This window comes from Xenopus tropicalis, chromosome 5 (genome assembly GCF_000004195.4).
Source record: "Xenopus tropicalis strain Nigerian chromosome 5, UCB_Xtro_10.0, whole genome shotgun sequence".
Taxonomy (NCBI): domain Eukaryota; kingdom Metazoa; phylum Chordata; class Amphibia; order Anura; family Pipidae; genus Xenopus; species Xenopus tropicalis.
This window is the reverse complement of record NC_030681.2, coordinates 10,377,939-10,603,125: the sequence shown is the minus strand read 5'-3', so window position 1 is coordinate 10,603,125 and position 225,187 is coordinate 10,377,939. Positions and strand designations below refer to the sequence as shown.

General features: G+C 43.8%; 4 protein-coding genes and 1 long non-coding RNA gene across 9 annotated transcripts; 3 read left to right on the top strand and 2 right to left on the bottom strand.

Moving 5' to 3' along the window:
- Positions 1-561: 561 nt before the first annotated feature.
- On the bottom strand, positions 562-42,247 carry rab3gap2 (RAB3 GTPase activating non-catalytic protein subunit 2). Of its 2 annotated transcripts, NM_001127123.1 has the most exon segments (36): positions 562-2,529; positions 3,576-3,734; positions 3,876-4,094; positions 4,454-4,543; positions 5,511-5,729; positions 6,024-6,098; positions 6,269-6,304; positions 6,765-6,835; positions 7,273-7,339; positions 7,813-7,919; positions 8,198-8,365; positions 8,710-8,938; positions 9,179-9,339; positions 11,978-12,083; positions 13,352-13,449; positions 14,397-14,610; positions 14,864-14,991; positions 15,778-15,868; positions 16,882-16,946; positions 18,088-18,170; positions 18,930-19,073; positions 20,802-21,018; positions 21,387-21,526; positions 21,921-22,010; positions 22,095-22,174; positions 22,306-22,454; positions 23,364-23,462; positions 23,851-23,950; positions 25,630-25,731; positions 26,688-26,763; positions 27,786-27,833; positions 29,577-29,679; positions 30,590-30,713; positions 34,631-34,698; positions 37,045-37,101; positions 42,012-42,177. In NM_001127123.1, coding segments are annotated over 36 exon segments (4,227 nt in total). In that variant the 5' UTR covers positions 42,112-42,177; the 3' UTR covers positions 562-2,385.
- Positions 42,248-46,569: 4,322 nt separating this feature from the next.
- LOC105947462 lies at positions 46,570-81,099 on the bottom strand. Of its 2 annotated transcripts, none has more exons than XR_001170916.3 (5): positions 81,021-81,099; positions 72,512-72,587; positions 63,524-63,594; positions 49,255-49,351; positions 46,570-46,818 (listed from the first exon to the last, which is right to left on the bottom strand). It is a non-coding gene; the product is annotated as an uncharacterized LOC105947462 (long non-coding RNA). The 2 variants fall into 2 exon arrangements; XR_004222667.1 differs by lacking the exon at positions 81,021-81,099 and adding an exon at positions 77,958-78,889.
- mark1 (MAP/microtubule affinity-regulating kinase 1) lies at positions 78,986-176,477 on the top strand. 2 transcript variants are annotated; one of them, XM_002936023.5, is made up of 18 exons: positions 78,986-79,440; positions 117,888-118,091; positions 123,922-123,975; positions 136,813-136,861; positions 137,540-137,605; positions 142,584-142,654; positions 157,716-157,772; positions 158,885-159,121; positions 160,728-160,847; positions 162,013-162,112; positions 162,249-162,361; positions 164,134-164,287; positions 164,530-164,723; positions 165,162-165,262; positions 167,888-168,040; positions 168,576-168,830; positions 171,281-171,325; positions 174,719-176,477. In XM_002936023.5, the coding sequence occupies exons 1-18, from the start codon at positions 79,390-79,392 to the stop codon at positions 175,071-175,073; spliced, it is 2,379 nt and encodes a 792-aa protein (XP_002936069.2). In that variant the 5' UTR covers positions 78,986-79,389; the 3' UTR covers positions 175,074-176,477. The 2 variants fall into 2 exon arrangements, with proteins under 2 accessions (XP_002936069.2, XP_004914847.1); XM_004914790.4 differs by lacking the exon at positions 171,281-171,325.
- A 6,654-nt stretch (positions 176,478-183,131) lies between these two features.
- c5h1orf115 (chromosome 5 C1orf115 homolog) lies at positions 183,132-193,593 on the top strand. Its single transcript, XM_004914791.4, has 2 exons — positions 183,132-184,061; positions 191,601-193,593. Exons 1-2 carry the CDS (start codon positions 183,756-183,758, stop codon positions 191,721-191,723), a joined length of 429 nt encoding a protein of 142 aa, XP_004914848.1. The 5' UTR covers positions 183,132-183,755; the 3' UTR covers positions 191,724-193,593.
- A 1,501-nt stretch (positions 193,594-195,094) lies between these two features.
- Positions 195,095-213,516, top strand: LOC100488668 (mitochondrial amidoxime-reducing component 1). Of its 2 annotated transcripts, XM_031902613.1 has the most exons (8): positions 195,102-195,191; positions 195,277-195,755; positions 197,861-198,034; positions 198,668-198,833; positions 199,925-200,065; positions 201,822-201,886; positions 202,448-202,522; positions 205,791-206,094. In XM_031902613.1, the coding sequence occupies exons 2-8, from the start codon at positions 195,517-195,519 to the stop codon at positions 205,915-205,917; spliced, it is 987 nt and encodes a 328-aa protein (XP_031758473.1). In that variant the 5' UTR covers positions 195,102-195,191; positions 195,277-195,516; the 3' UTR covers positions 205,918-206,094. The 2 variants fall into 2 exon arrangements, with proteins under 2 accessions (XP_031758474.1, XP_031758473.1); XM_031902614.1 differs by lacking the exon at positions 205,791-206,094 and adding an exon at positions 213,196-213,516 and having other exon boundaries at positions 195,095-195,755.
- The last annotated feature ends 11,671 nt before the right edge of the window (positions 213,517-225,187 follow it).

Genomic DNA, 225,187 nt, shown 5'->3' with positions numbered 1-225,187 from the left:
TTTATTCCAAAGTGACTAGTGCGTTATTAAAGGGATACTGTCATGGGAAAACATGTGTTTCAGTTAATAGAGCTTCTCCAGCACAATCCTAATTTAGAAGTTTCCCATGGGGCTAGCCATAATCTTCATTTCCCAGGGTGCCACAGCCATGTGACCTGTGCTCTGATAAACTTCAGTCTCACTTTACTGCTGCGCTGCAAGTTGGCGTGATATTTTTGTATATCCCCTCACGCCTGCCCTGAATATGGGGGCTTACAGAAACAGATTGGAACTACTGGGGAATCGCTTCTCCAAGGGCCACACTGCTGGTGCAGCAAGGACTACTCTGTAGCTGCTGTAAGGGGAATAGACTTTAACTCCATGATAGGCACCTCTCCTTGCCTGACTTACCCTGCCCTACCCACCCCTCACTTCTTGGCTCCACCCTCCCAGGGTACAGTGAGACGGAGGAGGGTAGGTGGTACCGGCAGTAAGTGGGTCCTGTCCTGCCCCTCGGCAGCTGAAGGAAATGTAAACACAAAGGGGTTAATGCCCCACAGTAACAACAAACTGCACCATGTCTGCGTTACCATAATACTTTATTAATAGGAGTATTTGCAGCAGGACGAGTGTATAGGCAGTGGTACAAAGTGAGGAGTATCTGGGTCACTGTGAGCCCCAATCTGCGCTACGGCACAGGTCGCCATCTATACAATATACATGTACAAAGGGAAAGATCATAGCGCCAGAGCCTGCTGCTGCCGCCTACTGTAGCAATCACTAAAGGCAAAGTACATGGCTCTCCTATTTTGTAACAAGTCAGCGTTTCGTGTTATTGCCCAGCAGTTTCATAGGTGCCTCACAATAAGAAGCCAGGAGCAGCTTCCTGTAAGACCAGCTAGGAAAGTTACACAGGCAAAGGCAATTGGAAATGTCGCTAACAGGTGAGTGCGCTAGGAACACTTACCTCTGTAGGACAGCAGGCTCACAATGTCAGCATGATTGGCAGAATATCAGAGGCGGAGCTTAACGGATTATCTGGTTATTATTCATTATTTATGAACACAACTTATTGTCCAGTGCTGTGTGGGACAAAGGAGAATGCTGGCGTTTGTACTGGACAGTTTGGCGCAGGTTTCTTATCTGTATATGGACTGGGCATGACAAGGTAAGTTACACAGACAGACAAGTGCGCTCTTGGGTACTGTATTGTTATACAGTACCCAAGAGCGCACTTGTCTGACCAGGCCAGTGGGGAGGAGCACATTAATGGGCTGATATAGTCCTTTCCCAATAAGATTATTAATCCTGCCCAACCCCTGGCCTGATATTAGTTGTTAGGGAGTCCATTTAACTGACAGCTGGCTGAGGGGGTGCTGCCTGGTTCTGGAGGGGCAGAGGCTGCAGCTGTTAATGGCCTGACTCTGCAACCCATTGGGCCAAATCAGTGGCCCTTATCCAAGGGAGGTTTTAATCCTGCCCCACAGATAGGGGCCGGCTGTTTGCCCCACACACAGGGGCCGGCTGTTTGCCCCACACACAGGGGCCGGCTGTTTGCCCCACACACAGGGGCCGGCTGTTTGCCCCACACACAGGGGCCGGCTGTTTGCCCCACACACAGGGGCCGGCTGTTTGCCCCACACACAGGGCCGGCTGTTTGCCCCACACACAGGGGCCGGCTGTTTGCCCCACACACAGGGGCCGGCTGTTTGCCCCACACACAGGGGCCGGCTGTTTGCCCCACACACAGGGGCCGGCTGTTTGCCCCACACACAGGGGCCGGCTGTTTGCCCCACACACAGGGGCCGGCTGTTTGCCCCACACACAGGGGCCGGCTGTTTGCCCCACACACAGGGGCCGGCTGTTTGCCCCACACACAGGGGCCGGCTGTTGGCTGAGTTGGCTGCTAGGATTGGCCTGCGTTTGGTGATGTAACTAAGGGATATGTCATTTGATTTCTTGCTTTGCTCCCAGAATGAGAGAATCTGATTACAAATCGATGTTGGGCCTCATTAGGGGCTTTGGCACATACGGGGGGTTCTGGGGGCTGCTTGTGGGCAGGATTATTCCTTATGGGGAATGGCTGCGATGAGACACGAGTGCCGCTGCCCTAAGGGGCCTATTGCACGTAGTGATTCACGATGAAACTTTATGTATAAATCATAGATTGCAATAAATAAGGATCTCTGTGGGACAGAGCGACACGGAACATATATACTTGCATATTCATGATAGGCGAGACCTTATTGGCCGAGGATTAAAAGGAACGATGAGGAATTATGAACGCGGTGCTAGTGCCGACACTTATCTTACAAAAAGCCCTGAAACCCCAAAGCAACCGCTCTATCTTACATGCAGGAATCTCTTTCCCCGTCCCCCACCCCCAGGTCATGGCGCTAAGGCCAATCAAGACATGGCTTCCACAGCCTCTATCAGGTTTAAGGCAAGACTGTACTGGCCGTGGTTCTCAGGCAACAGTTCAACCACTTTATCCACGAGCTTTGCTGTAGCGTCGATTGGCACATTCGTGTTCTGCAGCTCCTGGGGGTCCTGAAATAGATGAAAGGATGTCATTTACTAGTACTGTACAGGTATGGGATCCCTTATCCAGAAACCCATTATCCTGAAAGTTCCGAATTATGGAAATGGAAATGACTCCATTATAAGAAAATAATTCTTATTTTTGAAAATGATTCCCTTTTTCTCTGTAATAATAAAACAGTACCTGTACTTGATCCCAACTAAGATATAATTACCCCTTATTGGGGGCAGAACAGCCCTATTGGGTTTATTTAATGGTTAAATGATTCCCTTTTCTCTGTAATAATAAAACAGTACCTGTACTTGATCCCAACTAAGATATAATTACCCCTTATTGGGGCAGAACAGCCCTATTGGGTTTATTTCATGGTTAAATGATTCCCTTTTCTCTGTAATAATAAAACAGTACCTGTACTTGATCCCAACTAAGATATAATTACCCCTTATTGGGGCAGAACAGCCCTATTGGGTTTATTTCATGGTTAAATGATTCCCTTTTCTCTGTAATAATAAAACAGTACCTGTACTTGATCCCAACTAAGATATAATTACCCCTTATTGGGGCAGAACAGCCCTATTGGGTTTATTTCATGGTTAAATGATTCCCTTTTCTCTGTAATAATAAAACAGTACCTGTACTTGATCCCAACTAAGATATAATTACCCCTTATTGGGGCAGAACAGCCCTATTGGGTTTATTCAATATGTAAATGATTTTTAGCAGACTTAAGTTATGCAGATCCAAATTATGGAAAGATCCCTTATCCGAAAAACCCCAGGTCCCGAGCCTTCTGGATAATAGGTCCCATACCTGTACTATAATGTTCTCTGGGAGGGGGTCCTACATCGGCAGCAGCATCTGTTTAGCGCAAGTGGTGCTGCTGTATTGTCTGTGGGAATTCCCATGCCCAGACAAGCAATATGGCGGCTCTCAGACAAGCAATATGGCGGCTCTCTGGTTTCCAGCATACAGTAAGGCCTACCTTACTACTATACTTTTGTGCTATAATAATGTAGTGACCGTTCCATGCTCCTCCCATCCCGCAGGCTCTTACCATTGCTTTTATCCACGTGCAGAGAGTGGGAGGAAGCCTTGCCAGTAGCTCCATGCCCTCCTTGGTTTGTGTGTGTAGCAGAGCGTATGCCAGGCGCTGCCCCGTGAGCACCAGTAGCTGAGACGCCAGCACCTCCTTGTCCAGTACTCGGAGAATGGCCTGCCAAGGAGACACAGCGAGAGGGATATTACCTACGTGCAAGGATACAGGCGCCATTCTGAGCTCTGGCCCGGATCCTAGACTGGCACATCCGTTACGGATACATTTCATTGGCCGAGCAGGACAGGAAGTCACACTCACCTCTTCCGCCAAGTGATCGAAGCCGTAGCTGTACAGCTCACACACGTAATGTCTCCATATTGTATCTTCATTCACTTGTAGGTGCCGGGCCAATCCCACAGCCAGCTCCGGCCAGTCCACTGACTTCTCGGGGATTTCGGCTGCAGAGTGCTCTGACTGGGTGGGCTCCTGAGTCTCCGCCAGCGTCTGGATGGCTGAACTGATCACCTTTAGCAAAAACTTGGGGCAGGAGAGAAGGAAATGTTATTATTTTGTGTGTTACTACTAAAATGCACAGAGATCTAATGTTCCATCTCATTCAGGTGCAAATATATGTGTGTGGGCCCTGTTACTGGCCGAACATCAGCCACTTATCAATCGGCAAGCTAAAGGATCCCATTGGGTGAGAACAGCATGATCCAGTTGGTGGGTCTGTATAGGCCCACATTATGGCTCCTTGGTTGGCATGGAGACCAACCAACTGTACCAGCCCTAAGGCACAGGGGACCAAACTGGGCAGCGATACCCTGACTGGGACACCCCCCCAGTGGAAGTGCTTATGGCTGAACAAGACTGAAGATGAGAAAGCACAGACATACCTGTTGCCGTAGGCTCACTAAACTCGGGTCCGCATCCCCGCTCGGCAGCAGCTGAATGGAGGTCAGATCTTTGAAAAATGCGTTTTTACCCTAAATATAAAAAAACAAACAATGCAGTTTTTTCTTTAAAGACAAACTCACAAACATGAGCATTTGACATTTTGCAATTTGGCCAAACTGTGATTGGTTGGAACATGGGCCACAATGACTGAGAGCCAGCTACAGAATGCTGCAGGCCAGTGACAAATGGAAATCATATCAATTTGGGCCAGTACTAATAACCCAGAGGAGCCAATCAGCATGTTACGTTTAGTAGATCTAAAGCAAAGCTTAACTACCCCATAAATGAACACTGCATGAGCAATAGTATCCAGACCCCTGACTGGCCAGGGGATTCATATGAAGTTGCCCCTCCCTTTGCTGCTATAACAGCCCCTCTGCTTCTGGGGAGGATTTACTTGGGCTCTGATGTTGGGGGATCAGGCTTGGCTCACAACCAGAATTCCAATTCATCCCAAGGGGGTTCAACTGGCTTCTCCCAATCCTATCTCAGCAACCCCATTCTGCAGGGATCTGGCCGGGGGGCATTATTGTGCTGTTATGGGGCTTCCCTAAACTGATGCCATGTAGCAGGAAGCATGGGATTGTCAGGAATGTCACTGGATGAAGCTGTGGCGCCATGAGTCAGCCATGATGGCTGCATACACATACTCCTGACCATACAGAGCACCGTTGGTGAGAATCAATAACTAGATTAGCCAGACTGACCTCTCCATTCAGCTTTTAGGGAGGTAAGAGGAAGGCTAACTGGTACAGACTGTAATGCCAGGGATCTCAGTGCCACCCATAGTCTGGCCAACAATCAGCAACGGGAACCCACAGCAGCAATGCAACGGAACCACTGCCAATCAGGGATCGGACTGCAGCCACAAAGGGGGTCTCCCAACTGCTCCGAGCACTAAAGGCCAAATATTCCTTGTGTGGCTCAAACCCAGCTCCTGAAACAGCAAGTGTGAGTGTGCAGATAACTTGTGCAACAAAGGGACACGGCACGTACCTTACTGTCATACAGCGCAAGAGGCTTGATGGATTTGAGGGAAAACCTCATGACTGAGTAGAGAATGGCTGAGAGGACAAACTGGTGCTCCACCAGCGGGTAGTGTATGTGCTTCTGTTCCAGAGCCAGTTCTACTATGGAGCTCGGACCTTCCATATTCACCCAGGAATCTTCCAGCTCCAGCAGGGGGGCCTGCATCTCCTCACTGCTAACGTCAGCCTTGGGAAATAAACAGCGCAAAGGTCACATGATGTCAGCGCTTAATGCCCCAGCATGCTTAGTGGTGTAAGGAGGTGAGCATTAAACCCACGGTAATTAAACATGGTAACAGCAGCAGGGTCAGTAGCCCCCTGAGCAATAACAGAGGCAAGGAAATAGCAATAAATACAGATTCATTCTTCTACTTCATATGGGAGAAAGCAATAAGAAGATAACACCCCCCCATATCCTCATGAGTTTATGTACAGAGTCGGGGGGATGGGGGGGTGGGTTACCCCTATCTGTCACCATTACCTCCATCATTGCCTGCAGGAGATCGGAGCAGCTCCCCAGGAAAGAGCCCATTGCCGTGTCGCTCATCCCCACGTCCTGGGAGAGGAAACAAAAGAGAATAAGGCTCAGGCAACTCATACACAGAAATCTCTCCCTAAATAACAAGTAAATCTGGAGCCCTCCATCACCCCCACTGCCCCCCATAGCCATTCATCCGACTGCCTCCTCTCCTCCAAAACAGGAGGAATCCTACGTGTGACACTTACCCTTCGGCACAGTCTGTCCTTGGGAGCTTTCCCAACCTACAGAACACAAAGCAGAGAGGGACTGTCAGTGCAGGATATACATCAGGGAAGCCCAGCCTGAGACGCAACTGATACAACTCCCAGCATCCTCCAGTCACAGGAATAGTGACAGTTGCACTGCACAACAGTAAAGGGGAGCAGGATGGACATCCCCGATGCCTCTACTTAAGTACCTAGTACGTAGGTGTTACATATGTTCTAGGTACTCCTAGCTAAATTAAAGGAGAAGGGAAGTTTAAATTACCTAGGGGGGCCAAATGTTAGTCGTCGCCCCCCCCCCCCACAGTGATAATAATTACTGGCCCAGGGTATCAGGTAAGTGATTACAGTCACTGCAGGGTGCCTAACATTTGGCACCCACCAGTGATTAAAGCTTAGTTTCACCTTTAATCCCAAAGGATGTTGTCTAATCACCATATGGGATTACAGTAGCGCCCCCCCAAAGGCCGGAGCTCACCTTATCTATGAGGTACGCAGCGGCAGAAAATCGCTTTATGATGAACGTGTTCCACATCATGAGAGAGAGCCCTGAGTGGAAAAACAGAAGGAAAGGAATAATCACCCATATCTGTGCCAGGGTGCAAGGCAAATTACTAATGGCAAACCGACTGTATGATGGGCATCCCTTCCCTACACAGAGGTGCAAACAGCCCCAATAAACTGACTGTCTATGGCATCTTACAGAAGTGCCTCTGGTATACGGCAGAACATACAGACTGCCAGTCTGGCCCAGATGGGCACCCATTCATCTCTTCTGCTAGAACTCCTGGGCTCCCAGTGAAAATGAGGTTTGGATGAGTAATTATCATCCTCGCATATAAGCAATATCGCCATTATCATCCTCGCATATAAGCAATATCGCCCCCTTCTGGAGAGACAAGCAAATACCCACAATACATATATGAGAGAGACACACACACAACTGGCAGCACGACACATAAACTGACTGTACTGACAGCACTCACCAAACTGCACGTGTGCATTGCTGATTCGCTTTAAGTGGTCGATAGAGCGAGCAAGGAACTGCACTTCCTGTGGAATGAATATAAGAAAGTAGTAAGAATGACATACACACTTGCATAATGCCAATACTAACAGCATTCTTTCTCATAGCAAAGCATGGCTGCCATCTTGGATTTGGTTCCTTTATGGCAGGGGTCCCCAAACTTTCTTACACAAGCACCATAAAAGTTCATGGAGGAGCCAAATAAAAGCTGTGATTGGCTATTAGGCAGCCCCTATGCACCCTATCAGCTTACAGGGGGCTTTATTTGGTAGGAAATCTTGTTTTTATTCAACCAAAATTCAAAAATAAATCCCTGGTTTGGGGGCACTGAGAGCAACATCCAAGGGGTTGGGCAGCCATTTTCATTCATTTTCAGATTTCATTACACTGTCCCTAAGGGAAATGGCACTTCTCTAATGCAGAGCCCTACAGTAACCCCCTGTTTGCACCAAACAAGCAGCAGGAGTACAAGGAAGGGAACGTGACTATCGGCCCCTACCTCTGGGTCTTTGTTCCACTGTAGCACGTACTCCCAGCAGCAGTGCGCGTGCAGCACGTCTAAATCCAGGCTCGATGGGAAATGCTGATAGGCTAAATAGAGCAGCGCTGAAGGGAAACAGAACAGAAACATTACCCTACAGAGACTGGCACCGAGGGGCCAGCAGGGGGCAGTGCTGTCGGCAGAGTAGAGAGCAAATCATGGCTCTGTATGAGAGTGCAGTGTTCTGCCCCCTGTAGGATATCATGTTCCATGGTTATGTTGGGTTGGTCACAGAGGCTAAATAACTCGCTCAGTGCTGCACTCAGCATCAGTGGCAATGCCAACAGGGAAAGTGGCACAAAGACAATGCACTTAATAACCAGGTCTGAGTGTTGTTTCCTACCTTGAATTTCCTCTGCGGCCACCTCGGCCTGGGACTCTGTACGTAGAACAATGGCGTTTGTTTCCATTGGGACCTGTTCCACCTCTCGTTTGGATTGGGCCTCCCTCAGCAAGTCAGGGCTGATGTCTTGTTTAAACACCCACTTGGCCAAAGTGTCAGCGACACCCCCTATGGGCACCACAAACAAATATGTAGCAAATTTTTGTTACTGTATGCTACAAAGATGGGTCACAATATTCCGGTAAAGCAGAGAAACACATTTTGATGCTGGACTATTTTATAAAAGCCCCCAAAGTGCAGCCATTTATTTACTAATCATGTGCAATAGGATTAGGGGTCTTGGTCCATTAGTACAAATGCTTGGCCATATTGATGTCTCTGGGTGCTTGGCAGGGTGCTAGAGCGTTGGAGAAGATGGCAGATGCCATATATTGTATTATTATGTATTATTGTATTGGGCTGTGAGGTGTGTTGGGCAGTGAGAGCGCCAGAGGCTGGCACAGCCCCCTTACCTTTCCCTCCCTCCAGGAGGTTTTTGACTGAGAGTCTGGGCAGTGGCTCAGCCTGCAGAGCAGATACCCGGGCACTGGGCCTGATTGCTTTACAGTGAAGCAGTGTCTGCAGAATCAGGCAATCCTCTAGCTGTTTCAGCAGCAGCTTCCAGTATTCTGTATCCAGAGAGAGGGCTTCCCAGGAGTCCGTCATTGACTCAACATCATCGTCTTGTCCTGAACTGGGGAACTAACAGAACAAACCAAAAGGATAAGGATGGGGATGCAATTCCCTACTGCGCCCACTCAGGAAGCAGCCCTGTGTAACCTGGCTCTCAATAAAGGGACCCACAGCTACACTAGGGTCTGTTAGAGTGCTTGAACACTTAGAGAGCATATGGACAGCTTACTGGTCTCCAGAGGAATGTGAGAGTATTACATACTCATATTTGTTACACACAAAATATGGAAAGTCTTTAAAGGCACATACCTTTCTCTCTGCCAGGGCATTGGTGATACTGGCAGCTACAGAGTGGCCAACGTGTGCGCACAATAAAGCTGCTCCATTGCTTGAGGACTGCACACAGGTTGTGCGCATTTGTTGCCACCAGGGGGAGACAGACTGAAGGTCCCAGGATTCATCAATGGCCACTAGGAACGGAACAGAAGCTCAGTACTGCTTGTCACTTACAGCTTGAAAGGTTGGCCACTAGGTGTCACTGCTGTACAATGTCATGTCGTTGCCTTAACAATAGCAAATAGGAGATGCAGCGGCGGCAAAACTATAACAGCTTTAGCCCATGCACTCTGAGTATCACTCATGTATTATAAGGGATAATGTACCCCCTACTGTAAATGATAAGGATATTAGCAGTCACTGAGGGGTTCTGTGCCCCCCATATAAAGGCACAAGGCTGCAGGCTGAGTTATACAGGGAACTCTGAGTATCACTCATGTATTATAAGGGATAATGTACCCCCTACTGTAAATGATAAGGATATTAGCAGTCACTGAGGGGTTCTGTGCCCATATAAAGGCACAAGGCTGCAGGCTGAGTTATACAGGGAACTCTGAGTATCACTCATGTATTATAAGGGATACTGTACCCCCTACTGTAAATGATAAGGATATTAGCAGTCACTGAGGGGTTCTGTGCCCATATAAAGGCACAAGGCTGCAGGCTGAGTTATACAGGGAACTCTGAGTATCACTCATGTATTATAAGGGATAATGTACCCCCTACTGTAAATGATAAGGATATTAGCAGTCACTGAGGGGTTCTGTGCCCCCCATATAAAGGCACAAGGCTGCAGGCTGAGTTATACAGGGAACTTGGAGTATCACTCATGTATTATAAGGGATAATGTACCCCCTACTGTAAATGATAAGGATATTAGCAGTCACTGAGGGGTTCTGTGCCCCCCATATAAAGGCACAAGGCTGCAGGCTGAGTTATACAGGGAACTCGGAGTATCACTCATGTATTATAAGGGATAATGTACCCCCTACTGTAAATGATAAGGATATTAGCAGTCACTGAGGGGTTCTGTGCCCCCCATATAAAGGCACAAGGCTGCAGGCTGAGTTATACAGGGAACTCTGAGTATCACTCATGTATTATAAGGGATAATGTACCCCCTACTGTAAATGATAAGGATATTAGCAGTCACTGAGGGGTTCTGTGCCCCCCATATAAAGGCACAAGGCTGCAGGCTGAGTTATACAGGGAACTCGGAGTATCACTCATGTATTATAAGGGATAATGTACCCCCTACTGTAAATGATAAGGATATTAGCAGTCACTGAGGGGTTCTGTGCCCCCCATATAAAGGCACAAGGCTGCAGGCTGAGTTATACAGGGAACTCTGAGTATCACTCATGTATTATAAGGGATAATGTACCCCCTACTGTAAATGATAAGGATATTAGCAGTCACTGAGGGGTTCTGTGCCCCCCATATAAAGGCACAAGGCTGCAGGCTGAGTTATACAGGGAACTCGGAGTATCACTCATGTATTATAAGGGATAATGTACCCCCTACTGTAAATGATAAGGATATTAGCAGTCACTGAGGGGTTCTGTGCCCATATAAAGGCACAAGGCTGCAGGCTGAGTTATACAGGGAACTCTGAGTATCACTCATGTATTATAAGGGATAATGTACCCCCTACTGTAAATGATAAGGATATTAGCAGTCACTGAGGGGTTCTGTGCCCCCCATATAAAGGCACAAGGCTGCAGGCTGAGTTATACAGGGAACTCTGAGTATCACTCATGTATTATAAGGGATAATGTACCCCCTACTGTAAATGATAAGGATATTAGCAGTCACTGAGGGGTTCTGTGCCCCCCATATAAAGGCACAAGGCTGCAGGCTGAGTTATACAGGGAACTCTGAGTATCACTCATGTATTATAAGGGATAATGTACCCCCTACTGTAACTGATAAGGATATTAGCAGTCACTGAGGGGTTCTGTGCCCATATAAAGGCACAAGGCTGCAGTCTGAGTTATACAGGGAACTCTGAGTATCACTCATGTATTATAAGGGATAATGTACCCCCTACTGTAAATGATAAGGATATTAGCAGTCACTGAGGGGTTCTGTGCCCATATAAAGGCACAAGGCTGCAGGCTGAGTTATACAGGGAACTCTGAGTATCACTCATGTATTATAAGGGATAATGTACCCCCTACTGTAAATGATAAGGATATTAGCAGTCACTGAGGGGTTCTGTGCCCATATAAAGGCACAAGGCTGCAGGCTGAGTTATTTATAACCTATTACTTACAGTAGATAACATTTTTCCCCATATCACAAGTTTGCAGACTAAGAAATAAGGTTTCTTAGCAGCTTTTGACTGAGAGCAGAAATATGTATATATATGCAGTACCAGGATCTGCACAATACATTCCTTTTATGATAAATGACTTGTGCAATTTTCCTGACAATGATACTTAAAACAATTGGGTTTCATTTCTGAGTTATCAAAATAAAAAAATCTATGTGCCGGGGAAGAGCTCTAAATGGCAGAGCAGAATGGCAGGATAAATAGGCTGCGGAGCTTACAGGGTGCTGTAGTTGTTATGTAACAGGGTGCTGTACAGTGACAAGAGGAAAGTAGGGTGACGTGTGTCACGCTAAAAAATGACTTTAAAAACACAAGGGGATCCTCGTCTTTCTATTCTTGTTTACAAGTTAAATGCAAATGTGCATTCTGACAGGAGCCCCATCTCCCGTCGCTCCGGCAGGGAGGGGGAATAAAAGGGAGAAGGTGCCTGATCTCACCTTTCATGTTGCTGAGCAGAGACAGCATGCTGTGCAGGCAGCGCAACCACTGCTTCTTGTCTGCCGTCTCTCGCTCTCGGGAAAGCCACACTTTCAGAAGCAGAGACTGGAATAAAGCAATAGAGAATATTAGCAAACCTGAGCTCCTTTGGCATCCGTCATGGATTCATTACTTATATAATATATATATAGAGAGAGAGAGACTGGCACTGCAGGGTGACATCCAGCCCACAGGGGGACACCCATATCATTCCATCCTTAAATGTAATGTAACCCCAATGCTGACTCTCCCCCTCCTCTCCTCAGTAAGGATACTTATACAAACTGCCAATCATGTGAGCCTCTTACTCTGCAACTCACTTTATTGCCAGTCTGAACACTCTTTAAATATGATTTGCTTTGAATTATCTTCCAGAAAGGGAAAATGTGAGCCTGGCACAGTGTATCAGCTGGAGGGATGGGACTGGGGCAGGGAAAGGGAGTGCTCATATTCAAGGGGAGGGGGTGGAAGGAAGAGCAAGGTATTGGGGCTCAGCAGATGAATAACGGGGGAAGATAAGCAGAAGAGATGAAAAGAGGCAGAATATAAATGGGGCAGGGGAGAGAAGACGAAAGAGGGGGAAGAGAAATTTAGAGCAGAATATAAGGAGAAGGGAAGATACAATGGAAATAAGCTGGGACACAGGTAACAAGAAATAGCGGAAGGGAAACAAAGGAGGGAAAGGCAAAGGAGAACCACTGAAGAAGGGGGGGGGGTACAGCTGAGCATATGGAGAGTGAAAAGAATTAGTAGAATGCATTAAAGGGGAACAGCTTCCGAACCAAAACTTGTTAAAGAGCCCCCACATAACACAGAAACCCCTAATATCACTATAATCTGTAAATCCAGCTGCAAAACAGTTCTTCTCTTTCTGCATCACTGAAATCCTGGCAGGGGAGGAGGGGCTAAAACATTGATGTTACAAATTGTAACACCTTCTCCACAGCTTACAGACAGCATGCAGGAACTACGTAACCCACAATGCATTGCACTGTGATGTTCCTTTCCTTATTGACATCACGTGCACAGGGAATTGTGGGATTGGGAGGAGGCAGGCTGAACCCCTCTGACATCTAAGTACAATAATATTTGGCCCTTTGTCTCTTGGATGGCACTTCCCTATGGCCTCAGTTCTGTTACTGACAATAAGCTGATAAGATAAGAGGCTCCAACAAAGAGGCAGAAGTCAGTAACATCAGCTGAAGGCAGAGATGGGGGGAGAGGGCAGCAGTTACCCCCAGCGGCAGTATGAAAGTTATATTCTGTGCCACTGTAAGCTCGCCCGCAGCATTCTAGCACAGCAGTCACCTGACAAGACTGGAGAGATATCCTACCAGTAAGAGCTGTGGGTTAAGCCCTGCTGACTCCAGGGTCTGACACATTTCCTGGGCGGAGCACTCGCCATGCAGACACTTCCAGAAGAAGAAACTGCCTGCAAAAAGAACAAAAACAGTAGCGAGTGAAGGCTGTGCGCAGAGATCAGACTGGCACCTATACGCTGACTGTCACTGGGATGGGTACTCACCATTTGACTCTTATGTGTCTGGCAACCTGGTGATTCATGTCATCTGCCTGCCCACCCACATAAAGGGTTTCATTGGACTGATCTGTACTTACCTAACACACCCAGAAGGAAGGTGCTTAAATCCTATTGGCCAGTCCACCTGATACAGTTTATCTGACTTTATGAAAATTTTAAGCCCTATTGGATGTTGACTGGGACAGGTGGTGATTTTACTCTCACTGAAAGGTCATTGAGTAGCCAATATGGTCGAGACTAAAGCTGGCCATACATGCTAAGATCTGCACGCTTGGCGAGGTCGGCAAGCCAGCGGATCTTCTCCCAATATGACCACCTACAGGTGGGCAATATTGGGCTAATTGGATCATTTGGCCCTAGGACCAAGGAATCGAATTGAAATGGTGGGCATAGGCGCCGTTGGTTTGGGGGCCGCATCAATGAGCCGATGTGGTCCCTGGTCCAACAGAAAAATCAAACCTGTCCGATTGAGATCTGTCTGATTTGAGACCAGATGTCAGTCGAGGAGGCCTGTCGTTCGTGCCCATACACAGGCAGATAAGTTGATGAATCGGTCTAAAAGACATTTCGGACATGCCTAGGCACCTTATAATCAAACACAGTTAGAGTGCAAGCTAAGAAACAAGGGGATGGGCTTTCTGACTATACATACGTCACAGCCATGGAATCCCTCTGGGTGAACCAACTGTGCTAGATTATACTGCTGGCTTGACTAGGATTGGCTGATTCAGATCTGGCTCTTGCTTCTAGCTGAACCTCATATTGTTACTATACCTTTCCAGGCATGAGAATGTGAGCAATGCTGTGCCCAGGGTTCCTGCTACAGAGTCAATACCTACCCAAAGCTATGTGCTCCTCTTCACTTATCTTCTTCACATTTATTGCATCCCTGTCACACTCTAGGTACTCCAAGAAGGTCTTTACAGGTAAGATGCTCCCTTCATCCTCAGCAAAGTGCACCCCTGCCCTGGGGATCCCCTGCTTGTAGTTCCTGATTAAACTCTGCACTCTGGCAAACTCATTCTCATCCAGGCGCAAGAGCTGGGCCAGTTCCTATAACAAAAGACAATGGCAGTGATCCCACAAGGATACCAGGACCTATGGAATACAATATCCTCAGAAAGAACCAAAATACAATACATTCTGCACTTAAACTGCTGCACGTGCCGACATTCTGTAGCTGCTTATTTCAAAGTGCTCCAGGCGGATATTGTTTCTTAGGGGCAGATTAAGTAATTTTGTAGTGGAACTTCATGGGGAAAAGTCAAAATGCTGTTCCCCAACATCACTGGATGCAGCCACTCACTTTATCTGAAGGGGAAGGGTCGCTCTCAGTAGCAACAGAACTGATCCTCTTTACAGATTCATAGAGATGCAGGAGCTTTAGTTTGTCTCTGCAGAAAGCCAGCAGATCCTCATCAACGGTTTCCAGCTCTGGGGGGAGAGAACACCAATATATTTACATACAGTACATAAGATAGACCCACACTTACCCCATCTACTGCTGCCCATATCCATGTCAGTGTCAGCCTATCAATGCCCTGATAACTCATGATTATTAATCACATGTCTCAAACCCTGCTGCTCTTCTTTCTTTTAAAAAATATCAGATGTGCCGATTGTTTAAAATCATGCACAGGTACTAAAGTGAATTAATACTAATTAATAATGTAATAATACCACAGTGGTATTTGGTTAGAAGCAGCATTTTCCATGGGCAGCAGAGGGGAGCTTGTTAATAGGAAAAGCTGATAAAAGTACATATAATATTACATAATAATCACTGGATACATTGAGCACATACACTGAGGGATGCTCAGAGACCACCAGAGCTGGGCAAGTAGGGATGCACAGAGTCCAGAATTCACCTGGGATGCAGCCGAATAGCAACAAATAGGAACAAAATCAGCCTGTGTACCCCCCACCTTAGGGCTCAGTTATTACAGGAGTTTTAGCATGCAAAGCCCAGCCCCCAACATACAATAGCATGGGCCCTGCCCCTACACTGACTGCTAGTCAGCCATGATGCATGACTCTAATATATAGACTGGAGGGCCCCGTATTGTTTCTTTTTATCATTTACTATACTTGTGTTCCCTCAGTGTTTGCTGCAATCTCATACAATGAATGATATACAATATACACATTAACAGAAGTTGGGTAGAAACATAAAACAAAGAGAATAATCATTACATTGATGTTGTAATGGGGATAATATACCTTGGTTTTTAAGAGAATCCATTAGAGTCTGTGTGATGCTGGTGAGCGAGGAGAAGGGCACGCGGTCGCTGGCGAGTATGCGCTCTAACGCCTGTCAGATACGGCAATAAGAATTGTTAGCAGCTCGCGCTACTCCCAGGGAGTCATATTCACGCACACTGATTATAATCCCTACAGGGGTCGTTCTTATTGATATACCATTAAATTATCTCACAAGCAGATTCATAGCATTGTTACATTGGGAACTTCTCTGGTATGTGTATGGGATCCATCATCCAGAAACCCATTCATTTTCCATAGACTCCATTTTAATCATATAATTACAATTTTTTTCTAATGATTCCCTTTTCTCTGTAATAATAAAACAGTACCTGTACTTGATCCCAACTAAGATATAATTACCCCTTATTGGGGCAGAACAGCCCTATTGGGTTTATTTCATGGTTAAATGATTCCTTTTTCTCTGTAATAATAAAACAGTACCTGTACTTGATCCCAACTAAGATATAATTACCCCTTATTGGGGCAGAACAGCCCTATTGGGTTTATTTAATGGTTAAATGATTCCCTTTTCTCTGTAATAATAAAACAGTCCCTGTACTTGATCCCAACTAAGATATAATTACCCCTTATTGGGGCAGAACAGCCCTATTGGGTTTATTTAATGGTTAAATGATTCCCTTTTCTCTGTAATAATAAAACAGTACCTGTACTTGATCCCAACTAAGATATAATTACCCCTTATTGGGGGCAGAACAGCCCTATTGGGTTTATTTAATGGTTAAATGATTCCCTTTTCTCTGTAATAATAAAACAGTACCTGTACTTGATCCCAACTAAGATATAATTACCCCTTATTGGGGGCAGAACAGCCATATTGGGTTTATTTAATGGTTAAATGATTCCCTTTTCTCTGTAATAATAAAACAGTACCTGTACTTGATCCCAACTAAGATATAATTACCCCTTATTGAACTAATTGGAGGCAGTAAGGATAATCTCCTTGATCATGATTTACATCATAAATAAAATTGCATCAAACCCTGTCCCTCTCACAGCCCCACTCTGAATGGTCAGATATTTTTCATGGGAAAAGTTACATACCTGCTTCTTAGTCGCTGGATATTTAATATCTAAAATAATTTCTTTTGCTTCGGTTTCCAGGCGCTCTAGAAGAGAACAGGATTTAGACACAATTTTGAAATACAGATAAAAAAAGAAAAGTTAAACTGACGGATTTTCACAGCAGTTCATGATAAATGGCTCAGAAAATATAATTTATACACTTACCGTTACATCCCACACAGGAGACCAATGGGGTACATCTCTATCCTCTAGGAGACTGGACAGTTGAATAACATAGAGAAAAGGGGGCGTGCTTTGTAGCCCGACTTTTGACCTCAGTTGGTACCAAGTATCCGAACACAAGGAGAATAAGAACAAGAGAACTATTTCAACTGAAGGATGGAGCTTTACCCCCATTGGTCTCCTGTGACGCCCTGGAAGTTGTACAAAAGCCAAACCCCTATTCGCTATTAATCTTGGAAGTTCTGGGGATGGCCCAGTACTGAGAAGGGAAAGGTGGTAGAGAAAATATCACACTTTAGTGGTCCAGATGATACACAAGTCCTTCAGTATCAACCCCCATAACATATTTAAGTGGATAGGAACATTGCTACATTTTTACCCACGATGCTCTAGATTGGAACACCCTTGAGTGTTGGCTGTACATGCCCAGATCCCCTCAATTGCTGAGATTGCAAAACATACATACCTTGGCCACCCAAGCTTTTATCATCACTATTATGGAAATTAACTGGGTGATGTCATAAGAACCTTACTGTGTCACTGTTTAGAAACTGAACATTTTTTTTTACTAAACATGAGGGGCTTTTGGGTGGACACTGGCGAAAAGGCCAGGGTGCGAAACTTCAATTTTTATTTATCTTTCCAGTCATGCCCTTTCCTATTGATCTTTCACTGAAACCTCTACTGGTTGCTGGGGGAAAATGGACCCTAGCAATAAGACATCTGCAGAATTTCATATCTAAAATATCACATTTGCCTACAATGAAAAGTGCTGAAGTCATCACAATTTGTACCCTGTAACAGTGAGAAAATACAGAGAACTGTCAGTGACTACTTATCATTAGAAATAACCGGAATTTACCAAGAAATACATATTTTGGGCCACAGTTATTATGTCACATATATTATAATGTTTTGTGCTTGTGCACGATTGCCATCATTCAATTCCATATATGTGAATATCCAATAATGACCCCCTGTAGGAAACTGTATTGGAATTACCGTGATCTGGGACTTTGGCTTTTAGCAGCATTGAAAGTTTTTTAACTAAGTGCATATCCTTCGCTCTTTCACATTTCTTATCCCTGAAAAGCAAAAGAAGACGATATTGGCCTTTGAAGGCGGCAAACACAAAGCAAATAACGGAAAAACACGATGAAAAGGAAGATACATTTTCTGCTTGTGACTTCAAGCAAAGGTAGGAAATAGTTTGTTACACTAAATAAACAGAAATGTGTGTGTCTAGTGGCCACTCAAACCTGCACTCAAACCAACACTCAAACCAGCACTCAAACCAACACTCAAACCTGCACTCAAACCAACACTCAAACCTGCACTCAAACCTGCCTGATCGACACCGGCCCAATGTTAGGCCAGATATCAGTTGGGCAGGGCGGTCAGGGGGGCCCCATACCCAGAGAGAAATATGGATAGAAATAGAAAGGTCAGAGAGTTAACCCTTGTGGGGTACGCTACCAATGCCTTGTAAGAGATGGGTTACAACATCAGGCTACTTTGGAAGGTATTTTAAAGGGGAAATCCACCCAAACAGCCTTCAGCCTGCATCCTCCCAATCCCTCAATGCCCTACTGCACACGTGATGTCAGTAAGGGAAGGCACATCCCAGTGCAATGCATTGTGGGTTATGTAGTTCCTGCATGCTGTCTGTAAGCTGTGGAGAAGTTGTTACAGTTTGTAACATCAGTGTTTTAGTCCATCCTCCCCTTCCAGGGTTTCAAATGATGCAGAAAGGGAAGAACTGTTTTGCGGCTGGATTTCAGCATATAAAAATGGTATTTATTCCTACTTTTGGAAGGAAAGGAGAGCCACTCGGTTCCTCTTACCTCAGGGCCAGGTGGAAGGGGATATTCACTGTCCTTACGTTTCCAGACACCGGGTCAATAAGGCAAATCTGGTAGGTTTGGGGTTGCCAGCCCTGGCTGGTCACATTATTCAGTCCCATTATTTTATAGCCAGGATACAGCAACCTGCAAGAATCACAATAGTTTTATACATAAAAAGCTGAATTGTGTGTAAAACAATGGAAATTACATGGGCAGATTTCAGTTTCAGATCTGGGTAATTCTAAGGCCAAACCCCTTAATTTGTACAAAGAGAAATTCTTAATTATTTGAGCAATTTTTGCCTTACTGATGATTTGTTTTGCACCTCTCCAGCTTGGGATTGAAGCTGCTTCCTGGTTGTTAGAAATCCAGCAAGTATTTTGAATCTGAATTCTGATTGGTTAGCATGGTTCACTGTATTTGTTCAAATGTATTCCCTGTAAGCTTGCCGGAAGCAGCTGGATGAGAGCGTGGCGTAGAGTTATGGCACAGAAAATTATTTCTTACACCTTAGAACAAAAGTAATGCCAGCACAGACCTGCCAACCATATTAGATTCAACTATATTTATAATAAGGCAAGGGGCTTGGTAAGGCCAAACAATGGTCCAGATTAGTTTTACTGGTGGTTAACATCTCAGGTATTCCCCTTTGCTAAGCGCCAATAAACCAGAGCATCTCTGTACAGCCTGTACAGAGAGATACCATAAAACTATGGCAGCATAGGGATTCCCCTGTACTAAGCACAATTCAGCAGGAACAGCCCCCTAAGTTTGCTCATAGCCTGTACAGAGAGATACCATAAAACTATGGCAGCATAGGGATTCCCCTGTACTAAGCACAATTCAGCAGGAACAGCCCCCTAAGTTTGCTCATAGCCTGTACAGAGAGATACCATAAAACTATGGCAGCATAGGGATTCCCCTGTACTAAGCACAATTCAGCAGGAACAGCCCCCTAAGTTTGCTCATAGCCTGTACAGAGAGATACCATAAAACTATGGCAGCATAGGGATTCCCCTGTACTAAGCACAATTCAGCAGGAACAGCCCCCTAAGTTTGCTCATAGCCTGTACAGAGAGATACCATAAAACTATGGCAGCATAGGGATTCCCCTGTACTAAGCACAATTCAGCAGGAACAGCCCCCTAAGTTTGCTCATAGCCTGTACAGAGAGATACCATAAAACTATGGCAGCATAGGGATTCCCCTGTTATAAGCACAATTCAGCAGGAACAGCCCCCTAAGTTTGCTCATAGCATGTACAGAGAGATACCATAAAACTATGGCAGCATAGGGATTCCCCTGTACTAAGCACAATTCAGCAGGAACAGCCCCCTAAGTTTGCTCATAGCCTGTACAGAGAGATACCATAAAACTATGGCAGCATAGGGATTCCCCTGTACTAAGCACAATTCAGCAGGAACAGCCCCCTAAGTTTGCTCATAGCCTGTACAGAGACATACCATAAAACTATGGCAGCATAGGGATTCCCCTGTACTAAGCACAATTCAGCAGGAACAGCCCCCTAAGTTTGCTCATAGCCTGTACAGAAAGATACCATAAAACTATGGCACATAGGGGTTCCCCTGTACTAAGCACAATTCAGCAGGAACTGCCCCCTAAGTTTGCTCATAGCCTGTACAGAGAGATACCATAAAACTATGGCAGCATAGGGATTCCCCTGTACTAAGCACAATTCAGCAGGAACAGCCCCCTAAGTTTGCTCATAGCCTGTACAGAGAGATACCATAAAACTATGTCACATAGGGGTTCCCCTGTACTAAGCACAATTCATCAGGAACAGCCCCCTAAATTTTCTCATAGCCACTGCCATGTTTTCTTTAACACATTAGAGAAAAACAAAATACTCACCTGCAGTGTTTTCCCACGTTAAATGCTCCTACTCGAGGGCCTTGCTGAGTGCTCCACACTTCAAGAATACCCCTCCTGGGGGCATAAATAACCAGAAACTGGGCCACCCGACTTGGTCCTTTTACATTCTGAAATGGAGAGTGATGTCCTCTCTCAGACTCTCTTTCATGCAGGTCCTCCACAATCTGCATCCATCCCACCTGGGCATCACGGTAGCCTTTCAATAATCATAAATCGCATAGGTCAACAGCTAGTGGAAGAATAATGGCAGCACCCTAAATGATATACCAAATGTAGCCGGATACTGATCAATGGGTGTATTTATCAAACTGTGAAAAGAGCTCAACACACTTCACCAAGTGCTCTTCTATATTATTCATTTCTATGGGAAGAGGATTTATCAAAGTGTGAGCTCTCACTTTCAACCACTGATAAATATGCCCCAAATATCCAGAAATGGACAGAGGTGCAATTCACTCTGCCCAGCTGTTATGCTCAAGGGCCACACTTTGATAAATCTGCACCAATGACTCTGCATCAATTATAAGCACCCAGTCGATTATTTCGATGCCACTGCTATTATACCTTTCCACATTCTAATTGCAATGCCTCTTCCTACATCCAACAGAATCACTCGGCCAAAGTCATCGGTTACAGCAGCCAACGTGTTACAGGGGGAAAGACTGACTCTCTCCCCATGGCGCCGGGAATCCGGAAGCCCAAATCTGACAAAAAAACATGAGGAAAAGAGAAAATGTTCATAATGAATAATTCACATCTCACAGTAAATAACATATTTACACAGGGCAGCACCCCCCAAACAGTCCTGCTTCCTTTATACTGGATGCTGGGCAAGCCCAATGTTTCAGTGTGAATTTAATAAAGTGAATACTGTAATGGCAGCTTATGGAAGGGAGGGATGTATTTACACAGCTCTTTATCAACATTTGACCCTGTTTATCAGGCAGGGATGGAAGGAGTAGTTCAGGGAAACACAAAATATGTTTACATTAATGCTTTATAAAAAGCAAATGTCCCTTTGCTTATCACTGAGCAATGGGACAAATAGGTGTATTGCGGAATTTCTTGGCTTCACCTATATACCTGTATATGCCTTACCTTACAGCCAGAGGATTGGCGGGTTCTACTTTGGGTTTCTGCTTCTGCTGAGGCTCTTCTTCATGTTTACTCTTCCAGCCGAGCCACCCGCTGAAAGAAAGAAAGGGGAAAGCCATGAGTTGGCTGAGTTACATCTAGCCATGGTGCTTGCCCGAGGCTCATTATTCACAATACCTGGCAGCGCTGAAAAGGGCAGACGTGAGTTTGCTGGCGACGGCAAGAGCCACGTGAGATAATAATGGCTGCGTACTTCCCTGCAACGGCAAACACACAGTTTTTCTATCATGAAAAGGAATAAAAAAAAAATACAAATGTCTAAATTCTAGAGCTTCCCAATTGCAAGTGAAAGATCACTGCTATAGCGCATCAGCAGCACCCTACTAACCTCCAAAGCAAAAAAGAACCCAGTGAAAGGATTGGATCCCACGGTAATGTACTGAGACATGGTGGGCGGGCTGCTCTTTATGGCTGCATTAAAGCCACCTAAAATAGAAGCAGTCTTCATCTGATCAAATGGGGATAATGCCATGACACCTAGATGGAAAATAAAAGCAGATAAGTTAAATGCTTAGTATTGTTAAGGAAACAGATTGTGTAAAGGTGTATCGTTAGGTCGGGGGTTATACTAATTATCTATTCTAGGAATACCCTACATGGCATAGTATTATATTATCTCTCTGTACAGACTATAAGCAAACTTAGGGGGCTGTTCCTGCTGAATTATGCTTAGTACAGGGGAATCCCTATGCTGCCATAGTTTTATGGTATCTCTCTGTACAGGCTACGAGTAAACTTAGGGGGCTGTTCCTGCTGAATTGTGCTTAGTACAGGGGAATCCCTATGCTGCCATAGTTTTATGGTATCTCTCTGTACAGGCTACGAGTAAACTTAGGGGGCTGTTCGTGCTGAATTGTGCTTAGTACAGGGGAATCCCTATGCCGCCATAGTTTTATGGTATCTCTCTGTACAGGCTATGAGCAAAATTAGGGGGCTGTTCCTGCTGAATTGTGCTTAGTACAGGGGAATCCCTATGTGCCATAGTTTATGGTATCTCTCTGTACAGGCTATGAGCAAACTTAGGGGGCTGTTCCTGCTGAATTGTGCTTAGTACAGGGGAATCCCTATGCTGCCATAGTTTTATGGTATCTCTCTGTACAGGCTATGAGCAAAATTAGGGGGCTGTTCCTGCTGAACTGTGCTTAGTACAACCAGAGTTTAAGGCTATCGTTTGGTCCCTTACAAAGCACAAAGGCAGTCAAGACAGAAGCCTTGATAAACCGGATGCTACCAGCTATAGGATGCTAATACACAGTATCGTCTGTTGTTCTGTTCTGACTGTACATGTATATTTCCTAGAATATAACCCGCACCTGGGAAACTGTATGTTTATACATGTGGATGCAGCCCAGTTAAATGCACTTAGCAGTAATATGAGCGACTCACCGACACTGGCATGGTCAACAATTCTGTCCACATCTTGCAGTCCCCACTTCTTGTAGGCCAGCGGTGGGGGCTGAACATTCTCACTGCCCGATGCTGCGGCTATTTTAAAAGCAAGGAATATCATCATTAGGGGAAAAAAGGAGAAGGAAAAACACAATCATTTCTTTAATAAGAAAGATCCCTGATTATAATGGGCATCTTTATCCTAATAATTTAAGAAATGGGGGAGGGTGAGATGAGGCAATTAGTCAGACTCAGCATGCATCCGCTGGATGGAATCTCCCTCCCACACAAACACACTAATTCCATGGCAACATCTCTACAAGGGGACTCGGCAGTAACTTATATTAATAAATACAGCAGCCCCCACATACTGATTATTTTGGAAAATCAGAGGGTCTGTGTTTTAAAGCTGCCTTTATTTCATGTAAAAGGGTTCCAATGAAGCCCGATCAATAGCGGAACAAATGAAACAGCTGCCCCTTACCTCTTGCTACCTGATTGCGACATGCCCTGAGCGACTGGAAGAGGCTGAATCCATCAATGGTAACGACTGCAGACGGATACAATAAGCTCATTTCTTCATGCTTTATAAAGACAAAGAATGTAAAAAATATATATATAAGTACAAGTGCATAATTATAATATATTAATACACAAGATAAACTGCTATTTCTGTTATATTTTTACTAAGCTTTTATTTACACCCTTTAAGCTAGTGATTTCCCATTGTGGCTCTCCACTCCAGGTGGAAATACTGCATTCTGGGACTTGAAATCAATTTACTTTCCAGAGAATCTGTGCACCAACCACAGAGCGGTAGGTGTTGATCCTCACCCAACCAAAAAATCCCATATCCTTCAGGGAACTCAGACACTGAATAGGAAATGGGAAGCATAGTTAAGTGCAAAAACACTGACACCACTTGCACAAATCCTAAAGCAACCAATCAGAAGCTTGCTTTTATTGGGAAGAATCCTTGTCCCTCTTGTGCCTCTTAACATGTGGCACATAATCTTGGTAACTGTATATTTTTTTAATCTATGTTTTATTTGTTCCCTAAGTCTGTACTACTGATGTAAATGTATTGGACCCATTATCCAGAATACTTGGGGACTTGGGGTTTTCCAGATAACGGGTCTTCCTCTAATTTGGATATCAATAACTTTAGTCTACTAAAATTCATTAAAACATGAAATAAACCCAATAGGGCTGTTCTGCCCCCAATAAGGGGTAATTATATCTTAGTTGGGATCAAGTACAGGTACTGTTTTATTATTACAGAGAAAAGGGAATCATTTAACCATGAAATAAACCCAATAGGGCTGTTCTGCCCCAATAAGGGGTAATTATATCTTAGTTGGGATCAAGTACAGGTACTGTTTTATTATTACAGAGAAAAGGGAATCATTTAACCATTAAATAAACCCAATAGGGCTGTTCTGCCCCCAATAAGGGGTAATTATATCTTAGTTGGGATCAAGTACAGGTACTGTTTTATTATTACAGAGAAAAGGGAATCATTTAACCATTAAATAAACCCAATAGGGCTGTTCTGCCCCCATTAAGGGGTAATTATATCTTAGTTGGGATCAATTACAGGTACTGTTTTATTATTACAGAGAAAAAGGAAATAATTTTTAAAAGATAGAATTATTTGATTGAAATGGAGCCTATGGAACATGGCCTTTTCATAATTCAGATAACGACTTTCTGGATAACAGATCCCATACCTGGACAGTAAAATGTGCATTCCCTACAATTTCCCTGCATGTAAAACTACTTTCATTAAAGGTACTTGTGTCAAAATGCACTTGTTGCACCTTCGTATAGTTCTCTGTGCCACTCAGAACCTCCTGCGTCCCATTACGAACGGACACAAGAAAACCCTGGAGCTGCTGACAGCTCTTGACCAGAGGACAGCCCCAGGATTCCAAGGAAGGCGGCACAAACTGAGGGCATTTGGCAACTCGCTAAAGGCCTTTAAAACGAGTATTTTATAATGTTAAAATGAGAGACAAATATCTGATATGTCCTAGCTGATGCAATCGGTGCATCCATAAACTTGGTTGCACCAAATGTTACAAAATAAATATATATATTACTAAAAGAATGAGGTAAGCCACGGTGCTGACAAGGAGAGATTCCTTTGCTTTAGATCAGATATTGCCATGTTAGGGTGCATGAAATATGCTTATTCCAAAACTGATAGATTTGCCAATATAACTCAGTCATGCAAGAAAGACCAATACTGTCCATTTATTACCTGTTCTGTGACGCCAGGATGCCTGGGAACCTCATAGGTCCTGCATTTAAGCTGAAGGACGGCTTCTTGATTTAAGAGCTGAGAAAGAAGCAATACCCCGCTCTACAGAGAAGTAAGAAGTGAAGGTTCAGATAGGTATGTGTTCAATATTATTACAAAAAAAGGAAAAACTTACAGATCAAACAAACTGTAATAGGGGTTTGCATATTAAAACATATAGGGGCTTATTTATTCATTTTCGAGTTTGTGAATTATACAGAGAGCTAGAATCTCAGCCATAAAGCAGGGCAGGACTGCTGCTTACAATGGGGGGATCAGATAGGATCTGTGCCACTGTGACAGAATGCTCTGTTATACAGATAGCTAGAATCTCAGCCATAAAGCAGGGCAGGACTGCTGCTTACAATGGGGGGATCAGATAGGATCTGTGCCACTGTGACAGAATGCTCTGTTATACAGATAGCTAGAATCTCAGCCATAAAGCAGGGCAGGACTGCTGCTTACAATGGGGGGATCAGATAGGATCTGTGCCACTGTGACAGAATGCTCTGTTATACAGAGAGCTAGAATCTCAGCCATAAAGCAGGGCAGGACTGCTGCTTACAATGGGGGGGGATCAGATAGGATCTGTGCCACTGTGACAGAATGCTCTGTTATACAGATAGCTAGAATCTCAGCCATAAAGCAGGGCAGGACTGCTGCTTACAATGGGGGGATCAGATAGGATCTGTGCCACTGTGACAGAATGCTCTGTTATACAGATAGCTAGAATCTCAGCCATAAAGCAGGGCAGGACTGCTGCTTACAATGGGGGGGGGGGGGGGGTCAGATAGGATCTGTGCCACTGTGACAGAATGCTCTGTTATACAGATAGCTAGAATCTCAGCCATAAAGCAGGGCAGGACTGCTGCTTGGCGAATGAAAGAAAGAAGACTTAACAATTTTTTACTATTTATTCATTGGAATTTGAGACAATTCTAAAAGAATGGATAACTATTTGCCTTTTTATTTGTTGAGTAAATTTTGTCAAAGGACTACAGAGCCACCATCCAGCTTACCTCGGTGTAGAAGCGGACATATCCAGATGTGAACCCAAATACAATGCAGGTCCAGTCAGGGCGCCCTGTAGAACTCCTGTACAACAATATAAATGTGTAAATAGCAAGAGAAAACTCCCAACACCCAGACACAATTTCTTCATACAAATGCTTTAATGACAATTTACTATGCAACTATCAAGTCTTTTTACTCTGCTTATTACGCCTGCTGGTAATTGACTGAAAGCCTCTGCTGCTTTCATATCTCATGGCATATCACTCACAGCTTTGCTTCCAGCCAGTTTGGCAGGTCCACATTAAAAACCTTTTGCCTTTTATATGGGGGTTTAAAGAAGCAGCCTCTGGCATATACTGACTAATACCTAGCTCTGTTTTATGCAGCAAGTTCGCCATTTATCCTGCCTCATCAATAGCTGAATGAGCCCCTTTTATATATGAATAAGGGATCGTTTTGAGGCCATACAAGCACCATGAGGCTGCAGAAATTTGGGCAGTCAGTATATGCCCATGTTTGGGCACTAAATCGCGTGTATTTATAGATTACAATTGGCTGTCTAATACCTGAAAATGTAATTTCACACTCATTGATGCGGTCCTCACTCAGGCTTTTCCTATCCCCTTCATTGCCCTAGGGCCAAATGATCGCATTAGCACGATATCGCCCACCCAAGTAGGCATATTGGGGGAAAGATTTGCTGTTTGGCGACCTTGCTAAAGGAGCAAATCTTACCATGTATGGCCACATTTATCCATTCGCTTTCCTCTTATATTGTGTTTCCTGTATTACGCAGCCCTGTGCTACATATTCCTGGAAACCATTTAGATGCAATTACCAACTGGGCTTCCAGGAAAATCCTAGTCCTCGCACTAGTGATGGCGATGCCGCAGTTGTACGGCTTTATTAAAGGCTATGGAAGCCAGTCAGAGTTGATGAATAATATCAGGCCTGGAATACATCGCTCACCGTGTAACAAATAACACACACTGTGAGATTATGAAGAGACTTTCCTATGCGCATATATTTGCATTTTAACAGAACTTATCAGTTTTATGCAGATTGCATCAGATGAACTAAACGATAGGCAGATATTCAGTTACCTTTTTTGGCTTGCCAACGGGATGCACAATGCACTGCTGATACATTCGCTGTAATGCAGAAAAGGATCATTTAATTACACTATCAGGCCAAAGGCAAATAATATATTGGTAAAACCACTGGCTGTGTGACCTGACTCAGTTGAATATACCTAGCGCCACTATAGCTGCCATGCTGTTTGCAAGGTACAGTACTGAAGGCATACAGTTATAGTCTGTAAGGTAGTATGGAAACATTTGCACAAGGTTTCCAGAATGGGGTCCAGAGCACTGGGGTCACACAGAAGATCTAATTCAGACGCTGCAGGGCAGCTTGCCACCCCTAAAATCCTGCTGCCCTAGGCCTGGGCCTTTGTGGTCTTCCCACAAATCCAGGCCAGTCAATCCCTGATCTCTCCAGGAGACAGTGCCATAAAGGATAAGTAAGCCTTTTATTTATGAAATCCCCCAAAATTATTCTAAACAACTCCCAGAATAACATATATTTTTCCCTGCATACAGATTTATTTTGTTTCTCTATTAGAAGCAGCTGAACTTCAGCTCTTTTATTGACTTCCTTGTCCAGTATGAAGCTCCTCCCTTCTTTTGCTTTCCGTGCCCTCCTTCATAGTCAGAGAGAGAATGAGGGCACAGAAAGCAAGAGGGGGTGGGGCTTTATGCTAGACAAGGAAGTCAGTAAAAGAGATGTAATTCAGCTGCTTGTAATAGAGAAATGAAATAAATCTGGATGCAGGAAGAAAGGTGTGTCATTCTGGGGACTGTACAGATTAATTTAAAAAAAGATTTTTTAAAAAAAATGTATGTCTATGTGTAAATGGTCTAAGGCAGGGGTGGCCAATACCTCAATCGCAGTCCACCAGTCGATTCCCGGTGGATCACTGGTGGACCGTGATCAAGCCAAAGATGCAGAAGTGCTGCGTGAAGGAGTACGTACACTGCATCGCATACGTACGCATTCACGCAGCAGTTCCGCATTCCGTGGTCATCAGTCGACCGCGGAATGGAAAAGTGTGGCCACCCCTGGTCTAAGGCATAATTCATTCTGCCATGTATGAATATGCACAGATTTCTCCAGGATGTAATACTGTAAATGTAATTCTTACCCTGGAAAATAAAACTGCACCATTAGACAAAAGATTAGATTTAATAAAAAGGAATGATAAAATTGAGGGTCGTTAAGTGCTGACAGTATCCATTAGAGAATAATTCTCCTCTGTAGAGAAAGATAAGCGATCAGAAGCAGAAGATGTCTCCTAACAGAGAAATCATTTTCAGTCTGCAGCGGGAAAATTCATTACGTGTAAATAAAACATTTTCTGCTTACTGACGGAAAAATCGATTATGGAGATGCAAAAAGCTACAGCAACAATGTAACGACTTACTGCTAAGTGACAGAAGAAAGATAATTGGAAAATCAAATGACATATCAATCTACAGTTTAATGAGACATTGCTCTGCACTAAACTGTCTGTTTAAAGGGCAAGTAAAGCCCCAAAACGATATGCCCATGCTATGTATCTTCCCTGGCACTATGGGATTAAAACGATTACCGGCCAGCTGCTTAGCTTAATGGGAGGCCAGACTGGCAGTCTGCAGACTCTGGCTAATGCTACAGATGCCATTGTCACTATTTATTGGGCCTGTCTGGGCCTTTGTGTACCTGAAATGCCAAGGCCTATATTAAATTACAATCTGGATCGGCTTCAACGTCCCACAACTGCAATCCTCCCTTAGGCAACAATTGGGTAGTTTGTTGTCTGACGATCTAGGCTTCAGGGATTCGTGCATACATACCTGTCTTCTATGGTTAAAAAGCCATCTTCCACAGTCAGAGAGCCGCTCCACACAACTTCATACTGCATCTCCTCTTTTCCTTTCCCACTGCCTTTCCATTTTGCTGTGGAATTAAAAAAAAGTTAGTTTTTCAAATGGGTAATTAACCTTTAAATGAACTTTTAACTTTGTGATATTTTGAAACAATTTGCAATTGGTCTTCATTTTGTATTTTTATGGCTTTTCAGTTAGTTAGTTTTCTGTTCAGCAGCCCTCAAGATTGGCATTTCAGCAGTTATCTGGTTGCTAGGGTCTTAATTATCCTAGTAACCAGGCAGTGGTTTGAACGAGACACTGGACGATGAACAAAAGAAGGCCTGTGTAGAAAAAAAACCTCATAAAAGTAACAATAACAATAGAACTGCAGCCTCACAGGGTAGTTATTTGGTTGCTGGGGTCACTCACCCCCATTTGAAAGCTGGAAAGGGTCAAAAGAGTAAAAAAACCTATTAAAAATAAATAATAAGAACCAATAGCAAAGTTGATAGGAACTGGGCATTCTATGACTAAAAGGTAACTTAAATGTGAACCACCCCTTTACTTACAGGTATACAGGAGATTAACTTGTATCTGTCAGGATTTGTATGTAATCTATAGGCTTGATCCCCTCTATTGTACAGCAATGCGGAATATGTTGCCGCTTTATAAATGCTTTGTAGTAATAATAATGATATTAATGTGACTGGTTGCATAATTAGAACCCAATACCATTGAAGAAGAATACAAATGAAAGCCTGTTACATAAAACTTCCTTTATAGGTGTTATAATTAGGTTCCAGTCAGTGTGCAGTTTGGTACAGAGCACATAAGAACCCTGTGCATACATGCTGCTAGCTATAAATACACTGCTTTCCCTTTGTACAGATGTGAGAGGGGGAAGATGGAAGAATTATGAAGAATGAGGTGGGAAAAAGGCAGCTGACAAGTAAAAGCAACGTGAGAGGTTTCTCGGGAATAATGTGACATTTCCTTACGTGCTAAAAATACTGCTTTCTGCTCGTGGGCGATCACCATGAGATCATTGGTGGGGGACAGGGAGAGCACGCAGTCTTGCAGCCAGTGGAAAGGAGGAGATGTGCTGGAGGTTTCTTCTTCTACCTGTGCACAATATCACAGTACAGTCAATAAACGGAATGGCCAAGGACTAGCAGAGAAACTATAGGAGGGGTACAAGCAGGGCTGGTGTTGGCCAAGGGTTAGCAGAGGAACTATAGGAGGGGTACAAGCAGGGCTGGTGTTGGCCAAGGGCTAGCAGAGGAACTATAGGAGGGGTACAAGCAGGGCTGGTGTTGGCCAAGGACTAGCAGAGAAACTATAGGGGGGGTACAAGCAGGGCTGGTGTTGGCCAAGGACTAGCAGAGAAACTATAGGAGGGGTACAAGCAGGGCTGGTGTTGGCTAAGGACTAGCAGAGAAACTATAGGAGGGGTACAAGCAGGGCTGGTGTTGGCCAAGGACTAGCAGAGAAACTATAGGAGGGGTACAAGCAGGGCTGGTGTTGGCCAAGGACTAGCAGAGAAACTATAGGAAGGGTACAAGCAGGGCTGGTGTTGGCCAAGGACTAGCAGAGAAACTATAGGAGGGGTACAAGCAGGGCTGGTGTTGGCCAAGGACTAGCAGAGAAACTATAGGAGGGGTACAAGCAGGGCTGGTGTTGGCCAAGGACTAGCAGAGAAACTATAGGAGGGGTACAAGCAGGGCTGGTGTTGGCCAAGGGCTAGCAGAGAAACTATAGGAGGGGTACAAGCAGGGCTGGTGTTGGCCAAGGACTAGCAGAGAAACTATAGGAGGGGTAGAAGCAGGGCTGGTGTTGGCCAAGGGCTAGCAGAGAAACTATAGGAAGGGTACAAGCAGGGCTGGTGTTGGCCAAGGGCTAGCAGAGAAACTATAGGAGGGGTACAAGCAGGGCTGGTGTTGGCCAAGGACTAGCAGAGAAACTATAGGAGGGGTACAAGCAGGGCTGGTGTTGGCCAAGGAATAGCAGGGGAACTATAGGAGGGGTACAAGCAGGGCTGGTGTTGGCCAAGGACTAGCAGAGAAACTATAGGAGGGGTACAAGCAGGGCTGGTGTTGGCCAAGGGCTAGCAGAGAAACTATAGGAGGGGTACAAGCAGGGCTGGTGTTGGCCAAGGACTAGCAGAGAAACTATAGGAGGGGTAGAAGCAGGGCTGGTGTTGGCCAAGGACTAGCAGAGAAACTATAGGAGGGGTACAAGCAGGGCTGGTGTTGGCCAAGGGCTAGCAGAGAAACTATAGGAGGGGTACAAGCAGGGCTGGTGTTGGCCAAGGAATGGCAGAGAAACTATAGGAGGGGTACAAGCAGGGCTGGTGTTGGCCAAGGAATAGCAGGGGAACTATAGGAGGGGTACAAGCAGGGCTGGTGTTGGCCAAGGAATAGCAGGGGAACTATAGGAGGGGTACAAGCAGGGCTGGTGTTGGCCAAGGAATGGCAGAGAAACTATAGGAGGGGTACAAGCAGGGCTGGTGTTGGCCAAGGAATGGCAGAGAAACTATAGGAGGGGTATCTAGTAGAATTAAGTCTAAAACAACTGGACTTTTCTGAGTTTTTCTTGAAAATGTTTCACCACTCATCCGAGTGGCTTCTTCAGTTCAAATGACTGGTAGGGAATTCCCCGGTATTTAAACTATTTTAAACTTGTTCAGTTAGGTGTTAGCTGAAACTGACAGGTGTAAGAAGGTATGATCCAATCACAATGGTACCAAGATTCTCATTGATGAAGGTTTTAATCCTTCAAAGTACATGACTGGAAGTGTGAACTGTTGTGAAACTGCCGGGGTAAGGATGTCAACACGCCATTGTATCTTGGTGACAAGCGGTGTCTCAGGCCCCCTCCTCTGTTCAGGGATGGTTTTTCCAGGTTGGCATAAATGGCCTCTTTCACACCTCTTTCAAACCATCTGTCCTCTCGGTCCAAAATATGCACGTGGTACCATTGTGATTGGATCATACCTTCTTACACCTGTCAGTTTCAGCTAACACCTAACTGAACAACCATTGTGATTGGATGTCTGTGACTCTACTACCATCAAGAGTTTAAATACCGGGGAATTCCCTACCAGTCATTTGAACTGAAGAAGCCACTCGGATGAGTGGTGAAACGTTTTCAAGAAAAACTCAGAAAAGTCCAGTTGTTTTAGACTTAATTCTACTAGATACTGTATATCATGACCTGGATGAATGAGAATCTTCATAGACATATAGGAGGGGTACAAGCAGGGCTGGTGTTGGCCAAGGAATAGCAGGGGAACTATAGGAGGGGTACAAGCAGGGTTGGTGTTGGCCAAGGACTAGCAGAGAAACTATAGGAGGGGTACAAGCAGGGCTGGTGTTGGCCAAGGACTAGCAGAGAAACTATAGGAGGGGTAGAAGCAGGGCTGGTGTTGGCCAAGGACTAGCAGAGAAACTATAGGAGGGGTACAAGCAGGGCTGGTGTTGGCCAAGCATTAGCAGAGAAACTATAGGAGGGGTAGAAGCAGGACTGGTGTTGGCCAAGGAATAGCAGGGGAACTATAGGAGGGGTACAAGCAGGGCTGGTGTTGGCCAAGGAATAGCAGGGGAACTATAGGAGGGGTACAAGCAGGGCTGGTGTTGGCCAAGGAATAGCAGGGGAACTATAGGAGGGGTACAAGCAGGGCTGGTGTTGGCCAAGGAATAGCAGGGGAACTATAGGAGGGGTATTAGCAGGGCTGGTGTTGGCCAAGGAATAGCAGGGGAACTATAGGAGGGGTACAAGCAGGGCTGGTGTTGGCCAAGGAATAGCAGGGGAACTATAGGAGGGGTATTAGCAGGGCTGGTGTTGGCCAAGGAATAGCAGGGGAACTATAGGAGGGGTACAAGCAGGGCTGGTGTTGGCCAAGGACTAGCAGAGGAACTATAGGAGGGGTACAAGCAGGGCTGGTGTTGGCCAAGGACTAGCAGAGGAACAAGCAGGGTGTGGAGTTACCCACAAAAAGGGGTAAAGAAAGGTTGTTTAGGGCAGGGTCGGACTGGGCCGGTGAGACACCAGGAAAAAACCCAGTGGGCCTCGAAGGGCCAGAACCGTTCCCTGCTGGGTGCTCACAGGTTCCCCTATACCTTTGTGCCTAAGTATGCACGTTCGGGGGAGGGTGTTGGGTGAGCAGCGGGGGCCGGGGCCCCTGCGGTTGTAGCCCCAGTGGGACCTGCACCCCCAGTCTGACCCTGGTTTAGGGGTATGGCCAGGAGTTTGTAGAGGGTCCCTAGAGTACTTACAGCAGAACAAATGCAGTACAGAACACATGAAAAACTGTATGTAAAAATGTATTGTACAAAAACTTCAAGGGCTGCTGCACACAGACTGAGGGCATTTCTTGACAAGGATCAGAAGGGCAGGGCCTTTATGTCACTGAGAAGGTAGCAGGTCACATTAGTACTGCCTGGGGCAGGAATCTGTTCAGCCCTCTATAAATATCACTGCCTAACTCCCTTATCTGGGGATGCCAGAGGTAGGCCGGATATAGGTGAACATATCGCCAAAGAGGGGGTGGGAGATGCTTGGCAAAGTCACTAAAGTGTCTGACATGTGGGTGGTATCACCAGGATGGGCAGGTAAAGGACATGTTAAAAGCAATGCCCATCTCAAATGGACTCATTTTTAACCCAAATCTGCCCAACCTAGGGGTTCTAGGAGAACCTGCGCATTACTAGGTCTTAGAGATAAAGGCAAGGAAAAGAGTGTAAGCTCTTTTGGGCAGGGCTCTCTTCACCTCTTGTATCGGTTATTGATTGCTTTATATGTTACTCCTTGTAGAGTGTAAGCTCTTTTGGGCAGGGCTCTCTTCCCCTCCTGTATCGGTTACTGATTGCTTTATATGTTACTCTGTATGTCCAATGTATGAAACCCACTTATTGTACAGCGCTGAGGGGTATGTTGGCACTTTATAAATAAATGTTAATAATAATAATAATAATAATAAAATAATGTCATATTATGCAAGATACTGATACTGAAACACAATAAACTAGTTAAAAACTTACAGTCTCTTTATTATTTTCATTTTCTTCCCAGGAGCCCCAATCTTCTTCTTCCCAGTTGGAAAAATTATCTGGAAAATACATTTGAAATCCATTTGAACCACTGTACTGCATTAACAGAGAAAATAATCTGCACAGTCATGTTTGCTACAAAATAAATAGTAAGCAGAAAAAAAAATAAAAGGATACTAACAGGTCTAGTAACCCGTAGCAACAACTCAGCAAGTAGCACATCTGCCTGGTTACAGTGGGTTACTAGACCTGGTGCAAATGAAACATTAAAGGGTAAATAAGTCACAAGGGTTTTCAAAGCTGATACACCCCCTGGGATAGACAGATATACATGGGAATGGGTGTTGTATACAGCAAACTGCAGACATAATGGCAATATAATGAGATAGAAATACATGACACATGACATCTATAAAGGCATTTCTGACATTACTTGCAGATTCTGACCTTTCTTGCCTGTACCCTTGTAATGTTCTTTGCCCCTATAATCCTCCTTATCTCTTTCAAAAGCACTAACAGCTATCTGTTGTGTCAAACTGCAGGTGGCTGAGGCCTAACACCTGGGTAGGGTGCCATGTGGGTGCCATGTGGGTGCCTGGCTGTGACACAGTAAGTGGCTGAGCGCATCATTGCTGGCTGTATCTCTGCACAAGGCTGCCACTGCAAGTCTCATTAATAGGAATTAATAAGGTTGGGGGCAGTAAAGCTTCTGCCAATTTTACATGAAAAGCAAATGTACTTTTGAGTAATTTCCCTATTTTCCAATGGATATTTTCCAAGTTCCCTCTCCTGCCTGAACCACAAATACCTTCCTGTGCTGCTCAAAGGATACGGACACTCAAAGCCCATGAGTCTGGGCTCCCTAATGCTAAACCTCGTTTAGAGTTAAGTGGCTTGGGAAATACCAGAAGCTGGGTTGCCATGGTGAATAAGGAAGCAATTTTGATAAACAAATTTGATCATGAAATATTATTCTGTTCTATGTTCTATGTTAATCAATGGTACATTGAGCCTTGCAGTTTTATCCAGGGGTGAATGAAATCAGGCAAGGAGCCTGGGTATAGACTGACCTTCAAATCTGAGTGATCTGGGGTATTTTAAAGTACATGGTATTGAGAGAATCAGCTTAAATTGTCAAGGAGGAGATCTATGAAGAATTATACATAAGCATGAAGTGTTCTGCAGTTTTACCCTAAACACAAGGATCCCTATAGGCATGGATTCTGCAATTACTTATTACAATGGGTGTTAGATCTCCGGGTGTTTGTCTCACTGATTAGAGTGGGTGTTAGATCTCGGGGGGGTGTTTGTCTCACTGATTACAATGGGTGTTAGATCTCGGGGGGGTGTTTGTCTCACTGATTACAATGGGTGTTAGATCTCGGGGGGGTGTTTGTCTCACTGATTACAATGGGTGTTAGATCTCGGGGGGGGGTTTTCTCACTGATTACAATGGGTGTTAGATCACGGTGGGGGGTTGTCTCTCTGATTACAATGGTTGTTAGATCTTGGGGTGTTTGTCTCACTGATTACAATGGATGTTAGATCTTGGGGTGTTTGTCTCACTAATTACAGCGGGTGTTAGATCTCGGGGTGTTTGTCTCACTGATTACAGTGGGTGTTAGATCTTGGGGTGTTTTTCTCACTGATTACAATGGCTGTTAGATCTTGGGGTGTTTGTCTCACTAATTACAGCGGGTGTTAGATCTCGGGGTGTTTGTCTCACTGATTACAGTGGGTGTTAGATCTTGGGGTGTTTTTCTCACTGATTACGATGGGTGTTAGATCTTGGGATGTTTTTCTCACTGATTACAATGGCTGTTAGATCTCGGGGTGTTTGTCTCACTGATTACAATGGGTGTTAGATCTTGGGGTGTTTTTCTCACTGATTACAATGGCTGTTAGATCTCGGGGTGTTTGTCTCACTGATTACAATGGGTGTTAGATCTCGGGGTGTTTGTCTCACTGATTACAATGGCTGTTAGATCTCGGGGTGTTTGTCTCACTGATTACAATGGCTGTTAGATCTCGGGGTGTTTGTCTCACTGATTACAATGGCTGTTAGATCTCGGGGTGTTTGTCTCACTGATTACAATGGCTGTTAGATCTCGGGGTGTTTGTCTCACTGATTACAATGGCTGTTAGATCTTGGGATGTTTTTCTCACTGATTACAATGGCTGTTAGATCTCGGGGTGTTTGCCTCACTGATTACAATGGCTGTTAGATCTCGGGGTGTTTGCCTCACTGATTACAATGGCTGTTAGATCTCGGGGTGTTTGTCTCACTGATTACAATGGCTGTTAAATCTCGGGGTGTTTGTCTCACTGATTACAATGGCTGTTAGATCTTGGGGTTTGTCTCACTGATTTGGATGTCATTTGTACTGTTATGTAGCAATCTGTACCTTCTCTATGGTGTTTTCCTTGTTGTTTTTCGTATTTCAAGTTGAACTTTCCCTTACCTGAAATGAGGGACACAGTTTATTCAAAATTTGTACAAATACAAATCTCATTTCAATCAGGGATGCACCGAATCCACTATTTTGGGATTAGCCCGAAACCTGAATCCTTCGTGAAAGATTCATATGCACATTAGGATAAGGAAGGGTTAAACTGTGTAAGCAGCTCAAGGAAAAAAATTATCCACTTCCGTGTTTATGTGGCAAAAAGTCACGTGATTCTAAGGATTCAGTTCGGCCAGGAGCATGGATGGCCAAATCCAAATTCTGCTGAAAAGGCCAAATTTAGACCGAATCCAGTTCCTACTGGTTGCCTATCCTATATATATATATATATCCAATTCCTATTGGTTGCCTATCCTATAAATATCCATTTCCTGTTGGTTGCCTATCCTATAAATATCCATTTCCTGTTGTACAGATTTAGCCCACAACTAAGTTCCCATAGGACACAATGTGTAGGGCAGTTTTTGACCTTTGCTGATCCTGTGAGTGGCTTTAAGCCCATGCTGTTGCTGTTTATGGATGCCTGCCCCCTAAGCTGGGGGTCTGGGCTGGACCATCTGGACCAACCTCTCTACTTGATGAGTGTCTCTACAGTTGGTCCTTTATATGCCCTTCATATAATTTTGGTGAGATTTATAGAGTGATTTTCACCACCCAGAAAGAGTTGGGTAGTGGGCACCACCCATCAGTGCCAACACTGAGTTATGTAACAGGGCTGGGAAGGGATAATACATATGAAAGATGTGATATGATTTAGGGGAACTCAAAACTGTATTTATGCACCTGGTGCTGGTACTGTTATACCCATGGTACCCTGCCCAGACTCACAGACACAAGCAAATCAAGGCTTGGCTGCTTGCCTGCACATCCCAACACCCCATCTTGTATGTAGCCACCTTATGTATCCACACACACACCCTCCCAGGTCTAATTATTTTCTGTCCCTTCAATAGATAATAATAGATACAAATAAAATGATGAAATGGTTAAACCTTCACCAAAAGAAGCAAATAAAATGAGGCATTAAGCTTGAGATGCAGTTTCCACACATTATAATACAAATGCTTGTAAAATGCAGGGATACAAGTTCAAGACCCCTAGACAAATAGAGGCTGATTAATAGGGCCCATACTCTTAATATTGTTTTCATCTTTTGGGTTTATTTACACAAACCTCAGTGCCAATGTGCCCATGCCTAGCAGCCCATGCTGTGCCAGTGCAAGCGAATCCTTGTTTACAGCATCAGAGCTGACAGCCTACGCATCCCTTCGGCTTTCTAAAGTTGAGTGCAGTTGCCAGCAGAAGGAAACTTTGCACAACTTCGGAAAGCCGAAGGGATGTGTTGGCTTTTCCACCGCAGACTCCTATTGTTGCCAGTGGAAAGGCATTTCAGCATTGTAGCAGAGATCTATTGCAGGTGACTAACTTGCTCCATGGGACATTAGCTTTACTAAGAAAGCAGCCAGGGATACAGTGTCCTGCTGAAAGGTCTGTATGGGGCCCCAGTGTAAACCAATCACTGGTCAAAGACTCAACCTTCCCACCACTCAAGCCATGGTGGCAGGCTAATTAGTGCTACCAACCCAGGCTCAGTTGCACTGTCACAAGAGAAAGAGCACCATCCCAAAACAAAGCACACTGTCCAAGAGAAAGCCCAGCATCCCAAGAGAAAGCATGCCTTTCAAGAGACAGTGCGGCATCCCAAGAGAAAGCCCAGCTTCCCAAGAGAAAGCATGCCTTTCAAGAGACAGTGCGGCATCCCAAGAGAAAGCATGCCTTTCAAGAGACAGTGCGGCATCCCAAGAGAAAGCCCAGCATCCCAAGAGACAGTGCGGCATCCCAAGAGAAAGCCCAGCTTCCCAAGAGAAAGCATGCCTTTCAAGAGACAGTGCGGCATCCCAAGAGAAAGCCCAGCTTCCCAAGAGAAAGCATGCCTTTCAAGAGACAGTGCGGCATCCCAAGAGAAAGCCCAGCTTCCCCAAGAGAAAGCATGCCTTTCAAGAGAGAAAGCACGCCATCCCGAGAGAAAGCATCAATCTCTGGTGCCATTAACTTGAATGGAAAGTGACTGGGAAAATCTGTCTGTCCCATTTCTGCCACACGTGCCATTGGAAAGGTAAAAACTAAGTATGCTTTATCAGAAAGGTATATGAAAATACAGCCATCAAAGGAAACACAGGATTTCTTGTTTCCTTTTTTGTAAACAGGTTCTTCTGCATCAGACTTCCTCTCTCAGAAAAATCCTTCATTCCCAAGCCCAGGAGTCTGAGCAGCTTTCTCATCTCACCATTCTCCTGCACCCCTCCCATAAAAACTCATAGAATTCACTCCCCCGCCCATCAGAATGTGTAATCTGAGCTATAAAGGCTAGAGCTGCAGCAGGAAGCTACGAAGAACGAGATAAAATGGCAACTGCTATCGTAAACAAACAGAGAAAGCTTCTAGGGCTGATTACTCAGGTAGGTTAAAGCGTTCTGCAGAATACATATAGTGTTCGAATAATGTGGCAAATCTATTGGCAGTAAAATTCCAAAATGCCTTTCCTTCTCCTTTAAGCACCAGCACACATTAGTGAGAAGAAATTAACCTTCTGTGAGCAGTTAGTTCTGCCTATGGGCTTCTTTTCTCCTACTATATTTTATTGCTATTATATTTACACAAGTGGAGGGGGTGCCTATATGAAGAGGGAACCGTATATGCGCCCCTACAGTCTTCAGTCCACAGTCCACTGCCCACTCTTCCCCTGTCACACACAGCCACACACACAGCCACACACACAGCCACACACACAGCCACACACACAGCCACACACAAATTCAAATAAAATAAACAGAATCTAAAGGCGTGTGGAACATGCTTCTATGTCTCATATATCCTAATGTCTAATGCCAAATTCTGGGAATGTTCCACAATTCCAAAAGCCCTACATCGGGATCCCCAAACTCAATACAATTAGAATACACCACGTCAGTCCCTGCCCCAGTGGCATTCATAATCTATGGGCACTATCACTTTTACACCCACTTGGGTTAATCAGAACATATGATTTATTCAGAATATCAATATATATCTATCAAAGCAAGGTGCAAATAGCCCAAAAGCATCCACATAAAAGGCAGCTTTAAATAGACAATCTTTAATCTCCATCACCCCCAGTGATTACCTATTTGAGACCCCAGGCTGGTACATTATTAAGTGGAATATTTTCCTTCGCACCAACCTGGGGCCTAAAGTAAGTAACTAGAATAGAGGTTGATAACAACTTGGTACCCCCCAGCGATGATACCTTGTCTTCTCCTTTAGCAATTCTCTCCAGTTTAAAGCTTGCCATACACGCACCAATGGTATTCGGTGCGTGTATGGTGACTCGGCGAGGTGAACGATATCGTAGAAGGCTGCGGATATCGGTAGACTCGCTGATCGGGCAGGTTAAAAGATTTTGATTGGGTGCCATGAGCAAAATCTACCTTCAGGGCTGAAGCTGCAGAAGGAGGTAGAAATCCTATTGTTTCCATATCTGACGATTCAGCCCTAAACATCTGTGGAGGGTGCGAATGATCATGCAACCGATGGTCACACGAAAGATCGAAAATCACCACGTGTGTGGCCACCTAAGTATAGATCTCCCCGCCCTGTGAGGGTTACAGGATGAAAGATCTCACAAATAGTGAGAAGGAAAATATTCCAGGCCGGTGCATTTTTAAGTAGCAGCAGCTTGGGGTCTAAAATAGGCAATAAAATCACTGGGGGTGTCTAGCAACTTGGCCTCCCCAGACATGTCAACTCATATTTTCCAGGAGCCCCTTTAATTTAACCCTGTCACTCACTGCCTGCAGCAACAGGCCTGTCACCCGCTGTCAGTCATTTGCTCCCGAATCCTTACTTACCTGCTCCATGGAAATGCACAGAATTGGAACACAATTTCCAGAAGCAGAAAAACCAATAAAGGGGTGTGGCTGGAGAGGAATGGGGGTGTGTCCAGGGGCGACGTAAGTGGCTGGTGTTTCTAGTTATTCTTGTGCTTAAAGGAACAGTAACACCAAAAAATGAAAAAGCTTTAAAGTAATAAAAATATAATGCACTGTTGCCCTGCACTGGTAAAACTGGTGTGTTTGCTACAGTAACACTACTATAATTTATATAATAAGCTGCTGTCTAGCCACGGGGGCAGCCATTCAAGCTGGAAAAAAGAAGAAAAGGCACAGGTTACATAGCAGATAACAGATAAGCTCTGTAGAATACAATGGTGTTTTATCTGTTATCTGCTATGTGCCTGTGCCTTTTCTCCTTTGAACGGCTGCCCCCATGGCTACACAGCAGCTTATTTATATAAATTATAGTAGTGTTACTGTAGCAAACACACCAGTTTACCAGTGCAGGGCAGCAGCACATTATATTTTAGTTACTTTTATACACTTTCATTTTTTGGTGTTACTGTTCCTTTAAAGCTAATGGCACAGATGGCATATTCACTACAGGGGAAAAACACTGGTGGAGAAAACCACACCCCCATCTGTGCCCAGCGGCACCCAATGCCACCCATCTGTGAGTGCACCCAAGGGGCAGGGCATTAGGGTTATGAGCTCCTTCTTAGTCAGGGGAGAAAGTGCCAGGGGTGACATTAGCCTTTGTATCTTGTCAGGAGCAGAGACTGAGCAGGGCTTTCCCTCAGTATATATATATATATATAGTGCACTTATACAACAATGTCTGCTATTCTGCCAGCTGCTTCCTACCATTGCTAATGATAAGGGAACATTTCACAGGACCTGTGGCTCCCCAGCTGCATTAGAACTACAACTCCCAGAATCCTTAGTTGAACATTAGAGGGCAGCAGATGCTTTAGAGGCTACATATACGGTTATACAGGGAATCTGTCCGAGCTGCCCCTCCTCCCTAGCCCTTACCAATGCTGTTCTTCTTCTCCTCACGAAGTGACGGGAATAGAAAATCCCGCACAACCTTGATGTCCTGGAATCGGCAGAACTCCAGCAAAGTGCAGGCCATGGCCCCCGGTTCGGGCTGGCTGGGAGGCAAGTGACGGGCACCGTATCCGCCCTACGGGCCACCAAGCGCCGGCTTCTGTCACAAAACAGCTGCCCAGCAGCCACATCGGAAGTGCGTCACGGCGCTGAGGTGTCAGCTCAACCATTGGTGCGCACAACGCATGCGCAATAGTCTAATTGGTGACAGGGAATCCCGCCGCTTCCAATGTCGCCATGGTAACTTAGTCAGAGTCATGTGAACGCGATTGCAAAAGGTTCTGGCAACCATTTTAGTTACTGGCAATTTGTGTATCATCTGCCAGCCAGGGTTGCCAGCTTGGCGGGTTTTCCGCCAAATTGGGCTACTCATTTAAAGCCCAAGCGGGTTTACAAAGTACAAACCCGCCAAGGTACAAATTTGGGCTAGTTTTTGTATCCTTGGCTGGTTTGTAGTTTGGAAACTAGCCAAAGTGCATGCTGGACATGTCTATCCCAGTGCATGCTGGGTAATGTAGTTTGTAGCTTACAATTAGCCTACAGCTAAGATTAATATAAAACTACAATACCCAGCATGCAATTAAAGACAGAAGCTCCCTATTTTATTGCTCTTTGCAAAACCTGAAGCAGCAAAACTACAATAACCTGCATGGACTGGGCACAGAGGGCAGGCAACATCATTCATTCCAGTAACTGGGTAGTGATTATACACTTTAAAAAGGCATAATTTCCCATATATATTTTTATTTTTAAGAAATTTTTTTCATTGCCCATATTGGGCTATTTTTGGGTTACTTTCTAAGTGGCTTTCGGCTAGTTTTGTGCTGGTTTTAGAACTGACTTTGGCTGGTTTGAAAAAATACATCTGGCAACCCTTCTGCCAACCAGTGACGCAAATAAAGTATGTTATCTTGCTATACCCAACCAATGAGCTGTCTCACAGCCACCTAGCTGGCGAACTGCCGAGGTGCTACACGAAGAACCATGCAAAACACGATGAGAAAAAAAGTGTCCCTGTGTCGGCCATATTAGTTGCCTACTGGCCCTCATTCCCACGACCAGTCCTTTGTAGAAATCCAACTGGCTGTCTGTAAATAAGAATTCCATAATTATATTGCTCCTCCTCCCCAGATAGGGTTTCCATCGGCTAGTACTACCTGCCCAGTACAATTTATGCTTGAAAATAAAGATACAGGTATATGAAGGCTGGTATTTGTTTTTTTACAAAATATGTCAACCATAATGACAATGTAATTAATAGGAATTAAAGCTTAATGTGGGGACCCATAGGGTTTATAACCAATGTGGCTTTAAATCCCTATACTTTATATTTCTTAGTTACTGGGCGGAAGCCACTGTATCTAAGTTAGTTCAATTACATATCTATTGGCCCATAGGTTTAGTCATGCCTCCCAACATTTTGAAAACGGAAAGAGTGAATTTTTTTGACCACGCCCATTTTTTTTTATTTATTTATTTTTTTTTGCAACCACACCCCCTAAATGCCACTCCCATTTGACTACATTTGGCAGGTTATTTAAAGTTTGAACACATTTCTGGGGGTTTTGGGGTCCTGTTTTTTTGCTGAAAAAGGTGAATTTGCCCTTTAAGCTGCGAGTCTAGTTACATTTGTATCTCAGTGCAGGGGGGGGCTTTTTACCTTTCTGGGCTCTCTGCCAAAAGCCCACTTATTTAATTAAATATGAGAAACATTGTATCTCAGTGCAGGTGACGCTGTTTAAGATTTCTGGACTCTCTGCCAAAAGCTACTTTGTAATTAAATTTGGATATTTTTTAGTTTCAGTGCAGGAGAACAAAGGGAAATGAGGGACTTTTCAGTAAGAATCCGGGACTGCTGGTTGAGCTGTCAAAAGAGGGACTGTCCCGCGAAAATCGGGACAGTTGAGAGGTATGTTAATGTAGGGACCCATAGGGTTTATAACCCATGTGGCTTTAAATCCCTATACTTTATATTTCTTAGTTACTGGGCAGAAGCCACTGTATCTAAGTTAGTTCAATGACATATCTATTTTATTGGCCTATAGGTTTAGTCACCACTTACTGTGGTGCTTGGGTGGCACTTCCTCTGTGGCCCTCATCTGCTTACCCAGGTGGGTGGGTTCAGGGGAGCCTGGAGGGAACAAGGCCCAGTGTAGCTGTTTGGCTCTAGAGGAGCCCTTCTAGTTATAAGTTGGGGGAACTTGAGACCCGTTATTGAGGCTTGGTTGGTTATAGGATAGCGACTGTGTTGCAGTATGTTCTAAGAACATAAGATAGCCAGGAATGGCTAGAAAGAGCAGCCTGTGCTCCAACAAGGATTGATAATAGGTAGCTCAACTTGTCTAACTGAAGTGACCACACCCTGTGCTACAACAAGGATTGATAATAGGTAGGCTATGCTTGTCTAATTGAAGAGACCACAGTACTGAATAAGGATTTAGTGTTGGTGTGTGGGGGGGTTGCTTGCAATCAATAAGAGTTGGTAGCAGCAGTGGCAGTTTCCTAGTTATATATATACCAACAATACATCACAGTGGTGCATCCTTGCTAACCAGACCCCTGGGACATTCTGCCTGCCAGCAATCGATTCTGCGCCCACTTTCCCTCTCTCCGAAGTAATCTTCAACATTTCTGATCCTTAAACTAAAGTGGCTGGAAAGTTGTGGAAATAACTCCAGAAAAAAATGCTGTGTTTTTTCCTTTTATCACCTCCATACCACTTGCTGTTTTGCAAGGTTTACTGAAGTCTTGTGCTAACATTTTTATAAAACACACAAAAAATGGCAATTAAACAGTAATGCCACATATTGCATAGTGGGTAAGACGTGGAACCAGCAAAACATTAACATTACCAGCAAAAATTAGTTATTCCGGATGAGAAAGTATGAGACTTATATATGCATTATTGGTAAATTCATTGAAAATTAATATACAGGCATGGGATCTGTTATCCAGAATGCTCGAGACCTGGGGTCTTTCGGATAAGGGATCTTTCCATAGTTTGGATCTTCATGCTTTAAGTTTACTAAAAACCATTTAAACATTAAATAAACCCAATAGGATTGTTTTTTATCCAATAAGGGGTAATTATATCTTAGTTGGGATCAAGTACAGGTACTGTTTTATTATTACAGAGAAAAGGGAATCATTTAACCATGAAATAAACCCAATAGGGCTGTTCTGCCCCCAATAAGGGGTAATTATATCTTAGTTGGGATCAAGTACAGGTACTGTTTTATTATTACAGAGAAAAGGGAATCATTTAACCATGAAATAAACCCAATAGGGCTGTTCTGCCCCAATAAGGGGTAATTATATCTTAGTTGGGATCAAGTACAGGTACTGTTTTATTATTACAGAGAAAAGGGAATCATTTAATCATTAAATAAACCCAATAGGGCTGTTCTGCCCCCAATAAGGGGTAATTATATCTTAGTTGGGATCAAGTACAGGTACTGTTTTATTATTACAGAGAAAAGGGAATAATTTAACCATTAAATAAACCCAATAGGGCTGTTCTGCCCCCAATAAGGGGTAATTATATCTTAGTTGGGATCAAGTACAGGTACTGTTTTATTATTACAGAGAAAAGGGAATCATTTAACCATTAAATAAACCCAATAGGGCTGTTCTGCCCCCAATAAGGGGTAATTATATCTTAGTTGGGATCAAGTACAGGTACTGTTTTATTATTACAGAGAAAAGGGAATCATTTAACCATTAAATAAACCCAATAGGGCTGTTCTGCCCCCAATAAGGGGTAATTATATCTTAGTTGGGATCAAGTACAGGTACTGTTTTATTATTACAGAGAAAAGGGAATCATTTAACCATTAAATAAACCCAATAGGGCTGTTCTGCCCCCAATAAGGGGTAATTATATCTTAGTTGGGATCAAGTACTGGTACTGTTTTATTATTACAGAGAAAAGGGAATCATTTAACCATTAAATAAACCCAATAGGGCTGTTCTGCCCCCAAGGAAATAATTTCTAAAAATTAGAATCATTTGTTTAAAATGGAGTCTATGGGTGGTGGCCTTTCCGTAATTCGGAACTTTCTGGATAACGGGTTTCCAGATAATGGATCCTATACCTGTACAATGAAAACTGATATTAGCTAATTGTCCATAATTATATTTGATAATACATCAATAAGCTGGTTATACAATCTATTGATAATTCATACAAACAATATTAGCATTGTCTTTTCAAGTGGTGCCGCTAAAATCCACATGATTTATAGCAAAATATGAGAGTGTTAAATGGTCACCAAAATACACACAACTCAACAGAAGTAATGTGGAAATGATCTCTGCCCTGCTGGTTCTGACAACTGAAACATTTTAGCCATAGCCATCTGATTAATGTATCTGTAAAGAAGTATTCCCTATTAATTCTCAATTAGGAAGCTGTAGAAAAAGAAGTATGATTAAAGAAAAAAAACAGACATTAACGGAAAAAAAAATAGACCAACTGCATCATCATATTTTTATTTATTACGCTATTTAAAAAGATGGGGTGGGACTAGAACACACTTACTAAGCTAAGCAGAACACAGATAGATATGAGACAGACAGACAAATCCCAGGCAGAGATGAAGCCTTTTCAGCGGAGACAGTAGCTGTCGTGGGTTCTGCCTTTCAGATCTCCTCCCCAGGAGTTCATGAATAAATGAATGTAACCCAGAAGTGTGATCAAAGCAGGTAATAGACACAGACACGCCACCTTTTCCTGATTCAGACGAAAGGGAACCTTGTTAAAGGCTTCATTAAATAATAATATAGTGTAAAGTCTAATATATACCATGGATCAGAAAACCCAGGAACATCACTTTTGGCTCGCTCCTATCAGTGCATACTTATTAAAGGGGTTGTTTACCTTTAAATTAACTTTAGTTTTCATTTTGTCCAATTGTGATTTTTCTGTTATTTATCTGTCTGTTCAGCAGCTATCTGGTTACTAGGGCCTTTTTTTTACTTTAGCAACCAGGCAGTGGTTTGAATGGAGAGAATGGAATATAAATAGGAAGGGTCCAGAATAGAAAAATATGGAGTAAAAAGTAACAATAACAATAAAATTGTAAGCAATATTCTATTGAGCAATATTTTTTTTAGCTGCTGGGGTCAGTGACCCCCATTTGAAAGCTGGAAAGATGTAGAAGAGGAAGGCAAATAATTAAAAAAAATAATAATAATGAAGACGGAATGCAAAGTTGCTAGGAGGGGGGCATTCTGTAACATATTAAAAGTTAACTTGAAGGGGAACAACCTTTTTAATGGGTGAAAGCAGCATTTGGGTAGAGGGGAAGGGTTTTAGTTCACAGTTACAGATGCCAATTCTCTAGCAGTTTCCCAAATGCCCCCATAATACCACAATTACTGGCCACACAGCCATGTGAGAGATAATACCTATGGTACATTGGGCAGTCTTATTGGTGGTGCCATCCTGGGATGGTCTAAATTACCCAGTCATACACAATAGCAAAGGGTTGTTTATACGGAGCTCATTATCACTAGGTAAAATAAATGAGTGACTTTTTTCACTTCCATTTATTTTGCTCCTGTTGAATAAAGGTGTAAATAGGTGTATACAGCCCCTTTTAATAACAGGGTGCTGTAAAGGTAACATGGGCGTCAATACAGGGATTTTAATTTTAAAAACTTGGATTTATTGAATTCCCATGTTACTTATCATTTTCATTGGGTCTACAACGTCTCAGAAAAATTCTCGAAAAAACTTGCATTGAAAAAGTCATTTAAATTTTGTTTAGAAAAAGTCCCACTGATTTCTACCATCCCACCGGTGAAAATGTAAGTCGCCGGTGGGATGGCACACGCGGCGGCGCGATCTCAGCAAATCGCCAAAGTTGCCTCGTGAGGCTTTTTCGCAATTTGCCGAAATCGCGCCGCCGCGTGTGCCATCCCACTGGCGACTTACTCTTTCACCGGTGGGATGGCAGGTGATGGCAACTCGGGGAGATTAGTCGCCTGCGAACAGGGAGTTTTGTCGCGGGCGTCTAATCTCCCTGTGTGTCAGAGCCCTAAGATGTAAAAAAAAGGTTTAATTTCTAGTGTCAGTATCTCTGTAATAAATATTCAACATCCAAGTTTTGGAAACCCTAATTCGAATTCACAAGTTTTAATTACAAAAAAATGTAATTGTGGCAAATCAGATGTTAATAAATCAGCCCTTCAGTTTTAGCCCAGGTACCCAAAGCCTGATATTATCCATGACTGGTTAGGAGCAGGCAGGATAGACTATCCTTCAACTGGAAAGTGAATTCCAATCCAGATCTCTTCCATCAACTTCACGCTCTCTAATACTGACGCGCTAATCAATAATATAAAGACACAATAGTGTCGGAAGGATCGATGCCCGCAGCTTGCGCAGTGTAATAAATGGCGTTTCTGGAAAAGAATATAATGCAGTGACTGAGCCAGCATCAGTTATATCTCCCTGCTACCCTGAAACCTCTCCCTTTTACAGAAGCTTCCTGAATGCAGTGGCCTAACTACTCTGCACCGGGCCCCCCCCACAAAAAAAATCTTTGGAGGGGCCCAGTGCATAGTAGTGAACCCTACCTGGGCGCCCCCCCCTGCCTTTTAGCCTCCTCCAACATATAAATCCACACTCCCGGCCCACACTCCTACCCGAGAGCAGAAGACAATGCTGAGCCCAAGGCCATGGCCGCAGGGCCCGCTTCCTCTATTGTTACACCACTGCTGGATAGTTGGTTATAACTTCATAGAAAAGACCACTTCTAAGCAACTTTTCAATTAGTCTTCATTATTATTTTTTTAATTATTTGCCTTCTTCTTCTAACTCTTTGCAGCTTTCAAAATGGGGGACACTGACCCCTGAGGCAAAAACTACTCTGTGAGGCTCCAGTTTTATTGTTAGTGCTACTTTATATTACTTATTTGTCTATTCAGGTCCTCTCCTATTCATATAAAAGTCTTTCAGTCAAACCACACCCTGGTTGCTAAGGTAATCTGGATCCTAGCAACAAAATAGCTGCTGAAACTCCAAGCTGGAGAGCTGGTGAACAAGAACTGAAATAATTAAAAAACTATAAATGATAAAAAATGAAGACCAATTGCAAATTGTCTCAGAATATTACTCTCTATATCATACTAAAAGTTAACTCAAAGGTGAACACATACCCACCTGTGCTTTGAGAACTTTTGGAAGTTAAATTATTATTATATTTCTTTTTAGATTTCATGATATTAGCAGGAGCGTCCTCTGCTGTTCCAAGCAAGGCCTGATAAAAAAAAAAAGAAAGAGCTTAAACTACTGATACAAAAAGCGTCTCCTGATGCTTCCCTGCTCATTCTAACAGGAGTCATAGGAACTGATGAGACATGTCCTGCCCCAGTAACATAAATCTGAAAGTTTTGTAACCATTTGGCCCTCTGCAGGAACATTTTTGAGGTGCCCTTCCCACCTCCCTCCTGTACCCACACCTTTGGGGGGGTGTTGTTGATTGGTATTTAGATAACTGTGTGTAGCAAGCCTAAAGCTGGCCATACACGTGGCGATCTCACGATGTTTCGTACGACCGTCGGTCGCACGAAACATCGTCAGATCCGCCACACACCATTCAGGGCTGAATCGGCAGGTAAGGAGGTAGAAACAATAGGATTTCTACCTCCTTCTGCCGATTCAGCTCTGAAGGGAGAATTTTGGTCAGGCGCCTTCTATGGCGCCCGATCAAAATTTTCTAACTTGGCCGATCGGCGAGCCGACCGATTTCAGCAGCTTCCTGCGATATCGGTCGGCTCGCTGACATGCCATACACGCACCGATTATCGTACGAAACGAGGTTTCGTACGATAATATCGGTGCGTGTATGGCCACCTTACGAGGCTGTTGGGTTACTGGTTCTCTAGAGAGAGAAATGTGCTACATATTCCTGGGGGTGCATGAGTAGAAGAAGGAAGGCAGTTGGCAATGGAAATGCACCTTCCTACATGAACCCCACTGACTGCATAATGTGTAAATGCGGTGTCGTACAGGGAGCTCATTGACTTTTCTGGGAATATACAGGGAATACCAAATAGACACGTTGTTACACTGACAGGTCTATTGACTTGGGGTTTAAATGAATGTTAGATGCTACAGTAAAACTGTCTCCAAGGAAACAGAGATGACAGCAAATAATAATTTGAACCTTGTAGGGCAGGCCTGAGGCTGGGATCAAAATAGACCCTGGCATTCCCAGTACCCAGAGGCACAAACTGCCCCCCCCCCAGCCCAATAAATAGTGACTGTCTGTGGCACCTTACAGCCCCCCTGGCATTCCCAGTACCCAGAGGCACAAACAGCCCCCCCCAGCCCAATAAATAGTGACTGTCTGTGGCACCTTACAGCCCCCCTGGCATTCCCAGTACCCAGAGGCACAAACAGCCCCCCAGCCCAATAAATAGTGACTGTCTGTGGCACCTTACAGCCCCCCTGGCATTCCCAGTACCCAGAGGCACAAACAGCCCCCCAGCCCAATAAATAGTGAGTGTCTGTGGCACCTTACAGCCCCCCTGGCATTCCCAGTACCCAGAGGCACAAACAGCCCCCCCCCAAGCCCAATAAATAGTGACTGTCTGTGGCACCTTACAGCCCCCCTGGCATTCCCAGTACCCAGAGGCACAAACAGCCCCCCCAGCCCAATAAATAGTGACTGTCTGTGGCACATTACAGCCCCCCTGGCATTCCCAGTACCCAGAGGCACAAACATCCCCCCCAGCCCAATAAATAGTGACTGCCTATGGCATCTTACAGCAGCCCCCCTGGCATTCCCAGTACCCAGAGGCACAAACAGCCCCCCCAGCCCAATAAATAGTGACTGTCTGTGGCACCTTACAGCCCCCCTAGCATTCCCAGTACCCAGAGGCACAAACAGCCCCCCCCCCAAGCCCAATAAATAGTGACTGTCTGTGGCACCTTACAGCCCCCCTGGCATTCCCAGTACCCAGAGGCACAAACAGCCCCCCCAGCCCAATAAATAGTGACTGTCTGTGGCACCTTACAGCCCCCCTGGCATTCCCAGTACCCAGAGGCACAAACATCCCCCCCAGCCCAATAAATAGTGACTGCCTATGGCATCTTACAGCAGCCCCCCTGGCATTTGCCACAACCCACAGATTGCCAGTCTGGCCAGTTGTAGGGATGCGCATAACCTGTTATTGTCAGAGATGCCCCTAGGTGGCACAAGAGGGCTTTCCATAGTGACCCTCTGCCTACCTGTGCTGCTGTCCAACATGTCTTTCTACACATTCAGTAAAACTGGATACTATGATGTATTTAAAATATCTGATAGACCTGATTTTCCCTTGTAATTTTACATCTTTTTCCTCCCCTTAGGGCAGTGGTTCTCAACCTTCCTAATGCCGTGACCCTTTAATACAGTTCCCCATGTTGTGGTGACCCCCAACCGTAAAATTATTTCTAAGACCATCGGAAATATATGTTTTCCAATGGTCTTCGGCGACCCCTGTGAAAGGGTCCCGACCCACAGGCTGAGAACTGCTGCCTTAGGGGCACCCCTGCCTCTGGGCCCCAAGCCCCTCTGCTTTTCCCACACACCATGGAAAGCAGAAGGACATTTATAGTCAGTTACCCCCATATGTAATAAAAGGAACAAAATGTCCCATTAGCAGTAACCCAAAGCAGCCAATAAGATGTTTGCTTTAAAACTGCTGATTGGTTGCTATGGCTTACTGCTCCTGGGCAAACACTTATTACATACCCTCATTAGAGTCAATAACACTCAAAAAGATCTGTTGAACCAAGCCTGTTTAGCAATATAAAACAGTATAAAACTGTGAATATCCCAGAAACCACTTAAAACAGATAACTAGAGGACATGTAAAGTCTGTTTCACTGGGGGGGTGCCAAAATGTTAGGAACCCCCCAGTGTAATAGATTGCTAAGTATTCCCCCGGGGCCACACCATCCCCTTACCTTACTTTCTTATTGCTTGGTGTTCTGCACATGTGCAGTAGAGTAAATCTCAAAGGGTATATTCTACTGCGAATGTGCGGACAGGAGTTTGCACAGGGGATGCCAGGATAAAGGTAAATTGGGGACGGGGCTCTCAGACAGTTTTTTCCACAGGCTGGAACACCAATCTGAGGGAAAAAATGTAGCAATCTATCTTTTGGCACCCTCCAGCAATGGCGGAATTATACAGGAAGCAGACCCATCGGTCGTGGGGGGGACCGCAGCGTCTACTTCTACAGCATTAGAAATACCCTAATAGCAGGCGGATGTGGGATGAGGCCAGAAAAATTGAAATTATTTGGCCTTTAAAAGAATACTGTCATGATGCGCTGCACATTAGAACTGCTTTCAGCTAACCTATTGTTTCTCCTACTCCCATGTAACTGGAGGAGTCCCAAGCCGGACTTGGATTTCTTACTATTGAGTGTTATTCTGATACTGGGAGCTGCTATCTTGCTCCCTTCCCATTGTTCTGCTGATCGGCTGCTGGGGGGGGGATATCACTCCAACTTGCAGCGCAGCAGTAAAGTGTGCCTGAGTCTGAGCTTTCAGCCAGCGCTACACATTAGAACTGCTTTCAGCTAACCTATTGTTTCTCCTTCTCCCATGTAACTGGAGGAGTCCCAATCCAGACTTGGATTTCTTACTATTGAGTGCTATTCTGATACCTACTGGGAGCTGCTATCTTGCTCCCTTCCCATTGTTCTGCTGATCGGCTGCTGGGGGGGAGGGGGGGTATCACTCCAACTTGCAGCGCAGCAGTAAAGTGTGCCTGAGTCTGAGCTTTCAGAACGAGCCAGCGCTACACATTAGAACTGCTTCCAGCTAATCTATTGTTTCTCCTACTCCCATGTAACTGGAGGAGTCCCAAGCCAGACTTGGATTTCTTACTATTGAGTGCTATTCTGATACCTACTGGGAGCTGCTATCTTGCTCCCTTCCCATTGTTCTGCTGATCGGCTGCTGGGGGTGAGCGGGGGGGGATATCACTCCAACTTGTAGCGCAGCAGTAAAGTGTGCCTGAGTCTGAGCTTTCAGCCAGCGCTACACATTAGAACTGCTTTCAGCTAACCTATTGTTTCTCCTACTCCCATGTAACTGGAGGAGTCCCAAGCCGGACTTGGATTTCTTACTATTGAGTGCTATTCTGATACCTACTGGGAGCTGCTATCTTGCTCCCTTCCCATTGTTCTGCTGATCGGCTGCTGGGGGGGGGGGGGGGGGGGGGGGCTGTTACTAAGGGAGAAAGTGGTCCAACCTCTTATTGGCTATTATTGATTATTAATATCGATTATACCAATTATGGTAAGAAGATAAGAAGAAATGATATATATGATAATGTGCAAGAGTAAAATAAAAGCAGCAGGGCAGATATTGGCACGGCCCCAAATGCTTTTATACAGCAGTGGAACAGGAGTTAGATGGGTTCCCACGTGGCACCAAGCAGAACTACCAATGTACTTACAGGCTGCCCAAATCCATATCTGGCACTGCCCTCACTAATGATTCATAAAGCCTTCAAGGACAAAGCGCCGTCTCTCTGTAATGATTCTGATCTGGGAAGTGACATCTGTTATGGGGACACAGACCGACAGCACTGCAGCCCATCTGCACCACAAATACATCCGTTTGTTTAGATTTTGGAACAGAGGGATGAAGAGATGGAGGCAGGACAGGGATGGAGTTAGTAAGGAGGGGTCCCCTAGCAACGACGGGAGCCTGGGGTGCCCGGGGAGTAGGGCAATTACAGTTGAAGAGAGAAGATTTTTTGAATTACATTATGTTGGACTGGCAATCTATAGAAAATTATTTGGCTACTCTCTGTCCTGCACAGGAGTCTATCTATCTATCTCTCTATCTATCTATCTATCTATCTCTCTATCTATCTATCTATTGAGCTGGGAAGTACATGATGTCTGCAGATTATACAATACATGTATAATATATCATCTATCTATCTATCTATCATCTATCTATCATCTCTCTATCTATCATATCTCTATCATCTATCTATCTATCTATCTATCTATCTTCCTACCTATCTTTCGAGCTGGGAAGTACATGACATCTGCAGATTATGCAATACATGTATAATATATCCTCTATTTATCCATCTATCTATCTATCATCTATCTATCCATCTTTCTATCAATCAATCAATCAATCATCTATCTATCTATCATCTCTCTATCTATCTATCATATCTCTATCATCTATCTATCTTCCTACCTATCTTTCGAGCTGGGAAGTACATGACATCTGCAGATTATGCAATACATGTATAATATATCCTCTATCTATCTATCTATCTATCTATCTATCTATCTATCTATCATCTATCTATCCATTTTCTATCAATCAATCAATCAATCATCTATCTATCTATAATCTATCTATCTATCGATATATACTATACGTGTATATAAATGCCGAGTCAGAAAATACACTATATATGACACAGAGCTTGCCACAGTGAAATTGTGCCATTCTCTATTCATTTTTATGGGGTTGAATTCTCACTTTCACCCTTTCTTTAATAAATCTGCTCGTTGGTATATACATTGGGACATGTAACTGATATGAATGTACCATGTACCTCCCAGAACTCTCATTCATAATAACCGGCTCTCTGGTTAGCAGAGACATTCACATCATTATATAAGGAAGGGTTTAATCAGGGCTGAAGGACAAGAGCCCAGATTTAATGCTAATGACAGTACTGAATTAAACTTGTGCCTTTAGCTTTATGAGAGATTTTGATAATACAGCTCATTGGGGGGTGAAATTAATGTTTCTGTAAAACAAAATAAGAAAAAACAGGAAAAACAATAGAAGAGATATTTTTAGGTCTCTCAGTGGGGTTTGGGGGCACTGAATCAGATACATTGATATGAGACTGGGGGCTGGATATGTACCTTCAGCCTTACAATTACCTTTCACTAAGATTAATGGCATTCTAGCTATTTATTTATATTTAACTTCAGTTTAAGGAAATAATTATAATTTTAAACAATGATTCCCTTTTTCTTAATAATAATAATAATAATAATAATAATAATAATAATAAAACAGTACCTGTACTTGATCACAGCTAAGATATAATGAATCCTTATTGTCCTTATTGTTGGCAAAACAATCCTGTTGGGTTTATTTAATGTTTAAAAGTTGTAGACTTAAGGTATGGAGATCCAAATTACAGAAAGATCCCTTATCCGGAAAACCCCAGGTACCGAGCATTCTGGATAACAGGTCCTATACCTGTACTTTGGAGAGAGGCAACACTGAGAATCCAGTCATTCAAAATACACACACACTTGTAGAACTATTTTGTCACGATCCTTGGAATACCAATTGCAATGTAACGCTTTGAAAGACATAAGTAACACAAAAACCATCACATAAACTAGTTACCCACAAGTCAACATCAGATATAGTCCGATATGGCCAAATACAGCTTTAACCCCCCCCCCCAACCATTTACTTTCAGATCTGCCAATGCCCCATATATCTGCAGAGAGGCACCATGTCTGCTGTCACACAGGAGAGTCTGCCCAAACTGCTCTCCAAGTACATAAAATATATATTATTTAATACAATTAATACTGGCTCCTGTTTATGTTGAACAAGGGGGTACAGAGGGAACCCCTTTATTAGAAAATGTCTGCCTTTTATTCTAAAAAAGCTCAATACTGCGAAGAGCCCCTAGACATTCCAAGTCAACATGTCAGCCCATGTGTGGTGCGCTTGGGACTACCTGCCCGACCAATTTTCCTTTGAGTAGGGATGAAAATCCCATCAACCCCACTGACTCGTTGACGTGTTCATACATTTCAATCCCCCACCATGAAAATGTTACCCACAACTTGCATCTGATCCAAGGAAATGACGCTGAAATTCTGGGGCATCATGCAGGATGGCAGCATTTAGGTCTGGACTTGGATTCAAAATAGGCCCTGGCATTTTCCATACAAGGAGGCCCAAACAGCCCCCCAGCCCAATAAATAGTGACTGTCTATGGCATCTTACAGCAGCCCCCCTGGCATTCCCAGTACCCACAGATTGCCAGTCCGGGCCTGCACTAAGGCCAAAACAGGCCAAACTGCCCCAACAAATGTGTGGTACCCTTAGAAGTCTGGGTCCCTAATAACACAGTGGGAGTGGTCTACTGGAGTCCCAGTGGACCTCCTAATGAGCCATTGGCCCCTTCCTATTTCCACCAGAAGCCTATAATCCTTGTATACCATTTACACCGGTCTCCATCTAATAGCTGTGAGAGTGGGCTCTGGATATCAGGTTCTCTGGGGGCCGTGGAAGACCCACTCGGACAGTAGGCCTTAAGCAAGGCAAAGAGGCATTTCTGAATTTTTATGGTTATGGACAGCAAACCCTTTGATTAAACAGTGGCCCACCAGCTATACAGGGCCCCGGGCTGGACGTCACTGCTGATTCGCTACCACAACACAGGCAGGGTTGCCATACGTCTGCCAGCCAGGGTGATATATTTTTTTACTGGTTGTTTCCAGAGGGGACCGGCTAATTCTTTTTCTCTGAATAGCGCAGAATAAATCTAATGGCCCCCTCTCTTTATCATTTTAATGAAAGCCACGGGAAGCTCTCACTTTCAGACTGGATAAAGGTTAGAAATGGCTGCATTAGTTTAGGCGTCAAGCGACACACAATATGCTTGTCACGGCAATTTCACGAGGGTGACGAGAGGAGGGCAGGCAAGCGGCGGCCATTATGCCATTGGACTCCAGCTTCTTTTGTCCGCTTCATTACTGGAACCCCTGGCTATTCAGCCTATAAATGGGCTCTGTCCCAATGCTATGTGCCTGCTATTTACATTATATATGGTGCTCTTTGTCTCTATTTCATTGTTTTCCTTTATTATTAGCAGTTAGACACCAACAAAGGAAGATTATACAGTAACCGTCAAAGTTTTGCTCCATGCAGTAACCCTTAGCAACCAATGGCAGTTCTATTTTACAGGGGTACTGTAGTTAGTATAAAAGTGCCCATCTCATTGGTCCTTGTGGTTTATTTACACAGATAAAGCTGTTTTTCTGTAGGACAGAAAGAGCATTTGCCCTGGGCCTGCAACTTGCACCTTCCAGCCATAGTGTGGGTGCTTCGCAGCCCTGTACCTAACACGTGCCATAGGGCAGCCATTGAGTAAAGGGTCCTGTGCCCACCGCCCATCCAGTGGCATAACTTGAAGGCGCAGCCCCCCCGAAAAAAGACTTTAGAGGGGCCCTGCACACGGGAATTCCTAACTGGAACTTCATGCCTGCCCCCTACTTCCCCAGCTCCCTGGCCTCAGGTAGGAGAGTGGTCTAGGGGGGAAATTCTATCGCTATAGAGGAAGCACACCCCACAATCTGGACCCCCCCGCAAAAAGTATTTGGAGGGGCCCGGCACACATAAATTCCTACCTGGAACTTCACGCCTGCCCCCTAGTTACCCAGCTCCCCGGCCCCAGGTAGGAGAGTGGCCTGGGGGGATTTCTATCGCTATAGAGGAAGCAGACCCCACAATCTGGGCCCCCCCACAAAAAGTATTCGGAGGGGCCCAGCACACATGAATTCCCACCTGGAACTTCACACCTGCCGCCTGCTTCCCCAGCTCCCTGGCCTCAGGTAGGAGAGTGGTCTAGGGGGGGATTTCTATCTCTATAGAGGAAGCAGACCCCATGATCTGGGCTCCCCCCCCCCTCAAAAAGTCTTTGGAGGGGCCCGGCACACAGAAATTCCTACATGGAACATCGCGCCTTCCCCTGCTTCCCCAGCTCCCCGGCCGCAGGTAGGAGAGTGGCCTAGGGGGGCAAAAAAACTCAAATCATGCAAAAAATAAATAAATAAAATACAAATGTTAGTAAATGACCCCTTAAGTGTAACAATAGTATTATAAAACATTATTAATCCGTGTCGTGGCCCTTGCAATAATCACATAATTACCGTGGGACAGAGAACATAATTGCATAACGTAACTTTTCAGCTCCAAATAAACTCACTGTAATAACCATAATCTCCTGTATCCAGCTGGAGAATGTGTTGGAACAATACAGACACTTTGGGAAGCTGATTCTAACCACTGTTTTATTAAACTACCTTGGCAGGGCCTGGGACATGCTAGGGCCCCTATCTAGGACAATAGGGGGTTATAGAAATCAAACATGTCCAGCTGCTATGGAGTTACTGGTTATAGTATACCCTTTAGATCTTTGTGCTGACCACTTCTTCTATAGTCATACAAGAGTCATGACTTGGCTTCCGGTCATTTGAAAAAAGGCGATACGGCGATGCAGGGGAAGCATCCACTATGCGACAATCGATTGATCGATTCTAGCCTGACTCCTTCCTATACAGAAGGATGGCTAGGATCGATCAATCGATCGCCGCATAGTGGATGCTTCCCCTGCATCGCCGTATCGCCTTTTTTCAAATGACCGGAAGCCAAGTTTTAACAGGTACTTTCTAATAAAGCATTCAAAATAATAAATGGTTTGCAGGATAGGGCAATTATTAAGGCAGGGTAGAATAGATTTTTTACTTAAAAATTTTTAGTGTTACTTTTCCTTTACAGGAGAAGGAAAGGCTAATAAAGAGTTAATTTCAAGCTGCAGGCATACCTTCAGTTCTCTCAATAGTGCCCTTAAGTCTCCCCATATTTCACCTGTTCTGAAGATCTGAAGCCAAACAGGAAGAAAAAACGCTGAGCTGTGTAAAGAAGACTCCCAGAATGCATGGCTCCTGCACAGACACTACGACCAGCTAACGAGTAAGTGCATGCGCATTGAACATACCCTGTGAGCGCGCTTTCCATCTCACAAGCAGGAGCGGCTGGGGCAGAGTAGGTCGCTCTCGCGTCTAGGGGGAGGGAGAAGGTTCGCACATGCGTGTTTCCTTACGCAGCACCATGTTGGATATCCAACATGGCGGCCGCAATCAAAGAACTACAGCGATTTAGAAAGTGCAGGTAATGTACTGGCTTTCCAGGTAAAAAAAGGTAGCGATCAGCTACTGGGACATGAGGCCTTTTGAGTTATGGGGGGGGGGGGGGGGGGTCGCTTTATTAACCCTTTCCTTCTCCTTTAAGAAGATCCCCTTAAAGTAGAACTAAAGCTTAACTAAAGAATTAGGCTAGAAATGTACATTATGTTCTGGCCTTCTGTACCAGCCCAAGGCCCCCACAGGCCTTTAGCAGGGAGGGTCTGTGCCCCCAAAGATGCCCCCAATAGCCCCCCATCTTGTTTTCTGCTGATTCCCAGCACATTCTCTGGGCTGCTGTCACTTATCTGAGATTAGGGTTGACCAGTCTAGCCAGCAAATCGCCAGCTAGGGCTAGTGCCAGTATTACAAATTTACCTGCAATATACCTGCCAGTAAATTTGTAAGGCTGGCAACCCTAACAATATATCCCTCCCTTCCCTGACTGTCTTCATGGCCAATCAGCCCCTTTTAAATAGAGACAGTGTTTGGCCTGCCCATTTTCCTGCCCCATATGCCCATTCCCCTGCATAGCCCACCCATTCATGACATCATTGCCCACTCCAAAATGAAGTCACTGGCTGCCACCAAAACCAAGGGTCGGTATTCTAAAGAAAAAAAGGTGGCAAACCTTCCTGAGCTTAGGGACCCACTCACAATATACAATATATATAGAATATAAATGTCACAATATCAGGCTGATATAAAATATGGCATTTCAAGCCATATTCATTCTTAGGGTTTGGTTCTTCTTTAAGAGCGGACAGTGGTAATGGACTGGATCTTCTTTGCAGCTGAAAAGGTGATGGCAATTCTATTTCCATGTTAGGGCAGGCCTTGGAAGTTTCTTATTGTACTATTGTACTTATGTACCTATGTTTCTTATGTACGCGGTGCTGCCAATATGCCTTTCCATCAGGGAATTCAGCCGGAATTTGCAGTGGTGAGGTGGCCAGCTGGGTTGCCTAGGGTGCTCAGTAAGCTGCCTCTGTTGGGTTGCCTAAGGTGCCCCCTCCCCTGTTGTTGGTTTTGAGATTTTATTCTAAAAAGGACAATATCTACATTTTTTTTAATGTTTTGTACTTATTCATTGGCTTCCTAGCTTGGGCAAAAATCAAATAGCCTCCTTCATGATAAAACTGTCTCTAGTGCCTTTTGTATGGTAATTAGACTGTAAGCTTCACTGGGCCAAGGAGCGTAACGTTAGGGCTACATCAGTACTGGTTACTAATAACACAATGCTATTTCTGCAGGGAAATGACAGATTCACTCCCAGTTTGTAGTAAGCTGTTCCTTCCCTGCAAAGGGACACAACAAACCACGTCTCTGCTGCCAAGTTTCCAGCAAATGATAAAGTAATGTTGCAATGTATGCCGAGCAGCAAATGATGTCAAGCAGCAGAATCCTGTGTTATCCGAGCGTGAAATCATCTTTATCATCCCAACTGGGGCCAGGGAGCCACGGGCAGTGAGGGGAGCTGAATGAGGAGCGGTTACATGGGATGGATAATGTACAGCAGCCATTAAGCACTCACGCTGCCTTTCAGCCTACTCCGGAGCATTCCCAGGAAAACACAGAACCCCCAGACTGGGATTCCAAATACGCCCTGGCATTTCAAGTTTGCAGCCCCCCCAGCCCAATAAATAGTGACTGTCTATGGCATCGTACAGCAGCTCCTCTGGAATTTTCAGAACCCAAAGATTGCCAGTCAGGGCCTACATGCAATTTCACTGAGGATTTTCAGTCCGGTTGGCGTCACGTCTGGCATTTGGCATCACAACAACATTAGAACCTGTTTCTTTAGGTGCAAGGTCACTGCAGCAATTAAGGCAGGATGCTGTGGGAACCCATAAACTAATGCCACCTTCATGGTTGGCAGCAGCTCCAGGGTTCTCTGGTGTCAGTAGAAACATTTGGGCATGATATTTGGCCAAATGAATGGGCGCTCAATGCAACTTTGTGGAATGAGACACATGTTAAAGGAGACATATCCTATAAAAATTATGAATGTTCCAGTGAATTATTCTCCTCTAGATATAGAAGGATTGTGCTTAAAAATGTTGTGTTTCAGACTTATTTATTGAGAAATTCCACAAAAACCCCACCAGTCCCGCCCATCTGTTCCACTTCCTGCTGGCTGAATTCTCTGGATGAGCTGGGGAGCCGGCGGCCCTCCGTACACTGCACTGTAGGATAGGAACCAATCAGCAGCTAGATGGCCTGACCTGATAGGGAACTGAAGCTGGACTCTGCTTGTGTGAGTGCAGGGCTGTGATTGGCTATCCCCTCCTACTGTGCTTCTGGCAGGGACCGTTAGGACACACCCACTCTTCATTTCACATTGGACAGAGAAGTGATAGGATCTATAGGGAGCTCCAATAAAGGCGCCATTGGTACAGATAGGATTAATTTTTAGCACAAAGTGAAACCAGCACCGTATATTATTCATAATTGCCTACAAAATTTGCGTTTTTCCCATTTATCCAATATGTCTCTTTTAATGAATGGCATTTTTTCCCACAATGACTTCAGCCATTTTGCCAATTGCAGCTGCACTTTGGGTCACAAATGACCACTGGTTTCCAATGGATCCATCCTGCCTCATTTGAAAGGTGTGCAACCCTACCTCTAAAAATCCAAGGTGCAACTTGCACAAAATTTGCATCAAAACACAGCTACAATTGCGTATTCCAACAGACAACACTAAGAGCGAGCCCACAGTTATGTTGGAAGCAAGATTTGTGCCTGGAATTTCACAATGTACACTGTACTTGCCAATTCGTAAATTACTGCATAAAGCAGTGAACCCAACCAACATGTTGCTCACCAATCCATTGGAATTTCCAGTGACCTCAAAGCAGGTGCTTATTGTTTAATTCCTGGCTTGGAGGGAAGTTTTAGTTGCATCAAAACCAAGTGTACTCTGTCTGTCCACATAGGGGCAACCAAATAGCCAATAACAGCTATTGTGGCTCACAGGTAAAAAAAAGTTGTGGACCCCTGCCCTAAAGACTGTGTTGCCCAATTAAATTGTGATTGTATAGAGCAGGGGTCCCCAACCTTTCTTACTTGTGTGCTACAGTCAAATGTAAAAAGACTTGGAGAGCAACACAAGCACCATAAAAGTTCATGGAGGAGCCAAATAAGGGCTGTGATTGGCTGTTTGGTTGCCTCTCTGCACACGATCATCTTACAGGAGGCCTTGTTTGGTAGTACATTTTGTTTTTATTCAGCCACCAAGTCAGAAATTCAAAAATAATTCCCTGGTTTGGGGGCACTGAGAGCAACATCCAAGGGGTTGGTGAGTAACATGTTCCCCCCGAGCCACTGGTTGGGGATCACTGGTATAGGGAGTAGTGGCAGTGTCAGGGAATAAACCTTCAGGATAATGGAATGCTGGGGCTTTTGAACCCTGTTGGCCTTAGGTGGAAGCAGTGGTGCTTAAAACTCCCATTTATGGCTTCAGAGGGGCTAGAAGGGGCCCTGCCTGCCATTAAGGGGAACTTTTATAAACTCTGTGGGAGTGCATGTAAGTTTTTCATATGTGGCCCCTCAGCCAGGAGATCAGTGTTAAAAGATACAGAAGGGCTGTGTATAGTAGTGTTGTGCAGGCTGGCCCAAAACCCAGGGGGCAGGTTTGTGGTGATAAAAGAGTACAATTGTGGATCACAGGTATGTGGTATTTTTATCTCTTCTTCTTTCCAGGCGACGTCACCAAAGTATATTGTTTTGGTGCTAAAGTTGCACCTTTAATAGTGAATAAAGGCAAAGGCAAATAAAGTCATATCCATAATTACATAGGGTTGCAAAAAGAACAAAGTCCATTAAGTTCAACCCTTCCAAGTAAACCCAGTTTATCTTTGTAATAATATGGCTTGGTATGGGATATCCCCCCCCCCCCCCATATTTTGGCAGGGTGCTCTCTAAAATAGCTTATCCCCATCCTTATAGCTATATTATCTCATCTAATGCTCCTAACTCCTTCCACAACCTGACAGCCCAAGCCCAAGCCATTAATGTATCATTTGCAGAAACTGGGCTGCTGCATTGGATTCACGGCAGATATACAGATAAATTCAGATGTGGTTATCTTTTAATTTGATAGAAGGCGGCTATTACAGTAGCTTTGTGGCACGGCACTAACAAATTGTTCCATTTACAAGGCTTTTATCCATAATAACTCTGCGAAATCTCTGCAGCCAATTTCAGCCCAGGTGTAAATTGGAATTTAAACAAATAGCAGCTAGGGGAAACATCAGGCTCGGGATACTTCTTTATCGGTGCCCTGGGGCGCTGCCCTACTTGGAAGATGTAATTGCAAGCTTTTTTATCAGATAGGCTTATCTTTATGTGCAATGTTCAGTTTAAGGATTTTCTCTTGAGAACAAAATGGAGAATGCATGAATGGAAAAGGAAGTATTTGGTGCCATTTCTAAGGAACAAAATGTTACCTTTTAGTAGGAACGCCTGCTGTCTTGGATGCTAAAATGTAGAGATAAGTTTCTTTTTTTCCTTCTTATACCTGTAAAGATAAATGAAAGAGAAGAGTGATTTTGCAGGGGTTTAGTTTATAGGTCTCTTTGCATGGAAAAAGTGGTTCAATTTGGGGAAACCAGTGGACACTTTCTAAAGAACAAGTAAACCTTTTTTTTTTAAAAAAATCTCTAAAATTACTCACAGTTCCCAGAATAACACACCTTTCTCCCTGCATCCAGAAGCCCCACCGCCTTTTTTCTGAGCCCTCCTTCTTTTTCTGACTATGAAGACCTCAATGAGGTGCCTACTGGGCATGCTCAGACCCGGATTTCTGGAGAGGCCTGGGCCTAGGGCGGCAGAAACCCGGGGGCAGCATGCCGCCCCAATGCACCAAAATCTTAAAATTTTTGTTCCCATACGGAGCAATGGGGGCTTCTCCCCACTGCTCCGTATGCAAGTTTGGCCTACATAACTGCTTGAATTCATATGGGTGTATTCCATCAGACCCTGGTGGTTTATCAATATTAACCTGTGTTAACAAATAGCCTGGTAAGGTGTATACAGCACTGAATGGCTAGCAGATTCAATTCGGGCAGAGTGTAATAACTGCCCCGCAAGTTTCTTTGCATTTCTGCCCCACAGAGTACAAAATACAACAGGAAAGATACAATCTGGCGGTGATACTGATCCTGCACTGCTGTCCCTGCCTGTAAATGTAAATGTATCCCATATCTTACAGCTGAATGTCACTGCGCATCCTTGGCCTCTGTGTTATACCCTTCACTAGGCTCGACTGCCGTAACATGAAACTTTCATTGACTGATGAAAAATATGCAAGCTTTGGAGTGTTTATATCTCTATATTATGGAAGATATATATACATATATATACAGAGAGATAGGGTGCAGTTTTAAACAGGTTGTTCACCTTAGTTATTTCACTTTTGGTCACCAACTCCAGTTTTGAATTTCAGCAGCTATTTGGTGGCTAGGGTCTAAATTACGTTAGCAACCAGGGAGTGGCATAAATGAGAGACTGTAATATAAATAGGAGAGGGATGTAACCTCACAGAACTGAAAAAAAATGTTTTGTTTTTTTGCTGCCGAGGTCAGGGACCTCTCAGGCTGAAAGAAGAATGCCAGGCTGAGAGCAGCGGAGCCAGTGCTCTGTAGGGTCTTACCCTAAGGGGCACATTTACTAATCCACGAACGTCCGAAAAGTGCCCGAATGCGTTTTTTTCGTAATGATCGGTATTTTGCGATTTTTGCGTAAATTGTCGTGACTTTTTCGTAGCCATTACGACTTGCTCGTAAATGATCGCGACTTTTTCGTAGCCATTACGACTTGCGCGAATTGTCGCGACTTTTTCATAGCCGTCGCGCCGAGTACGAAAGTTTCGGATTCATTCAAGCTTCAGTATCGTGACTTTCCTTGGGCCAGGTTGGAGCTGCAGAGTGCCATTGAGCCCTATGGGAGACTTTCCTTGGGCCGGGTTGGAGCTGCAGAGTGCCATTGAGCCCTATGGGAGACTTTCCTTGGGCCGGGTTGGAGCTGCAGAGTGCCATTGAGCCCTATGGGAGACTTTCCTTGGGCCGGGTTGGAGCTGCAGAGTGCCATTGAGCCCTATGGGAGACTTTCCTTGGGCCAAGTTGGAGCTGCAGAGTGCCATTGAGCCCTATGGGAGACTTTCCTTGGGCCGGGTTGGAGCTGCAGAGTGCCATTGAGCCCTATGGGAGACTTTCCTTGGGCTGGGTTGGAGCTGCAGAGTGCCATTGAGCCCTATGGGAGTCTTTCCTTGGGCCAGGTTGGAGCTGCAGAGTGCCATTGAGCCCTATGGGAGACTTTCCTTGGGCCGGGTTGGAGCTGCAGAGTGCCATTGAGCCCTATGGGAGACTTTCCTTGGGCCAAGTTGGAGCTGCAGAGTGCCATTGAGCCCTATGGGAGACTTTCCTTGGGCCGGGTTGGAGCTGCAGAGTGCCATTGAGCCCTATGGGAGACTTTCCTTGGGCCGGGTTGGAGCTGCAGAGTGCCATTGAGCCCTATGGGAGTCTTTCCTTGGGCCAGGTTGGAGCTGCAGAGTGCCATTGAGCCCTATGGGAGACTTTCCTTGGGCCAGGTTGGAGCTGCAGAGTGCCATTGAGCCCTATGGGAGACTTTCCTTGGGCCGGGTTGGAGCTGCAGAGTGCCATTGAGCCCTATGGGAGACTTTCCTTGGGCCGGGTTGGAGCTGCAGAGTGCCATTGAGCCCTATGGGAGACTTTCCTTGGGCCGGGTTGGAGCTGCAGAGTGCCATTGAGCCCTATGGGTGACTTTCCTTGGGCCGGGTTGGAGCTGCAGAGTGCCATTGAGCCCTATGGGAGACTTTCCTTGGGCCGGGTTGGAGCTGCAGAGTGCCATTGAGCCCTATGGGAGACTTTCCTTGGGCCGGGTTGGAGCTGCAGAGTGCCATTGAGCCCTATGGGAGACTTTCCTTGGGCCAGGTTGGAGCTGCAGAGTGCCATTGAGCCCTATGGGAGACTTTCCTTGGGCCGGGTTGGAGCTGCAGAGTGCCATTGAGCCCTATGGGAGACTTTCCTTGGGCCGGGTTGGAGCTGCAGAGTGCCATTGAGCCCTATGGGAGGCTTTCCTTGGGCCGGGTTGGAGCTGCAGAGTGCCATTGAGCCCTATGGGAGACTTCCTGGCCGGTTGGGCCGGGTTGGAGCTGCAGAGTGCCATTGAGCCCTATGGGAGACTTTCCTTGGGCCGGGTTGGAGCTGCAGAGTGCCATTGAGCCCTATGGGAGACTTTCCTTGGGCCAGGTTGGAGCTGCAGAGTGCCATTGAGCCCTATGGGAGGCTTTCCTTGGGCCGGGTTGGAGCTGCAGAGTGCCATTGAGCCCTATGGGAGACTTTCCTTGGGCCGGGTTGGAGCTGCAGAGTGCCATTGAGCCCTATGGGAGACTTTCCTTGGGCCGGGTTGGAGCTGCAGAGTGCCATTGAGCCCTATGGGAGACTTTCCTTGGGCCGGGTTGGAGCTGCAGAGTGCCATTGAGTCCTATGGGAGGCTTCCAAAATCATGCAAAGTCTGAAAGGTTTGCCCGCCGTTTCCGAGCGCTCAATACGAAAAAGTTGCAACAATATACGAGCAAGTCGTAACGGCTACGAAAAAGTTGCGGCAATTCCTGCAAGTCGTAACGGCTATGAAAAAGTTGCGACAATTTACGAAAAAGTCGTGCCGGCGATGAAAAAAAATCACAAAAAATACGAAAAAGTCGCAAATTGTTCGTTTCCAATCAGATTTTTTCCCATTCGGGATTCGGATTCGTGGATTAGTAAATCAGCCCCTAAGTGTATCCCTTGAGCTTAATAGATAGGAGTGGTGCCTTGAATCATTCAATAGGAAAAGCCTACTTCAGGCAATGAAACTATCAAGCTTACTTCTTAAAGAACATGCGGGGGAGTTTGCAATGTGGGTAGGAGAAGTGGGCCCCAGACCCCAAGTCCAACCCTGTGAACTACTATGCTAGACAGCTGGCCATCAGAGGGATTAATGACTGACGCGGTGATATCTCTGTTGATATGACCGGTGACAGCCCGGTGACCACTGGTGATTGGGTGGCCAGAAAATTAGTTTAGAGTTTTTGGGAAAAGCATAATAACAGCAGGGTGACAGCTCTAATATTTAATATAAAAAAAACAACAACAAAAAACAAAAGCAGAAAAAGGCAATTTTATATCAACTGTGTTTAATTTGAACACAAATATTCCTCTTTGTATAGGTAAGCCAGTCCGGGGATGAAAGGGTTAACTTTTGCATTACTTTGCTGCAATCATTTTTTCATGAGCTGTGCATTTATAGCCTGCTGCATAGCACACACAGATCATATTGCGCTCTCAGGAATAACATTTCAGGTCAATAGCTCGTAGCTGCTGTCTGCGGGAGGCTAAGTGCCCTTTCCCAGAGACACAGCCAGCGGCCCCTATACCCCATCCTCACAATTCCATTCTTAATCCCTCTTTTTTTTTAGGGGTCAGGACCATTTTTTAAAGATTTTTTATCTCTCCCCTTTCTTACTGGGCAAATCTGAAATCTACATCATTCATGACTAGCAAATAAACAGGGTGCCTGCTGCAGACTATACTAGTTTCAGTGTAGTCCTGCAGTATGAATCAAAAATTGTAACTTGGTTTGTTTATATATACATGTGTTTTTTTATGCGTTTAAGGTGTTTACTGGTTTGGTGCTTACAAATACAGAAAGCAAAAATTTGATTGGTAGCTATATTATTCAGATTCAACATATATCAAACCCACGTCCTTCATGCCTATTTACCAGGTAAGTAGCATAGTGGCTCATTACTACCATGCAGTAAGCATCTAAATGAACTGCTCCATGTATGTACATTATATATATATATATATATATATATATACATGTTGGCATATTGATAGCATTTTACAAATATACAAATCAGGTTTCCTACTGTACTTTGACCCACTATACAGTACACATGGTTATAGATCAGCATAATTAGCACTGCTCAGTAAATCTCTGGGGGCCCAAATGCTTTGCTTGTATAGGGCCCCCGTGAGCCAATGGGGACACTGATGGCAACCCTGCAGATAATTAAGGCTCTGTGCATAATAACCTACAGTGCAATGATGGCCTGATCTGAATTAGGTCCAAGGCTAAGCACTGATTTTTATAATGATCACCCTGCACTCAAGCTTTGCTTGAAACAAATGGGCTCTCATTAAGCATTAATTACCGACATTAGGGATCCCCTCCCTTTCCCAGCAAGGAGTAAACTGCAGGTTAAATTAAGCCATAATCTCCCTTAGCCATTTCAGGGGGACTGACCCATTTCATGTTCCCTGTCCCAGTGGAATATTAACCTCGGCAAGCATCCCCGCCTCTGAAAGCTGTCCCTGGCTGTCCCTATGGAAAGAGGGCGGCCAACCTCCAATCATTGCTATTTCAGGGCAGGAGGAAGGAAGAAGCGTTCTTCGCCCCCACTTCCTTCAAACTTCACGCAATAACTTTTCTCTTGCTAAAGGAAGGAATATGTACACAATTATTTTGGAGCTTTCCCGGGGAAAATTTAAAATTAAAATATTTGACTGTTATGTTGAGTAAAGGTGGCCATACACGGGCAGATCCGCTCGCTTGGCGATGTCGCCAAGCGAGCGGATCTTCACCCGATATCCCCACCTACGGGTGGCGATATCGGGGAGGCATGTCGGTGAATTCGATCGTTTGGCCCTGGGGCCAAATGATCGAATTCTGCAAGCGGCAATGGGGCAGTCGGTTCGGGGACCGCATGAACGAGCCGATGCGGTCCCCGATCCGACGGGATTTTCTAACCTGGCCGACCGATATCTGGCCAGTCCGATCGTTTCTGCCCCTACACGGGCCGATAAGCTGCCGAGTCGGTCCAAGGGACCGATATCGGCAGCTTCTATCGGCCCGTGTATGGGGACCTTAAGTGTACAGCAATGGGGGAGTGGCCAAAAAGTGGGTGTGGCATCAACATTTTGCGAAGCAGAAACATTCCAGTCCCTTTATTTTACGTTGGAAATTTGGTAACCTTATTATCGTTAGAGCCAGCACTACACATTAGAACTGCTTTCAGCTAACCTATTGTTTCTCCTACTCTTATGTAACTGGAGGAGTCCCAAGCCGGACTTGGATTTCTTACTATTGAGTGCTATTCTGATACCTACTGGGAGCTGCTATTTTGCTCCCTTCCCATTGTTCTGCTGATCGGCTGCTGGGGGGGAAGGAGGGGATATCACTCCAACTTGCAGCGCAGCAGTAAAGTGTGACTGAAGTTTATCAAAGCACAGGTCACATGGCTGTGGCACCCTGGGAAATGAAGAATATGGCTAGCCCCATGGGAAAAACAGATAACAATGCAATTCTCTGCTAGAGGATCTCTATTAACTAATGTGTTTTGAAAAAAACATGTTTTCCCATGACAGTATTCCTTTAACGTACAGGCGATGTCTGGGCGCCTTTAAAAGTGCCCCATCAAAAATTTCAAACCTGCCCAATCGACAAATTGACTGATATCCAAAGCTTTCGCCGACATCAGTCACCTCGTCAACCCACCATACATGCACCATACATTGTACAAAACCTTGTTTTGCACAATAGTATCAGTGTGTGGTTTATGTTGTTGATTTCTTCTTCTTCTTCTCTGTATCTGTATGAACAGTAATAAGCCAGTTCTCTCAGCCTGGAAGACCAAGAACATATAATATATAGATAAATATGGCACCGCAGGGTATCTGGTATAAGTCACATGACCTTAGCCCTCCTCTAAAATTAATTCAGAGTGCCAGGCAGCCATATTGTTGCTGCTGAGAAAAAAAGATTGCGTAAGGTCGGCTAGTCCTATACCTTATCATTTATGCCACATTTCTATTTTTGAGAGTGCCTTGCAATTTGCAGTCCCTGTGAATTTCTTTCTCTGTATCTGTAAGAATAGCAATAAGCAAATTCTCCCACGCCTCGAGTCTAGATGCCATATAATTCTCTTAACTGCGGTGTATTATTAACCTGTGGACTGAAGGCATTAAGCGTGCCGCTTGCTGGTGATTTAATGATCATTCACTCATACTGTACATAACTTTGTTAGAGCTTTTTCTTCTACCTAAAATAAATGAAAATGCACAGTATTTTACTTGCATATTTTTGTACCTTGCACAGTGGTGCTACTATATGCAACCTTTGCTTGCTGCTATATAAATAGCAAATAATGAAGGCCACAAAGGCCCAGGCCTAGGGCGTCACAAACTAAAGGGGACTTTTTACCCTAAGAAATAATACCAAATCCTTTTGTATCATGTTAGTAGAGCAAAATAAACTTTACTTACACTACATAAATTATTGAATTTCTTTTTCCTTCAATCTTGGAATTTATAGTCACAGCAAGCAGATAGGCGCCATTTTGTGTACACTGCTATTTAGGCAAGCTTTATATCTCCCTAAAATCTTATGCATTTGCCATCTAGATGAACGGAAGAGTGGCCATGCGTAACCAAGCAGAAGGGAGCGAGTGCCTGGGAGTGTGAAGAGTGCGTGCACCAAACAAGGGGGACTTGGCCTCGGGGCGCCCGGCTGGCAAATCCAGGCCTGAAAGCAGCAGTGGGGCCCTAAGGACAATTCTTCTATAAATGGTTCAACAGAGCAATGAAGAGAGGGCAAGTTAGCCCTACACCCTGGCATAGAATAATGGACTTGTCATTGATTAGTTTGCCTTCATTTTTTTTTTAAACCCCAGCTGACCTTCAGATTATACCCCATTAGCTAATACCATAATTACATATGTAAAAGAATTGTTATAATAGTCGCCTTGCTATATTTCCTAGGGTACCAATAGCAGAAAATACACACTTACCTCGAATTTCACCCTAAGTGATTTTTAGGCTAAGACCCCTTAACTCATAACAAGGTTACAGACAGGTACTTACCCATAATACCTTTCAGTTTGGGCCCTCTTTTACTCTTTAACAAATCTTGTATTGAGCATTCAAAAGTATAATTTACAGACAGGATAAATAAGCACTTGTAGAAAATGCCAAGGTTTATACAAAACTAAACAACAGAACATAAACATGGCATCACAATTTAAACAGTTTTTGCAGTGGTGCCACTTGGTTTTCCCTTGTGAGTGTGTTACTTGGTATTATTGCCCAAATTTGGCAGTGGAAGACAATTATCTAAAATCACCTGACCTACTGGTTCTAGTATATTAATCGAGTCAAAGTACATATTGATTCTTTATTCTGATCTAGGTCCAGCCATCGGCCCCACATCTTATCATATTTGGCATTCCCACCTCATATACATTTATAGAGCGATATAGCCTTTCCCACCATAGCCTCCCACATTGTCCACCTTGTGACTTTCATATCTGGGTAATAGTTTTTTTGGCACACATACATACATAGTACGGAGAGTAGGGTACTCTGTTCCATTAAGTTCCCCCACTTGGTTGAGCAAAAGTGCTTTGGAATCCCATGGCAGGAGTATATTAATCTCAGGCTGGGCCCCCTTAGCTAATAATAAGGTTACAGATATATAGAAACATTGGGGTCACCCTGCTATAGTTCCACCCCAAATCTCCCCCTAACTGGCCTTCAGGCTGGGCCCCCTTAGCTCATAGCAAGGTTACAGATATATAGAAACATTGGGGTAAAAGTCACCCTGCTATAGTTCCAGGTGTACCCAGGGCACAAATAAGCACTCACCCCAAATCCCCCCTAACTGGCCTTCAGGCTTGGCCCCCTTAGCCCATAACAAGGTTACAGATATATAGAAACATTGGGGTAACAGTCACCCTGCTATAGTTCCAGGGGTACCCAGGGCACAAATAAGCACTCACCCCAAATCCCCCCTAACTGGCCTTCAGGCTGGGCCCCCTTAGCCCATAACAAGGTTACAGATATATAGAAACATTGGGGTAACAGTCACCCTGCTATAGTTCCAGGGGTACCCAGGGCACAAATAAGCACTCACCCCAAATCCCCCCCTAACTGGCCTTCAGGCTGGGCCCCCTTAGCCCATAACAAGGTTACAGATATATAGAAACATTGGGGTAACAGTCACCCTGCTATAGTTCCAGGGGTACCCAGGGCACAAATAAGCACTCACCCCAAATCCCCCCCTAACTGGCCTTCAGGCTGGGCCCCCTTAGCCCATAACAAGGTTACAGATATATAGAAACATTGGGGTAAGTCACCCCGCTATAGTTCCAGGGGTACCCAGGGCACAAATAAGCACTCACCCCAAATCCCCCCCTAACTGGCCTTCAGGCTGGGCCCCCTTAGCCCATAACAAGGTTACAGATATATAGAAACATTGGGGTAAGTCACCCTGCTATAGTTCCAGTACAATAAATAACCCCAACCAATATCTAACTCTGAAAGGCCTTCAATTTTAGCCCCTATGCCCCTAATTATATAAAAATAAATACTTACAAAGTATTAATAGTGCTGCTCCATAGTTGCCAATATAAGATAATGATTTCCAGGAACAGTTTACCCCTGGGCTTTTCTGTAAAATAAGAAGGCAGTTCAACCATCTCAGTATAAGGAACACACCAAATAATAATGATATAAGAAATAAATAGTATTTATTTTATTATTATTTGAGGAATGCTGTCTTACTTATTAAAGCTTCGACAAGACAAGTGTAAAAGCATTACTGAGCCCCTCCAGAATGAGCCAGAATCTTATGTTGTACAGTTATGGGATTCAGGGGCGTAACTACAGAGGAAGCAGACCCTGCAGTTGCAGGGGGGCCCAGGATTGGGGGGGGGGGGGCAGTAAGACCCAAATTAATAAGCACTTTCAATATATATTGGGAGAATAGGTCAACTTATTAATGTTTTGGGGCCCTAAAATGCTGTGTGGCCCAGTAACATCTAGTTATGCCACTGATGGGATCTCTTATCAAGAAACCTGTCATTCCAAAACCTCAGAATTATGGGAAGTCCATCTCCCATAGACTCTATTTTAATAAAATAATTTACATTTTTAAAAATGATTCCCTTTTCTCTGTAATAATAAAACAGTACCTGTACTTGATCCCAACTAAGATATAATTACCCCTTATTGGGGGCAGAATAGCCCTATTGGGTTTATTTAATGGTTAAATGATTCCCTTTTCTCTGTAATAATAAAACAGTACCTGTACTTGATCCCAACTAAGATATAATTACCCCTTATTGGGGCAGAACAGCCCTATTGGGTTTATTTAATGGTTAAATGATTCCCTTTTCTCTGTAATAATAAAACAGTACCTGTACTTGATCCCAACTAAGATATAATTACCCCTTATTGGGGGCAGAACAGCCCTATTGGGTTTATTTAATGGTTAAATGATCCCCTTTTCTCTGTAATAATAAAACAGTACCTGTACTTGATTCCAACTAAGATATAATTACCCCTTATTGGGGCAGAACAGCCCTATTGGGTTTATTTAATGGTTAAATGATTCCCTTTTCTCTGTAATAATAAAACAGTACCTGTACTTGATCCCAACTAAGATATAATTACCCCTTATTGGGGGCAGAACAGTCCTATTGGGTTTATTTCATGGTTAAATGATTCCCTTTTCTCTGTAATAATAAAACAGTACCTGTACTTGATCCCAACTAAGATATAATTACCCCTTATTGGGGGCAGAACAGTCCTATTGGGTTTATTTAATGGTTAAATGATTCCCTTTTCTCTGTAATAATAAAACAGTACCTGTACTTGATCCCAACTAAGATATAATTACCCCTTATTGGGGGCAGAACAGCCCTATTGGGTTTATTTAATGGTTAAATGATTCCCTTTTCTCTGTAATAATAAAACAGTACCTGTACTTGATCCCAACTAAGTTACAATTAATCCTTATTGGAGGCAAAACAATGTTATTGGGTTTAAGTTATGCTTACATGATTATTAGTAGACTTAAGGTATGGAGATCCAAATTACAGAAAGACCCCATGTGAGTGTATAGATAGGTAAGTTTAGGTTGTGGGTGCTGGGTTTACTTGGAAGGGTTGAACTTGATGGTCTCTTGTCTTTTTTCAACCCTATGTAGCTATGCTCTGACGCTAAAGTTGTAAGTGGGGAGCGGGAGAGAGGGGGTGGCATTTGGGGCTGCTGGTACTGGTTAGAACTGAGCCAGTGAGGATTACACAATATTTGCAGAAACATAACTGGATCTGTATGTGTATGGCTAGCTTTACTCGCCATGGAACCCAGACGGTACAGTGAGTATTTGTTACAGTTTACAAGAACTATAAACCTTGGCAATCTAAATATTGACATAACCAGAGATAAAGCTCTGAAATACAAATAACCAACCTCTGGCTGTTTCCACAAGACCATTCCATACTAATATTTACCTTCTTTAAATTCAATTCAATGTACTTTATTATATTCATTTCTGCATCCGAATAAAGATCATAGCCAAGGAGCTGCCGTTGCTGTAACAGTAATGCTTTTATTTCTGACAGCGGAAAGAGAGGGATTGTTGCAATGAGCCAGCAGAAAGCATTGCTGGATACAACTTTACCTTTATTCTCCCTCTAGCTGTCAGGAAATGTAACATGTCAAAGGCATTCGGAGAGGTTGGAAGATTTAAAGGGATAATATCATGTTTATAGCTACACGGTGGAGAATTACTGTTGGCCGGCTGAAGGCCATAGTTCCTCTCTGATTGTTCTACTCTTTCAGGCCATCCTCCAGAACAATCCTCTTCAGTTCCTGCTGTTCTGATTGTTTGGACTGTTGGCTCAAATGAACAGAACAGCAGGAAATGAAGAGGAGCTCCGGATGCACATTGGCCAACCAAATGAACAATACTAAATTGGCCGTATGTGTGTATTGCCCTCGTATTGGTGTTAGTTTGTCCTGGTCAAACTACTATATGGGCTCCTGTATTGATGCCACATGGGGTCGATTCTTGGCCTGCTGAATATCAGCCCCCTACGCTGGCATCAGCCTTCTTCCTTGCCTGCACCCGGAAACCATTGGCACTGAAACGCAAGAGTTTGCTTTTTGTAGTAGACATCTGCTGTGTGTGCCTGAACCTGGGTCGGTGCAATGGTTCTGAGTGCAGGTAAGGAAGAGGGCCGACACCAACGCTGGGGTGGATTCTGGGCCTCCATTTTTCTGCAGGCCCAAAATCAGCCCGTGTAACATCAGCCTAAAGCTGGACATTCACAGTACGATCCACTTGTTTGGTGAGGTCGCCAAGCGAGCAGATCTTCTCCCGATATGCCCACCTATAGGTGGGCGATATCGGGCTAATTTGGTTGTTTGGACCTAGGGCCAAACAATCGAATTAAGACGGCGGGTATAGGTTCGGGGGGAGCATCAACGAGCTGATTCGGTCCCCAATCAGATGGAAAAAATCAAACCTGCCAGATTGAGATCTGCCTGATTTCAGGCCAGATGTTGCTAGAGAAGGCCCTTCCTTCGTGCTAATACAGGGGTAGATAAGTTGGCGAATTGGTCTAAAGGACCAATATCGGCAGCTAAAATCAGATTGGCCACCTTTAGGCAACTTGTAGGCAGGCGGAGAGAAGCTGATCTGATCTCAGATATGAGGAGCATAGATCGGCCTGAAAATTCATGCTTCCATGTTTTTATGCACCGTGTAGCTGCACTCAGGCCGATGCTGACAATCATTTTTTAAAGGGCAGTAAGCACGTCCATTAAAGAGTAAAAGCTTGTTAAAGATTTAACTCAAAAATGTTTGGACAGATCACCTGAGATTTGATGGTACCACAGAATGAACTGTTAAAAGCGATCCCCAAACTGGCAGACATGCCCAGTCCTTTAACACCATGGTCATATCATCATCTTCCAAGCAGCCCAACCCAATCTGTTTTTTTTCATATTTGTCCTTTCACCCTTACCTGCCAATTTCCTCTCTTTCCGTTAGCTACAATGTCTGACAATACAGAGCTAATACAAAGTAAAGAATGCCTGTGCTCTACCAAACAATGCAGCGACCGACACTCACAGGAGTTATAATCAATAGTGATCTATTTATATGAACAACTGTCGGCTCTTACGGTGACTATTGGACACAGCTGTTTGAACCTTCCTATTGCTGCTGTCAGTCAGAGGTGCATTCGGTTTTACTAGTTGATCGGTGTAATTGTCTTGGCGAAAGTTAGTCACTAGGGGGCATTACTGGGACATCATCATTGGCATTAGTTCACCCTGATGGTCTCTGAAACGAAAAATCTGTCCAGATCTGTCTGCAGAATCAAATCTCTTGGTATCAGAACTTATGTGGTACCAGAAGCTACTGCTTTATACCCTGATACACTGGTGGCCTTACCTTATTCCATAGCAGCTGCAACTGAATTCACCTATCTTAATTCTTATGTAACACAGTTTAAGGCAATGGCACACAAGATTAGATGCTCCACGATTAATCTCTAGTGGTGGAGTCTAATCTCCTTGAGCGCTTTCCTTCTGGCAACAGTGGAAATCGCTGGTAGGAAAACATGTTGCTTCGGCTTCCCGAGGTTGACTCAAGTTGCCTCGCAAGAGAACCTCAGGTGACTTTGGAAAGCCGAAGCAAAGCATGTTTTCCTACCGGGGATTTACATTGTTGCCAGAAGGAAACAATAATTCAAAGGAGATTAGTGGCCACCGCTAGAGGTGATTAACTGCAAGGCGACTAATCTCCTTGTGTGTCATCGCCCTTAGGGGCATGCAGGTTTTATATTTTGGCTCCTGGTGGTTGAGCTAAGGCTCTCACTTGGTTTATATCTATCTACACAATACAAGACACAGTAGTATATAACATGGCCCATTTGGGGCCAGCGCCTCAAGGATCAGGATGGAAGTAAAAAAGGGTGGTTGCCCATTCACTGGCCAACATGGTGCTTTAGCAGATGGAAGTCAAAAGTTAAATTGGCCAATGTCCAATGTGCAAAGATATTGGTTTGAATTGTGTGCCCAACAGACACACCAGAAATCATACAAAAGATTCATGTATGGCCAGCTTAGCAGGAAATCTGCCCCGGGCTTGTGTCACACAAATGTTCCTGAAACAACATGTTAGGAACTGTCTCTGAGCAAAATCTCCTGGAAGTGCATTGTACTGGTAAAGACACGCATGTTGTTAGGACATGGTTATACGTGCAGGGCAACCCCCCCCCCCTCATCAGCTTAAATATGAATACATGTGAAATCTACTGCTTTTTGCCCGACAGAATTTCTTCCCTGCCTCAGTTTGCCCCTTTGGCTTAAATGAACCAAGTGGCCATACACGCATAGCTATGAGCCCCAGTGTAATGAAGCTGATCGATATGCATGTCCTATGTATATTGGGATGAGGCAGGCTGGGTAATTTCATCTGCTGATGCACTGTTTCTCCTTGTATGCTGTATGGGCTGATTGGTCAGAAGGTATGCCAGATTGGTTAGGCACACCTGCAATCCCACCCAGACACACAATTTTGCTTGGAAGACCTTTGTGGTGCATAAAGGTGACAATACACGGGCAGATTTCAGCTGCAGATTCAGGTCGTTCAAATTGGGCAGCTTATCTGCCCCTGTATGTGGATCCCCGATGGGCCTGCCAGACCAATATCTAGCCTAAAATTGACCAGATGTTGATCAGGCAGGTTTGATTTTCCCATTGGATCGGGGGCTGCATCGGCTTAGTGATGCAGTCCTTGCACTGATGGGTCCTATTCCCATCATAGTAATTCGACCATTTGGCCCGGGGGCCAAAGATCAAATTACTCTGATATTGCCCACCTTAGTTGGGCAAATCGGTGGAACGATCCCCTCCTTGGGTGACCTTGCCAAACAAGCCGATCCTATGGTTTAAGGCCACCGTAACCCAAAAATTATCCATGTAATCTGCCCATGACCTCCCAAAGTCAGGAGGGTTATCTTACCTGCAACCCAGGGATGCTTCTGTAATAAGCAAAGGTGAGAGCCAGAAATTCAGTTGTTTAATCAGAGAGCACAATTGCCCTCTCTGGTGCTAGAAACCCCCCCTAGATCCAGCAACGGGGAGGTCTGCATAGGGGATGGGTTGGGAAACACTGTGTCTGATTAGGTAGTAGCAGAAGGTCCAGTGGCAGTGCCAAAGCTAAGGGGTGCCCTAAGCAAGCCCATACCCCCAGTCACCCCACCTCAGTTAGGTATCTGTAGGGTAGTGGGTTAACGAGTGGGAGCAGCGATGTAGTGTGTGGGGCCCCACTGTCTGGAAGTCAAAATAGGCCCTGTCATTCCAAGTACACAGAGGCCCAAACAGCCCAATAGTGACTGTCTATGGCATCTTACAGCAGCCCCTCTGGCATTTGCCTAAACCCACAGATTGACAATCCGGGCCTGGCTGAACTAGGGATAGGCTGTATGTACCTACCCGCAGCCCAGTCTGTTGCACCCTATGCACATAGGCTTTGCAGGCATTTTGTGGGTACCCGACCAGACTTTAAGAGGTATAAAAAATATAATTATTACAGTGATCACAAAGCACTATGTTAATTCTTACCCCCAGAGGCGCCCTTTGACCACCCCCAGGGGCGTAATGGGAGTTGGAGTCCCTTAATAGCTGAGCACAGGGGGCTACACAACAATCTCCCTGTATTAGTGTTGGTGAAATCCTGTTCCCTACAATAAGTACAGGTTGCGGTTGGTCAGTTATTTTCCCTTCAGACCTTGGGAGAAATTATATTACTGTACCTTGCAGCCATAGGCTCTAATGCACCTCTACAACTCCCAGCACCCTTTGATCTCAGCACCCACCCCGCCCTGGGAAGATACACTCAGTAAATTATCTGTCCAAGGACGAGGAATAATGGGAATTAAACGTGTGCTAACTACAACTCCCAGAATCCCCACTCAGCAGCTGTCTCCTCTCCCCCACCCCCCCTGACAATGTGTCAGTTAATCCCACCCATTCCCTGGGATGATCCCAGTGGAAGCGGCAGTCCCCCAGCCGGCCTGAGGGGGGCAGTAGCAGGAGGAAGGGTTCGGGGTTGGCAGAGCCTAAGAGAGAGACCTGCTCCCACCATCCCTCTTCACTGGATTACTGGGACAGCACCTGCGGCTGGGAATGAGCCTAAAGGCGGCCAGGGGGTCCCCAAGCACCCCGCTTTGAGGCGGAGTAGGAAGAAGGATGCTGCTGCCGTCGCTGTGATTTGTCACACTACCATGCAGGCTGAGGGGCGCCCTGTGTGACCATCCCTGTCATTCCCACCATCTCTCTTTCCCACTCGGTTATCGCTATTACTGCACTGAACCCGCGGAGGGGGGAGAGGCCGGAAGGAAAGCCCGGGCAGGAGGGACTCGTCTCTCTCTGTATCTTTGGAGCCGAACAAGATGTCGGCCAGGACGCCACTGCCCACAGTCAACGAGCGGGACACGGAAAATGTGAGTATCCCCCCCCAGGGGGTCACTTGGTACAGCCTTGCAGATATTTAGGGGCCGGGCGGGCCAGAACATTGTATGGGGGAAGGGGGGGGGTCACTTTGCACAGTCCTAAAAATCCAAAGGGGTCAGGCGGGCTAGACCACTGCGAGTGGACGGGGGGGATATCCGCTTCCCCTTAAAACATGTACAGGCCACTTGGTACAGCCCTGCAGATCCATAGGCACTGGGGGAAACGCACTGAGTGGGAACCCTCGCCTCCCCGGAACGCAGCGCTGTAAGGGGGGGGGGGGGGCTGGGCTGTAAACCCCCTCTGTCTATTCTCCTTGTATTGCTGTGGGGCCGCCAGGGCTGCTGGGAAATGTAGTCACAGAAATTGCTTTGAAGAGATGCTGTTAGGGTAGGGCATTTGCCAGAGCCCTTAGCTGTGCCCTTTGGGAGGGATGCCGGGGGCCTACCCTTGTGATTGCTGGAGAGCTACAGGTTGTGGATCTCTATTGTACAGTGAGCTGCCCAATGTGGATATCATAGAGACTCCAGGGTTAGTGAGCCTGTATGTACAGCAAGGGCCACATTATGCCCAGTTGGGGTATATAGCTACTGTTGGTGCCAGTGTGTCTGCTTATTTATGGCACCTTGTAACCTATTTAATTGTGCCTTACACACACTGTATCTTGCCCTGCTGTTATATCTTGTGTGCCAGGGTATAGGGGATATGGGTGCCCCCCCTCATGTCCAAACCTGCGGACCCCATTGTTGGAAGGTTTTGCTGTCACTGCTGATGGCTGTATAATGTAGCTGCATGGCTGCGCGGAAACCAGCACAGTCGGATGCAAGAAATTGAGCAAAACGTCATGCAGCTTTGTATTAAAGGCAGAAGGTGGCAGCAAGCTGGCCCTGATGGTGTGGCCCAAACTGTCGGAGAGGCTGTGCCACTGGTGTAGGAAGCCAGAGTGCGGCCGAATATTTGGGGTGGTTTTACGACTAGGGACCATGGTCTGTATGAACTAGTCCTTAAATACCCAGTACTCTGTCACAGGGACAGAAATGGCTACCAATGTCTATTGCCAACCTGCCAGCCAGAACTGAAATTCTATTCATATCATTTCTCCTATAAGAAACAGCATAGTTGCCCCCTAGAATGCTGGGGCTTCTGGGAGTTGTAGTGCAACAAGCGGGTGCAGTATTTCCTGGTAAATCACAGAGAGGACTTGTGGGAATGCCGGAATGCCAGAGCTAATTACATCCTGAGGGATAAGGACAAAAGCCCTGTTTGTTTTTCCTTATTCCCCTGCAGAGGTGGCACACTGGGCTGACTCACATACAAACACTGGCACGGGCATCACTGGGAACTGCTGCTGATCCAACCGTTACATTTAGCTCTGCCCGTGTATTCCATATAATGCAACATCCCCACGTCCTCGGCTGCAAATGTTCAGCGCCCTGCGTTTATCCTTTCCGAGGCCGCAGCTGCTTTGTGCCTGACATTAAAGGGTAAATCAACAGATACCTTGCCAGCCTAAGCTGGGGAGGAAAAAAAAAGTCCATATTCTCCACTGTATGTCCTGTTATTGTGGGCTCACCTTGCCAGTTCCAGGATTGTCACCGTGTCACGTTTGGCAGAGGAAGGAAATACTTACGCACCGTTTGCCAGAGGTTCTCTAATCTGGTCTCGCAGGAATGCGATTGAGCCTTAATTAAACTCTTCCTACCCACACTTGTTTTTTTTTAATTAACCCATTTAATGCGCTGGAAAGAGGATGATGACGAGCTGTGCAAGGTGGAGGAATGTTGCCATTTAAATGCTCGGTGCCCCAAACCCCGTATCTATTTTACTACCTACCTTTATGGGGTTTTGGTTCAGAATACGGGAAGTCATCGGTTTGCTTCAGGGCATAATCATATCTAACCGGATCCCCTTTAGCTGCCATTGGATTTAGGATAAAATAACCTGTTGAATTTATTAAAGGGGCTTTGGGGTGCTGTTGGATTTACTCCGGTCATTGGATTTGGACACTGGTAGATAATCAAAATTGCAGCCATGGAGCACTTGTGCCTGTGGGGTTTGCTGTGCTTGGCACCTTGCTGTTGGTAATAGGGGTGCATGGGACATTTTGACTGCTGGGTGGAAATTAGCAGCTTTCATCCATTTATCAATGGTTCCCATGTAGGAAACGCGTTCGATTTTATTTAGTTATCCTATAAGGGTGAGTAGGTGGTGTAATATTGCACCCACATCAATAAAGAACCTGCGCCATAGGCTGTTCCTTTAGCTGGGTGTTAAATCTGACCCAAGGCAGGGTAAGTACAAGGATCTGCCTTCTCCTAATGGTTCTCCCTAGCTTGCCCTAAAGCCCTGCGGGGGTCCAGTCGGCCCAACCCAGACCCGCATTCACACGTTGCCTTTTCCCTCGCTTCTGCAAGGGGTTAACTTTATCCTGACCTGGGAACTGCTTAAACCAGAAGTGACATCATTAAGGAGGCGGCTTAACCAGTTTGGAATTTAAAAAATTGTTTTTGTTCAAGAGGGAATGGGGTGGACAGCTCCAGAGTAGAGCTTGCACTTTACCCAGCTAGGGTACCCGCGTTTTTTTGCCAGAAATGTGACTATTTAGTGGGTATTCTGCAGTTAATTAACCCCGTGCAGGACTCTTGTGCATCTTAATAAAGTGCAAGCTAGGCACCCCCAAGTGGTGCCACCTGAACCCCGTGTTCCATTCTGGGCTAGGCCCACCTAGGCTCCCTTAGTAAGTGAGGCCTATCGACTCAAGCAGAAGTTCGTGCAGCACATTTCCCATAGATTAAGCCTAAGGCCAAGGACAAACAAGATTTTAGGGCATTTTTGCAACTGTTCACCTCTTGTATCGGTTATTGGTTGCTTTATATGTTACTCTGTTTGTCCAATGTATGAAACCCACTTATTGTACAGCGCTGCGGGATATGTTGGCGCTTTATAAATGAATGTTAATAATAATAACTGTTGCTGAACAAGGGAGTTGCGGTTCAACTAATCCGTGCACGATGCAGGCTATACATGTCACACGTAATTACATTCAGAGGAAGGCAGATGCCGGCGGGCACCATTTGTTGGTCTGATACTGATTGCTTTCTGCTTATGATTAGAATTAGTATTTATATTATTCATGGGAGTTACTGTCACAGGCGTGTGTATATAATATATATATATGTATAATGTGTGTATATATCATTGTGAGACTGATTGCATTTGTCAACAAAGCCTTTGTTGCACTGTCCCCAGATAAATCCGCCCGAGCCGGTGGAATTTTCCCATTCGCAGTTATCACTGAGGAGAAAGGCGGCCGACAGCTATGAATAATGATGGGGAGGTTGATCGCGGTATAACGCCTATATCCCCCCCGTTACAAGCTGGCATGGTAGCCACATGCTGTTGCCAGGGTGAGGGGCAGTTGCCGATATCCACATGTTCTCCTTTGTTCATGATTCATGGGGAAATGACGTCACTTTGCCTCCTACGGTCTCTATCTGCGGAATCCATTTGACCCATTCAGAACCTGGGAGATGTTATCCCTGCACTGCATCATCATCCTGCGGTGGCTAAGCGGCGTTCGCCCATGTATTTAGTAGCATCGGGGGGGGGTTTGGCAGCAAGGGGCAAGCTTTGGGGATATAGAGATGGATAATCTCTTCTGCTCGCTCATAGAAATCATTGGGTCAAAGCATTACGCTGCTGTTCTGACCCGTGAAAGTCAAGGCTTGTTGGGAGTTTGCACTTCTAAAAATGTCTCTGCAGTCATGAATAGTGGGTGTCTGCTCCCTGCCTCCTCCTGCTTATTTGCTTATACACACTGCCCATAATATGTGCTTTTGCTTTGTTAGTGCTCAGCGCTAGTGTACAGCAGCCCTGTGCACTATTCACAAGCTCACTGTCCCCTGGTCTCACCCACTGGGCTGGGGCAGCAGTTGGGCGTGGGTGCTCAGCACCTTCAGATCCCAGTTGGGCCTGCTAGGAGCAGAAAATAACTTATTGTGGCTTGAAGGCCACACAGAATAGGGCTAGCAGAGACAGCTACAGGTGGATGCCTTTTCCCAGAAGCTGTGGCTTGTTGGTTTGCTCCCTGTCAGAGTCACAAAGTTTGCCTTAGGTCTAGTAACCCATAGCAACCCAATCAGATGTTTGTTTTCAAACACATGACCTACTAAGCTGTTGAATTTACTCTAGTCTGCTGGCGGAGTACGTCCCGGGCCTTATATACAGATACTGACTGATACAGGAGGCAAAAATATGTGCACTGTGTGTGTATATGTATATATGGGATCCATTATCCAGACACCCATTATCCCCGAAGCTCTGAATTACGGGAAGGCCATGTCCCATAGACTCCATTATAAGCAAATAATTACAATTTTTACACTGATTTCCTTTTTCTTTGTACTAATAAAATAGTACATTGTATTTGATCCTAAGATATAATTAATCCCAATTGAAGGCAAAACAATCCTATTGGGTTTATTTACTGTATAAATCAGATTTTACTAGACTTAAGGTATGGTAATCCAAGTTACGGAAAGATTCCTTATCAGGAAAACACCATGACCCCATTCTGGATAATAGATCCTATACCTGTATTAAAGAGGACAAAGAGGAGCACTACCCCTTAATATATAGATCAGCTGTCCCGGGTGCAGTTGGATCCTAATGGAGGCCAAGGTAGACCCATTGGAAGAGGACCACATTGCACCAATGAGATCCTTGCTTGTTGGGTTTTTCTAACCTGCCTGATGGATATCTGCAGCTCAGTTGTGCAGGCAATGGGGGGCCTCTCATGAACAGGGGAATAAGCCCCAACTTGGTCTTGGTGGGCTTTTATTGGACCATCTCTGCCCAGCTTAGGCTACTGTACAACACCTGTGCTGGAGATAGTAGGTGTAATGCAATAAAATGTGCAGCAACAGGTAGCATTTACTGGTCACTTGTATTTTAGTACTCATCTGATTGGTTGCTATGGGTTACTAGACTTGAGTAGTAGTGCTTCAATAATTCAAATTGAAGCACTATAAGCATATTATTGTTGATAATTTGCCAATGCAGACTTTACAGTCTCATTTAGAAATGAGTCCAAGAGTCGGCAATGGCTCAATATCACTGGTTCCATTTATTTGAGTGATATAATTTCAGGCTCCGTTTATTTGTCTCCTCGCCGAGGTCACCAAGGAGGCGGCAGTAGATAAATGCCCCTTTACTCACTGGATCTCTGGTGCAGATGTTTGGCATCAGCAGTAGTTTTACAGCAACTTTCGCGGGCGACTAATCTCCCCGTCTGCCACAGCCCTAAAGTTAACTTTTAGTATCTTCTGAGCAACTTTTCAATTGGTCTTTATAATTTATTTCTTATTTGCCTACTTTGTAGCTTTCAGCCCCTAGAACAGGGGTCAGTGACCCCGCAGCAAAAAAACTATTGCTCTGTGAGTCTGCAGTTTAATTGTTATTGTTACTTAATATAACTAATCCATTCAAGTACACTTCTATTCATATATCAGTCTTTTATTTAAACCACACCCTGGTTGCTAAGGTCATTTGGATCCTAGCAACCAATCAACTGCTGAAACTCCAAGCTGGAGGGCTGCTGAACAAAAACTGAAATAATTAAAACAAAAAACTACAAATGATAAAAAATTGAAGACCATTTGCAAGTTGTGTTAGAATATTACTCTCTATATCATACTAAAGTATATAAGTAACTTGTGTGTAATGTGAATAAAGCAATAACTTAATTTAATAAATTAAGCAATTAGAAAGCAATAGCAGTGGCCCTTAAGGTGCTGTTCTTTGGTTGTCGTTGTACTACAAATCCCAGCCTCCCAGTCACAGCCAAGGAATAAAGGAAAATAATTGCCCGGGCTTATCCAGTTGAAGTTTTGTATGTTTTACACTAAAGCAAGGGAACAATGAGGCATTTGTAATACACAAAGCTGAAGCTTCTTTTTCCCCCCCATTCCCATTTATTATGTCTGCCAATAATCCGTTTCATGTAAGATTATCATTCACTTGTGCCTGTGAAAACTGACTGGGCTATTTCCCCCCCCCCCCCCTTTGGGAGCCCCTGTTAATGAATGGAACGTGTTTGCTCCCCCCCCCCCCTCTAATTTTGCGTTTCAAAAACTTTGGCCGGCACCCCGTATATGGAATACTCTGTGATGGAACTCGCAGTCGCCTCGTACGGCTCCAGGCAAAACATTAATTGCCACTTTTAGTAAAATCTTTACACACCAGTATGAAATTAAAATCTCTTCTCTGTTATCATTTGATGCATTTGCGGGAGCAGTCATACTGCTGATCTCAACTAAAACTAGCCATAAGGGTGAAGACACACAGAACTACTTAGTAGCAGCTACTTGTCACAGCTACTAAACACCAGAAAATACCGTGCCATAGACAATACTGAGAATTGCCTCTGATAAAACACACGTAGAGACAATTATCAGTAAATGATCAACATTGTCTATTTGTGTAGCTGTAAATAGTAGCTGCTACGAGTAGCTCCGTGTGTCTTTACCCTTAGCAGGGACAGTATCCATGTCTAGGCCGGTTCCCTACCTGACTGCTATGTGACCGGCTCGCTATCAGATGTCAGTCACTGGGGGCAATGCTTCCAACCTAATGACCTTGCTGGGGATAATAAGCTGTCAGCTCAACTGCAGTGTCAGTCTGCGGAATTATTGGGTTTACAGCTGAACAGGACTGTAAATGGCATTCACCCTTCCATGGGTGGCTCCCTGGGTGGTCTTATAGCCTGTAAAGGCAGGTACCTTGCCAGCATTTATTCCCCTGTACTATTAACAGTTCAGCAGAAATAGCATTTGCCCATAACCTGAACAGAGAGAGATACCATAAAACTATGCACATAGGGATTCCCCTGTACTAAGCACAATTCAGCAGGAACAGCCCCCTAAGTTTGCTCATAGCCTGTACAGAGAGATACCATAAACTATGGCAGCATAGGGATTCCCCTGTAGTAAGCACAATTCAGCAGGAACAGCCCCCTAAGTTTGCTCATGGCCTGTACAGAGAGATACCATAAAACTATGGCAGCATAGGGATTCCCCTGTACTAAGCACAATTCAGCAGGAACAGCCCCCTCAGTTTGCTCATAGCCTGTGCAGAGAGATACCATAAAACTATGGCAGCATAGGGATTCCCCTGTACTAAGCACAATTCAGCAGGAACAGCCCCCTCAGTTTGCTCATAGCCTGTACAGAGAGATACCATAAAACTATGACAGCATAGGGATTCCCCTGTACTAAGCACAATTCAGCAGGAACAGCCCCCTCAGTTTGCTCATAGCCTGTACAGAGAGATACCATAAAACTATGGCAGCATAGGGATTCCCCTGTACTAAGCACAATTCAGCAGGAACAGCCCCCTCAGTTTGCTCATAGCCTGTACAGAGAGATACCATAAAACTATGGCAGCATAGGGATTCCCCTGTACTAAGCACAATTCAGCAGGAACAGCCCCCTCAGTTTGCTTATAGCCTGTACAGAGATACCATAAAACTATGACACCATAGGGATTCCCCTGTACTAAGCACAATTCAGCAGGAACAGCCCCCTAAGTTTGCTTATAGCCTGTACAGAGATACCATAAAACTATGACAGCATAGGGATTCTCCTGTACTAAGTCTGCCTATAGATTTCCCATAAACTGCGAATGGAGAGCGTCATGCCAGAATAGTGTCGGGAGGGCCCCATATGCACCAATAAGTAACCCTTCCACGTATAGATAAGAGATACATACATAAATACATACAGCCTTAAATTAATGTCATTCCCTTTTAGGTTTAGAGACAGAATTTTATGTATTAAAGGGAGACATAGAGTGAATTTCTCATGAGCGGCACATTAATAATTCACATTAATTAGATATAATAAAGTGGTAATTTAGCCAAGCAGCGATTTGCACTCTTAAGGATAAATGAGTAAATGAAGTGTAATTATATTGTGTGTCACATGATCAGTCCATATTTGTGCTCCGAGGTTACTCCTCCCAAAAACTGCAACATTGCGGGGTATATTATTATTATTAGACATTTTATATGGGATGAAAGGAAACTGAAACCCTTCTTAAAGCGATACTGACATGGGAAAACATGTTTGCTACAAAACCTATCAGTTAACAGAACGTCTCCAGCAGAATCCTGCATTGTTTTTCCCATGGGGCTAGCCATATTCTTCATTTCCCAGGGTGCCACAGCCATGTGACCTGTGCTCTGATAAACTTCAGTCTCACTTTACTGCTGCGCTGCAAGTTGGAGTAATAACCCCCCCCCCCTCACCCCCAGCAGCCGATCAGCAGAACAATGGGAAGGGAGCAAGATAGCAGCTCCCAGTAGGTATCAGAATAGCACTCAATAGTAAGAAATCCAAGTCCGGCTTGGGACTCCTCCAGTTACATGGGAGTAGGAGAAACAATATGTTAGCTGAAAGCAGTTCTAATGTGTAGCGCTGGCTCCTTCTGAAAGCTCAGACTCAGGCACACTTTACTGCTGCGCTGCAAGTTGGAGTGATATCCCCCCCCCTCACCCCCAGCAGCCGATCAGCAGAACAATGGGAAGGGAGCAAGATAGCAGCTCCCAGTAGGTATCAGAATAGCACTCAATAGTAAGAAATCCAAGTCCGGCTTGGGACTCCTCCAGTTACATGGGAGTAGGAGAAACAATAGGTTAGCTGAAAGCAGTTCTAATGTGTAGCGCTGGCTGAAAGCTCAGACTCAGGCACACTTTACTGCTGCGCTGCAAGTTGGAGTGATATCCCACCCCTCCCCCCCAGCAGCCGATCAGTAGAACAATGGGAAGGGAGCAAGATAGCAGCTCCCAGTAGGTATCAGAATAGCACTCAATAGTAAGAAATCCAAGTCCGGCTTGGGACTCCCCCAGTTACATGGGAGAAGGAGAAACAATAGGTTAGCTGAAAGCAGTTCTAATGTGTAGCGCTGGCTGAAAGCTCAGACTCAGGCACAATGCACTGAGATGGCGCCTACACACCAATATTACAGCTACAAATACATTTGTTGGTTCAAGAATAAAATGTTAAATGGCAGAGGGAATTATTTGCTGTGTAACAGTGTCATTTAGAGATAAAAAGTGCCCCATAAAAATTATGGCAGTGTCCCTTTAATATCTTGGTCCCCTCCAGAGCCCTCACTCCCCCCATCTTAAACCGTACTAGGGGGACTCACTAAACTGCCCAGTTTGCTTTTTGGCAACTTCTGTAGCAAAACTATGGGACACAGTGGCATCATAGTTGGGGTTCCAACCCCTTTAAAGGGGGTCTCTAGTGGTACTGCCTAAACTGGGGGGGGGGGGGCTCTGGAAGAGGCCAAGCTATCGCACAAGGGTTTATTCTACGTTTAAAAATATTTGTAAATCTAATTGCAAGCAGTTTGTGTCTGGTTTGTTTAAATTGTCTGCATGATGAAGGCACGTGACTATAACCGCAGCTACATAGCATTACACTCGAGCATAGGAAAAATATTTACTTGCTCTGAAAACTCTGTGTACTGCTTTATACGGTTACACGGTTATGTTCACAAGGAGGAAAGGTCTTTCTTTTCAGTCTTATTGACCCCCCTCGAGGGGAAGTTTGTTTTTGGTCCATCTTTAATATGATACACACATTGTATGCTGAAGTATACCACAGTGATATATGAGCAGTACAAAATGTGATGTAGTTTTAAAGCAATCGCAGGTTTAGATGGTTGCTATGGGAATTACCCAGTAACTCAGCAATGACTTCTGTACATTAGAACCAGGCCAGGATAGCAGAATAAGGAATATAAAATATTATTCAGAAGGTTAGAAATAACAGGATGAGGAAGTTCTCTTTTAAATTAATTGTTAATTTGATGCATTAGGCACTATTCTAAGTGAATTAAGCTTTTAAACTTTTTGTGATTTTTTTTTTTTATTATTTTGCCTGTTTTCTGCTCTTTAGTGGTTTGGTTGCTAGGGTCCAGTTTACACTAGCAACCAGGCAGTGGTTTGAATGACAGGGAGACTGGTAGGTGAATAGGATAGGACTTAAATAGAAAGATAAGTTAAGGTGGCTATACACTATAAGATCTGCTCATTTCACTGTAGGGCCAAAAGATCTTATCAAAACAGGTATAGGCGCCGTTGAATCGGGGACCGCATGAATGAACTGATGCAGCTGTTGAATTAGTCTAAAGGACTGATATTGGGAGAAGGAAAAGCTCATAAAGAGTTAATCTCAAGCTGCAGGCATACCTTCAGTTCTCTCAATAGTGACCTTAAGTCTCCCCATATTTCTCCCGTTCAGATGATCAGAAGCCAAACAGGAAGGAAAAACAAAAAACGCTGAGCTCTGTAAAGAAAGTTCCCATAATGCCTCACTCCTGCACCAAGACCCAGACCGGTGTACATGCTCTGTTTGTATGACTATGAAGAAGCTTCCTGCTGATTGGCTCAGATCCACATTCCTAAGGGGGGGAGGGAGTTCTTAGCATTCTTGAGGGAGCGGGGGAGGGGAGAGAGCTGCGCAGACTCTGGCACAGGAATTACAGAGACAAGGAAGGAGACAACAAATCCTGTTTCTTTTGACAGAGGACTCAGTGCAGTGTTTCTGTGAGTGCTTATGGCTGTATTTACATAGACCTTTCTGATAAATCTTACTTAGTTTTTACCTTTCCTTCTTCTGTAATAGAATGTAATAATAACAAAGATAGTTATGTGCGGATTGAGATTTTCTCGACCCACACCCGTCCCTAACCCACCCTCTCCCTACCAGACCCAGCTAGTCCCCCCCTATTTATACATACACACTCGACCTGCCCACCATTGATGTCACAAAAGGGGTGGGGCATGGGCGGACACATGCCTATAAATTAGATAGGCGGAAATGAGAAGCCGGCAGTGTAAGGTCGTTGGCGGGGAGGGCAAGCAAAGGAGCTTGACCCGAAATGTACTGCAGAGGTTGGCCCGGCCCGCACACCACTATTACAAAGCAATAGTTAAGGTCAGTTACCCCTAGCAAAATAGTTCCTTTAAGGAACAGGTATAACAGAGTGATTGTTATATGTATATACATTCGTTTGTCTGATGCTGCCGAGAAACATATAAACTAATGTATCAATTGTAACAGTGGAAGTAGAAGATTGCTGGCACAGAGCAAGTTTATTTATTTTTTTAAAGGGGACCTGTCACCCCCAAGAAATAATTCCAAATCCTTTTCTATCATGTTAGTACAGCAAAATAAACTTTACTTACACTGTCTGAATGATTGAATATTTTTCCCCTTCAGTCTTGGAATTTACAGTCACAGCCAGCAGGCCGGCGCCATTTTGTGTACCCTGTTATTAGGGAAAGCTTTGTATCACCCTAAAATCTCATGAATTTTTCCTCTAGGTGATATCTAGGAAGTGCTGAATAGGAAATTAAATAATTGCAATTAAAAATCTGAACTGTCAATCGTATATTGCCTGCCCCGCCTCTATGCCGCAGGCATAGAGGCGGGGCAGGCAATATATGATTGACAACTCAGATTTTTAAATCCATTTATAACCGGTATGGATGATTTAATTAAAAAAAGAATTTGGGTTTCTTGTTTAATTCTTAAAGAACTTTTATAATACAGCTTTTTATGTGTGGGTGACAGTTCCCCTTTAATTGGAATGTAAAAGGGCAACTGTCCCTTTAAATGCACATTGTTTTTTCAGTCCCATATTTAAATCCTATCGGTGTTTATTTAAACACATATAGAGCATAATGAGCAGGGCTTTGGCCGTCAGACTTTCTGTGCATTTGGTGGGGTGCCTTCATGTGTTGTTTTTCTTGTTTTTTTCCCATGCATTTGGTATCCTGACCCAAAAAAGTCTCGAGTGCTTCCTGGAAAAGGTGTAACGTAAACACGGAAAGTCCTTGATAAACTGGTTTGTCATATTTCATATTCTGTCGCTGTAGCCTCGGGCTATAAAAACAAATCTGTAATTGGTGGCAATGTGTGTGGCGCAGGAACGGGTGCGAGTGGATTGGTGTGACCTGGGGCAATAGTCTGCCTTGCCCCCGCCACTAGGGCTCAGGCTGATTGCATACAATTAAGTGCACTATTTGTAATGTTAACTTTAGTATAAGTGTACTTACTAGTACAGGTTTCAGACCCCATATCCAGAAACCCATTATCCAGAAAGTTCCGAATCACGGAAAGGCCATCTCCCATAGACTCCATTTTAATCAAATAATTCACATTTTTAAAAATGATGACCTTTTCTCTGTAATAATAAAACAGTACCTGTACTTGATCCCTACTAAGATATAATTACCCCTTATTGGGGGCAGAACAGCCCTATTGGGTTTATTTAATGGTTAAATGATTCCCTTTTCTCTGTAATAATAAAACAGTACCTGTACTTGATCCCAACTAAGATAGAATTACCCCTTATTGGGGCAGAACAGCCCTATTGGGTTTATTTAATGGTTAAATGATTCCCTTTTCTCTGTAATAATAAAACAGTACCTGTACTTGATCCCAACTAAGATATAATTACCCCTTATTGGGGGCAGAACAGCCCTATTGGGTTTATTTAATGGTTAAATGATTCCCTTTTCTCTGTAATAATAAAACAGTACCTGTACTTGATCCCAACTAAGATATAATTACCCCTTATTGGGGCAGAACAGCCCTATTGGGTTTATTTCATGGTTAAATGATTCCCTTTTCTCTGTAATAATAAAACAGTACCTGTACTTGATCCCAACTAAGATATAATTACCCCTTATTGGGGGCAGAACAGTCCTATTGGGTTTATTTAATGGTTAAATGATTCCCTTTTCTCTGTAATAATAAAACAGTACCTGTACTTGATCCCAACTAAGATATAATTACCCCTTATTGGGGCAGAACAGCCCTATTGGGTTTATTTCATGGTTAAATGATTCCCTTTTCTCTGTAATAATAATAAAACAGTACCTGTACTTGATCCCAACTAAGATATAATTACCCCTTATTGGGGGCAGAACAGTCCTATTGGGTTTATTTAATGGTTAAATGATTCCCTTTTCTCTGTAATAATAAAACAGTACTTGTACTTGATCCCAACTAAGATATAATTACTCCTTATTGGGGGCAGAACAATCCTATTGGGTTTATTTCATGGTTAAATGATTCCCTTTTCTCTGTAATAATAAAACAGTACCTGTACTTGATCCCAACTAAGATATAATTACCCCTTATTGGGGGCAGAACAGCCCTATTGGGTTTATTTAATGGTTAAATTATTCCTTTTTCTCTGTAATAATAAAACAGTACCTGTACTTGATCCCAACTAAGATATAATTACCCCTTATTGGGGGCAGAACAGCCCAATTGGGTTTATTTAATGGTTAAATTATTCCTTTTTCTCTGTAATAATAAAACAGTACCTGTACTTGATCCCAACTAAGATATAATTACCCCTTATTGGGGGCAGAACAGCCCTATTGTGTTTATTTCATGGTTAAATGATTCCCTGTTCTCTGTAATAATAAAACAGTACCTGTACTTGATCCCAACTAAGATATAATTACCCCTTATTGGGGGCAGTTCACTTTACCCTAGAAACCAGGTAGTGGTTTGAAAGAAAGACTAGAAGGCAAATATGAGAGGGTTTAAATAAAAAGAAGAAATCTCTGGGATTATGGAGACCCACCCTAAACAGGTTCCTGACCCATAGGTTAAAGGAAACGTCTTGAAGCGACGTCCCAAATGCAAGGATTTTTGTAGAAGAACATTCTATTCTTTATGGGCCTTTTGCCCAATAATACTCAACATTTTCACCTTGTCTATAGTTGATTTAGGTGATGTACTGGCTGGCGTCTGAATGCTGGAAGCCTGCAGGCAGCTGAATGGGGGCCGGTGCCAGTACAGAGCATGTGGATGGGGGTCAGAGCAGTGGGGGGACCCTCCGTCAGGCTTGACTTTCCATAGGCAGTAACAGCTGCAGAGTATTTATAGATGAGGCGCCCTGCATGTAAACTAAACACAAAAGTTGGCCTAGAAAAAAAGTAGTTGAACAGTAGGCCTAAATATACTATATCACATACTGCTTTAAAGGGGATGTAAACCCAAACATAAACGCCTAATGAAAGCAATTAAAAGAAACTTTCCAATGTGCATTCATTGCACATTTTCAGCGGCTGCTATTGAAAGCAGCGTCTGTCCTCTACCATGGTGGTTCTGACTTGTGAAACAATGTAGCAGAAAGCAGCTGATTAACAGACCCACGAAGAAGCTGTTACTTTCAATAGCAATTACATCTATAAATAACTGTAAGGTGGTAGAAATGGAACCGGTATTGTACAGTTGCTTAGAATTATGATATCGGGGATATTATTTTCCCCAGAAAAAGTGGCATCCCTTGTCCTGTGTAACCTGGCACTGGCCAAGGGCAATTACACAGTAGCCTTATTTTAGCATGACTCTTTGTTACAGTACAGTTCTGTGCCAGTTGGCAGAAGTCAAATTGCTTTTGCTGGTGTCAGTCTTCTCATAGGGAACCTTGCTAAGTGTTCCACATTTAATTACATTAATTGTAGTTTGAACAATTAGGCAAATGACTAACAAGTCTCCTCTCCTGATGTTTCGGAGTCCTTTCCTAGGTGTAGGCTTTCTGCTGTGTCTTAATGGGCACCAAGGTGAATTATTCTTCACAATTTGAAACTCGTTCAGGCTTTGCATTCTAAATAAGATGTGTGTGATCTGATCTGTTCAAGTGCCTGGTCGCTTTTCTGTAGTTCCAGGGGTACCCAGGGCACAAATAAGCACTCACCCCAAATCCCCCCCTAACTGGTCTTCAGGCTGGGCCCCCTTAGCCCATAACAAGGTTACAGATATATAGAAACATTGGCGTAACAGTCACCCTGCTATAGTTCCAGGGGTACCCAGGGCACAAATAAGCACTCACCCCAAATCCCCCCCTAACTGGCCTTCAGGCTGGGCCCCCTTAGCCCATAACAAGGTTACAGATATATAGAAACATTGGGGTAACAGTCACCCCGCTATAGTTCCAGGGGTACCCAGGGCACAAATAAGCACTCACCCCAAATCCCCCCCTAACTGGTCTTCAGGCTGGGCCCCCTTAGCCCATAACAAGGTTACAGATATATAGAAACATTGGCGTAACAGTCACCCTGCTATAGTTCCAGGGGTACCCAGGGCACAAATAAGCACTCACCCCAAATCCCCCCCTAACTGGCCTTCAGGCTGGGCCCCCTTAGCCCATAACAAGGTTACAGATATATAGAAACATTGGCGTAACAGTCACCCTGCTATAGTTCCAGGGGTACCCAGGGCACAAATAAGCACTCACCCCAAATCCCCCCCTAACTGGCCTTCAGGCTGGGCCCCCTTAGCCCATAACAAGGTTACAGATATATAGAAACATTGGCGTAACAGTCACCCTGCTATAGTTCCAGGGGTACCTAGGACAAGTAGTTCAGCAATAGCTGGAGGGCCTAGACCCTGTCTATGCTCTGTAGTTAAGGCAGAGAACACTCTGTGCTGTTGGGATACGTTAGACATAGATGTGAATAGGACTGAGTCCCTGTTACAAGTCTGTTCTTGTATTCTTTGCTTAATGGAACAAAGCTCTGTGACTGTGAATGTAGCACACAGAACCCTCTGTACTGGAAAAAAAAAAAACTCTTGCCCCATTGTATTTAATGTTTTTGTTCCTGAATTTATTTAACTTATTTAAGTTAAAACCTTTATTGAAGGTGAGGGGGTATTTTTGGATCATTACCATTATAGAGATGCTGAACCTTTAGGCCGGTGCAATAAGTTTAGTATATAAAATCCAGCATTTCTTGACAGATTTGTTCCTAGGGCTCAGTTTTCTTTGAAGCCGTGCCACATAATTATTGTTACTGTGTATATTTATATTTATCTCTGTATTTATACCCCGGTTTGCACTATTAGTGTACTGTATACAATAGTATAGCTATAATATACATACATACATTATTGGGCACAAGAACGTCACAGTATTTGTGTCTGCCTCCTAACATGCATCTATATATTGATTTATACGGGTCAGAGAAGTTCGAAATGATAAAGATAACGAGGCTGTGAGTCTGGTGGGGTTGATAGTTGTACTTTTAGTACAATATAGAATTTTAGCTTATATAGGGTTTATTTTTATTATAAAACCATTAAAAATGTAATTTTTCTTGGAAAAAATCTCAGATTCTTTCCATTGAGTTGGCCGAAAGAGAATCTGGCTTGCCCCTGATTTATGCTCTGTACAGTTTATAGAGAGTCGGCGGGCTCACCTGGAGAATTACTCAAGGCTAGTCAATGCTTATTTACTCCTTCGCTAGACCTTAACTGCAATCGGTATAATGATTGGTTATAACATTGGGTGGGTGGTTAATGAAATGCCTGCCTTCTTGCCCCCTGGGGAGCCAACCCTCTGTCAGTGATAGTTATTGGGTTCATTAACCATATCATTGTAGCTAATACCAACAGCATCTCCAAGCTCATTGGAGGAAAACCAGTGTATAGAGGGATTGCTTGCTGCCTCTGGTTAAGCAGCTACATTAACTAATGGAGGGCTACGGTTTAGGCATCCCATAGCTAACCAATGGAGGTTTGTTTTCTTATACTTCGGAAGCCAATTATTATTATTAGGTATTGCTTATAGAGAAGGTTTAAAGGGAGCTGTCTATGTCAGTGCTAAATGTATTTAATAAATCAGAGTTTCTATATGCAGCGACATGGCAATAGTGATTGGAGGGCTCAGCTAAGACTCACAAGACCTACAGGTTGATTTGGGTCTTTAAATGTGTATTGGTTATGATTTCAAAGGGTTGTGGGTTCAGGTGCTGGTTCTGGTAGACCTGCTGCCTTAGCCCTGGCTCTTGGTTTTCCTCCTGTGACCCCCTTTACTCTTAGTGACCTCAGGAGGGACACCCTACCCTTTATGTCCCCAGCAGGTTCAGGTCACAGATTTGGGCAGGTTTGGCTTTTTCAGGGTTGACTTTAGGAACCCTACATGTAAGTAATGCCCCGGTCAATTCAAGCTTCTGACTTGGCCCCTTATGCAGTGCATTGGTAGAAAGCCCACCTATATCGTAAACCACCGGTCATGGCTAAACTCAATACACACACGTCTGACCAGCTGTCACTTCCTTTTACCTCCATACAAGCGTATCATTTTAAACAGTTGTGACCGGCTGAACCAGAATTGCGAGTACCTCTGTACAGTCAGTGCTGTATGATTGACAGTAATGGCTTTAGGTCTGGCTGCAGTCATGTGTACGATAAATGAGCCCCTACTCTTGAAATTGTGCATATGACAACTGTGACCGGATTCTGCAACAGACAAAATATCCAAAGATAAACCCCAAGGACTTCCCAACCATGGTCATGCAGTTTGAGTTGTGTGCAGATCTTTGCCCCATTTGGCCATGTACATGCTGGGATAAATTGGGATTATTAGATCCTTTGGCACCTGTGCAGTGGACCACATCACCATTTTGGAATAGGTTGGCATATCTTTCATGCAGTAGCAGCCAATGTGATCTTTGCCTAATGGGTTTTGTAAACCTGCCCAATAGATTTTTGGCCAAATATTTGTTAGTGAGGCAGTTGTGTAGGGGCTATACACTGGCATATAAACTCTGAAGGGGCCAATTGGTAGTCTTGGTAAATCTGATTCTTTATGGCTAGCTTTAGATGCTGTGGTTACTGCTGGTGATTGGTTGCAACTTTGTGTATTGGGGCCAATAAAAGCTGCTGACTCTGTCCTTACAGACAGAGCTGGCAGCGTATCTGTAATCTGGGCTTCAACTAGACGGGTTTGGTTTTCCTATCCAAAATAAATCACACTAATGGGGTCATTGTTGGACTGTAGGCCCCTGTGACTGGACTGTATGATCCAGTCACTGGCTGCAGGGCCAACAATTGAATCAACCTGCTTTGTCCCAGTGTGAGGTGGCCAAATCAGGCCCAGATCCGCTTGAATGGTGGGTCAATGAGGTCTTTGTCAAGTGGGTCTCCTTGGGCCTGTTTGAGCCAGTCATTGGTTCCCAGGCCAACAATAGAATTAGCCTAGTTTGGCCCAGTTTATGGCTGGGCAGATCGAGAAGACATCCACTTGGCAACCTCTCCAGATGATTGTATCTCCCCGTGTAAGTCTGGCTTTTGTAGAAAGCTTCTTTTTTTTTTTTTTAGTTGTCTGTTGGAATGACAAGTCCCTGTTGCTCTCCATCTGCCACTGACTTGCAACCCCTTGTATCCTCAGGCAACATTTGACATACTAGCCGAGTAACAGCTGCTGTGACATTTGTTGGCTAACCGCCCTCCTATGGGGGCTAACATTGTGCAGCAAATGTGACGTGGTGAGCGGATATGATCAGGAAGTCCAGACCCCCCACCCCGGTCATTTCCTTCATTCTCTGGGAAAGCCTTTTAGATGGCATCTATCAAATATATTAGATATAGGCTAGCTGCCATTTATACGGCAACTGCCAATCACAGTATGGCTGCCTAGGATCTTAACTAGTAACCCCACCTAGTGAATCGTGCAGGACTTTTTATTGGAATTGGCCCTTTGGCCACCATCCCATTCACGTGATGGCCATTGACTTCAGTGGGAGGTGGGGGGAATCATAGCATTTTGAGTGGAGGGAAATTATAATGTAGTACAGGTATGGGACCCATTATCCAGAATGCTCAGGACCTGGGGTTTTCCGGATAAGGGGTCTTTCCGTAATTCGGATCTCCTAACTAGAGTCTTCTAAAAACTTTATATAAACAGTAATTAAACCCAATAGGATTGTTCTGCCCCCAATAAGGGGTAATTTTATCTTAGTTGGGATCAAGTACAGGTACTGTTTTATTATTACAGAGAAAAGGGAATCATTTAACCATTAAATAAACCCAATAGGATTGTTCTGCCCCCAATAAGGGGTAATTATATCTTAGTTGGGATCAAGTACAGGTACTGTTTTATTATTACAGGGAAAAGGGAATCATTCAACCATTAAATAAACCCAATAGGGCTGTTCTGCCCCCAATAAGGGGTAATTATATCTTAGTTGGGATCAAGTACAGGTACTGTTTTATTATTACAGGGAAAAGGGAATCATTTAACCATTAAATAAATCCAAAAGGACTGTTCTGCCCCAGTAAGGGGTAATTATATCTTAGTTGGGATCAAGTACAGGTACTGTTTTATTATTACAGAGAAAAACAGAATTATTTTTAAAAATATGAAGTATTTGATTAAAATGGAGTCTATGGGAGCCTTTGCGTAATTCGAAACTTTCTGGATAATGGGTTTCCGGATACCTGTATAGTGGATAAACAATACACAATGTTAAAGAAACACTGCAGCAGTAGGGGCCACACACCGGAGCTACCGCCTAATGCTGCGGTGCCTTTTCATGTTGCTTTTTAGACATTTAGCATATTCACATTATATTGCGGTTGTTTCTCTGCATTTATTCCCCATGATGTAGACACGAGTGGAAGCATTTAGCCATATTGGGATGATTAGCGCTCACATTTCTCTCTTAATAACCCCCAGCCCTGAAGGAAAATGTGTAAGGCTTTTCTTGGCCTTGCTTTCTCCGACTCAACTATGAAATATAGGAAGTAATTGCTACATTGTATTTTATACATTGAACTTAATATCCCATAGTGCAGAGATTGTATGTTGTTATTAGCAGTTTGTGCACCAGTGGAGCTTACAATCTAAGGTCACATTCAGTCACACTAGGGTTAATTATATTAGGAGCTAGTGTGAATGCCTACAGAGTGTTGAAGGTAACCAGGGGTACCCATAGGAACCCCATACAGAGACGGGTAGAACATATGGATAGTGCCCTGCTGGATGCAGATGTGCTGGCAGCAGGACCGTGTAGGCTGAAAAGCTCCTTGAAACAAGCAGCAGGTTAACCACCGAAAATACCCAATAACTCAAAACATTTATATCCCGAACAGGATTAGATCTGTGTGCCAAGGTCGGGCCACCCACGCACAGTAGCTGCTGATTCACCAAAATAACCCCTTTTATAGCACATTTATTTCCTTGAAAGGCTCGTTGGTCCTTTGCCCCCACTATTTTGTCCGATAGAGAGAAATAACATTATTCCCCCCCCCCCTCCCTTTCCCTACATTAATTGACTTCATTGCTGGGAAGAACGATCGCTTCAGAAGAGGAGAGTAAAGATGGTCAGAAAAGAGAAAGCCGAACGCCGAAAGGATTTCAAGGTCACGTTTGGGTTCTGTAACCGGATCCGATAATGCAGCTGAGTCTGTAGTTCTGGCAAAGGTCCCGGCTGACATCACCTAAAGAAGAGAAATACATGAGCAGCAGTATACTGCTAAATGCAATGCACAGAAACAAACAATAAATACATATATATACTTAGGTTTATAAAGCTTAAAGGGGAACTGCATCCAAAAAAAATAAAATAATAATACATTTTTGCATATTGATAGAAAATATTAAACTAATGGTTTTAAATGGTTGGTCTGACCCATGGCTTTTGGGCTATACCATAATTTGTCATTTTTCATCTCGTGGCAGTATGCATGTAATATCCCCACTAAGGAGGGGCTGAACCTGAAAACCACTACCGTAGCAGGTCTAATGGTGGCCATACACTGCCATAGCTGGTCTAATGGTGGCCATACACTGCCAGAGCAGGTCTAATGGTGGCCATATACTGCCATAGCTGGTGTAATGGGGGCCATGCACTGCCATAGCTGGTCTAATGGTGGCCATGCACTGCCAGAACAGGTCTAATGGTGGCCATGCACTGCTGGAGCAGGTCTAATGGTGGCCATGCACTGCCAGAGCAGGTCTAATGGTGGCCATGCACTGCCAGAGCAGGTCTAATGGTGGCCATGCACTGCCAGAGCAGGTCTAATGGGGGCCATACACTGCCATAGCTGGTCTAATGGGGGCCATACACTGCCATAGCTGGTCTAATGGGGGCCATACACTGCCAGAGCAGGTCTAATGGGGGCCATACACTGCCATAGCTGGTCTAATGGGGGCCATACACTGCCATAGCTGGTCTAATGGGGGCCATAGCTGGTCTAATGGGGGCCATACACTGCCATAGCTGCTCTAATGGGGGCCATACACTTCCATAGCTGCTCTAATGGTGGCCATACACTGCCATAGCTGGTCTAATGATGGCCATACACTGCCATAGCAGGTCTAATGGTGGCCATACACGTTATAATTATAATCTTGCCTGTGACCATTGGTCATTGCTGTATTGACCATTGATTGGGCGCCTTCAGAGGCAAAGTCAAAATGTTCCTTTCCATGGTACGGAAATTGTTGGGACAATAATTCAGAGCCCACACATGATCTGAAAACCATACAGAACTTTGTTTCATATAATTATTCGGCCTAAAGGCCAACTAGTGTGAGAGTCTAGTGATTTGTTTATTGTGCTAGGTCTTTCTAGAACTATTATTCTAACTACTTTTATAGGAACCAAAAAATTATTGATCTTCAGATAATGTATTGCTTTATATTGTACGGCGCTGCGGAATATGTTGGTGCTTTATAAATACATGTTAATAATAATAAAGGCTTTGTGATTCATGTGGGCTGTGCATTGTACACATTGGGGCACTGTTGATTGATGCCATTTCTTTGGGGTCCTGTTGCCAATGGGATGCATCTTTTGGTATGCTGTGGGTAATGGATTTCTTTTAGGGTATGGATGCACCAAATCCAGGATTCGGTTTGGGGTTAGGCCAAGATTCTGCCTTTTTCGGCAGGATTCAGCCATATTCATGCCTGGAAAGGTCTGCTTGCCTGGCAAAGTCACCAACCGAGTGTATCTGTGCCCGATATGCCTACCTAAGGTGCCAGGAATGGGGAATAGAAGGAAGGAGGAAGGCAGCCATACGGCGTTGCTTTGTGCAAAGCACAATATATCTTAAGAGACAGCCGAGTGCCGCTGATGTACGATTCCATTCCCGTAATGAAGCCATTAACAGCGCAACCCGGTAAGGTGCTTTCACCATTCGCCTAACTGTGGACAGATTTACGGAGCAAAGTTTGCCAATAAGCATTCACATAAAAATGACACATGGCGCGGATTCCTCTATGCGGTATAAGCTCCTCGGCCGCCGCAAGCTTTTGTCACCTTCACACCGGAACTGGAGACGGACTGGCAATGAGATATAAAGGGATATACTTTAAATTCTGAGAGCAGGAAACACAGTACAGGTATGGGACCTGTTATCCGGAATGCTTGGGACCTAGGGGTTTCCAGATCCTTTTGTAACCTGGGTCTCCATAATCTACATGTCCTTTGGTGTTTAAACAATTTTTTGTAAAGTCTATTTCACTGGGGGGGTAGATCGCTAAGCTTTTATTTGGACCGGTTCTCCTGTTGGTGCATGTATGGTGGATTGACAAGGCGACCAATATCACAAAAAATCTTGGATATCGGTCATCTTGTTGATCGGGTGGGACAAAAGGTTTTGATTGGGTGCTGTTGAAGGCATGTGTTTAGGCCTCAATCATCAGATAGGGGTAGAATTCCTATTGTTTCTACCTCCATATCTGACGATTCAGCCCTGATCGTTAGTAAACCCAACATAATATCTACAGTTATCCCAGATAGTTATATCTGAAGCTGCCCATACCCTGAAAGATCTGCTGGTTTGGCAAAGTCGCCAAATGTGTCTTTCTCCGACATGCCCGTCTTGAGGTGGGTGATATCTGATTGACACAAACAATCAGATTACATTGACTGGATGTAGGCTTTCCGGACGAGGACCGCACCAACTTGCTGATGCCTTCCTCACCCCAACGGAATTTTAAAGCCAGTCTGATCATCATGGTCAGTTTCCGCCCAGATATTGGCCGACGGGCCGTCTGAGGGCTCCATACATTAGCCGATAAGCTGTTGTGAAAACACACAGCTACTAGTAGTAGCTACTTGTTGTGGCTACTAAAATAGACAATGTTGATCATTTACTGATAACTGTCTCTATGTGTGTTTTAGCAAAGGCAATTCTCAGTATTGTCTATGGCAGGGGATTTTCTGGTGTTTAGTAGCCATGACAAATATCTGCTACTAGTAGCTCTGTGTGTCTTCACCCTTATTTGTCAGTGTATGGCCACCTTTAGGGCAGTGGCACACATGGAAACTTCGACCAACTTCGGGAAACCAAAGCAACACATATGCCATCTCAGCGGAGATTCACATTGTTGCCGTTGGGATGGCATGTAGGGGAGATAAGTTGCCTGCGGTAACGAAGATTTATCATTGGCGACTAATCTCCCCCAGTGCCACTGCCCTTAGACTCCATAAGCTTCTCAGGCCCTTCCTCGGTTCCCATCGTTGCAGTTACAGTGCCACCGATGGGTGATGGCTTCGGCTCATACCCTTTGATCCTCTCATTATCTGCGCCTGGCTGGGCGGTAACTGCCTGATTATTAAACTGCTGTTAAGTGCAGTTCATTTTCTCAAGGCCTCGGTACGGTTTTTTAGTTTGCTCTCAATAAATGTAATTAATATGAAATTGCCCAGACCGTCACTGTGACTATAATTAGAGACATAAATGGTGGATTCCTACTTCGCTTCATTACGTGGGAGAGCAGGTTTTAAAGGGAGATCATCTCGACGCTCGAACTTATAGAAGTTGGACAGTTTTCTTTTGGTCTGCAATACAGCAATCCCTTTTTATTATTTATGTGACTTCGGACTCCTTCCCATAATCCTAAAATCAATAAGAAAACAGGGAAAGTCTGGGAAAGGGATCTGAGAGCTCTGGCTGTGTAAGTAGTGTCAGGATACAGCCTGGGGTATTAACCCCTTGCCATTCAGCCTGTTTAAAAACCCGTGCAGTGATTGGCCTACGAGCACAAATATTATTGCCCCTTCTCCAAGATTAATACGTCCCTCACCCCTTGGGAGCATCCCAGTAGATTTATGAACAAGCCCTTTAACCGAATTCTCTCTCTGTCAGATCCCTCGGCGCAGATACAAAGGCTTGAATGGCACCTTGTGATTATTTAAAGGGGGCATATTGGCTGATTTATAGGGAGCGCCAATAAAGGGGCAATTTTTAAAGTTAATGAAATAGCCCATAGCAAAAGCAGCGGCATATAGTATTTATTATTTCATACAAGATTAGGGTGGTTTTTAGTTGAAAATAGATGAATTGGGGAATTGGGCTGAGATGGACAGCTTGTAATGAAGGCGTATTTGCCCTTAGAATCCCACAGATCCAAGCTGCCGCTGTCTGATGTTAATATTAAAGTAGGTTAGTAAGCCATATGATAATTCCCTTAATCCACACACACTGTATCCTGAATTCAGGGTCATTTTCTGCTGTTTTTATGTGGTTACTGGTACCATGACGAGCAGTATGCCAGCTTGTGTGTGTGTATAAATGCTGATATATTGTATTTATACCTGCATATTCACAATATGGATGTCCTGCGCATAGGGGATGCCAGTGTCGGGCTATGGAGAAGATTCTAGGGTTTCCTGTACAGCCCTAGACCTCTTATAATGACTGCTAATTCCATTGCATAGAATACTGATATTAGTAGCCTTTGGGCAGCATATTGCCCGTGCCCCTGAGCCAAGCACCTGCCCCCCCCCCCGAGCTAAGTGCCCCCCTAAAGCTGTCAGTGGGCTTCCGCTAAAGGGATGGTTCACCTTTACATACAAAAAGTATTAGAATGGCCAATTCTTAGCAACTTTTCAATTGGTCTTTGTTATATGCTATAATTATTTGCTGCCTTCTTGCTATAGTTTTTGAGTTCTTGGCTCTTTCGAGCTTTCAAATGGGGGTCCCTGACCCCGGCAGCCAAAAAACTATTATAAGCTTTGTGAGGCTACAGCTTTATTGTTATTGTTACTTTTTTATTCATTAACTTTCTGTTCTGGGCTCCTCCATTCATCTTCCATTCACAACGCTGCATGGTTGTTAGGGTAATTTGGACCCTAGTAACTAGATAGCTGCTGAACACAAAGCTAAATAATTTAGAAACCACAAAATAAAAAATGAGGACCAATTGCAGATTGTAGCAATATCTAAATCATACTAAAAGTTTATTTTAAGGTGAACAACCTTTTTAAAGGGGTGGTTCACCTTTAACGTTTAGTATGTTATAGGCTGACCATTTCTAAGCAACTTTTCAATTGGTCTTTATTATTTATTTCTTATTTCTTTCCTTCTTCAAACTGTAGAGTTGAGGTGGGTGCTTACTGTGAGTTGTAATTCACTGGGGGGGCTCTGCTAGAAGCAGGAATTATATTGGCATAGGTCTGAACTTTGTCTTTGTGGCTGGGTCTTTTTCCATTCTTAGCTACTAGGAAATCCAACTGTAAGTATTTTTATTTGTCATGTTTCGTTACTATGTAACAGTGATTTTCCCTGTCCTACCCCTCTGCTGCTTCCCAGACCCTCCCAGTCAATATACAGCCGGAGCCTATTGTCTGTACGTGCACAGCTTGCCGGCCAATCCCATTAGCACGCCACTCGCCGCCCCTTTATTGCGGGAAGAAGATTAACGTTAATGCTATCCCTCTGGGGGTCACACTGAGGAGAATGCAATATTTTTTACATGACACGACAGTCGATAGAGGATGTTATAGGTGCATAATACAATATTCATTGCAATGCCACTTATGCCGAGAGTCCGGTAACGCTGTGCCAATCCTTTCCCCACCCAGGCTGCTCCGAGAAGGGGTTAAATGAGGTGTAAATGATGATTTTCTGCTTCCCCACCGCATGATGTGGTTGTCTGGCAAGATGTCAGCCACCTCTGTGCAGCGGGGAGTTGTTGGGTTAGGCAGGCACAAGCTGGAGCTTGGCACAGAGCTAACTAGCTGTAAAACACACTGTAAACATTGCTGAGATGGTGCCAGCTTCTCCCTGGAAAGCCACTCTGGCCGTTAGAAGGGAACAGAGGGGTGCTTGCAGGCTGGCTGCGGGGAGTTGAGGTAACCATGGCAGCTGCCCGCACAACCGGGAATCTCAACTAGAAACTTTAGTGCCACGGAGGCTCCAAATCATTTCCGAGAAGGGACTGAGATTTATTTGAGTTCCCCAATATTGTCTTTGGGTGCTGCTCGGCCTTTGTGGGAATTGCAATTAAGGGGGTTCACTTTTAGCATATAATGTCCTATTTTTCATAGTTTAAAATTAATTTGCTTCACTCTTATAGTTTTCAATTTTATGCTGGAAAGAGCATAACTGGATGTTGGGGCATCACTGACCCTGACAACCAAAAACTATTTCTCTATGAGCCTTCAGTTTTATTGTTATGTTGCTATCCAGACCCTCTCGTGTTCATCTCCTAGTCTCTAATTCTAACCACTGCCTCGTTGCTAGGGTAAATTGGTCCCTAGCAACCAGATAGTGGGTGAAAATTCCAAACTGGAGAGCTGCTACGTGCACAGTCTGTACGTGCACAGTAAACCACTATATCTGGTTGTTGGGGCATCACTGGCCCTGAGAGCCATAAATTTTTTCTCTATGTTAGCTTTTGATTATCTGCTATCCAGACTCTCTCCTTTTCATCTCCTAGTCTCTAATTCAAACCACTGTCTGGTTTCTAGAGTAAATTGGACCCTAGCAACCAGATAGGGGATGAAATTCCAAACTGGAGAGCTGCTAAACAAAAAGCTGAGTAAATGAAAACCTCAAAAAATAAATAGGCTTTTGAATATTGAATATCACTGTCAACAGCATACGAGACATTTGCCCCTTGAAATTTCTTGCAACCTCTATAAAACCTCCTCTACGATAATAATAATTATATATAGTGCCAGCTGGGGTTGCAGTTTGTCTAGTTTTAAATATTTTGCAAACATGAGACTAAAATAAAAAAATAAAATTAACCTTTTAAAGTAGATTTACCCCATTGAACTGTGGGTCCAGGTGAACATGGCCCAGACCTTCAGCTAGAGGAAGAAAGAAGATAAAGCAGCCGGGCACAAACAGGACCTTAGTCAAAAATGCTGTTTAAAAATATTTGATTAAAGGTTTTTACATCTTTTATATGGTGCTAAAGAAGCCTTATGCTTTTCGTTCCACACCGGGTACCTAATAGGGATGCACCAAATCCAGGATTCTGTTCGGTATTCGGGCAGGATTTGCCCTTTTTCAGCAGGGTTTGGATTCGGGCGAATCCATGGTCCTGGCCCAACCGACTCCTAATCCTAATTCCTTATGATGGATTTGGGGGCTCAGCCGAATCCAAAAAAACTGGGTTTGGTGCATCCCTAGTACCTAATCATAGGCTCAGTGGCCCCAGTGTGGCACAAAATGCGTAAGGCTTTTTTTTGGCACTATGAAAAAGATGTAATCATTTTCAAACAAAAAAATTAAGTAGCATTTTTGCCGGAACCGGGAAGCCAGCAGTGTAAGGTCGTGGGCGGGGAGGGCAAGCAGAAGAGCTCGTCCTGAACCCGCCCTGCTACCCAAAAATGTTTTTGCAGGAGTCTGCCTGAACCCGCCCAACCCACAGGTAATAAACCCACCGGTCCCGCAGGTATCATTCCTAACATCAGTAGGGCAGAAGCAGGCAAGGCATTGTGGAATTTGCTATCTTGCTGGGAGGAGAGCCGATACAATGTTGCAATAGTACTAATAACCAAAGAAAGTAGAGAAGGGACAGAAATGGCTTTCTAACAGCAATTACATTTGCAGATACTTTAAATATAAAATCATTTTTTGATAAACTTATCTCAGAAAGTTGCTTAGAATGATGTTTTCTTTCAAAAATGCATTTCCATTCCCTGGGTGCTCATCCCCTTTAAATGCAGTTTTGCTGGAGACTGGCCGGTACCATAGATCTGTGCATCAGCGGCACAGAAAATATAGGGCAGCCTCCTAATGTAACGGCGCATCAAATAGCGCAGCAGGATCGATAATGCCCCGGGGGATGATTTACATTGAAGCACATTAGGAATATCTGCTGCCAGTGCCATTAACATTTAGAGGTGTTTGGCCCCAGGACAGGGGTCACAGAAACCAAAAAAATTGATACTGGGGACCAAAATGCTTTAAAACCCGCAAATGTGATAATGATTCTGATGCAGATCAGGGGCGGCCCTTCTGCCGTGCACGTGACCCCCATCTTGTTCTGAGAACATGGACTCAGATTCTTCTTTTCCCCATAGGATTGGCTTCTAACATGGGAAACATGCAACTGTATCATATTCCAGCCAAGGGGGGAATGGGTGACCCCCCTAACAGATTCTCACTGGGATTCTGACCCAAAATTTTACACGGCCATGGTTTGTGATCTGGGTAAAGTAGAGATGTCCAATCTGCTGAACATCTGGAAATATTTGGATTGAATGATTATCTGCAGTTCTGGATACAAATAGAGCTATAATAAGACTTTGGCACACAGGGTGATGCAGAGCGGTTGCCAATGCAGAACTTACTAGCCAGGTCAGCAGTGGAGTGGATCTTTGCCCTGTGACCATATATCTTAGTTGGGATCAAGTACAGGTACTGTTTTATTATTACAGAGAAAAGGGAATCATTTAACCATGAAATAAACCCAATAGGGCTGTTCTGCCCCCAATAAGGGGTAATTATATCTTAGTTGGGATCAAGTACAGGTACTGTTTTATTATTACAGAGAAAAGGGAATCATTTAACCATGAAATAAACCCAATAGGGCTGTTCTGCCCCAATAAGGGGTAATTATATCTTTGTTGGGATCAAGTACAGGTACTGTTTTATTATTACAGAGAAAAGGGAATCATTTAACCATTAAATAAACCCAATAGGGCTGTTCTGCCCCCAATAAGGGGTAATTATATCTTAGTTGGGATCAAGTACAGGTACTGTTTTATTATTACAGAGAAAAGGGAATCATTTAACCATTAAATAAACCCAATAGGGCTGTTCTGCCCCCAATAAGGGGTAATTATATCTTAGTTGGGATCAAGTACAGGTACTGTTTTATTATTACAGAGAAAAGGGAATCATTTAACCATGAAATAAACCCAATAGGGCTGTTCTGCCCCAATAAGGGGTAATTATATCTTAGTTGGGATCAAGTACAGGTACTGTTTTATTATTACAGAGAAAAGGGAATCATTTAACCATGAAATAAACCCAATAGGGCTGTTCTGCCCCCAATAAGGGGTAATTATATCTTAGTTGGGATCAAGTACAGGTACTGTTTTATTATTACAGAGAAAAGGGAATCATTTAACCATGAAATAAACCCAATAGGGCTGTTCTGCCCCCAATAAGGGGTAATTATATCTTAGTTGGGATCAAGTACAGGTACTGTTTTATTATTACAGAGAAAAGGGAATCATTTAACCATGAAATAAACCCAATAGGGCTGTTCTGCCCCCAATAAGGGGTAATTATATCTTAGTTGGGATCAAGTACAGGTACTGTTTTTATTTTGACAGAGAAAAAGTAAATAATTTTTCCGTAATTCGGAACTTTCTGGATAAAGGATCCCATACCTGTACCTGTCTGGGTTCCCTAGCAAGGTTGGTGCAGCTCATTACAAAGGTGCATAGTGAAAGGTCACTCTGTCACTTGCAGTACCACTTTTCGCCATAGGCTGGAAATCTCACCTGTAGGCTGAAATAAAACAGAGCCACCAAGTCCCAATAAGCTCAGGCAAAATGGTAATGTCTAGATGGCAGAACCCACTGGCAAAGCTGTGTTTTCCCCCAACCGGAATCATTCTGACCTTCTTTAGGCCTTGCTGTAACTGAACTTGTTTTCAATTCCCCCCAGGGCTATTTAGTACAAGTTCTGCCCATTGAGACCGTGCTCCATTCTTTCCCACTCCGGCAGCTTCTCCCTGGCTACTGATTAGACTCTGCTAGCCATTCGCTGCTTTTATGGCCATTCCAACGTGCCACTGAGCCGGAGATAATCTCAGGGCTTCTTAACAAGAGGCTACCGTTTGGTGCTTCTCAAACCCTTGATTTTAAAACCTTTTCTCACATGACTGCTCTGTACTGTAGCAGCCGTATCATATAGTTGGATCTATACTGAGGTTTATTGGGGGATTTCCACCGAAAGCTTTCTTTTTGCATACTGAAAGAAAATCTAATTCTCAGTTAAAGGGGAAATCCACCCAAACACAACTTAAGCTTTTTGAAAAGAAAACACAATTTCAAGCAACTTTTCAAAATAAATAAATTAAAAAATATGCCTTTTCATGATTATTAATGTAATAATATGGTTTGAAACAGTTCCCTAAGCCCCGCCCCCTGTTCCCCTGCTGATCTGGCTGGCTACTTTGGGACTCAAATAAAATGTAACAGTAGTCGCCTGTCCTCAGCCTGCCTCCCCCCAATCCCACAATTCCCTGCTGCACACATGATGCCAATAAGGAAAGGAATATCCCTTTGCAAAGCATTGTGGGTTATGTAGTTCTTGCATGCTGTCTGTAAGCTGTGGGGAAGTTGTTACAATTTGTAACATCAATGTTTCAGTCCCTCCTCCCCTGCCAGGATTTCAAATTTTGCAGGGAAGAACTGTTTTGCAGCTGGATTTCGGCATATAAAAATGGTATTTATTCATACTTCTTGAAGGAACAGATTACAGTGATATGTGTTGTAGGGCTTTTTAATACATTTTGGTTCAGAAGTTGAAGTTCCCCTTTAATTTCCAATATACATTTGTAGCACACTTCCACTGCTTTTAAAGAGGCTTTTTTTAACCTCTATGCATGTATGAGGTACATGCGTAGATGTACATATTCAAAGACAATTTGCAATTGATCTTCATTTTTATTTGTGGGTTTTTTTTTTCATTATTTCACTTTGTTAAGCAGCTTTAGCGGTTTCTGGATTTTGTTATCTGCTTGCTTGGGTTAAAATTACCTTAGCAACCAGGCAGTGGTGTGAATGAGAGACTGGTATGAATAGGAGAGGGCCTGAATAAAAAAAAAAGTAATTAAAAGTAACAATAAAATTGTAGCCTCACAGCAGTAGTTTGGAAAGAGTAAGATGATTAGGTAGCCTACTCCAGTGAATTAGCCCAGTCCATTCTGTTCTATTTGGTTCAGTGTGGTGCTGGGGGTACGGGCAACATAGGTAAGAATAGGCTGGGCTATCCTATGTGTTCCTATGGGCTGGGCTATCCTATGTGTTCCTATGGGCTGGGCTATCCTATGTGTTCCTATGGGCTGGGCTATCCTATGTGTTCCTATGGGCTGGGCTATCCTATGTGTTCCTATGGGCTGGGCTATCCTATGTGTTCCTATGGGCTGGGCTATCCTATGTGTTCCTATGGGCTGGGCTATCCTATGTGTTCCTATGGGCTGGGCTATCCTATGTGTTCCTATGGGCTGGGCTATGTTACGTGTTCCTATGGGCTGGGCTATCCTATGTGTTCCTATGGGCTGGGCTATCCTATGTGTTCCTATGGGCTGGGCTATCTTATGTGTTCCTATGGGCTGGGCTATCTTATGTGTTCCTATGGGCTGGGCTATGTTACGTGTTCCTATGGGCTGGGCTATGTTACGTGTTCCTATGGGCTGGGCTATGTTACGTGTTCCTATGGGCTGGGCTATGTTACGTGTTCCTATGGGCTGGGCTATCTTATGTGTTCCTATGGGCTGGGCTATCTTACGTGTTCCTATGGGCTGGGCTATCTTATGTGTTCCTATGGGCTGGGCTATCTTATGTGTTCCTATGGGCTGGGCTATCTTATGTGTTCCTATGGGCTGGGCTATCTTATGTGTTCCTATGGGCTGGGCTATCTTATGTGTTCCTATGGGCTGGGCTATGTTACGTGTTCCTATGGGCTGGGCTATCTTATGTGTTCCTATGGGCTGGGCTATCTTAAAATTATTTGCCTTCCTATTCTGCCTCTTTCCAGCTTTCAAATGGGGAGCACTCAGGGTCGGACTGGGGGGCTTCTGCCTCAGGGGCCCCAGCACCCGCCAATGGCCCCCACCGCCTTCTCCCCTCCCCCCCCCCCCGCAGGAGCCCCCAACACCCTCCCCCAAGCACACCTAAATGAAACTCGTCTGCGTCTCATTAGGGAAGGGAGACCGGCGGATCCCAGGAGCGCCCAGTGGCGTTCAGGTCTGGGCCGCCGCTGGGAGCCCTGACCCCAGCAACTAAAAACTTTGTGGGGCTACAATATACTTTATATTACTTATTTTTCTATTTTGGGCCCTTCTCTATTCATACCCCTGTCTCTCTTTCAAACCATAGCCTTGTTGTTAGGTTAAATTTGACCCTAGCAACCAGATAGCTTCAGAACGAAAAGCAAATACCATGTGAATACTCTGTGCTCGGCTAGTTGCCAATATTACAAGGATTTAAATTCTGAGTTCTATTGAGAAGGAAGACCTTTTGAATACGGACTATGGTTTATTTTAATAAATACAGAGTTGTCAAAAAGAGGTTGTTTTTTTTCCTCTTTGAATTTTTGGAATGGGTTGGGCTTTGTTTGACAACAGACAAGATGGCTGAACAAACACTGCAATGAAAACATGAATTCTGCTTCATAGATAACATTGCTGCCCCTATAGTATAGAAATAACTGATTTGAATGAAGGGGTATTCAAATTCATATTTTGGTTTAACTGGTCCTTTAATGTACTTGTATTTCCCTTAAAGGTGCAGCGCTGAATGTGGCTTTCCCATTGCTAGCAGGGCAATGCAATTTACAGTATATAGTGCAAGTTATAGAGTTCACCGTGGGCATTGGGTTTCACTGCAAGGGGTGCTTTTATGGGATTAAAATATCATTTGCAGGTGTAAATTTGGAAACTGCTTTGCTGACTAAGTCACTGGCTCTCAAAGTCAATGGCAGCGCCTCCTCTGATGCCGGGCGTTTTGTGTTTTGTCTGTTTGCTATGGAAAGTATAAGCATTACGCTGTGGGCTGGGCTAGGACACAAGCAGGGCATTTTACAGGGTGAGGGTCCTATTCCCAAGCATGATTATATTACACATTTATTAATATACTCTGAAAAAGTAAAAAATAGGTCATAAAAGGGCCTATAAAACCAAATGTAACATTTTGCTCAATAATAGAAAATGCAATTCTAAACAGCTTCTTAGTATATATTACATTTCAGTTGTTTGTAAATGTAAACGCAGCTGAAAGGAGGGAACCCCACCTCTGGGCCCAGCACAAAACAGAAACCTCTAATTTACCTATCCCTGTAATCTGTTCCTTCAAAAAGGATGAATAAATACCATTTTATATGCTGAAATCCAGCTGCAAAACAGTTCTTCTCTTTTTGCATCATTTGAAATCCTTGCAGGGGAGGAGAGACTAAAACACTGATGTTACAAATTGTAACAACTTCTCCACAGCTTACAGACAGCATGCAGGAACTACCTAACCCACAATGCATTGCCCTGGGATGTTCCTTTCCTTATTGGCATCACGTGTGCAGCAGGGAATTGTGGGATTGGGAGGATGCAGACTGAAGCCAGGCTGAGGACAGGCGACTACTGTTACATTTTATTTGAGTCTCAAAGTAGTTTGAAACCATATTATTGCAGTAAAAATCATGAAAAGGCGGCATATTTTGCAAAGTTGCTTGAAATTGTGTTTACTTTTCAAAAAGCTCAAGTTGTGTTTGGGTGGAGTCCCCTTTTAATACATTATCTGCCTCTCCCTTCCTGCACTCCTCAAGCCGTGTAGCAGAAGCCAGCTGAATCAGGTCTGCTCATCAGCCGGCGTCTGCCACATTGTTTCAGAAGTCAGAATGAGCGACGCAGAGACTGAGGTTACAGTTACAAATAACTGAATGTATATCAGAAAGTTGCTTAGAATGACATTTCTCTGTCACATAGGGGTTACGTCCCCTTTTGATTATGTCACTGTGATGGGATCTGTGTCATCGACTCGCCAGGAGCCAGAATGGCGTAACCCGAACCGTGGAAATTGCATAGTGTTCATAGTTCCAGGGCTTGTTTGCAGCAGCCATATACTGATTTATTGGTAGCAAAGGAGATTCAGCCTTGCAGGAAACTGGCACGGAACTCTATTGTAGTTGTTTGATATGAGTAGCAGCCGGCTGGCCGACATAGTACAGGTATGGGATTACTATAAGCAAATAAGCAAATAATTCTAATTTTTAAAAAGGATTTCCTTTTTCTCTGCAATAATAAAACAGTACCTGTACTTGATCCCAACTAAGATATAATTACCCCTTATTGGGGGCAAAACAGCCCTATTGGGTTTATTTCATGGTTAAATGATTCCCTTTTCTCTGTAATAATAAAACAGTACCTGTACTTGATCCCAACTAAGATATAATTACCCCTTATTGGGGCAGAACAGCCCTATTGGGTTTATTTAATGGTTAAATGATTCCCTTTTCTCTGTAATAATAAAACAGTACCTGTACTTGATCCCAACTAAGATATAATTACCCCTTATTGGGGGCAGAACAGCCCTATTGGGTTTATTTAATGGTTAAATGATTCCTTTTTCTCTGCAATAATAAAACAGTACCTGTACTTGATCCCAACTAAGATATAATTACCCCTTATTGGGGGCAGAACAGCCCTATTGGGTTTATTTAATGGTTAAATGATTCCCTTTTCTCTACAGGTATAGGACCCATTATCCAGAATGCTCGGGACCAAGGGTATTCCGGATAAGGGGTCTTTCCGTAATTTGGATCTCAATACCTTGTCTGCTAAAAAATCAATAAAACATTAATTAAACCCAATAGGATTGTTTTGCATCCAATAAGGATTAATTATATCTTAGTTGGAATCAATTACAAGGTTCTGTTTTATTTCTACATAGAAAAAGGAAATCAGTTTTAAAATTCTGAATTATTTGATTAAAATCTATGGGAGTCTATGGGAGACGGGCATTCCGTAATTCGGAGCTTTCTGGATAACGGGTTTCCGGATAAGGGGTCCGATACCTGTAATAATAAAACATTACCTGTACTTGATCCCAACTAAGATATAATTACCCCTTATTGGGGCAGAACAGCCCTATTGGGTTTATTTAATGGTTAAATGATTCCCTTTTCTCTGTAATAATAAAACAGTACCTGTACTTGATCCCAGGTAAGATATAATGAATCCTTATTGGGGACAGAACAGCCCTATTGGGTTTATTTAATGGTTAAATGATTCCTTTTTCTCTGCAATAATAAAACATTACCTGTACTTGATCCCAACTAAGATATAATTACCCCTTATGGGGGCAGAACAGCCCTATTGGGTTTATTTAATGGTTAAATGATTCCCTTTTCTCTGTAATAATAAAACAGTACCTGTACTTGATCCCAGGTAAGATATAATGAATCCTTATTGGGGCAGAACAATTCTATGGGGTTTATTCAATTAGATCTCCATAACTTAAGTCAAAGCTACGGAAAGATCCCTTATCCGGAAAACCCCAGGTCCCGAGCATTCTGGATAACAGGTCCCATACCTGTACTTTTCTTTCTCTTCAGCCCCTCTCCTATTTATCTTTCAGTCTCTTATTAAATCGCAGCCTGGTTTATAGGGTAAACTGGACCCTAGCAACCAGATAGCTGCTGAACAAAAAGCAAAATATTTTTTCAATATAATTATTTACTATGAAAAAATAAGTAAAACCTATTACAAATTGTCCTTTGGTATGAATGTCTGCATCATACCAAAAGTTGATTTATAAGTAAACCACCCCTTTAACACATCCCTTTATGCAGTCTGTGACCCCACAACATGCTCCAATTGACCTATGAGGAAGCACGTTGCAAAGGAAATTTCCTACCCACAGACTCCTGCAACTTTTATATTCAACATATGTATCAAATTCTGGGAATACGTGTATCAGAAATGTTATAGAATGTTCTTTCCCATACTGTGAAATTACAGGCTATTGTCCCAATTCTGTTGTCCCATTGTGTGCGCATTCAAACTGCTATTTAACAAGGACACAGAGGCTGTGTGTTTAAATACAAATAAGTGCTGAGATATGAGGGACAGGATAATTAATGGTTCTTTAATTCAGGGTTACAGGGTAGGTTTGAGCAGAGTGAGTGGGAGGGAGTGCAGCGCTGAGCACAGTTCAATGGCCACTTAATTGGGGGGGATCCAATTGGCGGTGCCATCCTGCATTAATCTGAGTTGGGACATTTGGCTTAAACTATAGTGTCTGTGCTGCTTCATTGGCCGCACTTCAACTTGTCCGCTCAGTACAGTTTGCTTATCTCTACATGTGGACTTCAAAGGGGAACTAAACCCCCCAAATACGATAATGGCTAATGAAGATTTAATGCCTGTCTTGGAACAATGTAACAGAAGTCAGACTTGCACGCTACTTCATAGGTCTGTGAATCGGCCAGCTTCTGCTACATTGTTGTAACAGGCAGCTTCCAGGGTAGATACTGCTGTTAATAGTGATTTTATTTAAGGTGGCCATACACGGCCAGATCTGCTCATTTGGCTTGATTTGGCGTCCAATATGTGGGGCCATATTTGGCTTTTGCGAACATTGGACTTAAAGGAGAAGGAAAGGTAAAAACTAAGTAAGCTTTATCAGAAAGGTCTATGTAAATACAGCCATAAGCACTCACAGTAACGCTGCACTGAGTCCTCTGTCAAAAGAAACAGGATTTGTTGTCTCTTTGTTTTCCTGTGCCAGAGACATGCAACTCTCTCCTCTTTCCCCTCTCCTGCTCCCCCCTCCCTCAAGAATGTTAAGAACTCCCTCCCCCCCCTTAGGAATGTGAATCTGAGCCAATCAGCAGGAAGCTGACTCATAGTCTTACTAACTGAGCATGTACACCGGTCTTGGTGCAGGAGCGAGGCATTATGGGAACTTTCTTTACAGAGCTCAGTGTTATTTTTTCCTGTGAGGCTTCTGATCATCTGAACAGGAGAAATAGGGGGAGACTTAAGGGCACTATTGAGACAACTGAAGGTATGCCTGCAGCTTGAAATTAACTCTTTAGTTGCCTTTCCTTCTCCTTAAAGACAGGCTTATCTGCCCATGTATGGGGCCCTCTGAGAGGCCTCCCCAAATTGGCCAGATGTCGATCAGACAGGCTTGATTTTTCTTCAGATCGGGGGCCATATAGGCTCATTGATGCAATCCTGTCTCCTACTTTTCCTATCCCCATTCCAATGCGAGTGTTTGGTCGATATCGCCCACCCAAGATGGGCACATTTGGGGAATGATTTGCTTATTTGGCCACCTTGCCAAAGGAGCAAATCTTACTGTGTATAGCCCCTTTAGTACAGTGGAGCCTGGTCAGGATTGGAGAATGTATGTTCCAATGCGGTCCTTGCTTGCCTAATAGATATCTGCCCAATTTAGGACAGATATCAGTCAATAGGGCCAATGCATGGGCAGAAAAGCTGCCGACTTGCTCTGCAGAGGCCTGTTGCTGAAATACAGCCTTGTTACGTTCTTCATTGCCAGCTATTGTCTGCTTGCCCAGCGGCTATCTGTAGTGCCCTCGACTTGGTGCCAGGAAGTCTTGTGCCTGGTTACAATTGATTCATCCATCATCGAAGCCTTATCTCCCATATATTTCCTCCGGAACAATTAACACATCTCTCTGTTATTAATACTAGTGTCTCGTTTATGTCAAGCAATTTGTATTCCGGGGATTCCAGTTTCCTTATTATGCATCACAAACTCCTGCAGATGGAATAATGGGCATTGGGGGCACAACACAACACAACAAAAGGGGTGGTTTACCTTTAGGTTATATTCTAGTATGTTATAGAATGGTCTATTCTTAGCAAATTTTCAATCGATCTTCTTTTTTTTTTTATAGTTTTTTTTAATTATTTGCCTTTCTCTTCTGACTCTTTTAAATGGGATTCACTGACCCCCGCAGCCAAAAACTATTCCTTTGTGTGAGGCAACAATCTTATTGTTACTGTTACTTTGTGTTACTTATCTTTCTATTTAGGCCCTCCTCTATTTATATTCCTGTCTCTCTTTCAAACCGCCGCCTGGTTGCTAGGATAAATTGGACACTAGCAACCAGATAGCTGCTGAAATTCCAAACTGGAGAGCCAAATAATTGAAAAACCAGATATAATAAAAAAATGAAGACCTATTGAAAATTGTTTTAGGATAGCACTCTCTGCGTCATGCTAAAGGTTAATTTGAAGGTGAATAACCTATTAAAAAAAGGTTATGTTGCTATTGCCCAATGGCAGATTACATCCACTATACTCTGATAGCCCTGTTATCATTACATTGGGCATGCATAACTTGAGTGCCCTATTGCTTTACTCTCATTGGTCTGTGCATGTATGTGGGGGCGGAAGACTAATCAAGGGGCGCAGCTAATATCTATATCTGCAAAATGCTGCTTTCGAGGCAAAAGGGATCCATTGTTTTGTACCACAATACAAACCCTTGATGCCAGCTATTTTATTATAGACATGTAGGTAGGATATATATGACTAAATGACAGTAGTGTATTATTTATAGAACCCATCTTTGTGCCCAGAATTTATACTGCTCTACTGTTCCCCGCAGCACACGTCACTGGATGGCTACCCAGAACCTCCCGTCCCACCGACGAAATCCAGCAGCCGGCAGAGCCTTCCTCGATGTCGGAACTCAATCGCTTCCACGACGGATGAGCAGCCCCATATTGGGAATTACCGCCTGCTAAAGACCATAGGGAAAGGGAACTTCGCCAAGGTGAAACTGGCTAGGCACGTGCTTACTGGCAGAGAGGTAAGTGGCTCTATAGTTAACAGGATATTTTACTAATCGGATCTGCATCCTGGGAATATACTTGTGGTTCACTGTAGAACTGTACTAGTGCTGTCAGTTTAAATTCATCAGTTAAATGGCTAGAACCATCCACATGGTGCTACAAGTATATTCTATACAGCCTTACTATGTGCCTAGATTGTATGGCACAGCCGGGAAGGAGCCATTTGGGACTGGTGGGGTGGGGGGGTTCTAATGGACTAAACAGCTGCTCCCAACTTGAAACTGTATCTGTTTGACATCCCTGACCCAGGCGAGACTTAATAACCGCTCATTGTAGCAAATTGAAGCTATAGTAGAATTTGGCTAAAAGCTATTGCATTTAGCACGCTCAGCAGCATTACCCGTATTGTACAAGGTGGACTTTTCTGTAACGTATACCAAATAAATCAATCCTTTGCCACTGAAACATCAGATACGGGTTTGTCTGTGTGTATATTAAAGGCAGTAAAGTATTATATTGGTGATAGTGTTCATGTTTTTTCAATGAAAGGCCCAGCTATATTTAGTCATGGGCCATTTGTCCGCATATAGCAGAATTTGACTTCAGACGATAGATAGGCAGTTCTATGTGACTATAGTACTATAAAATACACACGCATATACATAAATATCTATAATTCTATATATAAACAAATATTTATAATAAGAGTACCTCTGCTGAAAGCATATTGACTAGTATATGGGCAGAAAATGTATATCCCCTAGATAGATAGATATGGCCTAGATAGTTAATCAGAGGCCACCAATGCGATACCTTTATTGGCCTAGGCATTTTACATACTGTCATCCGTAGGGAAAAAGGGAAACAACTCCATGTGGCCCATTCATTAAAGCACAAATTTTCGCTAACAAAAAGCACGATTGCAGTAAACATGATAATTTCTGATGTACAAAAATTGCGCAAAAATTATTTTCTTGGTCGTGCGAAAATATTGTGGCTGCGATACGAAAGTAACACAATTTTTGTATCCGAATGCTCGTAAACGGCACAAAAACCTTTCTAGCTTGCAAACAAAATGTATGATGTTGGAAGCCTTGCATAGGACTAAATGGCACTCTATAGACCCAAACTGGCGAAAAGATAGTCACGATACCAAAGCTTGAATGAATAATGAAATTTTCGTAGTCGTTATGAAAAGTAGAACTTTTTTGTGGAATAACGAACGTACCGCGAAAAAGTCTGGAAATTTTAGCGATATTATTGTGGATATTACGAAATGTTCTATAAGTTGGAAAAAATACGAATTTTTCTCAAACGTGGTCAATAGTGCTTTAATGAATGGGCCCCCATGTGTCTCATGAGTATTTTGCCAGGTCCTCGTGCTGCTAAACATGGGAAATTTCATGGCTCTGCTCCTCACTGTCACTCAGTGTCATTGGCAATCCACTAAAGGGGAGCACACCCAACATGCCTACCCGATAGTAATGTACGGGTCAACCCACACCCGACCCTAACCTGCTCCTCCTAAACTCATGCCCAAACCGGCCCGTGGCTCCCCTATATTTATAGGCCGGAGCCTGCCCTGCCCATGACATCAGGATGGCACGCAAAGCCAGAAGCGAGGCAGTGAGGAAGACATAAGGCATGGACCCGCATGCGACCTGCTATTGAAGCACAGATATCAGACTGAACCCACCCGCCCCGTGCATTGCGGGCTGACCCGCACATCACTACTACCCGACCAAACGCTGGCCTAAAATTGGTCAGATCTAGATTGGACAGGTTTGATTTTCCCTTGGATCGGGGACCTCATTGGCTCATTGATGCGGTCCTCAGTCTGACAGTGCCTAAGCCTGCCCTTTTTCATTCAGTTTTTTTTGGCCCTAGGGCCAAACAATCAAATTAACCCGACATTGGCCACCTTGGGGAAAAGATCCGCACATTTAGCGACCTCGCCAAATCAGTATCAGTGGATTGCCGTATGTATGGCCGACTAAACTCTGGTCACATGGACTTGAGTCTTGTCCATTAGTTATGTGTGGGTCCCGCGGGTATCGGGCCAGCCCGTTCATGAAGGACAATTTATCACCTGCCTGCCTTTAAGGGTGAAGACACACAGAGCTACTTAGTAGCAGCTACTTGTCACAGCTGCTAAACGCCAGATAATCCCCTGCTATAGACAATACTGAGAATTGCCTCTGCTAAAACACACATAGAGACAATTATCAGTAAATGATAATAATTTCTGTAACCATGACAAGTGGCTGCTACTAGTAGCTCTGTGTCTTCACCCTAAAGGCTTATTTACCTTGCGTTACTAAAGTGAGTACCCCGCTGTGTCTTTGCCTGACTCAATGCTATTCCTGGTATTTACAGATTTTTCCCCATTGGTTTGGTTTACTTAGAGAAAAAAAAATAACATTTAATAGAACTTTTTCACATGCATTGAAAGAGGCAGAGTGGAAAATCATTAGCTATGCTTTGTATTCTGTGGCGCTGAAACATAATATGGGTTAGTAACGTGGGACACTGCTGCGCCCATTGCTGATATAATTATTATTATTTCAAACCAGTATGGCAGGTTTGTATTGGCTGCGCAGTACAGAGCGGGGAGTATCAGGGCTCAAGTTTATATAGAATCAAACAGTTATCCCTGATCTGTTGGCTTATCATTATATAGCGGCAATATATACTGCAGCACTTTACAAAGATTTCACATCAGTCCCTGCCCCTTTGGAGCTTACAATCTAAGGTGAGTCTTAACAGGAACCAGTAACCCACCTGTATGTTTTTGGAGTGTGGGAGAAAGCCCCAAATACCTGGAGGAATCGCAGGGAGTTGTGGTGCTATGACTTCTGAAATATAATAGCATAGTTTCTGAAGCTGAAAAAAGACACATGCTTATCAAATTAGGTTGACCAGAGCACAAACTATACCCCCAAACAAGTCTCTATAAAAATATATTGCATAAACAGCTCATATGTAAAACCCTGCTTCATCTAAATAAACCATTTTCTTATAAATATACTTTTTACTAGTATGTGCCATTGGGTAATAATAAATAAAAAATTGCCATTTTTAGAATTAAGGGCCACCCCCTGGGATCATAGGAGTCACAGTGCACACAAACAAGCCAAGGCACACATACATGCTAGGCCCCATCAGCCAATGAATGGGCAGAGTTCTGCCTTTTGCTCCCACACTACTTCCTGTAACAGTTAGAGCTGCATCACTTCCTGTCAGCTGATCTCTGAGGGAGCACACAGCCCATCACTAAATGGCGGCTCAAGGGGAGGGATATAAAAGGGCAATATTTACTGATATATAGTCCAGTTTGGCGAGATTCTTTAATAGGTCACTGAGCATAATTTAAACTAAATGAATAAGTATTCAGTTTTCCTTTTTAAAAAAAAAATTCAGGGACACATCTAATAAATACACATTGCAGGGCTTCTACCCCCAGTTCTAATTGCTGGATATAAATATATATATTTTTTTCTCAATGGAAGAGAGTTGGCACGCATTCCTAAAATAGCATAGAAACAAAAGGGGAAGGCAAGGAGGGTAGACACTGATGCGTGTTACACATTGCCTTGACGTTTCCTGCATTTCCCTGTGGGCCTGTAACCGCCGTTAGGGAGACCGGTGCTGAATGCAATAAAAAGTGAACAAAACCTATTTTTATTGTGTTCAGCATTGGTCTCTGGATCCCTGGGTACCAAGTCAGAGGGAAAGCACGTGATCAAGTAACGGAAGAAGATATATATGTGCGTGAAGGCTCAAAAATAGCTTTCAGGCCTTGTATACATCCATTATTATCATGAGTATCCTAGTGTATAGATGGCCATAGAGGTACTGATAACATTCATCATTCCATTTGACTCTGCATATGCTGGCCAGATGATCCAGGCATATATTTCTGTACAGATATCGGATCCTTTATCCGAAAACCCATTATCCAGAAAGGCCATCTCCCATAGACTCCATTATAAGCAAATAATTCTAATTTTTCAACATGATTTCCTTTTTCTCTGTAATAATAAAACTGTACCTTGTACTTGATCCCAACTAAGATATAATTACCCCTTATTGGGGGCAGAACAGCCCTATTGGGTTTATTTAATGGTTAAATGATTCCCTTTTCTCTGTAATAATAAAACAGTACCTGTACTTGATCCCAACTATGATATAATTACCCTTTTTGGGGCAGAACAGCCCTATTGGGTTTATTTAATGGTTAAATGATTCCCTTTTCTCTGTAATAATAAAACAGTACCTTGTACTTGATCCCAACTAAGATATAATTACCCCTTATTGGGGGCAGAACAGCCCTATTGGGTTTATTTAATGGTTAAATGATTCCCTTTTCTCTGTAATAATAAAACAGTACCTGTACTTGATCCCAACTATGATATAATTACCCTTTATTAGGGGCAGAACAGTCCTATTGGGTTTATTTAATGGTTAAATGATTCCCTTTTCTCTGTAATGTATGTATGTATGTATATCTTTATTTATAAAGCGCTACTTATGTACGCAGCGCTGTACAGTAGAATTCATTAATACAGACAGGGGGGTTAAAGATAATGGATAAATACAAAGTACAACAATAAATACAATAAATACAAAGTGCAGTTGCAATAAGAGTCAGAAACACAAGATGAAGGAGGTCCCTGCCCCGTAGAGCTTACAATCTATATGATGTAATAATAAAACAGTACCTGTACTTGATCCTAACTAAGATATAATTACCCCTTATTGGGGCAGAACAACCCTATTGGGTTTATTTCATGGTTAAATGATTCCCTTTTCTCTGTAATAATAAAACAGTACCTGTACTTGTTCCCAGCTAAGATATAATTACCCCTTATTGGGGCAGAACAGCCCTATTGGGTTTATTTAATGGTTAAATGATTCCCTTTTCTCTGTAATAATAAAACAGTACCTGTTCTTGATCCCAAGTAAGATATAATTACCCCTTATTGGGGGCAGAACAGCCCTATTGGGTTTATTTAATGGTTAAATGATTCCCTTTTCTCTGTAATAATAAAACAGTACCTGTACTTGATCCCAACTAAGATATAATTACCCCTTATTGGGGCCAAAACAATCCTGTTGGGTTTAATTACAGTTTAAATAATAGTAGTTAATGGGATTTAGTTAAAGTAGATTTAATGTAGGAGATCCTAATTACCCCAGGGCCGAGCATTCTGGATAATGGGTCCCATACCTGTACACGGGTATCGGACCTTTTGGTCCAGTTGGGTCTGGGTACGGATCAGCCCATGTATTATTGCCTTAACTGAATCAGAATGATGGCTGCAAGAGGGCAGGCAATTATTTGATGGGGTGATAGTCAGATCACCCAGGGGCCATTGCATTGCAGGGTCTTACAGCAACTTGATATCAAAGTGATAGTGACACATTCCATATTTATCATGGAGGTGTTACTATGGCTTTAATAAGTTCTATAAGGGTGAAGACACACTGGGCTACTAGTAGCCGCTACTTTTTCAATGCTGTAAACTCCAGGAAATCCCCTGCCATAGACAATACTGAGAATTGCCTCTGCTAAAACACACATAGAGACAATTATCAGTAAATGATCAGCATTGTCTATTTTAGTAGCCACGACAAGTAGCTGCTACTAGTAAGAGAAACTTTGGCTGTGTCATTGTCCCATTGGGATTATCCCATCATGCATTTTTGTTAAGAAATCTGTCATTCTGTGTTTGTATCATGTCCCCCAGTGTCTAGGCCAGCCCTAATCTGGAGGAAGCATTCCTATATAGCAGTGACAAACTCAATTTAATTTCTAATGAAAGTTCTCTGCTCTTTTCTTTCCAGGTGGCGGTGAAAATCATCGATAAAACGCAGCTAAATCCCACCAGTTTACAAAAGGTACGGCTGATCTAAAATCATATTTTTGCCTTATGTGCCTGCACTTGTTTGGTGATATATGATCTATAGCCTGCGCCGGCACTTGGAGAATAAGGCACCTTGCTGGGTGTCACATGACACTAACTGCAGAGCAGGACAGCCTATCATTTTCCACAGTTAGCAATGTTTATGCTGACAGCATAAATGCCTTTAAACAGGCTTGTCTCTCAGTCCCTGCTTGTTGCCATGGAGATAGCACAAAGATGTGTAATTTAAGAATCAGGGGAATCACGCCGTTTGATCCCAAGTTGCTGCTGACTTCACGTGTCATGTGACAGAGCGGGGCTGACAGTTTGAAGCAACCTCAGAAGAGCCCACATCGGAATGATTAGCTAGCAACACACACAGGCCTTGATTCTGTATGCCCTTTCTAAGCTCATGGATATTCTGTTTTAAAGTAGTTGGTCACCTTTGAGTTAACATTTAGTATGATGTAAAGAGTAATATTCTGGGAGAATTTGCAATTGGTCTTCATTTTTTATTATTTTTAATCATTTCACTTTTTGTTCAGCAGCTCTACTGTGTGGAGCATCTGGTTGCTAGGGTTCAAGTCACCTTAGAAACCAGGGAGTGGTTTAAATAAGAGACTGGTATATGAATAAGAGAGGACCTGGATAGGAAAATAAGTTATGAAAAGTAACAACAATAAACCTGTAGTCTCACAGAGCAATAGTTTTTGGCTGCCGGGGTCAGTGACCCCCATTTGAAAGCTGCAAGGAGGTAGAAGAAGGCAGCAAATAATTTAATTATTTTTTGTATTGATATACGTGTTCTACTATTGGGATACTGTGCATCTACTATTCAGGTATGTACAATGTATGGATATTGTGTACTCTTAAGAGTGTATATGTTACAAGGAATCTGATAGGAGCTTTGTCACACTTTGGAGCCGATTCATTAAAACACGAGTTCGAATCCCGAATGGGAAAAATTCGGATTGGATACGATAATTTCTGAAGATAGCATATCTTGAAATATCATGAAAATGCTTACGAAAAATTGTATTAGTCTCGATAATAACGTATTGGCGATCCGAAAGTCACAAAATTTTCGTACCAAACGTTTGTAAACTGCGGCAGAACCTTTCCGAATTTTTTGCGCAAGCGTACGAAAAAGTCGTGCGGGCGTGCGAATAAACGCTACGCTCCGAGTGTTCGTGTCTTAATAAATCTCCCCCTTTGTGTGATTGGCTTAAATTCATTTCAATAGTCTTATGTCTTTGTTGGCATACTTGCCTATGATTAAGTACCCAGATGGGGCTCGAAATGCATAAGATGTGTAAAGATATGGACCATATAAAAGCAATGCCTGATATTGGTGTCATAAGTAAAAACAAAAAAAACAAAAACTGACATAAAGCTGTAAAGTGAGCCTTTATTTTTATATATGTAATTTGCTATAAATATGAATGTGGTAAAAAAATAAATGATAGGCACAGATGCCCTTTAATCTGTTTGGGTAGCTGTGTGTTTAGTGGCTTATTGCAGCTTGTTGTAGCAAGCAACACAGCAGCCCTGGGCAATACAGATGAATTTTAAAACAGACCCAAACTGTCTTCATGGCAATCGTTTTATTGGATAAGACTTTATACATTTTATTTTGGAACTACGGCTCTCCATCTCATACATCTTCCTCTACGTTTGCCCCATTGGGGAAGGGTTAACAGACGCAAGGGGTGACTCAGTTGTGACTTCAGTCCGGGCTCATTAATGTTGCATGATAGAACGCCTGTCATATGGGAATGGGATCGGCCATGCAGAGAGGACATGAGAAATAGGATGATCACTTTACCTTTAATTCTCTTCTTACTGGCAGAACTTGTATTTTTTTTTTTGCAGCAAAACATTTGATTTGGAATGTTTATTCCTATGCGTTTGTGGTTGGAATACACTGACTGCACTCGGGTGTATTATGTACCAAAGCCATGAATTACCAGTAAAATATGTACTTAGTCATGGCGCTTGGGGATGTCACACAATGCCAGGGGTTGGGAACCCCAGCAATTTATTTCCCCTATTCATTTAACTAAAAAAACTTAGCTCCGGGTCCTGTATAAATCACTCTGCATATAACATTGTATGTGTGTATTGTATATTTTTACCCTTCTTTATCTAGGTTTCCCCCTGTATGAAGTCTGAGAGTCAGATTCGTGACCCAAGGATAGGTTTAGAAATAATTATGCAACTTTGTGGAACGGGGTAATGATGATAATCCTTTAACAGACGCATTTTTAAAAAGCATTGCTTTATATAATTACAAAGCTCAGTAATTTCTAATATCCTTATAATTTACAGTAGGGGGTACATTATCCCTTATAATACATGAGTGATACTCAGAGTTCCCTGTATAACTCAGCCTGCAGCCTTGTGCCTTTATATGGGCACAGAACCCCTCAGTGACTGCTAATATCCTTATCATTTACAGTAGGGGGTACATTATCCCTTATAATACATGAGTGATACTCAGAGTTCCCTGTATAACTCTCTTGTGCCTTTATATGGGCACCGAACCCCTCAGTGACTGCTAATATCCTTATCATTTACAGTAGGGGGTACGTTATCCCTTATACAGTGATACCCTGTTCAGCACTGGCCGTAAATTATGCTCAAAATGCAGCGAGGAGGCTATTTCCCGGATGGAGACTGCACAAATGCATATCTCTTTGTTGCATTAAAAAAAAGCTGCTAATAAAATTAAGGAAATGCTCTGTGTGCTGCTAAATTATTCAGCAATGCGTTGGTTCCATTAGTGAGGGATTGGTATTGAGCAGATTGTAAAAATGTTCTTAACATTCACTCAGGGACAGCTCTGTCTGCAGCCCCAGCATTTATTGTTAAGTGAGTCTATATGGCCGAGGTTCATACTTGTGAGCCAGTGCGGCCATTGTGTGGGGGGGGGGCACCCCAGTTTGTTATACAGTGACTGCTGCAGGGAGCGGCCTGATTTTATTATAACATGGGATTGGGTGGAAAGGGTAAAGCATGTTTGGCTTATTTGGCAACCCACATTTTGGCCCTGCACCCATCCATTGGGGCCAGCCGAGACCCATTGAAGGAGGGGAACAGTAGCATACCAATGTGCTTCTCCCCTCACGGAATATTCTAACCTGCCTGATTGATATCTGGCCTATTTCAGATAAGCTGCCTCTGTAAGCTCAAATCAGCCCGTGTAAGGCCACAGCATCGCTCCTTATGGTCACTGCCTTGCTTCTAAATAATAATAGCCTAAACTGTGACTGCACCAATACTAGCTTTGCCCTTCTACTCAAGGGGGTTTTGTAGCATTTTGTCACCCACACAGAGGCAAGAATTTGTGCAGGCTTTGCTCCTAGAGGTTTCCCCTGTATAGTTCTGGATAGGAGAGGGTTGCGGCTTTGCAGTTGCACTTTTTGGCATTTCCTGAATGGGATTCAGGTCTTGTCTGGTTGAGTTTGGAAATCCATCCCTGGAATGGGGTGGGATGAGGTTAGATTAGTAGGGGAACTTGGTGGCCAGGGGCAGTAACTGGGTGCATTGGAGACATAAATCAGTATGAAGGAGACCATAAAGGGACAACCTTGTTATAAAATTGCCTATTTCTAGCAACTTTTCCTTTGGTCTTCATTTTTTATTGTTTTTAAAGTATGTGCCTTGCTCTTCTGACTTTTTCCAACTTTCAAATGGGGGTCACTGACCCCAACTGTTACTCTGTGAGGCAACAAACGTATTATTACATTCTATTACTTACCTTTCTATTTAGACCCTCCTCTATTCATATTTCTGTCTCTTTCAAACCACTTCCTGGTTGCTAGGTGAAATTGGACTCTAGCAACCAGATAGCCGCTGAAATTCCAAACTGCAGAGCTGTTGTACAAAAAACTAAATAATTCAAAAACCACAAATGATAAAAAATGAGGACCAATTGCAAATTGTCCAAAAATTGCATTCTCTACATCAAACAAAAAGTGAGCAACCCATGTAAATGAATTTCTACCACCCCCGTTGGTGTTATTGTGTGTATGCAGCACGGGAGTATATTTACTATAACACACCATGCTGTATTCTTGCTTTCTAAACATTTTTGCCTCTTTTATGAAAATGCTCAGTGCAATTTTACGGAAATGTTCAGTGCAATTTTTCTCGTGATCTTGAGCTGAGGTTGCCATGGCAACTGTGCGACTGCCCCCCAGCCTTGTACAACACATTCACTTTTACCTGCCTGTCACTTGGATTGCAAACACTCACACCTCTCTTGCCAGGCACCAGGGAAAAGAAAGGGGCAAAATAGCACTTTACTCTTACATTGCCGGCGGAGCCCACAAAATGTCACGGCCTTTTGAATTTCTATTTGCAAGAGGTAAACACATTATTTTATATTTGTGTCAGCCATAGGGCTTTCCTTAGGAAATTTTAGCCCAAAAAGCAAACTCAGAATGAGCATTTTTTGTTTTTTTTTTTACATTAGTGTTTTCTAAGATATTTGCACTTTTAGACTTCTAGTACCAGGCTCTCAGTTCAGCAGCTATTTTTCATGTAGACCATAATGTTTTACACCCCTCCCCAAGCCACTTGATAACCCCCGGTCAGTCTAAAAGCCACCCCTGCTGCTCGATTCCCCCAGCCGCACTCTGCTTTCTCCTATACCCACTGCTCTGTAACGGCCCCTAACTATCTGCCCCTCCCCAGTGGTCCCAGAGGCACGTGGGGCATGTTTACTAACATTGGGATAAAGATCACTACCAATTAGCAATTACATTTGAACAGTCACCTACAAGTTGGAAAACAAAAGCAAAGATCCGATTGGTTGCTACCATATCTTAAAGTGGACCTGTCACCCAGACATAAAAAGCTGTATAATAAAAGTCCTTTTCAAATTAAACATGAAACCAAAATTCATTTTTATATGAACACATTCAATCCCATTATAAATGCATTTAAAAATCCCAGCTGTCAATCAAATACTGCATGCCCCGCCTCTATGCCTTAGGAATAGAGGCGGGGCAGACAAGTACTTAAACTTCCATTCAGCACTCACATTCTCCCTACCTTCTCACTATCTAATAGTGTAGCCAGTGCATGGGCCTGGGCATCAGGTCCCCCATTCTGGCACATACACAAGATTTTGGGGTAATACAAAGCTTGCCTTAATAACAGTGCCCACAAAATGGCAGCTGCCTGCTGGCTCTGATTGTATATTCCCAAGACTGAAGGAAACAAGATCTATATAATTTATATAGTATGTTAAGTGAATTTTGGTTAACAAACACAGTAGAAAAGAAATTGGAATTATTTCTTAGGGTGACGGGTCCGCTTTAAATGCAATTCATAATAGGCCTTGGTATTTCAAGTACACAGAGGCCCATGCCCCCAAAGTTCCAGCCCTTGCATCTTTAACCCTACCCAGGCACTTTGACGGTGACATTTTCTCAACTGGGAGCCTAGTATTAGCAGTCTAAAACTGCATATATTGCAGAAACTGCTAAAAATTAAAAATGAATGTACAATGCTAAACTGCATTTAAATCAATATTTTGGCTTTGCTTGGCCTTCCAGTGGTAACATTGACAAGGGAGTTTTGAACACTTATGGATGACCATAGGCCTCTTGTACCATAGGCCTTAGAGATACAGTACTTGCCTAATAATCAGATTCTCCTGAGGAAATGCAGACAGGTCCCAGGTGTATCGGACCCCTATACTGCCCAGCAGCAAACAGACCTGTACCCAGGAGCTGGGATGTGCCTAAGTGCATGTTGCCCCCCACCCCTTTAGCTATTAGCACAAATGTGTTAATGTGATTCTGGTGTGAGCTGTATAGAGAGGGGTGCCTAATTGGAGAAAGGCAAACTGATCACTTAATGGATACTTTGCCTTTAGTAGTATTGATTGGTGCTCCTGGGCGTTCAGGATGATTGTGCAGCTTTGTTCAGAGGCTTGCGGTGACCCAAATAAACAAATAGGCAATAATTAAATCAAATTTTCATTTTATATAGGTAAAAAAAAAAAAATGTGACCCCAATGTAAGGCAATGTGATTGTGTTCAGACCATGTTATATTAAAGGGTTAAGTATTCATCATATTTGATTAGTTTTCGTTATTTTTGTATTACATATGCGGTTGTGGATATATATATATATATATATATATATATATATATATATATATATATATATATATATATATATATATATATATAATATATTTTAATCCCAACAAAGCCAAATACAACAATAAAAACAGGGATGTAATTGTCACCACTAATGGTTCCATGTTAATTTAAGGCTACTAATTATTTGCAAACATTAACATGCTCTTTGTTGTTTGTTGATGTGTTGGACTTGGACCCGTGCTTCATTGCACAGTAGATAACCGCTCCAGAATTCTGGAGTCTGATGATAGGAGCAGCACTTCCCTGGTCTTTTGATCACTGTGGGAAAGTCAATTAAAGGAGAACAACCAAAGGATAATTTATATGCTGATAAGTGAACTATCTAAGAATCTTATTAAACTGTCAGTAAATATTGCCCTTTTAGGCCAGTGACACACAAAGAGATTAGTCGCCCCGCCATTAATCTTCTCTAGCAGTGGCCACTACTCTTCTCTGAATGTTTCCCTACCGGCGGTAATGTAACCATATGTTGCTTCGGCTTTCTAAAGTCACCCAACGGGCAATTTACGTTCTCGCCACTAGCATTCGAGGATATTAGTCACCACCACCATGATAAAGATAGCTAGAATCTCAGCCATAAAGCAGGGCAGGACTGCTGCTTCTAATGGGGGGATCAGATAGGATCTGTGCCACTGTGACAGAATGCTCTGTTATACAGATAGCTAGAATCTCAGCCATAAAGCAGGGCAGGACTGCTGCTTACAATGGGGGGTATCAGATAGGATCTGTGCCACTGTGACAGAATGCTCTGTTATACAGATAGCTAGAATCTCAGCCATAAAGCAGGGCAGGACTGCTGCTTACAATGGGGGGGATCAGATAGGATCTGTGCCACTGTGACAGAATGCTCTGTTATACAGATAGCTAGAATCTCAGCCATAAAGCAGGGCAGGACTGCTGCTTACAATGGGGGGTATCAGATAGGATCTGTACCACTGTGACAGAATGCTCTGTTATACAGATAGCTAGAATCTCAGCCATAAAGCAGGGCAGGACTGCTGCTTACAATGGGGGGGATCAGATAGGATCTGTGCCACTGTGACAGAATGCTCTGTTATACAGATAGCTAGAATCTCAGCCATAAAGCAGGGCAGGACTGCTGCTTACAATGGGGGGATCAGATAGGATCTGTGCCACTGTGACAGAATGCTCTGTTATACAGATAGCTAGAATCTCAGCCATAAAGCAGGGCAGGACTGCTGCTTACAATGGGGGGGATCAGATAGGATCTGTGCCACTGTGACAGAATGCTCTGTTATACAGATAGCTAGAATCTCAGCCATAAAGCAGGGCAGGACTGCTGCTTCTAATGGGGGGATCAGATAGGATCTGTGCCACTGTGACAGAATGCTCTGTTATACAGATAGCTAGAATCTCAGCCATAAAGCAGGGCAGGACTGCTGCTTCTAATGGGGGGATCAGATAGGATCTGTGCCACTGTGACAGAATGCTCTGTTATACAGATAGCTAGAATCTCAGCCATAAAGCAGGGCAGGACTGCTGCTTCTAATGGGGGGATCAGATAGGATCTGTGCCACTGTGACAGAATGCTCTGTTATACAGATAGCTAGAATCTCAGCCATAAAGCAGGGCAGGACTGCTGCTTACAATGGGGGGATCAGATAGGATCTGTGCCACTGTGACAGAATGCTCTGTTATACAGATAGCTAGAATCCCAGCCATAAAGCAGGGCAGGACTGCTGCTTACAATGGGGGGATCAGATAGGATTTGTGCCACTGTGACAGAATGCACTGTTATACAGATAGCTAGAATCTCAGCCATAAAGCAGGGCAGGACTGCTGCTTACAATGGGGGGATCAGATAGGATCTGTGCCACTGTGACAGAATGCTCTGTTATACAGATAGCTAGAATCTCAGCCATAAAGCAGGGCAGGACTGCTGCTTACAATGGGGGGATCAGATAGGATCTGTGCCACTGTGACAGAATGCTCTGTTATACAGATAGCTAGAATCTCAGCCATAAAGCAGGGCAGGACTGCTGCTTACAATGGGGGGATCAGATAGGATCTGTGCCACTGTGACAGAATGCTCTGTTATACAGATAGCTAGAATCTCAGCCATAAAGCAGGGCAGGACTGCTGCTTACAATGGGGGGGATCAGATAGGATCTGTGCCACTGTGACAGAATGCTCTGTTATACAGATAGCTAGATGGGTGGGGCAGTTGAGAAAGAAACACATATATAATTATAAGATAATTTGGGGCCCGGATGCACAATGAGGGCACATTCTCATGTATTTGGCTTTGAACTAGGGTTGGACTGGCCTGCAGGGGCCAGGGAATTGCCTTGTGGGCCCAGCAATGGAGCAGATGCCGCTGTAGGGTAAGGTCCATCAAGGCCCTGCTCCTAAGTAAGCTAATTGCTGCATAACATGCTGGTATATATACTATATATATATATATATATATGAATAAATAAATGATGATGATGGTAATGTGGCCCTGGTGATGGGCACATAGGGGGTTATTGTCCCCCTCTGTTTTCCAGCGGGTGTGTCTCTAGCGCTTATCCTAGAGAGACTTTTCCTTCTGACTGCCGTCATCCAGAAAGTGTGGAAAAGAATGTTCCGTGGGCTCTGGAGGGCCACATAATACAGCACGGCTGTTTCTAAAATTGGATTTTCTGTAGGTGTGTTGCCTTTTTTTCTACGAGAACAATGTAAACGTCGGGCGCCTTCTGCATGCTTACAGAGGCAGCGAAACAAGCGTGCCTGCAGTTGATTCATACTTCTAATTTTAGTCCAGTGAGAGCTCCGTTTCCATTGATTCCAAGGCATCAAATTCATTGTCTTCTGACCCCAAAGTCCCCTAAATGAGCTTTTTTTGGCTGAAAATCCTGCTGCACTTGTACTCATTGTTTCTATTCATATTTGGCTGAGTGCAGCTACACGGAGTAAGCAACGTATATATCCTATAATAACGGGGGCCACGGGGGCCAGCACGTGCGCGGCTCATTCTGTCAGGGTTAAAGAGTTAGTAATTAGCCAGCGGGGCCGCTGTGCCTAATCACCAGCGAGGAAATGTCACCGCTGTAACCTTCCATCTGAGTGGCACGCGGATTCTGTACCATGCATCGGCAATTAGTGCGCACATCACACAACGATGATTCAGACGCGCTCGGTTATAAATGGCAGTTTCTGCCTCCTATAAAAAATCTATAGGAATAATGTTCATTACATGCCAGAGAGGAAAAGTGCTTTTTTTTTAAGGAATCTGACCCGGAAGTGTTTCCTATACAGGTATGGGATCCCTTATCTGGAAACCCATTATCCAGAAAGCTCTGAATTATGGAAAGGCCATCTCCCATAGACTCCATTATAAGCAAATAATTGTAATTTTTAAAACTGACTCCCTTTTCTCTGTAATAATAAAACAGTACCTGTACTTGATCCCAACTAAGATATAATTACCCCTTATTGGGGGCAGAACAGCCCTATTGGGTTTATTTCATGGTTAAATGATTCCCTTTCTCTGTAATAATAAAACAGTACCTGTACTTGATCCCAACTAAGATATAATTACCCCTTATTGGGGGCAGAACAGCCCTATTGGGTTTATTTAATGGTTAAATGATTCCCTTTTCTCTGTAATAATAAAACAGTACCTGTACTTGATCCCAACTAAGATATAATTACCCCTTATTGGGGGCAGAACAGCCCTATTGGGTTTATTTCATGTTTAAATGATTCCCTTTTCTCTGTAATAATAAAACAGTACCTGTACTTGATCCCAACTAAGATATAATTACCCCTTATTGGGGCAGAACAGTCCTATTGGGTTTATTTCATGGTTAAATGATTCCCTTTTCTCTGTAATAATAAAACAGTACCTGTACTTGATCCCAACTAAGATATAATTACCCCTTATTGGAGGCAAAACACGCCTATTGGGTTTATTCAGTATTTAAATGATTTTTAGCAGATTTAAGTTATGGAGATCCAAATTACGGAAAGATCCCTTATCCAGAAAATCTCAGGTCCCGAGCATTCTGGATAACAGGTCCCATACCTGTACATTATATATATATTCCATGGCTTTCATAAATGCTATCTGTGTGGCTGTCCTGTATTCACTGCACTGCAGGTTCTAACTCCTGAGACAATGTAGCAGAAGCCAGGCCTGGAGGAGAACAGACTCCCGCTGCATTGTTTCGAGAGGAACATATAAATCAAATACTGCTTTAAGTAGCAATTACCTCCCACGTGGCTTCTAGGTGAATACTACTCTTTAGTTGCGACAGCTGGAAATATCCGTCCAGTCACGAGCTATTAAATATCTGGCCAATCAATAGAGCCATAAAAGAAACTGTTGCGCAGCCATTTTCTCGAAACAGGATGACTTTGGTTTCGCTGACCTGACCGGCTTTTAACGGACTCGTCATTGCCAAGGCAGAGTCAGAGCAGCCCGCTGTCTCTATTAGGCCCGTTTATCTCGCTGCAAGGGCAATAAGTGGACCTGATCTTAGATGTTCTGGGAGGGAAAATAGTCCGACGATCAATTTGCAATCTCATAATGGGCAGTTTTCCGACTTTACTATCCCCGGAGGGTGATTTGTCTAAGAAGAAAGTGTTCCGGACCTTACAGAAAATAGTATGTGGGGTTGGGAAAAGATTGCCAGAATCTGTTCTATGTAAATGCAATAGGCTGCTGTCTCTTTAAGGGTGAAGACACACGGAGCTACCAGTAGCCGCTACTTTTTCAAGGCTACTAAACACCAGAAAATCCCCTGCCATAGACAATACTGAGAATTCCCTCTGCTAAAACACACGTAGAGACAATTATCAGTAAATGATCAGCATTGTCTGTTTTAGTAGCCACGACAAGTAGCTGCTACTAGTAGCTCCGTGTGTCTTCACCCTAAGGGCTCTGGTACACGGGGAGATTAGTCGCCCGCGGCAAAACTCCCTGCTCGCGGGCGACTAATCTCCCCGAGTTGCCTTCCCTCTGCCATCCCACCGGCGAACATGTAAGTCGCCGGCGGGATGGCAGACGCGGCGGGGCGATTTCGGGAAATCGCCGAAAAAGCCTCGCGAGTCTTTTTCGGCGATTTGCGCGAAATCGCGCCGCCGCGTCTGCCATCCCGCCGGCGACTTACATGTTCGCCGGTGGGATGGCAGAGGGAAGGCAACTCGGGGAGATTAGTCGCCCGCGAGCAGGGAGTTTTGCCGCGGGCGACTAATCTCCCCGTGTACCAGAGCCCTAACAGTTACAGTTACAAGTAATTTGCTTCCTCTTCAAGGAGCTACATAGTTATACCTCCAAGTACATTTATTTGTTGTGGGAGTATATCATTCTGTAGCCACACCCTTCTGGTCAGACACGCCCTACCCGCGTTTTGTGCCGCAATGCCTCTGCCATGTGGAGCCGATCAATAGATTGCTAATTGGAAGAGAGTCATTGAACAGAGTAGAAAGCAGTAAACAAAACAATTAGAGGGATCTTAACTATTTGAAGGTTTTCGGTTTCATACCGCAGTAACCCTTTGGGTGCTGGCTGCTTTTAGTGTTTTGTTTTTTTATTTGAGCTTAGACTTCTTGGGCTGATTAAAAGTAAAAACAATCTATATTTATTCCTTATTGGAATCACATATGTAAAGATTTCACTTGCTGCCCATTATTCCATAGTCATTGGTTTGGAACGATTTAGTTACTGAAAGACTCTCATTGGTCAAGGAGGTAAAGGGCATGTTTGTATAGTTAATTTTAACTCCCTACACTTTTTGGGGTCCCCCGCACAGGTCACTCTTCCCCTACAAATGGTAATATTCCTACAGGGTACTCCCCTTTTCTGTTAAAGCACTGCACCCGGGTTGTTGTTCACCATGTCTGCCCATGTCATATGGAAGCCTGGGCAGCATATGGGACAAGGCCAGACATGGTGGACTATAAAACATATAGTAGTGTAGCCCCCAGGTCCCATATGAAGGTAAAGTATCTCCCATATTGATGTTAGTAGGGTGTATTTTGGTCTGCCCCCTCCTCTTGACAAACGGCCCTGTAACCTCTGCCCACTGATTTAGCCGCCAATGTCCACCAGCAGGCTGTTTGTGCCTCTGGGTACTGGGAATGCCAGGGGGGCTGTAAGGTGCCACAGACAGTCACTATTTATTGGGCTGCTGGGGGGCTGTTTGGGCCTCTGGGTACTGGGAATGCCAGGGGGGCTGTAAGGTGCCACAGACAGTCACTATTTATTGGGCTGGGGGGGCTGTTTGTGCCTCTGGGTACTGGGAATGCCAGGGTCTATTTGGATTGCCAGTCCGGGCCTGTCCCAGTTACATAGGGTTGAAAAAAGACCAGAGTCCATCAAGTTCAACCTTTCCAAGTAAACCCAGCACCATCAAACCTATACTTACCTATCTATACACTCACATTGTGTTATTTTTATTACACACCCTTGAGGGCATATACAGAAAACATCTCTGTTAGTTCCTATCTCATTAGGAGTGTAACAGAACACTAGGCAGAGAAATAAATGTTTAGGAAGGCCTATGTGGCTGTAATGAAGCATTATAGCTCTGGAGTCTGTCAGACTGCCTACTTGTGGCAGTCCCAAAGCAGCACAACGGCCATGAATATCCTGTAAATTATATCCTTGGTGCGTAACTTAATTTTTGTCTTTCTGTTTCTGACAGTTGTTCCGAGAAGTCAGAATAATGAAGATCTTGAATCACCCGAATATAGGTAAGCAATGGCCATTCTCTGATAGAGATATAAACAGATGTTTATTGACCATTATGATGTTATTGTCATACAGGTATGGGGTCTAATACCTGGGAACTTATTATCCAGAAAACTCTAAAATTCATTATACCCATTATTTGGTAATTTAGGGGAAAATTTATTTTTTCCCCCTAAATAAACAGAAATAATGGGTATAATGAATTTTATATATATATATATATATATATATATATATATATATATATATATATATATATATATATATTATATATATATATATATATATATATATATATTATATAATATAATATATTTCAGGACGGTTAATGCTTTCCAACCAGTTTCTAGAACTGTGCACCAGTTACACCAAATATCTATGGCTGGTGGAAGCTGTCTGTATCTTTCTGTCTGTCTTTCTATTTCTCTTTCTATCATCTATCCATATATAGATTCCACCCACCATACATATTTGGGAGTGTACTAGCGCAAAGTTGTAGAAACTGGTCAGATAGCATTAACCGGCCTGATTGGTTGCTGTGGGTTACTAGACTTGGAGCAAACTTTGTGCCTGTTATTACATTGCTGTCAGTTTGACAGAGCCCTATTCAGAAGTTTTTATGCTACACTTTGGAGTGATTTAAAAATAAATAAATAAAATCATGGTTTTATTTTTTTCAGTAAAACTTTTTGAAGTCATTGAAACAGAGAAGACCTTATATTTAATAATGGAGTATGCTAGTGGAGGTAAGTACCTTTATTCGTGTAGTACTCCATATGCTGGTACTCATTGTACAGAGGATAAATAAGCAGCCCTAGATATAAGCACATAGCAAGGAATCTAGGTATGAAAACCTTACAGTTATCCTTACAATTAAAGCAAGAGGCAGTGGCAAAACACACATTGCCCACCCTGGCACTGTGGGAGCTGCCCAGTAGAATGTGATATTGCCAGATATGACAGTGTGGGTCGGGGCCAGGAATATGGATTTAGGAGAAGACAAACACATTTAAACAGGCAGAAGAGCTGGAAGTCTAACAGTGAGATATCCAAAGGGTTAAAAGAACAGTAACACTAACAAATTGAAGTGTGTAAGAGTAATCACAATATAGTATACTGTTACCCTGCTTTGGTACAGCTGGTGTGTTTGCCTCAGAAAGACTACTAACAAAGTTGCTGTGTAGCCATGGGGGCAGCCATTCTGAGGAGAAAAGGCACAGTTTACATAACAGATAACGGATAAAACACCATTGTATTCTACAGAGCGTATCTGTTATCTGCTATGGAACCTGTGCCTTTTCTCCTTATATCCAATGGCTGCCCCCGTGGCTACACAGCTGCTTAGTTATATAAACTATAGTAGGGTTTCTATAGCAAGCACTCAATTTTTACCACTGCAGGGCAACATTACATTACATTATATTATAATTACTTTAAAACACTTGCATTTTTTGTTGTTACTGTTCCTTTCAGTAGAATTGTAGTCACAGGTTAGGGTAGGTAGCAATCGGAAAAGACAGGAGTTAGAAGTCAGAAAAAAAATCATTATAGCATACCCAGGAAGGAAACACTGGACCCATACAAATACAGATATGGAATCGTGTTTTCCGCAAACCTGTTATCCAAAAAGTTCAGAATTACGGGAAGGCCTTCTCACATAGAAACCCTTTTCAATCAAATCAAATAGAGTTTTTAAGATCCAAATTACAGAAAGACCCCAGATCTAGAAAACCTCAGGTTAGTCTGCATAACAGGTCCCATACCGGTGTACTGAATTAGGCACCAAAAGCACCACCATACAGTGATGTCATGACATCATGCCAGGATGGGCACAGTGATGTGGGCGCAGTTGCTATGAACTTGTGCTCTTGTGGTTCCCCTTTGAGATAACTTTTAGAATAATGTAGAGAGTGCTTTTCTAAGACAATTTGCAATTGGTCTTCCTTTTGTATTATTTGTAGTTTTTTTCTTTCAGTTATTTCACTTTTTATTCAGCAGCTTTCTAGTTGCTAGGGTCCAAATTACCTTAGAAACCAGGGAGTGGTTTGAACAAGAGACTGGTATATGAATAGGACAGGTACTGAACAGTAAAATATGTTATAAAAAGTAACAATAAAATTGTAGCCTCAAGGAACAGTAGTTATTGGCAGCTGGGGACAGTGGCCCTCCAATTTGAAAGCTGGAACGTGTTAGTAGAGGAAGGCAAATTATAAAAAAAACTATATGAAATAAATAATGAAGAGCTGTTGAAAAGTTGCTAGGAATAGGACATTCTATGTGTCGTTTAAAGGGGTGGTTCACCTTAATGTTAGCAGTAAGTATGTTACCACCCCTTTAAATGACGCAACACAAAGTTATGGGGAGCGGAACCTTTCCCCCATCAAATCTGACCATTATATGTAATGAGTCTTTAACAGCAATATTGTCAGATGTATAAAGTGTATTTTATTCTAAGGGCCCCTCCCATTTGTATGAGTGGGGTATTCGGAAACCAAAGGTCTCTGCCTCCAGATGGTCCCTCTCATGGAGCATATTAAACTCTACTTATTTGAGCCTATTTTGCCCTGTTTAGGGATGTGTTTGCTGAGCCTGCACTGTATGGCATTACAGCATTATAGACCATTAATTCTTATAGTGGCGTTTCCACTGACTCTTCGCTAAAGCATTTCCGCCGAGCTTTACTATATTTATATTGATCAAAGAAAATAGCTACGAGAAAAAAAAAAATTAACAAGCACTTTGCTGTATTTGGAAATGATATTTCCCAAGGAAAAAACTCCTTCCTGGCTCCTATAAATTGTCTCCATCAATATCAAGTAGAACCTCAGCATATCCCCTTTATAGACTGTCTTTATTATTTACATTTTTTTTTTTTTTTTTTAATTATCATTCCTATTCTACATTTTTTCACCTTTCCAGTGGGGGGTCACTGACCCCGTCATCCAAAAACCTGTTGCTCTATGAACTTACAGTTTTAATATTGTTACTTTGTATTACTTATCTTTGTATTCAGTCCCTCTCCTTATTCATGTTCCAGTCTCTCATTCAAACTGGTTGCTAATGTAAGCAAGACCCTAGCAACTAGCTGTTGAAATTCCAAACTTGAGAGAAATTGAACAAAAAGCTTAACTGAAAAAACAGAAAAAAAATACAATTTGTCTCAATGTCACTGTCTTACATCGTACTAAACCTTAATTTAAAGGTGAACAACCCCTTCAAGAAGAATGAATTCTAATGGTGTCTGGGCCCCATCCCAATAAGGGTGAAGACACATGGAGCTACTACATGTGTTTAAGCAGAGGCAATTCTCAGTATTGTCTATGGAAAGCTATTTTCTGGGGTTTAGTAGCCATGAAAGAGAAGCTGCTACTAGTAGCTCAGTGTGTCTTCACCCTTAAGGACCTTTTTTGCCCACCTTGCTACATGCAGCCTGGTTAATTCATAGACTGAATCTTGCTCCCCGATCTTCCCAGTTCTCTGGCCACAGGCATGTTTTCTCTACTGATGTCCAAAACGTGTTCTTAGTTGAGCCGAAGGTCATCGTTTAGGCTCCAGTAATCTGATTCTATCTGCAGGAAAGACACTGTGCACTTTGTGTTTTGTTCTCCCTACACAGTGATTAAATATGCCTGTCCGATCAATACTGCCAAGAATATCCAAAATGGCAAGCAGAGAGGCTTCTGTAAATTATTTAAACCTACTTATTTTTAAGTTGTGCATAGGGGAGACCATAGTTCTAGTGGAGTATTTAGTCCGGCAGTTTCCAGACCTCTATCCTACACTGCCCCACCCCAGGAGATCCTCAAGGGAGCACAGTTAATATGGGAAAAACTAGATGATGGGTCAAGCTAGCCAATGCTCAAATTATCCCCCCCTATGCTGTTAATTGATCCCCCTCAACTGCAAGGGGTTGTGTGTGGTTGCCTTCTTCACATAGAAAACCTGAAGACAATCTAGCAGAGTAGCAGGCAGCTCTTTACTCCTGAGGATACTTTTATCCCCAGTCAAATGATATCCAAAATAAGTGTAAAGGATTATTCTGAGGATTCCACCCCAAACGGAGAAAAGTTGCCTCCTGTGGCAAAATAAAAAGGTTTAATATGGTCTGCTTCTCTCTACCTGTGTTTTGTAGACACCGGGCCCGGCAGTACAACTAGCTGCGGATTAGAGAGGATCCGCTTCTTTTCCCCCTGCCTACAAACCACAGGTGGAGAGAAGGGAACCCTACACAAAGTCTGACTATACCCTAAGGGGTAGCATTAATGGCAGCACTTATCTGTTAAACTAACTGGCTGCCATTTCTGAATGGGTCTGTCATACAGGCAGCTCACATTTTGCCATTATGTGCTTAGTGTCCATTGCTGGCTTCGGTAGTGGCAACCCACAGATTAATTTGCTGGTTTTCCCTTGGAGCAGGGGTCCCCAACCTTTTTCATCTGTGAGCCACATTCAAATGTAAAAAGAGTTGGAGAGCAACACAAGCATGAAAAATGTCCCTGGGGGTTACAAATAGGGGCTCAAATTGGCGATTTGGAAGCTTTATGTGGACTGGAAGCCTACAGGAGGCTCTGTTTGGCAGTACACCTGGTTTTTATGGAACCAAAACTTGCCCCCAAGTCAGGAATTCAAAAATAAGCACCTGCTATGAGGCCACTGGGAGCAAAATCCAAGGGGTTGATGAGCAACGTGTTGCCCCCGAGCCACTGGTTGGGGATCACTGCCTGGGAGGAAGGGACGGCATTCATTTTGCATAAGCCTCCTTATACGTCTCTGGAAACTCAAAAAAAAGGCCACTCTAAGGCAGGCTGTATTTTTCCTTTAAACCAAAAAGCCATCACATTCTCCCTCTTATGCACTTAGCATCATCTCCCTAACCATTAAAGATAAAGTAATGATGCTTTCACGCATTGTTGGAGTAGATGATGACCCACACCACAGGCATCCCAGTTTCATTCAAGGTTCCTCTGCTATAACCATTTATATTTGGGCAGTAGGGGAGCTCATAAAGAAAAAGGATGGGAGTTCCCCCCAAACAATGAAAAGTAATAAGGATTAAAACTCATTTATTTAGGACAATGAAAAGCCTAACGCCTTGGGGAGCTCTGCCCTATTGGGTGTAGGACTGCTGTCAGTAGCAAACGTCAGATCTCTTTCTACCAAGGCAGGTCTGTTAAGCTGGCCATACACGCACCGATAATATTGTATGAAACGAGGTGCGTGTATGACGGCTCGACGAGGTGACTGATATCGCAAGGCTGCAAATATCGCTGATCGGTTACAGGTTAAAAGATTTTTATTGGGTGCCATTGAAGGTGCCTGAGCAAAATGGACGTTCAAGGCTGAATCGGCAGAAGGAGGTAGAATCCCAATTCTTTCTACCTCCATATCTGACGATTCAGCCCTGAACGACAGTGGAGGGTGAGAACGATCTTTAGTGCGACCAGTGGTTGCATGAAAGATCGAAACAGGTGCATTCAATACCAATTATGTTTACAAAGGGAAGTAGTCTGTGTGTGTTAGTGTGCATTCTGTGATAAAACCTATATATATATATATATATATATATATATATATATATATATATATATATATATATATATATATATACTGTATGTGTGTATGTATGAATATTATTTGTATGTATGATAGAGCATGAACATCTGAATGAAATGTTTACTTGAAGAGCCGCTCTCTGTATCTAATAAATTGTCCATTCCTTTGCAGGAGAGGTGTTCGATTACTTAGTGGCACATGGAAGAATGAAGGAGAAGGAGGCGCGGGCGAAATTTAGGCAGGTATGGGAGAGACTGAGCTTGAACTATTCTGTGTTATGGTGCTGTCACCATCTCTGTACTCACACAAACAGCCAGGCTTTCTAGCCGAGCTGGAATTCATTAGCTACATTTGTTTTTTATTTAATTCGGATGATTCCTGCCTGAAACCCGACTCGCCCCGAGATGGTTTGTAGCGTCAGGCAAGAGCTATTTTTAGGCCTGTGTTAATAGCTTGTGGTGAGCTTTGCTTCCTTCGCTGCTTACCATTTTGGTCCTAAGCTGCTCCTACAGCGAACGTGGAATGTGGCCTTGAAAGAGACAGCTTCATCCGCTCCTTCTTCCCGTCTCTCTGTCACTGGGAGAAACACGATCTGCTGGATGAGGTGTCCTCTAAGGATGCTAGTGATACTGTCTGTCTCGGTGTCCTCCTAGTGCACAGAAATACGGCGTCAGAACTATATTTATATATACTCTGACCTACATAATCATTTTGCCATGGGAATGTAAGACCGAACTTTAGGAAATGCTGTACGTAGTCTTCCCTTTCCAAGTGCCCTTTAAGTGCAACTGAAGTCCTAAGGTAATGTGCTTAACAGAATGTGCTTATACCAGGACACCAAATTTAGCCCCTCCAAACAAACCTCAGTGTACTTATGTACACATACCCAGGCCTGGACTGGCACTGGATCTGTGGATTCTGGCCAATGCCAGAGGGGCTGCTGTAAGATGCCATATACAGTCACTATTTATTGGCCTTTGTGTACTTGAAATGCCAGGGCCTTTTTTGATCCCAGTCTGGATCTGCACATACTTATACAGACCTATTTATACACTTACATATATACATTATATACACCAGGGGTCCCCAACCTTTCTTACTCGTGAGCCACAGTCAAATGTAAAAAGACTTGGGGAGCAACACAAGCGCCATTAAAGTTCATGGAGGAGCCAAATAAGGGCTTTGATTGGCTATTAGGCAGCCTCTATGCACCCTATCAGCTTACAGGGGGCTTTATTTGGTAGGAAATCTTGTTTTTATTCAACCAAAACTTGTCCCCAAGTCAGGAATTCAAAAATAACTACCTGGTTTGGGGGCGCTTAGAGCAACATCCAAGGGGTTGGGGAGCAACATGTTGCCCCTGAGCCACTGGTTGGGGATCACTGATATACACATACTTAAACTGCCTATAGGTTTTAAGATCCCTAGAGCCTTTGAAGGCATTAATAGTATCTTCCATCACAGCATCACCCAGCAGGGCATTCCCCAACCTCTCTGCCCTCACCGTGAAGAAACCCCTGCACCGCTTCATATTAAAGCTCACGTGCTCAAATCTAAGGCTGAAAAACAGAGGTCAAGAATCAGCCCCTATGCTGGCATCAGCCGTCTTCTTTGCCTACACCCGGAACCATTGTGCCGGCCCGGGTGCAGCCACACACGTCCATTATCAGTGCAGTGGTTCCAGGTGCAGGCAAGTAAGACGGCTGATGCCAGCATAGGGGCTGATTCTTGACCTCTGTTTTTCCACAGGCCGAGAATCAGCCACGTTTTGCATCAGCCTAAAGGGGGCATCTGGTTCTTTGCACTTTTCTATGGGAAAAAGGTTTCCCCTCTTATCTGTCTAGAGTGTTTTCTAATGTACTTGTAAAGAGTAATCATGTCCCCTCACAAGCACATTTTCATCATAGAAAACGAATCCAACCAAGACAGTTAAACCCAGTATAAATCACATCCCCCTTACTAGTTTGGTTGCACATTTCTGCACTCTCTTCAGCTTGTTTATATCCTTATGCCCAACACTGCACAGCATACTCAAGGTGAGTCCTTAGGGTACACTTATAAAGAGGCAAAATTGTTTTTTCATCCCAGTTATTGCCCCTTTTTATGCAAGACGGAACTTTATTTGCTGTAGTAGCCACTGACCGACACTGCCTAGATTTGCACAGCTTGTTATCCACAAAAATCCCCAAATCCTTCTTAATTAAGGATCCCCCCAACGCACTACCATTTAGTGTATAACTCACATTTATGTTATTTCTACCCAAGTGCATACATAACCTTTCACTTATCAACATTGCACCTCATTTGCCAGTTTGCCGCAATTTAGTATTATCAGTAAAAACATAGACAGTACTTACATTCCCCATCTCCAGGTCATTAATAAACAAGTTAAAAAGCAAAGGGCCAAGGACAGGGACCCCCTTGCGGTGTGCTGATTAAGTCTGCCATACCATTCTGCTCTCAAACAGTATTAATTGGTACTAATCAGTATTGAAGGAGCATTATTGAAGGTACAGCATGTCAAATCTGCTCACACCTATGCAATATTTAATACAGACCACATCCCAGCTCTCTCAGAAGTCCAATTAAAAGGCTCCCATCCCATCTAAGCAACATCACAGCAACATTTCATATTATACAAGTCCTTTATCAAGCTGGCAGCTTGACCACTAGAGGCTCTTGTATTAAAGCTGCTCAGAATGCCTCTGCTGATGCTGGAAGAATGGCCCCTACAGCTCATATTAATTAGTGAAAATGTACAAAGCATTTTATTAAGGGACAATAAAAATGGAAAATAAAAGCTAACAATAAGAGAACCCTATTGGGTTTATTTAATGGTTAAATGATTCCCTTTTCTCTGTAATAATAAAACAGTACCTGTACTTGATCCCAACTAAGATATAATTACCCCTTATTGGGGGCAGAACAGCCCTATTGGGTTTATTTAATGGTTAAATGATTCCCTTTTCTCTGTAATAATAAAACAGTACCTGTACTTGATCCCAACTAAGATATAATTACCCCTTATTGGGGGCAGAACAGCCCTATTGGGTTTATTTAATGGTTAAATGATTCCCTTTTCTCTGTAATAATAAAACAGTACCTTGTATTGGATCCTAACCAAGATACAATTCTATTGTTCCTTAGACTTATGGTATGGAGATCTAAATTACGGAAAGACCCCATTATTTGGAACACCCCATGTCCCAAGCATTCTGGATAATAGGTCCGAAGCCTGTATTTAGTTCGTACGCACAGGCAGGGTGCATACCCACACACACAGGGGGTGCATGCCCCCCCCCCCACACACACACAGGGGGTGCATACCCACACACACACACACACAGGGGGTGCATACCCACACACACACACACACAGGGGGTGCATACCCACACACACACACACACAGGGGGTGCATACCCACACACACACACACACACACACACACAGGGGGTGCATACCCACACACAGGGGTCCATATACATACACACACGGGTCCATATACATACACACACACGGGTTCATATACATACACACACACACACACACACACACACACACATGGGTTCATATACATATACACACACACACACACACACACACACGGGTTCATATACATATACACACACACACAGGGGTTTCATACACACACACACACACACACACGGGTTCATACACACACACACACACACACACGGGTTCATATACATACATACACACACACACGGGTTCATATACATACATTCACACACACACACACACACACGGGTTCATATACGTACATACACACACACACGGGTTCATATACATACATACACACACACACACGGGTTCATATACATACACACACACACAGAGGTTGCATACACACAGGGGTTCATACACATACACACACACACACAGGGGTTCACACACACACACGGGTTCACACACACACACGGGTTCACACACACACACGGGTTCCTACAAAGATAAGAGTTGTTGCAGGTAATTGCCATAAAGGCTTTTAGGTCTGGAACCACCCTGTGTAACATTACCCTAAAACTACTGGCAGTAAAGCCGACAAAAATTCTTCACTGGAATGGAATATATATACCGGTGTGTGTGTGTGTGTGTGTATATATATATATATATATATATATATATATATATATATATACGGATAAACTCATTAGAAGCCGCACTCACGGGTCTTATGCAAACAAAACAGATTTTTTATTGCCAGGAGAGTGAACTAACGTTTCGGCTGTTGCACCAGCCTTTGTCAAAGTTGAAGCAACCAATGAGAACAAGCCATAAATACTGTGTATGGCGGGAAAATCAAACAAAGAAGTGGAAACAAATGTACGTGACGTGTACAATACACAAAACCCGTAATCCCACCCACAATTTCAACACTTATACAACATACATTAAAATGCTAACTATACGGTGGTAAAACAATGAGACCGATACCAAGATGTCAGGTATCCCTTCTAACACTTATAAAACATTCATTAAAATGCTGATTATACAGTGGTAAGACAATAAGGCCAATACCAGGATGTTAGGTATCGGTCATCAGGAAATTAGCAAAATAATTACAAAACAAAACACCAATATATAGATATTAACAGGGGGGTTGGAATCGGGTATAGACACAAGGGAAAAATATCTATAACCGAAAAACACCAAAAGACCAACAAAAAATATCATGAGGAAAGAAATAGAAGTAATGGAAATAATAAAGGTAAGGCAGTAAAAGTCGGGAAACAAGTGCAGCTATAGAGGAAAACATAGGACATACGTGTCACCAGAGAGAAAGATACATCGTGGAGAAAGGTAAGTAATGAACAAGAGATACAGTAATCATGTGAATAGCCTAAGCACCAAATTACATACATCAGCTACCGGAGCGTAGTTGTATTCCCCAGGGACCTAATGGTATCAGCGGCATCATGACAATCGGGCAATCAGATCAGATAGGAGCTATAGCCTATAGGATAGGGGTGGTGGCACACCAATAACTAAGTGGACAATATACTTACAGGTAGAAGTTCTATGTAAATGCGACATACAGCAGAACTGAGACCAGAGGATGAAGCACAGGCGAGTACTAGCTCAGAGGCCGTGATCCAGCAGTGGGTGGCAGCGCAAATAAAAGTGCCAGATCCGAGGCGCAGTCCAGGGTTAAGGTGTGCCATAGACACGTGGAGTCCTGACCAATAGATATTACAGTGTGTCGATCCACAAGCAACACCAACCGGTCCATGGACTAGGGAGACTGGTCAGCGCGTGTGGCACAGGAACCCGTAGTTGGTAGCGGGACTCAGACCAACACGGCTTTCCTATTATGTCTCCAATATTGTAAATACAAATAGGCAACATAGATATTGGAATAACATGGAATCTCGACAATAGTGCTTCTAGTAAACAGCGCCGAAGCCTTAGTGTGACTCTGGTACAGCCAGCAGGCAATCAACCTGCGTTAAATGTATACAGGATGCCCCGTTGGGAACTGGACTGTCACTAGGTGCCACCACCTGTCTATCTCGATGTCATATTAAGAGGCAGATTTTACGGAGGTGTCGCCCTATGCCGCAACCATAACCATTGTTATATTGGAGGGAGAAATTGGTGAATATCATAGAACCAAAGTGCAGAATAAAGCAACAGAACTACAGTAGATATAGTGGCCATAGGAAAGGGTGAAACAGATGTAACTAAATGTAGCAAAGAACACATTAGAAACGAACACAATGTTGCAAGTGAAACGATCACCTTGTTACAAGTGTAAAGACATAGAGAGAATGTTGTAAAGAGCGTTATTTGTCAATTCTACTGTTTGGATACTAACAAATACATTGACCCACGACAAATGAACACCCGAAGCTAAAAATAAGGGAGGCAGATTATCCCCAGATTCTATCCAAAAGCAGAAGGTACACATATTGTATACACATATAGGGCAATGCAACAATATCCCAATAGCAAGGAACACTACCTCAATTGATGATCATAGTGGGGCCGTAAAGAAGTAGTAATTGAAAATATAACAATGTAACGTATAAACATATATATTATATTATATCTGAGGAATACTTTTTATAATATAAAATTTTCAGTGAGACAATACTAGTAAGATTGTTTATAGAAAGATGTATTTACAGGTTATTCATTGCTTGGGTAATGAATGTTAGGAACACTACCTCAATTGATGATCATCGTGGGGCCGTAAAGAAGTAGTAATTGAAAATATAACAATGTAACGTATAAACAGAAATAAAGTAATTGAATCAACAGTAAAAGCACAGAACAAGTTTTGCTACCGCAAACAGCAAACAGCGATCAGGGCAAATAAAATGAGGAATACGAGACCAGTTCATTAAGCCCAAAGGGGTTAAGGGTGTTCAGTCTGTGTATCCACCGAAGTTCCATCTGTAACAGCAATTTATCACGATTCCCGCCCCTAGCAGGTATTGGGACATGATCAATGATCATGCTACGCATGGTAGCCAAAGAATGTTGTTGTCTTAAAAAATGAAGGGCGAGAGGGGTATCCGCTTTGCCTGTGTCCAGAGCAGAACGTATGGCTGATCGGTGGTTAGCCATTCTATCCCTAAAAGAGGTAATAGTTTTCCCCACATAGTATAAACCACAGGGGCATTTGATGAAATAGATAACGTACTTAGAAGTGCAAGACAACCGGTGCCTGATACTTATAGATTTACCCGTATGGGGATGATTAAATGTAGCTCCTGTCATAAGATAGCCACAAGTAGTGCACGACGGGCATTTGTAGCAACCTAATTTTGTGTTACCGAGCCAGGAGGTGGGTGTATTTTGGTTGTAACAGTGTACGGGGTCAGTTTTTACTAATAAGTCCCTCAGACTGCTACCCCTTCTGTAGGCAATACGTGGTGGAGTCCTGAACACTGGAGGGAGTGTCTTATCCCTGGCCAGAACTGTCCAGTGATTAAAAATAGCATCAGTGATTGGTTTCTTGTCTGGAGAAAAAGTGGTTAGAAACGTCAGTCTATCGTCTGGGGGACCATCAGTACGCTTCATCTTATTCCGTAAAAGATCCTCCTGTCTGAAAGTCAGAGCACGATCCTTACACTGTAAGAGTGTATTTAAATCATAACCCCTCGCACAAAAGCGATCAATTAGGTCATCAAGTTGGAGTTCCAGTTGTGGTAAATGTGTGTTGTTTCTGACCATACGGATCATCTGGGAGTAAGGGATGCTCCTAAGTAAATGCGGAGGATGACAGGATCTGCGGTGCAGTAAGGTGTTACGGTCAGTCTCCTTTCTGTGGGTGGTAGTTTGTATCCCCGTTGGGGTAATGGAAATGGTAAGGTCCAAAAACGAAATGCATGAAGGATCAATGTCTGCTGTAAATCGTATCGGTGTAGGTAGGCAATTAAGTTCTCTAACCATTCTGTCAAATTGATCCAGTGACCCTGTCCAAATCAGGAACAGATCATCGATATAGCGATAGAGACTGTGAATGTGTGCACCATACTGAGATAAAATATAGGTTTGCTCATAATGAGCCATGAATAGATTGGCAAAAGAAGGTGCCACGTTAGAGCCCATACTGGTGCCGCTAACTTGTAAGAAAAAGGACCTCTCGAATTTAAAGTAGTTCAAAGTTAGGCAAAATCGTAACAATTGAATAAGAAACTCCGTAGGAGGTCTGTTGGGACACGGTTTGCTCAAGAGGCATTCCCTCACTACATCCAGGCCTGCATTGGTGGGAATCACAGTATATAAGGAGGAAACATCCATTGTGGCAATGCATACTGTCGAAGGCAGAGGTTGTAGGGAGAGAAGTTTATCAAGGAAATCACCAGAGTCTTTAATGTAGGTAGGCATCACCTGGACCAAGGGTTGTAAGAAATGATCCACGAAAGTGGCTAAGGGTTGAAGAAGCGAGCCACGTGCGCTGACAATTGGCCGGCCAGGTGGATGGATCATGTCCTTGTGGATTTTAGGAAGTGTGTAAAGGATTGGGCAAATAGGATGATCCTGTGTGAGATAACTCCACGTGCTCTGTGTAATGCAGCCAGTAGAGAGCCCAACCTGAAGGAATGAATCAATCTGTTGTTTATATTGAGCTGTAGGGTCCTTAGGTAATTGAAGATAAGTATTTGGGTCATCTAGTTGGCGTAGAATTTCTGACCGGTAGTCCGTGTAATTTTGTACCACTATAGCACCTCCTTTATCAGCAGGTCTTATCACTATGTTAGAATTTGTTGCTAGGTTATGGATCGCCTGCTTTTCACTCTTGGAGAGGTTAGGAAAGCCCGTCATGTTAAGTGGGATTTTTTTAGTCTCATCAATCATTAATCGGGTAAATGCTTCAATCGATTTTGGTGTATTAGTCGGCTCAAAAGCACTGGGGGCTTTAAACTCAGACTTTTGAGGATTAGAAATCCTAAAATGTTCCTTAAGTTTTAATGTACGTTGAAATCTATGTATGTCCACTAGGATATCAAGGGGTTGTGTACGATGCGCTGGAACAAATGACAGTCCTTTAGATAATAGTTTCATTTCTGCTTCAGATAGTGTTAAAGAGCTAAGATTAAATACTACTTCCTCGGGGGTTTCTTTCCTGTTGCGGACCGAGTGTTTATGCCCACCCCTTCTCTTGTGTGGACGACTCGGTTTCTGGGGGATGACGTGCGACCTAAAAAAGGTTCAGATGAAATAGGCTGGGAGGATGTCAACGAGGAAGTGCGCGAGTGTGCCCCGAAAGAGTCAGATGATTGTAGAGGAATCCGTCTATATCGGCCCCTTCCCCTGCCCGTGCCAGAATTGGATATATCCGTATCAGAGGAATGGGAGGTGTAGGGAGAAGAATCAACGGAGAATGGTCTTGAAGATCTAGAAAAGGGGATGCGGGTAGTTTGTTCCCCTCCTGTGAGCCACCGATAGACACGCCTACTTTGATAGTCAGAAGTGACAGTTACTACTTTTTGTTTCTTGAAACGATGTAACTCTGCGGTATACTGAGAAAGTTGTGACTGTAATTTGTCCAACCAGTTCGTATCCTTGTCTGCTGATAGCATTTGTAGATGGGCCAGTTCGAATGCCGCTATGTCGGTGCGTGTCTTCGTTAAACTTTTGGAAACTTCGTCAATTACCAACAGCATAAGGTCCATTGAACATTTGTTTAAAATCTGGCACCATCTTTTGCAGAATTCAACGTTGTTTCTGCCAATGGTGGGGATATTGCGGATCCTAAAGCCCCGTGGGATATGTTGTTTTTTATAAAAGTCTGAAAGGTAAATACCGTGGAGCTTATAATCGATTTCACGTTCCTTCAATCTTAACAATTCGTGAGTTTATCCGTGTATACTGTTTTTGAATTCTGCACCCGGGCGATCAGTGTTTTTGGTTTCGTGAGTGCCGGCAGTTTCCATATTTGTTTATATATATATATATATATATATATATATATATATATATATATATATATATATATATATAACTATATATATTTTTTTCTTTTAATAAGTCTTTTACACAGCTCTGGGGAGAAAATAATGAAAGCAGTTGCAACATTTGCTTCCTACCCGTCGCTTAATCCTTATTTAAATCCACCTCCTTTAAGAGTAAACACAGGTGGACTGGAAGTAATGTGTTCTTTCCAGTTCTATTGCCTTCATAAAATAGCAAGATAAAAAGAACCTTTCATGCTTTCTCTTTTTATGCTTGCCTGCCAGTCGTTAAAGGGACAGAGACCTGTTCCTCCCTCCAGTGGTGACAAGCATCTTAATAGAGGTGATTTACTTCCTGATTGTAAATAAGCCCCCTGACATAATTAGTTCTGACTGAGTGGAGATTTGATCTGTAGTCAGAACTGAAGGTGCTGGTGTGGAAGGGAAGTTTACGGCCTGTTACCAGTGGCTTTCTGACTGAATGAAGATAACGTAAATCTTCTGCTGGTGGCTGCAGTTTGCGTCTGTCTCGGGGATTCAGAGAAAGCACTTATATATATATATATATATATATATAATATATATATATATATATATATATATATATATATATATATATATATATATATATATATATATATAGCTTGGGACCAAGGGTATTCCGGATAAAGGGTCTTTCTGTAATTTGGATCTCCATACCGTAAGTCTACTAAAAAATCAATAAAACATAAATAAACCCAATATGACCCCAATAAGGAGTAATTATATCTTAGTTGGGATCAAGTACAGGTACTGTTTTATTATTACAGAGAAAAGGGAATCATTTAACCATGAAAAAACCCAATAGGACTGTTCTGCCCCAATAAGGGGTAATTATATCTTAGTTGGGATCAAGTACAGGTACTGTTTTATTATTACAGAGAAAAGGGAATCATTTAACCATTAAATAAACCCAATAGGGCTGTTCTGCCCCCAATAAGGGGTAATTATATCTTAGTTGGGATCAAGTACAGGTACTGTTTTATTATTACAGAGAAAAGGGAATCATTTAACCATTAAATAAACCCAATTGGGCTGTTCTGCCCCCAATAAGGGGTAATTATATCTTAGTTGGGATCAAGTACAGGTACTGTTTTATTATTACAGAGAAAAGGGAATCATTTAACCATTAAATAAACCCAATTGGGCTGTTCTGCCCCCAATAAGGGGTAATTATATCTTAGTTGGGATCAAGTACAGGTACTGTTTTATTATTACAGAGAAAAGGGAATCATTTAACCATTAAATAAACCCAATAGGGTGTTCTGTCCCAATAAGGGGTATTTATATCTTAGTTGGGATCAAGTACAGGTACTGTTTTATTATTACAGAGAAAAGGGAAATTTTTAAAATTCTGAATTATTTTATTAAAATGAAGTCTATTGGAGATGGGTTTTCCGTAATTTGGAGCTTTCTGGATAATGGGTTCTCGGATAAGGGATCTCATACTTGTACCTGTAGCTATCCCTGCTATATATATATATATATATAATAGGGATGCATCGAATACAGGATTTGGTTCGGCCAGGATTTGGCCTTTTTCAGCAGGATTCTGATTCAGCTGAACCCATGGTCCTGGCCAAACTGAATCAGAATCCATAAAATCATGAATCCTTCAGATATCAGATTTGGTTCGGTCTTCTGCCGAATCTTTCAGAAAGTATTCTGGGTTCAGCCGAATCCCAAAATAGTGAATTCAGTGCATCCCTAGTTACCTAGTTAATTAGTGGTACTGGCGGTTAGTGCTCTACATTCTGCAAAAGCTTGAAAGGGGTTAAACATGTCCCGCAGCAGAGATACAAGGGCAGCCCTGGGGTGGTGCCAATATTAAATATTTACCAACAATGTAATTACCAGAAATGTAGACGCCACTGTTATTCCCCTGATCCAATGTTTTCCCTGCCCACTTGATGGCTACAGTCACATGGGGTTGTTTTACGTAGGTTGAGAAACCACCAATCTGCTTGCCGGATCTAAATATAATCCAGTTGCAGTAGGATCTGAGCACACTACTTTTTGCTTCCCAGCATGCATAGCATGTAGAGTATGGCAGAGAGTATGGCATCCTGTAGAGGCAAGTTATAGGGGGTTAACTTTAGTCTTTGCTCTAGTTTTAATAACCCATTGCAGCGAATAAAGGGGGTCATACATTGAGGTCGCCAAATGAATGGTGGGTGATAGGTTGATCCAGTCGTTTGGCCCTTGGGTCAAATGATCAGATCATAATTGCCGCTATGCAGGCTGTCAGATCAAAGACCAAATCAATGCACAGATCCATTCCTTGATCCATTCTACCTGATTGACATCTGCCCAATATTGGGCAGGTAGGCCCTGGGTCGAACTGGGCTTCCGCGGCACTGGGATAAAACCCAGTGGGCCCAACGGCCCAGATCCGATCCCCACCAGGCACTCCCCAGAGCTGGCGGTCTCCCTCCCCCCAACACGCTGAAGGTACGCATGGGGGGAGGGGGTCGAACGGGTGATGGGGTCCCCTTTGGGGGTGCAGGGGCCCCTGAGGCAGCAGTCCCGGTGGGCCCTGCACTCCCCAGTCTGACCCTGGCTAGGCCTGCCTAAGGGCCTCTTACACAGGCCGATAAGCTGCCAATTGGTCTGTCTGCAGCTTTTATCTGCCAGTTTACGGCCACCTTAAGATCTTTGCATACAAACAGCTGACCAATAAATGCTGACTTGTTGCTATGGGTTACTAGAACTGGCGTAAACCGTGCACCTGTTATTACTTCCCCTCATTGAGTTACAACAGACCTGTCGGCCTCGCAGTTCCCCTGCTGGTTAAACCAGTGTCTGGTATCCCTCAGTTCATCATCTGTTTGCACACGGAGTGACTAAAATAACCTTATTTCAGCCAGTCACAGTGGCCGCATTGTTTGTACTCTCGGGCTGCAGCATTCCAAGTGGAGGAGAATAGCTGCACTGTTAGACAGTTTGTTTTGAGTCGGCAGTCTCACAGGGATCTTACGTTTTCACTCCTGGTATTTGGTTACTTTCAAACACCGATCAGTTTTGCCTTTTCTCACACCAAACACAGCTGGTTCCTTTCAGCATTGGGCTCCTGTACTGACAGAATCCATTCCCATACTGGCCCTGTGCCTGTCCTGGCTCTAGGCATGAATACTCGGCACTGTTCTACAGGTGCACCTTACTCTGTACGCCCAGCAAACAGCTGCACCCTGTCCGTCCTTGCACATTGCCCGGATTTATGGGAAACATACAGAACCACCCTCGCTCTCGTACATACAACTCTTTCTATTAAAAGACTCTCAGGGCCCTGGAAAAAAATGAAAATAAACGGAGTTGCCCAAAGTTATTTTTATCCTGTGCTTGTAATGCGAGTCCTGGTTGTATCTCAGTGTGTTTGAAGGCAATGGAAACTCAAAATTAAAGGGGAACTCCAGCTTTCGAACCAAGGTTTGTAAAAGGTCCCCACACAGAAATCCCCTAATATACCTATTACTGTAATCTGTTTCTTCAAAAGTATAAATAAATACCATTTTATAAGTTGATATCCAGCTGCAAAACAGTTCTTCTCTTTCTGCATCTGAAATCCTTACAGGGGAGGAGGGACTAAAACATTGATGTTACAAATTGTAACAACTTCTCCGCAGCTTACAGACAGCATGCAGGAACTGCATAACCCACAATGCATTGCACTGGGATGTTCCTTTCCTTATTGACATCACGTGTGCAGCAGGGAATTGTGGGATTGGGAGGATGCAGGCTGAGGACAGGCGACTAATGTTAAATTTTATTTGAGTCACAAAGTAGTCAGCCGGATCAGAAGGGGAATAGGGGGGCGGGGCTTAGGGAACTGTTCCAAACCAGATTATTACATTAACCATCATGAAAAGGCTGCATATTTTTAATTGATGTTGCTTGAAATTATGTTTTTTTTTCCCAGCAATTGATTTTAATATGGCTCTAAGGGGTTTATGTAATATAAGACACTAAGTTTGACCAGGAGCAGTAACTCATAGCAACCAATCAGCTGGAAGCGTTTACTGACCATCTTTCTAAAAGCAGTCATCTTATTGGTTGCTATTGATTACGGCTCCTGAGCAAACTTAGTGTCTTATATTACATATGGGAGTTTATGTTTATAACTTGGCCTTGAAAGCCCTACAGAAGATAAAGGTGAAATTAAATTTAAAGGAGAACAGCCCCCACCCCACCACCAACGTTTTAAGCTGATCTTTCTACCCAAACTGCATAGTTACATTTCTTGAACGGTTCCCGGGCCCCCCATAACGTTGCTGAATCTGCAGAGTTGCAGCCGTTGCATTTATCCGTGTCAGATCCGGGTTCTTGTCCCTGGACAGAGATCACTGACCTAGAACATGTTGAGTAAAAGCCAGGATTTGGGTTCTACTGTACATGCTCCTGGTTGGGAATCACCACACAGAAGCCCAAAGATGGCAGCAGGTTTCACTAAGGCAACTGTGCAGCTTTGGGCAGGTAATCTGTTTAAAATGGCCCAGGGTAGAGGGTTTGTTCTCCTTTAAAAAATAAAGGTTAAATAAAAATTGTCAATTGCATATTAATACATAGAGGGTATTTTTGTTTCCTGGTGTTCCTGGCAGAGCTGATTTCAGGACCACGTGCCAAGCACCCCCAGATCTCATCCAGTTTATCCTGCCCCCTGTTAACTCCAGAACAGTCTTATTATAAGCTTTACAGTGAAAACGTAAGAAGGGAATTTAAATAGACTTTCTCCAACTCCTTTAGAAGTAACCCATAGCCACAAGCAGAACATTTACTTCCTATTTTCCCATTGGTTCCAGACCATAAACTTCCCTCCAGCATCATTACCTTCACTTACGACCGGGGATAAATCATCTCAGTGGTGTCACTTACCCTTTAAGAGTTTTCTGGTACAAGTATGGGACCCATTATCCAGAATGCTTGGGACCTAGGGTTTTCCGGATCTTTCTGTAATTTGGATTCCCTACCTAAAGTCTGCTAAAAACAATATCTAAACAGTAATTTAACCCAATAGGCTTGTTCTGCCCCCAATAAGGGGTAATTATATCTTAGTTGGGATCAAGTACAGGTACTGTTTTATTATTACAGAGAAAAGGGAATCATTTAACCATTAAATAAACCCAATAGGGCTGTTCTGCCCCCAATAAGGGGTAATTATATCTTAGTTGGGATCAAGTACAGGTACTGTTTTATTATTACAGAGAAAAGGGAATCATTTAACCATTAAATAAACCCAATAGGGCTGTTCTGCCCCCAATAAGGGGTAATTATATCTTAGTTGGGATCAAATACAGGTACTGTTTTATTATTACAGAGAAAAAGGGAAATCAGTTTTAAAAATTAGAATTATTTGCTTATAATGGAGTCTATGGGAGATGGCCTTTCTGTAATTTGGGACTTTCTGGACAATGGGTTGCCGGATAAGGGATCTCCTACCTGTACAACATTGCTTAAACCCAATAGGGCTGTTCTGCCCCCAATAAGGGGTAATTATATCTTAGTTGGGATCAAGTACAGGTACTGTTTTATTATTACAGAGAAAAAGGAAATAACTTTTAAAATTTTGAATTATTTGATTAAAATGGAGTCTATGGGAGACGGGCTTTCCATAATTCAGAACATTTTGGATAATGGGTTTCCAGATAAGGGGTCTGATACCTGTACTGCTATTGGCTTGTGTAGTAGAAAATTAATTTACTGGCCCATCTTTACCCATTAGGAACAATGGAGGCTACACGGGAGTGGGTCTGTGAGCGCTCAGTGTATTGCTGTGTGTAAATAAGGAATAATAATGATACTGTAAATGCCGCGCTTGATTCCCCCCCCTCTCTCTCTCTTTCAGATTGTGTCTGCCGTTCAGTACTGCCATCAGAAATGCATTGTGCATCGAGATTTAAAGGTAATTATCTCTGTTCAGCTCCAAAGGGGAAGGGATAATCGTGCCGAGCTCTCGCTTATAACAAATATCTGAATTCTTTTAAATGCCCCTCTATAGAATTGCCTGTAATTGTTTTATAGCACAGATGTACTTTTAAAAGGAGGCTGTTGTCCAAACAAAAAGCTTTTATTTGTGCCTGAAAAGTCATTGTCAAGGTTTCTTTAAAGGAATACGGTCATGGGAAAACACGTTTTTTTTTCAAAATGCACCAGTTATGTTAGTTCACCTTTTGATTAACTTTTAGTATGATGCAGACAATAATATTCTGAATTAGTTTATTTTTTATGGTTATTTAGCTTTTTGTTTAGCAGCTCTTGGTATTTAAGAAGCTATTTGGTTGCCAGGTTCTTATTTACCCTAGCAACCAGACAGGGACATGATTAGGAGAGGGCTTGTATAGAAATAAAAGTAGTAATAATATTGTAGCCTCATAAAGCAATAGTCTTTTGGCTGCCGGGGTCAGTGACCCCCCCATTTAAAAGCTGAAGGGTGGCAGAAGAGGAAATTTAAAAATTTAAAGCTAATTAATGATAATAAAAAAACCACTGCAAAGTTGCTAGGGATAGGCCATTCTATTACAAACAAACCCCTATATGTAATAAAAGGCCTTAAATTTGCCCAGGAGTAGTAACCCATAGCAACCAAGATCTGCTTTTAAACAGATGACCAGTACATTTTGCCTGCTGATTGGTTGCTGTGGGTTACTGCTCCTGGGCAAACTGTGTGCCTTTTATTACATAACCCCCTAAAAGTTAACTTAAGAGGTGAACGTCCCCTTTAGAATTTTTAAAATAAGTAGGTTTGGGCATTTTTGTTTTGTAGCTAAAATACCTGCTTCAGCTCCATAGCAACTGATGTCTCCCGTCACCCTAAGTGGGTAATGGGCGTTGTAGGTCATTAGACCCCACCGTGACAACTGCTGCCCTTCTATAGAGAACATTATTGATCATTGACCGGTATTATTGAACATGGCTGGGCAGATGGGAATGTAGGGGGGTCATTATAATAAAGCTGCTTTGCCTTAGGGGGGGGGGCATTTTCTAACCTGTCCAATTTGTCGTTCCTGGACGCAGGCAGAAAACCTGTTGCTCGATGCCGACATGAATATTAAGATAGCAGACTTTGGCTTCAGCAACGAGTTCACCATCGGGAACAAGCTGGACACTTTCTGCGGGAGCCCACCCTACGCTGCCCCCGAGCTGTTTCAGGGGAAGAAGTACGACGGCCCTGAGGTGGACGTGTGGAGTCTGGGGGTCATTCTGTACACGCTAGTGAGCGGCTCATTGCCTTTCGATGGTCAGAACTTAAAGGTAAGGATGCAGTTAGGTGCCAAGCCTATTTAATCATTTCCGCGCTGGCTGTCCCTACTGGATATGATAGCTTAAGTGCTCTCCCTGGGTGGCTTATCTCTTCCCTTAATCTTATTAAAGGGTCATGGAAACCAATTAACCTGCTCACAGGCCAAAGATTTATATAGCGGCGTAATAGAGAGAGAGAAGTGGGTCATACCTATGCAGGGCCGCCTGCAGAAATCACGGGGCCCCTCACAACAACATTTTCTGGGCCCCCCTCCCTCAGGGCTACTCCAATAATGGCCCCTTCCATCAGTGTGCCCTCCAATATATTGGTGCCCAGAGCCCCCCTTACAATGCTGGCCAGTGTGCCCCCCAAAGTTAGGGCCCTGAATTGCCCCCATACATAGGGCCCCCCCTAACTCTATGCCTCCATTAGACAGTGCCCCCAATTGCCCCCATACACAGGGCCCCCCTAACTCTGTGCCCCCATAGACAGTGCCTCCTCCAGGGTCTTCTTCACACCTCTGGTGGCGGCTGCGGCGACTTCAGGCTCCTCCAACGAACTTCCCGAACAACGCCTTCTCACAGACATGTCCTTTTATAAGGTTGCTCCCCGTGCGTACTGACGTCACAAGTATGCACAGGGCACAACCAATCGAATTCAAGTATTAATGACAGGGCCGTGATAGATTAAAGGCCCGGCCCCCATTAAAAGTAAAGATCGCCCGGGCCTGGGACGACTGCCCCCCCCCCCCCCCCCCTTTACCCCCCTGATGGCGGCCCTGTACTTATGTATCTCATTAGGAGCTGCTATACTACTTACCTTTTCTTTGAAGTACATGCCCTACATGGCGCATATGTTGCATTAAAGGGGTGATTCACTTTCATATTAACTTTTAGTATGTTACAGAATGGCCTTTTCCTAGTAACTTTTCAATTGGCCTTCTTTTTTTTTTATTTGCAAAGTTTTTTGCATTATTTGCCTTTCTCTTCTGTTTCCAGCTTTCAAATGGGGGTCACTGACCCTGGCAGCCAAGCCCTATTGCTTTGTCACTTTTCATGACTTACCTTTTCTATGTAGGCCCTCTTCTATTTATAGTCCTGTCTCTCTGTCAAACCACTGCCTGGTTGCTTGGCTAAATTGAACCCTAGCAACCAGAAATTCCAAAGTGGAAAACGGCTGAACAAAAAGCTAAATAAATCAAAAACTACAAATAATAAATAATGCAGACCAATTGCAAATTGTCTCAAAATTGGACCCTCTACATGATACTAAAAGTTAGTTTAAAGGTGAGCAACCTCTGGATGTGATTGCCAGGCTTTTCATTGTGACAAGGCACCTATATATACCCACATAAGGGGCTACAAACACTGATAATTCATAATGACAGTTAAACCATTTTCTGAACCAAACTCAGAATCAGCATTTTTAGGTGGAGGCAGATTTGCCTTTAAGGGCTTGTTTGTTGCTCCAAAGTCAATACCAATATTTTAAGTGCCCTTTCCGTTTTCTACCTGCTGTGTGGGCTGCTATCTGCTAAAGATATAACCCTGCTTACATGTGGTTGTGCAACTACATTGATTTCTGCTACACTAAGATCTCTTTGCTTTTTTTGCACAGGAATTGCGGGAGAGAGTATTAAGAGGAAAATACCGGATTCCATTTTATATGTCCACAGACTGTGAAAACCTGCTAAAGAAGCTGCTTGTGTTAAACCCGGTCAAACGAGGCAGCTTGGAAGTAAGTGTTCTCCTGCTGAATTGTGCTTAGTACAGGGGAATCCCTACGCTGCCATAGTTTTATGGGATCTCTCTGTACAGGCTATGGGCAAACTTAGGGGGCTGTTCCTGCTGAATTGTGCTTAGTACAGGGGAATCCCTATGCTGCCATAGTTTTATGGGATCTCTCTGTACAGGCTATGGGCAAACTTAGGGGGCTGTTCCTGCTGAATTGTGCTTAGGACAGGGGAATCCCTATGCTGCCATAGTTTTATGGGATCTCTCTGTACAGGCTATGGACGGGCAAACTTAGGGGGCTGTTCCTGCTGAATTGTGCTTAGTACAGGGGAATCCCTATGTTGCCATAGTTTTATGGTATCTCTCTGTACAGGCTATGGGCAAACTTAGGGGGCTGTTCCTGCTGAATTGTGCTTAGGACAGGGGAATCCCTATGCTGCCATAGTTTTATGGTATCTCTCTGTACAGGCTATGGACGGGCAAACTTAGGGGGCTGTTCCTGCTGAATTGTGCTTAGTACAGGGGAATCCCTATGTTGCCATAGTTTTATGGTATCTCTCTGTACAGGCTATGAGCAAACTTAGGGGGCTGTTCCTGCTGAATTGTGCTTAGTACAGGGGAATCCCTATGTTGCCATAGTTTTATGGTATCTCTCTGTACAGGCTATGAGCAAACTTAGGGGGCTGTTCCTGCTGCATTATGCTTAGTACAGGGGAATCCCTATGTTGCCATAGTTTTATGGTATCTCTCTGTACAGACTATGAGCAAACTTAGGGGGCTGTTCCTGCTGAATTGTGCTTAGTACAGGGGAATCCCTATGCTGCCATCGTTTTATGGGATCTCTCTGTACAGGCTATGAGCAAACTTTGTACTTAGTACATGTTAATACTTATGCTAGCATAGTACTGTGCATGGGTAATGGAAAATAATGCAGGTGTTTATACGGTAAGGTGTTCCTTGAGTCTCACCAAAGTGACTCTGGATACAAAAAGAACCACTTGAATGGAAGGTTCCTGTTGCGCTGACTACTGCTGAACTCGTTTCAGTGGTACATGTAGTCAGTACCAGCAGTGCAGGGACAGATGCTGCTTTCACCCGATAACTAAATTATTTTGTTTTTGTCATTTCCTCTTTATCAGTTCTTTAATGAATTTTATTGAATTCCCCAGCAAATCATGAAGGACCGATGGATGAACGTTGGCTATGAAGATGAAGAGCTAAAGCCGTATACCGAGCCCGAACCCGATTTTAATGATACCAAGCGAATAGGTAATCCACAACTAAATGTGCCTTGCCCTAATTGTTTTAATGTAGCACGGTTCCGCTTTGCCTTTATACCACTAATCCATACAGTGGTGCCCTGAGTGTGAGCTCTTGTGTTTGCAGCTGTGTTTTCTCTCCCTAGATATCATGGTGACAATGGGATTCTCAAGAGAAGAGATTAACAACGCCGTAGTAAATCAGAAATATGATGAAGTCATGGCCACCTACTTACTTCTGGGTAGAAAGCCTCCTGAGGTATGGGATTGACTAGTCTTCTGTGTATGTTTGCAGTAACCATCAGTCCTTATTGAACAGTCAGGCTCTTTGCTAATCAAAAGGATGGGATTTGTTGCTGCAACTGAATTCGACATTCTAAGGGTGAAGACACACGCAGCTACTTGAGGCTACTAAAATAGACAGTGCTGATCATTAACTGATAATTGTGTCTATGTGTGTTTTAGCAGAGGCAATTCTCAGTATTGTCTATGGCATGGTATGTTCTGGCGTTTAGTAGCCATGACAAGTAGCTGCTACTAAGTAGCTCTGTGTGTTTTCACCCTAAGGGCTCTGGCACACGGAGAGATTAGTCGCCCGCGACAAAACTCCCTGTTCTTCTTTTCCATTTAGCTTTTATCTTTCCTTTATATCCTCTTTTGTTGTTTTACCCAACCACTTCTTACTGTACCACTTCTCTGCCTTCTATTTCTCTAGTTTTATTTTGGGGCCCTTAATTATTACTGAAGCTGGCCATATACTTTACGATTACAATCTTTTAGTTATCGTAGGACCAAGCTTATCATCCTGAAACAATTTGTTTAAAAGTACAATTTGTCCATCAACAAAAATGACTATTTCAAGCGATATTGACTAGTTGAAGCTGGAAAACCTACCTGATTGGTCCTGCAAACAGTTGGGCAATGGGCAAATGTCGTTGCTAAGGACAAAAATTTTCAAAGCTGCTCGATGGATTTTCTGACTGATGTTGTATGACAAATCACTAGATTTACGATCATTCGGTGCCCACTAACCTTCCGATAACTTTACGGATTTGTCGGATCGCACTGAAATTCGTCATTAGGGGAGAAAAATCTTAACATGTATGGCCACATTTAGACTTGTCTGAATAGGGGGATATACCAAAGTCCTTGTTGGCTAGTCTGACCCACCTTGACTGCTTTCTTTCAGTTCAGTTAAGGGACAAGGAAAGCCAACAGTAGTGGGATATTTTTTGTAAGCCACTCCCTTTGTGACCCCAGTTGATTACTTTTTTTGACAGCCCTCGCCCCTCTCCAGGGTGACAGAAAATGTGCCATTCAGCACAGCACCATGCTAGCAGTTCAGGTACTCTAGGGAATTACCGGTCTGGACTGTGCACATTAGTATTACGCAGGCATGGGACTCCCCTAGTCCTTCTGTAGTTCCATTCTGCCCCACAAGGGGGCAACTGGGACATTAATCTAATGACCCAGGATGGCACAGCTTAAAGGGGATGTTCACCTTGAAATTAACATTGAATATGATGTGGTCAGTGCTATTCTGAGACAATTTGCAGTTTTCATTTATTTATTTTTTTAATGTTATTTAGCTTTTTGTTCAGCAACTTTCCAGTTTGGATTTCAGTAGCCATCTGGTTGCTAGGGTCCAGTTGACCCTAACAACTAGGCAACAGTTTTACTTAGAGACAGGAGGATGAATAGTAGAGGGCCTGAATACAAAGATAACTAATAAGAAGCAGCAATAACAATACAATTGTAGCCTCACAGAGCAATAGTGCCAGGGTCAGTCACCGCCATTTGAAAGCTGGAAAGCCATTCATTTTAAAGCCATAAAAAATGAAGACCAATTGAAAAGTTGGCTATTTTATAACATAGTTAACATAAAGGTGAACTACCCCTTTAAAGCAAAGCTGAACAGGAATTGATGTACTTCGGTGTTAAAAATTCTCCTTGATTTTGTACATGTTTTATAGGCCTTATTCAGCTTTGTCTCTTGCAGTCAATTCCTTACAATGACTCTCTCTCTTGCAGTTTGAGGGAACCGAGTCTCTATCCAGTAGCAACCTCTGTCCACGATCCCGGCCGAGCAGCGACTTAAACAACAGCTCAGTGCCATCGCCGGCACACATGAAGGTGCAGAGGAGCATATCCGCCAATCAGAAGCAAAGAAGGTTCAGTGATCATGGTACGGACCCGCGTGTTCTTAAATTGTGCATTTAATGTGTTATCCCAGTCTTTCAGCTGTTGGAAGTGCATTCACTAAACTTTGTTTGGTAGTGGGGATGCCAATAGCTGAATGCACCTCAACACAACAGCACAATATGCCAACCATAGAGTGGTAATTCAGCTGCTATGTCTATGGAGATTGCCTTAGTGACTTTTCCCCCTTTAACCTCATATTGTATTTATATTTTCGTCATTTAACAGCCGGACCATCGATCCCTCCTTCTGTTTCGTATACAAAACGAGGGCAAGCAAACAGTGTTGAAAGCGAACAGAAGGAAGACTGGGACAAAAACGGGTCACGTAAACTTAGCAGCACTATGGTCAACTCCAAGGGAGAAGTGGTAGCTAGCCCCCTGGCAGGGCCAGAGAGAAAAAAGTCTTCAGCCGGAACAAGTGTAAGTATATTATGTTGCCGAGTGTTTCTGTCACACAAAATAATCTGCACTATATTCTTATATTTGTGCCTCTGTGATGCCAAAGTGTCAAAGAGACAAAAATAGTGGCTCAGTGTTGAATAGAATATGGGGATTATGTAATAAAAGTTTCCCCAGGAGCAGTAACTCATAGCAACAAATCAGCAGGTAGCATTTACTGGTCACCTGTTTCAAAGCAAACGTCTTATTGGTTGCTATGGTTTACTGCTCCTGGGCAAATTTAGTGCCTTTTTATTTCATATGGGGGTATGTGTTATTTTATGTTCTCTCTGACCGCCAGAATTCTGTGCTTAAGGCACCAGTTTCGTTTGTTCTTTAGGAGACTTTCCCCTTTAATATGTGCTTTCTAACCATTTGTACATCAGTATTCATTTTTTGCCTTTCTCATTTTGTTTTCAGAATAGCTTGTTTCCCGGCAGTGGGATGACCAGAAGAAACACTTACGTATGTGAACGCACTACTGATAGACTGACTGCTGTACAAAACGGAAAGGACAGCAGGTATTTGTTCCTGAGCTTTTGTAGCGGAGAACCTCGCCTTTTAGTAGAACAAAATAAAACATGAAACCTTGTGCACAATATGACCTGTTTTTCCCTTTGGTGTTTTGCCCTTGAGGTTAGTAGTGACGGTCCCTGTACTAGGGGCATGCAGGAGAGGCATATGCCTGGGGCACAATAGTGGGGGGGGGGGGGGGGTAAGCATTATACCTCTTTTGTAGCCTACACCTAGTCTGGCTGTTGTGGCAGCATGTGCTTGGATGCCTGGCTAGCTTGGCCCTGTACTGAGTAGCCGGGCATTAAGTAGGGGGGGGGATCTGCTTTGCTGTAGTTGTGCTTGAGTTTGTACACACTTTTATAGCAACCAGATAGGGGGGTCTTATCAAGCAAGCAAAAAAAAAAACCTTTTAGAATTCTAGTCTACAGCCGCCCAAATAGATGCTCACTGGCTAAATGTAGCCTTCCAAGAGATTTTATGGCCAATGTTCTGTCCATGCTTGTTTATAATAATCTGCCCCTCAAACAGTACTACATTGGTAATTTGGCCCAATGCTAGGTGCTGCTGGTCTAGACTATTTCTGTCAACTTATTATATGTTGTGGTACCATAAGAATCAGAGGTGGCATAGAGCCACTTTCTGTATGATAAGAATAACTTGGAGTGAAGTATTAGACCCAGGGTCCTTCTCTTCCACGTAGGTCTATTAACTGAAATAACAGGCTGCATATCCAGCACTTTTGTCCACTGGAAACCAATGTGCAGTAATGCGTTACTTCCTTTTTAAAGTCTAAGCTCATTTTTTTTTTTACCCTGCATTTAGTTGTTTCCGCCAAACACATACTATCCAAAAACGGCATTTGCAGCAATGAACGTTTGTGACCAGTCTGGCTGTTTTATAACCCCTTCCCTCACCCACACCCCCTCCACTTTGACCAACGTTTACTTTCTCTCTGAGATGCCCTTGACATTAGCGTTTTTGTCTTCTTTTAAATAAAAGGACTGAGCTGTCAATGAAATTATTTTTTTTTATGATACAATCATATAGCATGAATTGCATCTGAAAATAGCACTAATTGCCCGATGAGTCAGATGTAATAATACATCTTTTGTGCAGGTTAATAATAGGTTTGTTTAATAAGAACATAGAAATCCAATTTAATTTATATAGAAAGGGAAAAAAAAAAGATTTTCACCATCTATAATGTACATTGAACAAATAGGATTTTTGTTGAAGAAAGTCGCTATTTAAGACTTTTAAACGATTTTCATAAAAACCACTTTGGTCCAGAATGATGAACCCTTTGTTGGGGCAGAAAAGCAGCGAAAACACTGTTGTTTCTATTGCTCTCTGAGCCGCGTGTCTTCTGCAGTTGGTTGGTCCGTGGGCTCTGTGAAAAAGGAATTTTGTGCGGTTGATAGTCTGTTCTGTGACTCTCTCTGTTATCTGTAAGTGGAACATTCTGCAGTTAGCACATCTGGGTTCCTTGACTATCTGGTGAAGGAAATCTCATAGAACAATTGGTTCCATGACTATATTAGGGTAGAACTTTCTGCAGTAAGCACAGCTGGTTCCATATTTATCTGGCAATGGAATATTCTGTCATTAGCAAAGCTGGTTCCATGACTATATTAGGGTAGAACTTTCTGCAGTATGCACAGCTGGTTCCATATTTATCTGGCGATGGAACATTCTGCCATTAGCAAAGCTGGTTCCATGACTATCTTAGGGTAGAACTTTCTGCAGTAAGCACAGCTGGTTCCATATTTATCTGGCGATGGAACATTCTGCCATTAGCAAAGCTGGTTCCATAACTATCTGGGGATAGAACTTTCTGCAGTAATCACAGCTGGTTCCATATTTATCTGGCAATGGAATATTCTGCCATTAGCAAAGCTGGTTCCATGACTATCTTAGGGTAGAACTTTCTGCACTAAGCACAGCTGGTTCCATATTTATCTGGCGATGGAACATTCTGCCATTAGCAAAGCTGGTTCCATAACTATCTGGGGATAGAACTTTCTGCAGTAATCACAGTTGGTTCCATATTTATCTGGCAATGGAATATTCTGCCATTAGCAAAGCTGGTTCCATGACTATCTTAGGGTAGAACTTTCTGCAGTAATCACAGCTGGTTCCATATTTATCTGACAATGGAATATTCTGCCATTAGCAAAGCTGGTTCCATAACTATCTGGGGATAGAACTTTCTGCAGTAATCACAGTTGGTTCCATATTTATCTGGCAATGGAATATTCTGTCATTAGCAAAGCTGGTTCCATGACTATCTTAGGGTAGAACTTTCTGCAGTAAGCACAGCTGGTTCCATATTTATCTGACAATGGAATATTCTGCCATTAGCAAAGCTGGTTCCATGACTATCTTAGGGTAGAACCATGGCTATCTGGGGAAAGAACTTTTAGCAGTAATCAAATCTTGTTGCCTGGAACTGTGTGGTTGAACTTTGTGCAGTTAAAACAAATGATTTCCTGGCTGCCTGGGGTTGGGTCTGTTCTGTGCTGTTTAGCCACATTTATAGTTCTCACTGAAATTAGAAACTGTAATTTTCTTTTTTTCAAAACATAATTAAATGGCATATTTAGCATCACTGTCATATTTATGTTTTCCAGCCTCACTGAAATGTCTGCAGGGAGCACAACTTCTACAGCATCTGCGGTACCCTCAGCCCGACCCCGCCACCAGAAGTCCATGTCTGCTTCAGGCCACCCCATTAAAGTCACTTTGCCTACAATCAAAGATGGTACTGAAGGTTTCCGGCCAAGGTACTTATCAACTTAACTCTGGATAGCCAAAGCAGTATATAAAGAAAGATATAAAAGTATAAATGAGGCAGAACTATTTTTAGACAGCAAACGTGACTGGGTTCTTCGTTATTGCAGGCATTTTCCAAAGGAAAATATTAGAAAGCACATTTTGACCACTAGATGGCGAAATGCTAATGGAATAGGCAATACTGTCGAAATACTCTTCGCTCTCTAGATGTTGCCCATTTCTTCTAATCCAAATCCATGTAGAGATGTAGAAATATATGTCTGTTGGCATTTGTCAGAGTGACTGCATTGGTTGGGAGGTTTATATTATAGGGAGGGGTTCAATATTAAAGCAGATTTGGAAAGCGAATTTAAGTACTGATAAATACTGCATGCTCTTGCAAGTGTTAAAATCCAATGATTAGATCAATTAGATTACTAGGCCTTGCTTCTCTCAATGCAAATATAAAAGTATTATTGTCATTTTAAAGATCTGATTTAATGTAAGAATATTGGAGTTTACCGTTGCGCCTGTTTGATTAAACAGTACTGGGACTCAGAGGGTGCCAGCCACGTCCCCATCCGCACACAGTATTAGCGCCACTACACCGGATCGGACACGCTTCCCTCGTGGAAGTACCAGCCGGAGCACTTTCCATGGAGAGCAGCTCAGGGATCGACGCACAGCCACTTACAATGGCCCGCCGGCATCGCCGGCCCACGAGACCACCCAGTTCTCTCACAGTAGAAGGGGAACCTCCACCGGAATTATCAGCAAGATCACCTCAAAGTTCGCACGCAGGTAAGTGAAATTGTCAAGTCAACAGCAGGCATGGCAAAAAGTCCCCCGAAATAGGTATTATAGGTATAATAAACAGCATATCTGCCCCTCAGCACTGGGCAACCTATCTAGGGGGTTGTTTCTTGGTTTCTCCTTTATTTTGCAGTAACCCAGTAGCGTATTGGTTGAAAACTAATAAAATTAGACAAATCATATGCAGTCATTAAGCTGCTTATGTTCTGTGACCAGATTATAGACCGCTTGGGATGCAGACCTATACTGGTATGGGTTTCGTTATTCAGAAACCTGTTATCCAAAAAGTTCAGAATTACAGGAAGACCATCTCCTATAAACTCCATTATAAGCAAATATTTCTAATTTTTTTTCATTTCCTTTTTCTCTGTAATAATAAAACAGTACCTGTACTTGATCCCAACTAAGATATAATTACCCCTTATTGGGAGCAGAACAGCCCTATTGGGTTTATTTAATGGTTAAATGATTCCCTTTTCTCTGTAATAATAAAACAGTACCTGTACTTGATCCCAACTAAGATATAATTACCCCTTATTGGGGCAGAACAGCCCTATTGGGTTTATTTAATGGTTAAATGATTCCCTTTTCTCTGTAATAATAAAACAGTACCTGTACTTGATCCCAACTAAGATATAATTACCCCTTATTGGGGGCAGAACAGCCCTATTGGGTTTATTTCATGGTTAAATGATTCCCTTTTCTCTGTAATAATAAAGCAGTACCTGTACTTGATCCCAACTAAGATATAATTACCCCTTATTGGGGGCAGAACAGCCCTATTGGGTTTATTTAATGGTTAAATGATTCCCTTTTCTCTGTAATAATAAAACAGTACCTGTACTTGATCCCAACTAAGATATAATTACCCCTTATTGGGGGCAGAACAGCCCTATTGGGTTTATTTAATGGTTAAATGATTCCCTTTTCTCTGTAATAATAAAACAGTACCTGTACTTGATCCCAACTAAGATATAATTACCCCTTATTGGGGCAGAACAGTCCTATTGGGTTTATTTAATGGTTAAATGATTCCCTTTTCTCTGTAATAATAAAACAGTACCTGTACTTGATCCCAACTAAGATATAATTACCCCTTATTGGGGGCAGAACAGCCCTATTGGGTTTATTTAATGGTTAAATGATTCCCTTTTCTCTGTAATAATAAAACAGTACCTGTACTTCATGGCAACTAAGATATAATTAATCCTTGCAGAAAGCAAAACAATCCCATTAATGTTTAAATAATCTTTTTTAGTCCCAAGCATTTTGGATAACCTACCGTACCTGTATACATAAATAAATAAATATACATAAATAAATAAATATACATAATCCTATAAGAAGGACTCTTTATTCACTGTGCGATCCAAATAAATGTATATACACAGTTGGATTATTTTTATTGGTCTTTTACTTTCCTAGTGTCTTCATTTCATTCTGTCCTTCATTCCTGTACTTGTGCAATCACCCATCTTTTTCGCCATCAGTTTCCATTTCATAGATACTCATCTGATTGAGGAATCTCTACATCGCAGCCATTTTTTCATTTATAAATAACCTTGTTGCTCTCATTTAGGGCTTACCCAGTCCCTACCTTTCTGACCAGATATGCAGTTACTTAAATAGAATCCCGATTTCATTTCCCAGTGTTCCTTATCTTTAAAAGTATTTGGGGTTCATTTATGCCTTGTAACACAATTAAAGAATAACTAAAGCTTAAAAAGGAATATAACTATTTTTTAACCTTAAACTACTTTACTAGCCCAGAGGCTCAGCAGCCCTAAAACAGTAATGATCCAGGCCATCACAGTTGTTTACAGTATTTCCCCATCTTGGATCTTGTTCGGTCATCTTTTGTGTGTCAGTGGCACCGCACATGCTCAGTGGGCTCTGGGCTGCTGCTGAGAAGCTAAGCTTAGGGGAAATCGTCAAACAGAAAATTGTCATAGAAGCTAATACTGCAAGGTTGCACATTTATGAGCTGCCATGTAATGGTAAAATGAATTAATTACTTTTTAGCCTTGTATTGTATAGATATTCCCCGCTAAAGGCCTGTGGGGGCTCTGGGCTGGGCAGGCTTTTGGGCTGTAAGCCTGCATTCTTCATTGCATAAACTGCTGGGTGAAAGCTGCTATTTGTTTTAGGACAACATGATTGCGCTGGCGAACAAAGGGGATATATGCAGTACAAATTATGCCGTTTGGGTGGGGGAAATGTGCCCAAAATGAAAATGTAGGCTTTACATGTCCGTTAAGCTGACCAATAGAAATATTCCATCAGACAGATGAGCTCTCAATACAACACGATTGCAGGATTCTCTGTTAAAATGGCCCCCCACTTGCCATACCTTGTTTTTTTTACTTCTAAATCTGTACTTAAAAGTAAATTGGTATTTGTCACTTGTCATTGAATCTGAACCTTAACTTTGTTTTGAGGGATCCAAGCGAAGGGGAAGCCAGTGGGAGAACGGATCCGTCCAGGTGAGGCGCTGTTACTCCGCTGCACTGCTGTGCCTGACTCCGACTCTTCTGTTTTTCATGGCAGCATAACTCTGGCTTTTCTATGTGTGTGATGCTTTTTATTTCCGCACCCCACTGTATAGAATCCTAGATACATTTCCTGCGCACACCCAGCCATAGCAACAGTCTCTGCTTTGCATACAACTGATCACATTCTGACATTGTTGCTAATATTATGCCTGTTTTACTATCACAATGGGCAGCCTCCTGCATTGCAGCTACTGCAAAACTTTATTTCAAAAACAGCTCAGATCAGACCTTCCTGCCCATACAATAACCTTATCTATTGAAGTCAATACAATAACGGAGTGATGTCACAATAGTGCCCTAAAGTACAATTATTTACTATATAGCAATATTCAGTACATTTGGCCAAGCTCTTTCTTACACATATATTAACCAGGGTTCTAATAGCTTTCAGAACTTGGGACAGTTGGGATATTGCACAACATTTATATTAAAAGGTTAAAACACTGGTGGGGGTGTCAATGTGCATCACCCAGTGAGGCAAATAATTAACCTCGTGGCCCAGGTACGGGGTAAAAAGAGTAAAGGACAGGAGGTACAATAGATAGCTTCAAGAAGGGGTTAAATGGCTGTTTAGCAAGTGAGGGAATAGAGGGTTATGGGAGATAGCTCTTACTACAAGTTGATCCAGGGACTGGTCCAATTGCCATCTTGGAGTCAGGAAGGAATTTTTTCCCTCTGGGGCAAATTAGAGAGGCTTCAGATGGGGTTTTTCACCTTCCTCTGGATCAACTGGCAGTTAGACAGGTTATATATAAGCATTAAGGTTGAACTTGATGGACGTGTGTCTTATTTCAACCTAACTTACTATGATGGCAATAGGAACACCAACCTGATAGGGTGCTAGGCAGAATACCAAGGTTGAGTGTTAGGCTAATTCCCCAAGGGGGCTAATTCTGCAGGCCAAGAATCAGCGTCTTCGCTGACATTAGCCTTCTTGTTTGCTGGCACCCGGATCCAATGTGTCGGCCTACATTCCGGTACATCCTCAGATATTGGCGATCAAGCACAAGAGTTTGCTTTTCAGAGCGGATATCGCACATTTGCTCTGAGTGCAGGCAAAGAAAAAGGCTGATGCGGTTTAATACAAGCCGAGATAGCCCCCATGTGGCATTAGCCTCAGTGGTGGCATGCAGCTAGAACCATTGCCCTTTAATGGCTAATACTTCTGTTACTCCCTGGCTCGGTTCATCACGGCCTCTTGGCATTCACTGCTAATGGAACATTGCCCGGTGTCATAATTGCCTTAGGTCATGTAAAGCGAGAGGCACGTATTGTGTTGCTTTCATGCTTCCCTGTATGATAATGCACCGAGATGGACTGTTTAGTGGCTGAATTACAACGTGAATAATAAAATCACAACTCTATAAAACTGAGAGCAGCTACTGGGCAGATTTCCACCCTGCGTTGTTTAATGATACATTTCCCATTAGCAAGCTACTGACACGGAATCAACATCACGCTTATCTTCCATTTCCTCTCTGCATTGTGACCCTAATGTGCTGCCTGTGCTTCTATGCTGTGCTTGTATATATAATGGCTTCTTGTCTGATTCTATATTGGCTAGGGGCATTGCTTGGCTTTGTGTGTAACCAGTGGGTACACCCAGTTCATATGGTGTGGGAATGCTTTGTACCCTTTGGGTAGGTGGGTATCTGTGGCATGATGTATAATACTCATTGTGCAATCAAAAACATGAATATACTCCCCTTACAAAGGAATGAGGTGTAAAGGGGTCGTTTAGATTCCTCACCCCATGGTTGGTAAGGTTAAAACAAATATTAGCCTAGATAATGTCCAATCCCCAACCCACAATAGTACAGTACAGTATAACAAACATACCACGATCCTATCCCTTCATGAAGGGTAATGGCTCTCATAGCGTTTTTTAATGGAGAGGTATTGGGGGTTTTAAAGAGGCAGTTCACCTTTACATTAACTTTTAATATGTTACAGAACGTCCTATTACTAGCAATTTTGCTATTGGTTTTTACTATTCTTTATAGTTTTTGAGTTATTTGCCTTCTACCTCTTTCCAGCTTTCCAATTGGGGTCACTGACCCCAGCGGCCAAAATACATTACTCTATGAGGCTACAATTTTATTGTTATTGTTACTTTTATTACTTATCTACCTATTCAGTCTTTCTGCTATACTTATTCCAGTCTCTTATTTAAACCACTGCCTGGTTGCAAGGGAAAATAATACCCTAGCAACCAGATAGGTGCTGAAATACCAAACTGGAGAGCTGCTGAACATAAAACCTAAATAACTGAATAAACATACACAATTAAAAATGAAGCCCAATTGCAATACAGTTACACTATCTGCATCATACTAAAAGTTAAAAGAAAGGCAAACTACCTCTTTAAACAAAGTTATCTGTGCCGTAGGCCTTACTCTTTCTTTTTTGGTATTTTGCACCAACTGTACTTCTCATACTCCATCTTCTTACCTGAAGTTCTCTACCTCTAACGCAAGTGCTATTTTACTCCCACATACCCCTTGTTGAGAGATTAAGTGACCATCTCTCCTATCTGTGATTCCGATACTAGAGAGAGTATTACCTGGCTCTCATGATACTACTACTGTGAGAGTACCTCTGTCGATACTCCTATAAACATACACTGACCTCTCAGGGGAATCTGATATCATTGGGTTATTTCACAGGGCACTTATCATCAGCTGAAATCAAGTAGATACATGGATTGCGACAGTGGATAGCATGGAACAACACAATAGACTTGGGGGCTTTGAAGTGTGAGCACAGCTTTATAAAGTGGTCTTAGGGTGACGGCACAATGGCAGATTTTCATTATCCAGACCCATCGGCGGGCTATTGTTTTAATACATAGACGTGCCACAACCTTTTTATGGCAAGCCGGTCAACCCATGCACATGTAAATGGGGGTCATTGACCAAAATGCCGGCTTGACTGGATACACAATTCCACAGCCTTCTCCATGGCCTCATTTCACTTACCAACTTGGGGTTCTTCTCCCGAAGTCCATTATTATTTTTTTACATTGTCCGCTGGAATTATAATTCCCTCATTAGTTCAGTGAAGAGGCAACAACCTCTCTCCATGATGCTCAACATTCTCATCATCACATTTTCCATTTTTTCTCTCATCCCATCTTCCCATCCTTGTAGAACCAATACAATTTACTTTCAGTTTAGGCAAAGCCAATGATTAACTTAAAGCTCCACATGCAGTCCTGGGTGCTGGAAGCAGCGTCACATATATAGTCTTCTCCACTTGGTGGCAAAATGTTGATAAAAAGCAGGTTTTTAGATCTATTTCTGATTCTCCTGATTTCCTTTCCAGGAGCACCTCAGGTGAGCCAAAGGAGCGGGAAAGGGAAGATGCAAAGGACTCAAAGCCACGATCTTTACGCTTCACCTGGAGCATGAAGACCACCAGCTCTATGGACCCCAACGACATGATGAGGGAGATCCGCAAAGTGCTGGATGCCAACAATTGTGACTACGAGCAGAAGGAGCGCTTCCTTCTCTTCTGTGTCCACGGGGATGCCCGACAAGACAGCCTTGTACAGTGGGAAATGGAGGTGTGCAAGCTGCCTCGCCTGTCCCTCAATGGTGTGCGCTTCAAGAGGATATCTGGGACATCTATCGCCTTCAAGAACATTGCGTCCAAAATTGCTAATGAGCTAAAACTGTGAATTTGATCCCTCAACGGGTAACGGTCAGAGTGACGTCCAGTGTCTGAGTGTACTGCTGAGCCCCGTAGGCTTGTCGTGGCACATTTGGGCATCTGAACCAGTAAAGGGCATTATTACTCCGGGCACGCGAGCCTTCCTCTTACACAAAATGCCCTTACTGCAATAAGGTTATACATAGCTATGATGAATTGTACAATCTGAAATCAAGCACCACTTCTGCATTAGTCAACCGTCTGTGTCATGTACAGGTGATGATCTAGAACATTCTGTTCTCAGTCGATGTTCATAGAATTGTATAATAGACGACTGATTGCTCAGACGAAGCAGATCTTGTATAGCTGGGTTTAGTAGTTTTACTGTACAGAGATCTACGTTCAGTGTTTTTGTTCCGGATTCTGGATGACGGCGTTCTTCCTTATTGTTTAACGAGAGGATGATTTATTTTTACTTTTTTTTTTTTTCAGTTTTGTAACGTTTCAATATGGCCATTATTTAACAAAAAAAACAAATCCACAGCTATCGTATAAGGGTTTGAAACCAAACCATGACTGTTTCACATTTTGGGTGATCTATCCACTGTTCCAGAGCAGGGCAGAGTTAGGCGCAGAGAACCTGTGATACATGTGATGAGCCTTTAGTGAAGATTATCTTTTGCTTGTTGTGCTATTTGTTCCGGACAGTGTTTAAGAATGGAAAAACGTTTACAGTAAGGATGACGATTTTATTTCAGTTGCCCCGGGGCATCATTCTCCATTCTTTTCCAGATACGATTCTGGGAGTTGAGCTGCACAATCACGTAGGTCGATAACATTGGTAACTCTGGGTTTACATTGCTAAAAAAATGTGTAGCTTCCCCCTAAGCGAGCGCCCCCAGAGTAACGCATAGGAGACCTCTAGCTCTGGCATGGCTTAATAACACCTTGTATATATTCTTTTTTTAAAAGAAAAATGTGAAGGAAGGGCATCGCTGCCAGCTGTAGCATCTTCATCACGCAGATCCCAGGCATCCGATTCGCCATCAGAGATGGTGCAGCCATAGACGGAAGCATAAGCCGTGGCGCTAGCGGGGAAGCATTTATTCAGTGTTAAATAGTACATGTGGCATCAGTGCCAGAGGGCCGCCATTTTGTTTATGATCAACGTCTAACATTGCATGGGCTGAAACGTGTGAGATGGTCAGAAAGCCTTTATTCTTATTATTTTTTTTTATTTTTTTTTTACCACCCTACACTCCTAAGAGAGATATCTCCGTGCACCTAGCGCCTCATTTTCTTGCTTTACCGCCCCTTAAAGGTACACTTTTATCCTAAATAAAAAAAAAAAATGTAATTTGTTCCTCAAAACCATAGGAGACCTGGAAGTGGCATAAAAAAAATGATTTTCCTATAGTCGCCTTTCTGCTTTCATCATAAAAATGAGAATGGGGGGATGCTAGGGAAACGCTAAAAGCTAATCTCCATTGTCAGCCGGGAAGGCGTGGTTAAAAGGCCTCAGCCAATAGCCTGTGTTTTAATAGACAGGGGCTGGAAGTGATCCCCAGGTCCCGAAGAAAAATGATGATGATGACTGATGAAAATGTTTTATTCCATCACTATTGGGGGTACAGATATGTAGGGAGGAGTAAATGAAGTGCTTGATCTGAAGAGCACACTAAACCTAAAACACTTAAGGGCACAGAATTTTAAAGGGGAACTTCACCCAAACACGTACGGTAAGCTTCTTGAAAAGAAAACATAATTTCAAGCAACTTTTCAATATACATCGGTTAGACAATATGCAGCCTTTTCTTGATGTTTAATGTAATAGTCTGGTTTGGAACAGTTCCCTAAGCCCCGCCCCCTGTTCCCCTGCGGATCTGGCTGGCTACTTTGTGACTCAAATAAAATGTGACAGTAGCCGCCTGTCCTCAGCCTGCATCCTCCCAATCCCACAATTCCCTGCTGCACACGTGATGTCAATAAGGAAAGGAACATCCCAGTGCAATGCATTGTGGGTTATGTAGTTCCTGCACGCTGTCCGTAAGCTGTGGAAAAGTTGTTACAATTTGTAACATCAGTGTTTTAGTCCCTCCTCCCCTGCCAGGATTTCAAATGATGCAGAAAGAGAAGAACAGTTTTGCAGCTGGATTTCAGCATATAAAATGGTATTTATTCCTACGTTTTGAAGGAACAGATTACAGTGATAGAGGAGGGTGACATTTTTGTTTGTGGAGGCTACAACTAGAGGCCTTCTCATTGGAGAACTGCTAATGTAATATGGATATATAGTATTGTCCCTAAATCTTTAATATTCTTGGCCCATGTTGGACTTTTTTTTATTTCCATCTTTCCCTCCAGTCGCAACTTTTGGTAAGGACCCCCTCATGGCTCATAACAAGGCTACAGATATAGGGAAAAAACATTGATTTATCAACCGTTGTGCAGTGGTAGGACTTTGCTAGTGAGTTTTCGCCCCCTATTCTCAAACTAGTTGTCCCTCAAGCATGGATTCCATTGGAGCAAATAGACTTTCTCCCTAAATCAACCCCTGAACTGGCATTTACTCTGAGCCCAGTGCCACTTTTCCAGGTTTCATGCCCCCAACCCACTCTGGCATTCACTGCTATTAACATCAGGGGTATATTTGTAGTGCAAGGGTAGTGACATAAGCCCTAATGCACCCATTTAGCCATAGCCTGTGTATGTAATTGCCCTAATAGACCTAATAAGCTCCTCACAATAAGAGTTAATTTGTCCTTAAGTATTATTTATATATATATATATATATATATATATATATATATATATATATATATATATATATATATATATATATATAATAAGCAAGATAATGAATATCCTATAAATTAAAACCTTATAAACAGCTCTTAATGATGTCATTTCTTTTATAGGGCAAATTAGCTGATACCCATTTGAGATGTTAAAGTGGTTGGTCTTCATTTTTTTATTTGTGGTTTCTTAATTATTTTACCCTTTGTTTAGCAGCTCTCCATTTTAAAATGTCAGCAGTTATCTGGTTGCTAGGGTTTGAATTGCCGTAGCAACCTAGGATTGGTTTGAATAAGAGACAGATATATTTATAGGGGATTTGAATAGAAAGATAAGTACAGGGATGGGATCCCTTAATCCTTATTGGGGGAAAAACAATCATATTGAGTTTAAACCGCTTTTAACTCCTTTTTTTGTATGGAGATACAAATTACGGAAAGACCCCTTATTCAGAAATCCCCAGGTCCCGAGCATTCTGGAGAACAGGTCCCGTACCTATAATAAAATATAACAGAGAACAATGGGGTTTTTTTGGCTGCCGGGGTCAGTGACCCCCCATTTGAAAACTGGAAAGATGCAGAAGAAGGCACATCATTCAAAAACTATAACAAATAAATAATGAAGACCAATTGAAAAGTTGCTTAGAATTGGCCATTCTATAACATACTAAAAGTTAACTTTAAGATGAACCACCCCTGCAGTTCATTCTCAAACTAATCACTATGTATGAAAAATGTGGGCACTCTAGCTCACTAATATACATGGAGATTAAAGAATCCACTTTTTCGGATTCGGCCGATCCCCTGAATCCTTCGTAAAGAATTCGCCTGAATCTGAATCCTAATTAGCCATGACTATCCTGAAAATGATTTTCCTTAGTGATGTCATCAGTTATTATCGGTGCTTAGTGATGTCATTGGCTACAAGGGAAACCTTTTTGTTGATGGCGACCAAACGCCCGCTACTAACTTCCATTTCTAAGCAACGCTGGCAGGAAGTCGAACAGTCGACCCGGTGATGTGGCTTTGTTTATGGGCCCCATAGCAGATTCACTTTAGGGCCCCATAGCTGATTCACTTTAGGGCCCCAAAACGTTGGTAAATTGACCTATTGTACCAAGATATAGTGAATTTGCTCTTTAATTAGGGCCCCTCTACACTTCTGGGCCCCTGAGATTGCTTCCCCTGAGTCAAACAGAAAACCATATTCTCCATGCAAGCAGAAAGCGACTATAACATGCCGTATGGTACATTCAACATTGGGTTTTCAGGCGTAAATAAGAGTTCCGTATAGGGTTCTGGTTTCTCTATAGACCATAACCTACAGCTGAGACTCCAATCACTGCTAAATATTTATTTGCTTCTCCTTCATCTCTTGCCCCCGGGCAGGGCCTGGGAGCCTTTTTCTAACTGCCGCCTACCCCTCCCACTCCAGCCGCCATTTAGGATTTGGTAACGTTATTACAGTGACCTCTGCCGACGTGGTTGTATCATTTTGTTCTTGTGTTGCCAGTGCTTTAATATTTTTACCAGATCCCCCCCCCCTCACCCTACGTGTATTTATTCCAGTTCATTATGCTTGTAATGTGCAGCTTTGTAATAAGGCGACCGCCTCAAACAAACACAAACAAATATATATATATAAATATATAATTTTTTTTAATTAGTGTAAAAGAAAAAAAAAAGCGAGAGAGAGAGAGAGAACCACTAGTGCTGGTACATTTTACTACTTTTTTATTTTATGAAACTAACCTGTTACAGGTTGGATGGTGCAATGTTATTTAATGTCGTACTGACTGTGCAAAACGCGTTGTTTGTGGCCGGCCCCTGATAGCGAGAGGCCCCTCCCCCCCGGGGGGCTCATTGGTTCAGAAATTCTCCACTAAAGCTGTGATGGACCTTTATTTGTTCCCCCCCCATTCCCATCCGTTTCTTTTTATTTAAATGTTATTGTTGCCATGGCTTTTCTTTCTTTTTTTTTTTTATTATTATTATTGTTACTACCGAGGCTTCCTGATTGAGATTTGACGAAATCCGTACAAAAACGTACTGTAACCATGTGACGTAGCTTTACTCTTTTGTTTTCTTTTGCGATGGTTTTCTTTCTAAAAATGGACATGTATTGTTGCCTTAGGAAAAAAAAAAGGGTGATAAAGAGAGAGTTTACCCCCCCCTCCCCTTTATTTAGTGTACTTAATGACATTTTGATGCAAGATATTCACTCTTCGGTGCACTCTATTAAAATCTACTTGAACAGTTCTCGTAACAAAGATCTTGTACCCTCTTATTATTACTTGTCCTTTCTACCCACGCGGCAGGGTCGGACTGGGGCTTCAGGGGCCCAATGGGGCAACTACCTGGGGGCCCACCCATCCCAGTATCTAGCTCCTGCTCCCCCCTGCACCGTACCCCACTCCGCCATCCATTGGGCCCACTAGGTTACTCCCCAGTCCAATATACGGTATAAATATATATATCCTTATAATTGGTGCTCAGTGATGACATCGGTTATAATCAGTGCTCAGTGATGTAATTTTTGTCACATGACTTGTGACATGTATTATAAAGTAGGGATGCTCCGGATTCGGTTCGGGACTTGGGCCAAATCCAGCCTTTTTTCAAAGTATTCAATTTCGCCCAAATCCTTGCTCTGTGCCGAACCGAATGCTACTAAGCATGAATTAGCGTTCTGAAGGGTTACATGTTATGGGGGGTGGGGGATTTTTTAACCCAGTTCGGTATTTGGGCGACTCCGTCGGGTTGGGTTCGGGGGTTCAGACGAACCCAAAAAAGTGGCTTGGGTGCATCCCTAGTTATAAGGATATTAGAAGTCACGTCGGAGTAACATGACCGAGAATGAATCATAACTTTAGTTGTATAACTCCTCGGTAACTTATAATATCCTTATATTTTGCAATAGGGGGTATATAATTCACTATGTAGGACTCGCATTCAAATGTAAAATGTGTTGGGGAGTCGCACAAGCAGGAAAATGGTTCTTTGGGGATGTTTAACAAGGGCTGTGATTGGCTATTTGGTAGCCCCATGGGGACTGCTGGCCTGCAGGAGGTTTCGCTTGGGGCAAAACTGTGTCTCTGGGCTTTCAATACTTGTCTCCAAGCCAGAAATGTAAAAATGGCACCTACTTTGAGGCCACTGGGAGCAACATCTGGGGGCCCAATATACTTCCTTTGCACTCTGAGGGGCCACTGGGCATTTATAGATATAATAGATACTGTATTTATATTTTCAAGTCTGTTCCTTATGCATTTCCTTCAGCGAGCTGAAGATTTCAGACTTGGGGTGGCAGGAATGTATCCCAGGGATTAGTGGGCTGAAACCTGTGCATTCGAGGACCCTCCTTTGCCTTAAAGGGATACTGACATGGGAAAACACATTTTTTTTCAAGCCACATCAGGTAATAGAGCTTTTCCAGCAGAATCCTGCATTGTAATCTGTTTTTCCCATGGGGCTAGCCATATTCTTCATTTCCCAGGGTGCCACAGCCATGTGACCTGTGGCGTGATAAACTTCACTCACACTTTACTGCTGCGCTGCAAGTTGGAGTGATATCCCCCCCTCCCCTCACCCCCAGCAGCCGATCAGCAGAACAATGGGAAGGGAGCAAGATAGCAGCTCCCAGTAGGTATCAGAATAGCACTCAATAGTAAGAAATCCAAGTCCGGCTTGGGACTCCTCCAGTTACATGGGAGTAGGAGAAACAATAGGTTAGCTGAAAGCAGTTCTAATGTTCAGGGGCTGCATTATATCTACGTCCCATTACTGCTCAGTATAATGTAGTTATTTGGGGGATGGAAAAATAAAAAAATGTAGGAAAGACATGCAGGACTATAACTTAAAGCTGTGGAATTCAGTGTTGGCATTACTGGAGCTGCCCCTTGGCACGCTGGCGCAGCACAGACCTCCCCATATAATGAGAATTGTTGCAGGCAAAGCTGTCACATGTGCTGAGCCCGGGGCCCTGGAAGAGAACTGGCCCTTTGATTCTGTGGGAGCCCAGCAGGGATCACATGGCCGGCTCTTGGCTACGGAATGTCATGCTGCGGATTTGTGCCTGGAATGTTTAACCCTATAAACCCCCCTGCCCGCTCTGTACTGCACCTTCAGGTATGGTTCCCAAAACATGACTCTATTAAAGGGAAAATCCACCTAAAAACAGGTTTATTTTTTGCATAATGAAAGAAAATAGTATTGTAAGCAACATTCCATTATGCATCCCATGTCATTGTTCACTGGCTTTACACTTTATTGGCATGTATTTGCTATAGAAAAACAATCTGTATCTCTTTCCTTAGCAGCTCTCATCCAGGTCTGTCTGGCTTCTACTACATTGATTCAATAGTCAGAACCAGCAATGCAGAGAATGTATACAATGGGACAAAGGTTCAGTTTCATTTACAAATTGCTTTAAAACCAGTGCAAATGTAGAATACATGTAAAGAATTGTTTTTCATGTAGTTCCCTTTTAACCACCTGGAAAGTATAAGTACCGAGTGTAACTGCTGCCTACGGCATAGATTCTGCCTGCTGGGCCCAATGTGTTCTGTTAGTGCCAAAGGGTCCAAAATCAACACTTCTCCCCATAGAGTTTAATGGGAAAGTGATAAAGCTCCTGAAAAGTGCCAGGCTATTTGGATGGCAGTAGGATCATATGTGGGTCCAGTCGAGTAGAACCTTACCTACAGAGACCCACTTACCCACTCCCCCTATTCCCTAGGCCTGCTACCTCACCCTATCCGCCAGGGGCTAACTTTAACACCAACCGCATAAATAACTGTGGGGTCACTGTGGGAAGTAGATCACTGTGGGAAGTAGATCACTGTGGGAAGTAGATCACTGTGGGAAGTAGATCACTGTGGGAAGTAGATCAACTAGGAACTAGGATACAGACCCCCCCCCCATCAGTGCAACAAAGACAGTTGGAAGGGGGTTGTTTATACACAGCTCATTATCTCAAGTTGAATTAGCTCAGCTGATTGTATGTGTGTTAGCCAAACAGAACAACCCATTTTTCTTGTTACTATGGGGCAGATTGATGAAACTTCCTAACATTTACTTTTTAACTATTTTCTACACCGGAACAATTCTTTAATCATTTTCAATTCATTCAATTTAGATCACTGTAAGGGCTGTCAGAATCCAAACTCCTGATTGGCCCTGGGCACTTATACCCCCAAAGGGCAGAATGGAGTTCACTCACAGTAGTTGAAGACATTTTAATCAATGGCTAAATGGGCGACTTTGTCCAAACATTGATTTAACTTTCTGAGCGACAGAAAAGTTGTTAGTAAATTGGGACAATATGTAGCGCTTGGAATTTCTCTGCTTTCCCCATTCCATAACTGATCAGTAGGGAAATCGTTATCAAACGCTAATATGTACTTTCCCTTCACCCACTGCTCGAAATGCGCCTAAAATCCCATTTTCCCTCGTTGATAAATAGGGCGGAGCGGATGACATAAATGGTGAGAACATTGGCAGGGGATGAAACACAATGGTTGGAAGGGAGGGGACATCCTGTGAGAGTGTCTGTCAATAAATAGACCCTGCCATATTTAGCTGGGAGTACAATGAAGTTGGGGTCCCTGAGGAGCCACAGAACAAAGGCCGACACTGGGGCAGCGGGGTGCCGGAGCCTGCGGAGATTAGTGTAGTATCGCAATACAGCCGCTAGGTGGGAGACGAGAGCCCATAGGAACTGCATATTCCAATATCTGGCTCCGGATTATTGCCTTTGTTATTGTAGGAGCCCGACACAGCCGCTAGGTGGGAGCAGTGAGCACACACATTCCTATACTGGAGGGATCGAAGTCCGACACTTGTCAGTGGGGTTTTACCCAGAGCAGCGCAGTTGCGGCAGTCGCAGGTGATTTCGGGCTCTGGCCAGTGGCAGTATGCCGGGGGGCTACAAGCTTAAACGCAGAAAGAAGAACAAGTACCGCAAGCTGAGCCCGGAGGAGGGTAAGGGCACCTGTGTAGAGGATGAAGGGAAGGTGGCACAGGAGCAGCTGGGGGGCAGCCAGGTACCCCGGGGCACAGAGCCCAAGGGCAAGAAGAAGAGACAGAAGGGCAGCAGCAAGAAGGTGCATGTGGCTTCCCTGCCGGAGAGGTACGAGCCCCTAGAGGAGGCGGCAGAGGAGAAGGAGGGCCCCCAGGAGAGGGCTTATAAGAGAAAGCAGAAAGTAAAGAAGTATGCCAAGGTGAGTGTGGGCTCCATATGTGCCAGGCTGGGGGGCAGATCCCTGGTATGAGTGGGGCTCCATGTGTGCCAGGCTGGGGGGCTGATCCCTGGTATGAGTGGGGCTCCATGTGTGCCAGGCTGGGTGGCAGATCCCTGGTATGAGTGGGGCTCCATATGTGCCAGGCTGGGGGGCTGATCCCTGGTATGAGTGTGGGCTCCATGTGTGCCAGGCTGGGGGGCAGATCCCTGGTATGAGTGGGGCTCCATATGTGCCAGGCTGGGGGGCCGATCCCTGGTATGAGTGGGGCTCCATATGTGCCAGGCTGGGGGGCCGATCCCTGGTATGAGTGTGGGCTCCATGTGTGCCAGGCTGGGGGGCCGATCCCTGGTATGAGTGGGGCTCCATATGTGCCAGGCTGGGGGGCCGATCCCTGGTATGAGTGGGGCTCCATATGTGCCAGGCTGGGGGGCAGATCCCTGGTATGAGTGGGGCTCCATATGTGCCAGGCTGGGGGGCCGATCCCTGGTATGAGTGGGGCTCCATATGTGCCAGGCTGGGGTGGGGGGCCGATCCCTGGTATGAGTGGGGCTCCATATGTGCCAGGCTGGGGTGGGGGGCCGATCCCTGGTATGAGTGGGGCTCCATATGTGCCAGGCTGGGGTGGGGGGCCGATCCCTGGTATGAGTGGGGCTCCATATGTGCCAGGCTGGGGGGCCGATCCCTGGTATGAGTGGGGCTCCATATGTGCCAGGCTGGGGTGGGGGGCCGATCCCTGGTATGAGTGGGGCTCCATATGTGCCAGGCTGGGGGGCCGATCCCTGGTATGAGTGGGGCTCCATATGTGCCAGGCTGGGCTGGGGGGGGGCGATCCCTGGTATGAGTGGGGCTCCATATGTGCCAGGCTGGGGTGGGGGGCCGATCCCTGGTATGAGTGGGGCTCCATATGTGCCAGGCTGGGGTGGGGGGCGGATGCCTGGTATGAGTGGGGCACCATATGTGCCAGGCTGGGGTTTGGGGCCGATCCCTGGTATGAGTGGGGCACCATATGTGCCAGGCTAGGCTGGGGGGGCCGATGCCTGTTATGAGTGGGGCACCATATGTGCCAGGCTGGGGTGGGGGGCCCCTGTTATGAGTGGGGCATCTGTACCTACTATGGGTTCAGTATTCTGTGTGGGGGGGCTCCCTGTCCCTACTATGGGTTCAGTATTCTGTGTGGGGGGCTCCCTGTGTAATTAATACAGTAAGAAGTCTCCCTTCCTTGTGTTTTGTTGGTTCAGCCCACACAGTCCTAGGGTCCATAAAGAGTTAATTGAAAGTTAAGTACAGTCCAACTATATTTTAGGCATTATAGGGAGTATAATAATCTTTATTGTAGCTCATATATGCAGTGTAATAATAATAAAAATAATAATTGCTCTGGATTAGTGAGACCCTGATCCAAAGAGCTTACAATCTAATATTTAAGCACTAGAGAGAGAGAAATTGCTGAAAGGCACAGGAAGCACCAGGGAAATCAAACTCAAATCAGAGCCTGGTGAGGCAGGGAAACTCTTCATTTAGTTCCTTGCTTAGAATGATCACATTGTCAACCCCTAGTAACTCACTTATTATTGTTAAATAAAGTTCCCTCTGTCACATAAGATTCTCCAATCCAGACATGTTGATCTTGGGTGAGTTGCAACAAAGGGATGGAGGAAGGGGTGTTGTTTATACAGAGCTTATCTCTAGTGAAACTAATTCAGCTGATTCCAAGGGAGACTGATAGTAACCCATGTGAAACCAAAGCAATTCTGTTACTGCTTTATGTCACTATATGGAATCTTGTAATTAAAATTAAATTAATTTGACCACGGTGGGGTCTATAAGGGGTCTATAGAGGGTCTATAAGGGGTCTATGGGGGGTCTATAGGGGGTCTATAGAGGGTCTACAGGGGGTGTATAAGGGGTATATAGTGTGTGCCCCTGTAAGGGCCCAGCATTTACATGTGCAGGTATAACTAAATGGGGGGAGGGGTGGGCAGGTTCATACCCCCCTATATTTTTGGGAATATCCCAGTACAATGTGGATTCGGGGCTGTTCCTTTATGTATTGATATTAAGCAAGTCAGGAATGAGCTCATTGATGCCTCATGATGTAATAATGATGTCATTCAGACCTTTGGCCGTCTCTCTCTCTCTTCGCTGACTCTCTAGACTGACGTCCCTTGGAGAGTGTAGCAGGGAGCTCAGGCTACATACACCATAGCTCATGCTATTTATGTGTGGGTCACCTTTACATTAACTTGTATTATGTTATAGAATGTCCTATTCTTAGCAACTTTGCAGTTGGTCTTCATTATTAATTTTTTATAGTTTTTTGCTTATGAAATTTATGAATATTGTTACTTTGTATTACTTATCTTACTATTCAGCCCCTCTCCTATTCATATCCCGGTCTTTCATTTAACCCCCTGCCTGATTGCTAACGTAAACAAGACCGTAGCAACCAGGTAGCTGCTGAAATGGAGAGCTGCTGAACAAAAAGCTAAATAACTGAAACACCACTTAAGATAAAAAATGCGAACCAATTGCAAACTACCTCAGAATATCAATGTCTACATCATATTAAAAGTTAATTTAAAGGTGAACTACCCCTTTATTATGCCCGTTAATATGCCGTCAGGGTGTGCTTTTTGTCTGCAGCTTTAAATGGGAGACCTATATATTTTTAATGGGGATGAAGGAGCCCTGTACTAGTGCCAGATACACATACCAGGAGGCCTTTACACTGCATAATGCTAGTATGGAGCTGCCCCCACTGAGTGCGCCTTGGGGCAGTTTATTGTATGCAGGGGTCCCCCCGCCCCTATTTGTTGCACACAATGAAAGAAAATGCAGTTGTAAGCAACTTCCCAATATACATTCATATCACATTGTGACTGGTTTGTCACTTATTGTTACAGAAATCAGTATTGTGTTTACCCCTTTCGGTTCTTTGGTTGTGACTTTTGAAACAATGTAGCAGAAATCAGTTCTCCTCCAGGTCTGTCAGTCAGCTGACAGCGGCTACATTGTTTCAGGAGTCAGAACCAGCAGTGCAGAGAATACAAGGGACAGACAGATGCTGCTTTCAGTAGCGATCACATTAACAAATGCCATTTGGGTACCAGGGAGCCTGGGGATCAGATAGGAAATGCCCAGATGGGGGCGCCACCCTCACTGCCCTGCATAGTAAGGCCGAGTATGGGGGAAGGGGGCAGTTTGGGGGGGGGACCTTTATGTGGATGAAAAGCAGGACCAGTCCACTTTTTCAAAAATTGATAGGGGGGTTCCCCGGATGTCTGGGATTAAGAAGAAAACAATAAACAGAAACAGAAAACAATATTGATATATTAAAATTTTAGTATGATATAGAGAGGGCTATTTCAAGACAATTTGCAATTGGTCTTCGTTTTTTTTTTTTATTGTTTTCAGTTTTTGATTTCTTTAGCTTTTTGATCAGCGGCTCTCCAGTGTAGAATTTGTTGTTATGGTCCAATCTACCCTAGCAACCAGGCAGTGGTTTCAAAGAGAGACAGGAATATCAATAGGAAACTGGCTAAATTGAAAGATAAGCAATAAAAAGTAACAGCAGCAATAAAATTGTAGCAGCGCAGAGAAATAGGTTTTTTACTGCCGGGGTCAGTGACCCCCATTAAAGACCCCCTATAAAGAGCCAATAGAGAAAGTTAAATAATTTAATAGCGATAACAAATGCACAATGAAGACCAACTGAAAAGTTGCTAAGAATGGGACAGTCTACAACCTGCTAAGAGTTAACCTGAAGGTGAACCACCCTGTTAACCCTTTACGTTCTGTCGATGGTATTTTTCCCCAGTGTATTTTGCCCGTCAACTCAGACAGCATTTTAAGGGTTAAAGTCTTGTAAAAAGAAATCAATTGGGCTATAAAGAAAGGGGGCGTTTCCCTCCCTGCTGGGAGTCTGATGAAGGGCTATAAATGTAGCATTTCCATAACATCCTTTGCTTCTGGGAGAAGCCCCCTGGGATTGGTCAGTTCCTTCTCTGCCCGCAGCCAGCGCCGTCCCTGTGGCCCAATAAGAATACAAGGAAATGGCTAATGCCAAACAATAACGGCACAAAGGTCAGCATTCCCTATAGGGTTCCCTTTCATTAAATTCACGTTGCATTTGTGCCAAGCACAGTGTATAATGTTCACTAACGGACATTACTGCCCCTAGTACCACCCTAAAGCGGCCCCTGGTAACATGAGGGGTACTGGCGCCTAATTACCCATTAGGCTAATTTTCCAAAAGCAGCAGTCCTGCCCTGCTTTATGGCTGAGATTCTAGCTATCTGTATAACAGAGCATTCTGTCACAGTGGCACAGATCCTATCTGATCCCCCCCATTGTAAGCAGCAGTCCTGCCCTGCTTTATGGCTGAGATTCTAGCTATCTGTATAACAGAGCATTCTGTCACAGTGGCACAGATCCTATCTTATTCCCCCCCATTGTAAGCAGCAGTCCTGCCCTGCTTTATGGCTGAGATTCTAGCTATCTGTATAACAGAGCATTCTGTCACAGTGGCACAGATCCTATCTGATCCCCCCATTGTAAGCAGCAGTCCTGCCCTGCTTTATGGCTGAGATTCTAGCTATCTGTATAACAGAGCATTCTGTCACAGTGGCACAGATCCTATCTGATCCCCCCCATTGTAAGCAGCAGTCCTGCCCTGCTTTATGGCTGAGATTCTAGCTATCTGTATAACAGAGCATTCTGTCACAGTGGCACAGATCCTATCTTATTCCCCCCCATTGTAAGCAGCAGTCCTGCCCTGCTTTATGGCTGAGATTCTAGCTATCTGTATAACAGAGCATTCTGTCACAGTGGCACAGATCCTATCTGATCCCCCCATTGTAAGCAGCAGTCCTGCCCTGCTTTATGGCTGAGATTCTAGCTATCTGTATAACAGAGCATTCTGTCACAGTGGCACAGATCCTATCTGATCCCCCCATTGTAAGCAGCAGTCCTGCCCTGCTTTATGGCTGAGATTCTAGCTATCTGTATAACAGAGCATTCTGTCACAGTGGCACAGATCCTATCTGATCCCCCATTGTAAGCAGCAGTCCTGCCCTGCTTTATGGCTGAGATTCTAGCTATCTGTATAACAGAGCATTCTGTCACAGTGGCACAGATCCTATCTGATCCCCCCATTGTAAGCAGCAGTCCTGCCCTGCTTTATGGCTGAGATTCTAGCTATCTGTATAACAGAGCATTCTGTCACAGTGGCACAGATCCTATCTGATCCCCCCATTGTAAGCAGCAGTCCTGCCCTGCTTTATGGCTGAGATTCTAGCTATCTGTATAACAGAGCATTCTGTCACAGTGGCACAGATCCTATCTGATCCCCCCATTGTAAGCAGCAGTCCTGCCCTGCTTTATGGCTGAGATTCTAGCTATCTGTATAACAGAGCATTCTGTCACAGTGGCACAGATCCTATCTGATCCCCATTGTAAGCAGCAGTCCTGCCCTGCTTTATGGCTGAGATTCTAGCTATCTGTATAACAGAGCATTCTGTCACAGTGGCACAGATCCTATCTGATCCCCATTGTAAGCAGCAGTCCTGCCCTGCTTTATGGCTGAGATTCTAGCTATCTGTATAACAGAGCATTCTGTCACAGTGGCACAGATCCTATCTGATCCCCCCATTGTAAGCAGCAGTCCTGCCCTGCTTTATGGCTGAGATTCTAGCTATCTGTATAACAGAGCATTCTGTCACAGTGGCACAGATCCTATCTGATCCCCCCATTGTAAGCAGCAGTCCTGCCCTGCTTTATGGCTGAGATTCTAGCTATCTGTATAACAGAGCATTCTGTCACAGTGGCACAGATCCTATCTGATCCCCCCATTGTAAGCAGCAGTCCTGCCCTGCTTTATGGCTGAGATTCTAGCTATTATATGCCGCAGTGGGAGATTAATCTGAAGCCTAAGGGGCAGTAGGATGTGCTTTTTCTTCCTGATTTACTTGTCGCTTATTAATAACAGAAGCCACGTGTTGCTCCGCCAGTTTAGCCACATTCTCTGTGTCTGTGTCAGAGTGCACTGTCAGTTCTGGCTTATATATAATGTATCACTGCCATACGGGGCTGCTGAACTAGCAGTATCGTGTATTGTTGCACTCAGGTCTCTCAGGGGCGTCACACTTGGCTTTGCAGGGTTTGGGGGGGCTACAAGTACTAAAATTCCTCCCAGGTGGATGGGAATGCTGGGACAGCTGGAGGGCCACAACTTGCACATTTATTACACAGTCATTGCCCTGCCGTGGCTAGTAGAGCAGGTTTCCCAAAGCAATGACTCTGCAAATGAAGCATTCTTTTCTGTCATTTTGTCAGCAGGGGGCGCTGTTTTATTGGAGCCTTTGGGTGAAAGATTTGAGGGTTGCACCCCCTATAACAAATAAACACATTCTCAGATCCATAACAGTCAATATTCAATGCAAATACACTGTCAAAGTGCTTCAATGAATAGAGGAGAGGGGGGCAGTTTGGGGGTCGGGTTGGGCAGAAGCACTGGGAATTACATTACAGGTGTTTATAATAGGGGTCTTGGCCTCGGCCTGGAAACCCAAGGTGGGACCCATTAATAATCCACTGCATGACTGGGTAACTGATCCCAACCTGCCCCGTGGGTACAATGCTGAGTTAGCTGGGTTCTACCCTCAATGGGCCCCAGTTATTAGTCTCCCTGTCACCCCCTGGGCAGTGGAACCCAATGAAAATACAATGCCCACCGTGCCCTCATAATCTTACCCACACTCTGCCTGCCCATGCCCTGTTATTCCCACACTCCTCATAGGCCCTGACCCCCTTTGCAATGGGCCCCTGACCAAAGTCCCTTCTGTCCCCCCCAAAGGACAGCATTGTGCAGACCTGACTGAGATTGGCCTCTCCCCTGTCCGTGCCCCTGATAGCGATCCGAGTAATGCCCATAACGGCCTCTAATAGGGTGGATGGGCCCAAACTGGCACCCCCTTACTGTAAGCACCTTTAGTGTTGCACCCCCTTACTGTAAGCACCTTTAGCGTTGCTAGGAGTAACTGTGGGGTGCAACTATGGGCATTGTTCTGGCCCCTCATAAGTAGCAGGTACTCAATGTTCCGGCACAGCGACAGGGATATTCTCCTGCTGGGAACAACACACAGGGACGGGGTAGCGCCCTATCAGTGTTTGTACATCGATAACGGGTCCAGACTAAAGGTCACATGATAAGCTCAGAATCTGCTCCCAGGGCAATATGGGCCGGCAAGGCTGATGTCATTCTATACGAGATAGGGTTATTCATACACACCTTCTGCCTGTGCTGTCTACATATTATATTGTCTATTACATTATATTGTGATATCCAAACTGTGGCCCTCCGGCTGCCTTTGGACTACAAATCCCAGCATCCCTAGCAGCATTATATTCTATCATTTTTGTTCTTTAAGATATTTATATACTTTATAGATATTTATTCACTCACAGTTCCATTGTAGCCTTTATATATCAATAAGATCTTTCTCCCTTGTGCCTTTTCAGAATGTGGGGAAGGCTGTGCGCACCGGCTGCCGATACCTGCTTATTGGGATCCAGGGACTGGCCAATGCCTACTCGAGTCCATTCAGCATGTCCTCTGTAGTACTGTCATCTATGACTCGCTAGCCGCTCCGTGAGACTTTGTCCAAGAATTTCAAGCAACTCATCTACCTTCAAAGAAACTGCACAGAACCACAAAGGTCCCAGAAGATCAGAAGTCATTTCTAAACTTTTTAGTTTTTTTTTGTAATATATGTATTTTTATTCACAAGCACATTTATAACGAGGAGAGACCAAAGCTGTGAATGCAAATCAGCAGGAATTCTGGGATGTCATGTATGTAAAACAGCAGGAACAATCATTCTTTTGATTTGTTTTCATGGAAAAGACTCATCCACTGTGTTTCTATAGCAAAGCCAGGGTGGGTGCTGATCAGATCCCAGTAGAAGGGGAATATGGTCATTGCAAACAAAAAATGTGACTCCTGGAGACAATTGGTCTCCCCAAGTGTGACAGCAAAAAAGTGGATTGAGCAACTGGTGGGAATGTTAAAGCACTTTGAATTTCTGGGAAAACTTCTTATTCCTGAACAATAGTCTGTTTAGGAGTCAACTTACTGCTAACTGTAGAACCAAGTATTGTCTTAGGTGCCAGTAGTACTTGGCCTGTGTCTGCTGTTGGGTTCAGCTCTTTGGGTGACACTACAGACTCGATTATGCACTTTTTGGGGCAATGAAGTATTAGGATATTATAAAGTACCAGAGAAAAACTGATTTGGGGCTCAGCAGCATTTCTTCCATAAAGAATTTATTCTAATACCTAATCCCATTAGGAGGGCAAGGTGGAACAGGGGGAGGGCAGGGTGGAGCAGGAGGAGGGCAGGGTGGAGCAGGAGGAGGGCTTAGTGGTGCAGGAGGAGATCATGGTGGTGCAGGAGGAGGGCTTAGTGGTGCAGAAGGAATAGAGTGTGGAGCAGGAGGAGGGCAGGGTGGAGCAGAAGGAGGGCATAGTGGTGCAGGAGGAGATCATGGTGGTGCAAGAGGAGGGCATAGTGGTGCAGAAGGAGGGCAGGGTGGAGCAGAAGGAGGGGTGGGTGGAGCAGAAGGAGGGCTGAGGGGAGCAGAAGGAGGGTGGGTGGTGCAGAAGCAGGGGAGAGTGGAGCAGGAAGAGGGCAAGGTGGAGCAGGGGGAGGGCAGGGTGGTGCAGGAGGGGGGTATATGGGTGCAGAAGGAGGGCACATTACAGAGGGGATCTCTGGGGGAGCCTACTGTGTGTCCTGTCACATAGACAGCAACATGATACCTTCAATAGGCTGCTAAGATTCTCCTCTCTAACAAATGTGCTGCCAGAATGTAAAAGCAAGTTGTTATAAGGTGTCAATTATGCAGCTCTCCAGCCTGTGAACTACAACTCCCAGCGTCTGTGGCTCACAATGGCTTGATTGCTGCAAGTTTTACATCTGTTAGAGAAAGTGAGAGGGATGTGTGAGAAATGAAAGAGGCTGCGGAGATGCAGGATATTTCGGTTTTGTAAAGCAGAAGGGAAAAGAAACGTTTTGATTGGTGAAGAACTGTCAGCCAATAGTGGAGTCTAGGTATGGGGGGAGTGTTGGGGAGGTTGCACCAATTTCTTCCTGGTTGGGGTGGATGGTAACTTGCTATAGACAGAAGGGGAGAATAGAAGGAGGGCCCAATGCAGTTAATAAAGGCAGGGTCAGCACATCCCCCAGCGGCTGTTGTTAAACTACAACTCCGGTGACATGCTGAGAGTTGTAGTTCAAGTGGTAATTTTACCTAATTAATCTGAATAGACTGCATTTTATAATGAATTCTTGGTAAATAATGTTCGATTGGCCGTAACATTTCATGCCTGTCATTTGTATGGAACATACAATGTATTATATATATATATATATTGTACTCTTTGTAATGGTTTTAATATATGAAAAATTGTATTTTCTGCTTCTTTTTTTAATTAAAATTCTTATTAAATGTCATTTTCCTGTCGGAGTGTGTGTCCCTGGGCGAGTTCTCCATACGTTCATAATCCCAAATTTAATTGATTTTAAATGCTGCAGATTTTTCCTGTTACCATTTGGTTTGCTAACTTGTACCCCCACCCCTAAACCAATCCCCCCAAAACAGCTGCATGGTGTAACCTCCGGATATCAATATAAAATAAATGTAAGGTCAAGTACTATTTAGAACTGCACCAGGGAGGTGAAACTGTAAGGGTGACTGTGTGGTGACACCCAGTGGAATAATCTAGTATTGCAGTTAAATAGAAAACAAGTTTAAAGGGGCAGTTTACATTTAAATTAACCTTTAGTATGATTTAGACGTTGCTATTCTGAGACAATTTGCACTTGGTCTTCATTTTTTATTGCTTAAGTTATTTAGCTTTTTGTTTAGCAGCTCTCTAGTTTGGTATTTCAGCAGCTATCTGGTTGCTAGCAGCTTATTTACCCTAGCAACCAAGCAGTGGTTTGAATGAGAGATGGCAATATGAATGGGAGAGGGCCTGCATAGGAAAATAAGTGATAAAACAACATTAATTAGCAGTAGTTTTTTGGCTGCTGGGGTCAGTGACCCCCATGTGAAAGCTGGAAAGTGGCAGAAGTAGAAGGCAAATAATTCAACAACTTTAAAAAATAAGTAATGAAGACCAATTGCAAAGTTGGTAAGAATATGGTATTCTATAACATGCTAAGAAGGATAGTAAACCAATGGAAAACATTATTGGTGCAAACTTTGCTCCAGATCTAGTAACCAACAGCAACCAACAAGAAGGCAACATTTAATGGCAGGCATTTAGTTGGCAGGCATTTAGGCAACTTTGGGTTACCAGATTTGGGCCATAATTATCTTTACAGGTCTCTTGTTGGGATTAGAGGTGCATTTAGAGAGAAATAAATAGAATAAAGAGCAGATTTCCCCTCTGCATAACTAGATATGGGCAGCTTGCTACTCCTTCCCTCCTACACCGGCTGTTTGCTGATCCAACATGGCACCACCTTCATGTGTCCCCTCCAACATTCCCCCTCATCTACTGGCCCAGCCCATTGGCACTCATACACACCAACCCCCTGCGCCTCTGGGCACCACTCTGGGTCACTGCAGTGTCAGCATGGAGCAGGGGGACCAAACAGGGCAGGATCCGGTAATTATAGAGAAGGGATCAAATGGCTGGAATATGGGCTACTAAAGTTTTCCCGGGGTTTTAGGTCCCGTTACTTATGTGGGATCAAGACACAGACGGCTGGAGAAATGTTGAGGTTCAGCGGTCAGGAATGGAACTTATTAGCTAGTGACGTCCAGAAGTTAATAGTCTGCCAAGTATCATCTTTCCAACCAACCTTCATTGGTTACTCAGTCATTTGTCCAACCAACCTTCATTGGTTACTCAGTCATTTGTCCAACCAACCTTCATTGGTTACTCAGTCATTTGTCCAACCAACCTTCATTGGTTACTCATCTGCCAGAGAGCTGACTGGAGAATCTAAAGTCACATTCCCCAAACAGAACCAAGACAGATCATTCTGGGACCCTGCAGACTAGGACACAAATAGCTGGGGTTCTGCTGGTGGAGCCCGAGGTGAGTTACAGACTGTGAAGCATCTGGCGCAGGAGAAGTAGGACTGGGGGGTGCAACCTGTCAGTGTCTTTGGCTTTTTGAACAGGATTGATCCTCATCTGCTGTTTCCATTAAAGAACAAGTTGGAATAAAGGGTTAATGGAACTGAAGGTGGGTCTGAGCCTGGGAGAGGAGCCAACGGAATGTCAGAAAGTTCTGTGGATTTAACGTTTTCCTGCTCTGTTTCCCCATTGCACAATTTGGGACACACTGGGTGTGGGAGCTGCTCAGCTGGTACAGCACCCGCGGGCGAGCCTTACACACAGCACAGGCTGGAGTGGATCAGATGTTTACCATGGAGGCCATAGTTAGGCATCGTATGCTCCTTATGTCTGTGGCTGGGGCTGGCGCTGCCATAGGATTTACCTGGCTGGTTTTATCTCTAAGAAAAAAGAAGAGAAAGCTCAGAAAGGTGGGAGAAGTGACGCAGCTCATTGTGTATCCAATCAAGTCGTGTAAAGGGGTTCCCTTACCCGAAGCAGAATGCTCAGTGCATGGGCTGAGGAACGGCCTCCTCAGAGACAGGTACTGGTACCCCCCTTTATACCTTCTGTTACCCACTGTAAGCAGCAGTCCTGCCCTGCTTTATGGCTGAGATTCTAGCTATCTGTATAACAGAGCATTCTGTCACAGTGGCACAGATCCTATCTGATCCCCCCATTGTAAGCAGCAGTCCTGCCCTGCTTTATGGCTGAGATTCTAGCTATCTGTATAACAGAGCATTCTGTCACAGTGGCACAGATCCTATCTGATTCCCCATTGTAAGCAGCAGTCCTGCCCTGCTTTATGGCTGAGATTCTAGCTATCTGTATAACAGAGCATTCTGTCACAGTGGCACAGATCCTATCTGATCCCCCCCCCCATTGTAAGCAGCAGTCCTGCCCTGCTTTATGGCTGAGATTCTAGCTATCTGTATAGCTGAGCATTCTGTCACAGTGGCACAGATCCTATCTGATCCCCCCATTGTAAGCAGCAGTCCTGCCCTGCTTTATGGCTGAGATTCTAGCTATCTGTATAACAGAGCATTCTGTCACAGTGGCACAGATCCTATCTGATTCCCCATTGTAAGCAGCAGTCCTGCCCTGCTTTATGGCTGAGATTCTAGCTATCTGTATAACAGAGCATTCTGTCACAGTGGCACAGATCCTATCTGATCCCCCCCCCCCATTGTAAGCAGCAGTCCTGCCCTGCTTTATGGCTGAGATTCTAGCTATCTGTATAGCTGAGCATTCTGTCACAGTGGCACAGATCCTATCTGATCCCCCCATTGTAAGCAGCAGTCCTGCCCTGCTTTATGGCTGAGATTCTAGCTATCTGTATAACAGAGCATTCTGTCACAGTGGCACAGATCCTATCTGATCCCCCCCATTGTAAGCAGCAGTCCTGCCCTGCTTTATGGCTGAGATTCTAGCTATCTGTATAACAGAGCATTCTGTCACAGTGGCACAGATCCTATCTGATAACTCCCATTGTAATATATATATATATCAGCAATAACCCCCCCAGGGGTATCTGGGAGTGAGTGAGAATGGAGTGTGAGTGTAACGGTCCCTTTTCTAGGAAAGCTGCAATAACTCCCGTACATCACTAGCTATTAACTGATCGTTAATGATTAAAGATAATAAAGTAAAGGTGACGGCATGAGATGGATTTATTATTGTTTGACTCAGCAAAGATCAAAGTACAACAAACAGTGAGGTTTGGCCGGAATCCTCTTGGCCACAAAACAGTTCATTTTCTCACCTAAAGCCAATAGGAATTTACCCCAACAAAGGGTACTGTAGGGGCTTCCTGAATATGTGGTAACTGCCCATTTTTTACCAGGACAGACCCCTGTAGGGGGCCCTATTGGAGGGAAGTGGGATCATGGGTGGGGTCTGAATGCAGGACAGAATACTCACACTTTTTATGCCAGATATTGGCCGACACTATGTAGCTATTGGCCAATCACTAACCTGTTTCTCTAGAAACAATATAGAAGATATTCAAAATGTGACTGCATACACAAAGTAGTTATGAAATGCCCGGAGGGTAACAGGGACTCCAACTTGATATAAGAAAGGCAGAAACACCAATGTTGCCATAGTTGGCCCCATAGAATACCCACAATTATTATTATTATTATTAACATTTATTTATAAAGCGCCAACATATCCCGCAGCGCTGTACAATAAGTGGGTTCCATACATTGGGCATACAGAGTAACATATAAAGCAATCAGTAACCGATACAAGAGGTGAAGAGGGTCCTGCCCAAAAGAGCTTACAATCTAAAAGCCCTCCTCTATTCTGCCTTGCCTTGTGGGATCTTGTAAGTAGGAACCTGAGACCTTGTAGGATCATGTGACATACAGAAGGGGTTAATGCCACTCTGATTCCCATCAGTGGGTGTGGTCGGGCAATGCCAGTGGGTATCATTATTACACAGTGGCATTGGGTGTGGTTACTGGGCTCCTGGGCGGGGTTGGGTTTCCGTGGCTACTTTGCATATCAACAAAGGACACGCCCATTATACAAAGCATATTCCATAGTCATTGTGGCACCAATTAAAATGCTGTGTGATTGATCTAATCAGTGGGACATACTGTTTGGTTATTATATGGATTCCATCATCTGTGGTCATCATTGTAGGCACTGGGCTGTTTCCAACGAGGAGAAAACCGTAGTGTCAGCTCGTCATGAACCAAGGTTGGTGCTCATCAATTCATCTAGTGACCAAGGCTTCCTAACCCTCAGTGCCCCCGAAATGGAAGATCTCAAGGTTCCCCTGACCCACCCCTCAACCAATGAAGTCGTCACTTCCAGGTATGGCGCTCAAACTTCCTCTGTTCTTCCTGAACCAAGTCATTGGCTCTAATGGCCATGCTTATTGCTCATTGCTTGTCTTCTTCGATTTGGGCATTCATGGGTGCAACATTTGGGCATTCATGGGTGCTATTATTGTGGGTGCACCATAGGGGGCGGTACATTGGGGAGATAGGGCCCAATTGGTTGGACAGTACAATGGATTAGTCAGTGGATTAGTCAATGGATTGACCCATAGCTACTAGAGGCTATAGACATAGGTATCTGGGGAGTTCCCATGATTTTGCCTATGGACTTCTTGCTCCACCCCCGGCTCAGTCTGGGGGATCATTGCCACCCCCATATTTTTATTATTCATCTAAACCAGTGGCTCTCAACCTTCCTAATGCCGCGACCCTTTTAATACAGTTCCTCATGTTGTGGTGACCCCCAACCATAAAATTATTCCTAAGACCATCGGAAATATGTGTTTTCCAATGGTCTTAGGCGACCCCTGTGAAAGGGTTGTTCAACCCCCAAAGGGGCCCCGACCCACAGGTTGAGAACCGCTGCCCCAGACTGACCCAGTGGCCCATACGCCGGCCTTCTGTTGCTGTCGGACCATATTTGCCATCCTGCCATTTCTCTTTTTAGGGTTTTGGGGCACCTGGTGCAGGGGCGGGACTGTGGAGACGAAGCTTCTCATTGGATCACCGCTGCCCTGAGAAGCCGACATGTCTATCGATTGCTCCAGTTTGAGGACAGAATGAAACACAGGAACCCAAAGGACGAATATGTTTTATATACAGAGAATGATAAAGTGAGCGAGGATTAAGGGAATATCATTGGCCAAGACTGGGCCACAGGGATCCAATCAGTCATCACTACTGGTTATGTTCTAGGGGCAGCCAATATCCTCTGTTGCTTCCTCCAAAGTCTAACTGGGCCCATTGAATGGTTTTCCTGGGGAATTAGGCATCCAGTTAAGGGCTTTTGTTGGTGAGGTTTCTGGTAGATTGGGTCGGTTCCCTTGTGTAACTGGGTGGGATCAGTGGAAGACTGGAAAGTTTATTATTGGCTAGGGACTTCATCATTTTCACCTTGCAATTACATTTTAGTGTAATGTAGAGAGTGCTATGCTGAGATAATTTGCAATTGGTCTTTTTTTGTTTAATTGTGTTTTTTTTTTTTTTATTATTTAGCTTTTTGTTCAGCAGCTCTCCAGTTTGGAATTTTCAGCAGCTATCTGGTTGCTATGGTCCAAGTTTTAACCTAGCAACCAGGCAGTGATTTTAAAGAGAGGCAGGAATATGAATAGTGGAGGGCCTAAATAGAAAGAGATAAGAAATAACAATAAAATTGTAGCCTCACAGAGCAATCGTTTTTTGCTGCCGGGGTCAGTGACCCCCATATAAAAGCTGGAAAGAGGCAGAAGAAGAAGGAAAATAATTCAAAAATGATTAAAAATAAAGACCAGTTGAATAGTTGCTAAGAGCAGACTATTCTAAAGCATTTCAAAAGTTAACCTGATGGTGAACCATCCCTTTAAGAAGGAGTGCCCAGAATGCCCAAGGTAATGCCCTATTCCAGCAGGGGTATCTGTTACGTATGATTGGCTGCCTGTTCAGCAAACGCCACCAGGAAATCCCACTGCTGCCGCCAGTTTTCCCATGATTCCTCATTACACTCGGGGTGTTTGACATTAGGACTATGGATCATTTCTCTCTCAGTGTTTATAATGATTAATATTCAGCCTCACTCACCAACCTGTGGGGCCCTGAGCCTGCCCGGCCAGGAGGGGGCACTAGTTCCTCTGCGCTTTCTCCTGCATTGCTGGAATCCGAGGGCAAGTATATGTATATCTACATGCTGTTTAACCCCTGTATCAGCAGTGAATGTTCTCTGTCGAAGGTGGCGTATCCGGAGCTGAGCCCCCTACACGTGCTCTCTGAAGCGGCAGTTGAAGACCTGAACTCCAGGCTGGAGGAAAAGGTGACATTTCGTAACTTCCGCCCCAACATTTTGATTTCAGGATGCGGCGCTTACGAAGAGGTAAATATTACTGTAGGGCCATACAAAAAAGGCCATTATGCTTTCTATTGTTACATTTTGTCTAATGGAAATAAAGGTAAGATCTCGCCAAGCGAGCGGATCTTCCCCCGATATCCCCACCTACGGGTGGGCGATATCGGGGAGCTTGAAGTTAAAAAAAAAAATAATCCGATCGTTTGGCCCTGGGGCCAAACGACCAGATTATGTAGGCGGCAATGGGGCAGTCGGCCAGGTTAGAAAATCCCGTCGGATCGGGGACCGCATCGGCTCGTTTATGCGGTCCCCGATCCGACGGGATTTTCTAACCTGGCCGACCGATAGCTGCCCAATTTCAGGCCAGATATCGGTTGGCCAGGCCGCTCGTTTCTGCCCCTACACGGGCCGATAAGCTGCCGAGTTGGTCCAAGGGACCCATATTGGCAGCTTCTATTGGCCCATGTATGGGGACCTTAACTCCCAGTGGTCTTTTAGCCTTAACTAAATTGCCATTGTCTCTCAGGCACAAGGTTCCTTATCACCTCCCGCAGGGTTCCTTCATTGCTATAATGTCCAAAGGGGACTAACTGGCTAAGGAACATGCCCAAGCTAGGGTGGCCACCTCACCCCTTTAATATCAGCCACATATTGAACCCACATCCTACATGGCTAGTTAGCAGTTCATTTAGATGCTTCATGGCTGCACATAAATCACTTCAGTCTGCAGCATACAGTATAAATTAATTGCTAACTGGCCATGTAGGATGTGGATTCAATATATGGGCTGTATTAAAGGGGTGTGGTGGCAACTCTAGGCCAATCTCACTGACAGCTTGTGTACCCACAACAGTTATGCAGCCATATCTGCAACATGGGCTATAGCCTATTATTAACATTTATTTATAAAGCGCCAACATATCCCGCAGCGCTGTACAATAAGTGGGTTTCATACATTGGGCATACAGAGTAACATATAAAGCAATCAGTAACCGATACAAGAGGTGAAGGGAGCCCTGCCCAAAAGAGCTTACAATCTACAAGGAGTAACATATAAAGCAATCAATAACCGATACAGGAGGGGAAGGGAGCCCTGCCCAAAAGAGCTTACAATCTACAAGGAGTAACATATAAAGCAACCAATAACCGATACAGGAGGGGAAGGGAGCCCTGCCCAAAAGAGCTTACACTCTACAAACCTTACTACATTGGAAATCCACCAGTCAGACGTACACTAAGAAAAATACAGATGTACAGATAACATATAGATGATATGTCAATAAACAGACAGACAGTCTAGCACACACACTCTTAAGGTGGTAATAATGTGTATAATCACATTATTGCCACACTGAACTCCTCCTTATCTGTAAGCCTGAGAGACAAATTGCAACTAAGGGAAAGGGAGGTGCTTGTTTATACAGGGATCATTACCTAGTTGCATACATGCTCTCCTAATTACAGGAAAAAGTAGTAGGAGTAATAAAACAAAACAATGATCTAAGTGCTTTGCCATAGAAAAATATCTGAGCATTAACCATCAAATTATTGTGACAACACTGCCATCTAGTGGTGCAAAGAATCAACTGTATATTGTATCCAGTGGATTTTTACTCAGAACATGCACTTTGCCCCAAGAGCAAATAAATTACTGTTTCCAGCGACAGAGGGCGAAACATAATACATTTTGGTGGAAATATCTAAAGATGGAGACCCCTATTGCTTTTTATGGCCTTTTTTTGGGACATTTCACTCCAATGATTTCACTTTACACACAATGCAGGACTCCTGGGAAGAGATCCAAATTGGCAGGGATGTGACCCTGAAGAGAGTCATGCCAAGTATCAGGTCAGTACCTGCCCCATATTCAGGGGTAGATTTAATATTTTCTCTAATCCCCCCCCCCCCACTTAGGAATTGTTGTAAGTGGGACAGACCTATCAGGACCGGGGTGCCAGGGGTTGGCATGGACAGACACGACAGTCCAGGTTCCTGGGGTATAAAAGTGAGGCAGAGGGGTACTTAGTTGGGCTAATAACATTCCCCCCTGTGGAAGGAGGGCCCCATGAAGGTGGCTTTAGACCATTATAATCTGTGGTCAAACTGTCCATTTCCAGAGTATAAAAAGTTGTCCAAAAAGAGTTCTTGCAATGGCTGCCTACTGGAAATTCTCACTAACCCTTTCCTGTTCAAAGAATTTCAAAAATATACGGAAAATAAATGTTACATTATTAGCAAATATTCCCTTTGCATCGTCAGTGCCCATTAATAAGAGCCGGGGGGGGAAACGGAAGGAATAGGCACAATCCTATAAGCTAAAAACTAAAATAAACCCATAACGATCTAAATGATAAGAAATTGCCTTTACTTCCCCTTTAATATAATGTCTTGATCTGATCTCTTTCTAAGGTGTCTCTTTACCACTGTGGATCCGGACACGGGGATCCCTCATGCAAAGAACGAACCCCTCAAGACATTACGCAGGTAAATGGTTACTCAGAAACCTGAGGGGAGACTGGGAGGGACCAGGGGCGGGGGGGTCATTTTTGGGGGAGACACCAAACAGATCCCGCTTTTTCCTCTGTTCCCTGTATGAAGGTGCCTAGGTTCTGGCCACACCCTGTTATGCCCAAGCTCCACCCCAGTGACTGAATCTTTTTTTTGCCCCAGGAAACTGGTAAAGTAACCAATATAAAATATAATTTCTGGTTGCCGGGGTCACTGACCCTAAAGAAAAGACAATGGGCCTGATTCACTAAAGTGCGATAAAAATTATCGCACGCTTTTTTTCGGTAAAAAAGACGCGATAATTTGCGCGCGATTCACCATAGTATTATCGCGTGCGATAAATCGCCATTTTCGCATGCGGTATTTCTCGCGCTAGTTTTACCGCATGCGTTAATTTCCGCGCTGAAAAGAATACGATCGCATGATTCACTATAACTTAGGCGCGCTAAATATCGCATTCGGCTATGCGAAAATTAACACCTACTACAGGCAGGCGATAATTATAGAAAAGTACAGTAAATGAGCTTTTGGCAATAAAATATGGACTTACAGTGTTATTTATTCAGTCTGTGTTTCCCCTAGAGTGACGCAGCCGCCAGTTTGCAGCGAAATGTTCATTTTTAATACAGTAATTTTCCGCAAGTATTGGCGTGTATGGCTAACATGGCGTGCGTTCATTTGCGCGACTATTTATATTTGGCTACAAGTGATGAAAAAATTTATACAAGCGCCAAAAAATAATAGTCACAGCAACAATTTTTTTGCCCGCACAACATTTTTGCCGTTTCGTGGATCTTTCGAAAGATTTGCTAATTTTTCACTAAAGAAACCAGAACACATTTGCTCATCACTAGTGGCTACTATTTATAAGCATCTACCATTTATATGCTACCATTTATATGCTACCATTTATAGCCTACCATTTATATGCTACCATTTATATGCTACCATTTATAGCCTACCATTTATATGCTACCATTTATATCCTACCATTTATATGCTACCATTTATAGCCTACTATTTATATGCTACCATTTATATCCTACCATTTATAGCCTACCATTTATATGCTACCATTTATATCCTACCATTTATATGCTACCATTTATAGCCTACTATTTATATGCTACCATTTATATCCTACCATTTATATCCTACCATTTATATGCTACCATTTATATGCTACCATTTATATGCTACCATTTATATCCTACCATTTATATGCTACCATTTATATGCTACCATTTATATGCTACCATTTATATGCTACCATTTATATGCTACCATTTATATCCTACCATTTATATCCTACCATTTATATGCTACCATTTATATGCTACCATTTATATGCTACCATTTATATGCTACTATTTATATGCTACCATTTATATGCTACCATTTATATGCTACCATTTATATGCTACCATTTATATCCTACCATTTATATGCTACCATTTATATGCTACCATTTATATCCTACCATTTATATCCTACCATTTATATGCTACCATTTATATGCTACCATTTATATGCTACCATTTATATGCTACTATTTATATGCTACCATTTATATGCTACCATTTATATGCTACCATTTATATCCTACCATTTATATGCTACCATTTATATGCTACCATTTATATCCTACCATTTATATCCTACCATTTATATGCTACCATTTATATGCTACCATTTATATGCTACTATTTATATGCTACCATTTATATGCTACTATTTATATGCTACCATTTATATGTGGCGACAATTTTTATACACTATTTCTAAGCTACTATTCATATGCGGCGACTATTCGCGTGCGTAATTTAGCGCATGTACCGGCAAATACCGCATTGAAATAGTCTTCGCAAGTTAAATAACGCATGCAATATTGCGCGTAAAAAAGCGCAAGTATGATTACAGTGAATCGTGCGAAAAATCGCCAAAATTAAGACGCGGTAAAATCAGGCCCAATATGTGAGGTTTCACTGTAGATTAACAACTTGCTCCATATTTAAAAACTGTAATTAATTTAATGGTGAACCCAGCTTTTCCAGTACAGCACTGCCCCCTAGAGACAGGTAATGGTATGTTCTGCCCCCTAGAGACAGGTAATGGTGTGTGCTGCCCCCTAGAGACAGGTAATGGTGTGTGCTGCCCCCTAGAGACAGGTAATGGTATGTTCTGCCCCCTAGAGACAGGTAATGGTATGTGCTGCCCCCTAGAGACAGGTAATGGTATGTGCTGCCCCCTAGAGACAGGTAATGGTATGTGCTGCCCCCTAGAGACAGGTAATGGTATGTGCTGTCCCCTAGAGACAGGTAATGGTGTGTGCTGCCCCCTAGAGACAGGTAATGGTGTGTGCTGCCCCCTAGAGACAGGTAATGGTGTGTGCTGCCCCCTAGAGACAGGTAATGGTGTGTGCTGCCCCCTAGAGACAGGTAATGGTGTGTGCTGCCCACTAGAGACAGGTAATGATATGTGCTGCCCCCTAGAGACAGGTAATGGTGTGTGCTGCCCCCTAGAGACAGGTAATGATATGTGCTGCCCCCTAGAGACAGGTAATGGTGTGTGCTGCCCCCTAGAGACAGGTAATGGTATGTGCTGCCCCCTAGAGACAGGTAATGGTATGTGCTGCCCCCTAGAGACAGGTAATGGTGTGTGCTGCCCACTAGAGACAGGTAATGGTGTGTGCTGCCCCCTAGAGACAGGTAATGGTGTGTGCTGCCCCCTAGAGACCGGTAATGGTGTGTGCTGCCCCCTAGAGACCGGTAATGGTGTGTGCTGCCCCCTAGAGACAGGTAATGGTGTGTGCTGCCCCCTAGAGACAGGTAATGGTGTGTGCTGCCCCCTAGAGACAGGTAATGGTATGTGCTGCCCCCTAGAGACAGGTAATGGTGTGTGCTGCCCCCTAGAGACAGGTGATGGTGTGTGCTGCCCCCTAGAGACAGGTAATGGTGTGTGCTGCCCCCTAGAGACAGGTAATGGTGTGTGCTGCCCCCTAGAGACAGGTGATGGTATGTGCTGCCCCCTAGAGACAGGTGATGGTATGTGCTGCCCCCTAGAGACAGGTAATGGTATGTGCTGCCCCCTAGAGACAGGTAATGGTATGTGCTGCCCCCTAGAGACAGGTAATGGTATGTGCTGCCCCCTAGAGACAGGTAATGATATGAGGGTAAGTGCTGGTAACCAGGGGCCCCATGGTGCTAAAGGGCCCACTAATGGCCGCTCTGCTCTCCCCTGACAGTTACCGCCTGTGCCAGACAGAATTAAAGAAGCTGTTCAAGTCCAGCCCCCTGTTTGGCCAGTACTTCCGAGTAACAAAGAAAGGAGACCTTAAAGTTGGCGACCCGGTGTATCAAGTCGTGTACTGACCCAGTTCCTGGAATAAAGATATACCCAGACTGAACGTAGGGGTGGAGCCCACAGAACTGCCAGGCAGATCCGCCATGGAAACCCAACCTGCAGCCCTCCAGCTGGACCGAAACTGGTTCTTTATGTCCCTAATTTAACTGACCAATTCTCTCTGAATAAATCATCAGTGCATCTTGTGTCTGAATGGTGGGTCTAGTAACCCATAGCAACCAATCAGGCAATGGCCTGGCGTTCTTCTAGAAAACCTTTGTTTATCCAATGGGAAGCAGGGGCCTGCTCTCACTCTCACCTGGGATGATGGTTGTTGCAGTGCAAGGACTGCTGTAGGGCTGTAGGTTCTAGTAACCCATAGCAACCAATCAGATATTTGCTTTCCAGCAGCAGGCCAATAAATGTTGCATGATGATTGGTTGCTGTGGGTTACTACATATCCCTGTATGTCAGGATACCCCAGTATGTCAGGATACCCCAGTATGTCAGGATACACCAGTATGTCAGGATACCCCTGTATGAACAAGATGAGGGGCACTTTGTAAGCCCCGACAGGAACTAATGTTCCCTTGCCTGTGGGAGTGGGAAGGGCCCCTGGGGTCATGTAGTATTGGGGTAGAACAACAACAAGAGCTATGCTGTCCAGCCCCCCCCCCCCACCTACTGGGATTCAAATTTGCCAGGCCTCCTACATGCCCCCCCCCCCGATGGTGAATCTGCTCCCCCCAATGTGTTCTGGAGGACACATCAGTTAATCCAGTCTAGACCCCCCATGATTGGCTGAAGGGAGCATGTTGGGCCCACTCGCCATGTGTGGCCCCGTGAAGCACCTGTAGGGTGGGGCCCCAGTAGGATTTATTACTGGGTTGGCTGCGTACTTTCAGTTTTCTGCTGTTGATTTTTTTTAAAAAGTACCGTCAGTGTTTCCATGGGAGAGAGACACCCAATAGGGGCATCTGTAAGCCCCTCTTAAAGGTCAATTGGGGTAAGATTTTGTGTGAACACTTATCTGCTCCCCTATATATTCTTGGACTAATGGCTGAATGGCTGATACACCAATGGGGGGGGGGGGGGGGGGGCTTGGTGTCTGTTTTAGAACAATAATCTTCATACTTTTTGGGCTCAAGTTGCCCTTTGTAAACCAGCATTTGGAAACATTGGGGTAACAGTCACCCCGCTATAGTTCCAGGGGTACCCAGGGCACAAATAAGCACTCACCCCAAATCCCCCCCTAACTGGCCTTCAGGCTGGGCCCCCTTAGCCCATAACAAGGTTACAGATATATAGAAACATTGGGGTAACAGTCACCCCGCTATAGTTCCAGGGGTACCCAGGGCACAAATAAGCACTCACCCCAAATCCCCCCCTAACTGGCCTTCAGGCTGGGCCCCCTTAGCCCATAACAAGGTTACAGATATATAGAAACATTGGGGTAACAGTCACCCCGCTATAGTTCCAGGGGTACCCAGGGCACAAATAACCACTCACCCCAAATCCCCCCCTTATGACCTTTATTTTGGGTGCTGTAAATACACCATAATGTGATTGGCCAACTCCGCCCTTGTTTCTAAACCCTGAATATGTATTTGGGGGCCCCGGCTGTACTGCCCCCCCATTCAGTTTTCATGCGTCGGTTAAATCTCCATCACAATAAGATTCCTCGCCATTTTCCGTAAGTGGCAGAGAGACCGACAGCCGCAATGGGCCCCATCCTAACAAAGTGACAGCAATTAGTGGTTGTTTGTTCCTTGAGTAAACGATCCGGCGGATAATTTCTTAATGGGTTCTGGTTTTATAGCGCAACTAAGTAAATACGCCACCAATCAAGCGGCCTTTTCTGCCAGGGCCGGGTTGTGCTTTATGTCACAGGGCAGAATATTCTGACGGGGGCATTAGTCAGGGGCTGGCGCTGGGAACAAATAAGTGCACGGAGTCTTCTCCAAACAAAAATGTTCCCTGTATTTTTAGCCCGGAGAGATGGAGATTTATTATGGGATGGGATTTAGTGGCGCAGATTTTAATGACTGTAGGCAGCGAATACCTTATTACTTACATACTGTATATAGGGGGAACAATTTATAGCAGATAAAGACATTCTGGGACCACGTGAGGGACAGAAATGGCTCATACCCTCAGCCTGATGGTATCTCACTGCTTATTGGACAATGACATAAGTAACCCCTGCCCTGGCTAAACCAGTAAATACCCATATGGCCAATGTAGTTCCCATTCTCCTTCTATATCTCCCTATTTTATTGTATTTGTTTTATTTGCCCCTCTAGTGGCCACTGGCTGTAATTACACTTAGATTGCACAATATTCCAGTTCTACATTCTGTCTCATAATCTCCCTGAATATTATGCACTTTCCCCCTATTACACATACTGACTGAGCCATTTAAAGTATTCAACCAATGGTCATTCTCGTTTCGCTCTAATAATAATTTAATACTAATAACAAATGGTAAAAGTAGATTGTAAGCTCTTTTGGGCAGGGCTCTCTTCACCTCCTGTATCGGTTATTGATTGCTTTATATGTTACTCTGTATGTCCAATGTATGAAACCCACTTATTGTACAGCGCTGCGGGATATGTTGGCGCTTTATAAATAAATGTTAATAATAATACAGTACAGTAGACTTTTAGGTTAATTTACCCTTTAAATAATTAGTAGGCTTTAGGGTAGGGAAAGTAATCTTTTCCAGCAAATAATCTTCTACCATCAAATCTCCTTGTATTTACTCTATATTTTAGTGTAGTAGTTGCAGGGAGTGGCCACTAGATGGCACCAGAGCACCCAATTGAAGTGTCAATTCTGGTCTGGAATAAAACTAAATATTCAATTATAGCAAGGTTGTTTGTATGGAACTGAAATTTATTTTACTGAACTTTCTGCGACCAACCTTATGCCAAGTAACCTGTTAGCTCTACCTGAGCCACTTTTTATCCTGGAGTTTATCCCAACGGCTTTGCAGCCAACCCTGCCTACACTACCTCTAAAGGAGCTGTAACTCCAAGCCCCTTGGTATAATTTGGCCTTCTGTCCCTGGCACAGAGAGCTCATAAATGGACTAAAACATATGCTTCTGCCAGTACTGGATGCTACTAAGCCACAACACCCCCCCCCCCCAGTGCCCCCTATTTTGTTTCTTAGACAGTCACTACCCTTTTAGAATGAAAGCTTTTGGGGATACAGTTGTATGATGTACATGCGTTTGGGCACAGACAGTGACTGGGGGACAGGGAATGCGATCGCACCAGGGCACAAAGCCCATTATTATTATTATTAATAATAATATGTATTAAAAAAGCACCAACATATTTGGCAGCGCTGTACAATAAATAGGTATATGGACAGAACCTGCACGTTTACATACAAAACAACCCAATACAAGTAATGAAAGAATAAGACTGAACTGTTTTATCATCTTCAGCCTCACCCCCAGGTGCCACTTATCCTATTGGCTTCACGTTTCCAAGCTGAATTAAGTTAAATGGACTTTGTGCAGATTATGGATAATATCCTGGATCTAGACTGGGGGTAAAAAGGAAAACCCGACGCAATTTACTGGAAAGGGATTCAACACCCTAAACCAGGGATCCCCAACCTTTCTTACTCGTGAGCCACAGTCAAATGCAAAAAGACTTGGGGAGCAACACAAGCACCATAAAAGTTCATGGAGGAGCCAAATAAGGGCTGTGATTGGCTATTAGGGGCCTCTATGCACCCTATCAGCTTACAGGGGCTTTATTTGGTAGGAAATCTTGTTTTTATTCAACCAAAAAGTCAGGAATTCAAAAATAACTCCCTGGTTTGGGGGCACTGAGAGCAACATCCAAGGGGTTGGGGAGTAACATGTTGCCCCTGAGTCACTGGTTGGGGATCACTGCCCTAAACCAATGCTGCCCAACGTTTAACATGTAGTGGTCTGATTATTATTAGATTAAAATGATAATATTTTGGAGACTTTGAACAGACCGGGGGCCACACAAATCCTTCATCCAGTTGTAACTGTGCAAAATGTTTGTACTACGGAGCTGCTGGATGGCGGGGCCTTCGCTTTGTCATGGAATGGCGGCTTTTCCAGGAAGGGGCTTTATTATATTTACTGTAAGTGGCACAAACCATTAAACACACAATATTTTAACACTGGGTTTGCAACAGAAACATTAAATAAAGGCTAATGCCTGCAGGAAGAAAGAACTGTTTACAAAATAACATAAAATTCAGCTATTAAACTCTTAAATTACTGGCACGTTACCCCCCTTATCCAGCAACAAGTGCACCGGGATTACATCTGTCCCATCCTGCCCAGACCCGGGGCAACTAAGTGGCATTTGTGCACATAAAGGGGCAATTACACGGAGCAATTCTATGTAATAGAAAGGGGCAATAGTGGGCATAATATCACTTTTGTCCTATCTCTGTAGCTCACACTGCTGGGGAGACTTCAGGGACTAAAGTGGAGGCCCAAATGGATGTGACAGTTGCACCCAGCTCTATTCTCAGTCACTTCACAGCTACAGATTTTTAAGATATTTACATGGTCACCACTATTAAAACTGTATAACGATTCATAAGGGACTTAGGTGCTCCCACTGCCGCTATTCTGAGACTCCCCTTTACTTGGGGCACACAGGTGCCCAGCCCAGGATGAAGCACATATCAAATGTGTACCCCTCTATGCCGATCAGGTACCTAGCTAGCCCTGTCCCTGAATGGGGAGGTAATACTGGGGTGCTACCCCTTCATCCCTGCTTGGTGGAGCCCAAGCTGCTCAGCTAGCTGGCCTACTTCTATCTCTCCCCAGCTAAGGTGAGCTCCACAGAATCTGGCCTGCCACTAGCTCGCTTACCTAGGTAGTGATGATACCAAGGATACTAATCCTTCTACTCTCCTCGATGGAGCATCTGGTTGCTTACTAACTATCCTGACCCTACTTTTCGCTCAGAGTCTATCCTCTCCACTAACTACTTCTACTGAGGCCTATCTCTTCAGTATCCTCCATCCCCTCCAGCAAGTGGGGTCCAAAGAGACAGAACCACATAAGCAATCTTCCCCTGGCCAGTAGAGGAACCAGGGAACTCTAGCCTGAATAAGGAAACAATTCCTGACTATGAACAGAACCAGCCCTAGGGGGGAACATCCCTAACATCCTTAGGGATGTTCCCCAGAGTAGAGCAAATGAAATGGGCAATGGGAATAGAACTCAAACACACCCGAATGAAATGATTATGATTCCTCGTACACGGGAGCTTCCACTCATATCTTTCAGTCATCCAATGGGCTCAGGGGAGTGAGTCTCTGTTCAAAGGCCTGACTATTGTGTATACCATTGGGACTGAGCTCATTATTCTTATGGCCCCTGTGTAGCAATACTGGTAGAGCTCGACATGGGCGTTATTGCATTTATCTTGCTCTTTAAATGGCCGGCAGTATCAACTGCTATGGGAATTCAATGGACTACGGCTAATAAGAAGCCTTTATAATAATAATAAATGAAAATGGATAATTATATGTAAGATTTATGTCCCCGCTGCTGAGATAATGGCACAGAGAAAAGAGCCGGAAGGACGTGGGAGGGGTGAGGAAATGGAACGGACCGAAAATAAAAAGAAGGGAATGATCTGGGCCAGATTATTAATGCTATGTTATTGTGCATAATTCATAGCTATATTTGTCCAACACTATATACTAGGGAGATGGCAATAGGCAAACTGCTCAAATGCCACTTTAATATAAGGTTTGTCTACATGGTTCCTATGGATATAGCCACATGGAGTGGGATTCACCTCATGTTGACGCCAGGTCCAAAATGTTCTGTTATTTTGGAGGCATTATTTTTACTGTACAACACAGGGAGGCCCAGCTTAGGGACCTACTACTACTAGCCGAATGGAGCTTTACATTTGTCTGACACTGCTGTTTGAACATCTGATTGGTTGTTATGGGTTACTAGAACAGGGGCAAAATTAAATGTGTGGTTGGTTGAGTGTTATGGTGTAGATCAGTGATCCCCAACCAGTGGCTCAGGGGCAACATGTTGCTCCCCAACCCCTTGGATGTTGCTCTCAGCGCCCCCAAACCAGGGAGTTATTTTTGAATTCCTGACTTGGGGGCAAGTTTTGGTTGAATAAAAACAAGATTTCCTACCAAATAAAGCCCCTGTAAGCTGATAGGGTGCATAGAGGCCCCTAATAGCCAATCACAGCCCTTATTTGGCTCCTCCATGAACTTTTATGGTGCTTGTGTTGCTCCCCAAGTCTTTCTACACTGGACTGTGGCTCACGAGTAAGAGAGGTTGGGGACCCCTGGTGTAGGCTAAGACCAAACCAAACTGCTTGATGTATCTGTTGTTCAGTCATAGGATATTTAGAGCAGGGTGGTCCAAATGGAGATTCATGGACCAGATGTGGCCCTCCAAGAGATATTTATGCCCCCACCTAGAGCTCCATTGACTTTTTTTGGATGTCATTATATTTTAATCCAGTTTCTGAATGTGAAGTATAGTGAATAGTTGAGCCACTATATGGAAACAGTGATACTGATCTAGAACACTATGTTTTTAAGTATCACCCCTCAGCTCAAGGTTCATTTAGTGCACTAATCTTTGGTCAGGCCCCCCCCCTGTACCTCATAACAAAGTCACAGATATAGGAAAACATTGGTTTATCAGTCATTCAGCCATATATCTGGGAAAGCATATAGGGTTTCACCCCAAATCTCACCCTTACTGACACCTAAACTGGGCTTTCTGATGTTTATAGGAGAGCAACCGGGCATTTCCCCCACTTGTCTCCCTAACTGGCCCCTCTGCTCTTGGTCCTCCCCAGGGGATCCTGCCCCACAGTCTGGGAACCACTGTACAACCAGTTGATGAGTAACACGTAGCCCAGTATAACATTGTTTGCTATGGATCCATCTACAGTTCCACTGCCTTATAATAGACTCATACATTTTATCTATGTTTCCTTTGATGCCTTAATATCAACCTCTCTGGAAACTTAACCCCCAACCCAAGGTGGTGTTGTTTAGATCTCCGGACGTTCCCGACTTGCTCACTTTATCCATCAGCCCTCGCTTTGTAGACATTCCGTTGACTTTGGGCAATTATACACCTGCCCAAAGTGCCACTTTACACGCTCGTCTAATTAGCAGCTTGCTGTTTACTCCTCGTTAACACTGGGAATAACTTAAACCTCAATTAGACAGGCTTTGGGTTCGGTGAAGTGAGGGCTAAGGAGCCACCGAGACAGCTGGAAAGTGATTCTTATTTTTTCTCCAAGGCGTTCTGGAAACCATCACTTGGGGAAGGGTCTCTGTAAACAAATGAAGAATTGATTGTTCAGCACTCACAAAGCTACTGCCGCTCTCGCTTTTCATGACTCACTTTGTGAACCACTGCTGTCCTCTACATGCCATAACATTGGAGAAATGATGATTGTTGCTGGAGAATTCTTCTGTGTAGATTACTTGCCAAAACCCAAGCTGTAATGGTTTGTTATGCTGACCTTTGTTATTCCATTAGACTCAACTGTTTGAAATATGCACATACTACAAGACACTACTTTACTCTCTGCTTTGACCCAACACCATCGTTTAGGCTTTAAAAAAAAACAAAAAACGTATTAACGAGAGAGAAGAAAGAAGAAGCGTTTAGTCATTTGAGTTTTTTAAAAAAAAACATAATCTTAACCGGGCGATCATAAATATAAATGTGTTTTTAAAGGAGGTCTTGTTAATGTAGCCCAGAGCAACGCCGAGCCATCTATCAACTCGATTGGGAAGGAACGTTGGCCAGGAGTCAAGAAGATTCTTATTTTAGATCATGGACATTACTGTTTGGTTAGAGAAGCAAGAAGCAGCAATAAAGATAGCAGAGAAATGCAATAAGCAAATGTGACAATAAGGAATGATGGCGGCCGTTAAACCTTGGCTGGGCCAGGGGGGGGGGGGGGACGTTGAAAGAAGCAGAGGGGGATCAGCAATAAAAACTCACGTTGCTTATGGAGTGGAAGGATGGGGTCCCTTTAGGAATACGGGGGTGAGGGATGGGAGATGTACAAGGTCTGCAACTTGTTTTCACTAATATTGTCTCTTCTTGTTATTTATGTGTCTGGTGGATCCCCAAATAAATCCCCGCTCTCTGATGGGGAGACACGTCCAATAGGCTGATAGGCCCCATAACTTGGAGTTGGGCTTTAACAGCGCTTAATTGCTAGAAAACATCCGGTTCTTCTTTATCCTTCTGACATTATTCCCACCTTGTTCTCTTTCTCTGTCCAATTTGTATCCGTCTTCAAGTGTTTCCATGATCCGTTTTGCTCAATCGTCTCCCTATAAAGTTATATTTCTCCATGTTTGACTCCTGTTCCACTCCATGTGGTTCCTATCTTTGCATACGTGTCAAAGTCCAAGAACTGTGGGCTCTTCTACTCAACATGCTGGAGACCACGGGACTGATTAACTAACAACGGCGCTACACTGTTAGCCATTGCAACCAATAGGCAATTAGTTTTAATCCACATAATACAAATTAGAAAATGAAAGCAAAATTCTTATTGGCTGCCATAGCTAAGGACACCAAGGCAACTTAGCACCTAAATAAGTAAATGAACCCCATGCTTATGCCTTGGAAACATGAGTACGTGCAAGGTTTTTGGTGGCAACACATCCAATTAGGTTTTAAACCTCATAATTATGTTTCTTTTCTCCTCTATAGATGTTATTCAAGCCCCTGAATGTACAAGATACCCCAAAGACCCACTAGTAGACTACCTAAAGGCCGATTGTAGCTGCCGATATTGGCCCCTTAGACCGATTCGGCGATTATCAGCCCGTGTAGGGGCACAAATGATGGGCCTACCCAATCGATATCTGGCCTGAAATCAGCCAGATATCAATCGGGGAGGTTAAAAAATTTAATCGGATCGGGGACCACATCGGCTCGTTGATGCGGCCCCCGAACCGACTGCACCCGTAGGTGGGGATATCGGAAGAAAATCCGCTGGCTTGGCGAGGCCGATATCCCCACCTACGGGTGCAGTCAGTTCTTAACGTGTATGGCCACCTTTACCTGTCTCCTGCCCACAACCTCCTCTGGGGACAATTGTTCAGCCAGAACCCACCCAGCCCTTGGGAACAAACATCCATTCTCCCCAAATCTCACCCAACTAGGCTTTAGGCTAAGCCCCCACTGTTGCTCTGGGGTTCCACTAGGGGGTCAGCACCACAATTTGGAAACCACTACTCTAAAAGTTGTCATGGCAGATAGGGTTGTGCTGGATAAGGCTGGGTGGCAATTGGGTTATCAGAACTGAATGTTCTACCTACACATTGCCTGGGACTTCAAGGGTGTCCAGCAGTTTCCATCAAGCGGTGGTTGCACCGTTGTAGGCAAATTCTAATCATGACCAAAAGTATCCTGAATTTTCATATGAGCTTGTGGGAGGAGCAAGAGCTCATTAGGGGAGGGATTAAACATCTAAACAACCAATAGAATTTAAATAAATGCAAAGAAAATAGAGACAAAGCATATTATTCAATTCTCCCCCTGTTTAATGGTCTCACATAATAATAATGTTGCCTTTAATCCATCACATCTCATAAAGGCCCTGACGGGCGTCGTTGCTTTTGCCGAGGAAATGTAATAAACATGAGTGATGGGATCTTTGCTTCAGTATAAATAAACAGCACAACTGTAAATAGAGCCTCTCTCTGTCTCGGTGCCCCGGGGTCAGCTCTTCCCCCCATTTTCCTAGATCATCATTTTTATTTTTAGTGTCCTCTTGTTTTTAGAGAATTTACAGATTATTATTGTTCGGGTTATTTATAAGGGGATGAGGGACTTCCCTGAGGAATATGTAGAGGGTTATTCTTAGTTGGGGTTTAGGTGTTAGACCCCACCAGGGTTTAGGGGGTTCCCAAGGACTATGGTGCCCAACCCTAAGCCTGTAAAGGGTTTGATTTGCTGAAGACCAGCTCTGAGCATTACATGAAGGCTACAAGCCCACGACCTTCTCTTTGTAAGTACCAGGACCCATTGGTGAGGGTTTAGGGATCAATGCCTTTAACACAATAATCCAAAGAAAAGCAAACAGGACTGCCATTAGTAATCATGGGGGCCACGTATTGCTAAGTTAGTCAGTGGTGTAACTACCAGTTTAGCAGGGAGTATAACTGCACCTAGGCCCGCCCCCCTCCCCCAGAAGGGCCCACCCCCCTCCCCCAGAAGGCCCACTCCCCTCCCCCAGAAGGGCCCACTCCCCTCCCCCAGAAGGACCCACTCCCCTCCCCCAGAAGGGCCCACTCCCTGCCCAAGAAGGGCCAACCCCCTCCCCCAGTAGGGCCCACCCCCCCTGTAGGGCCCAATCGCCTGCTGGAGCCAGACTGGGGAGTTGTTCTTTTTTAGTACCAGGGCTTGTGGTCCGGTAGTTACACCACTGAAGTTAGCAGGATCCTTCTCCCCCAGGGGGCACCAATTATTAGCCCACTGGGCAATGGACCCTGCCAACAAGTAGAATGGAGACCTAATGAAAAAAAAATATGGCCAAACCCCATGATCCACCAAAACCACACCCACTCTGACACATGCCCCACCCACTTTGCAACCTGAAAAATTACCCTCTTAAGGGCGAAGCCGCAACTTTCGAAAAGCCCCGGCGACTTATCTGTGCGCCAAAATTGCGCTCATGATTTGTCGCGGAGACGCAATTGATCTCTATGGGCGGGAAGTCGCAGCGATTGCATTAATTAACAGTTGCAGAGACTAATTGCCCTGTGTGTCTTCACCCTAAGCCTCTTTCTGCCATGAAGCTCTATTGCTTCTTTTGTAAGCTAGCATCTGGCCTATAGAGCTCACAATCTAATATTGGCACTTAAAGCACACGGAACCAGAAAGATCGGACCAGGAAATAGACTGAAGCAGTCACTCGACACCCTATGCTGATCCATCTTTATATTAATATATATATACACATTGATACTGCTATTGCAGATTCTGATCTACACTGACTTGCCATTGTTCCGCCATCTTCCCACAATCCTCCTTAATCCAGCATTACAAAAAGAACGCGGCTATTTCTGCCGCTGCCCCTTTAAGACGGCATCTTGGTGGTATTTTAATAATTCCTTCTGGTTACTTAATGAGACTTTGATGTTCCCTGTGAGTTATACGGCCCACGAAACGAGCCCCAAACAACCCGCGCTCAGAGCTCATTCTCAGGCCTGGAGACATGCGGCGTAAATAAAGGCGAGTGAAAAATATGCAACTGTATAAAAGTTCATAACATTCTCAAAGGTTTACGTCTGCCGCGCTGTTTAGCTTTGCCTTTATTAAGTCTGATTACAGGGGCAGGTTATATATATTGCACTGTTTGGGTGTTGATTTATATCTGTGTATAAGGGGAGATCAATGGGATAAACAGTAGGAATGGTCTGGTTTCCAGCCGATGGGATTATATGATGTGCACTTAGCCGGGGCTGCTGGAAGCTTCCATATAACTCTTACTGCGAGAGCAGTCTGTTTGGGGGGCACAGGGGCCGCGGTAAATCAGAGGCGCTCTCGGTGTTGCTTATCTTCATATGAAATACATTTGTATAGAAAAAAAAAGCCAGCGGGTGTCTAAATGCAGAATCCATTATTGTACCATTCCGTGGAATGTTCCGTATTAAACAGCCCCCGGAATAAGGAAATGTATCATGATCTAATAATATAAGTTCAAGATATGGAAGTCTTTGATGGCTCCACCCATCAAAGGCTTCGTACAGGGGCCCCAGCATTATATTGTACAGTGACCCCAGCATATAATGATACAGTGACCCCAGCATATAATAGTACAGTGACCCCAGCATATAATGGCACAGTGACCCCAGCATATAATGGTACAGTGACCCCAGCATATAATGGTACAATGACCCCAGGATAAAATGGTACAGTGACCCCAGCATATAATGGTACAGTGACCCCAGCATATAATGGTACAGTGACCCCAGCATATAATGGTACAGTGACCCCAGCATATAATGGTACAGTGACCCCAGCATATAATGGTACAGTGACCCCAGCATATAATGGTACAGTGACCCCAGCATATAATGGTACAATGACCCCAGGATAAAATGGTACAGTGACCCCAGCATATAATGGTACAGTGACCCCAGCATATAATGGTACAGGGACCCCAGCATATAATGGTACAGGGACCCCAGCATATAATGGTACAGGGACCCCAGCATATAATGGTACAATGACCCCAGCATATAATGGTACAATGACCCCAGCATATAATGGTACAGTGACCCCAGCATATAATGGTACAGTGACCCCAGCATATAATGGTACAATGACCCCAGCATATAATGGTACAGTGACCCCAGCATATAATGGTACAATGACCCCAGCATATAATGGTACAGTGACCCCAGCATATAATGGTACAGTGACCCCAGCATATAATGGTACAGTGACCCCAGCATATAATGGTACAATGACCCCAGGATAAAATGGTACAGTGACCCCAGCATATAATGGTACAGTGACCCCAGCATATAATGGTACAGTGACCCCAGCATATAATGGTACAGGGACCCCAGCATATAATGGTACAGGGACCCCAGCATATAATGGTACAATGACCCCAGCATATAATGGTACAATGACCCCAGCATATAATGGTACAGTGACCCCAGCATATAATGGTACAGTGACCCCAGCATATAATGGTACAGTGACCCCAGCATATAATGGTACAGTGACCCCAGCATATAATGGTACAGGGACCCCAGCATATAATGGTACAGTGACCCCAGCATATAATGTCACAGTGATGATGGGGATTGTAGGGTGAGTTGGTGACAGAAGTGAGTATTGGTTCTACCCAATCAGCTGCCCTTGCTGTACTATAGAAGTGCAACGCTCGGCAGAGCCAAAGATTCCTCCGTCAAACTCAAAATAACAGGTCTATTTTCTTTTCCAGATAAAGCTCTATATACGTTGCAGCTGAGATTCTACTGAATCCATCTCTTCCATAAAACCCAGGAAAAGGAATAAAATCCCAGCTGTCAGTGAGCATTCCTTGTGTGCAGCCACCCATTGCTAAACCTTGCACGGGAAAGCACAATGATATTAGCAGCTGCTGTGATTTCTATGTATATCTGTTTATGTTATAATGGAAAAACTCTCAGCAATTAGGACCATCTTTCCCAACTCCGGCCCTCAGGGCACACTGACAAGCGAGGGCGGCACTTCCACAGACAGAAGCGCAACTGCACCACTAGAGCGCACGTCAAATCTTTGCTCGAAAGCAGGGACCCCCCCACCCCAATTTCTACATTTTGAAAGAAAATACTATGGGTGGGAGCCAGTCTGTAGTGCCATAATTATGGATCTGAGTTCCTCATGGGTGGGGCTATGCATATGGGAGGGCTATGCAAGTTTTCCACCTATAGTTAGCATTATTATTATTATTTATATAGCGCCATCAATTTACACAGCGCTTTACAGAATAGAGGGGTACAAAAGACATAACAGTTAACATGTACATCTAAACAGGGTCAGACTGGGGTGTGAAGGGCCCACCGGGGCTCCCATCCCAGGGCCCCCCCCCCGACATCCTTTCCCGAGCGCATAAATTTGACGTGTCAGGGGGGGAGCGTTCGGGAGGGGGAGCGCCGGCAAGGGTCGGGTCTGGGCCCAGTCCGACCCTGCATATAAACAATTCACAAAAATGGTTTACAGTTACATTTGGATGAGGATCGGAGACACTAGGGGGAGGGCCCTGCTCGCAAGAGCTTACATTCTAAAAAGGAGGGGTAGCAGCAATATTTTCCATGCAAGAAAATTATGAATATAGGGGGGTAAAACTACCCTTAGTTAGCAGCAGGCTCCCACCTTGGGTTGAACTCAAAATGGCAATTACTTGCTGTGCCACATGGAACACAGTTCAGTGCTAGAGCTCGTTTCCATAACACAGAAATCCCCATTTATTGCAATCAGATACTACAACCTTTCCCAGACTTTGGTTACAGCTAAAAGGTGGGCACTGGGGGACCATAGATTCAAGGGTCTCCATAAGGACTCTGTAAAACAGAAATGAGCTGCCACCTCTTGCTTATGCCAAAAGCAGACAGTTGGCACAGACATGTGGATAGTACTGGGTAGGTGGGGTAAACTCAAAATTAACTTTTATTATTGTGCACACAGCAGAATTTTGTGTGATAATTGAATTATTTGCATTTTTTTGTTCCTGAAGCTCCCAGTTACCGGTTACCTGGTTGCTAAGGGGCTAATAAGCCTAACAACCAAGGAACAGTCTAGAAGTCGAAATATAAGATGGATTGTAGAGAGCATGAATGTAAAAATAAGCAATAAAAATAACAATACTGTAAAACTAACGCCTTATCGTCAATACTTTGCTTTGTTGCTGGGGTCAGCGACCCCATTAGCGCCAGATGGCATTTTTAGCTGCATGCTAAAGTCAAAATATGAAGTCTAAAAACATACAAAATTAATAATGACGCCCAACTGAAGAATTACTTAAAACAGGCCCAATGTTAATGGAAAGGTGAACTTTCCCTTTACGTTTATGTTGTTTAACTCAGTTTTCACTGCTATGTAGTTGCTGTGGGCTCCTCCTAGCAACCAGGCAGTGACTTAATGGCAGATCTGAAGTTGAATGGGAGATGGCTTGAACAGATAAATAAGAAATTCTGTTGTTGTCAGGGTTAGTGACCCCGGCAACCAGATAGCCTTTAAATTGCTAGACTGGAGAGAGGCAGAAGAAGAAGCCATATAGTTCCCCTTTAAATGGACAATGTCCTTACTCTAAACCCTGCACTTCTAGATTTCTTTCTATAAAATGATAGAATTCCTGGGAAATATGGAAACGTAGAGAACCCGACGCACGAGTGCATTTGATTGGGGGGGTTTGGGGAGAATTTTATTTCAACCACTGACATTCTGAGAAAGAAATCTATTTCTGCAATTCTCATAACCTGCCGGGAGCAGCTGCTGGCTTCATAAACCGGGGAGGGGGGAACGCGGAGAGGGACGTGCAGCGACCCGTGTAATGGCCATTGCTCTAATGAGGATTAGAACGTCAGCTCTTCCCCCGCCTCCTCCTCAGAGTTGGCAGAAAGATTTCTACTGTGCTGCTTTATGATATATCTTTTGGGTTATTTTGACTTTATATTATTATAGAGTCAGGACTGTAGGCAGAAGTAGGAGGACCCCAAGTGTCCAGTGGGGCCACCACAATGGAGACATTGGCCTCCATACCTAAATGACCATTATTTTGACTCTTACCTTGCAAGATGATTGGTTATCACTGAAGACCCCATATCTACAGTATGTATCCTATGAGCATCTAAAGTCTGGTCATGACTGCTGGACACCGGCTTAATTCTCTCCTCGGCCTCTCAATGGCCCTCTTGAGAGTAGGATCTGCCAAGCCACTTAAGACCTTGAGGCCAAAAGGCTTTATTTTTAGTTCAGATAATAAAAGAAACTCATAATGCGCAGAAATCCATTATTTTGACTCTGGGAAATCTTAACTTTTTTTCCCTCTCTGCATCTGTGATTGGTTATTTCATTAACTCTTCTTAGTAAATTGAACTTCTATTCATCTGCGGGTATCTGCATTAAAAAGGCCGAGGTCTGTATGGGATGTTTATAAGCCGGTGGGATACAGAATAAGACCATAATATATTCTTGGGGCTGTAGCGACCCAAAGTAAGGAAGCCTACTATGGTCATCAGGGACCTTGTATAATAATCTACTTGTGGGCTTGGTGGTCAGATGTCATAGTTACATAAGGAGGGGGAAGTCAAAAATATTATATATTAGATAAGGCCACAGATCTAACCAAGGGTCACTGGGCCACCAATTAGGTGGATCACTAGAAATGCATGGCCTCAGCTGATCCATGTGTATTAATGGCCAATACAAACAGATAAAGCTCAGCAACCAATCAGATTTTATATCAGCAGAGTAAACCAGTATGGCGGCTTACAAGCAATGAGGGATGCTGTGTCATCATACAGGGAAATAGTGCCCCATGGGGTTTATCCAAAGTATTCAATAGGGGGTGGCTTAGCCTTAAGTCCAACTGGGGTAAGAGTTGGGGTAAAACTTGCCTATACCTGCCATGTCAATAAGCATGAGGTTTGGGGATCAATAACACAGATCAATAACACATAAAAAAAGGGGGGCACAGGAGACCTCTGTTTCAGAACACTCACCTTGATGAAAAGGTGGCCCAGGTGCACCACAGAATGAAAACAAGGGGCACAACCAGGATTCCACAAGGGCCACAAAAGTCAGAGTAAAAAACAAACATTTTTTGAAAATTCATCACATTGAAAATGTCAATATCTTCTGTGACCCTAAGCATTTCATGCCCTCAGGAGCACTTAATCGTGGGCTCTCCAGTGGCCCTCCTATGTGTTTCATGCCCTCAGGAGATCTTATGAGCTTTCCTGTGGCCCTACATGTTTTATGCCCTCAGGAGAACTTAATCATGGGCTCTCCTGTGGCCCTATGGGTTTTGTGCCCTCAGGAGAACTTATTTATGGGCTCTTCAGTGGTCCTATGCCTTTTGTGCTCTCAGGAGCACTTAATCATGGGCTCTCCAGTGGCCCTATGGGTTTTGTGCCCTCAGGAGCACTTAATCATGGGCTCTTCAGTGGCCCTATGTATTTCATGCCCTCAGGAGAACTTAATCATGGGCACTCCAGTGCTCCTATTCCTTTTGTGCTCTCAGGAGCATTTAATCATGGGCACTCCAGTGGTGCTATTCCTTTTGTGCTCTCAGGAGCACTTAATCATGGGCTCTCCAGTGGCCCCATGCATTTTATACCCTCAGTAGCACTTAATCATGGGCTCTCCTATGGTCCAATGTTGTTTTGTGCTCTCAGGAGAACTTAATCACAGGCTCTCCAGTGGCCCTATGTGTTTTGTGCCCCAGGAGCACTTAATAATGATCTCTCCAGTGGTCCCATGCATTTTATGCCCTCAGGAGCACTTAATTATGGGCTCTCCTATGGTCCAATGTTGTTTTGTGCTCTCAGGAGAACTTAATCACAGGCTCTCCAGTGGCCCTATGTGTTTTGTGCCCCAGGAGCACTTAATAATGATCTATCCAGTGGTCCCATGCATTTTATGCCCTCAGGAGCACTTAATTATGGGCTCTCCAATGGCCCCATGCATTTTATGCCCTTTAGGAGCACTTAATCATGGGCTCTCCAATGGTCCAATGTCATTTGTGCTCTCAGGAGCACTTAACCATGGGCTCTCCAGTGGCCCTATGCATTTTGTGCCCTCAGGAGCATTTAATCTTGGGCTCTTCAGTGGCCCTACATGTTTCATGCCCTCAGGAGAACTTAATAATGAGCTCTCCAATGGTCCTATGCCTTTTGTGCTCTCAGGAGCACTTAATATTGGGCTCTCCAGTGGCCCTTTGGGTTTTGCACCTTCAGGAGCCCTTAATCATGGGCTCTCCAGTGGTCCTATGTGTTTTGTACCCTCAGGATCACTTAACCGTGGGCTTTCCAGTGGCCCTATGTGTTTTGTGCCTCAGGAGCACTTAATAATGATCTCTCCAGTGGTCCCATGCATTTTATGCCCTCAGGAGCACTTAATTATGGGCTCTCCAATGGCCCCATGCGTTTTATGCCCTTTAGGAGCACTTAATCATGGGCTCTCCAATGGTCCAATGTCGTTTGTGCTCTCAGGAGCACTTAACCATGGGCTCTCCAGTGGCCCTATGCATTTTGCACCCTCAGAAGCATTTAATCATGGGCTCTTCAGTGGCCCTACATGTTTCATGCTCTCAGGAGAACTTAATCATGAGCTCTCCAATGGTCCTATGCCTTTTGTGCTCTCAGGAGCACTTAATTGTGGGCTCTCCAGTGGCCCTTTGGGTTTTGCACCCTCAGGAGCCCTTAATCATGGGCTCTCCAGTGGTCCTATGTGTTTTGTACCCTCAGGATCACTTAACCATTGGCTTTCCAGTGGCCCTATGTGTTTTGTGCCCCAGGAGAACTTAATAATGATTAATGATTCCAGAGGCCCCATGCATTTTTGTGCCCTCAGGAGCACTTTATCATGGTCTTTCAATGCCCTCAGGCCCATGATTAAGTGCTAGGGGCACAAAATGCATAGTGCCTGGATGCCCCTTGTTTTCATGCTGAAGGAAGACACAGATCCCAAAGAGCCTGAAAACCACTGATCCAAGGGGTAATAATTTGCAAATACACCTGGATACACACAGACTATGCTTTACATGGAGATGGATACATTCAGATCTAGAACTATTTTAAAAACTTAGGGTGCCCTCGTCTGTGCTTCCTTGGATCGGCTTTGACATTACATTTGGTGGGAATTAATATTTGCAAGTTCGCGCATGTAGTAAATTTATTAAAAAAGAAGAAAGTTATGATTGTAACCAGATGTCCCTATAACCCTGCTCCCTCCTTTCCCAAGCGCTCCGATGGAGCCGGCTCCTGGCAGACGGACTTTATGTTCTGTATCATTCCGAGAGGTGGCGGTGGGGAAGAGGTTAATGCGGTGCCTATACAGGAAGCCGAACATGTACGTCCAACCCTGATGGGGCTGATTTCATTCACAAGCTATGTGACTGTGTGGGTCGGTGCCTTCCGATGGAGTCCCGGGTCTTTACGGGCCATCTTCGCGCCATGTGTTTGTATGTTTCCAAGGACCCCGCACTGACCTCCGCCCAACTCACACTGCTTTAATAACTTTCTAAGAGACCTGTTTATTGAGGTCACTACACTCCATCGGAGTGCCTTGGGTATGTCTCACATATCCAGTAGAGCCAAAGAAAGCAATATGGACATTTTAACATGTGTTTGACAACTCATAAAGCCCACAGCCGCGTTTCCCCTTCCCCGCAGCTCTGTATCACTGTCCGGCCAGAAGAAATACAGTCTTCCTTATCTCCCCAAGCAATTAAAGAAAAAAACGATTAGAAATGCGGATTGGAGATTATTGATGGCTTCTGCGCGTAATTCACCGGAGTTGGCCGTTGGAGCCGCTAACGCAGCGGCGAGGAGCATATGTTTGTGATTCGCTGGCTAATTTAGTCGGAGCCAAGAACAATATATAATTTTTTTTCTCTCTCTCTCTCTCTCTGCAGGATAAACATTATGAAGGAATGTGCAACAGCAAACAGTCTTTGTACTCTATTATATTTCATAGAGCTTTCTAAACAAATTTTCGTGTTCCGTTGGCTCGCTGTCAAACAGAAGGCTCACAACAAT

Coding starts and splice junctions, on each gene's coding strand:
- mark1 (XM_002936023.5), top strand. CDS start 79,390: ATGTCGGCCAGGACGCCACTGCCCACAGTCAACGAGCGGGACACGGAA. Junction 123,976..136,812: donor ATCCCACCAGTTTACAAAAG/GTACGGCTGATC, acceptor TGTTTCTGACAG/TTGTTCCGAGAAGTCAGAAT. Junction 136,862..137,539: donor CTTGAATCACCCGAATATAG/GTAAGCAATGGC, acceptor TATTTTTTTCAG/TAAAACTTTTTGAAGTCATT.
- LOC100488668 (XM_031902613.1), top strand. CDS start 195,517: ATGTTTACCATGGAGGCCATAGTTAGGCATCGTATGCTCCTTATGTCT. Junction 198,834..199,924: donor TATATACAGAGAATGATAAA/GTGAGCGAGGAT, acceptor TCTCTGTCGAAG/GTGGCGTATCCGGAGCTGAG. Junction 200,066..201,821: donor GATGCGGCGCTTACGAAGAG/GTAAATATTACT, acceptor CACACAATGCAG/GACTCCTGGGAAGAGATCCA.
- rab3gap2 (XM_012962751.3), bottom strand. CDS start 42,111: ATGGCCTGCACTTTGCTGGAGTTCTGCCGATTCCAGGACATCAAGGTT. Junction 19,074..20,801: donor AACGTGGGAAAACACTGCAG/GTGAGTATTTTG, acceptor TGATTCTTGCAG/GTTGCTGTATCCTGGCTATA. Junction 4,095..4,453: donor TAGTGAGCCTACGGCAACAG/GTATGTCTGTGC, acceptor TCCTGCCCCAAG/TTTTTGCTAAAGGTGATCAG.
- c5h1orf115 (XM_004914791.4), top strand. CDS start 183,756: ATGCCGGGGGGCTACAAGCTTAAACGCAGAAAGAAGAACAAGTACCGC. Junction 184,062..191,600: donor AAGTAAAGAAGTATGCCAAG/GTGAGTGTGGGC, acceptor GTGCCTTTTCAG/AATGTGGGGAAGGCTGTGCG.